The sequence below is a fragment of the Microcebus murinus genome, chromosome X (assembly GCF_040939455.1).
Source record: "Microcebus murinus isolate Inina chromosome X, M.murinus_Inina_mat1.0, whole genome shotgun sequence".
In the NCBI taxonomy this organism is placed as follows: Eukaryota; Metazoa; Chordata; class Mammalia; order Primates; family Cheirogaleidae; genus Microcebus; species Microcebus murinus.
In genome coordinates, this window is record NC_134136.1 from 6,063,796 (window position 1) to 6,297,543 (window position 233,748).

The 233,748-nt window shown below is 40.3% G+C and overlaps 1 protein-coding gene, 1 non-coding gene and 3 pseudogenes across 3 annotated transcripts; all 5 read right to left on the reverse strand.

Moving 5' to 3' along the window:
- Positions 1-1,021: 1,021 nt before the first annotated feature.
- On the reverse strand, positions 1,022-231,437 carry HDAC8 (histone deacetylase 8). Of its 2 annotated transcripts, XM_012784353.2 has the most exons (11): positions 230,927-231,436; positions 230,364-230,416; positions 227,156-227,286; positions 226,082-226,223; positions 159,745-159,857; positions 155,160-155,237; positions 154,442-154,550; positions 130,840-131,012; positions 128,131-128,225; positions 23,377-23,482; positions 1,022-1,594 (listed from the first exon to the last, which is right to left on the reverse strand). In XM_012784353.2, exons 1-11 carry the CDS (start codon positions 231,149-231,151, stop codon positions 1,572-1,574), a joined length of 1,248 nt encoding a protein of 415 aa, XP_012639807.1. In that variant the 5' UTR covers positions 231,152-231,436; the 3' UTR covers positions 1,022-1,571. The 2 variants fall into 2 exon arrangements, with proteins under 2 accessions (XP_012639807.1, XP_012639809.1); XM_012784355.3 differs by lacking the exon at positions 23,377-23,482 and having other exon boundaries at positions 230,927-231,437.
- LOC142865909 (myosin regulatory light polypeptide 9 pseudogene) lies at positions 72,783-91,022 on the reverse strand (annotated as a pseudogene).
- On the reverse strand, positions 82,666-82,804 carry LOC142866005 (U4 spliceosomal RNA). The gene has a single exon (XR_012916078.1). It is a non-coding gene; the product is annotated as a U4 spliceosomal RNA (small nuclear RNA).
- Positions 204,293-214,688, reverse strand: LOC142865910 (keratin, type I cytoskeletal 18 pseudogene; annotated as a pseudogene).
- LOC142865908 (Y-box-binding protein 3 pseudogene) lies at positions 204,293-217,221 on the reverse strand (annotated as a pseudogene).
- Positions 231,438-233,748: the final 2,311 nt, after the last annotated feature.

Genomic DNA, 233,748 nt, shown 5'->3' on the forward strand with positions numbered 1-233,748 from the left:
AGCATGTTGCTCCCACTTGAGTGCTCCCATCACTCTGGTCTCATGTGGTAACAGAGCTTGAAACATGTTGGGATCTGCCTCTTTTCCTCCTTCCTAGCTTTCTCTGGGCATTCCTAGACAGCCAGGACAGGGCTGTGTGTCCTTGTCCCCATCCCAGTCCCTGGAGTTGAAGGAGCTTCATCAATATTTGGTAAATAAAGTTACAGAATCATGATATTTGGTTGCCCCTTCCTTGTCCTCATCTCTCTAGTCACCCCCCACCCCCATCTTTCCATTTTGCCATCTCCCCCAGAGGTTAGGGTAACACCAGCGGATTACAGTCACATCCCCTTTTCAGTATGTGTGCTGTCTACACTTGCTGTGGGGAATATCCTGTTGATGCATGGAAATGCCCCTTGTATTTTGTCTTATTTTTTGAGACAGAGTCTCACTCTGTTGCCCAGGCTAGAGTGCCGTGGCGTCAGCCTAGCTCACAGCAACCTCCAACTCCTGGGATCAGGTGATTCTCCTGCCTCAGTCTTACAAATAGCTGAGATTACAGGCATGTGCTAACACGCCTGGCTACTTTTTTTCATATTTTTTGTGTAAATGAGGCCTCTTGCTATGTTGCTCATGCTGGTCCCAAACTCCTGGCCTTAAGCAATCCTCCCGCCTCGGCCTCCCAGAGTACGAGGATTACAGATGTGAGCCATTGAATGCCACTTTTAGATCTGCCATGCCATTCTGCCTTTCCCATTCCTAAATCCCCCCCTGGGCAGGAGCAGCTTCTCCCCACTCTTCTGCCCCTCTCCAAGGTTGCAGTGCAGATATTCCCATGTGCCTTCTGCCTCCCGCCATAGGCGGGGGCTGGGTGGGACACACTAGTTCTGCAGCAGGGTCCAGCACTCAGGGTCAGCTTCCCTACTGGGGCCAGAGCAGAGACTGGAAGCAGCAGGGTTATTGATACTTCAGCAAGAGGGAAAGTTTAGAACCACATGTACTGTCAGTGGCAGTTTACAGTGAGGACAATGGGACAGAGAAGTAGTTTTTGAAAGATTTTATTAGAAAACAAAATAGGTACATAATCCTAAAACAACACCAGTGGAGTTTTCCCCATATCCCAGTCTGCTGAACAGTCAGTCCCCTCTCCCCCAGGGCTCTACTTGGAAGGTCCTGAGGCCCAAACCCTGCCTCTCAGCTGCCCTTTGCCCCACAAACTGCTGGGGCAAAAGCTCCCTGCTCCCTCCTGCTTCTCATCTGTCCCCTTTAAGAAAATAAAAATAGCCCCCCTTCCCAATTCATTTAAAAATAATTTTCAAAGATTATAAACTGCATTTGTGTGTTTTTAAAAAATAAACACTTTAAATGTTGGATATCTCCCTCTAAACCAAGGCCTAGTTGAGGACTCTGGGGTGCCTGCCTCCTCACCCCAGGAGGCCAGCTGCCACTTGGTGCCCCTTGGAAATTTTCAGGAAGTAATTTCTTCCAAATTTCCCCTGCAGTCACAAATTCCACAAACTGCTCCCATAAACACGCTGTCTTCATTACAGGCACTGCTCCTCAGCTCTGGAAACCTGATCTCTTCTTGTCAACTAGACCACATGCTTCAGATTCCCTGCAAATAGGAGAGAAAACAAAATTCAAATTCAGGTAACATATGTGAATTATATCCCAATAAAGCTGTTAGGAAAAAAAGCACTTGCATTTTGAGGCTTGTTCTCTGCTGCTTTTTGGGAACCCTGTGACCTTACCATATGAACAAGCCCAGGCTAGCCAGATGAGCCAGATGATGAGAGACAAATGGCCCAGATACCCTTGTAACCCCAGGATCCACCAGCCAACTACTGGACATGTGAGTGAAGCCTTTGACAGCAGCTGACTCTACGTAGATGCTGGGTGAATCTAGCCAAAACCAGAAGAACCATCCAGCTGAGCCCAGCTCAACTGCCAATCCAGGGTAATGAGCTAAAAAAAAAAAAATGGTTGTTTTAAGTCATACACACACACATACACACATTCAGGTGCCACTTTTCAGAGTTCACACTTCACTAACTGCATCAAATCTCCCCTCCCCTTTCATCCTCCCTTAGCAAGGCACAACCCTCCTAGCATTTTCTCTTGTACCTATGAAGTATGGATTGAGGGCTTCCCCCTGCCCTCTGGCCTAAGAGTCTTTAAGAGAAAAGTGATCATTTGAAATCCTACAGGACTGGACTCTAGGGATGAAAAGTTTGCTTACTTGGTCCCTCCACAGACTTCTTCTTGCCCCATGTCTCCATTAAAAACACTGGGCACAGGCCGGGTGCCGTGGCTCACGCCTGTAATCCTAGCACTCTGGGAAGCTGAGACGGGAGGATCGCTCAAGGTCAGGAGTTCGAAACCAGCCTGAGCAAGAGTGAGACCTCATCTCTACTAAAAATAGGAAGAAATTAATTGGCCAACTTAAAATATATAGAAAAAATTAGCCGGGCATGGTGGTGCATGCCTGTAGTCCCAGGTACTTGGGAGGCTGAGGCAGGAGGATTGCTTGAGCCCAGGAGTTTGAGGTTGCAGTGAGCTACGCTGTAGCCCAGGCAACATAGTGAGACTCTGTCTCAAAAAAAAAACAACCACCACCACCACCACACTGGCACACTGGGCACCAAACCCTACTGACCATTTCTCCTCTGAAACAGGAAGAATGTTCCATGAGGGCAGGGACCTGGGCTGTCTGATTTTCAGTTGATCTCCAAAAGTCTAACACACTGTGTCACACATAGTAGGTGCTCAGCAAATGTATGGATGAATGGAAGGAAGGAAGGAAGGAAGGACTTGCCTATTTACTTTTATTTTTACTTTTAAATTAATCTACAATAAAATTGACTTTTTTGTATGTGCAGATCAATGATTTTGAAACACATGTAGAGAATCATGAGAAAGAAGAGTTATATAACCCCCCAAATCCCCTTGTGCTATCCTTTTGCAGTCACATTCTCCTCCCTCCCCCACCAAACAGTGATCTGTTCTCCATAGCTGTAGTGTTCTTTTTGAGAATGTCATATAAATGGAATCAAACAGTATGTAACCTTTTAAGATTGGCTTTTTTTCACTCAGCATAATGCCTTTGAGGTTCATGCAAATTTTGCATGTATCAATAGTTCATTCCTTTTTTTGTACTTAACTTTTAATTTTTAAGTAATTATAGATTCACAGGAAGTTGTAAAAAATAGTACAGAGAGGTCCCATGTACCCTTCACCATGTTTCCCTAAATGTTAACATCTTACATAATTATTGTTCAATTATCAACACCAGGAAATTGACATTGGTACAATTTATAGATTTTATTCAGATGTTATTAGTTTTACATGCACTCATTTCTGTGTATATAAATGTATAGTTATATGCCATTTTATCATAAGTGTAGATTCATAGACCTGTACCACACTCAAGACATAGACTTTTCTACCGCCACAGAGATCTCCCTCCTGCTATCCCTTCATAGTCACTCCCACTCCTCCTCCCTCACCATTCCCAAGCCCTAACAACCATTCATCTATTCTCCATTCATCTCTAAAATTTGGTCATTTTCAGAATGTTATATAAATGGAACCGTGAAGTATATAAACTTTGGGGATTGGCTTTTTTTACTCAGCACACTGCCCTTAAGATCTGTCCAGGTTATGGTGTGTATCCAGTTCGTTGATTTTTAGTGCCGACTACCATTCCATGGTATGGATGCAGCACAGTCTGTTTAACCAGTGGAAGGACATCTGAGTTGATTCCAGTTTGGGGCTATTATAAACAAAGCTGCTATGAACATTCATATACAGGTTTTTGTGTGAACATAGTTTTCATTTTCCTAGGACTAATGTCCAAGAGTGCAATTGTTTGGTTGTATGGCAGTCACATGTTTAGTTTTATAAGAAATTGCCAAACTATTTTCTAGAGTGGTGGTGCCATTTTACATTTTCACCAGCAATGCTTGAGTGATCTACTTTCTCTGCATTTTTGCTAGTGTTTGATGTTGGTTTTTATATTGGCCATTCTGATATGTGTATAGCGATATCTAATTGTGATCTCAATTTGCATTTTTCCAATGGCTAATGATGTTGAACATCTTTTCATGTGCTCATCGGCTGTCTGTATATCCTCATGTCTTGTCTTTTGCCCATTTTCTAACTGATTTTTTTTTTACTGTTGAGTTTGGAGAGTTCTTTATATACATACATATATGTATGTGTGTGTATCTATCTATCTATCTATCTATTTTTTTGGGGGGGGGGGCAGAGTCTCACTCTGTTGCCCGGGCTAGAGTGTCGTGGCATCAGCCTAGCTCACAGCAACCTCAAACTCCTGGGCTCAAGCGATCCTCCTGCTTCAGCCTCCTGAGTAGCTGGGACTGTAGGCATGTGCCACCATGTCCGGCTAATTTTTTCTATTTTTAATAGAGACCAGGGTCTCACTCTTGCTCAGACTGGTCTTGAACTCCTGATCTCAGGTGATCCTCTGGCCTCGGTCTCCCAGAGTGCTAGGATTATATGCATGAGCCACCGCACCTGGCCTCTTTATATATTTTAGATATAAATCTGTTGTTAGATATATGATTTGCAAATATCTCAATATGTAACTTTTCATTGTTTCAACAGGGTCTTTTATAAAATGAAAGAATTTTGACGAGGTTCAATTATTTAGCATTTTTTTTCTTTCTTGTATCATGCTTTTGGTGTTTTAAACCTCTAAGTTCAGAATCTCTGGATCATCTTTGATTCTTTATCTTTTAGTTCACGCCTCCTCCACATCTTATGAGTTGCCAAGCATAACCTCAAGATGTCTCTCAAATCTGTCCCCTCCTTTCTGTTCCACTGTCTGCACTTTAGTCACATCTCTTATTACTCAGGTCATTACAACAGCCTTTTAACTGGTGCTCTTGCTCTTGGAGCTGTCCCCTACACAATTGCTAGCTGTGGTCACATAGCCTCCCCGGCTCCAAAAACCTTTAGCAGCTCCTGACTGTCTACGAGTGAAGTCCAACTCCTTAGCTTAAACAGGCCCCATGCATGCTTTTCTGTTTCCACACCTTGGCTTGAGCCATTGCCTCTGATGAGGACAAGCTAAAAAGGATGCTGGTGCTGGAAGCGAGGCTCCTTCCATCTGCAAGTAGATAGCCAGAGCTCGGGGAAGGAGCGAATGTATAGTAAACAAAATTCCACCGCAAAGCGGCCCAACAACACATGTTCACAGAGAGGAAAGGTGGGTGCTGCATTCTCTGCTGCTCTGTCTCACTCTCCAGTTACATTTGGAGGCAATTAAGAAAAACAACAGACATAATTTCCACCAAAAGTTGAAGATGAGCAATGTTGAATTTGGGTAACAATAAAAACGCAAGCTTAAATAATGCCCATTGTTTTCCCTTCGCATCCAGCTTTTCCAGCGGTGGGTGGCAGCCTGAGAAAACCCTAAAGGCCAGCGTGGGCTGAGGCCTGGGGAAACAAGGAGTTCAGACCTGAGGGGGCAAAGTCAAACGCCCAGAGAGGTCAAGAATATACTGCAGGTGAAGCATGCTGTGGGCAAGACGTATGGAGCCCCCTTGATGCTTTTTTCATTTTCCTACTTTGAATCATGACATGAGTACAAGAAATAGTTTCCTTTTTTTCCCTCAACTCTACTACAAAAGAAAACAAAACCAAAACAATGTAAGTGGAATGGTAAACGGAAACTCACACCTGGCCTAGAATAAGAGCTACAAAGGGGAGTGGTGGGGCCGGTGGCAGACAGGAAGATACATGTTTGCAAAGTGGCCATCCTTTTCAGACTGGCTTCTTTCACTTGGCAAGATGCATTCAAGTTTCCTCTGTGTCTTTTTGTGGCTTGATAGCTCCAGGCATTCACCACATGCAGGCATGTGGACCCAGTGTGACCAGATCTTTCCATTTTCCAAGAGAAGTCCGAAATGCACATTTTAATGCAAAGTTTCCACAGTGTTAAATGTGGGAGACTGATTGAAAATTTTAAAGAATATTGTATGGGGCATCAATATGAGAGGCCAAACAAAACAATTTTTGAGGCAAGATGTGGCTGGCTCGTGGGCTCCCAGTTTGTGATTTCTGGTTATCTCTAAGAGAGTCCTGATTTATACCTAAGGCACTCCACATCACTCTCAAATATCCTGCTTTGGACAATAAGTTCTGTTGTCACCTATATACAAGGAGTATTGAACTGGGACTCAGATGGCCTGGGCTCTATTGATCCATCAATTGACTCATTTGTTCATCTATTTATTCAATAAGCATTTATAGAGTGTCTACTCTGTGCCAGGTACTTTGTTAGGTGCTGGTGAGGCCTCTCTTTAGTCTTTCTCTCTTTTTTAAATTAATACACTTTATTTTTAGAGCAGTTTTAGGTTTACAAAAAAACTGAAGAGAAAGTACAGAGTGCTCTCCTATATTCCCTTCTCTCTTCCAGTTTCCCCTATTATTAACATCTTGCCCTAGTATGGTACATTTGTTTCAGTTGATGAATGTTGATACATTTTTATTAACTAAAGTCCACAGATGACATTAGGGTTCCCTCTTTGTGTTGTACAGTTCTATGAGTCTTGAAAAATGTATATGTTATGTATATACCATTACAGTATCATTTAAGAATAGTTTCACTGTCCTAAAAATTCCCTGGGCTCCACTGATTCATCCCTCCCTTCCTTCCCCTGAAGCCTGGCAACCACTCATCTTTTAATGTCTCTGTAGTTTTTGCCTTTTCCAGAATGTCATATGATTGGAATCATACAGTGAGTAGCCTTTTCAGACTGGCTTCTTCCACTTAACAAGATGCATTTAAGTTTCCTCCATGTCTTTTTGTGGCTCGATAGCTTATTTCTTTTTGGCATCAAATAATATTCCATTGTCTGGATGTACCACAGTTTATTCATTCACCTACTGCAGGACATCTCGGTTACTTCCACATTTTTGCAATTCTGAACAAAGCTGCTATAAGCATTCATGTGCAGGGTTTTATGTGGACATGAGCTTTTAACTTATTCAGGTAAATACTAAGAAAAGTAATTGCTGGATCATATGGGAAGACTATGGTTAGCTTTGGAAATAACTCTTTTTTTTTTTTTTTTGTGAGACAGAGTCTCGCTTTGTTGCCCAGGTTAGAGTGAGTGTCATGGCGTCAGCCTAGCTCACAGCAACCTCAAACTCCTGGGCTCAAGCGATCCTCCTGCCTCAGCCTCCCGAGTAGCTGGGACTACAGGCATGGGCCCCCATGCCCGGCTAATTTTTTCTATATATATTAGTTGGCCAATTAATTTCTTTCTATTTATAGTAGAGACGGGGTCTCGCTCTTGCTCAGGCTAGTTTCGAACTCCTAATCTCGAGCAATCCGCCCGCCTCGGCCTCCCAGAGTATTAGGATTACAGGCGTGAGCCACCGTGCCCGGCCCGGAAGTAACTCTTGAGCTATCTTCTCCAGTGGGCTGTATCATTTTGCATCCTTGTCAGCAGTGAATGAGAGTTCCTGTAGCTCTACATCCTTGTCAATATTTGGTGTTGTCAGTGTCTTGGATTTTAGCCATTCTAATAGGTATGTAGCGGTATCCCATTGTTTTAATTTGCAATTTCTTAGTGACACATGATATTGAGCATCTTTTCACATACAGTTTCAACTTTATGATGGTGCGAAGCCCACTCCTCAACAATGTCTGGCTAAACCCACTGTAAGTTGAAGATACCATTGGTTAAAAACATACTTTCTACTTACAGTTTCAGCTTACGATGGGTTAATTGGGATGTAACCCCATCATAAGTAAAGGAACATCTCTACTTTCTTGCCATCTGTATCTTTTCTTTGGTGAGCTGCCTATTCATATCTTTTGCCCATTTTTAAATTAGGTTGTTTGTTTTCTTATTGTTGAGTTTTAAGGGTTCTTTGTATATTTTGGATACACTTCCTTTACTGGATATGAGTTCTGCAAATATTTCTCCTAGTCTGTGGCTTGTCTTTTTATTTTCTTAATCTTTAGTCTTTTTAATATAGAGTAGCGTTGTCCAATAGAACTTCTCGGATGATGGAAATGTTCTATCTCCATACTGCCCAATATAGTAGCCACTAGTCAGTCACATGTGGCTATTGAGTACCTGAAATATGCCCAGTGCAATGAAGAACTGAACTTTAAATTTTATTTAATTTTAAGTAACTTAAATTTAAATAGCCACATGTTGCTAGTGGTGACTGTATTGGATAGCGCAGACATAGAAGAGTTCTCTTGTGCCTTTTTTTCCCTTCATGACATTGATTTGAAGAGGTCATCTTTATTTCCTCCTCTGTTTACAGCCTTCCTTTTCAGTCCATTAGCAAGTCCTATGCAGTCTACCTCTAAAATATATTCCAAATCCACCCACCTCTCTCCATCGTTCACTATAACTTCAGACCACATCATTCCTATGCTCAAATCCTCTAATAGCCTCCAATTGCACCTAGAATAAAATCCAACTACTCACCTGCAGGACCTGCTCCCTTGTTTCCTATCTCCTACCACTATCCTCCTTGCTTACATGGGTCTTCTTTGTGTGGCTTGAATACGTGATTCATTTTCTCCTCTTAGGGCTTCTCCCTTCTTTGCACTTGCTGTTCCTTTTGCCTGGAATGCTTTGTTCCTGGTAATCTCATTTCTCACTCATTACCTCTGTCCGCTTGAGTTGGGGTCTCAACTCAAAAGTCATCTCTGGCCGGGTGCAGTGGCTCATGCCTGTAATCCTAACACTCTGGGAGGCTGAGGCGGGAGGATCGCTCAAGGTCAGGAGTTCGAAACCAGCCTGAGCAAGAGCAAGACCCTGTCTCTACTAAAAATAGAAAGAAATTAGTTGGCCAACTAAAAATATATAGAAAAAAAATTAGCCTGGCATGGTGGCGCATGCCTGTAGTCCCAGCTACTTGGGAGGCTGAGGCAGAAGGATCACTTGAGCCAAGGAGTTTAAGGTTGCTGTGAGCTAGGCTGATGCCACGGCACTCTAGCCTGGACAACACAGTGAGACTCTGTCTCAAAAAAAAAAAAAAAAAAAGTCACCTCTGAGAGGCCTTAGGGCCACCCAAGCTAAGTAGCCACCTCCCTCCCTTTTCTGTCACATGATTCTGTTTTATTTTCTTCAATCCACTTAGTGCACTGAAAATATCCTGTGTGCTTATTTATTTGCTTGCTGTCTGTCTCCCCTCACAAACTTTATGTGGGCAGGGACTGTGTCTGTCTTGCTCATGACTCTACTATTAGCACCCTCAACAAAGCCTGGCACATAGTAGGTGCTCAATATCTATTCATTGAAGGAACAAACATCTGGAAAGCTATAGGGTGGCTGATTAAGCACAATCCCATTCAATCCCCAGAGGCTTAAAGCTTGGTCATTGCTTTTAAAGATCTTATAAATGTGGCTGATGTGAGCAAACACATGCCAACAAAAGGAGAATCCGTGCTAGCAGGCTAGGTGGAAAATGAGTTCTGAAGACAGTTAGTGTCACAGCTGTTTGGAGGAATGCTGGAGTGATCCCAGAACCATTGGTGGCTGAGTGGCACCACAGAGGAACAGAGAAGTAAATTTAGGACCACTGAAAAATGTTTCCAAAACTACTGTCATATAAGTACCTCTTTCAAGAATGTTGTCGTATCTTCTTAACATTTGTATTAATAGTCACCTAATATTTTCCTTTGTATCAACTCACTTTTATTTATTTATTTATTATTGATTTATTTATTTTAGACAGAGCCTCACTGTGTTGTCTGGGGTAGAGTGCCATGGCGTCAGCCTAGCTCACAGCAACCTCAATCTCCTGGGCTCAAGCGATCCTCCTGCCTCAGCCTCCCGAGTAGCTGGGACTACAGGCATGCGCCACCATGCCTGGCTAATTTTTTTCTATATATTTTTAGTTGGCCAATTAATTCCTTTCTAGTTATAGTAGAGACAGGGTCTCGCTCTTGCTCAGGCTGGTTTCGAACTCCTGACCTTGAGTGATCCACCTGCCTCGGCCTTCCAGAGTGCTAGGATTACAGGTGTGAGCCATCGTGCCTGGCCTCTGTCCATTTATTGCCCAAGGCTTCACTCATGTCTACAGTGGCCTAGGCCCTGTGTGGGCGCTGAGGTTGCAGTGAAGGACAAGCCACAGTTTTTACCCTCAAGGAGCTGTGAGTCTAGTGAGGCAGACAGATATGGAGACAAGCACATCACAGTCCATAGCGACAGGGCAATAAAATGCCAGTATGAACAGAGTGCTGCGGCAGAAAAAGAGAGAGCATGAGAAGCTTCACAGAGCAGGGGGCATCTTGAAAGACAAAGGAGAGAGTGTTCTGGGCAGTTGGAACAGAGCAGGATGTATAAAGGAAACTGTAAAGTTTTTGTGGCCCGGACACAGGATGAAGGTCAAGGAGGGGGCAAGGAGGCTGGACAGTTGGCCAGAGGCCATATCGAGGCCATGGCCTTAGCCTTAAGGCCATTGGGAGCCTCTGAAAGATTTTAAAGCGGGGAGGGGATCTGGTATGAGCCAGGGCTAGAGCAAGCTTTCCAGCTGGTGGCCCATCATGGCCTGATTTGAAGGTGTCACTTTCTACCTGGGAACAATGGCAGTACACAGGATTTCTAGGAAACCTTGGGCATGTGTTGATATGGATGGCTGATATAATTTTTAGCTCTTAATTGTCAACTGCATTGCTTGCCTTGGAATGTCGATCCCTCCTGTCATCAGAGAGCCTTTCAATGACAATTAAGTAAAACCGCCAATTACCACTTGTCTGCCTCTGACCTGAGTTACAACCTGAGGTTGTGGATTAATCCCACCAGGCTTCTGGCATTTACAGGATATCAGCACTTAGAGGATATTATCCCAATGGTTAGGATGCTCTGTGGTCTGAGCTTGCAAGGCACTACTGCAGTCTCAAACGGAATCGAAGCAATTTCTAAAATAGCCTATGATTCATTTTTTCTCCCCTCCTGTGCCTAAATCTGCTGGCTCCATGTGGAGGGATGGGCACAAGTAACTGTAGAGGTGACATCACAGGAGTGGGCTGCTTGCCTGCCAGCCAGCTTGTGGAGTTGGGCCTCGGCAGCTGCGTAGCTGCTGGGCTGGGCAATGCCTCCCAGCCGTTTTGGAGTCGCAGCTCCCAGGTTCTTCGGTTGATGTGCCCTCTCCACATTTCTTTTTCAGACAAAATTTCTGGGCTGAGAAATCCAGGATAATGGAAATAGCAGCGGTAGGAAGAATAATACAGCCTTACATCTGTATAATACTTTAGAGTTTTGAAAGCCATTTGCTCCATTTTGCTCCACCCAAACACCAGTGGGAGATGGAAGCTGGGATTTTCGGCTTGAACTGGAGACAAACTCTGGCTGTCTTACACAGAAGAGCTAAATGCTAACATTCCCCCATGCACCTCAAGGCACATCATGATTAGCCCTTGGACGCCCCCAAAAGGTGAGAGAGACTCCCTTCGCCTTCTGGGTGCTTCCTGGAAGATAGACTCTCCAGGACAAATTGCCTGGCAGGCATAATCTATTAACTATGCCATCCTGATTGAGCCAGCAAGTAGTGCCAGTCTCAGCCAAGTCCTTCTGCACACCCTGGTTTACAGTCCCAGTGGTCCCAAAGACCTTTACCAGAGCCAAAGGCATGGCCACTAACTGTAGAGCCCTGAAGGTAGGGTGTGTCATGAACATCTGGAAGTGCCAACCACTGCCAGAGTAGCTTAAAGGCCTGTGAAAGGAAAACCCACAATTCAAGTCACACAGCCATCACTGTGGATCTTGAAATGAAGGGTCAGTGAGCCCAGCCAAGAACAGCTGAGGAGTGAGGTGGAAGGATTCTTTCTTGGAGGAGCTATAAAAATAGTTCTGTGGCAGTCTCATGTTTGCTCTGTGATCTTTCAACACCTGGGCCCAGCATGGCTTGGTGTCCGCAGCTCTCTGTTGCCACAGTTGACATGAGAAGTCTCCCCTGGCCTAGCTCCCCTCTCCTGGCTGCCAGGCTGAGAGCCAAAGGGGTGGCATACTCTTGCTTGGCCCTCCTGGTTTTAGATTTTGTCATATGTGTAGGGGCAGTGGGGGTGGGGGAAGGAAGCAGTGAGCCACAGATGTGCTGCAGTATTATGAGACAGTGGCAGGTACTCTTGCTGTGGCTGCTGCCATTGCAGCCACCATCACCACTGCCACCAAATGAATCCAGAATGACCTTGTGGAAGCCCATAGGTGCTGGTCAGTGCCATGAAAACATCACTCGTGTAAACCAAGATGCTTGCACTTGGGCAATTCTATCTGTTGGAAATCTTGGCGGGGTATAAAAGTGATCCTTTGAAAGTTGAATGTGTAAACCTGCATGTGCAGAGTGACTGTCAGAACAGAACATCACCGCCTTCAAAGCAGAGAGGCCTCCCAGAACTTGTTTGCTAGCTCACAGAGGAAACGTGTGCCTGTGAAAGTAGATTAAGGATCAGCATCTCAGCCTATTTTAGATGTGAATAAAAATCTTGGCTTGGGACTTTCTCCTCTCTGGTTGACTGATTTTTCAATTGATTTGTATTTATTAGCTAATGAAATTAAAGTTGTAAAAATGATAACAGAAACACAATAAATCTCTCCCACAACTGGCTGTTTCTATGTCACTATAGTGCATTCCTCACTTTGATTACTTCAAAGTCTATTATTTTGTTTTCAATTATTCTGTTTTTCTGGCACTGGAGAAAATCAATTTGTTTTATTTTCTCTTATTCATGCACTCAATTATGCTCTTCGGGTACATTTAATCACTTTGATGTTTTCATTTTATGGCCCGTCTCTAGGCACTTCAACTGCATTGCTGCCAACGGGCAAGCAGGACTAATTTGCATGTCACAATAGACTTGAAATTCTAACTCAATTTAGAAATCTTTATGAAATCTCCCTCCAAAATGTGCTTGGAGCTGCAAAGACGTAGAGGGATGTAGGCAAACCAGGACTCCCCCCCCCCCAAAAAAAAAATGCCTTCTTTCCTCAAAAGACTGTGAGCTCCTTCCTGGCCTGATCATGGCTTGGACATGTCCCTGTCCGGCTATAGCAGAGGACTCTGTGGGACGGGCTACCTGCAGAGCTTCCTCTGGAAATCTGTGGTGACAATCCTGCAGCAACTGGCCTCAGTGGCAAGGCCAGGGAGGCTGGGCCCGCTTACTCTGGCAGAAAACTGCACTCAGCACTGCCGGATTTGGCAGCTGTACTCAAGACAGCACCTGAATCTCAGTTGGTTAAAGGGCCTCAGGGTAGACTGAGAAAGTTGTCAACAGTTAGGCATTCCAGAACCCTGAGTGGTTTACCTTATTTTCTCTAAAAATTTCCAACCTTCCCTTTGCCCCTTGATCATTTTAGAGCTAGAAGCTAGAGGGGAATGAGCAATACAATTGCTTTGGGCATGTACCTTGGGCACACGGACAAAAAAAAAATTAATTAAACACATTAGAAGCCTCCAACAGCTCTTCAAAAATTTTGGGTTTGTTGTATGCAACAATCAATCAGCAATGCCACCACGCAGAAGGAAATTTCCATATTTCCTCTTCTAAGCTTTGGGTATGACCCTGAGCTTCTCAGCGAGATTCCAGCTTCCCCACTTATCTGCTGTATGACTTTGTACCAGCTAATTAATTTCCCTCTGCCTCAGTTCTCTCATCTATTAAATGGAGCTAAGAAGATTATCTACCTCAGAGACAGATTTGCTTCCTAAACTTTAATACTGCCACGAGTTTGGCCATTTTCACATACCACTTATGTGGAAAGTTTTCGTATATAGACTCATTTTTTTTCAAAACTTAGTCTCATCCTAAGCAATAATATCTATGAAATCAAAGAATTTGATGTGATGGATGTATTTCTTTCTAATGCACATTAAAATATATACATTAGACACACTAAATCCACTATTACTGAGGTCTTTGAGTCTGCTCTTCTCTTCATCTAGAATGGTCTAGACCCCAATTTTTGTTAAGCGTCTTCCCCTACTTCATTAAGCTCTATTCTTAAATGTCACCTCTTCAGAGAGGCCTTTACTGGCCACTTTATTTATTTATTTTTTGAGACAGGTCTCACTCTGTTGCCCAGGCTAGAATGCTGTGGCGTCAGCCTAGCTCACAGCAACCTCAAACTCCTGGGCTCAAGGGATCCTCCTGCCTCAGCCTCCCCAGTAGCTGGGACTACAGGCATGCGCCACCATGCCCGAATAATTTTTTCTATATATTTTTAGTTGGTCAATTAATTTCTTTCTATTTATAGTAGAGATGGGGTCTCGCTCTTGCTCAGGCTGGCCTCGAACTCCCTACCATAAGTGATCCTTCCGCCTAGGCCTTCCAGAGAGCTAGGATTACAGGTGTGAGCCACTGTGCCTAGCCCTGACCACTCTATTTAAAATAGCACCTGCCCTGAATTTATCAGTAACCAACATTAAATATTGATTTATCTGTTTATTGTCAATCTTCCCTACTAGAACATAAGCTCCATGATGGCCAAAGACTTTATCTGTCCTATTTACTTCTTGATTTCCAGTGCCTAGAATAGTGCCTGGCGCATATTAACATCAAATACATATTTACTGAACAAATGGAACATTGAAATAGAAAATTAGCCTAGCAGTAACCAGGCACTTTTCCACCCTACCAGGGTGGTGTCAGGGAAGGTGGAATAGAAAGCCAGGACTTCATCCCTGCCCATTGGCAAGGAGACCCACCCACTGCTGTGTCAGTACAGGCCACATGAGAGCAGTCAAAAGGTGCCAGTAGCATGCCTGACCAGAGTGGTATCAGTGAAGTTTTAGTGGGGAGCCTGAATTTTCACTCTTGCCCAGCATTAATGAAGTACTCTTCTTCCCGCCAGGGTGTCAATGGTGGCTGAGTAGGGAACCTAGACTTTAACGCCCCCATCTGGAGGTAATGGGGGTAGTGTCCCTCTCCCCTGTCAGCAAGGTATCAGCGGAAGCCTGCTAAAATTGGAAGATTTAAATAAAATCCAGAGTTTCATGACCTCATACCTAAAATGTTCAGAATACAATAGAAAATAACTCATCATACCAAGAACAGGAAACTCTCAACTTGAATGAGAAAAAGACAATCAACATATGTTAGAAATATTTGAGAAGGAATTTAAAGCAGCCTTCATAAAAATACTTCAATGAAGAATTATGAACATTCAACAAGTTGGAAAAGGGAAGTCTTAGTAAACAAATAAGGAAAAACTAAATGGAAATTTTAGAACTGGAAAATACAATAAGTGAAATAAAGAACTCAACAGATGGGCTCAACAGCAGAATGGGGGAGTAGAGGAAGAATCAGGAAACTGAAGACAGAATAATAGAAATTACCCAATTTAAGTGAAAGACAGAAAATAGACTAAAAAACTGAGCAGAAACTCAGGGACTACATGGGACTATGATAAAAGATCTAGTATTCACATCATCAAAGTCTCAAAAGGGGCTAGGTGTGGTGGCTCATGCCTGTAATCCTAGCACTTTGGGAGGCTAAGGCAGGAGGATCACTTGAGGCCAGGAGTTTAAGACCCTGTCTCTACAAAACATAGAAAAATTAGCCTGGTATGGTGGCCTGTAGTCCTAGCTACTTGGGAGGCTGAGGATGGAGGATGGCTTGAGCCCAGGAATTTGAGGTTGCTTGTGAGCTATGATGATACGTCCCATAAGGAAAGGAGAAAGAGGGTAGGACTGAAAAATATTTGAGGAAGTAATGGCTAAAGATTTCCCAAATTTGGCAAAAGAGATAAGCCTACAAATTCAAGAAGTTGACTGAACCCTAAACAGGACAAACCCAAAGAAATCCATGCCAAGACACATCATAATCAAATTCCTGAAAACTAAAGAAAATGAAAAAATCTGGAAAGCAGCTCAAGAGAAAAGAGATCTTACCTAAAGGTAATTGATAATTCAAATAACAGTGGATTTCTCAAAAACCATGGAGGCCAGAAGGAAGTGGTATGATATTTTTCAAGTACTGAAAGAAAATAACTGTCACCCAGAATTCTATATCCAGTAAAAATATCATTCAGGAATGAAGGAATAATAAAGATTCTTAGAGGAAGGAAAACTAACAATTTATTGTCAGTTTCACCTACCCTAAAAAAGAATAGCTAAGGGAAGTTCTTGAAATGGAAAGGAAATTATTAGAAAAAAAGGAATCTTGGAACATCAGGGAGGAAAAAAAAGAACAATGGAAAGAGTAAAAATATGGGTAGATACAGTGGATTTTCCTTTTCCTCTTGAGTTTTCTAAATTACGTTTGATAAGTTGAAGCACAAATTATAACACTGTCTGGTGTGGTTCTAAATATACATAGAGAAAATATTTAAGACAGATATTTGATAAATGGAGGAAGGAAAGTGACTTAAAAGCTAATAGAGTTTCTACACTTCACTCACACTGGTAAAATGTTGACACCAGTCATATACCATGACCAAGTAGGATTTATTTTAGTCATACAAAACTGATTTAATATTTGAAAATCAATTTAATTCACCATATCAAAAGGCTAAAAGGACAAAAATATCACATATATATAAGCATTAGTATCAACTGATATAGAAATAGCATTTAACAAAATTCAATACTCATTCATGATTAAAAAACTCTCAGAAAACTGGGACATAGAGGGGGTACTTCCTCTACCTGATAAGAAAAATCTACAAAAACCTACAGCTAACATCGCATTTAATAGGGAAAAACTGGATGTTCTCACTCTAAGTTCTGGAACGAGGCAAGGATGTCTGCAATTGCTACTCTTGAGATAAGAAAAGGAGGGGGTAGGTAGGAGGAGGATTTAAAAAAGACAAGAAAAGGAAATAAAAGGCATAAAGATTAGAAAGGAAGAAACAGAACTGTCTCTATTTGGATATGAATGATAATCTACGTAGAAAATCCCAAGGAATCTGCAAAAACCACTTAGAACTAATAAATGAGTCTAGCAAGGTCCTAGGATACAAGATCAATATACAAAAATCAATTGTATTTCCATATATTAACAATGAACACATGGAAACCCAAATCAGAAATATAATTCAATTCACAATAACTCAAGAAAATATTATGTATGAAACATGTTCAGGATCTGTGTGCTAAAAGTTATAAAATGCTGATGAAGGAAATCAAAGAAGATCTAAAAAACGGAGAGCTATACCATGCTCATAGATTGAAAGACTCAACATAGTAAAGATGTCAATTCTCCCCAAACTGATAAATAGGTTTAATGTAACTCCTATCTAAATCACATCAAGATTTTTTGCAGATATAGACAAGATTATTCAAGCTCATATGGAAAGGCAGAGGAACTAGTACAGCTAAAACACTTTTGAAAAAGAAGTAAGAGGATCACTCTACCTGATTTTAGGATTTGTTATACATCTACAGTAATCAACATGTGGAGGAAGAGACGCATAGATCAATGGAGCGGGAGGGAAAACGCAGAGAGACTGAGACAACTGCCTTAGAGTGAATGGGAATTTTGGAAAGGAAGGCAGTTCTAGGGAGGCACCTGGATTTTCTGCTCTTCTACTAGACACAAGAGGCTTTACATTGTACATCAAGGGGTGGTCTGCTTTTCAAGACACATGGAAGCACCCTAGAATTCCTGGAGGTATCTAAGAAAAGAAACAGATCCTGGAACACAAAAAATACTCACCTTCTAATCCCTCATTTTTCAGGTGTCTGCAGGTATGGTGACCAGATTTTGTAAACCAAGAATTGGGACATAAGGTCTGATGAAAGATTATTGTCTTTTTCTTTAAAAGATCCGAATCCCCAAAATCTAACATGTTTTGGTTTTTTTTGAGAGAGAGAGTCTTACTCTGTTGCCTGGGCTAGAGTGCTGTGGCGTCAGCCTAGCTCACAGCAACCTCAATCTCCTGGGCTCAAGCCATCCTCCTGCCTCAGCCTCCCAAGTAGCTGGGACTACAGGCATGCGCCACCATGCCCAGCTAATTTTTTCTATATATATTTTTAGTTGGCCAATTAATTTCTTTCTATTTATAGTAGAGACGGGTCTCTTTCTTGCTCAGGTTGGTTTTAAACTCCTGACCTTGAGCAATCCACCCACCTCAGTGGCTAATTTTTTCTATATATTTTTAGTTGGCCAATTAATTTCTTTCTATTTTTAGTAGACACGGGGTCTCGCTCTTGCTCAGGCTGGTCTCGAACTCCTGAGCTCAAACAATCTGCCTACCTTGGCCTTCCAGAGCATACCTCAAATTTAATATACCAAAACAGAACACATCAAATATATGTTTCTGTAAAACTGTGCCCTCTGCTCTCCCAACAGCTTCCCATCCCAGCTGGTATCCGGGCTGGAAACCTCAGTCATTCTTAGTGCTTCCTTTCCACACAGGAGTGCTGCTTCAAGCTCGGGGCTCTAGTGGGCCTTGAACATGCCCAGACCTCAAGCCCCACTTGCTAACCCCTAGAGAAATGTCAGTCCCAGACTTCAGGCCGCCAGAGGAGGTGCTGCTTACACCCAGCACGATGGTTCTTCCAAGAATATCAACAGCAGATGTGCAAAGGCTCTCAGCTTGGGGCTGTGGGACTGTGAATGGCAGACTGGGGCTGGTGGCTGTAGCACCCTTTGGGCAGGAGGAGCTGGGTAAGCTGGCTACTTCTACCTTCTGTCCTCCTCTTTTCCTTTTCTACTCAGCTCTAAATGGAGCTGGAGGCTTCAGATTACAGCACGGTGGGGGGTTAGGAAGGGCCAAGAGGCCTATGTCAGGGGGCAGAATTTCGAGGGTTGCCCATAGCTGTCTTCCTCCCATTTTCGGGGAGACATGAAATTTCAGGGGCTTTGGATGAGCCACATGAAAGGAGCTGGGTGTGTAGTGTGGGGTGGGAAGGTTTACCAGGGTTTATTAGAAGACAGGGGGTGATTAGCAGATTTGACAGGGCAATGTTGCCAAAGAGAGGCAGGGCACCAGAAAGGTCCCACAGCCTGACTCTAAAGCCCCACTTTGGACAGACCTGGCTTCATATGGCTGCTCCACTACTTATTGGCATAGTGTGTGGCACATAGCAGGTGCTTCATAATTACTTGCTGGATGAATAAAGATGGCCTTGGCCAAGTCAGTTATCCTCTCTGAGCCTCAGTTTACCTATCTGTAAGATCAATTAGTAGCTATCATTCTTGTTATTTCACCTGTGCTTTCTCCCCCGATTCCTGCATCAGTCTGTTGGCCCATCTCCCCTACCCGTGCCTTGCAGAGGTTGCCATACTAAGTCTCCTTCATGAAGAGTCAGAAAGGGCAGATGTGCCCAAGGTCTTTCTTTTCCCTCTTGCATCCTCTCCCTCCCCGTCCCCTCCTCCTCCTTACCACATTTGCTTCTTTTTGTCTCCCAGGCAAACTAGGGGAATAGTTCTGGGAACTCAGAGCAAGTACTGAAACCTCCAGTTGTAACTCCAACACATACTCGCAAATGCACAACTCACCCTCCTCCCTGCCCCGCTCCACAGAGGGTTGGGCTTGGGCTGCAACGTGGAGCTAGGAGCCCCCTAGGGGACCCCCTACTTGATTCAGATGTCATTATTACCAGAGACTAGGAAACCTCCTACCTCTTCCCCCATTACCCTGCGCAGAGCTAGCCAGGCTTGGGGAGTTAGCCCTCTCTGGGGATTCATAGCATCAGCACTGTTCCAACTCTGAAAGGTTCACTGTGAGCCAATTCTTCCGTAGTCCATTAACCCAAGGAAAGACAACCAAGTCTGAGCGTACGAAGGCGGTGGGAGGACGATTTTACAGTAGTAGTCATGAGCTGAGCTGAGCCCAGCTCTCTAGCCTGCACTTCCTTGTGAACAATGACACACACCTTCAAGATAGCTCACTGGCATGAGAAGAGCTTTTCTCTGTATGAAGCTAACAGCTTGAATGGACTCTCCATGGTTTTATTTTTGTCTTCTTTTCCTCTCAGAAAGACTAATGGGCGGTAAAGATGGGATAAGATGAGGTCTAAATTTGCCTGTCCTTTCAGTCATCTTGTGGCGTGTGGAATGCATCTCTATAACATCTCTAAACCTTCTCGGGTTTGATTTCCAATAGGCTAAAATCTCATCTTTTGTGCTTCTAAGGGATACGGCGAGAAAGAAAAAAGCCCAAGCTGAAAGCCTGAACGAATCCAACTAGACATGCTGGCTAAACTCCCTCGCATAGAGACGAGCCGGATCCATCCTCTCCCTCATTGTCATCTCATCTCCCCAAATCAATCCCTGTCCCCCCACCTTTGTTTTTAATAAGGTGAGGACAGGAAGAGGGGAGGCCCACGTATGGCCTGCTTCAACCGAGGTTTTTATATGCAAGAACAAATGACAGTCTTGTAGACAGGTTCAGGAAAATCTTTTAGAATTCAGAAAATTCAGCAGCCTTTCCACACTGACCATTGTCATGGCAACGCACTATCTGATGGCAGCACGCGTCACCAGGCTGGAGGGGCACAGCATCAGCAGAGCAGGTCAGCCTGGCCATTTTTAGCAACATTTGGACTTCTTTCTAGCCTCATTTCTTCTAGGCCTTAGCTGAATTTCTTTTCAGCTCTGAGCTCATGCGCTCTGCTAATTTGCATGGCTAGAACACAAGACTTTGTCAATGTGAAAGAGATAGCTAAATGGAAAATTTGAAGATTCCTAGTATTCTATAGCCGCTCTACTTGCTGTCTGCCCTCCCTGGATCCTCCTCACCCACTCTTAGCCACTTAGTTTTTTTTCTTCTCCCCATCAATTCTTTCCTACACAGAGCGTTCCCTCCCCCAGCCCAACAAGTGTGACTCATCTACCAACCCTTGTACTCTCACCATATTCTTTTTATTCTTTTCTATTTTCTCATTGTAACATACAGCATCCTAGGATCTTAGGGTTGGAAGGATCCTTAACAATAATTTAGTCTAATCATCCTCCCCCAAGGCAGAAGCCCCTCTGTAATATGACAGCCCAGAGATTGTCTAGCCTCTACTTTATTTTTATTTTTTTATTTTTTTTATTTTTTTTATTTTTTTTTATTTTTTTTTTTTTTTTGAGACAGAGTCTCACTTTGTTGCCTAGGCTAGAGTGAGTGCCGTGGCGTCAGCCTAGCTCACAGCAACCTCAGACTCCTGGGCTCAAGCGATCCTTCTGTCTCAGCCTCCCAAGTAGCTGGGACTACAGGCATGCGCCACCATGCCCGGCTAATTTTTTCTATATATATTAGTTGGCCAATTAGTTTCTTTCTATTTATAGTAGAGACGGGGTCTCGCTCTTGCTCAGGCTGGTTTTGAACTCCCGACCTCGAGCAATCCGCCCGCCTCGGCCTCCCAGAGAGCTAGGATTACAGGCGTGAGCCACCGCGCCCGGCCTTATTTTTATTTTATTTAATTATTTTTTTGAGACAGAGTCTCGCTCAGTTGCCCAGGTTAGAGTGTCATGGTGTCAGCCTAGCTCACAGCAACCTCAAACTCCTGGGCTCAAGCAATCCTCCTGCCTCAGCCTCCCCAGTAGCTGGGACTACAGGCATGCGCCACCATGCCCGGCTAATTTTTTCTATATATTTTTAGTTGGCCAATTAATTTCTTTCTATTTGTAGTAGAGACGAGTCTCATTCTTGCTCAGGCTGGTTTCGAACTCCTGACCTTGAGTGATTCTCCTGTCTCTGCCTCCCTGAGTGCTAGGATTACAGGTGTGAGCCACTGCGCCCGGCCAAGGACCGTTGATGTTCATCAGGGCTGTGGCACAGCGAAAAGGACCAGAGAAGGGCCAGGAACTTCCATTTTGGATTTTTAAGGATTTTGAAGGCCTCAAGGGTTGGACAAGGGAGGAGGATTTGGTTAGGAAGTGAGGACTTGTGGGGTGGCCGGTAGTCATTGAGAGGCTGGAGGGAGGTGGCTTGAAACTGCAGGCTTGGGAGAAGGCTGAGGGGTGTGGGACGCCTCAGAAAGGGCAACAAGTAACGCTGTGAGTATGATCTTAAAAGTCTACAACTTATTAGCTTAGAAAAATTTCTCTGGTGAAAGGAACCCAGGACACGGAAACTTTGCTATTGTTACAGACTGGGCCATGCTAGTTAGATAGGGGTCTTAACTCTCAGCAAAGACCCTCAGGACACAGTGTGTCCCCTTGGACTACATCCAGTACAGAACAGGCCTCCCTTTCATGTTGGATTATATTCTAATGAGGGAGTCAAAGGTAGGAGAACCGGTGTTATCTTGGTCATTTTATGAATAAACATGGGGATTTCACTCTTCAGGATGGGTAATGGGATACCTTTGGCTTCTTTTTTTTTTTGAGACAGAGCCTTACTGTGTTGCCCAGGCTAGAGTGCTGTGGTGTCAGCCTAGCTCACAGCAACCTCAAACTCCTGGGCTCAAGCAATCCTCCTGCCTCAGCCTCCCGAGTAGCTGGGACTACAGGCATGCACCACCAAGCAAGGCTAATTTTTTAATATATATTTTAGTTGGCCAATTAATTTCTTTCTATTTTTAGTAGAGATGAGGTCTCACTCTTGCTCAGGCTGGTTTCAAACTCCTGACCTCGAGCAATCCGCAGGTCTTGGCCTCCCAGAGTGCTAGGATTACAGGCGTGTACCACTGCACCCGGCCTATCCTTGGCTTCTTAACTCTGGCAAATAATTACTATAGTAGCCAAAAAAATACACACATGTACATACAAATTCAAACAGAAAACTGGGTACCCAGAAGACTTAGCATGAATGGTAGATGAAGTGATGGTTGTGAAGCAGCAGATAGGGTTGGGAGTGGGGCCCTACTGGCAAGCTGAGGGCAGTGACTCCAAACAGCCAGTGGACAATCAGATCCGGAGGGCAATATCCTGGTGATTGTCACTTCCCCTCTACCCTGAGGCCACACTGACTCCAGGGCAGCGCTGGGGAAGGGAAGGAGGATGGGGCAGCCCGGGCTCCAGTGCTCTAGATGACACAGCGGAGCCCACTCCCAGGGCATCAGAGTCCCTGACTACTCGCTGTAGTTCCACAGTCTCTCGAGACCCTGCCGGATCAATGAACCGCACGTACTGGAACAAGATGTGTGTGAGCCCCCCGCAACCCCCTCCAAATATGAATCGACTTGAACTTCCCTCATCTTAAAGAGTGTTTCACTATTGGCCTTTTGAAGGAAAGAGGGTCCTAGGGCATACTTTAGACCTGGTTTTCCTTTGGAGGTGCCTGAAGTTGAACCTTTTGTCTTTCTGAAGGTGACACTAGCCAGCCAAATGACAATCCCAACCAGAGTGGCCAGTGTAGAAGTGTAGAATTCCAACTACAAGCTGTCACGCCAAGAAGAGATTTCCTTTCCAAGTCAGTGAAAACAATACGTCGCCAAAAGACAAATGGTATTTGAGGACGCCCCCACTGACGGGCCACCACAAACTGGGGGGAACGAGAAGGGCAGGCCTCGAGGAGTGGTGCTCACCTTTGATGTAGTTGAGGATTTGCTGGATTCGGTGGGGCTCATTGCGGTCTGGCCGGCAGCTTGGCGTGATTTCCAGCACATAATCAGGACCATATGCTGTGAAAAACTGTAAGGAAAAGGGAAAGGCCAAAAAACAAACTAAACCACATAAAACCTCCAATCCAACCACAGACAAACAGGACAATCAAAAGAAACTCACCACTACTGAGCAGGCGCGGGAGGCGGGCTTGGGCAGAGGAGGGTGCTATAGCAGGAAGGCCTGCCCTGGCGGTATCACCCGCCTTGTTCAGACCTTCAGTTACAGTCCACTGGGGCATTATTTAGCTTGCTGTTCAAAGGTCTCTCTGCTCAGGTCTCAACTTTTCTCTCCAACCATTTTTTTTTTTGAGACAGAGTCTCACTGTGTTGCCCGGGCTAGAGTGCCGTGGCGTCAGCCTAGCTCACAGCAACCTCAAACTCCTGGGCTCAAGCGATCCTCCTGCCTCAGCCTCCCGAGTAGCTGGGACTACAGGCATGCGCCACCATGCCCGGATAATTTTTTTTCTATATTTAATTTTAGTTGTCTAGCTAATTTCTTTCTGATTTTTTTTTTTTTTTTTTTTTTTTTAGACAGAGTCTCACTCTGTTGCCCGGGCTAGAATGCGGTGGCATCAGCCTAGCTCACAGCAACCTCAAACTCCTGGGCTCAAGTGATCCTCCTGCCTCAGCCTCCCGAGTAGCTGGGACTATAGGCATGCGCCACCATGCCCGGCTCATTTTTTCTATATATATTAGTTGGCCAATTAATTTCTTTGTATTTATAGTAGAGACGGGGTCTCACTCTTGCTCAGGCTGATTTCGAACTCCTGACCTTGAGCGATCCTCCCGCCTTGACCTCCCAGAGTGCTAGGATTATAGGTGTGAACCACTGAGCCCGGCCTCTTTGTACTTTTATTTAGTATAGACAGGGTCTTGCTCTTGCTCAGGCTGGTCTCGAACTACTGAGCTCAAATGATCCACCCGCCTCGGCCTCCCTGAGTATCTCTCCCACCTTAACTCTCATTGCTTCCCTGTTCTCTGGCCACATTAGACTGCTTGGTACTCTCCCCAATCCCACCATGGTCTGTCTTCTCTTAGGATCTTGGCCATTGCTCTTTCCTGGGACCTGCAAAGACCCTCCCCCGGTCCCTGCTGCCTGTGACAAACCTCCCCATCTTTCCAGGCATAGCTCAAGTGTCCCCTCCTTCACAAAACTGTCCCTCATTCTCCACCAACCCCCAGAGCATTCAGTTGGGACTTCTCTTGGGGCCCTTGTTCAAATTGATAGTGCTTGCCTGCATGTCACATGCAGGTCATTGTGCTGGCTGCAGTGGGGGCTATAAAGATGGATGAGACCTCCTCTGGGGTCCTTTAGGTGTTCACAAGCGCATTCTGCATTGGATGGAGATTTTTCAGCAGTGATCTGATTTCCCCCTATTGGATTCTCAGCTCCCTGAAGGCAGGCAGCACCGGTATCTTACTCATCTCCTTGGTCCTCGGAGACCATGGCAGGTTTGGTTGCCTTGAATTCCCTGGCCCGGGAATGGCAAACAAGTCTAGTCTCTCTGCTTTAGTTTCCCTTTCTTTGGAGTAGAGTTTGTTTGTTTTTAAATTTAGGGAATCAAAATAAAAGTTTGTGGTTCTATTTCTAGCTCTCTAGATGACTCCTTGTGACCTTTGGTAAGTCACAATATCTGATTCAGCTCCTCTGGTAGGGCCCACTTAGGGAAAAACACTCCATGACAAAGGGAATCATTCAATTGCGATAAGTCTTTGAATGGGAAATATGCAAAGCTACTATTTCTGTTTAGTTTTTAACAGAAATAGTATTTGTGCACACTCTCCGGAGAGGGAGCATATGGTCCTTAGCATTATGTGCTTTCAATAGTGATATTGTTAGGTGGGAAGTAAATCAGGGAAATTCAACTTCCATGAAAAAAAAAAAAAGTGGTCCAGAGGGCATGAAAAAAGGGATCTGGAGATGTCATGACTTTGATGCTATTCAAAGAGCTTCTTGAAAAGAATCCAGGGTTATTGCCATTGTCACCAAATTATCCTTGTTAAGAGTCTAGATGTACATCTGGCACCATGGGAGATGTTGTGGAACAATTTCTAGGGATTCTAACAGTGTCTTTGTGGAATCCATGGGAGTAATTTTATGGAGAGATGGCTTTTGCATATCCACGACAGAAAACTCTACATTTAATTGAAAGGAAAATGCCCAAGACTGTCCCAATGTTTATACTGCCCTTTGCGCATGCGTGTGCGTGTGTGCGTGCGTGTGCGTACTGACCTAGACGGAGAGAGGGTCTTAGGTGCTTCCTGCTGGAGGCACCTAATGATGGAGGCACCTTTCTGATGCCTGAAGCCCTGAGTTCTAGAGAGAGAAAAAGGCCTTGCGCGTGGAACAGACAAGAGGCGTTACCTGGGGAAAACACATCCATAACCAAGCCCCGCCCCAATCAGGCTTAAGGAAACTTGAGAGGCTTGTATTTTTAGCCAAGGAAGGCCCCTCAGTTCAAGCCTGAGGACCTTGTGGGCTTTGGCTCTGGAAGAGAAGGCTTCCAACAGGTGTGGCGCGACATGTCTCCTTAGGCGGCCTCTTCTGCAGAGCGTGTCACGTGGGGCACTCGTTTCGTGGGAGTGGAAAGACAGGCTTAGAGAGCACGGCAGAAGAAAGGCAGCTGCAATGAAGCAGCCCCTCTGGGAGACCCGAACCCTTGGCATCGAAGTGCTATGAAAATCAGGGGCACGGTGCCCAGCTGAGGTATAGGAAGAGGGAATGTTCTGCCTCCATTTGCGAAGATGACACTGCTGATCCTCTGTCAGCAGGACGTGTCATGTGCTGCTTGCTTAGGACTGAGTGTTTATAACAACATGCCCTCACTTGTGTGAGTGCCTACTATGTGGCTACCCACACTGTCCTGCTTTAGTCCCCTTACTGGTCAAGAGCACATGGTTGCAAGATGGTCAGCTGGAGCCAGGACTGACTGCCATGTGACAAAACGCAGGTCTATTGGGATTAAGCCTCTTGTCCTTGCCTCATTAGTGCCTGGCTTTAACTAACTGAACCATACAGTGGACAAAGTCATAAATAACCCATTCTTTGCTGAAGCAGGTTGGCTGCAGATAATAGTCAAGTCTAGGTGCCTAAACTTCTCCCCACCTTTGCCAATCAAATATCATTCCCAGGTCGTGCTTATTTGCACTATTAGGCTAGGAGTCTCGGATGGTTTAAGAAAGTCCCTGTTGTGAGCCATTTCCACATGGCAGCTGGCTGGCCCCAGCCTTGGGAGGCTCTGCTTGGGGCTGTATCTAAGGCAAAGGTGGTAGGCTGTGTCCCCTCTCTGGCTCTGTCATGGCATTACTCTGTTTCTGTGTTATATTTTTTATGTTTACAGTTGTTAAATCCTTTCTACTGGAGTATGAACTCTGCAAGAGCAGAAACTTGTGTTCTGTTCTCTTTGCATGCCCTGTATAGTCAGACTCAAGTCATCACGTTTCCCGTAAATGTATGTTGAATTAAATCAATTCACCAAGGGTTTAGCTAGCCATTCAGTTAACCGTGTGGAGTAACTCAAAGAGTCAACCCATAGCATCCATAGCTTTCCTAGACTCTCAAGGCAGCATGATGAAGTGGAAACAGCACTAGCTTTAAAGTTAGGGAGAGCTGGATTTTGGTGCCTCAATTTAGCTGGGTGCCTTGGGTAAGCTTCTTAACCTTTGTCCATCATTTCTATCCAAGGGATGCTAAATGCTGACCCGGTTGGGTTGTTAGAAACTAGTGAGAACATCTGCAGAAAGGGTCTAGCACGTAGTAGGGCTTCAATAAATGTGAATTCCCTTCTCCTGGGGCAAGAGGCCCTTACCTAACCAGGTGACTCATTCATACCCTGAGGGATGTCAGATGAAGCGCTTGGGGCTGAGATTTAGAAAGAAGAGCCTGTTCCTTCTGCCAGACCACGCCCAGCAGCCCCAGTGTCCCTCCCCACTTGCTTAAGCCATTATTAGCTCAGCCTAAGGCCTGTGGAGAAACTGACTTCTCTCACAGTTTCCTGTCCTACGGCCCTGCCACTTGTTACTGACTGGTGAGGTGGAAAGGAAATATGATCACGTAAGGCAGAAGAGATGTTGGGGTGGAGGGATTTGGCCAGCACTAGAAATAGCTCGAGGCCCCACCCTGAAACTGCCCTCCAGCCCCGAAGAGGAAAGGAACCGGGCAAGCAGCAGTCCCATTCCCAGACAGGTGGAGCAGGGCATGAAAGAGGCCAGCCGACCTCCGAGGGGAAACGTTGGCTTTGATCTTAGAAAAGGAAGGAGGGAGGTGCTAACCCCTCTCCACCCCTTCCCTTTTCCCCCTCGGCTCTCCTTTTGCTTTCTGGGTTCCAGTTTATACACTTTTGAGGGGATACATGGTCCTGGGAAGGGGGCAAATGGAAAGCAGGAGATGGGGCAGAGGATGGGTATGGAAGGTCATGGCCACTTTAGGGTAATCGGCCCCCTCTCAACACAATAGCTCCGCTCTCGCTCCGTTCAGCCTAACTCGACACTCCTTTCTCGCTCACTCCTCTCCAGCTCTTGATCACAAATGACAGTGGTACACAATTAGATATTTGGTCAAAAAGATATTCAGAAGAAGCCTCAAGGTTGCTGTTATTCCTCCATGATTATGTTTAGTCACAGGAAACCAAGCCACAAACCCGAACCAGCCAAGCCAATCCTTTCATTCTTGACTTAACACTTAGTGAGTACCTACTATGTGCCTGACTAGGTTAGTCATTGGGGTACGAAGACAATAAGACATGCTTAATAGGAAGGATTGTTGTAGAGCAGTGTGATGAGTGGTATAATAATACTAATATTAGACATCAAAGTAATAAGAGTTAACATTTATTACTGGTCTACTATGTGTTAGGTACCTAAAGTATGTAAGCACTTTTATTTTTTATTTTTAATTTATTTATTTATTTTGAGACAGAGTGTCACTCTGTTGCTCGGACTAGAGTGCTGTGGCGTCAGCCTAGCTCACAGCAACCTCCAACTCCTGGGCTCAAGCGATCCTCCTGCCTCAGCCTCCCGAGTAGCTGGGACTACAGGCACGTGCCATCATGCCCAGCTAATCTTTTGTATATATTTTTTAGTTGGCCAATTAATTTCTTTCTATTTTTAGTAGAGACGGGGTCTCGCTCTTGCTCAGGCTGGTTTTGAACTCCTGACCTTGAGCGATCCACCCGCCTCGGACTCCCAGTCCAAGAGTTCTAGGATTACAGGCGTGAGCCACCACGCCGCGCCCAGCGTTACATTTTTTTTTTTTAATAGACATGGGGGTCTCGCTCTGTCACCCAAGCTGGAGTGCAGTGGCATCATCATAGCTCACTGTAACCTTGAACTCCTGGGCTCAAAGGATCCTCCTGCCTCAGCCTTCCGAGTAGCTGGGACTACAGGTGTGAGTTACTGTACCTGGCTCGGAAAATTCGTTCTTACAGTAGATTTTAGCAATCTCAGCATACGATTTTTTTCTTTCCCTATTAAGTCAAGAACTTTTAACTTGTCACTTAAAGGAAGCACTTTATGGTTTCTCTTTGGCATATCTGAATTGCCACATCACTACTCTTGTGCTTTGGGGCCATTATTAAGTAAAATAAGGGTAATTTGAACACAAGTACTGGGATACCATGACAGTCAGTCTGATAACCGAGACAGCTACCAAGTGACTAACGGTGGGGAGGCGTTGGACAAAGGGATGATTTATGTCCCAGGCAGGACAGAGCAGGACAGTGTGAGATTTCATTATGCTACTCAGAATGGTGTACCATTTAAAACTTACAAATTGTTTTTATTTCTGGAATTTTCCATTTAATATTTTTGGACCATGATTGACCATGGGTAACTGAGACCAAAGAAAGTGAAACTGCAGATAAGGGGGTGGGGACTACCATACACTGTTTTCCTTTTTTTAAGGAGTTTGATATAGGGGTGGGGCTAGGGTAGAGTGGGTGTTTTAAGGTGGGAGAATATTAAGTATATTTATAGGCTGAGGAAAAGAGTCCATAGGATAAGAATCAGAGACAGCCTAATAGGGATTTAGAGTTAGTTATGTCTGTCCTTCTGGCCCATTAGACAGACATGCAGAAGGGAAGAATACTGTCTTTTTAATATTTATATTACCCACAGCTCCTAGCATAAGGCCTGGGAAATAACAGGTGCTCAGTTCATGTTTGTTGAATGAATGAAATAAAATGTGATTGAGATTTTGAGGAGATCCACACCCAGTAGGGAGAATTAGGGCCCTGAAGGATGGGGGTGATTGCAGACAGGCAGGGATGGGGTGTGTGTGTGGGGTAGTCAGAGGAGGAAAGAGACTGAAGGACACGTTTGGGAACCAGCAAGTGCTGTAAGTGGGCTAAAGTTGGAGAAGGAGGCCGGGCGCGGTGGCTCACGCCTGTAATCCTAGCTCTCTGGGAGGCCGAGGCGGGCGGATTGCTCAAGGTCAGGAGTTTGAAATCAGCCTGAGCAAGAGCGAGACCCCATCTCTACTAGAAATAGAAAGCAATTAATTGGTCAACTAATATATATAGAAAAAATTAGCCGGGCATGGTGGTGCATGCCTGTAGTCCCAGCTACTCGGGAGGCTGAGGCAGGAGGATTGCTTGAGCCCAGGAGTTTGAGGTTGCTGTGAGCGAGGCTGATGCCATGGCACTCTAGCCTGGGCAACAGAGTGAGACTCTGTCTCAAAAAAAAAAAAAAAAAAAAAAACTTGGAGAAGGAGAGCTCGGGAAGCCTTGACTCCCACATTGAGGAGATAGGACTTGATGTGACAGGCAGTGGGGCAAGGTCGGGACTGGAGCTGTGCCTTATGAGAACTGAGAACAGCACAGAGAGGCCGAGCAACCAGTGTGGAGGCACCTGCCATCGTCCAAGGGGGCAATCAGGGCTTGAACCAGGGTGACTGCGGTGGGGATGGAGTGGACAGGAAAGAGACAGTGTGAAGGTAGACTCGGCAGGACTGGGCAACTGGCTGGCTGTGGAGGAAAAGAGAGAGCAGAGAGAAGGTGAAGTTCACTCCTAGATTTTGAGTCTGGGTGAATGGGAGAATCTCAGGGCCACTGACAACAGCTGAAGTAAGTTAGCAGGAAGAGCGAGTCTAACTAAGGGAAGATGATGGGTTTGGGTTTAGCTGGGGGTGAGATGACAGGAAGGCACCTGGGTCACAATGTCTAACAGGTAGCTGGGTGTGTGATGATGGTTTGCGGCAGTGAGGTCACGGCTGAGGACTAAGGTAAAAAATTGAGGCCGGGCGTGGTGGCTCATGCCTGTAATCCTAGCACTCTGGGAGGCCCAGGCGGGCAGATTGCTCAAGGTCAGGAGTTCGAAACCAGCCTGAGCAAGAGGAGACCCTGTCTCTACTATAAATAGAAAGAAATTAATTGGCCAACTAATATATATATAGAAAAAATTATTCGGGCATGGTGGCGTATGCCTGTAGTCCCAGCTACTCGGGAGGCTGAGGCAGGAGGATCACTTGAGCCCAGGAGATTGAGGTTGCTGTGAGCTAGGCTGACGCCACGGCACTCTAGCCTGGGCGACAGAGTGAGACTCTATTTCAAAAAAAATAGTTGAGGGGAAGATCTACATTTAGAAAGTAGTCAGGGGATAAAAAGATCAGTGAATAGAAGGAAAAAGAGCAAGTGGAGTGGAAGAAAGAGAATAGTAAAGTGAATTCTCCCGGGACCTTCGAGATGAGAAGCAGCATAAGGACGATGCTTAAAGTCATACATCTGCCATGCTGGCAAGGTGGCCCTGTGGCGAAAGCAGCCTCCCTCTCTCCCAGTCAGTTGGGGATACAATGATTCTGCTTCTGTCCAGCCCCCTTTCTATAATATTCCCAGCAGCGCTCAAATTTTTTATTGTTAATGCAACGTCGACCCTTTCCTAAAAATTATATTTGATTCTATCAGGACAAGCCTCAGGTCAGTGCCGATGTCTCTTACAGACCCCTGAAGCTTTACCCTATCTTTAGTTGGGGGAGTTGTGCCTGTGATTGTAATGTGAGCCCTGGCCAGGAAGAGCATTTCTTGTCCCGAATAGCGCTTTGAACAGAACTCATCACGGCCAGAATAACACGGCACTAGCACTTTGAACCATAATGATGGTTTTCCACTTCTCCTATATCATCAATTACTTCATCAAAGCACATGGGCCCAGCCATGATGGAAACTAAAAAGCCCTCTTTTTTCCCAGAAAAACATTTTTGTTTACAGGAAATTCAGTTATTACATATGTCATTTATGGTACATTTTTAAGGACATAAAATTGCAGTGGTATTATTGGGAGTAAATTTTATTGCTGTGGCTTTACAACACAAACAAAAATAATAACTCCATTAGTTGTTGCATTGAACCGGCAGGAAGTGGCACATCAAAGGTATTGCTAGCAGGCAGGGGGATGGAGGATTAAGAGCATCCAGAGCATGACCAAGAGGTCAGGGAGATGATCCAGGCTATTGGAGATAAGATGTTACATGTGGAGGTACACATAAGGATGGCAGAAAAAGTTAGTTCTTAGTTGCTGGAATGGAAAGCTGGTGTCCTGTCTACACTACATCCATATCCCACCTGTGGATCTCATTGTACCCCTTGGACACAGAGTTGGTATTTAGGAACTGCTTGATGGTGAGGCTTATACGCCAGAGCACAGTTGTGCCAAGAACTGTTTGAGTGGATGAATGAATGAATGAATGAATGAATGAAGAGGGCCTGGGAATAGCTTTATTATTCAGATGTTTTTATGGTATTTTAACTATTGACATAAAAAAAGATTATTAAGCAAAATAATCAGGGAAACCAGGGAAATGTTATCTTACTTGAGCATCAATTATATTTAAGAATATGCTCAATATTAACAAGTCTTATTTCATTAGCTAAAGTCCTTAAAGGCTTTGTGAACACATAGGTATAGCCCTTTTGCATGCCATCTAATTAGTAGTTTTCCTGTCAGCTAATCCACAGTAGTGTGTGTGCAGGTGTATGTGTGTAACTGCTCTCAAGGAGATAACTAAATATAAAGAGAAAGATGTTTAATATAATTATAGGAAAAGGCAGAGGAATAAATTCAAGCTAAACTGTGTGGTATTGGTTAGAGTACAATAAAATGCATTATGATCTTGGGCAAGTTAGGTGACTTGCTGAAGATCATAATGCTAATACTATGTAACATAGTAACGGATGTGAACTTGAATCAATGGCTTTGGACTTTCAGGCCAGTGGGCTTTCCACTACGTAATGAAGCAGTAACATAGTGGTTAAAGACTGAGATTTCTGGAGTCATATGAGATAAGCCCTAAATCTTTGCTCTACCATTTACTAGCTTTGTAACTTTAGGCAAGTTGATTAACTGTTCTGTGCTTTGGTTTTCTTGTGTATAAAATGAGGCTAATAACAGAACCCACCTTATAGGGCTGTTGTGACAATAAATGAGTTAATTCATATAAAGAACTTGGAACAGTGTCTGGCTCACTGTAAGTGCTCGGTAAATGTTATTATTAAATGCCAGATATTATTGTTCTTGTGCTTTACCAACTGTTTACAGAGAAATGGAGTTTGGAAAGTAATGGGTAGTAGTAAAACTGGATTTCTTTACAAATGCCCATGCGGACCAAATGAGGGTGAATTCTGAAGAGCTTACCCTATATCCAAAAACCCTGAAGCCAGAAAGAGGGGCAGAGAGATCAAGAGGAGAAGGATCCCAAGTGAAAGTAACTAAAAAAAACGGAAGAGAGAAGGAAGGAATGACGAATTGGAAGTGGAGGGAAAGATAGGCAGGAGGAAGGAGGTGGTAGAAAGGAGGAAAGGAGAGGAAAATGGAGGGTGGGTTAGACTGGGGAGGGGAGGAAGGAAGTACAAAGGAGGCAGGAGAGACAAAGGCAGGGTGGCTGCCACTCCACTAGGGTCTCCCTGCAGGCCAATATTTGCCTTCAGGGTGTGGTTTCAGGGGGTTTGGGGCAGGGCCCTGGGCAAGACTAATACCTTCTCCACATCACTGTTGATCCTCAAATTTCCACTATTAGAGAGAATTCCTCTGTCATAAATATGTGCAGGGCCAATTGCGGTTATATCATATGTCTCTGTTAATCAAATGAATATTTTGGCAATGAGCCTACATATGAAGCTTTTTCACATCAAATTTTCCTTAAGCCAAGGGTGGGAATGGAAGAAGGGAGAGTATAGAGATATTGCTTTACCTGGTTGTTGCTGGACAAGCACTAAGATGACTGTGAAAACTGATTCTACTGGAGGATTAGTAAACATTGCCTTGGCATGATCCTTGTGCTACTCCAAGAAACTGCCCTCTCTCAATCCCTTCATTGCTAGACTTCTTGAAATCTCTCTGTCCTTCACCACCTTGACCCCCTCATTTCTCAGAAATGTCCACCCACGACAGTCTGGCTTCTTCTCCACACCTCCACTGAACCATTTTTTAGAATGGAGATGGCAAAGAGATTTCAGTTTGTTGGTAACTCTGGTTGATGGGTAGCAGCTGCTTGGACTATATTGTGTTGAGAAGGATTCCGAGGCTGTGTCTAGGTTCAGTGGGCAAGTGTGTCATGATCAATTTGTAATGTATCCACAGGAGTACACAGTGGGCAGTGTGGGGGCTGGAGGGATGTAGTCATATGTGTCCTATAATTGCTATTCCTGCTTTAGGAGACCAAGGGTGACCTCCTAATTGCCCAACCTACAGTCTTCTTTTCAGTCATCACTTATCCTATTTGATATCTCTCCAGTGCATATTATCAACTGCCTCCTTCTTTTTGATACTATCTTCTCCTCATCACCACTGCTCTCCCTGTTCCTTCTCAGTCTCCTTCCCTGGATTCTCTTCCTTCTTCTGTCTCTGAAATGTAGGTGCCATCAGGTTGGACCCTCAGCCTCTTTTCTTCTTCTTTCAAGAGTTCATGCTCTCTGTTGTTGTTTTCATGTTTTTTTTTTTTTTTTTTTTTTTTTTTGAGACAGAGTCTCAACTCTGTTACCCAGGCTAGAGTGCCATGGCATCAGCCTATCTCATAGCAACCTCCAACTCCTGGGCTCAAGAGATCCTACTGCCTCAGCCTCCCGAGTAGCTGGGACTACAGGCCCGGCTAATTTTTTTTCTATATATTTTTAGTTGTCCAAATAATTTCTTTCTATTTTTAGTAGAGATGGAGTCTCGCTCTTGCTTAGGCTGGTCTTGAACTCCTGAGCTCAAACGATCTACCTGTCTCGGCCTCTCAGAGCACTAGTCTGTTGCTGTTGTAATCATGTCTGTGTAGAGATCCTGTATTTCTGGGTCCAGTCAGTTTGACTTGCATTTATAATTGTCTGTCGGACATTTCTACCCGGAAAACTTGAATTTTCAGTAGTTGGTGCTTACTGTGTTCCAAGTAGAGCTAATTCTGCATAAGTCTTTCCAAAGAGAATGCTCATCTTCTTTTTTGTTCACACAGCACAAACAGGTGAGTCCCACCATGTAATAAGCTCCTCAGAAAAGATTTGTACTTATGACCCTGAACAGGTTAACATGCTTGTTTGTTTTTGTTTTTGTTTTTGAGATAGAGTCTCACTCTGTTGCCCAGGCTAGAGTGCTGTGGTGTCAGCCTAGCTCACAGCAACCTCAAACCCCTGGGCTCAAACAATCCTCCTGCCTCAGCCTCCCGAGTAGCTGGGACTACAGGCATGCACCACCATGCCCAGCTAATTTTTTCTATATATTTTTAGTTGTCCAGCTAATTTCTTTCTATTTTTAGTAGAGACGGGGTCTTGCTCTTGCTCAGGCTGGTCTCGAACTCCTGAGCTCAAACGATCCTCCTGCCTCAGACGTGCTAGAGCTTTGTTTAGTGGCAATGGATTGTGTGCTTTTGAAATACCTAAAATGACATGGTTTAGAGGATCTCCATCTCTGTGATGTTCTCACTGTTTGATGAACAATAATTTTTTTCTCAATGTTTGTCAAACAAAAAAACATACCTAACTCTGTACAAGAAGGTAGAAGAAGGCACAGGGTACTCCCAATAATGGCATTATCTCTCAGGGGACAGCCTGATAGCAAACACTATGCTTTAGGTATTATAGGTTAAGTATCCCTTATCTAAAATGCTTGGGATCAGAAGTATTTTGGATTTTTCCAGATTTTGGAATATTTGCTTTATATGTACTGGTTGAGCATCCCTAATCCAAAAATCTGAAATCTGAAATGCTCCAGTGAGCATTTCCTTTGAGCGTCATGTTGGTGTTGAAAAAGTTTTGGATTTTGTGGCCGGGCGCAGTGGCTCACGCCTGTAATCCTAGCACTCTGGGAGGCCGAGGTGGGCAGATTGCTCGAGGTCAGGAGTTCGAAACCAGCCTTAGTGGACCCCATCTCTACTATAAATAGAAAGAAATTAAAAAAAAATAAAAAAAAAGAAAGAAAGAAATTGGCTAACTTATATATACAGAAAAAGAATTAGCCGGGCATGGTGGCGCATGCCTGTAGTCCCAGCTCCTCGGGAGGCTGAGGCAGGAGGATGGCTTGAGCCCAGGAGTTTGAGGTTGCTGTGAGCTAGGCTGACGCCACAGCACTCACTCTAGCCTGGGCAACAGAGTGAGACTCTGTCTCAAAAAATAATAAAAAAAAAGTTTTAGATTGTGGAGCTTTTTGGATTTTGGATTGGGATGCTCAACCTATATTTGAAAATACTCACTGGTTATATGCTGGGGTGGGACGTGGCATGGTAGGTGCAGGGGAGACAATGATGAAGCAGATACGCTCTTTTACAGTCTAGCGGGGAATGCAGACAGGGACAGGAGTAACTGTGATGGGAGGAATGTCACAGGTGAATCATTTCTCTAGGGCCGAGAGAATTGTGAATTCTGAACGTGGGGCTGGGTAATGGGTAAGGCTTCATGGAGGAGATGGGAGGCAGTTGAACTGGCCTTGAGGGATGGGTGAGATTTAAATAGGAAAGAAGAGAAGGTACGAAATGCAGAAGAAGCAGAATGAGGACAATGAAGATACATTGTAAACAAGTCATCAAAAATTAATTCACAGAGACAGAACAGAGTACTGGGTCAAAACCAGCACCGGCACAGCTGTGTAAGCAACTTTCTTGTCTTCTCTGAATAATGTATCTTTCTTTCATGATGGACAATGACAGATTGATGGGCTTGGCAGAGAGAGGGGGAAAAGCTGCGGAAGGACTCGATACTCCATCAGAGGAGGATTTATCTCTGATATATCCATCAGAGAGGTTACCTGGGGCCAAACTGCAGTTGTGTTTGCTTACAGCCTATTGATTCATTTGTTCGCTCATTCATGTGATCCCAACGTTTTCCTGAGCACTCCTGTGTACCGGGCTCTGGCCGCAGATGAATGAGACTCAGCCCCTGCCCTCAAGGAGCGGATGGAGGAAGAGCTGTGCAAACGAGCCATTATAACGCTGTGCAGTAACGCAGTGCAGGAAGTGCCGCAAGAGACGTGCAGGCACGGAGCTCCTGTAGTCCAGAGGGACGACAGAGCAAAATCACGTCCTGCATTCTGAGTCAGCTTCTAGCTGATTTCCCTGTCGCCCCTCCCTTCCCAAGTTTTCCATCAGAAATTCAGATCTGATCATGTCATTCCCCCTGCTTAAAAACCGTGGTCGGCTCCCCACTGACTGCAGGACCTAGTCCAAACCCCGAAGCAGGACGGACAAAGGCCTTCAATCTGGCCCAACCGATTTCTCCAGCCTTATCACACACAACGTCCCCGCTATAGCCCCTAATCTGTAGCCACAATGACCTGTGGTGTCTCTTCCCACTCCTCTTTATCTGGTCAATGCTTTTGCTTCCCTTGAGCCCCTGCTAAATGTTGCCTTTCTGCTCTGCTGTTCCCAGCTCCCCCAGACGCTGTGAGTTCCTCCTCTGTGTTCCCACCGCTCACGGCCCACCTCTCTATTCTAGCCCCCACACGTCCTAGTGTAACTTTGTTTATGCGCCCGTTTTCTCCGCTGGGCAGTGTTCTCCTCAAGGGTGAGGACTGGGCCTTATTCTTTTCTTTTTTTCTTGAGGCAGAGCCTCACTCTGTTGCCCAGGCTAGAATGCTGTGGCGTCAGCCTAGCTCACAGGAACCTCAAACTCCTGGGCTCAAGGGATCCTCCTGCCTCAGCCTCCCGAGTAGCTGGGACTACAGGCATGCGCCACCATGCCTGGCTAATTTTTTCTATATATATTAGTTGGCCAATTAGTTTCTTTCCATTTTTAGTAGAGATGGGGTCTTGCTGTTACTCAGGCTGGTCTCAAACTCCTGACCTTGAGTGATGCCCCCGCCTCGGCCTCCCAGTGTGCTAGGATTACAGGCATGAGCCACCGAGCCTGGCCTTATTCTTTTCTTTATCCCCAAGATTTGGTACAGGCCTGGCACATAGTAGGCGCTTGATACATCTTTGCTGGGTGAATGAATGACTCTGACAATGTGGCCAGTTGGGCCCAGTCGTCGCCAGCAGCTGGCATTACTTAACGTGAGAGATGCATAAAAAATGAAGGGCAGCCAGAGTAGCTGCAAAACAGCCGGCTCTAGTGACATCATGAAAAAAACAAAACAAAACTGGAGAAGGCTAAGACAACGCTCCCACTCACCCACTCACTGTTTAACAAATGACTCTTCTAAGCAACCCCCTTTTGTCTGTTCTCCCATTTGTTTTTGAAAACCCAATCACCGAAATGATTCTAATTATTCATGGTCAGTGACATATCCAGGAAACACTTAGTTTACAAGCAATTAAAATACACTAAAATAGATTTATGCAGGTTGAACCTGATCTTGCTGCTAAAAAGGGAGTAAATGAGATACCTTGGAGGGGTATTTGCTCTCCAACATAGCTCTTTATTACTCTTTATCTACTATTCTAGTTTGGCGCAAACGTGGCAGACATCCGGAGGTACTTCTGAGGGCAAGGGGACTACGAACATGGCAGGGAGCCCGTCCCCCAGTCGTTGTACACTCACAGATTGGCGTTTCCCTGCAGCCACCTGTCCTGCAAGTGTGTGAGCGCCGCGCAGGGCAAGGCTGGCTCAGCAGCAGGCAGCGCGGGACAGCAGGAAAGCTGGAACCACTTGGACTCATTTAACCCTTCAAGTCTCAGTCTCCGCATTGATCAAATGGGGACACGAATCTCCACCCCACCAACCTTAAAGGGTCGTATGTGAGGATCACAGAAAGAAATGTTGTGGAAAGCTCTAGAGGCTAGACAAATGAAGGGGGTTTCACTTTCATTACAAAAACCCTAACTTGTGGCTGTTGGGCCCCTTTGAGGCTCTGTGGCCAACACTCATCAACAGATTAGCAAAGGCACACTTAGGCTTGTCCCCTAATAGTTTATTTAAGAGTCCACACAAGGATGATTCATTGCCTTGCCACACTCAAACCAACAGTGTTTTAATGTCCCTCTAATGAAGACAGCAGTCCACAGCTAAACAAACACGCCATTCGGTTGAGAACAGACATGGGGCGGCAAAAGCCTAGCACATGGAGTCCAGGTGTCCTCAAAGATTTTGTGCCATCCTTCCTCACAGCAGGCTCTGCTCCCTTGGGTTTGACTCTAGGGAAAAAAAGTCTTCCTTTTGCCGCTCCAAGAAACCTGGAACAATATACAGCTAAGCCATTCAGTGGGCCAGTGTGATTGGTGCAAAATGTAGAATGACAAAAGTGAAATAGCATATTTCAGCATCAGCTTTTCAGCTAAGTTCAGAAGAAGTGCAAAAAGGCCAAAAGGCTGGCATGAAAGCAGGGTAGGGAATCAAAGGTCATGGAAAACCAGTCAGCTGGAGTGATGGTCCACCTTGAGGTCTGCCCTTAAGTTATTAAGGCCATGAGATACATTAATAGAAACTTGTTTTCCCTACATCTGCAAAAGGATCCTGGGTTCCTTCACGCTCTGTCACACCTCCCTGCCTTTCCGTTCACCATTCCCTTTGCAGAGAATGCCCAGCCCTCCCTTCTCAGCCTAGACCTACTCGGCTTTCAAGACCCAGCTCAAATATAACTTCTTTGAAGTTGTCACTGACGCCCCCAAAGGCAGAGCTCCTCGTTCCCCCGTCTGTGCCTCCAGCCCTCCGGCCCACTCTGGCATCTCTGTTTACATGCCCTTCTTCTCCACTGGGCCGTGAGTGCAGCTCTCAGGAGCAAGAACCACGTGGCACAAAGATGCTTTCTTAGCGCAAAGCAGGGCACGAAATGGCATTCAATCAAGACTGGTGGAATGAAGGAGCAGCCACGCACTGAACTCATTTATCGGATCTGCATGGGGTGCAAAGGGAAGGGTCATCAGGCAATGGTGTGATATGTTATACACGCTTCTTCAACGCTGGTCTACCTGATTAGTGACTACCTTGATGTTGGCCAGCTACAAGAGATCTGCTGCCAGAGCCTGACGAAGCAGTGATGAGGCAAGGCCTGCAGTGGCTTCCCAGCCCAGGCTCTCAGGTCACCTCTCACAGCTCGAAAACACGAGCTGGAAAAGTGCTGCTCCCCCCCCCACACCCACCTTTCAACCTTCCTGTGCTTGCTTCCCAGGAAGTTGCCCGGCAGCACAGACAGAGTCGTTTAGTACATTTGCAAACTGAAAATGCGTCCATTACCAGAGAGGAATGCCTAACGGACGGAGCCTGACCTGGCCAGGGCTCCCACGGAAGCTCCGGCTCGGCATCCACAGCCTCTGGTTCCCCTTCTGGTTCTGCTAATGATGAACTCGATGACTTTGGACATATCGGCTCATTTCACATTCCCCATCCCCAAATGGGGGAAAATAATGAAGATGTTGCGTGGATTGAGTCAATAAGAAGCTTGACCGGGATCCCTGTGGACAGGGGGAGCAGCGGTTGATGCCAGCAGAGCCTGCAGGGTTTCATTGTTTTGGTGGTTTCTGTTTGTGAGTGTGAATCGCCCCCGCCCCCAAGCCCAGATGTGCAGCCCGCGGAGAGTAAGGGCAGGGAGGCAGGCGGGCTCCTCTGGCCTGGGCTGCAGCACAGCCAGCGCACCGGCAGCCGATGGGACAGGATGACGGGATGGGATGAGATGGGGCAGGGCTGGCTGGAAAGGGATGGGGGGTGGGACGCTCAGCCGTGGCTTTGCCAACAGCTGGCTTCCTCCTCCCCAGCAGGGACCAGGAGCAACAAGCTCTGAAGGCTGTGCCTACTGGAGCTGTTTAGTACTGAAATCAAATAAAATTCGTGACAAAGTCAATCTGACACATCTTTAATGATACGCATAATGATTATTGTGCTGTACTGTAATTAGACATAATGGTAAGCAGCTCCCAGGAATGGCTGTAATTACGATTACATTTACACAGCTGAACTAAATATTTCTGAGGCCAGCCAGGATGGGGGCGGGGATTGGGGGGGGGTTGGACAGGAGGTAGAACAGAAACCTGGTTGCAAGGCATGTCTCTGTTTCTCCTTCTCCCCACCCTACCCCAAGGCGACAGTCCCTCCACCCCTTATTGGGGAACAGAGAAAAAAAAGATCTGATGAGAGGGCTGGGGCTTGAATGGCTAGCTCCCTTCTCCAGCCAGAGACAGGCCATGCTAGAGCTTCTAGGGTTAGGGAACATGAGATGTCCAGAGGGTCATCTTCAAGCTGATTAGTCCCTACTTTTCCATGAGGACTGAAATCCTACCAGGTAGCCTTAAACCTAAAAAGCATATGCCTAATGCCCATGCCTTGTTTGGAGCCTGACCTGAACAAATAAATGTAAAAGATATTTTTGAGACAATTGGGTAAAATTGAACAGAGATGGGTATTAGATGGTATGAAGGGATTATTAATTTTGTTGAGTTTGATAATGGTATTATGGTTAAGAAAAGGTTTTTATCTGTTAGAGATACGTACTGAAATATTTACAGGCCATCAGCTGTGAAATGGTATGATACTTGGGATAGGCTTTAACCTTCTGGAGAAAAAAAAAGGGGGATAGAAGAAATAAGAATGGTAGAATGTTGATAATTGTCAAAGATGGGTGATGTGTACATGGGAGTTCATTATACCCTTTGCTTTATTTATGTTTGAAAGTTTCTGTTACAAAAAGTTTTAAAAATCATATACCATAGACTGGTCAGGAAGTGAGTCATACATCAGTGAAAATGAGTTTAATCATGTTCACAACACCCAGTAGGTGCAGGCAGCTAGTAGGACTGGGATTTTGGAGGAGCACAGCCAGGAGGGTAGGCAGGTGTGTGTTAGAACATGAGCCACCTTTGGGGAGTGGGAAGTCCTGGATGAAGGGGAGAAATGTGTGTGAGGAATGGGGAATTTTGAACTGTCAGAGGATAGTCTGAAATTCTGGGAGAGAAGGAAGGAAGTGAAAGAAGAGACGAGACAGAATGCAATAGGTGCTTATGTCCTTGTATTAGGTCCCCTGCTAGCCCATAAGCTCCTGGAGGTTGCAGCCTGTATCTTAATTGTCTCTATCTAGAGCTCCCAGGACATTAGTTTATTCATTTTATTTGACTCATTCATTTAAGAATATTTAGCTGGGCGAGGTGGCTTATGCCTGTAATCCTAGCATTCTGGGAGGCCGAGGCGGGCATATGGCTTGAGCTTAGGAGTTCGAGACCAGCCTGAGGAAGAGCGAGACACCGTCTCTACTAAAAATAGAAAAAAATTAGGCGCACAACTAAAAATAGAAACAAAAAATTAGCTGGGCTTTGTAGCTTGCGCCTGTAGTCCCAGCTACTCGGGAGGCTGAGGCAGGAGGATCGCTTGAGCCCAGGAGTTGGAGGTTGCTGTGAGCTAGGCTGACGCCACGGCACTCACTCTAGCCTGGGCAACAGAGTGAGACTCTGTCTCAAAAAAAAAAAAAAAAAAATATTGACAGTCTACTATAGCCAAGCAATCCAAACACAAGCATGTGCTAGGCAAGGGCAATACAGCAGTGAAGAAAACAAAGTTCCTGCCCTCAGGGAGCTCACATTCTAGTGGGAGGAGACAGACAGAAAATCGACGGGTATATAACATGTCAGCTGGTGATAAGCGCTGCAGAGAATAGTGAAGTAGGGTAAGGGGGATAGGGAATGCTGCGTAGTCAGTTGCTCAAGACCAAACTTGCCCGGCACTTGGGCCCTTAGGAGATTTTCCAGGTCTGCTGTGCAACCTGGCTTTCGGTCATGTTGGGTTCTGTGCTATTTGTTCCTAGGGTTTTACCAGGGGCTCCTGGTCCTCTCGGCATGTATATATACTTTAACCTCATTCTTGACTTAATTCTCCCCTCCTACACCTGACTAATCCACATTCCTCTTTTTTTTTTTTGAGACAGAGTCTCACTCTGTTGCCCGGACTAGAGTGCCGTGGCGTCAGCCTAGCTCACAGCAACCTCCAACTCCTGGGCTCAAGCGATCCTCCTGCCTCAGCCTCCCAAGTAGCTGGGACTACAGGCATGCACCACCATGCCTGGCTAATTTTTTCTATATATTTTTAGTTGGCCAATTAATTTCTTTCTATTTTTAGTAAAGACGGGGTCTCGCTCTTGCTCAGGCTGGTCTCGAACTCCAGACCTTGAGCCATTCTCCTGCCTTGGCCTCCGAGGGTGCTAGTATTACAGGCGTGAGCCACCGCGCCTGGCCCCCACATTCCTCTTTTGAAACCCTCTCCACGTACCACTTCCCCCAGGAAGCATTCACAGGTGCCTCCCTCTTCCCACCTCCACACTATACCCTGGGTCTTCTCCGCTTCCACAGCACTCATGCATAATCTCTATGACAGCACTCACCAATGTGGATTATAATTCTTTTCCTGACTGGACGTTCAGCTCTTTGAGGATAGTGAGTATGTCTTTTTATCTGTATAGAGCACAGGACCTAGAACACAGTATATGCTATGTATGCTTGATGAATACGTGAATAAAGGGATCAATGAAAGAATGAATATGTCTCTAGCAGAATGTCACAGTCTTGGGAAGCATCCTCACTCTAAATCAAATACTGGGAAAGTGGACTTGCTAGTGTGTGCTTTGATACCAAAGGGAGAGAAGAGATCAGTATCCTTGGATATGTTTTAAACGCTGTGATGATGATGATGATTTTAATTCACATTCAACATTTGTTGCATACACTTGGGATCCTGACTGCCTGGGTTTTAATTTTGGCTCTACCATTTGCTAGCTGTGTGATTTTGGGCAAGTTACTTACACTGAAACTGCCTCTGTTTCCTCATCTGGAAAATGAGGAGGATGATACTATGTATTTCTTTTTTTGAAACAGAGTCTCACTCTGTTCTCTGGGCTAGAGTGCCGTGGCATCAGCCTAGCTCACAGCAACCTCAAACTCCTGGGCTCAAGCGATCCTCCTGCCTCAGCCTCCCGAGTAGCTGGGACTACAGGCATGCACTACCATGTCTGGCTACTTTTTTCTATATATTTTTAGTTGGCCAATTAATTTCTTTCTATTTTTAGTAGAGATGGCGTTTCACTCTTGCTCAGGCTGTTTTTGAACTCCTCATGGTGAGCAATCCGCCCGCCTCGGCCTCCCAGAGTGCAGGGATTACAGGCGTGAGCCACTGCGCCCGGCCAATACTATGTATTAAATGAGATAGAGTTCTTTCTACCCCCATCAAAAAGAAAGCATACAAAAAAAAGAGTAGAAAGTTTTAAAATTATTTAATAATTTCAAAAACAAAAAAGATAAAAATTGTAAAAAATAAAAAAAATAGATGAGATAAAGTTCTGCAAAGCTCTTAGAATAGTATCTAGTATATATACAAAAGAAAACTGAGCCTTAAAACTACTAAATAACTTGTCCAAGGTCACAGAGCTCATATGTTGAAAATTAGGATTCTATCTCCGGTCTATGCAACTCCAAAAATCATTTCTCCAGACCAGGGGTCAGCAAACTACCCACCCGTGGCCCAAATCTATCCCTCCACCTTTTTCCCCCCTTGAGATATCATTTGCCCTTTTAGAGTACATGATTTAGTATATTCACAAGTAGTATATTTATAAGGTGTGCAACCACTATCTAATTCCAGAATATTTTCATCACTTTAGAAGGAAACCCTATACTTATTTATTATTACTTATTCCCTCAGCCACTGGCAACCACTAATCTACTGTCTCTTTGGATTTGCATATTCTAGACATTTCACATAAATGGAATCATATACTATGTTTCCTTGTGTGTCTTTCTTTCATTTAGTATAACGTCAAGGTTCACCCATATAGTAGCATGTATCAGTACTTTATTCTTTTTATGGCTGAATAATATTCCATTGTATAGATACATATTTTGTTTATACATTTATCAGTTGATGGACATTTGGGTTGTTTCTGCATTTTGGCTATTATGAATACTATTGCTATGAAAATCTGTGTACAAGTTCTTTTTTTTTATTTCGGCATATTATGGGGGTATAAATTTTAAGGTTTCAATAAATGCCCTTTCCCCCCTCCCCCCACAAGTCTGAGTTTCCAGCATGACCATCCCCCAGATGGTGCACATCTCATTTATTGTGTATGTATATACCCGCCCCTCCCCCCTCCTACCTGCCCAGTACCCTATTACTGTAGTATCTATGTGTCCACTTAGGTGTGTACAAGTTCTTATGTGAATATATGTGGTTATATACCTAGGAATGGAATTTCTGGGTCATTTGGTAACTATTTAAATTTTTAAGGTACTACCAGACTGTTTTCCAATGTGGCTGCACCATTTTATATTCCCACAAGCGATGCATGAGGGTTCCAATTTCTCTACATCCTTGCTAACACTTGCTATTGTCTTTTTTATTATGGTCATACTATTAGGAGTGAAGAGATATCTCACAGTCATGTGGGATTTGCATTTCTCTAATGCGTAGTGATGTTGGGCATTTCCTCATGTATTTATTGGCCATTTGTATATCTTCTTTGGAGAAATGTCTATTCACATCCTTTGCCTATTTTTAAACTGGGTTATTTTGCTTTTATTATTGAGTTCTACGTGTTTTAAAAATGTGTTCTTGATACAAGTCTGTTATATATTATTTGCAAATATTTTCTCCTATTCTGTGGGTTGTTGTTTTCACTTCCTTGATAATGTTCTTTGCAGTACAAATTTATTTAATTTTGATGAAGTCCAATTTATCTACTTTTTCTTTGAGTTAATTTTTGTCTATAGTATGGGGCAGAGGTCCAATTTCATTCTTTTGCATGAGGAAATCTAGTTTTCCTAGCAGCATTTTTGAAAAGACCACTCTTTCTCCATTGAATGTTCTTGGCACTCTTGAGAAAAATCAATTGGCTATTGATATATAAGTTAAGTTTTGGACTCTCATTTCTATTCCATTGATCTATAAGTCTCTCTGTATGCCAGTACCACACTGTCTTGACTATTATAACTCTATAGTAAATTCTGAAGTGTGAGTCCTTCAATTTTGCTCTTCTTTTTCAAGATTATTTTGTGTATTCTGGATCCCTTGCATTTCCACATGAAGTTTAGGACCACTTTGTCAATTTATGCAACAACAAGAAAAAACAAATAAAAAAGAAAAAAAGATAAACTAGCTGGGATTTTGATAGGGATTATGTTGAATTGGCAGATCACTTTTGGGAGTATTATCATCTCAATAATATTAAGTTATTAAATCTTCTAATACATGAACATGGGATGTCTTTCCATACATGTAGGTTTTTAACTTCTTTTAACAATGTCTTGTAGTTTTCAGTGTGTAAGATTGCACTTTTTGTTTAAAAGTATTTCATATTCTAATTAATATAGTACATGCATTAATTGATTTTCATATCTTGAACCAATCTTACAGTCCTGGGATAAATCCCACATGGTCTTGGTGTATAATCCATTTTATATGTTGCTGGATTTAGTTTGCTAGCATTTTGTTGAGGATTTTTTTTCATAAGGAATATTGGTCTGTAGTTTTCTTTTTTTTTTTTTTTTGAGACAGAGTCTCGCTTTGTTGTCCAGGCTAGAGTGAGTGCCGTGGCGTCAGCCTAGCTCACAGCAACCTCAAACTCCTGGGCTTGAGTGATCCTTCTGCCTCAGCCTCCCGAGTAGCTGGGACTACAGGCATGCGCCACCATGCCCGGCTAATTTTTTATATATATATCAGTTGGCCAATTAATTTCTTTCTATTTATAGTAGAGACGGGGTCTCGCTCTTGCTCAGGCTGGTTTTGAACTCCTGACCTTGAGCAATCCGCCCGCCTCGGCCTCCCAAGAGCTAGGATTACAGGCGTGAGCCACTGCGCCCGGCCTGTAGTTTTCTTTTGTTGTGATTTCTTTATCTGGTTTTGGTATCAGGGTAATACTGGCCTCATTGAACGGGTTGGGAAGGTGTATTAGTCAAGGTTCTTCAGAGAAAGAGAACCAATTACATATATATCTCTATCTAAATAAATAGATCTATTTCTTTTTTTTTTTTGAGACAGAGTCTCACTCTGTTGCCCGGGCTAGAGTGCCATGGCATCAGCCTAGTTCACAGCAACCTCCAACTCCTGGGCTCAAGCAATCATTCTGCCTCAGCCTCCCGAGTAGCTGGGACTACAGGCACGCGCCACCATGCCCAGCTAATTTTATATATATATACTTTTAGTTGGCCAATTAATTTCTTTCTATTTTTAGTAGAGACGGGGTCTTGCTCTTGCTCAGGCTGGTTTCGAACTCCTAACCTTGAGCGATCCACCCGCCTTGGCCTCCCAGAGTGCTAGAATTATAGGCGTGAGCCACTGTGCCCAGCTGTGATTTTCTCTATCATTTTTCTATTCTTTATTTCTTTTTGCTCTGATTTTTATTATTTCCTTTCTTCTGCTTGCTGTTGGTTTAGTTTGCTCTTCTTTTTCTACTTTATTAAGAAAGTTAGGTTATTGATTTGTGACCTTTCCTCTTTTTAAACAGGCATTTGCAGCTACAAATTTCCCTCTAAGTACTGTTGCATTACATAATTTTTGGCATGTTTTGTTTTTGTTTTCATTCATCTCAAAGTATTTTCTAACTTCCCTTGTGATTTCTTCTTTAGCCCATTTGTTATTTTAGGAGTGTGTTATTTAATTTCCACATATTTGTGAATTTCTGAAACTTCCTTCTTTTATTGATTTCTGATTTCATTCCTTTCCATCTAATATAATTCCAAAGCACTCTGTATGATTTCAGTCTTTTCAAATTTATTGAGATTTGTTTTGTGATCTTACATATGTTCTATGCTGGCACATGTTCCATGTGCATTTGAGAAGAATGTATGCTTTGTTTTAGTTGATTTATTATGTTGTTCAAATCTTCTATTTCCTTTTTTTTTTTTTTTTTTTTTTGAGACAGAGTCTTACTTTGTTGCCCAGGCTAGAGTGAGTGCCGTGGCGTCAGCCTAGCTCACAGCAACCTCAAACTCCTGGCTCAAGCAATCCTCCTGCCTCAGCCTCCCAAGTAGCTGGGACTACAGGCATGTGCCACCATGCCCGGCTTTTTTTTTTTTTTTCTATATGTATTAGTTGGCCAATTAATTTCTTTCTATTTATAGTAGAGACGGGGTCTCGCTCTTGCTCAGGCTGGTTTCGAACTCCTGACCTCGAGCAATCCACCTGCCTCGGCCTCCCAGAGAGCTAGGATTACAGGCGTGAGCCACCGCGCCCGGCCTCTATTTCCTTTTTAATCTTCTGTCTACTTGTTCTATTATGGAAAGTAGGATATTGATATCTCTAACTACTATTGTTAAATTGTTTATTTCAATCTTAAATTCCTCAGTTTTTGTTTCATTTATTTTGGTGCTCTGTTGTTAGATGCACATGTATTTATAATTCTATCAGTATAGCTACCACAGCTCTCTCTTTTGGTTACTGTATACATGATATATCTCTCACCATCCTTTTACTTTCAACCTATGTGTTTTTGAATTTAAAGTATTTTTCTTATGAACAACATATAGTTGGATCATGTTTTTTAATCCATTTGGCCAGTCTCTAACTTTTAATTGGAGTGTTTAATAATTTATAATTAATGTAATTACTGATAAGGCATGGTCTATGTATGCCACATTGCTATTTGTTTTCTATATGTCTTATGCTTCTTTTGTTCCTCTATTCCTCCATTACTGCCTTTGTTTTTATTAAAACTAGATAAAAACTTTGTTTTTATTAAATTATAAATACTTTATTAAATTATAATAAAAACTTTGTTTTTATTAAAACTAGATATCTTCTAGTGTACCCGTTTTATTTTCTTGTTGTTAGTTTAAATATATAAATGTATTATATACATATATGTATGTGTGTGTGTGTGTATGTATACATTTATTCCCTCAGTGGTTCCCTGGGGATTATAATTAACACTTTTAACAATACAGTTTGGATTAATATCAACTTAACTTTAGTACTATGTGCCATGGTTTGCATATGGTTTGTTTGTCTCCACCAAAACTCATATTAAAGTTTGATCCCCCATGTGGCAATGTTAGGAGGTGGGGCCTAGTGGGAGATGTTTGGATCATAGGAGTGGATCCCTCGTGAATGGCTTGGTGCCATTCTTGTAGTGTAAACTCTTGTTCTAGCAATACTGAATTAGTTTTCATGGGAATGGATTAGTTCCCACAAAAGTGGGTTGTTATAAAGCCAGAATGCCCTTTGCACATATCTGCTTCCCATTTGACCTTTCACCATGTTCAGCATAAAAACCCAGAGGCCAGCAGATATTGGAGCCATGCTTCTTGAACTTCCCAGCCTGAAGAACCATGGGCTAAAGAAACTTATTTATAAATTACCCAGCCTCAGGTATTCTGTTACAGCAGCACAAACTGGACTAAGACTGTATGAAAATACTTTGTTCCTACACAGCTCCATTCTCACACCTCTCCTTTGTGTTGTTATTGTCACACAAATTACATTTTTAAACATTGTGCACTTATCAAAGTAGATTTATAATTATTGATTTATGTAGCTGTCTTTTAGATCATATAGGAGAAAAAAAGAGTTATAAGGAAAATACATTTGTACTTTTATACTTATGTTGTTACTCTTACTAGTGGTCTTTATTTCTTCATGTGGATTCAAGTTACTGTCCAGTGTTTCTTTCATTTCAGCCTTAAGGATTCCCTTTAGTATTTCTTATGGGGAAGGTTTAGTATTTCTTATACCAATGAATTTTCTCAGTGTTTGCTTATCTGTGAATGTCTTAATTTCCCTTTCAATTTTGATGAATGGTTCTGACAGATGACATTTTCCTTTAAGCACTTTGAATGTCATCCCATTGCCTCTGGCATCCATGATTTCTGATCAGAAGTTAGCTGTTAATCTTATTGAAGATTCCTTGTATGTGATGACTTGTTTTTCTCTTGCTACTTTCAAGTTCTCTCTTTGTCTTTTGCAGTTTACTGTGTATCTCAGTGTAGATCTCTTTGAGTTTATTCTACTTGGAGTTTGTTGATCTTCTTGGGTGTATAGATTAATGTCTTTCATCAAATTTGGGAAGTTGAACCATTATGTATTTAAATATTCTTTCTGCCCTTTCTCCCCTCTTTCTGGGATTCCCATTATGTGTGTGTTGGCATGCTTAATATTGTCACAGAGGTCTCTGAAGCTCTGTTCATTTTTCTTCATTCTTTTTTCTTTCTGCTCCTTAGACTAGGTAATAGCGATTAATATGTCTTCAAGTTTGTTGATTCTTTCTTCTGCCTGCTCAAATCTGCTGCTGGGCTCCTCTGGTGATTTTTTATTTCAGTTATTATACTTATTCTTAATTTTTTTTTTTTTTTTTTTTTGTAGAGATGAGGTCTTGCTATAGTTCCCAGGCTGGTCCCAAACTCCTGGGCTCTAGCAATCCTTCTGCCTTGGCCTTCCAAAGTGCTGGGATTACAGGTTTGAGCCACCGTCCCCAGCTCAGTTATACTTTTTGATTATAGAATTTATATTTAGTTCTTTTACAAAGAATTTCTGTTTCTATCAATAATCTTTATTTGGTGAGACATCTTTCTCATACTTTAATCTTTTGTGCATATTTAAAATAGCTAAAGTCTTTGTCTAATAATTCTGATGTTTCAATGTCCTCAGGGACAGTTTATGTTGATTGTTTTTTTTTCCTGTGTACTGGTAATATTTTCTTGTTTCTTTGCATATCATGTAATTTTGGTTGAAAACTGAACATTTAAAATTATGTAATGTGGTAACTCTCGGAATCAGATTCTCTCCCTTCCCAGAGTTTATTGTTACTGCTGTGCTGTTTATTTGTTTTCTGAATTAATTGTGCAAAATCTGGATTCTTTGTCATGTGTAGTCACTAAAGTGTCTGCTTGGTTAGCTTAGTGGTCAGCTAATAATTGGACAGAGATTTCCTTAAATTCCTGGAGTCAGTAAGTCTCTCAGTCTTTACCAAGATGCTGTGTGTGTGTTTGTGTGTGTGTGTGTGTGTGTGTGTGTGTGTGTGTGTTGGGGGCATACCTTCAACATTTACCCTCTGCCTTAGACTTCACTTGTGCAGAGCTTGAAGGTCAGCCAGAGGTGAGAACTTAGGCCTTTTTCAGGTCTTTTCTGAGCATGTGCACAGCCTTCTAGATTTCCAGCAATGTGTTAGAGCTTTTGAAAGCTCCTATGGACATCTCATTCCCTAGCATTACTTTTAAGCTTTTTGATTAGCTTAATGTTTGCCCCATTTGTTATCTACTACTACAGGCAGCTGTGAAGTTAATCATTTGTCTCTAATTATTTGTGACAAATACCCAAAGGAAAAAGTTTTTAACACTGAATGTACTCTTGAATCACATCTAATAAAGAGAGCCTTGCAAGTGAGGTCTTCCAAGGAATCACCAGACAGGCAAAATAATAATTCTCTGGAAATGAGGCTTGGAAGGAGCTCCAACACTATTCAGCCCCCTCTGGTGGCTGCCAGGATGCCAGTTTTCACCATTATTGTAGGCTGTTTTTAAGGCTACCACTTCTACACGTTTTTGTAAATAAACTTTTATTGAAACACAACCACACTCATTCATTTACATATTGTCTATGGGTGCTTTTGGATATGACAGTAAAGTTGAATAGTTGGGACACATATCATATGATCTGAAAATCCTAAAATATTTATGATCTGGCCCTTTATTGAAAAAGTTTGCTAGTACTGCCCTAGACCAGTGCTGTTTGGTAGAAATATAATGTGAGGCACATATATAATTGAAAATTTTTGAGCAGCTACATTAAAAAAATAAAAAGACACAAGTGAAATTAATTTAAGAACATATTTAACTTACTGTATTTAAAATATTAACAATTCAACATATAATCAATCTAAAATTGTTAATATTTTACATTTTTTCTTACTAAGTCTTTGAAATATCGTGTTTATTTTACACTTGCAGGACATCTCAATTTGGACTAGCCACATTTCAAGTGCTTAATAATCATAAATGACTAGTGGTTACCATACCAAATAGCACTGCTCTAGATCCTTGCTACTCAAAATGTGGTACCTCGACTGGCAGCATTATATCATTCAGGAACTTGCAAGAAAGGGATAATCTCAGGCTTCATCCTGGACTTACTGAATCAGAATATGCACTTAACAAGCCCTAGGTAATTCGTATGCATATTAAAGTTTGAGAAGTATAGCTCTATACCATTTTGCTATACTGCCTCTCTTTGGGATAAAGGCCCAGGTGTACCCAAGGTATTATTCTAATATAAAATATGTCCCTTTGCTTAAGTTGCCATTCTCTTCATAGACCGTGGTTGAATTGTCTGAAAATGAATCAACTAAGATGACAGTGTGCCAGATTCTGTACTAGGCACTGTGGGGTTTGCTAAGCTGACGAGGACATGGTCCTTGCTTTCAGGGAACTTATAACTGCCCAATGATGCCTAGAGAATAATACTCTGCACAAGGGACCCAGTCTTATTCCCCATTAAAATCCTCTAACCAACTTCTCCATATCAAATGTAAATGTGGCAACCAGGCACTGGATTGCTCAAGCAGGCATTCAACTCAAGAGGTTCATGGGACAGAAACAAAACAGTTTCACTCCATTTGAAATTGGCTCACGGCAACGGTCTGAAGCAAACACTCAAGCTTTAGGACATGAACTCAATGGGTTCTTCTGAAAGGGTAGCAACCCTGTGTTTGTATAACAGGAAAGTTATAACATTCATCATGCTCAGATTCAGGAACTGTGCACTCAAGTCAAGAGAAACCTGACAGTCTGATTTCCAGGTTCCAGTGACTTAGAATAGGAATTCCTATTTAAAGCAAAGAAAATAAGAAATGAGGAAGTGCCAGTCCTTGTTTCTATGTGTAGGTGTTGACAAGCTATTAAATCATTAGGCTGTCCCTTGCCAGAAGCAGCAGAATAAATCTTGGAAGTTGACAAATGGTCAGCAGCTCTGTGTGTGCCTGCACACTCAGAGGCACACACAAAGGGCACACTGTTTCCCTTGGTTTATCTCCTGGCTGTGTAAATATTTCATCTGACACTTGGATTGGATTCTGAGCTAGTTTCCCACCAAGCTGATGGTTTTTTAATCTGCTTTCATCAGCCTACAATAAACTGTCTAACCTGTCTGCACAGTGCAGTGTATTCTGCCCACTGGCAAACAGAACAAATGGAACCAGGAGATCTCCGACATACTTTTCTCAGATGTCTGAAGACGAGGAATTGCACCCAAACTCTGCCTAAGCCAGAAACACGAGCTATGAGGGACTTGCCTCTTCCCGTTATCCCAGCACCCATGAGCCCTTCCCAGACTAGCCCAGTGCCAGCAGGTCACAACACATAACTTGGGCCTGCCATCCTATTAAGACAGATCTTTGGCTCAGCACAATTGTGCCACTGCCAAAGATGAGGATGGCTGTAATCTCATTCATTCTGGGTTCTATTAACGCTGGCTTCTCTTAAGATGAGTTCCTTCAGTTGTCCAAAATGTAGGAAATGCTATGATAACCTAAACCACAAATTACTGGCTCAGAAAGTTCCTATGCAGTAATAAAAATAAAGGAAGTACTGTACATGCTACAACGTGGATGACCCTTGAAACAACTGTTAAGTGAAAGAAGCCAGTGATAAAAGACCACATGTTGTAGAATTACATTTATATGAAATGTCCAGAATAGGCAAATCTATAAGAGACAGAAAGTTAGATTAGTTGTTGCTAGGGGTAAGGGGAGAGGAGATTGACTGCTAGTGGGTATGGGATTTCTTTTACAGGGATGATAACATACTGGAATTAGGTAGTGGTAATGGTTGCACAACTTTATGAATATACTAAAAAACACTGAATTGCACACTTTAAATGGGTGAGTTGTATGGTATGAGAATTATATTGTAATAAAGCTGTTTAAAAACAATTAAGAGTCATTAAACGATTTTTTCCTTCTACCTCTAAAAAAGCTCCTATAGATCTAGCTCAGCTTTGCTATTCTGTATTCTACTTATAGGAGAAAGTAGCAAAGGAAAGGCAAGTAAGCCAGTACTAGGAAAGCTATGGAATCAGAAATGTCTACCCAGTCTACTGCTACAGCTCTCTATCATTCATTTATCGATCCATTGAAAGTCTGCTATATACTAGGCACTTGGGATACAGCATGAATAAACTTTTCCCTTTCAATTAGGAGCTTATGATAATGATATTCTTTTTTTTTCCCTTTGAGACACAGTCTCCCTCTGTTGTCCCGAGTAGAGTGTAGTGGCATGATCATAGCTCATAGCAACCTCAAACTCCTGGGCTCAAGCAATCCTCTTGCCTCAGCCTCCTGAGTAGCTGGGACTACAGCAGCACACCACCACACCAGCTAATTTCTTTCCATTTTTAGTAGAGATGGGGTCTCGCTCTTGCTCAGGCTGGTCTTGAACTCCTGAGCTCAAGCAATCCTCCTGCCTCAGCCTCCCAGAGTGCTAGGATTACAGGCATGAGCCACCTTGCCCAGCCAATATTGATATTCTTAACACTGACCCTGAGACTCTCTGGATTCATGAATTGTCTTCTGAATCATCAATGATCAAATGTATTAATTACAGTATTAGTGTTATTTGTATTCCAATTTTATTGTTTTGGAAATTGGAAATTCATGGATGATACACTTCTCTAAAAGTTTCTATACCTGAAGTATAAACTATTTTGGGTAATTTATACTAATACTAAAGCAAAATATTTAAAGAACAAGGAAGGATACAAACTTCCCGTTTCCCTAAGGTGTTGTAAGCAAAAATTCTTTCTTTTCTTTTTTTTTTCTTTTGAGATAGAGTCTTACTCTGTTGGACGGGCCAGAGTGCCATGGCATCAGCCTAGCTCACAGCAACCTCAAACTCCTGGGCTCAAGGGATCCTCCTGCCTCAGCCTCCCGAGCAGGCATGCGCCACCATTCCCAGCTAATTTTATATATATATAAAATTAGCTGGGAATATATATATATATATATATAAAATTAGCTGGGAATATATATATATATATATATATATATATATATATATATATATATATTTTAGTTGTCCAGCTAATTTCTTTCTATTTTGTTTTAGAGACAGGGTCTCGCTCTTGCTCAGGCTGGTCTCGAATTCCTGAGCTCAAACGATCGGCCCACCTCGGCCTCCCAGAGTGCTAGGATTACAGGTGTGCCCAGCTAATGTTTTCTATATATTTTTAGTTGTCCAGCTAATTTCTTTCTCAGGCTGGTTTCGAACTCCTGACCTTGAGCGAACCCCCCGCCCCCACCTCCCACCTCGGCCTCCCAGAATGTTAGGATTATAGGCGTGAGCCACTGCACCCGGCCCTAGCTCGCATTTTAAATTCAGGCCTTCATCATCTCTTAACAGCTTCTGAGCTGCTCTTCCTATGTCTAGTCGCATCCCTTTCAAATTCATCCTTTATACAGCAGCCTAAGGAAACCCAAAAATACAAACTGGATCTTGTCACTCACTTCCTTACTAGAAATGCTTTAGGGACACCTAAAGCTTTGATATGAGGGTCTAAGCTCCTTAGCATGATTCAAAAGAGGTTGGCTCCATAGCCTGGCCTCAAAACACCTCCCTAGCTGCGTCTCTTAGCATTTCCCACCTTACAATTTTCACACGATTGTCTGTAGTCGCACACAGACAGACACCCACGTGCACCTACTCTACTCAGGCTATCACAGTCTCCTAGAATCACTTTCTACCCTTCTGTGCCTGGTTAACAGAATGATTCTTACATTCCTTGCAGGTGGGCAGCATAGCTACTAAGAGCACAGGATCTAGAGCCAGATGCTAGCCTGCTTCCCCTGACTTTGGAAGCTAGATTAAAGGCAGCCGAGGAGCTATTGATAGTAATTGCAGAAAGTCCATTAAGTTCTAACATAAGCTACTTCAAAATTATTTTGTTAAAAAATTTAAGTAACATAGGCATACCGTTCAAGACTCCAAAGGTAGAAAAGGACATTCAGCAAAAGAATAAGTCCCTGCTGTGTCCTACATACACAGTTCCCTTACCAGTGTTTTTATGACTCTTTTGAGAGACAGACTGAATGTATAAGCATAAAAATATCATTTTAACATAATATAGTAACAAACTCTACATAGTGTCCTGTACATGCCCTTTTCATTTAGCCATATTATCTTGGAGATCCTTTCACATGTATTATATTTAACCAGTCCTCTACTGGTAAGCATTTAGATTGTTTCTAAACTTTTATAAAGCTACTTCTTCAGACCTCTTTCATTATTCGTGCATGCTCCTGCTTACCAGATGGAAAATTCTCCCCCTGCCCAAATCTCAGTTCCTTTACTTTTTTATTAAAGATTACACTTATTGTGATTGTTTTCTAATTACAAAGGTAATATATTTCATTTGTAGAAAACTTGGAAAATATAAAAAAAAAGCACAAAGAAAAACGATCATTCATATTCCAATGCTGGCTAACATTCTGATGAATGTTTTTCTAGTATTTTTTCTATTCACATATCAATACTTTATCAAAGGTCTACTTTCAAATTTGATGGGGAAATATGTGATACAACACAGTAAGAAAGAATAATAGCTTACCATATTTCAGTCACTAAAGTACCTTCTCCCTTTTTTTTTTTTTTTTTTTTGAGACAGAGTCTCACTTTGTTGCCCTGGCTATGGTGCTGTGGCGTCAGCCTAGCTCACAACCACCTCAGACTCCTGGTCTCAAGCAATCCTTCTGCCTCAGCCTGCCAAGTAGCTGGGACTACAGACATGCACCACCATGCCCAGCTAATTTTTTTCTATATATGTATTTTAGTTGGCCAATTAATTTCTTTCTATTTTTAGTAGAGACGGGGTCTTGCTCTTGCTCAGGCTGGTTTCGAACTCCTGACCTTGAGCGATCCTCCCACCTCGGCGTCCCGCAGTGCTGGGATTACAGGTGTGAGCCACCGTGCCTGGCCCCTTCTCCCATTAATCTGCCCAATAACCCTGAGGTATGTACTATTCTCTTCATCTTACAGATAGGGAAACTGAGGCACAAAGAATTGCTCAAAGTCACGCAGCTTGGGGGTTGAACCCAGATTTATCAGACTCTAGTTTTGTTCTTACCCACTGTACTCCATTATCTCTGCCAGGTCCACAGTGTCTCGTAAAATTGAAAAAGTATAGACTCTATGACCCAGAAATTCCATTTGCAAGTCTGTGCTCTACAGAAACTTGCACATGTGCCCCAGAGACAAGTACACAAATATTCAGTGTGGTGGACTGTGGTGGCAAACAGGACTAAAAACCAGGACCAATCCAAATGTCCATAAAGATGTGAATGGATAAATAAAATACGGAATATCCATATGACGAGATACTATTAAGCAGTTAAATGGACTGAACTGGATCTACGTGGATAGATCTTAAAAATAACATTGAATGAAAAAGTGGATTGCAAAATGGCATGCACAGTATGGTACTATTTGTGTCAATTACAAAAACTACTAACTGCACCCCCCCTCCCCCCAGTTCCAAATCTTATTTCTGATCACTGTGAGAATGGACTGGAAAGATGCACATCAAATTCATGACAATGGATGCCTTGGGGACTTTGGGAGAGGACTAGGACTGCAGATGAGGGTCACAGGATAGTCAACTTATCAATGATATTTTAAAAAAAGACTTAACATAAAATCTTAATATTTAAATTCTGAATGGTGAGAATAAGTATATTTGTTATATTCTTCTCTGCTACATTTAAAAAATAGTATCGGCTAATGTTTACTGAGCATTTACTATGTAGCAAGTACAGTTGTGTTTTATGTGGATCAACTCATTATAGCCTTACAGACACCTTATGAGGCAGGTACTATATTAGCCCCATTAAAGATGAGGAAACTGAGACACAGGGAGGTTTAAATAACTTCCCTGGGTCACATAGCTAGTAAGTGATAGAGCTGGAGTTCCAACCTGGGTGTATCTGGCTCCAGGAACCCTGCTTTTACCCTATATTGCCTATACTCTTCTAAAAATTCTCAAAATCAACAGGTCTGAAGGTAGTGAGTTATCTCACTTGATTGTTCAGTCAGTTCCAGATTGAACTCCTTGTTCTACGCTTTGCCCTCTTCTCACTGCTGCACTTGACTAATCTTTAAAAAAAAATTCTCAAAATCTAAGTAAAATAGCACAAAAACAAGTCCCTAAGTGCTTAGGGAATGCAAAGTGGAGGAATGAACACAACTGTGCATTGTTGCCTGAATGCCATTTTCTCTTTCTACCTGCTATACAAGCCCAGGGATGGTGGTGGGGGCTCCACTCAGGAGCAGAGCTAGTTTCAGTTCAGAGTAGAACAGCAGAGACCCCTCTTTCTTAAAGGAATGAAAACCAAAAAACTCCACTCCTCCTCAAAAACAAAAGAAAAACAAAATACCAGGCAGAGAGCACAATGAGATAGGCCCGGTTGGGGACACTGTAGGCCACACCCTCAATTTGAGCCTGTGTATGAACTGGAGTTTGCTGGATTTAGCTGAGCGTAGTTCCCTGGTTACGAAAGGTCAGGCGAGGAGGAGCTGGCAGCCAAGTAGGGTAGAAAAGTGAGCCTGGGAGGGAAGAGGGAAGTTCTTTGGCTTCTGCCTGAGGCTGTTCCTCTCTCGCTACAGAAGAAAGCCGGTGCTTGAGGAGTGGAGTACCGTGTTTTCCCGAAAATAAGACCTACCCATAAAATCAGCCCTAGCAGGATTTCTAAGCATTTGGCATTTGTGCAATAGAAGCCCCACCCCGAAAATAAGCCCTAGTGATGGGTGTGGCTATGCACTGCATCTGCACAACCCATACATGTCGTCGCGGAGCGGTAAAGAACACGAGCAGCCCTTCTCATCTGCCCCATGAGAGCTCTAGTGCTCGGCATGAGAGATCGGGGCCCATGGTTCTAAAGGAAATAGAGTCGCAAGAAATTCAGGATGGAATTCGGGGTTTGGAGAGTTATGACGATGTTCCAGAAGAAGACGACTTAACTCTATTTGAATAAATGTAGATTGTTGTACTGTACTTAAAAAAAACAACACATCCCCTGAAAATAAGCCCTAGGGTGTCTTCTTGAGAAAAAATAAATATAAGACCCTGTCTTATTTTCAGGGGAAACACAGTAGTAGGAGAAAAGGGAAGAATGGAGGCAGGCAGGGAGGTTTCTGTAGCTCTCTTCCTGCTGAAGCCTCTGGCTTTTTAGTGCAGTAATTCCCCCACTTCCTGGTATCATCATCAAAGCAACTCCCAAGCTTCAAGTAAATAAGAGACAGGAAAACAGTGCCCTGTGGGAAAGAGAGTCTCAAAGGCAGCAGTCATGTGAGCAACAACCACTGAGCTCCTGTGAAGGGTAGAGGTGAAGAGCTCAGACTCCAGAGCCAGCCTGCTGGGGTCTGAATCCTGGCTCTACCACTTGTTCATTCTGTCAACTTGAGCAAACCATCTGTGAAATGGGCATAATAACAGAGCTGTAATGATACAGATGAGTAAATGCATCTAAAGCCCTTGTAACAGTGACAGGCACATAGTAATCACTCTTTGGGGATTGCTATTATTATTATCATTCTTTCTGAGGACCTACTTGTTTCCAGGCACTGTGGTGGGAATTGGGGATGAAGGGAATGATCAGACACAGTTTTGGCCCTTAAATTTAGTTTAGTTGGAAAGACAGATAAGTACACGAATTACAATACAATAAGGTCTCAAATAACTATATGTCAGGTACTATAGATTTCAGAGAAAGGACTGATAAACTATGGAGGGGAGTGGTGGCAAAAGAGGACTTTACAGACAGATGGTATGGGAGTTGAAGCTTGAAGGAAGAGTAGGATTTCATCTGGCAGTCAAGTGGGAAAAAGGACATTCTTGGTTGAAGGAGTATCTTGGTCAAAGGCATGGCTGGAACCATGGTTTAGGGGATGGGCAGGGGCAGGGTTAGCATAGTGGGAAAAATTGATTAAGGCCCCATCTAGAAGGTTCCTGTGTTCTCTGCTAAGAATTGGACCTATAAGCTCTAGGAAGGTCTTTCTCTCTCTGTTTCTATATGTATTTGAAGCAGGTGGATAGCATGATTAAAGTTGCATTGTTCAAAAATAACTGACTTATGAAGGATAGATTAGGGATGGAAAACTGGAGGGAAACCAGTCGAGTTGTGCTGATCTTCCTATCCCTACCCCACAACTCCTGCTCCAGTGTTTCCTTTATCGTCAATCACCCATCCACCCAGTTGCCCAAGAAAGAACCCTGGAGTCCTTGGTGACACTTTCCTTTCCTTCATCCCTATATCTATTCCATCAACAAACCTTGTTGGTTCTACCTCCAAAATGCATCTAGAATCTAGATGATCACAACAGCCTCCTAACTGGTCTTTCTAGTTCTGCCAGTGCCCCTTTCTAATCCTTTGTCTACACAAATGCCAGAGTGTTTAAACACATACACACACACGTACAAAACACACACATTGCTATGGACTGAATTGTTCTCTCCTCCTTCCCCCCATATGTTGAAGCCTCAACTCCTAGTGTGGCTATATTAGGAGGAAGGAATTAATTAAGGTTAAATGAGGTCATGGGGGGCCCTGATATGATAAAATTAGTGTCCTCCTTATAAGAACAGACACCAGAGAGATCACTCATGTTCTCTCTCCATGCACGCACTGAGGGACAGGCCATGTGAGAATGTGGCAGGAAGGTGGCTGTCTACCAGCCAGGAAGAGAGCCCTCACCAGAAACTGACCATACTGGTGCCTTGATCTTGGACTTCCCAGACTCCAGAAGTGTGAAAAAACAAAATTTCTATTGTTTAAGCCATTGGGCCTATGGTATTTTGTTATGGTAGCCTGAGCTGGTGAACACACTTAGTTTTAGCTACATTATTAATAGTGGTTTATACAGTGTTCTTGTGTAAATTTTCTCCAATTGGTTGTTGGGTGCAGCGCCTGCCTTTCCACTAGTCTATAAGTTCCTAGAAGTCATAGATCATGCTATTTAAATTGCTAGAAGCACCTACAACCAAGTTGGGCACACAGTAGTTGGTGATAAATGCCTATAGAAGGAACACATACAACTGCCCAGAGTGACATGCTGAGAGTTCATAGCTAGAAAAGGATATTCAGACTCTGGGTTTGGTATTAGCTTTGTCACAGATGCCCTAAGTGTCTCTAAACAAATTAGCACATTTCTCCCTGTCTATCCATTTATTTCTTCAGGTGTGTTGTTTCTTTCCACCCTTATGGAGTTCTGGTGAGGCTTAAATATGCTTTAGTATTTTCAGAGCCTTTGTGAGGAAGCAGAGAGCCTAGGTTTTTGTGTTAGAAAGACCTGGATTCAAAATCTAGCCTTTTCACTTGCGAACTCTGATTGGAGCGCTGACCTCACGCGAGGTGCTTTCTGCACGCTCATGCATTGGATCTTCACAGGCACCCTATAGTGTGGATATGAGGATCACCATTTTAGGGACAAAGAAACTGAGATTCTGAGAGATTGGGGAAATTACTCAAGGTCGCACTGCTAGTTAAAGAATCAGAACCCCAAACTATTTAGCTTAAAAGCCCATGTTTTTTTCTACCATGCTACAGGCTCCAAAAGAGGACAAAGCTTAATGTCTAGAAAGAATAACCCTATACTGGATTTAACAAGACCCCATTCTCTGAGGACAAAAGTTCTTGCCTTTCTTTGGGGAAACAGGAAGTTGCCACCCTAATATTTAAATAATGTAAGAGCAGTTAGAATCAGATTTTCAGAAGAGACCATGACTCCAAAGAGATTATGAGCTATTTCACTAAACTGAGAGTGTGAGAGTGCCATGGACGCAGGGATGTAGCTGTCTTATTTTTTCTTTTATTATTATTTTTAATCGACACATAATAATTGTCATATTTATGGGGTATGCTGTGATATTTCAATACATGTGTACAATGTGTAATCATCAAATCAGGATAATTAGCATATCCGTCACCTGAAATGTTTATTATTTCTCTGTGTTGGGAACATCCAAAATCCACTTTTCTAGTCATTTGAAAATATACAATAAATTGTTAATTATAGTCACCCTATAGTGTTTACTTGTCTTATTTACTTCTGTATTCTTAGAACCTAGCACTGTGTGTGGCTCAAGGAGGCACTCAGTGAGTATTTGTGGAATGAATTTACCCAGTCTAGCTCAGGGACTGAAAGATACTACGTTCTATGGTCTGGTATTGTGGCCATTAGAAAGGTGTAGCTACAGAGATTAGCTGAATGAGCCACCAACGTTTGGAACTGAAGAAATATATTTTTGTACATTTCAGAGTCATAATGAAACAAGATTCCCTGATGGGAATTTTCCCAAAGACTGGATCCAGACACCCAATAAAAGGGTTACAAGTGTACTTCCATATAATTCGTGAATGGTTTATGTCTAACTACATTCTCTGTCATTTATTCCCTGGTGATTTTCAAGGAAAAAATTTATTACTACCCTAAAGGTTATTGCATAATTTACAAAAATAATAAAAATTTATCTTCTCTTCCTTGAAAAAAAAATAGGCAGTACCACATTTCGCTGTCAAGGCTGTTCAGAGCAGACAACTCATATCTTTATTATTGCCATATAAAGTGTTTGATCAATCATAGTTAGGTCCTACCATAAAATTTAAAATGTGAGGTATACCTATTCATATTAGCCAGTACCACTAATATTCCTAAGACACTAACCCCTATGTCATCAACACGAAAACTGTCCTGTTCAAATAGCACTTTTTTGGATTTCAATTATATAGAGGCCCTCAAACTAGAAGTCTGGCTTAGTGAGAACTCTAAAGGCAATTTTCCCTGCTTCTCATAAACATAGCGAAGGTCCAGTGGCAGAGTCACTCTTCTTTAGAGCAGAGGAGGCTGGGGTGACAGAGAGCAGAACGGGGAATACTCATTCCTAACTCACAGGCAGACGCTTTGCTTTGTAAGCTGATCCTTGACAGAGCAGTAATTTATAAATGGAAAGAGATAGGGGACGCATCATTCAGCAAGCATTTATTGAGAGCCTGCTATGTGCAACACACTAGATAAGCATCAGAGCTTAATAAGGAGAGCTTTCATATCTATCAGGGCTTTTCTTGTCATTGCCTTAAAATATCATGTCCTGTATTTAAAAATGGCAATGTAATCATAAGGAAAACATTCAAACTCAACATTAATACAACTTATATTTGCCCTCTCAAGTGATGGTAAAAAGAACTCTCTAAATGCTTTAATGAGCTTTTGCACACACTGTTCCCTCTGCTTGGAATTCTTTTCCCCCTTTCCTGTCTGCCTGGTGAAATCCTACCCACCATTTAAGATATAGCTCAAATGTCATCTCCTTTCTGAACCCTTCTGACACCTCCTGAGCAAATTAATCATTCCTTTCTACACACTCACAAAACTCTTTGCAAGGAACCTGTACTCTCGTACTCTATCGTAATTTTTTTCTTTCTCATACTCTACTCTGAGCTCTACAAATCAGGGCACACCTCTGATTCATCTTGGTATCACCAGCACACTGCCTGTATATAGTAGTAGTCTGTAAATGCTGAAAATCCCTGGTCACTTTGAAAAAGAAATCTATTAACACATTACAGAGAACTTTACAGAAACCTAACAAGGCTTTGCACATAGTATGTGCTTAATAAAGGTTTTCTGACTTTGAGTGTAGTAAAAATGGTGCTACTCTTGGGTCAAGTCTATAGATAGCAATTCTTGCTGGCCCCTTCATGGTACCATAACAGCAGGCACCAGTTCTATACAGACAGAGATCCTTGTGATGTTCCAGGTACTGAATGTTATACTCATCCCAGACCATCCACCCTGCTGGCTTACCAGATGGCACAAAATGTCCCATTATTAGTTACTTCTTGCGGTTAAGGCATTTGCTACAGAAGTGCCCTGTTGGATTGCTTTCAGACTGAGGAAAAATATACCAGAAACCACCTGAAAGATTTCACCACTTTTAGAGGACCTGGATATCATTCATGCCCCTCTCCTTCCAACTACAATCTGTGCTCCAGAGAGAACTCAGAACACAGAAGGTTCTAAAATGAGTCAAGATCAAGCACAATCTAAACTGTATCTTGTAATCAGAGTAGACAATCCCTACCAGCTTTGAATGATAACTTTACTACTTATAAAAGTGCTGTGAAGCACAACTCCAAAGAAGGTAAAAAAATCAGTATATATTATTTATATCAAAGCACTAGAAACTCCAAACTTTGGCTTCTAATCATAGCCATTTGCAAAATCCTACTCTTTTTTCTCTGGGAGTGGGAGAGTAAAACCCTTTTTTCGTTCTGAAATGCAACGTGTAGAAGGGAACTCATCTTGTAAAAGGTCTATGGGAAATACATCTATCTTGTAGCCCTTCAGTATATAGTCATCAAAGTTTTTTTTTTTTTTTTTTTTTTTTTTTTTTGTGACCAACACAGGCAGAAAATGGTTAATTAATCCTATGTTAGCTCGAAACCAGCTAGGCAGATACCAGATTCCCTGAGCATTCTATTAATAGTTAAGAGTAATTGAGGTGATCTTTCCCTAATTTTCAAAAACCAGGATGTTTTGTGACTCATCGATTACTTCGGGAGTTCTTATTCCATGTTGGTAGTTTAATAAATTAGATAGAAGATCAAAGCTAAAATCTGTTGAATTTAGCTGAAACAAAGATTAGTCTTGCTTCCAAATCATCACTAGTGCTGTTTGAACAGTAAAATACTCAAGAGCCCAGAGGTAAGCAAAATTTCCCAGCATAATCCGCTTCTACCTCTGTTAGCTTGGGAGGTATGGGGGTGAGAGACAGACAATGCCAACACAAATGGAACTGTACAGTGAAGAAAGCAGAGGAGGGCCAGAACAGTGGGTGAAAAGTTAACTTACTTCACTTAGACCACCATATTAAAACCAGATGTGTCTCAAATGTTGGATGAGAAAAACTGGTGTTACTGATAGCGTGAACAAACCTTTTGTGCTTTCCTCCCAATACAGTATCATTACAGGGTGCCAGAGGTGTCATTTTCTTTCATTCCACATGTAGCACATTCTCAACAAGTTAAACCGTTTCTAATCTTGTGTAATTAGATAGGTCTCGCTACATCCCTCAGTTGAAGGATTTTATGAGCTGCCTTGTTCTGTCTGCCTTTTGTGACAGCTTCTTTGGGGCTGGAAACTAACATTTGCTAACATTTCTTCTCTTCTGGCACCTGTCAGCTGGATGGGCTCTGGGAAAAGGAGGATGGGGAGGGAAAGAATGTAGCATCTCCCCCCCCCACCCCTTGCCCTTGTATTAGAGCCGTCTTTGTCTCTTACATAGGGATTACTCTGTTCTGGAAAGTTCTGTTAAGTACACACTCAAAATAAACAATGGGCAGATGGGTGAATGGAATGATGAAGTTCGTGTTTTTAAATTTAATTTTATCACAAATTTCAAGTTCCTTTGTTTACTAAACATAGAGGCTGGGTGAGGTACTAGCCAGAGGTGGAAGTGCTTTAATACAGCCCAAGGTTGACCCACCCCGCAAAGTGGATGCCGCTTGGCTTTTGGATCTCACCATCCAGCCACTCTGGGCACAGCCCCTGCACTGAATACAGTGACTCCAGCATGATTGCCTTCTCCTTACTTCACAGGAGAGTTGTGAGGAGTCATCAGATATTTGACATCAGAATCAAAGGCTATCCAAACACAAGGGCTTTTACTTCAATGCAGAAATAATAACCACATTTTGGAATTGAGAGCTTTTCCTTCAAAAGGCTTTAAAGCTATCTCTCCTCCAAGAACTTTCTTAGTTAGGGTCATTTCTTGACCATGCTATGATGCTTTTGCGAGGTCGCTGGCTGGCAAATGCTCTCTGCGTGTAGACTGGGAAATCCAGAATTAAGGCCGATTTCTGCTTCTATGCCTTGGGACTTGTACATGATTGATTATATGCAGGGCCTGACCTCTCGCCACAAAATTCTGTGGTTTTTGTCCAATAATGAGGAAAGACAACTGAAGGAGTGCAGTATACAAAAGAAATGAGTGAGTGACAGGGCCACCTGACGTCCCCTAGTACTTTACAGTTTATAAATCGCTCTCAGAGTTGCCCTTTCATGGATAGGCAGCATACACTCCTATTTCACCAAAGCAACTGGACGGTGGAAATAAGAGCCAGGGTGCTGGCACAGTCATGGAGGCCCTGAATTTCTCACGCTGGGGGCGGGGCAGCGTGTGGGTAAGCACTTCGCCTTCCAGGAATAGTACTGCTCTGAGACTCCTCTGTAGACTGCCTGGAACGGAGATTAAGCCCAGGGTTCTCTTTGCATTCCATTTAGCAGTTTGCTCATGCTTTCACTACAGATCAGGCTCAAGAATTCCTCTGCCAGCTGAGAATCTGAATGTTGCTTTGGCTGTAAGACAGTATCTTATTTATTCTCATAAATCCCCTCCTCCTCTTGTCCCTGATTATTTTCACCCTAAAATGGAAAGGGGGGAAATAATGTGAGCATCTGGGTGCTGGACTATAGCCACTCTTGGCAATCTTTCTTAATCTTTGAGATTCCCACTAGCATTGACTAAAGAACAATGACTCACCCAGAGTAACACATAGTCCCTCTTGCTTTTAGAAAAGGAGTTCCTCAAAAGTGCTGCTAAGAAAAACAAAACAAAACAAGACAAAACACAACTCTACTTCAAGGGGAAACAGTGCTAAGAGCAAAAGATTGTTTTCAAGAAGGCTAGAAGATTTGGAAGGAGAAGGTAATTATCTGCAAGTGAATAAAAAGTGATTTGCACATTTTAGATTTCCTTTCCAGTTCCAAATTTGAGGCTTAAACATTTTTTGTCCAGGGGAAGTCAGGAGGTGAGGAAGTTAGGTTGCCTCAGCCCTAGCTGGTGACTCGAAATTTCCCAGGAGCTGTGAGCAGTTTGCAGTTCAGCACCCCTGGCCAGAGGGGTGGAAGGGAGACAAAAATTGGGAAGAAATAAAAGTGAGAAGCAGCTGGCACAAATGCAGCCTAGCCCTCCCCTTATTCTAGCCAGCTGTATAGACAGCTGTCCCTTTAATTTAACCCTTAGTCCATCCCAGAAATGACAAAGCTCATTTTGCACACAGAAGTCTCTTCTGGTAAGTATTGTTGTTGTTATAAAGCACAGGAAAAATGTACAGGTAAGGGAGGTTATGCAAGAGAAACTTGAAAAAGAATTTTTTCCCCCTTAAAATGTGTGCACAAGGAAGAACACATAGCAGTGCTGCATACAAAGAGATAGGATCCACTGCAATCCAAGGCAATCTGGAGGAGGAGCACAAGCTGCACAGGCTTGAAGGACACTTTTGCTTATATTAATACTTCTATTTATATTCTCAAGGCTAATTGTGCCAATGGAAGTTTCTTATCCAAGAATGGCTATTTGTAGATGCACGTGGGTTTGTTTTTCTACACTTCCAGAGAGCCAATTTGGCGATACTTTCAACAGCTCTGATCAATAGGCAGGAGCTTAATTACTCACCAATCTGGAGATTAGGAGTGTAAATATGCAAACTGTTTTCCCCTCAAGTGGACTTAGAATAAGAATCCTTGGGTGTTCAGGCTGGAAGCGACTTTAAAGTGTGTTCTAGCTAAACCCTGAAGACGACTGAGGAGGAATTTGAGCCTGGAGGAGCTCATGCCCAGGGTCACAAGAGCTAGTGGAAGCTACTATTAGAAAGAAACTGGGTCTTTCTCCACTGGCCCAGTGGTTTCTGTCCCCCACCCCCTCACTCCCCACCTTCGGCTACTCCCAAATGTAGCCACCATGGCAAAGTCTGTTAATTTTACTCCTGGCTATTTCGACTGCTATCCGATGACAATGCTGGCAGGCTCAGTGACTGAGCACACTCTTGATCATAAGAGAGGGCGTGCTTGTTCCTGTACTCCTGACCTCGCTGGGGAAGAGCCACACTGCAGTCCGCGGCCTCCCCTTGGCTCCAAGGGGCAGGGTGGGGAAACCAGGGAGAACTGTACCTCCGGAGGCAACACTGCTGCTGCGAAGGAATGTAGCTGCCTAAAGGGTTCTTTTAAAAATTTAATTCATTATTTAAAGCAACAAAAAATTGTATATATTTATGGTGCACAATATGATATTTTAATACATGTATACATTGTAGAATGAGTAAATCAAGATATAATTATATCTCTTGGGGCTGGGAGGAGAGTGGGGAGATGTTGGTCAAAGTGTACAAAGTTTCATATAAGTACCGCGCGCTAACCGATTGCGCCACTGGAACTTATTGTACAAAGTTTCAGTTAGACGACAGGAATAAGTTTTGGAGAACTACTGTACGGCATGGTGATTACAGTTAACAATAATGTACTGTATACTTGAAAATTGCTGAGAGATCAGATTTAAAATGTTCTCATTGTAAAAGTATCTTTATCTCTTCTGCAGGTCCTAGTCTGAAAGTCTTAGAGAATTCCTCTCCATTCTTCATTTAAAAGCATGATGTCATTGATACATACAAAATGCTTAAAATTAATATATGTAAATCATATTTGTATGTCATTTCTGCACATGAAATAATATATATATATATGTAAGTTATGAAGCCTAATAATAGCATAAGCACCTGTGACCCTACTGTCAACCTCCAGCAATAGAACACGACCGGTACCACTGACGCTCCTTGCACGCTTCCCCCCTCGCCAGCGGGGACCCTGCATATCTCCCAGAGCTACCCACTATCACAAACTTTAAAAAAATCACTTCCCTAAATTTCTTTATCGTCTTCCCTCATATGAGTAACCCCAAACAATATACTTTTTAGTTTTGCTTGGTTTTGAAAACTGCAAATATTGGTATCATACTAAATTTGTCTACAATTTGTTTTTACACAAAATTATGTGTCTGAGAATCTCTGATGTTGTGATGGGCAGCAGTGGTTCATTCATTTTCATTGCTGCATAGTATTTCACTGCATCCTTATACTACAACTATCCACATGATTGTTGATGAACATCTATTGTTTCTAGTTTTTTTTTTTTTTTGAGACAGAGTCTTGCTTTGTTGCCCAGGCTAGAGTGAGTGCCGTGGCATCAGCCTAGCTCACAGCAACCTCAAACTCCTGGGCTCAAGCAATCCTGCTGCCTCAGCCTCCCAAATAGCCGGGACTATAGGCATGCCATGCCTGGCTAATTTTTTCTATATATATTAGTTGGCCAGTTAATTTCTTTCTATTTATAGTAGAGATGGGGTCTTGCTCTTGCTCAGGCTGGTTTCGAACTCCTGACCTCGAGCAATCTGCCCGCCTCTGCCTCTCAGAGTGCTGGGATTACAGGCGTGAGCCACCGCACCTGGCCTGTTTCTAGTTTTTTGCTATTCTGAACCATGTTGCTATAAACTTTCTTTATAGTACACTTGTGCAAGTTTCTCTAAGGTCTATTTTTAGGAGGGGAATCAATGAGTTGTAAAGTATATGCATGTTCAAATTTATTAGATAAAGCCAAATTGTTTCCAAAGTTGGTTATTCAATATACACTCTGATTACAAGTCCTCACTACCCACTCCACATCATCACTAACACTTAGTATTGTTTAAATTACATTATTTTTTCCAATCATGGATTAAAATGGAATCTCATATTGTTGGTTTTTCTCTTTGTCATTTATTTTGGTTTTAATTTACCTTTCCCTGATTACCAAGGAGATTGAACATTCTTTCATATTTTTTGGTCATTCAGATTTCCTGTTCTGTGAAAGTCTTGTTCATATCTTTTGCCCATTTTCCTTCTGGGTTGCTTTTTTATGTATTAGTATATAGAACTTAGTAGATGCCGAATGTCAGTTATATGAGTGCTAACGATGTTCTCCCACTTTGTGGATTACTTTTCATTTTATGGTGTTTTTGGTGAACAGAGGCACTTCATTTTTTTTTTTTTTTTTTTTTTTTTGAGACAGAGTCTCGCTTTGTTGCCCAGGCTAGAGTGAGTGCCGTGGCGTCAGCCTAGCTCACAGCAACCTCAAACTCCTGGGCTCGAGTGATCCTTCTGCCTCAGCCTCCCGGGTAGCTGGGACTACAGGCATGAGCCACCATGCCCGGCTAATTTTTTATATATATATCAGTTGGCCAATTAATTTCTTTCTATTGATAGTAGAGACGGGGTCTCGCTCTTGCTCAGGCTGGTTTTGAACTCCTGACCTCGAGCAATCCGCCCGCCTCGGCCTCCCAAGAGCTAGGATTACAGGCGTGAGCCACAGCGCCCGGAGGCACTTCATTTTAACATAATTGAATTTATTACCTTTTCTTTTATGGTCAATGCTTTTTCTGTTCCTTTAAAGAAATTCTCCCCTATCCCAAGATAAGAGAAATTTTCTTGTATCAGTGTTTCTTTGTGTGTGTATGTGTGTGTGTGTGTGTGTGAAGTTACTAGCATTTGGGGCAGGGCAAGTAATGTGAGGCTGGCTCTTACATCTAGGGACACCTAACATCAGTGGACCCTGGGTACAAAATGCCTTTAGCACTATTACTGTCACTATAGCAACCCAACACACCCCTATACATTTTCAAATGTTGTCTAGGTGGTGGTACTACCAGTTGAGAACCACTGAATTATATTTTCTTCTAAAAGTATATAATATATCCAGAATTAAATCTTGTATTTGGTGTGAGGTAGGAATCAACTTTTTTCTTTGTGATAACCAACTTTCCCAACTTGATTTATTAAAGAGTTCATTCTTTTCCCCACTGATCTGCAATGCTACCTATCATACATCAAATTTCCAAATAGGTATAGGTCTATTTTTGGGTTTTCTATTCTGTTCCACTAGCCCACCAACCCCTGTACCAATATTATACTGTTCAAGTATTATAGCTGTATGATAAAACTTAATATCTGATAAGAATAAGTTATTTCTATCTTCTTGCTCTTAAAGAGTGCTTTTTTTTGTATTTCCATATAAATTTTAGAACCAGTTTGTCAAATTCCATGAAAAACTCTGTGGAATTTTGATCAGAATTACAATGACTATATTGATTGATTCAGACTATATATTGATTGTAATGGATATCCTTATGGTATTGAGTCTCCCTACCTGTGAACAGGACATAGTTCTCCATTTCAATAAAGTTTTATAATTTTCTCCATAAAGCATCTCTGGCACATCTTTTGTTAGATTTATTCCTAGACACCTTATATTTTTATTCTTTTTTTTTTTTTTTTTTGAGACAGAGTCTCGCTTTGTCATCCAGGCTAGAGTGAGTGCCGTGGCGTCAGCCTAGCTCACAGCAACTTCAAACTCCTGGGCTCAAGCAATCCTCCTGCCTCAGCCTCCCGAGTAGCTGGGACTACAGGCATGCACCACCATACCTGGCTAATTTTTTCTATATATATTAGTTGGCCAATTGATTTCTTTCTATTTATAGTAGAGACGGGGTCTCACTCTTGCTCAGGCTGGTTTTTGAACTCCTGACCTTGAGTAAGCTGCCCACCTCGACCTCCCAGAGAGCTAGGATTACAGGTGTGAGCCACCGCACCCGGCCTATATTTTTATTCTTATAGTATCTTTTTTAAGATTGCTTTTTGGATTCTTGTTGTTGTTATACAGAAATGAGACTTATCTCTTTATATTCTCTCTCTTTTTTTTTTTCTTTGAGACAGAGTCTCGCTTTGTTGCCCAGGCTAGAGTGAGTGCCGTGGCGTCAGCCTAGCTCATAGCAACCTCAATCTCCTGGACTCAAGCAATCCTCCTGCCTCAGCCTCCCGAGTAGCTGGGACTACAGGCATGCGCCACCATGCCCGGCTAATTTTCTCTCTATATATTAGTTGGCCAATTAATTTCTTTCTATTTATAGTTGAGATGGGGGTCTCGCTCTTGCTCAGGCTAGTTTTGAACTCCAGACCTCGAGCAATCTGCCCACCTCGGCCTCCCAGAGTGCTAAGATTACAGGCGTGAGCCACCACGCCTGGCCTCTCCAACATCTTGATGTTGGTCTCAGGGATCAGTCCCTAGACATCTCTAACTATACACGTTCCCTTGGTAATCTCATCCATTCTCATAGTTTTAAAGTCTACCCATATATAAACTCCCAGTTTTGTAATGACAGTCCAATCCACTGTCAGGATCCATCCATGCTTGCTTGCTTCTTTCCTTTTCCCTTCCTCTCTTCCTTTCTTTCCTTTTCTTTTCCTTCCTTCCTTTCCTTTTTTTCTTTTCTTTTCCCTCCCTCTCTTCCTTTTTTCTTGTCTTTCTTTCCTTTTCTTTCTTTTTCTCTTTTCTTTCCTCCCTTTCTTTCCTTTCTCTCTCTCTCTTCCTTTCCTTTTTTCCCCTTCTACCTACTTGACATCTCCAACTCAACATGTCCAAGCTGAACTCTTTATCATCTGAAACTGTGCTTCCCACAATCTTCTCTATCTCCATCATTCCAGCTGCTCAGAACAAAATCTCTGAGTTCTTGTCTTACCTCACTACACATATAATATACAGAAAATCCTACTCGCTCTACCTTCAAAATATATACAGATTCCTATCACTTCTCACAATCTACACAGATAGCATCCTAGTTCAAGCCACTATCATCTTTTAAAAAATAGCTTTATTGAGATATAATCTATGTAGCATACAATTCACCCATTCACAGTGTACAATTCAATGTCTTTTAGTATATTCACAGGGTTGTGCAACCATCACAATGATCTAATTTTAGAATATTTTGGTTTCCCCTAAAAGAAACAAGTACTCATTAGCAGTCACTATCCACTGCCCCCCTCCCTTTGCATGTTGCCCTAGGCAACCACTAATCTAATTTCGATCTCTATAGATTTGCCCATTCTGGACATTTCACATGAATGGAATGGAATCATAAAATATGTGGTCATTACTTCCTGTCTTTCCTCTTTATTGTCAAGTAATTTTCTATTGTATGGATATACCACATTTTATTTATGCATTGATAAGCTGATGGACATTTGGGTTATTTTCACTTTTAGTTAATATAAATAATGCTACTATGGACATTTGTGACATGTTTTTGTATGAACATATGTTTTCAATAGGTATATACTTAGAAATGGAATTTTTGGATCATAAAGTAACTCTATTTTTAACCTTTTGAGGAACTGCCAGACTGTTTTCCAAAGTAGCTGTACTTTTATGTTCCCATTGGCAGTGTATGAGCATTCTGTTCCTTCACATCTTCACTACCACTATCTGTCATTTTGACTGTAGCCATCCTAGTGAGTGTGCAGTGGTATTTTATTGTGTTTTTTTTTTTTTTTTTTTTTGAGACAGAGTCTCACTTTGTTGCCCAGGCTAGAGTGAGTGCCGTGGCGTCAGCCTAGCTCACAGCAACCTCAAACTCCTGGGCTCGAGTGATCCTTCTGCCTCAGCCTCCCGGGTAGCTGGGACTACAGGCATGCGCCACCATGCCCGGCTAATTTTTTATATATATATCAGTTGGCCAATTAATTTTTTTGTATTTATAGTAGAGACGGGGTCTCACTCTTGCTCAGGCTGGTTTTGAACTCCTGACCTTGAGCAATCCGCCCGCCTCGGCCTCCCAAGAGCTAGGATTACAGGCGTGAGCCACAGCGCCCGGCCTATTGTGTTTTTTTTTTTTTGTTTTTGTTTTTTTTTTTTGAGACAGAGTCTCACTGTGTTGCTCAGGCTAGAGTGCCGTGGCATCAGCCTAGCTCACAGCAACCTCAAACTCCTGGGCTCAAGCAATCCTACTGCCTCAGCCTTCCGAGTAGCTGAGACTACAGGCATGTTCCACCATGCCCGGCTAATTTTTTTCTATATATATATATTAGTTGGCCAATTAATTTGTTTCTATTTATAGTAGAGATGGGGTCTTGCTCTTGCTCAGTCTGGTTTTGAACTCCTGACCTCAAGCATTTATCGTGGTTTTGATTTGCAGTTCTCTAATGACTAAGGATGTTGAACATCTTTTCATGTCCTTTTTGGCCATTTGTATATCATCTTTTGAGAAATGACTATTCAGATTCTTTGTCCATTTTAAAACTGGGTTATTTCTCTTTTATTATAGAGTTGTAGGAGTTCTCTACGTATTCTGGATACAAGTCCCATATCAGATATATGATATGCAAACACTTCTTCTCATTCTATGGGTTGTCTTTTTACTTAAGATATCACTTATAGTAGAAAAGTTTTTAATTTTGACAAAATCGAATTTATCTACTTTTTCTTTTGTTGCTTGTGTTTTTGGCGTTGTTTCTAAAACCATTGTCTAATACAAGGTCATGAAGATTTACACCTATGTTTTCTTCTAAGACTTCTATAGTTTCAGCATTTACACTTAGGTCTTCAACGCATTTTGAGTTAATTTTCATATATGATGTAAGGTATAGGTCCAACTTCATTCTTTTGCATGTCGATAGCCAGTTACTTAAGCACCATTTATAAAAAGACTATTCTTTCTCCACTGAATTGTCTTGGTACCCTGATTCAAAATCAATTGACCATAAATATGAGGATTTATTTCTAGACTCTCTATTCTATTGTTCTATATGTCTATCTTTATGGTACAATAACACTGAATTGGTTACTGTGGCTTGTAGTAAGTTTTAAAATCTGTTAAGTAATAATGGCCTCATAGAATTATTAGAAAGTATTCTCTCCTCTTCTATTTTTTGGAAGAATTTGAAAGGATTTCTTTTGATTTTTCTTTAAATATTTGGTAGAATTCACCAGTGAAGCCATCTGGTCTTGAGCCTTTCTTTGGTGTAGGTTTTTTGATAACTAATCCAATCTGTTTATATTATAGACCTATTGAGATTTTCTATTTCTCCTTGAGACTTGAGTATTGGCATTTGTTTGACTTTCTAGGGATTTGTCCATTTCATCTAGGTGGTGTAAGTTGTTTGCATACAATTATTCATAGCATTCTCTCATAATCCTTTTTATTTCTGTAAAATCAGTAGTAATGTTTTCATTTCCATTTCTGATTTTATTAATTTGAGTCAACTCTTTTTTCTTAGTCAATCTACCTAAAGGTTTGTTAATTTTGTTGATCTTGCCAAAGAACCAACTTTTGGTTTCATTTTTTTCTAATCTCTATTTATTTCTGCTCAAATCTTTTTTTTTTTTTTTTGAGACAGAGTCTCGCTTTGTTGCCCAGGCTAGAGTGAGTGCCATGGCATCAGCCTAGCTCACAGCAACCTCAAACTCCTGGGCTCAAGCAATCCTGCCTCAGCCTCCCGAGTAGCTGGGACTACGGGCATGTGCCACCATGCCCAGCTCATTTTTTTTCTATATATATTAGTTGGCCAATTAATTTCTTTCTATTTATAGTAGAGACGGGGTCTTGCTCTTGCTCAGGCTGGTTTCGAACTCCTGACTGACCTCAAGCAATCCACCCGCCTCGGTCTCCCAGAGTGCTAGGATTACAGGCGTGAGCCACCTCGAATCTTTGTTATTTCTTTTGCTTGCTTTGGGTTTAGTTTGTTCTTCATTTTTGAGTGCCTTAAGGTAGAAGGTTAGGTTACTGATTTGATATCTTCTTTTTTTTTTGTTTTTTGAGACAGAGTCTCACTCTGTTGCCTGGGCTAGAGTGCCGTGGCGTCAGCCTCGCTCACAGCAACCTCAAACTCCTGGGCTCAAGCGATCCTCCTGCCTCAGCCTCCCGAGTAGCTGGGACTACAGGCATGCATCACCATGCCCGGCTAATTTTTTCTATATATTTTTAGTTGTCCAGCTAATTTCTTTCATTTTCAGTAGAGCTCAAATGATCCTCCCACCTTGGCCTCCCAGAGTGCTAGGATTATAGGTATGAGCCACCATGCCCGGCCTTGGTGCCATTTTTTAAAAAACGTTCAGTACTTTATATTATCCTACTGCCCTCTTGTCTCCATTGAATCTGATAGTCGGTCTTATTCCTTTATACGTGATGAGTCTTTTCTTGCTTTCAAGTCTCTAGATTTGACTTATATGTTTACCTAACTTGGAATTAATTGAACTTATTGGCTATGTAGATGAATGTTTTTCTTCAAATTTGAGAGGTCTTCAGCAATTATCTCTTTGAATATTTTTTCTGTCATTTTCATGCCCTCTTTCTAGTATTCCCATTATGCATAGGTTGATATGCTTAATTGTGGCCTACCTTTCTCTAAGGCGTTGTTCATTTTTCTTCATTCTTTTATCCCCACTGTTCTTCAGACTGCATAAGCTCTCCTGATATATCTTTAAGTTGACTGATTCTTTCTTCTGCCAACTCAAATCTACTGATGAGCTTCCTCTAGCAAATTTTTCATTTTGGTTATTGTAATTTTCAAATCAAAGAATACCTATTTGGTTCTTCTTCTTTTTACAATTTTCATTTCTTTATTGACATTCTATATGTGTTGAGATGTTGCCATCACACCTTCCTTTACTTATTTAAGCATTGTTACTTTTAGTTCTTTGAGCATCTTATAATAACTGCTATGAATCTTTGTGTGTCAAGTCTACTATCTTGGCTCCTTTGAAGACAATTTCTATTGCATATTTTTTTATTCCCTCTCTGGATATGAGTCACACTTTCCTGGGGTTTTCTTTTTTTGTATGTGTCGGAATTTTTTTGAAACTTCAACATTTTGGATAATATATTATAGGAACTCTGGTTAGTGATTCCCCCACCCCACCCCAGGGGCAGTGGTGGTTGTTAATTGCTAGATCATTTATTTAAAGATTTGACTGAACTTACTCTGTGAAGTCTATCCTTCCTGCAGTGTAAAGCCACTGATGTCCCTGCTCAGATTTTCCCCCTTGTTTTTTTCTTTTAGCCCAACTACTTAGGGGTCACTCCTGGGTTAGCACAAGCCCTTTATTGTCAAGGTTGTATGTAAGCCTCCTAAACCAGTTAGAATTTTACCCTTTATCATTAAGTGTTTATAGCTTAGAGGCTACTGTCACAGTTCAGGATTTTATATTTTTTTGCTCCTTGTTCAACCAGGGACTAATAGTTTGGAGGTTTCCTCTCTGATGGCTCCTGAGAGGGTACAGCCTGGGCCATGAGCACAGTCTTCTCGACTACCAGGGAGGAGTGCGATTTTAATTTTAAGCCTGGCTTCCTAGGAGTCACTCCTGGGTGAGAGTAGCTTATTGTTCAGCCAGTGTTTAGTTAGAAGTTATGTTTTTAAGCCCCTCACACTAGTTAAGCTTTTGGCTTGTGTTGATGGGTCAGTGTGCAGTTCAGGGAATGCTTTCCAGTCTGCCCCATGACCTACTCTGAGAGGGCACACTCCTAGCACATGTGCACAACTTCTCAACGCCCACAGCCAACTATGATTCAAGGAGGCCTATTCTTACTTCTGGCTGCTCTTCTATTTTACTTGTGTCATGGAGCTACCAGTCAGTCTCCTCTTAATTGTTCTTCACTGTAATTCCCATTTCTTTAAGAATACCAGTAGGCATGGAATTCTTCACTCTCTGTTCCAAATAAAGTCAGTCCCCTCAGGCAGAGCTAGGTGTTTGTCATCCTTATGGCCTACCTTTCTTCCCTGGGCAGAACTCCTGTGTCACTGCTCCAGAACTGTGGATAGCAATTCACTTTTTCACGAGTGATACTCTGCATCTATAAGTGGGCACTGGAGGGTGGTGGCAGTCTCTGGTCCTCTTGGATTGCCCCTCCTGGTGTGGAACCTCTGCCTTATGAGTAAGCTGGGGTGGGGGGTGATCAGGGCCTCAGTATTCTCAGTTTGTTGTGCCTAGGGTAGAGCTTCGGCCCTATGAGAGGGAGCTGGATGGAGGAGGAGAAACCTGGTTCTTTTGGCCATGCCTGCTTAGAATACTGCTTCTGTAACACAGGGCTGTGAGAAATGAGAAACACTAAAAGCCTGTCCCTCTCTGGGTGAAACCATAACCCCAGATTGGGAAGTGGGGGGAGAAGAAGCACCTGTCATCTTGGCTGTACCTGCCCAGAGTAGTGTGTTTGGGGTAGAGTTTTTGTAAAACAGAGTTGGGGTAGTTGTGGTAAAACAGTAGGTCATGACTCAAATGCCACAGACTCTCATTGTTCTTTCTGAAATTTAGTCATTTTTCCTGAATGGATGTTTCTCCATTTGCTATATGCCCTTAGGACAATTTCCAGAGACTTTAATGATTGTTTTTTTAAAAATAATTATCACCAGTTATATTGTTGTTTTGGAGTGGGTCTTCAGAGATCCTCTCTCTGCCATTCTGGATGTCTAACCCATCTTCATCTTTTACATGAATTATCAAAACACTCCCCTGACTTGTCTCCCTGTTTTCACTCTTGCCCTTCTGAAATCTATTCTAATGTGACAGCCAGAGTGATCACATTAAATTTAAGTCACTTTATGTCTCTAGTCTGGTCAAAACTCTCTAATGGCTTCCATTTTTTTTTTTTTTTTGGTCAGAGTAAAAACCAAAGTTCTTAGAATGGTCTATAAGGCCCTATGCCGCTGTTAAATCTCTGATCTCATCATCTACTTCTCTTCCTCTTATTCATTCTGCTCCAGACCCATTGTCCTTTCCTCTTGCTGTCCATCCAACAATTCAGGGATTCTCCCAATACTGCCCTTGTGTGGTTTTGGTATTAAGGTTATACTAGTTCCATTGAATGAGCTGGGAAATGTTCCATTTTTCCCCCTACTGTTTAGAAGAACTTTTATAATACTGGAATTAATTCTTCTTAACTATTTGGGAAAACTATCTAGACTTAGTATTCTCCTTGTGGAAATATTTTTAATTACTGACTGAATTTCTTTAATGGTTATATAACTAATCTTTTTCTTCTTCTTACATCAGTTTTGGTAGTTAACTTTTTCTAGGAATTTTTCCATTTGGTCTTAATTTTAAAATTTATTGACATGAAGTGATTCAAAATACAGTAGTCCTCCTTATCCTTGGTTTTGCTTTCCATGGTTTCAGTTACCTGTGGTCAACCATGGCCTGAAAATATTAAATGGAAAATTCCAAAAATAAACAATTCATAAGATTTAAATTGTGTGCCATTCTGAGTACTGTGATGAAATCCAGAGCCATCCTGCAACCTTCCACTTCACCTTGCCCAGGCTGTGAATTATCCTTTTGTCCAGTGTATCCATGCTAATTAGGTACCCTCCTGTTAGTCAGTTATTAGCTATCTCGGTTATCAGATTGGTATTATCCACAGTTTCAGGCATCCACTGGGGGTTTTGGAACATATCCTCCAGGATAAAGGGGGACTACTGTATTTACTTACTAAAATTTTGTCTTTTTTTCTGTTTTTTTCTCTCTTTTTTTTTGAGACAGAGTCTCGCTTTGTCGTCTAGGCTAGAGTGAGTGCCGTGGCGTCAGCCTTGCTCACAGCAACCTCAATCTCCTGGGCTCAAGTAATCCTCCTGCCTCAGCCTCCCGAGTAGCTGGGACTACAAGCATGCGCCACCATGCCCGGCTAATTTTTTCTATATATATTAGTTGGCCAATTAATTTCTTTCTATTTATCGTAGAGACGGGGTCTTGCTCTTGCTCAGGTTGGTTTTGAACTCCTGACCTGGAGCGATCCACCCGCCTCGGCCTCCCAGAGTGCTAGGATTACAGGCGTGAGCCACAGCGCCTAGCCTTTTTTTCTCTTTTTTACTTACTAAAATTTTAATCTACTAAATTTGTAGGACTGTCCCCCCTTTTCCAACAATGTGTTTTGGGTCTTACTTCTTTTTTTCTTAATCAATATTTTCTGAGGTTTGTCAATTTGTTTATCTTTTTAAATACAGTAACTAATTCTTAGTTTTTTTTGTTGTTTTTTTTTTGAGACAGAGTCTCGCTTTGTCGCCCAGGCTAGAGTGAGTGCCGTGGTGTCAGCCTGGCTCACAGCAACCTCAAACTCCTGGGCTCAAGCAATCCTTCTGCCTCAGCCTCCCAAGTAGCTGGGACTACAGGCATGTGCCACCATGCCCGGCTAACTTTTTTATACATATATATATCAGTTGGCCAATTAATTTCTTTCTATTTATAGTAGAGACGGGGTCTCGCTCTTGCTCAGGCTGGTTTCGAACTCCTGACCTCAGCAATCCGCCCGCCTCGGCCTCCCAGAGAGCTAGGATTACAGGCGTGAGCCACCACGCCCGGCCTAATTCTTAGTTTTTATGATTTTCTCTACTTTACCTTTGTTTTATATTTTATTAATTTTTGCTCTTGTCTCTGCTAGTTCCTTCCTTTTGCTTTCTTTGAATTTATTCTATTGTATATTATCTAACAAGTTGAATGCTTAATTTTCAGCCTTTTGAACATATTAATTTAAGGCTATAAACAATCTTCTAAACACCACGTTAGGTACAATGTCCAAGCTCATTTCTAAGCATTTTCTAATTTCCACTGGAATTTCCTTTTTACCCAAAGGGTTATTTAGAAGTGTTTAAAAATTTCCAAAACATGTATTTTAAAGAAAAAGCTATGTATTTGGATTTACTTATATTGTGTTATTTTGTGCTATATATTCCATTTTTGCCATATTTTGCTGTGCTGTGTTTCTGGCTACTTTATTGACTTCTTTTTTTTTTTTTTTTTGAGACAGAGTCTCACTTTGTTGTCCAGGCTAGAGTGAGTGCCATGGCGTCAGCCTAGCTCACAGCAACCTCAAACTCCTGGGCTCGAGTGATCCTTCTGCCTCAGCCTCCCGAGTAGCTGGGACTACAGGCATGTGCCACCATGCCCGGCTAATTTTTTTTATATATATATCAGTTGGCCAATTAATTTCTTTCTGTTTATAGTAGAGACGGGGTCTCGCTCTTGCTCAGGCTGGTTTTGAACTCCTGACCTTGAGCAATCCGCCCGCCTCGGCCTCCCAAGAGCTAGGATTACAGGCGTGAGCCACAGCGCCCGGCCTATTGACTTCTTTTGAATTAATTAAAGTTTATGTTTCCCATTCCATTTCCTCTCTGTAGAAGATACTCATTCTTTTTTCTATTCTTTTAGTGACATTTTAGTTAAAATGTCTCAACATTTTAACATGCTTACTTAATTTAATAAAGCCTAGAGTTAATTAATATATTTAATCTCTTTTCAAACAATATGGGGACCTTAGAATGCCTTGACTCTAATCATAGACAACATGAGTTGCTATTGTGAAGCCTTTAAATTCTGTGCTTTTCGTTTGTCTTCTTTTAACCCCATAAGTTATGAATTATTGTTTATTTATTTTTATTATCGGTACATAATAGTTGTATATCTTTATAGGGTACATGTGATTTTTTTTTTTTTTTGAGACAGAGTCTCACTTTGTTGCCCAGGCTAGAGTGAGTGCCATGGCGTCAGCCTAGCTCACAGCAACCTCAAACTCCTGGGCTCAAGCAATCCTCCTGCCTCAGCCTCCCAAGTAGCTGGGACTACAGGCATGCACCACCATGCCCCGCTAATTTTTTCTATATATATTAGTTGGCCAATTAATTTCTTTCTATTTATAGTAGAGACGGGGTCTCGCTCTTGCTCAGGCTGGTTTCGAACCCCTGACCTTGAGTAATCCGCCCACCTCAGCCTCCCAGAGTGCTAGGATTACAGGCGTGAGCCACCGCGCCTGGCGCCCATGTGATGTTTTGATACAGGCATACAATGTGAATTAATCAAATCAGGGTAATTGGGGCATCCATCTCAGGCACTTATATTTTTGTGTTAGGAACATTCCAATTCCACTCTTTTAGTTATTTTAAAGTATACACTAACTTACTGTTGATCACAGTCACTTTGTTGTGCTATCAAATATTGTTCATTCTATTGAACTAACTATATTTTTGCACCCATTAACCATCCACACTTTATCCCCCCTTCTCCACTACCCTTCTCAGCCTCTGGTAATCATCATTCTATTAATACTCTCTGTCTCTATGAGATCAATTGTTTTTAATATTTAGCTCCCACATATGAGTGAGAACATGCAAGATTTGTCTTTTTGCGCTTGGCTTATTTCTCTTTACATGATGTCCTCCAGTTCCATTCATGTTGTTGCAAATTTCATTCTTTTTGTGGCTATATAAAATTCCCTTATGTATATATACCACAATTTCTTCTTCCATTCAAGCATTGAAAGACATTTAGCTTGATTCCAAAACTTAACTATTGTAAATACTGCTGCAATAAACATGGCAGTGCAGGTATCTTTTTGATATACTGAATTCCCCTCCTTTGTATATATACCCAACAGTGGGGTTGTTGGGTCATACAGTAGTTCTATTTTTAGTTTTTTGAGGAACCTCCATACTGTTCTCCACAGTGGTTGTGCTGATTTACATTCCTACCAACAGGGTATGAGGTTTCCCCGTTCTCCACATCCTCACCAGCATTTGTTATTGCCTGTCGTTTTGATAAAAGACATTTTAACTGGGGTGAGATGATATCTCATCGTAGTTTTAATGTGCATTTCTCTGGTGACTAATGATGTTGAGCATTTTTTCATATACTTGTTGGCCTTTGTATGTTTTCTTTTGAGAAACATCTATTCATATCCTTTGTCCATTTTTTTTTTTTTTGAGACAGAGTCTTGCTTTGCTGCCTAGGCTAGAGTGCTGTGGCACAATCATAGCTCACTCTAACCTCAAACTCTTGGGCTCAAGTGATCCTCCTGCCTCAGCCTCCTGAATAGCTGAGACTACAGGTGTGTGCCATCACACCTGGCTAAACTTTGCCCATTTTTAAATCAGATTATTTGATTTTTTCCTATTGAGTTGTTGAAACTCCTTATATATTCCAGTTATTAATTCCTTGTCAGATGGGTAGTTTGCAAATATTTTCTCCCACTCTGTGGGTTGTCTCTTTACTTTGGTAATTGTTTCCTTTGCTGTGCAGAAGCTTTTTAGCTTGATGTGATTCCATTTGTCCAATTTCACTTTGGTTGTTTGTGCTTTGGGGGTTTTACTCAAGAAGTCCTTGCCCAGACCAATGTTCAGAAGAAGCATTTACCCAATGTTTTCTTTTAGTAGTTTCAGGTCTTAGATTTAAGTCTTTAATCCATTTTTTTAATTGAGTCTCTGCTGAGACTCAAAAATTGCCAATGCCGACTATATTTCAAGTCATCATGGTTCGGTATTGGGACAAGTTTTCAATTAGCAATAATTGTGCCTCAGATAAACCTCACTGGCTATGATGCTGCCACTGCACAAAGCTAATCCATTTGATTTGATTTTTGTATATGGCAAGAGATAAGGCTCTAGTTTCATTCTTCTGCATGTGGATATCCAGATTCCCCAGCACCATTTATTGAAGAGACTGTCCTTTCACCAATGTGTGGTGTTTTTTTTCCCAAGGCTCAGTCTTCTATTGGAGATTCTGCCGCCCCTGGGACAAACATCATCCACTCTGTGTGTGTTGTCTTGAGCACAGTTCCATGGTGGGTGGGTGTGCTCTGGTGGCTGGACAGGGTACAGGGGAGAGGTCTGGTGTCCTGTCCTCTGAGAGGGGACTTTGGTGAACTTGTGTTTGTATGTGGATACACATGAAGTGGTGTCTGATAGATACCAGGACACAGGGCCTCTTCCTCTTAGGGGCCACACAGGGTCCCTTCCTGCTGGGGGCAGTGCAGGGATGGGCAGGCTGCTGCTGAGGCCTCAGCTCTGTTCAATGGCCTTCCCTTGGTGCCTCCAGGTCCTGCCCTCTGCCCCATCTTCGCAGATGGTCTTTCCTTGCAGGAGTCAGAGACTCCCTCTCAGGTCTCCAGTGTCTCAGTGGGAACATTTGCCTCAAGTTGGCCATGTGCCCCTTCCCATACCTGTTGCCTCCACTGGGATCCACCCCTGCGAGGGGCTTGTGCGGTTGTGGGCATGGAGCTGGTACAGACAAGTGTGTGTGGGGAGCGGGTGACCGGATGGGGCTCTGGGCGTTGGGGGAGGGCTGGGGTGGCCCAGTCATCTTTGTCCTTGGTACCATGTTTGAGGATGCAGGTGAACTCCACATAGTTGAAGTTGTCTTTCTTATCAATGGGTGCCTCGTGGTACATCTCCTCGACTTCCTCGTCTGTGAAGTGGTCATTCATGGTGGTGAGCAGCTCCCATAGGTGGTCCTCATGGATAAAACCTGAGGCCTCCTCGTCAAAGCAGGTGAAGGCGTTGTGGATCACATCCTTGAGGTCTGTGCCTTTCAGCTTCTCCCCGAACATGGTTAGGAACATGGTGAAGTTGATGGACCCCCGAGGCCTCACTCATCATGCCCTCCAGATATTCGTCCGTGGGGTTCTTCCCCAGTGAGGCCAGCATGTCATGCAGGTCCTTCTTGTTAACGAAGACGTCATGGTTCTGGTCAATCATGTTGAAGGCCTCTTTAAACTCCTGGATCTGGGACTGGTCAAATATGGCGAAGACATTGGATGTGGCCTGCTGTGGCCTCTTTTTGGTGGTTTTAGCCTTGGCCTGTTTGCTGAACATCTTGGCTTCACCATTTCTTCACCACTTCTTGGTGGTGGAGCTTCCCTGGTCAAGAGAAGGTGCTCGCTTGCTCTTTTTTTTTTTTTTTATTTTTGTATTTCAGATTATTACAGGGTACAAATGCTTTGTTTATATATATTGTCTCTGCACTGCCTGAGTCATTCAATATATGTTCTTGGCACCTTTGTCAAAGATAAGTTCACTATAGATGTGTGGATTTATTTCTGGGTTCTCTATGCTGTTCCACTGATCTACATGTCTGTTTTTATGCCATAACCATGCTGTTTTGATTACTACAGCTCTGTAGTATAATGTGAAGTCAGGTAATGTGATTATTCAGTTTTGTTTTGCTTAGGATGGCTTTCACTATTCTGGGTCTTTAGTGGTTCTGTATAAATTGTAGGATTATTTTTTCTATTTCTGTGAAGAATGTCATTGGCATTTTGATGGAGATTGCACTGAATCTGCAGATTGCTTTGGGTTGTATGGATATTTATGCAATATTGATTCTTCCAATCCATGGGCATGGAGTATCTTTCCATTTTTTTGTGTTCTCTTCAACTTCATTATAGAGATCTTTCATTTCTTTGGTTAAGTTTATTGCTAGGTATTTTATTTGTAGCTACTGTAAATGGGATTACTTTCTTGGTTTCTGTTCAGATTGTTTACTGTTGGCATATAGAAATGATAGTGATTTTTTAATGCTGATTTTGTATCTAGAAACTTTACTGAATTTGTTTATCAGTTCTAATAAATTTTTTGTGGAGTCTTTAGGTTTCTCTAAATAGAAGATTGTATCATCTGCAAACAAGGATAATTTGACTTCTTCCTTTCCAATTTGGATGCCCTTTATTTCTTTCTCTTGTCTGACTGCTCTAGCTAGAACTTCCAGTACTATGTTGGATAACAGTGGTGAAAGTGGACATTCTTGTCTTATTCCAGATCTTAGAGGAAAGGCTTTCGTTTTTTCCCCATTCAGTATGATACTAGCTGTGGGTATGTCACATATGGCTTTTATCATGTTGAGTTAAGTTCCTTTTGTAACCAGTTTTTTTGAGAGTTTTTATCATCAAATGATGTTAACTTTTATCAAATGCTTTTTCAGCTTCAGTTGAAATGATTATATAGTTTTTATCCTTTGTTGATATGATGTATCACATTGATTGACTTGAGTATGTTGAGCCATCTTTGAATCCCTGGGATGAATCCCACCTGATCATGATGAATAATCTTTTTAAAGTGTTGTTGAATTTGTCCTCATTAGTATAGTGGTGAGTATCCCTTTTTAATAAAAAATAATAATAAAAATAAAGTGTTGTTGAATTTGGTTTGCTAGCATTTTGTTAAGGATTTTGCATCTATGTTCATCAGAGATATTGGCCTATAGTTTTCTTAGTTTTATCTTATAAATTATTAATATTACTCACATATTTTACTTTTTGTCCTACTAAGAGTCCTTTCTTGTATCTCAGAATTTGCTTTTAGGATAATTTATTTAGTGGGGAAGTATTAGTCGTAAACTCCTTAAATTTTTTAATATTAAAATGCTTTTATTTTGCCTTTATTCTCTGAAGATAGTTTCACAGAATATATAATTCTAGGTTGAAAATTATTTTCTCTCAGCACTTTCAACATCATATTGTAATCTGGCTTCTGTTGTTGCTTATTGAGAAGTTAGCTATCAGTCTGAATTGTTCTTTTGTTGATGATCTCCTTTTCTTGCTAGCTTGTTCTAAGATTTTGTCTTTGGTGTCCTCTACTATGACGTATGTAGACACTAATTTCTTTTTTATTTATCTTGTCTGAAATTTCTTAAGCTTCCTGAATCTGCAGATTATTTGTTTTGAAAATTCTGGATAAATTTCAGCCATAATTTATTTGAGTGTTTCTCCTTCCTTTTTATTATTTCTTTCTAGAACTCTAAAGAGATAAATGTTGGACCTCTTTGCTCTATCATCCATGTCTCTTAACCACTCCTATCTTTTTCCATCTCTTTGTACCACTGTGCTTTATTCCATGTGATTTTTTTCAGACCTATCTTTTAGTTTACTAATTTCTTTTCAACTGACATATAAACTCTTCATTGAGGCTTTTTCTTTTATTATTATATTTTATTTTTTTCTTTAACCCATCCTAGCTCCTGTGTAGTTTTTTTTTTTACTTTTTTTTCATTGAGGCTTTTAATGTCAATTATTTTTCATTTGTAGGTATTCTATTTAGTTCTTTTTCAAATCTACCAGGTCATTTTTGATAGTCTCTTGCTCTTTGATCTATATTTCTTTCCTTCCTTCCTTCCTTCCTTCCTTCCTTCCTTCCTTCCTTCCTTCCTTCCTTCCTTCCTTCCTTCCTTCCTTCCTTCCTTCCTTCCCTCTTTCCTTTTTCTTCCTTCCTTTCTCTCTCTCTCTCTCTTTCTTTCTTTCTTTCTTTTTTTTTTTTTTTGACAGAGTCTCACTCTGTGCCCTGTGTAGAGTGCCATGGCATCAGCCTAGCTCACAGCAACCTCAAACTCCTGGGCTCAGTGATCTTCCTGCCTCAGCTTTCCAAGTAGCTGGGACTATAGGCACATGCGACCATGCCTGGCTATTTTTTTCTAATTTTAGTAGAAACAGGGTCTTGTTCTTTCTCAAGCTGGTCTTGGACTCCTGAGCTCAAGAAATCCTCCCACCTCGGCCTCCCATTACAGGTGTGGGCCACCATGTCCGGCCTGTACTCTTTCATTTGTTTAAACATATTTAACATACCTATTTTTTATTCTGTATATGATAATTTCAATACTTAAAATCTCTGTGGGCTTGGTTATATTTTGTCTTTTTTTCCCTGTTGACTTCTTTCTTGTAGTTAGTTTTCTTGTGTAAATTGTGATTTTTGATTGTGAAGTAATGCTTATCAGAACTCTCTGTGGGATTTTGATGAGGTCTAGGAATATGGGTATATTTTTCAATGAAGATTTCTATCTGATTTTCTCTGGCATTACAGATCTAGGTCCCCTCTAAATTAAAATTCTTGGCTTCTGGATTTTTAGACCATTTCTATAATATATATTCAGGCTCCTACCCAGTTGCAGGCTAGTGCCACAAAATTTCAGGGAGATTTTTCAGTTTTTGTTTTTGATTTTATCCAAAGCTAAAGCTAACAAAAGAAATTTTCCTTGCTGTCTTTCCCTTCCTCCGAGTTTTGGGCCTGTGCTATCTAACACAGTAACCTCTAGCCACATGTAGCTAGGAGTTACTTTAATTTTAAGTTTAAATATAAATTAATTAAAATTAAAAAATCCAGTTCTTCAGTTTCACTAGCCACATTTAAGTGCTTGAAAGCCGTATGTGGCTAGTGGCTACTGTATAGGACAGTGTAGATATGGAACATTTTTATAATCATAGAAAGTTTTATTGGATAGTGTTGCTCTAGAGCACGGGTCCTCAAACTTTTTAAACAGGGGGCCAGTTCACTGTCCCTCAGACTATTGGAGGGCCGGACTATAGTTTAAAAAAAATGATGAACAAATTCCTATGCACACTGCACATATCTTATTTTGAAGTAAAAAAACAAACTGGCAAAAACACCCGCATGTGGCCTGCGGGCCGTAGTTTGAGGATGCCTCGAATGGAGCATCTGAAACTACATAGGCCCCACAGGTGTGTGGTGGCTTCAGAGCTAGGTTACACCCTTGAATAAACTTTTGTCAATCTGTGTCTTAAGTCTGTATTCTACAAGGACCATGTGGTAGACAGAATAATGACTCTCCAAAGATGTCTAAATCCTAATTCCCAAAACTTATGAATATGCTACTTTACGTGGTAAAAAAAAATATTTTGCAGATGTTATTAAGATTCTTGAGGTAGGGAGATCATCCTGGATTACATGGGTTAGCTCGGTGTAATCACAAGGAGCCTCATAGGGAAGCAGGAAAGACACATCAAAAAGGCAGTGTGGGCCGGGCGTGGTGGCTCACGCCTATAATCCTAGCACTTTGGGAGGCCGAGGGGTGAGGATCATTTGAAGTCAGGAGTTCGAGACCAGCCTGAGCAAGAGGGAGACCTCGTCTCTACTAAAAATAGAAGAAAATTAGCCGGTGTCATGGCATTCACTTGTAGCTACTTGGGACGTTGAGACAGGAGGATCTCTTGAGCCCAGGAGTGTGAGGTTGCAGTGAGCTATGATGATGCCACTGCACTCTACCCTGGGCAACTGGGTGAGATTCTATCTTAAAAAATAAAAAAGGCAATGTGGTGATGGATGCAGAGCTGGAGTGATGCATTTTGAAAATGGAAAAGGATTCATGAGCCAAGGAATATAAGAGGCCTCTAGAATCTGTAAAAGGCAAGGATATTGATTATTTCCTAGAGCCTCCAGAAGAAATGTAGTCTTGTGGACCCATTTTAGACATCTGACATCCAGAACTGTAAAAGGATAAATCTGTGTTGTTTTAAACTACCAAGTACGTGATGCTTTGTTACAGTAGCAATAAGAAACTAATACAAACCATGAAAGTGGGCAATTAAGAAAGTCTCTGTTTTAATATACCAGAAACCTATAGCTCACCAATGTCATTGAGCTATCATTCTTATATCTCATTTCCCCTTCTTACATTTCTATTTGGCTCTGAGGGTCCAGGGCCTAGGCAAGCAGAAACTTTAGAAGAGCAAATGATAGGGGAATCTACACTTTCATTCATTTGCTGATAAATATAATATAAATATATACTGAGTGCTTATCATGCCCCAAGGACTCTTCCATGGGCTTAACATACATCAGTGAATAAGAGAGAAAATCTCCTGCCCTGAAGAATCTTACATTCTAGAGGAGGGATCAAATTGATAAATAATAAGCCTAATAAGTAAATTACACAGTATATTAGAAGGTAATTAGTGCTATGGGTGAAAAAAATAGCAAAAGGGTGGTTGGGAGTGGCCAGGGAAGGGGGAATGGGCAGTGTTAGGATTAAATATGGGGTCAGGGTAAATCTCACTGAGAAAGTATCAACTGAGCAAAGACTTGAAGGAAATGAGGAAGTTATTTATGTCAACATCTGGGAAAAGTATTCTAAGCAGAGGAAACATCCAATGTAAAATATCAAGGTGGGGGTATGCCTGGTACATTCCAGAAACAGCAAGTAGGGCAGTGTGGTGGAGGACAGAGTAGTAGGAGATGAAGTTAGAAAAGTGATAGGAGGCAGATCACGTAGGGCCTTGTAGACCACTGCAAGGACTTAAGCTTGGTATTAAGGAGGACCCCTGATTTTTAGAGTACACAAGAATACAATTAGCATAACACTCAGAATACAGAGGAAGAGATATAGCTATTAGAGAAAGGATGACTTTCTAGATGCTAAGTGGTAAGCTGACTTTCTTCTGAGTACCACATTTTTACATCCATTTGCTTCCTGGACTTTTCTACTTGTATATTGGTAACTCAAACTCAAATTGCCCTAAAAGAAACTAAAAATCTTTTCTCCTTCCTCCTTTACTGTTCCCTGTCCCAGTTCATGGTATCCCATGTCAGAAATCTTAGAGTCATCTCCTGGTTCTGTTTTCTCCTGCTCCACCATGTCTAACCAGACTCCGAGTCCTGTCAGTTTCACTTTAGAGATGTCCTCTTCTCTGCTCCCTCTGCCTTCATCTTGGTTCAAGCATTCATCTCTCATTGGACCATTGTAATCACCTCCATGAGCCTATAACCTACCAACTTCACTGCAGCTGCCACAGTGCCAAAACTGATCAAGTTACTCCCTCTTTTAAAGATCTCTACTGGCTCCCTACTGCTTATAGAATCTTTTCCCAATCTCTCCCTCCAGCCTCATTTTCCAATATGCTTCTCTACCTTCTCCATGTGCCAGCCATCCTGAACTTCATACTGTAATCCAAGCACATTCTGCCCTATCACATGTACCTGAAAAACCCACACGTGATAGCTATTATTTTCACATAACAACAGATTCCTTTTTCCAAGAATGCCTTTACTCCTTTCTTCAATTGGAAAAACACTTACAAACCCTTCTACTCAATTCAAATGCCACTTCCTGTGTGGAGACTTTCTCAATTCCCTCAATAGGGTTTTTACTACTTTCTATGTATGCCTCTAGCATTCTGTATATATAGTCTCTGTCATACTTAATGCATTGTGATTATTTGATTACAGGCCTGTCTCTCCCATCAGACCGTAAGCTCCTTAAGGGCAGGGACCATGTCCTACTGATTTTTTTCATTCCTTGTGGCTAGCACAATGCCAAGTCCAAAGGAGATACTCGATCCTTATTTGTTGAAATAATGAATGAATGACTGAAATGATTCAGGACACCTATCTAACTGTGCTAGTCAAGAAAAAAGAATAGAAAGTACAGAATTTCAAGCACAAGACAGCTGCCCTAAAGACTCAGAGGAGGTAGGGGTAGCTGTGACTTTACTGAGCTACAAAAAGGCAAAAGATTGAAGGTGTGGGTTAGGTTACAATGGGAGACAAGAGTAAACAGGAAGGGCTGGGTGGAGCTAGTTGAGGAAGTGCTGTGAAATCACTGCCCAAAGTTTAGATTTCCATTTCAATGAGTAGGGAGTTGCTGAAGCTGTTATCAGAGACACAGTTGCAAAGAAGCCAGAAAAAATGGCCTTCACTGCAAAGCTGGAAGGAGGCAGGGAGGCCAGCCAGAAAGCAGTCACAATAGCCCACTGAGCATGGCGAGCCAAGGCAGGATATTTGGGGAGGTGCACCACTGGATTTGCTGAATGACTGCATATTGGAGAAGACACAAAAGCAGTGAGAACTGCTGAAGATTATGAAAGATAGTGTAGGTGCAGAGAAAGAAGATCAGACCAGTGGTTAGGAAATCAGGATTCAATTACAGTACAAAAATTACCTTTTTTTTTTTTTTTAAGATATAGTCTCACTCTGTTGCCGGGCTAGAGTGCCGTGGCGTCAGCCTCGCTCACAGCAACCTCAAACTCCTGGGCTCAAGCGATCCTTCTGCCTCAGCCTCCCAAGTAGCTGGGACTACAGGCATGTGCCACCATGCTCAGCTAATTTTTTCTATGTATTTTTAGTTGGCCTATTAATTTCTTTCTATTTTTAGTAGAGATGGGGTCTTGCTCTTGCTCAGGCTGGTCTCGAACTCCTGACCTTGAGCGATCCTCCCACCTTGGCCTCCCAGAGTGCTAGGATTATAGGCACGAGCCACCACGCCCAGCCATCAAAAATGACCTCTTATTAACCTGGCCTCTCTGTGCCTTACTTTCCTAGGCAGTAAAACAAAGAGGTTCCACATTCAAATGATTCACAAATCTGTCAATTCTACCTCAAAAATATTTCTTGAATCACTCTCTCCATCTTCCCTGCCACCACCCTCGTCCAGGTCCTCATCAGTTCCCAGCTGGACCACTAGACCAGCCTAGACAGTGGTCTCTGTGCATCCGCTCGTCCCAGTCCAATACAGTCTCCACACAGTAGTCAGCATCATCTTTTAAAAATGTCAATTATATTATATTACTCCTCTGCTTAAACATTCTTTGGCTCCCACTGCACTTAGGGTCAGATCCACGCTCCTTAACCTGGCCTACAAGGGTCCCACATGATGAGGCTGCTGCCTGCCTCTCTGATCCCATCCCATCCTACTCTCTTCTCACTCAGTACACTCTAGTCACACTGGCATTTTTGCTTTTGCTTGACCATGGCCAGCTCCTTCCCACCTTTTTATATGCTGTTCCCTCTGCCTGGAATGGAGATCTCTGTCTGTTAGGGTTCTTCACATCTTTCATACTTCAAACCTAGAGTTGACACTCTCAGACGGGTCAGTCCTGACCTCTGTGTGATCTGTTTATTTTCTTTATAGTACTTATCACAATCTATACTTATTCTAATGTGTGTTTAATGTTAACCTCCCATTAGATTACAGTTCTAAAAGGTGGGGACCATCAGTCTCAATGTTGTATCTCTACTATCCAGCACCTAGTGAGAGGTCAACAAACATTTGTGAATGGGCTGGGCGCGGTGGCTCACGCCTATAATCCTACACTCTGGGAAGCCGAGGCAGGAGGATAGCTCAAGGTCAGGAGTTCGAAACCAGCTTGAGCGAGACCCTGTCTCAACTAACAATAGAAATAAATTAATTGGCCAACTAAAAATATATAGAAAAAATCAGCCAGGCATGGTGGCGCATGCCTGTAGTCCCAGCTACTTGGGAGGCTGAGGCAGGAGGATCGCTTGAGCCCAGGAGTTTGAGGTTGCTGTGAGCTAGGCTGATGCCACAGCACTCTAGCCCAGGCAACAGAGCAAGATTCTGTCTCAAAAAAAAATTGTGAATGAATGAAAGGGGCAATGGAAGCAGAGTCCATCAAAAATGGAGTAGTGAAGAGAGAGGAAGGAAAAGAGACTCTAAAAAGAGTTCCACTGAATTCTGAGAATAGCATATCTAGTTTCACTCAACTTGCAGTATAAAATATTAACAGGAGTTGCAAACAGTAGACATAGGACTCAGGCTCCAAATCAGGGAAAATCTCAGAAACTGGGGCCAATGGAATTCAGTTCAATTCACCAGGAATGTGTTGAGCGTTTCCTATGTAACAGGCTCTATGCTGGGCGCTTGCTATGGGGAATATAAAGATGAACAAGTTTATACTTCAAGAAACCAGAAATAGGAGATAAGAATGTATGAATGATAATAAAAGGCAGAATTTAATCAAACAAAGGGCTCTGGGGATTCAGAGGAAGGGGTTTAGGGAAGGCTTCAAGGAAAGTTACTCTGACCCTAAAATTAATAAGTTTCAGTCCACAATGAAATAAGAGCACAGACAGTCCCTTCTGCTCTTCCCCCCAAAATACTTCTTAAGAATAGGATGGAAAGCAAAATATTTTTGAAGATGACTTTTGAGATGCTGAAGTAGAGGGGAAATAACTAGGCTTGGGAGTTTTGGCTCTGCCACTCACTAGTTGGATACTTTGCTCATTTCTTTTTACAAATGGTTATTGAAGGCCTACTACGTGCCAGGCCCTGTGTGTGTGTGTGTGTGTGTGTGTGTGTGAGTGTGTGTGTGTGTACACGCACACAATTTTATTGAATCATTTATCTTTTCTAAGTTTCAGTTTTCTCATCTCTCTTGAAATTCAGCAGTCTAGATTTCTGGTTTCCAGTTGGTGCTGAGTACAGGCTTACAGGTATTCCTTTCTTATGTTGCCCAGGCTGAAGTGCAGTGGCTGCACTGCGGCTTTGAAACCCTGGCCTCAAACGATCCTCCCGCCTCAGCCTCCTGAGTAGCTGGGACCACTGGAACACACCACCACATCCAGTAGGCTTGCAGGGTTTTTTTCCTGCCTGAAGTTAGCCCCCTCATTTCTGCAGTAGAGCAACAGACTGCCTTTTGGTAATATTACTTTTGGTAATATCCTACAGGCACTTTGGATAGTGCACTTAGAATGCATTTTGGCTATTTATGAGATGGGGAAAATGGATGAGTAAGTTTGAGAAATGAAGCATAAGGGTTTTCTTTTTTGGCACCATTGGATGAGCGAATTTTGAAGTGGTGAATAATGGGCCCTGCCTGCCATGGTAACTCATTGTATATTGGGAAATGGAGATATTAAGGTGTCAAGAAATGACCACAGTAAATTGCTACTAATGTTAAGATAAACTGTAATGTGGGAAATTGTAACATGACTGTCTCGAGGTAATCCTGTAAAGACAGATGCTTTAGATGACTGGCAAAGCGAGATGAGTGGAGAACGGAAAATCTGTCAGTGTGTCCCCAGGAATGCTCATGGGGAGGGTTGTCTATTACTAGATGATGGCTTCTTTGCTTCTTTAGACAGAACTGTTCCTAGTACGGAGGAGGGCAATTTATCAGCTACCTAGGTTTGATTAAAAAAACAATCTCTGGAGAATACCCAAGTCCTTTTGTTCTAATTGTGTGCTTGCCAAGCAGCCTTCTGGTTTGTAAATGGTCCTTGACTGGAATGACCTGCCAACCAGGAGGGTCTTATGCAGATGACGAAAGGCCTGTCTTGCCAAATACATTGCTCACTATAATGACCTCCTTGAGGTCTGCTTTATAATCAGTCTCTGTGATTTTGGCAGCATGGATTCACTCCTCAGAGACTCCTCAACCCATGATGGGTCTGAGAATGGGTGAGAAGTGTGTAGTGGCAAAATTACAGAGCGGACTGGCCTGCGGTATCTTCAAGCATGGCTCTCCTATGATGTGTGCCCTGAAGCAGCCACTGGCTTTACCCATTAAATTACAGCAATAATAATCCCTTACATTTGTTCAGTGCTTTTAACTTCCAAAGTACTTTCATATATATTATGTAATTTTATCATTTTATCTATTATGCCTTCTTTAGTTCTTAAAAATACATTTGTAGAGCAGTGGCAAAGACACCAAAAGAAGCAGTAACTTCTTTACAAAGCAGTAACATTGTCAATGTGTTGAAAAAAAATCTGTCTATGATGGGGCCTTGGCAAAATAAATCAAACTAAGGAAATAAATGTAGTTGGGGTCTAGACTGCAATAAGGTGATCCCAGCATTTGAAGATATGCTTACAATAATTGTGAGACTGAAATAACACAAAGGCATGGTTGTACATGCATTGCTGATGGAGACTTGGGAAATACCCCAGTGTTATAATCAAGGTGATCAGGGCATATCTGCAGGACTGGAATGTACTCAAACAAAGTTGCAATAGAATCAACTTACTGTAAGCTGTGTGAAGAATAACGTGTTAAGGAAAGGTAGTGTACAAGTTATTTGAAAAACAATTAGATAGTAAACATATGTTACTGTTTATCTAACACCTCCCACCCCCAATTATGTAGAGTGGTGGGGAGGGATGGGAGAGGGAGGTGTGTCCATTTGCACAGTGGCTGGAAAGCAGATAGAGTTGGGTAGACCATGCATATGATGGACACAACCATTGTGGTTCCTAAGGATATAGGCTCGATTACGAAGCAGACTTTTGTATGCTTGGGCTTCACCACTGCACTTCCTTCACTCTGACTCCATGCTCATCAAGTAACTTTCTGACTTGCTATTTCAGTTTCCTAGGTTCCTTGATCCTGGCAAAGAAATGTACTTAGAGGAGATAAGACTATTGTGCCGTTACCCGACAGGTAAATCTGTAAATTAATGCAATTGCAATATGTTTTATATGTGTCTTCTCCTCCATTTTTTTTATTTCGAAAACTTTCAAATCTACAGAAAAGCTGCAAAAACAGTACAATAGCACAAAATTTCCACTTACTGTTAAACTAAATTTACCAATTTGCTGATGGATATCCAACCGCTTCAACACCATTTATTGAAAAGGCTGTCTTTCCTCCATTGAATTGCTTTTGGACCTTAGTCAAAAATCAGTTGGCCGTATTTGTGTGGGTCTATTTCTAGGATCTCTCTTCTGTTTCTTTGATGTGTCTATTCCTTTGCCAATACCACATAGTCTTGATTACTGTGGCTATATATTAAGTCTTAAAATTGGTAGTGATTCCTCCCACTTTATTGTTACTTTATAAAATTGTTTTAGCTATTCTAGTTCCTTTGTTTTTCCATATGAATTTTACTGTAATCTTGTCTATATCTTCAAAAAATCATGCTGGGATTTTGATAGCGATTATGTTAAATCTGTATATAAATTTTGAGAGAATTGACATTTTTACTATGTTGAGTTTCAATCCATGAACACAGTATGTCTCTCTATGTGGTTAGATCTTTAGTTTTTCATCAGTGCTTTGTAGTTTTCAACATACAAATCTAGTACATGTTTTGTGAGATTTATATCTAAGTATTTCATTTTCTTAAACCAATTGTAAATAGCACTGTATTTAAAATTTTGATTTCCATGTGTTAATTGGTAGCGCATAGAAATATGTTCATTTATAGGATACAGAATTGAGTTTTGTATGTTGATATTGTATCCTGCAACCTTGCTGAACTAATTTATTAGTTGTAGGAGGTTTTTGTATTAAATAGATTCCTTGAGATTTTCTATGTACACAATCATGTCATTTGTAAATAAGGACACTTTTATTTCTTCCTTTCTGTTTTGTATGCTCCCGAGATGCTGCCTGCTATATCTTTCAGATATGAAAAGCTGACAGCAGAGACACTGGTCTTTTTTTGTAGTATATTTGTCTGGTTTTGGTATCAGGATAAGACTGACTCAGTAAACTCAGTTGGGAGGTGTTTCCTCCTCATCTATTTTCTGGAAGATTGTGTAGAATTAGTGTGAATTCTTCTTTAAACATTTGGTAGAATTCTCCAATGAAACCATCTAGGCTTGGAGAATTCATTTATTGGGGAATTTTTAAAATACAAATTCAATCACCTTAATAGCTATAGAGCTATTCAAGTTATTTCATATTTTGTGAGCTGTAGTAGTTTGTGGTTTTGAGGAATTAGTCCATTTCATCTAAGGTTTCAAGTTTATGTATTTAGAGTTGTTATATTTTGTTAGTATTCCTTTGATATCTGCAGAGGCTGTGGTGATATCCTATTTCATTCCTGATATTGGTAATTTGTATCCTCTGTTGTTTTTGTCAGACTTGCAAGAGATTTGTCAATTCTGTTGATTTTTTTTTGAGACAGAGTCTCACTCTGTTGCCCTGACTAGAGTGCTATGGTGTCAGCCTAGCTCACCACAACCTCAAACTCCTGGGCTCAAGCCATCCTCCTTCCTCAGCCTCCCGAGTAGCTGGGACTACAGGCATGCGCCACCATGCCCGGCTCAATTTTTTCTAGATATTTTTAGTTGGCCAATTAATTTCTTTCTATTTTTAGTAGAGACAGGGTCTTGCTCTTGCTCAGGCTGGTTTCGGACCCCTAAGCTCAAATGATCCTCCTGCCTTGGCCTCTCAGAGTGCTAGGATTACAGTCATGAGCCACTGCACCTAGCTTTTATTGATGTTTTCAAAGAACAAATTTTTTGTTTCATTGAGCTTCTCTATTATTCTGTTTTCAGTTTCATTCAATTCTGTTCTCTATTATTTCCTTCCTTCTACCTGCTTTGAATTTATTTACTTCTTTTTCTTGCTTGTTAAGCTGGCAGCTTAATTACTGATTTGAGACTTTCTCTTTTTAAAATGAAGGCTCTAGTGTTATAAATTCCCTTCTTAGCACTCTTTTAGCTGTGTTCTACAAATTTTGATATGCTGTATTTTCATTTTAATTAAGTTTAATGTATTTTAAAATTTTCCTTGATATTTCCTCTTTGATCCATGGATTATTTAGAAGTGTGTTCCTTAGTTTCCCAGTGTTTAGAGATTATCCTATTATCTTTCTTTTATTGATTTCCTGTTTGGTTCAATTTTGATCAGAAAATATACCCTATATGATTTCCTTCTTTTAAATTTGATGAGGTTTGTTTGATGACTCATGATATGATCCACCTTTATTTTTAAATTATTGGTATAACATTATGCTAAAATATATAAAACATAAAATTTGCCACTGTGACCATCTTAAGTGTATAATTCAGTGATATTTAATTACAACATGGTGCAACCATCATCACTATCTATTTACAAAAATTTTCCATCACGTCAAACAGAAATTCTGTACTCATTAAGCAATAACTCCCTAATTGCCCCTTCTCCCAGACCCTGGTAGCCTCCAATCCACTTTCTGTCTCTATGAATATGTCTATTGTAGATATTTCATATAAGTGGAATCATACAATATTTGCCTTTTGGGGTCTGGCTTGTTTCACTTTGCATGTTTTCAAGTTTCACCCATGTTGTAGCATATATCAGAACTTTATCCCTTTTTATGTCTAATAGTATTTCATTGTATGGCTATACCACATTTTGTTTATCCATTCATCTGTTGATGGACATTTAGGTTGTTTCCACCTTTTGGCTACTGTGAATCAAATGCTGTTTTGAACATTGGTGTACAAGTATCTTTTTGAGTCCTTGTTTTCAATTCTTTTGGGTATATAACTAGGAGTGGAATTTCTGGGTCATATGGTATTTAAATATTTAACTTCGTGAAGAACTGCCAAACTGTTTTCCACAGTAGCTGTGGAATTTTACATTGCCAGAAACAATTCCAATTTCTGATAATTCCAATTTCTCTATTCTTTTTTTTGTTTTGTTTTGTTTTGTTTTGTTTTGTTTTTTGAGACAGAGTCTCGCTTTGTTGCCCAGGCTAGAGTGAGTGCCGTGGCGTCAGCCTAGCTCACAGCAACCTCAAACTCCTGGGCTCAAGCGATCCTTCTGTCTCAGCCTCCCGAGTAGCTGGGACTACAGGCATGCGCCACCATGCCCGGCTAATTTTTTATATATATATCAGTTGGCCAATTAGTTTCTTTCTATTTATAGTAGAGACGGGGTCTCGCTCTTGCTCAGGCTGGTTTTGAACTCCTGACCTTGAGGAATCCGCCCGCCTCGGCCTCCCAGAGAGCTAGGATTACAGGCGTGAGCCACCGCGCCCGGCCAATTTCTCTATTCTTGATAACACTTGTTATCTCTCACTTTTTAAATTATAGCCATCTTAGTAGGTGTGAAGTGGTAATTCATTGTGGTTTGATTTACATTTCCCTAATGACTAATGATGTTGAACATCTTTACATGTCTATTTAATTCCTTTGCTAACTTTTAAAATGGGTTGTTTATTTTTTTGTTGCTGAGTTGTAGGAGTTCTTTATATATTATGGATATTAAACCATTATCAGATATAATTTGAGAATATCTTCTTGTATCCTGTAGGTTTTCACTTTCTTGAAAATGTCTTTTGCAGCATAAAAATTTAAAATTTTGATGAAGTCCAATTTGTCTACTGTCTTCTTTTGTTGCTTGTATTTTTCATGTCATATCCAAGAATCCATTATCAAATATCATATCAAAGGTCATAAAAGTTTATGTTTGTTTTCTTCTAAGATTTTAATGGTCTTAGCTCTTATAGATTGCTGATTCATTTTCAATTTATTTTTACATATGGTGTGAGGTGGGGAGTCCAACTTCATTCTCTCATATATAGATATCCCATTGTCCAAGAATCATTTGTTGAAGAGGTAATTTCTTTTCCCATTGAATGGACTTGACACTCTTGTCAAAAAACAATTGGCTATAGATGTATGGATTTATTTCTGAACTTACAATTTTATTTCATTGATCTATATGCCTGCCTGTCCTCATGCCCAGACCACACTGTTTTGTTTACTACAGCTTTGTAGAATACTTGCCAGGCAGGGGAGATATCATGATTACTATAGCTTTGTAGTGAGTTTTGAAATTGGGAAGTGTGAGACCCTAACTTTGTCCTTTCTCAAGACTATCTTGGTTATTGGATTTCTTGCAATTCCATATGAATTTGAGAATTGATTTTTCCATTTGCGCATAAAAGGGTGTTGGGATTTTGATAGGGATTACATTGACTATGGAGGCTGCTTTGTTGGGAGTATCAACACCTTAACAATATTGTCTTCCAATCCATGAACATGAGATGCCTTTCCATTTATTTGGATCTTCTTTAATTTCATGATATTTTAAGGCTGAATCATATTTCATTGTATAGCTATACCACATTTTGTTTATCTATGCATCTGTTGATAGATAATTGGGTTGTTTCTACCTTTTGACTATTTTGCATGATGCTGTAATTAACATTGATATACAAGTATCCATTTTTGATTCTTTGGGCTATATACCTTGAAGTGGAATTGCTGGATCACATGGTAATTCTATGTTTAACTTTTTGAGAAATTGCAAACCTGTTTTCCACAGAAGCTTCACCATTTTATATCCCCACCGGCAATGTACAGGGTACCAATTTCTCCACATCCTCACCAACACTTGTTATTTTCCATTTTTTTTTTTTACAACGTACATCCTAATGGGTGTGACGTGGTATCTCATTGTGGTTTCTAACCATTTTTAAGTTGACTTTTTCTTGATTTGGCATTCATTCAGTTGCTGTAAACCTTTGATTGTTTTCCAGAGTTCTAAAGTTGTTTCTGATGGTTTCTGCTTGCTTTTTATGTTTCTATGGGGTAATAGGAACTTGTAGTTGCCTACTCCACCATTTTCTGTTATGGTTTAACTTGGTATGTTCCATTGAAAAGAATGTGGATTCGGTTGTTATTGGGTGGAGTGTTCTATAAATGTCAATTAGATCCCCCTGGTTGATGATGTTGTTGAATTCTTCTTTATCTTTCCTGATTTACTATCTAGTTGTTCTATCACACCCACAATAAGAACAGATAAACCAACTTCTTCCCAATGAGTGTCAGAAAATTTAAGGTATCTTAGGGAAGGATGTAAGCAGGGGTTTCTATGGATTTTCAAGATGTTTGATGTCTTTCAATTGAAGGTCCACCTTTGTCACCTCATCTCCTACCATCCCCTTAGATGCCCTATAGACACAGTAAACTATTTATAGTTCCATAAGACCCCGTGTTCCTTTACTCCTCTGTGGCTTTGCACATGCAATGCTCTTTCCTTGAAATGTTCTTTCCCTTGAGTACTTTTAAAGATTCTGCTAAAATATTACCTCCTTTGTGAAGCTTTCTCTGATTGCCTAAGGCAAACTCAACGTGTCTTTCTTTGGAGGCTAATTTACCATGAAGCTAATTATAAATCCTCAAAGCCTCTCACTGGACAGACACTTCCAAAGGTCCTGTCAGAGGTTGTATCATTGTTTTTTTACAAGGTTACATATTTTTTTTCTAATATGTAAAGTATTTAACCACATTTGGTTAAATCGCTTTCCAGTCTGACTTTTCTTCCATCAGACTTACAAGCCCTTGTGTTGAGTGTCACTGGAATGGCAAAGAGGAAGTTGAGTGGAGGATATATTTATTCTGGGTCTAGTGAAACACATTTAGGTGGTTTGCAGTCACTTATCGTGTATAGTTAACTTATTGCTAATGGTGTAGGAATGGTCCCATGACCCAATGTCCTCACTCATCCAGCATCCTTACACAAAAAGGGCAGAGCCAGAGGTAGTATCATGATATGAATGTGTCCTATGGCATCTGATCTTAGATATATTGGGTAGTAGAGGAGAAACAAAGTATAAAATGTACAAAGTTCAAAGTTAGACCATGTAAAATTCTTCCAATCATCACATTAAAATTGTAAGTGAGGGTTTTGGGTTTTAACAATGCCTAGTCAAAATGAAAGTTTTCTCCATTTAAAAATATAGTTAATAGGGGGGTGGATAATGACAAATTACTTAATAGGTACAGCAGACATTATTTGGGTGATGGATATCCTAAAAGCCCTGACTTGACCATTACACAATTTATGCATGTAAAAAAATTGCACTTGTACCCCATAATTTTATATAAATAAAAATATAGGCCGGGTGTGGTGGCTCACGCCTGTAATCCTAGCACTCTGGGAGGCCGAGGCAGGTGGATTGCTCGAGGTCGGAAGTTCGAAACCAGCCTGAGTGAGACCCTGCCTATACTAAAAATAGAAAGTAATTAATTGACCAACTAAAAATATATATACAAAAAATTAGCCAGGCATGGTGGCGCATGCCTGTAGTCCCAGCTACTTGGGAGACTGAGGCAGGAGGATCACTTGAGCCCAGGAGTTTGAGGTTGCTGTGAGCTAGGCTGATACCATGGCACTCACTCTAGCCTGGGCAACAAAGTGAGACTCTGTCTCAAAAAAAAAAAAAATATATATATATATATATAGCTAATAATGTAGCATATATAACTATATACAAGCTATACTATTTTTATTTTTTCATAGGGATTGTGCAGAATAGGATTTATCATATTAATAATTCCTATTTTTGAAGGGCCCAAATCTCCTAGCAGCATTATAAACAGTGAGTATGGCTGTGTGTGCAGTCACATGTTTTATGCATCCCATCTGCTATAGACTGAACTGTGTTGCCCTAAAATTCATATGTTGAAGCCTTCACCTCTAATGTGACTGTATTTGGTGACAGAGCCTTTAAGATGTAATTAAGATTAAATGAGGTGGTGAGGGTGGAGTCCTAATCCCATAGGATCATGGCCTAAGAAGAGGAAGAGAGAGGGAGGGAAAGGGAGGGAGAGAGAGGGAGGGAGGGAGGGAGGGAGAGAGAGGGAGAGAGCGAGAGATTTCTCTCTTTGTGTACATTCACAGGATAGGAAAGGCCATGTGAGGACATAGAAGGAAGAGAGTCCTCACCAGAAAGTGAACCCTGCCCGACCTTGATCTGGGACTTTCAGCCTCCAGAAATGTGAGAAATAAATGTTTGTTGTTTAAGCCACCCAGCCTGTGGTATTTTGTTATGGTAGCCTGAGCAGATTAATGTACCATCTATCAATAATAAAAAACACATTTTGATCAAACATGCTAGGGGATCCAGTGAATTATTTTTCTATTCTTTTTTTTTTTTAATTTTTTTTTTTATTTTGGGATATTATGGGGGTACAGATTTTAAGGTTTCAATAAATGCCCATTTCCCCCCTATTTTTCTATTCTTTATATAGAAAATGACATTACAAAATCATGGTCAAATGAAGAGGTGATTAGAGCATATGCAGCCAAAAAATGTAGGAAAAGAATACTATAGATGCATCATGTATTTAATTAATAAAACACACATTAGAATTATTTTGGGTTTTGTGATGTTTGTAGTATCTTTCAGCTTTTGAAAATCTGTAAATTGTTGCAGTTTCTTTTCTCATTATAAAGATTCACCTGTACCTAATTTTATATTCATAATTTTATGTTCTTTTTCTTAGGTAGTCCCTTGTCCCTGCCTGCACAACTGTGTAAGTTTGGGCCTACGAAACCTGGATCTGTCACTGCCTTCTATAACAGCATTTAAACCAATACTCCATGGCTGTGGCCCTGCTTTCCAGAGCAGGAATAGGGTCTTCTTTACCTTTGTTTTTCTAGTGCCTGGCAGAATGCTGACACATGGTAGTCATTTAAAAAATGATCGTTGGTTGAACTAATGAACCAAAAATGAGGACAAAGAACAGAGGATATATGCTAATTAGTGGAGGAAGTGAGTGGTCTGGAAGATTAGCTTGGAGGATTTGAGAGAAGGAACATAGAGGCAAGAGGGGAGTAGTCAAAGTGACCAAAGAAGGCTAATTCATTTTTAAAAAGGATGATTAACCTTATAGTCTAAGGTCATGCCAGGAATAGAAAATGGCTGCCCACTGATACAATGAGTCTTAAAGGAAACCAATCCTTTAGTTTCAAAATGGGAGTAATAGGGATTTCCTCTCTTGCCCAAGTATCTTCACTGATCTTCCCTTACCTCCCCTCTCTCCTATTCATTCAGTAGCTGTGGGGCCTTTGGCCAACCAGTTAACCTCTTTGAGATATAGTTCCCTCTCTTATAGATGTAGATAAATACCTCAAACCATTGTTATGAGGATTAAATGAAATAAGGGCCATAGAAGCATCTAGCAAAGTATCTGGCATGTAGTAGATGCTCAACAAATGTTTGTTTCCTTTCTTTTTTGCTTCTTTTCCATGAGGTTTAATTCCCTCTAAAGAGGCAGAGTCCCCTCGCCTTCCTGTGCCCTTGTCCTTCTGTTGTATTCCTCTAAGGAGATATTATTTTCCTCCTTACCTTGGAAAAAACCCTATTTCTTTACAGCGATACTCTTTCTCCCTTGGAATTTCTTTCCTGGTTATAAAAAAAATCCTAAAGTTTACAAAGCCAATGTGTGATCTAGCAGGAAATATAGACATTTTTTTACATCAATAGGAAAGGACAAGGAGACCAGTTTCGATTTGTGCAGACATTTTGCTACCTTGGCATGTGCTTAGAGCAGAAACAGGAAAGCAGTTAAGTGATGGTCTCTAAAATGGTTTTTAATTAATTCCTTTGATTTTACCAAATGGTACAATATGAAGGGTATTAGGCATAATGCATCTGGTAGATTCCCAGTGCCTGAGTGTATCCCCTGCTATGTTTCTAGTTGGGCTAGGCAGAGATGCTACCTCCACAGCAATGCCAGAAACCCTTATTTCAGAAGGTGTACATCCTGGAGGTATATGCCTGTGACAAGTGACTGTGGGATGGTATCCCGGAAAGGAGGAGGTGCTGGCTGCAAAGGTCAGGACAGAGCATGATGCAGCCAAATGTTTCTGAGTCCTTTAAAACATCATAGAGGCTGCAATGGACTGCCAATTCTCCCATTCAGAAGTGGGTAAAATTCAGGCTGAGTTTTGACCCCTGCTTCATGGGGTTTGCGTGTGGATTGGAGCAAAAGAAGATTGGAATGGGCAATAGGGCCTTATCTAACAACCAGTTAAGAACTAAAGATGAGAGCAAGTGAGAGGAGGTTGCTGCTCCCTGTCAGTGTCACCTGCTGCCTGTACAGTAATCAATACTCCCTTTCTCCAGGTATGGAAACAAGGGCTTGCAATCTCTTTATTTCTGTTGCATCCATTTCACCAACAGTTGGCAGCGCCACCAGTTGTAGGAATCAGCTCCCCAAATAGGCTGTGCTCATATGTTGTGAACATATTAAGGAAATATTCTTGGTTTGTAAAAATCAAGAAAAATTGCATATACATTGAATGCAGTTCCCAGACATTGGCTTCTTTCCTCCTTTTGGATGTAAACTATGTTTACTTTTCATCTTTTCTTTTCCCCCTCATTTTAGAGAAAGGGTTAGTTTGCTTCCTGTTCAGGAATAAGCCCCTGACCTGGGCTCTGAATTTTACCCTCCTGCCTCCTTCTCTGAAACCTTGAACTCTTGATTACTTCCTTTCCTCTCAACAACCTTAGACATCTCTCCCTTCATCACACACTACTTCTCAGTTAACAAACCTGCACAACTTGTTTTCCTTAAAACAAATAAACACTTTCTCTTGAACCTATTGCCCCTTGCAACACTGTCTAGGAAAATAAAAGCAAAAGGTTCTTTGTTGTTCCTCTTAAAATGTCATCTCCTCATTTCCTGCTACTTTCTTTCAGTGTTAGAAACTAAAAATTGGGTTGTGAAAAGCTTTACAGGAAAGCCTTCTCTCACTCTCTCAGGCACTATTAGTCACGCCTCCACTGTGTTCTCATAGCTCGTACTGCTATTATCATACTTAGCAACTTGAACGGTAGTTTATCTGTTTACCTGTATTGCCATTTATTTCTTTGTATTTGTATCACTTCTGCTAAACCATGAGTCCCTAAAAGGAAGTGAATTGTCCTCAGAAAAGAAAGCTTCATATTAGGCGCCCAATATGTGCTGAGTGGGAGAGAAGGGGACTAACAGCTATTGAAGCATGACCATGTGCCAATGTTTCTGTGAGCCAGATGCCGTTATACTTGTTACAGATGAGGAAACTGAAGTTTACGAGTTCCAAGAACTTGCCTGAAGTCACATAACTGTTTGATATCAGATCTGTAATTCAAATTGAAATGTGTCTGATTTCATAATTTTGCATCCTTTCTACCATGCTGCCTCCACTGTCTTACACTCTAGCTCGGGTTCTAGTCCTACCAATTCTCTTGTGCCTTTACCCCACTGTTTCTGCTCTCTGACTTCATGGAGACACCCCAGTCTTCTGATCCTGTCTTTTCCCTGTTTGTCTGTCTTCTCTTGGCCTCACATCCGGCCTAGACCACATGATGATATACTTTGAACCATCTTTCACCATCACCTTCATCACCTTCTGCCCTATGTGCCTGGAAAAATCACCACTCCAGGTCACCCCCTTCCACAATTTGCCTTCTCCATTCTGTCATGATTGAAGAAAACTGTGCCATTGGACAGACTGATATCATGGACTGAAATCAATGGTGTCCAACTTCAGATGCACTTTGCAAGCTTCTTCATTACCTTTTCACTTGTCTCTGGTAAGCTTCCTTTCCCATCCTCCTGAATTACTGTTCCAACATTTACCACTTTCCCCAACCCCCCTTTTGACCTCTCATCCCCTCACTCATGGACATTTTGGATAGTTTTTTTTTTTCTGTCATAAATAAAGCTAAGATGAACATTCTTGTACATACTTTTTTTCTACTTGATCAAGATTTTTTTTTTTTTTTTGAGACAGAGTCTCGCTTTCTTGCCCAGGCTAGAGTGAGTGCCGTGGTGTCAGCCTAGCTCACAGCAACCTCAAACTCCTGGGCTCAAGCGATCCTCCTGCCTCAGCCTCCCAAGTAGCTGGGACTACAGGCACGAGCCACCATGCCCGGCTGATTTTTATATTATATATATTAGTTGGCCAATTAATTTCTTTCTATTTTTATGGTAGAGACGGGGTCTCGCTCAGGCTGGTTTTGAACTCCTGACCTTGAGCAATCCGCCCGCCTCGGCCTCCCAGAGTGCTAGGATTACAGGCGTGAGCCACCGTGCCGGGCCAAGATTTTTTTCTTAAATAGCAAGCTTCTTGATAGAGTTAGCTCTAACTATTGCTGCCATTTTCTTTACCTTTTTTTTTTTTTTTTTTTTTTGAGACAGAGTTTCACTCCGTTGCCCTGAGTAGAGTGCTGTGACATCAGCCTAGGTCACAGAACCTCAAACTCCTGGGCTTAAGTGATCCTCCTGTCACAGCCTCCTGAATAGCTGGGACTACGGGAGCACACCATGATGCCCGGCTAATTTTTCTATCTTTAGTAGAGATGGGGTCTTGCTCTTGCTCAGGCTGGTCTTGAACTCCTGAGCTCAAGCGATTTTCCTGCCTCAGTCTCCCAGAGTGCTAGGATTACAGGCATGAGCCACCAAACCCGGCATTCTTTACTTTCTATTCACTACTCAACCTACTATTATCTGGCTTCTGCCCCCTCCGCTTTGTTGAAATTCCTCTCATCAAGGTGACCAATAGCCTCCATTTGGCCAAGTCTAATCTATACTTGAGAGTAAGTCCTTAGTTTACTGAATCTCTCAGGTGCATTTGACACATCTCAAAATTCTCTCCATCTTTTAAACTTTTGACTTCTGGTTTTCATGATCCTATTCTGGTTTTTTTCCTATAAATATTAGCTAAAACTTATTAAGTATTTATCAGGCACTATACTAAGGGCTTTACATGTATCACAAGTAGATTTAATCCTCAAACAAGTGGGGCTTAGAGAGGTGAAGGAATTTGCCGAATGTTACACAGCCAGTAAGTGTCAGATCCTGGAGGACATAAACCCACATAGATTGGGTCCTGAGTCCATGATTTTAATCACTATGCTATAATGCTTATCCTTATGAACATCCTTTTCTAGTCTTCTTAGTGAGCTTGTTTTTGCTGGTTCCTTAGACATCAAAATTCTCTAAGATTCCCTCATTGGCCCTATGGTATCCTTCTTACACACTGTCCATGGGTAATCTCATGCTCCCTCATGATTTTAACCATATCCTATGTATTTTTAATACTCGGATATATACCCAGTCATTACTTATCCCCTGAACTTCAGACTCTCATTTCACATCTTGGGTGATGTGATTCACTTGGGTGTTCCATTGGCACTCTGTACTCAACATAAGAAATGGTTCACTTTTAGTGTTCTTCCTTCTGTATTTGTTATATAGTAACATCATCCAGTTGCCTAAACCAGAAAACATGGTGACAGCCCAGATTTCTCCCTCTCTTTTGCTTCCAGAATCCATTAAATCACCACGTTTGTTTTAATGCTACCTCCTAAATGTTTCTTAAATCTTTCTCTCGTCTCCATCCCTATTTCAAACTCTCTTCATCATTCACCTGATGTATTGCAACAGTCTCCAAGCCTGGTCTCTCTTAAATCATCTTGAGTCATCTCATTAAAGCACAGATCTGACCATGTCAATGACCTTCTATGACTCAGTACTGCTAACAGGTACATTTTCAGTTCTTTAGCATGCCACTTAAAACTTTCCGTGGTTAATTAAGTGCATGGGCTCTGGAGTTAGGCTGCCTTGTTTGAATCTCACTTCTGACAGTGTATAACTTTGGGCAAGGTACCTAATCTCCCTCTGTTTCTGTGTCCATATTTGTATTATAATGGTGAGGATTAAATGGAAGGCATTTAGTACAGTGCCTGGCATATAAGTGCTCAGTAATTGTTAGCTACTGTCAATATTATGTATCTAGTTTCATCTCTTATCCTTCCCTGTCTTCAAGTTTACGTTCTAGTAATATTTCACCATTTATAGTTTCCTGAATGCATCATGCTGTTTCATAGCTCTGTGTCTTTCTATTCCTGTTTCCTTAATCTCTTACGCTTTCACACACACGCCAGGCTAATTGTCGCCTCAGTCCTTAGCTTAGACATCATCTTCAGGACACCTTCTCTGACCTCCCACTCTCCTGGCTCAGTCAGACTAATTGGCTCTCTTCTGTGACTTTATAGACTCTGTGTCTTAGCACTTAACATAGCCAACTGAAGTTGTCTGTTTTTATGTCTTGTTTTCCCACTAGGCTGTAAGCTCTTTGAGCAAAGGGATCTTTTACTTCGTTGTACCTTCAGCAGTTAGCACAGTGCCCAGCATACAGTAGGTGCTTAATAAATTTATGTGGAACTAAGTGGCTTTCCTATTCACTGCATAACTAGTTTGGTATCCACATCTGCGGCTCACTTCACCACGACTCTCTCTCTTTCTCTTTTACCAAGTTGGTCTTTCCCATTTCAATAAATCACTCCATTATCCATCTAATACTTCAAGTCAGAAACCTTGATTTTTCCCTTCCCCTCCCCACCATCTACACCTGATTCATAAGCATGTATGTCAATTCCATCTCCAAAATATATCATTCTTCCCATCTCTACTGCCACCACTGTCACCTATCAATTAAAATCAGTCTCCATACTTCCATTCTTGCTGTCATCCCCTCAACAGCCAGAGTAGTTTCAAAACGTATATCACAGTCTGGAATCTCTCCTATTAAAAGCCTTCAGTGCCTGGGTACGGTGGCTCACGCCTGTAATCCTGGCTCTCTGGGAGGCCGAGGCGGGGGGATCGCTCAAGGTCAGGAGTTCGAAACCAGCCTGAGCAAGAGTGAGACCCCGTCTCTACTATAAATAGAAAGAAATTAATTGGTCAACTAATACATATAGAAAAAATTAGCCGGGCATGGTGGCGCATGCCTGTAGTCCCAGCTACTTGGGAGGCTGAGGCAGCAGGATTGCTTGAGCCCAGGAGATTGAGGTTGCTGTGAGCTAGGCTGACGCCACGGCACTCACTGTAGCCTGGGCGACAAAGTGAGACTCTGTCTCAAAAAAAAAAAAAAAAAAAAAAAAAAAAAAAAAAAAATAAAAGCCTTCAGTGGCTTCCTACTCTATTAAGAATGAGATCTCACTCCTCGCCATGGCCTACAGGGCCCCCAGGGGCTGGTCCCTGCCCATTCCATCTCATACCTCTTGTCCCTTACTCACTAGCCCTAGTCACAGTAGACTTCTTTCAATACCTAAAATACAGCAAGTTCTTTCTTACCTCGGCATTTTTGCACATGGTTGACCACTCTGCCTGGAACACTTGCCTTCTACTTGTTGTTGTTGTTTTTTAACCTGGCTAACTCTTTGTCACCCCTCAAGTTCTAGGCTTACATGTGACATTTTCAGAGAGGCCTTCCCTAGAGACCTGATCTAAATCCCTTTGACAGTCTCTATCTCCGCACTCCATGTGCCTCTTTCGTGGCACTTATCTCAGGTTAGAAGTCTTTTGATTTATTTTTTACTTGTGCTTTAGTCTTTCTTCCTCACAAGTTCCATGATGTGGGGACCACATCCACACTGTTCAGCAGTGTCTGGCACATTGTTAGCATTCAATAAATAGTCATTGAACCACTGAATGACTTGATAAGTCATCATTCAATCAGGGGGGCTATATAAACTTTCTTTTTGGTCTGTTAGGCAACAAAATTGTATATATTCAGCTAGTAATTTAATTGTTGAGATGAACCCATCTTGCTTAACCTAGTTAAGCAGTTTTGTAGGAGACGTTAACCAAGTAAGAAAAGGATATATTTTAAGAAATGTTGGTTCTTACCCAAGTGCCTATCAATTCATGAGTGGATTAATAAAATGTGGTATATGTATACCATGGAGTACTACTCGGCTTTAAGAAACAATGGTGATATAGCACCTCTTATATATTCCTGGATAGAGCTGGAACCCATTATACTAAGTGAAGTATCTCAAGAATGGAAAAACCAGCACCACATGTACTCACCAGCAAATTGGTATTAACGGATCAACACCTAAGTGGACATATAGGAGTAACATATATCAGGTGTCGGGAGGGTGGGAGGGGGAGGAGGGGATGGGTGTATACAACCACAACGAGTAAGATGTGCAACGTTTGGGGGATGGACACGCTTGAAGCTCTTACTGGAGGGGCGAGGGGGGCATGGGCAACATATGTAACCTTAACACTTGTACCCCCATAATACACTAAAATAAAAAAAATACAAGAAAAAAAAGAAAAAAGAAATGTTGGTTCTTAGGCTCTTTAGGCTTGTGAGTGACTCAGGAGTGATGATTGTAATTATATAACCTAGTGGTATTCAACAGGGGCAATTCTCCCCTGCCCCACCCCCCCAGGATATCTGGCAATGTCTGGAGATATTCTTGGTTGTCAAAACTGGAGGGGGGAAGTAGGGAGTGTACTACTTGCATTCAGTGTATAGAGGCCAAGGATGCTGCTCAGCATTCTGTGATATACAGGACAGCCCCCCCACAACAAAGAATTATGCCACCAGAAAAGCCAATAGTGCTGGGCCTGAAAAGCCAAAAGAAAAACAGGACTATCATCTACTTTGTTAAACATAACAGAATGGTCAAATATAGGTGTTAATGTTCTACAAGATTTGTAAAACTCAATAATGAAGTGTTAATAAGCTCTCTTATTTCCTAAGATTTACTTCTGTTCTTTAGAGCAGATCTCTGTTTGTTTTTAACAAAGAGTCCATTGATATGCTTTAGGAAATTGCTGAATGTTCTGAAATTGTACCCCAAATTGTGTGTATATATGCACTTATCTGGGAGGAGGAGCCATGAGATTCTCAAAGGGGTCCATGACTACGTAAAAGATTCAAAACTAACAGTATGGGGAGACCTTTATGTTTTTGGACTATACTTTTTTTTTTAAAAAAAATCATGTTTTGTGGAATGCATATTCTGTAAAATGTTTAGAAATGTGTCCTGGAGGGGTGTCCTTTAGAGCTGCCTTGGGAGGCAGGCAAGTGTGGTGACAGCTCAGCTCAGCTTCTTCCTAGTTGTCAGGATAATACCAGTTTCTCTGGGCTGTTAGGAGACCATGTGAGGTAATTTACATAAGCCCTACTGAAGTGTTAGGCACATAGTAGGTACTTAATACATGTTAATTCTCTTCCTTCTCATATAGCTGCTGTGAAGATTGAATAAAATAATGCATTGAGAACTAAATGAAATAATGGGTGGCACAATGTCTGGTCAGTAGTAGATGTTTAATAAATGTTTATTTTTTCTCCATGTATTCTTTACACCAAAATCCTGGGTCCTATCACTGAAAGTAGGGAAAAGAGGATAAGTCCCCAGATTGGCCAGATTTGGGTTTGAATTCCAACTCTGTTATTTTACTAGTTGATCCTGGTCTAGTTACCTTCTGAGTCCTACTTTTCTCATTGGTAAATGTGGGATATAATGCCTACTTCCCATGGTTGCTGAGAAACATATATGAGATAATATACATAATGGACTTAGCAGATAGCTATAGCAGGGATACAACTAGTGCTTAATAAATGTTAAGTTCTTTTTGCATTCAAACAGTTCCTAAATCCTACCTATATGAAGCCTTTCTAAACACAATAGAAGGATAGTTTTACTGAATGCTTGGTACTATGACCTTATCTAAATATAGAACTCAAATATATAATTTATAGTATTTGTCTTCACTCATACTCACCTCCACTCATATAAGATGATAATATTTCATTTTGATATGTTTTCAGAGTTTCATTCCAATAGCAAGGGCTGCTATGCAAAGCCACACAGCACCCAATATAGCACAGTGTTCAGCTTTTTTATTTATTAGGCATTCATTGGGCACCAAATTCTCAGTGCTGAGGGACTAAGAGGAAACAGGTCCCTAGCTATGAGGAGGTTTACCAATATTTAGTAATAATAATAAGATCTAAAATTTATTGAGTGTTTACTACATGCCAGCCACTGTTCTAAACAGTTTACTTCAACCAACACATTTAATCCTCACATTAATCTCCATTTTATAGGTGAGGAAACTAAGGCATATAATGAACAGTGGGTCTCGACTTCTGGCTTCTGACAATGATGGAATAACTTCTATCAGACTAGCACTAATGATAAATTGTTTCAAGGTATTAGACAATAATCGAAACTAGGCAGAAATAGGGGGAATTCAACCCTTGAAAGAAGGCAACCACACTGGATGAGAGTCACATTTACATGTATTTTGTGTGGTGGGTGGTAGAGTTCAACCAGAAAGCTGCAGGCCTATTAGCCTGAGGAGTCAGAACACAGAGTTCAAGGTCACCAGAATCTAATAGGATTCAAAATCTAAAGTCCCCAGTAAAAACTCACTCATTATACCAAGAATGAGAAAAATATCAATTTGAATGGGAAAAGATGATCAATAAATGTCAACATCAAGATGACACATATGCTAGAATTATCTGACAAGCACTTTAAGGTAGCCATTGTAAAAAATGTTTCAACGAGCAATTACAAGCACACTAGATTCAAAATTAAAAACATAGAAAGTATCAAGAAAGAGAAAACATAATAAAGACCCAAATGGAAATTATAGCTACTTCTCTCCCCCCCCCTCTTTTTAGAGATGAACTCTCACCATGTTGGCCAGGTTGGCCTTGAACTCCTGGGCTCAAGCAATCCTCCCACCTCATCATCCCAAGTAGCTGCTATTACAATACTAGGATTATACACCACTGGGATTAAACATGTGTCCCCTACATAGAAATTTAGAACTGAAAAATACAATTATCAAAATAAAAAACTTACAGGATGGGCTAAATAGAAGAATGGAGATGACAGAGAAAAGAATCAGTAAACTTGAAAACAGAACAATAGCAATTACTCAATCTGAACAATGGAGAAAAAATAGACTGAAAAAAAGTGAAGAGTCTCAGGGTCTTGTGTGACAAGAAAAAAAGCTTAAATATTTGTGTCATCAGAATTCCAAAAGGAGAAAGAAGGTGGCATTGAAAAAATATTCAAGGAGATGGCTGAAACTTCCCCAAATTTGGTGAAAGACATAATCCTACAGATTCAAGAAGTTGAATGAACCCTAAACATGATAAACCCAAAGAAATCTACTCCAAGACAAATTATAATCAAATATTTGAAAAATAAAGACAAAGAAAAAAACCTTCAAAGAAGTTAGAGAAAAATGATGCATTACTCGCATGGGAATAATAATTTGAATGACAGTGGATTTCTCATCAGAAACTAGGGAGGCCAGAGAGATACATATTTGTAATTAGAGTCTCAAAAAGACAGGATAAAGAAAGTGGGGCAAAAAAATGAAGAAATACTGGCTGATAATTTTCCACATTACAGATTGAGTATCCCTAATCAGAAAATTCAAAATATAGGTCAGGGACGGTGGCTCATGCCTGTAATCCTAGCACTCTGGGAGGCCGAGGTGGGAGGATCGCTTGAGGTCAGGAGTTTGAGACCAGCCTGAGCAAGAATGAGACCCTGTCTCTACTAAAAATATAAAAAATTAGCCGGGCATGGTGGCGCATGCCTGTAGACCCAGCTACTCAGGAGGCTGAGGCAGGAGGATCGCTTGAGCTCAGAAGTTTGAGGTTGCTGTGAGCTGGGCTCATGCCACAGTACTCTAGCCTGGGTAACAGAGCAAGGCTCTGTCTCAAAAAAAAAAAAAAAATCCAAAATATGAAATGTTCCAAAATCTGATATTTTTTGAGTGTTGATATGACATGCAAAAGAAATGCTCATTGGAGCATTTTGGATTTCAGATTTCTGGATTAGGGATGCTGAACCAGTAAATATAATGCAAATATTCTAAAATCCAAAATCCAAAACACTTCTGGTCTCAAGCATTTTGGATAAGGGATACTCAACCTGTATATCAAAAACAGCAACCCACAAATCCAAGAACTCAGGGAAACCCAAGAAGGATAAACACAAACAAAAGTACATGGAGGCATATCATGGATATCATGGTCGAAGTTCTGAAAACGAAATATAAATTTATAAAGCCAGAAGGAAAAAGATACACTATATACAGGGAAACAATGATAAGAACAAGACTGACTTCTATCAGAAACAGTGGAAGCCCAAAGAAAATAAAAACTATGAGTCTAGAATTTTATATCCACTAAAACTATTCTTCAAAAATGAAAGCAGAAAAAAATGAAGGCAGATAAGTAAAGGACTTCAGCTTGTGACCATTAGGGAAAAATTACTTTCCCTCTAGAAACAACTGGAAAGTTGACAAAATATAGGAAACATTTATTTTCAGAAATTGGACAATAAGCAATACAAGATAGTGATCCCTCAAGAGAAAAGGGATATAAATGAGGTGAGCCCTACCATTCCCCAGGCTTTCTGCCTAGAGGTAATCCCTGGACTGTGGAGCAGGAAGAGGGAACCCAAACAGAGCCTGGCAATCTCACTAAGTAGAGGAAATAGAGACTAGAGTTCAGAAAGGCCAAGGTGGTTTGACATTGTGGAGATAGAGCTAAGCCAAAAAAGAGTACTAGAAATATGCACAGAGGTCCTCCTTAATCTTTTGATGAATCCCAATCTGAACATGTATAGGGTAAAATTTTACAAGAACAGTCCAGAAAAATGTACAGGGAAATAATTACTGAGGATTTGTAAGATGAACAATTCTAGAGTTCATACAGGGCCAAAGTGGGGGACCTCGCTGAATATATGGGGTATCAATAGAGACTTCAGGTAATGATTTCAAAGTGGGCTAAATTAGCCCTAGAATAAAAAGACTATGCAAGAACTACTCTAAATGAGCTTAAAAAACAAACCTTGATGGGGATCAGACTGATTCACAATAGCTATCAGAAAAAAGTACAATAATCTTGAAATCAATTTACAAAAACTCCAGCACTCAACAATGTAAAATTCATGATGTTTGACATTCTATTAAAATGTACTAATAAGCAGGAATAAGTGACTTATAATCTGCAGAAAAATCAGTTAACAGAAATAGACCCAGAAATGACAGAAATGATGGAATTCGTAGACAAGGACTACAAAACAGCTACTATAAATATTTACCATATTCTTAAGGATATAAAGAAAATATACATTCAATGAGGAGAGAAATGAAAGATTTTTTTTTTTTTTTGCCCAGGCTAGAGTACAGTGGTGTCATCATAGCTCACAGCAACCTCAAACTCCTGGAACCGAGCAATTCTCCTGCCTTAGCCTACTGAGTAGCTGGGACTGCAGGTATGAGCCACTGCACCTAGCCAGAAGATATTTTTAACAATGGAAATTCTACAGATGAAAAAACACAATATTTGAAAGGAAAATTTCATTGTATGGGACTAATAGTAGGTATGCTGCAGAAGAAAAGATCAATGAACTTGAAGACAAAGCAATAGAAACTCTCCAAAATAAATCGCAGAGAGAAAGACTGAAAAGATGTAAAAGGTCACAGTGACCTATGGAACAACATAATTGGTCTAATTAGGTTTAGGTGGAGTCCCAGAAATTGAACAGAAAAGAAGTAACAGAAAAAAAGAATGGCTGAAATATTTCCAACTTCGATAAAAACTATAAACTGACAGATCCTAGAAGCTCAATGAATCTCAGACAGGATAAACACAAACAAAATCACATGAAGGCATGTTATAATCAAGCTGAAAACTAGTGATAAAGAGAAAGCTTAAAAGCAGTCAGAGAAAAATGGCACATATTATACAAAGGAACAAAGATAAAAATTTATCACAGACTTTTCATGAGGAAATATGCAATCAGGAAGACAATGAAATGACATCCTTATAGTGCTAAAATAAAAAATTATCACCCTAGAATTCTATAATAGTGAAAATATCTTTCAAAATTAAGATAAAATAAAGACTTTTTTCAGACAAAATCTGAAAGAATTTGTTGTTAGCAGATCTGTACTATAAGAAAAATGAACTGAAGTCGTTAGTCAGAATGCAACTTGTACCAGATGGAAACCTGGATCTACACAAAAGATTGAAGAATTCTGGAATGGGTAAATATATGGGTAAATATAACAGATATCTTCTTACTCAACTTATAATTTCTTTAAAAGACAATTTAGGGCCATATTGGAAGCGCCAGGTCCAGAGTGGCTGCCTACATAATGAGTTCAAAGGAGTGCCATTGAAGGCCAGGGAGGAGCAAAGCGGGCTGTCAGCCTGGTGGCAGCAAGTAAATGAAGCAACACAGAGCAGCCAAAAGGTGGTACAACCCAGTTGGGGATACAAGAGGTATAGTCTAGGGCTGCTCACAGCTGGTACATTCTAGCCCAGGCATTGCATACCTTGGCTGATATGAGTACCTGCCTGGCTTCCCTAAAACCCCTGCTGGGATCCATATAACAGGTGCTCCTATTAAGAGACCCTTTGCCTGGCTGGGCTCTGGGTGTTTTCTTCCATCCCTTCCTTCAAGCTTCTCATTTTTACCTTCTGAAGTCCCGGCACCATGACCAATGGTCAGGCTCCCTGACTGCACTGGACAAGAGGGACATGGAAAATTGTTTTTAGTTATACCTGCTACAATCTCTGTAATTTTGTTATTGTTTAATAAACCATTATTTTGAAATCCCAGAGTTTTACTTCCACCTAGATAAAAATACAAGCATATGGATAGGTGGATCAACAGAGGGAGGTTAAAAGATTTGCTCTCTCAAACCAGAGCTGTAACACCTATGTTTACAAAAGCTGAAAAAGATCAAACTGACACATCAGTAAGGGTTCTGACTCATGGAAGGAAGGGATTTACTTCAAAGAAACTGAGTGAAATTGTAAATAATGAAATATGATCAAAGTTATCTTTATATATGTCATTAATTTATCATATAGTGTCATGTGACAGAACATTTTCAAATAGCTTCAAAATAATTCATCGTTTAAATTGTAGCATCAGGCTGGGCACGGTGGCTCACGCCTGTAATCCTAGCACTCTGGGAGGCCGAGGCGGGCGGATTGCTTGAGGTCAGGAGTTCGAAACCAGCCTGAGCAACAGTGAGACCCCGTCTGTACTAAAAATAGAAAGAAATTAATTGGCCAACTAAAATATATATACAAAAAATTAGCCGGGCATGGTGGCACATGCCTGTAGTCCCAGTTACTTGGGAGGCTGAGGAAGGAGGATTGCTTGAGCCCAGGAGATTGAGGTTGCTGTGAGCTAGGCTGATGCCACAGCACTCTAGCCCGGGCAACAGAGTGAGACTCTGTCTCAAAAAAAAAAAAAAAAACCCATAAAAATTATTTAAAAAAATTGTAGCATCATTTTCAGACCATTCACTAATAGTTAAAGGAAAAGGAATTGAATATATTAAGTGATGATGAGCTCATTAAAAGCTAAAAATTGTTTGCTGTAGTTTTACAAACTATAAATGAAAATGCCATTGGAGCATCTTCTTGGTAAGTTATTGTACTGCATTGGCTGAAGAATTAGACACAATAGCTTAGAGATCAATAAAGCCTTAGACAGTTGACACTGTTCACTGCCTACTGGGTGAAAAGCTAGTAAAATAACTTACAACACTGCCTTTTCTCAATGATACAGTAACTTGTTTATTTAAACATTTAGCTGTAAACGTAAAGACTTAGTTAACATCTCATTTGCAGAATTTTATTCTCATCTTACAAAGAGACAAATCTACAAATATGGCTGGACTTGCTGTTTTGCTTGCAGTCAGTCATGTGGTATCAGCATTAACTAATCTTTGAAGACCTTCTTTTATGTGATGGTTGGCAACAAACATGAGTGGTGCTAAAATATTCAAAGTGCTTGAATAACTTGTTTGAATCTCATGGTTTATGCTGGAGCAACTTTGTTTATATTTGCATGGAGGTGCAAAAGTAATGGTGGGTAAAACTGCTGGCACCATGGTACAAGTTAAGGCAATAGCACTGAAGTGTATTAGCAGTTATTGTATTCTTTACTGCCATGCACTTACAGTGAAAAAAATCCAATTTCACTTAAGAATGTCCTTGATACAGCACTAAAAATTATTAATTTTATTAAATCTTGATGCTGGATTTAATATTGTATGTGACAAAATGGAAGGTATACATAAGATGCTTCTGGTATAAACTGTACTGTGATAGTTGTTTCGAGGAAAACACGTCTACTAAGTTGTGAGCTTAACTAGCTGTGTTTTTCATGGAACATTGTTTTTGCTTGAAAGAATGACTGATAGTCAAATCATGATTAAATACTTGGATATTTGACAAATATTTTCTCAAAAATGAAGCGAGCCTATCACTTCAGGGTAAACAACTGACAGTATTTGTTGTCAATGATAATATTCACATTTTATGTGTGAAGATTAGAATTTTGGAAAACTTCATTCTGCCATTGGGAGCTTAACAGCTTCCCAAAACTTAAACTCTTTCCAATGAGATCAGTGGTGGCATCAATGAATGTGATTTTTTGATACTGCATAAAATGTATCAGCATTTGTAATATTTATATAACTTAGTGAACCAATATTTTCCAAATAACCAAAATGTATAATAGTGTCAAAGTTCTACTTCTATTCAAAGTAGAAGATGACCAATGAATTTTAATGTAACAGTACATAAAAAGTTCACTGATATGGTTTCAGAAACCACACTACATTAACTTTTAAGAAACTACCATTTATAAAGTTTTAGTGTAGTATCAAAGAATACTCATAATTATCTGAAAAGGTATTACAATGTTCCTCCCTTTTCTAACTACCTATCTAGGTGAAGCTGGATTTTCTTCATATATTAATACTTCAACAAAAACAACATATCAAAGCACACTGAATGTAGAGAAGCAGGCATGAGAAGTCAGCTGTCATCTACTAAGACAGATCTACTAAGACAGATGTTAAAGACATGGGCAAAGTGTATAACTGTGGCATTTTTCTCATGAAATTTCTGTTTGTTTTGGAGAATACAGTTATTTTTCATCAAAACATGGTATTTGTGCTAATATGTACTAGATTTATTATTCTGATTTTAAATGCATTAGTAAATATTTTAAAAATTAAAAAACATAATTGTTGAAAGCAAAACCAATAATAATGTATCAAGAGGGTTATAACATGCAAAAATATAGTACATGACTACAATAGTAGAAAGAAACAGGAAGGGAAAAATGGAAGAACACCACACTGTAAAGGTTCTATATTATATGTTTAGTAATGTAATACTATTTGAAAGTAGATTTTGGTAAGTTAGAAATGCATACCGTAAACCACAGAGCAACCACAAAAAAATCAAAAGAATTATAGCTAATAAGCAAGTAAGGAGATAAAATGGAATCATAAAAAAATTCATTTAATTCGAAAGAAGGCAGGAAAAGAGAAAGAAAGGAACACAAAACAGATGGGACAAATAGAAAACAAATGGGAAGACAGACTTAAACCTAAATATATAAATAATTTTTTTAAAGTGCAAATGGTCCAAGAACTCCAACTAAGAGGCAGAAATTGTCATACTGGATAAAAAAGCATGACCTAACTATATGCTGTCTACAAGAAATCCACTTTAAATATGAAGACACAGATAGGTTAACAGTAAAAGGAGAGAAAAAGATATATTACACAAACCATAATCATAAGGAAGCAGGTGTGACAATATTAAAATCGGGTAAAGCAGACTTCAGGACAAGGAATGATATCCGATATAAAGATATTTCATAATAAAGGAAGCAGTTCATCAAGAAGATATAACAACCCTAAGTATGTGTACATTTAATAACAAAGCTTCAAAAATATATGAAGCCCAAACTGACATAACTGAAAGCAAAAGTAGACAAATCCAAAATTGGAGATTTCAACTCTCTCAGTATTGACAGAACAAGCAGGCAGAAAATCAGTAGGGATATAGAAGATGTAAACAACACTCTCAACCGACCTGACCTAATTGATAATGACAGAAAATGTTGCCCAATAATAGCAGAATACACGTTTTTTGCAAGTTGCACAAGAAAATTTACCAGGATAGTTCAGATACTAGTCTATGAAAAGTTTTAATAAATATAAAAGGGCTGAAATAACGCAGAGCATGTTCTCTGAGCACACCAAAATTAAATTAAAATTAAAAATAAATAATAGAAACATATCTGGAAAGTTCTCACATATTTAGAAATTGATTTAAGAAAATCTATACTTCCAAATAAGCCATCAAAGAAGAAAATATTTTAAACCAATGAAAATGAAAGCAACATATAAAAATTTGTGGGATGCACCTAAAACAGTGCTTAGATAGAAATTTATAGCTTAAAATGCTGATATTAGAAAAGAAGAAAGGTTTAAAAATCAGTGAACTAATTTTCTATCTATGAAACTAGAAAAAGAACTAAAAACAATACAAAGGAATCAGAAGGAAGGAATAATAAAGTTATAAACAAAAATAATGAAATAGGCTGGGCACGGTGGCTAATACCTGTAATCCTAGCACTCTGGGAGGCTGAGGTAGGAGGATCGCTCAAGGTCAGGAGTTCAAAACCAGCCTGAGCAAGAGCGAGACCCCGTCTCTACTATAAATAGAAGTAAATTAATTGGCCAACTAAAAATATATAGAAAAAATTAGCCGGGGACAGTGGCGCATGCCTGTAGTCCCAGCTACTCGGGAGGCTGAGGCAGGAGAATCGCTTGAGCCCAGGAGTTTGAGGTTGCTGTGAGCTAGGCTGACTAGCTCAACACTCTAGCCAGGACAACACAGTGAGACTCTGTCTCAAAAAAAAAATAAATAATGAAATAGAAAAGAGAAAAATAAAGTCAATGAAACTAAAAGCCAGTACTTTGAAAAAATTACATCTCAGTAAAATTGATAAACCACTAGTTAAAAGGATCAAGTAAAAAGGAAGAAATCACTGATATCAGGAATGAAAGAGGAGATATCGCTATAGATTCTATAGACAATTAAGGCAATAATGATAGAATATTATCAGTAAATGCATAAATTGCTTGAAAGACAAATTACCAACATGAAAATAAGAAGTAAAAATCTGAATAGCCATATAACTATTAAACAAATTAAATTCATAATTAAAAACCTTCCCATGAAGAAAACTCCAGGCTCATTGGTGAATTCTATCAAACATTTTAGGAAGACACAGTATCAATTCTACATAAATTCTTTCAGAAAATAGGAGAAGAGGTGATACTTCCCAAGTAATTTTGTAAGATCAGCATTGCCATGATATCAAAACTAGACAAAGACATTACCAAAAAAAAAAAAAAAAAGGGAGAGAAAACAATAGGCAAATATCCCTCATCCACATAGATACAAAAGACACAAAAAGCCTTCACCAGATTTCAGCAAGTCGAATCCAGCAATATATAAAAAGTATAATACACCATGACCAAGTAGGGTTTATGCAAAGTAGGTTTAACACACAAAAAAATCAGTATAATTTACAATACCAACAGAATAAAGGAGGATACCATATGATACTTTCAATAGGTGAAGAAAAAGCATTTGATAAAATTAAATTTGTGAGAAAAAACTCTCAGTAAATTAGGAATAGAAAGGAGCTTCCTCAATCTAATAATGGACATTTTTGAAAAAAGCTACAGCTAACATCCTACTTCATAGTGAAAGATTAAGTACTTTCCCTCTATGACTGGGAACAAGACAAATATATTTACCCACCACTTCTACTTGGCATTGCACTGGAGGCCCCAAGCAGTGCAATAAGGTAAGAAAAAGAAACAAAAGGCATGAAGATAGTACAGGAAGAAGCAAAACTCTCTTTATTCACAGATGACATGTTTGTATACATGGATCACGCTAAGAAAACTACAAAAAAATCTACTAGAGCTAATAAGTGAGTTTAGCAAGTTTACATTACTCAAAATCAATATAAAAAGTCAATTGCATTTCAATATTCTGGCAACAAACAATTAGAAATTGAAATTTTAAAATATCATTTACAATAACATCAAAATCATGATGTATTGTACATACATACAGTATTAAGGGATAAATTTAACAAAATTTGTGCAAGAAATGTTCACTGAAGAGTATAAATTAAAATTTGGAATTAAAGAAGACCCAAGTCAATGGAAAGATATAGTAAATTCATGGCTTGAATGATTAAATATTGTTAAGATGTTATTTCTCTTGAAATCAGCCTATAGATTGAGTGCAATCTATAGGTTACACTGAAAAACTGTTTTGTATCAGTAACATATGCTTTATATAAATTTACTTAATTCTTTTTAATGGCTATCAATATTCCCTAATATGATTGAAATATAGTTTATCTAATCAGTCTATGAAAAGCAGTCTGATTAAGTAGTGTATTACAAATATTTTTTGTTAGTAAACGTACCTGATGATATATATGTGTGTGTGTGTGCCTTATTCTATCTTAGATCATGGGATCTAAATAGTATCACCGGACTACAAAACATTCTTGTATATAATAGCCCAGGTGATTGTGCTAAATTAGCCATGTCCTGTGCTTTTTATGGAACCATGTCACCTTTAGGCTTTCTATATGGTAAAGATACCTGGGCCAATCATACATGCAGGCTCAATTTCTCTCAGCTTTTCAAGCTGGGCTCAAAACTCTTCTTCCAGCCGGGACTGCCTCCTTATTACACGCTTGACTGGCCAGCCTGGCTCCCCAATGCCTGGGCTGAGACTAACTCCCTGATCACTGGCCATATGGCATCACTGGTTTTATATCTCATGAGAGCTATGCTTGAAGTCTCACCCATAATCACTTCTAATATTTGTGCTGGACTTTTGCCTTCCCAATTCCCTTCCCTGCATTGGGAATCTACTGTTTTCTCTTGGATACACCTATTTCCTATAGGTGGGATACCTCGGTACTTCTTGCAAAATAATAGGAAATTGCTTCTGGGGTTAAATTACATTCCCAGAGAAAAGCTATATTATGCTTCAAATTCTTCCACCTTAAAAATAGGAATTTCCCAATGTGAATGTTGAGGCACTTATTTAAATTCTCATTTATTCTATAAACTGGCTCAAGTCTGAAAAAAACAAGTAAAGAATAATAGATAGTAAAAATTAAAAAAAAAAAAACAACAACACTCATTTATTCAGTTGTTCACTTACGAATGAACACCAAGTAGACCGGTGCTTAACACTCTGCTAAACACTGAAGAGGAATGCAGACAACCAAAACACAGATGACCAAATGAATAATACAGACTATAAGTGTTTTAGGAGTATACTTTAACCTCTTAACAAGTCTGCCTATCTCAAGTCTCTCCCCTTTGCAATCTATCTTTCATGCTCTATCAAGTGAGCTTTCTAAAAACCAAAGCTCCCCAAAGATTCTGCCATGAGACTACTGGAATTGATAAACAAATTCAGGAAAGTCTCAGGTTACAAATTCAATGTACAGAAATCAATAGCATTCCTAAACTTCAACAACAGTCAAACAGAGAACCAAATCAAAGAGTCAATACCCTTCACAATAGCAACAAAGAAAGCAAAATACCTAGGAATATATTTAACTGAGGAGGTAAAAGACCTCTACAGGGAGAACAATGAAACACTGAGGAAGGAAATAGCAGAGGACGTAAACAGGTAGAAAACCATACCATGCTTGTGGGTCGGCAGAATCAACATTGTTAAAATGTCTATACTACCCAAAGAGATCTACAGATTCAATTCAATCCCTATTAAAATATCAGCATCATTTCTTGCAGATGTAGAAAAAATAATTCTGCACTTTGTACGGAACCAGAGAAGACCCTGAATAGCAAAAGCAAACTTAAGCAAAAATTAAAAATTGGGAGGCATCAATTTACCAGACTTCAAGCTATACAAGCCTATAGCAACTAAAACAGCATGTTACTGGCACAGGAACAGAGACATAGACAATGGAACAGAACTGAGAACCCAGATATAAAACCATCCTCAAATATAGCCATCTAATCTTTGACAAAGCAGACCGAAATATACACTGGGGAAAAGAATCTTTATTCAAAAAATGGTAAAATGGTGCTGGGAAAATTGGATAGCTGCATGTAGAAGACTGAAACAGGATCCACACCTTTCACCTCTCACAAAAATTAACTCATGGTGGATAACAGACTAAACCTAAAGCATGAAACTATAATAATTCCGGAAGAAAATATTGGGAAAAACTCTTCTTGACATTGGCCTAGGCAAAGAATTTATGAAAAAGACCTCAAAGGCAATCACAGCAACAAGAAAAATAAATAAATGGGACCTGATCAAATTCAAAAGCTTCTTTCTGCACAGCCAAGGAAACTATCACAAGAGCAAATAGACAACCTACAAAATGAGAGAAAAAATTCACGTTACACATCTGATAAAGGGCTGATAACTAGAATCTATATAGAACTCAGGAAAATCAGCAAGAAAAAAATCAAACAACCCTATCAAAAAGTGGGCAAAGGACATTAACAGAAACTTTTCAAAAGAAGACAGACTAATGGCCAACAAACACGTGAAAAAATGCTCAACATCTCTAATCATCAGGAAAATGCAAATCAAAACTACAATGAGATATCACTTATCTCCAGTGAGAATGGCCTTTATCAGAAAGTCCCAAAACGATAAATGTTGGCGTGGATGTGGAGAGATAGGGACACTCTCCTACACTGCTGGTGGGACTGCAAACTAGTACAACTTCTGTGGAAAGCAATATGGAGATACCTCAAAGAGATACCAGTAGAACCACCATTTGATCCAGCAATCCCATTACTGGGCATCTATCCAAAAGAACAAAAGATATTCTATAAAAAAGACACCTGCAATTGAATGTTTATAGCAGCACAATTCACAATTGCAAAGATGTGGAAACAACCCAAGTGCCCATCAATACATGAGTGTATTAATAAAATGTGGTATATGTATACCATGGAGTTCTACTCAGCTACAAAAAACAATGGTGATCTAGTGCCTCTTGTAGTACCCTGGATACAGCTGGAGCCCATTTTACTAAGTGAAGTATCACAAGAATGGAAAAACAAGTACCACATGTACTCACCATAAGGTTGGTTTTAACTGACCAACACTTAAGTGCTCATATAGTAATAATATTCATCAGGTGTTGGGCAGGTTGGCGGGGAGGGGATGGTTACGTACACACCTAATGGGTGCAGTGCGCACCGTCGGGGGATAGACACAGTTGAAGCTCTGACTCCGAGGGGGCGGAGGCAATATATGTAACCTAAACATTTGTACCCACATAATACGCTGAAATAAAAATATGAAAATAAATAAAAACCAACGCTCACCTGTTTTTATAGAAACAATGTGTAAGCTCTTTAGTATAGCATTTAGGGCTCTTCATAATCTGGCCCCAATTTCCATTCAAGCCTTCCTACTCTCTCTCAAAGTCTTGTTGAAATATTTCCCCTATGTTCCTCATCTGTCCTGGATTTGAATACATTGTGCTGTCATTTTTATTAGATGGTGAGATTTTTTTTTAAGATGGAGTTTTACTATGTTGTCCAAGCTGAACTTGAACTCCTGGGGTCAAGTGATCCTCCCACCTCACTCTCCCAAGTAGCTAGGACTACAGATGCGTGCCACTGCACCTGGCTAGATGGTGAGATTTTTGAGGGCACTGGGTTCATCTTGTTAATCTTTGTATCTCTGAATCCGGAGATAGGGCCTAGCAAGTAGTAGGAGACCAATGAATATCTGTTCATTCACTTAACAGTGAACAGAAGGAAGAGCTCAGAGGGGCTTGGTATATTTAGGTAAGGGTTTTTGAAAGGCACAGGCCTTGAAGCTGGACCTAGAAAAACAGTAGAGAACCGGGGAAAGGGCATTTGGAGAAGGAAGAGGATTATTATCCTAGGAGATGGAAGAACAAAAGCCCAAGACAGAGAGCAGAGAGTGAAGAAGTCAGCCAGGCTGCAGCTGGCTGCTGCAATATACCTTTTCATCTATTAGATTTCTTAATTATATTTTCAGCTCCTGGAGGGCAGGGTATTTTGTGTACTCCTTTGTATCCCCCTTTCTATTTGATGCACACCTCCATAATCACTGTTCCTACTACCTCATGGTTCTTCCTCTTCCTACTACCTCTTTTTCTTCTCTGTGTTATAACTCTCCGTGCATTTGCATATCTCCCTAGCACTTGCACCATCCCTCTCCTCCCAGCTGCTTGAGGCAGAGGATGAGGTTTTACTTTGCATCTTCCAAGATACCTCGCATAGTGCCTGGCACACAATGGGTGCTCAGCAAATATTTTTGATCTACCATTTGTTGATCTGATTTCAGAGTACCACAGGGATATTTGTGTGCAACTGTGTATTGTGACACAAAACTTATATATGCCTTCATACTGTGTAGTCTATTTTTGGCAATTTTCATTAAAATGTTATCTTATTGTACCTGGAAGACTGTCATTTCAATTTTCTTCTTTGTTCCTTCTTGGATGACTCACATCTCTTAAACCAGAAGGATATGACAGAAGGGATTCACAAAGGGTTTGGACAAATTTATGAATGACATAGTCATAAATGTCTGGGTATAAGACGTCAGGAGCCTGCAAAGTGGAAGGAGAGAACTTGCATTTCAAAAGTGCCTATTAGGTGCCAGGAACTATGTGTTAGGTACTTGACAGACATTGTATCTCATTTAATCTTGCAGAGTATTTCAATATAAAGACAGAACACCTCTCCATGTATGAGGACAAGCTCACATCCATTCAGGCACATAGCTTCTCCAGGTACCAGAGGAATATTTACCTTTATTAAAATTTTATCAATCTTTTACACAGATGAATCTTTGGATTTGCTTTTGCTTCTTAGGAACAGAACATTCATTCTCAATTCATGCTTCTACAGCTTAAAACTCCTTTCTGACATAACTTGATCAGTTTTTAAAAGTCCCAGAGCTTTAAATTACAATGCAATCTGAGATATTCCCACAGCAATAACAGTGATTACATTTGTTCATAGCACTTACCTTTATATTTCATTAAGCTTCCAAAATACTGAATAAAGGTAAGCCAAGTCAAGAAAAGAGACTTCTATTAACCCTGACACCAGCAAATTGTCTCAAATTATAGCGTGCCTTCCATTTGTATTCTAGACATATTGAATGGTTTTTCTAAGATACACATTATACCTTACCCAATGTTAGAAGAAAATTGGTAGAAAATTAGTTTTAGTTGTTCTAATTTTTTAAAAATAATAGCAACTTTAAAAAGCATAATGCTCCCAAGTATATAGCTTCTGCATCTGGTACAAATCATAACATTATAACCAAAGCAGCATCCCTAATCTTTGGGAAATAGCTTGAGAAGGTGGAGTTGCATGTACTGGTCTGTTATTTTAAGTTACCCAGTCTAAGGTCTGCAGCTATACATCCTGATCTGTGATAACATGCTTCCTATTGGGGTGGGTGGGAATAAAAGGGGTATGCCTTTGGATTAAGGATTATCAGCACACTTAACAGTCCCAGACAGCTTTCTATTTACTTGTTTTGGGAAAACCAGAACAGACATCTTTGCTTTGGAAAATGTAAAGCCCATCACTTATGACTAAAGAAAATGGCAAGGGCTCGAATGGCACGTTTCACATTTTGGATGGTCCCGTCACAACCTCTGTGTGCCACGAATTGCTGGAAAAACACCAGACCTGTATCTGTAGTGATTATGTGTTTCTGAAATTTTATATTAGTCAAAAGAAAACTGAAAGACCAGGACTAACACCAAAGAACATGTGCTACATATCACCTATGGGACTTCTAAAAAATAGATGAGAACCCAGCTTACACATTTTAAAAATAGCCCCTTCCTTTTTGAGGGGATGAAAATATGCACATATTCCAAAGAGTTCTTTGTGTGAACAGGTGACTCCTTCCCACAGTCTCTGTAATTAATTGAGAAATTAAAGTTGGTTGGCCTTTGAGATCTCTTGTGAAAAAAAAAAGGCAGAAGGTCTTGGATATTTTGGAACAAGAGTCCACTATTCTGCCAAGACAGTGTGTTATTGTTATTGAAGTGTCTCTCAACAAAACAGTATTGAGTGGTGAGGACGTGATTTTGATTAGGTAGAATGACTCAGCTCTTCCCCTTAAAGAAGAGAGGACTTGTCAGAGCCTTACTTACCTCATGATCTGGGATCTCAGAGGATAGTGTTTTCCCTAGGATGACCCCGGTCAAATATGTCCAGCATCGAGCTGTGTTGGCAAGGTTATAGCCTCCTGTCTCCATCAAGAATTGTGAAGTTAGGAAAGAATAGTCACAAAACAGCAGGAGAGGGAAAGGGGGTAAGGAAGGAGAGAAAAATGTTTTAATAAAAAGGCTAAAAAGACAACTCCAACTTGCAGAATTTCACCTAAATATCAATTTATGATTTTCTTGTTTATAAAGACAGGATCTCACTATATTGCCCAAGCTGGACTCGAACTCCTGGCCTCAAGCAATCCTCCTGCCTTGGCCTCCCAAAGTGCTGGGATTACAGGTGTAAGCTACCGTACCCAGCCCCTTTATGATATTTTTAAACTACCTAATAGGTAAATTTTGTTGGACAATCAGATCATACACAGTGTAGAACTGGGAAGTACAAGTTCTACAAAGATTAAAGAGACTCTCATCTTCCACCAAATATGCACCCGAGGAATCCAAGGTCCTCAAATTCCAACAAGAGACATTGGCAAGACTGGGATTCCCGGAAGCCAGATCTCTTGATGTGACCTAACCAATGGAAAGAGTTCTGTGATGAATTTTGCAAAAATTCTATAAAATGACTGCTGGATGTGATTTGTATTTTAAAGCAATTGGCAGATCTAGCCCTAAAAGCATCCAGGAAAGACAAAAGGAAAATTCTGACAGAAACAGACTTCCTTCTTTTAATATCAGCATTCCTTTTCGCCACAAAACATAGGCCTGGTGGCAGAGATCAAAGAAAGTGAGATGAGGAAAAGGACCGTTGATTGACACTCTGACCCATCTCGTCAGTCCTGTCACAGTCACCCAGCAGTCATATTATATTGGCTAATAATCAGCATATTTTTGTGCTGAATAGATGTGCTCTGCCATGCAAGCACTACAACAGTGGCCTTTAGCTAAATTCCAACAGTGTAAGGGTAAAATGGAATGATTTCCTAACCTCAGTGCAGCCTAAGGGAAATAGAATCTGGTCTATTTTAGGTAGGGTGACCATACAAATTATCATCCAAAATGGTATACTTTCAAAAGTAAAAGAGGACACTATTAATCATTGCACTGGGATAACATGTATAAACTGGGACATATGATCACCCTTTTCTTAAGTGTTTCTACTACTTGGAAGGCCAGGGAGGTTGGGGCTTTTAAAGTATGTCTTTCAGCCTTCAGTGGGGTCCATTGTGTGGCCATCTCTACTAATTGTCTATGTGTTAATAGTAGTTGAGAATTTCAGTTAAATTGTATAGGTATTAAATATTCCTGACATGGAAAAACTTGAATTTACAAGATAGACTTATTTGGCATGATTATTTAATTTCAAAAAGAATCATTATAGGTTTTGCTTAAGTATGAGCTGTCTCTAGTGTACATATAATATGACTTGATTTGCAGAAGTTTGATTAATGCACGAGGATTTTCAGGGATACATATAATATATAAGAAGAATTACATATTCAAAAGCCAAAACTTTGGGCTGAGAAAGCAAAAAAAGCTTTAGAAAATGCTAACAGGCTCTTTAAGTAAAGGTTGTAGCCTCAAACAAAAGATATATGTTGTAAAAAGGTATTTTCTTTCCCCCTAGCTGTACCTGTATCATAATCACCATTCTTAGTGCCATCAAGGAAAGTAATATGTCATGCAGTGCTTTTCAATTTTATCTTTTTCTTGACTTAAAGTTAATATATTTCTTGCCAGTTTTTCTTAAGAGGTTGTCTCTTATAAGCACCTTTAATTTTGATCCCTCTAGGGTTTGAGGCTGCCAAAAGACCAGGCTTGTGCATTTGTGTTGAAGGCTCACTTATTTACATAAGGCTTCCCTATGATTTCCCCTAATTTGATTTTTCCAACAGGTTGACAAAACAACCAACTATTAGCTCTTCTATAACGTATGCATTTTAAGCTCAATCTGCGTGACCATGTTATTTTAATACACAAATCCGTTCATCCAATGAAATAAAGATTGTTCCTGGTAGCTAGACAGAAGAGTCTAAGCAGGGCATCTTCAAAGGTCATTGTGAAAAGTTCCTTTCTCAAATGTACAAATGCTTCTATTGAACAAAACCAGCTTTCTGTTGGTTAAGTAATACAATTATCAGTACACACTAAAGGCGAGAATATCCAAGAGATTCTTTGGATCTCTCAATTTTGCTTCAAATCCATAACAAATCCATGCTTTTTGAGGGGAGAGTCATTCTTGAATTCAGCCTAGGTATTTAATTAATTCATGTGTTTGTTATTTATATGTCAGTTGAGTTAGAATTTTAGTAGTATGTTTCCCAAAGATGATTATTAGAACTGAGAATCAAAGACTACACTGAGAGAAGATAGATCAAAGTCTATTGGGATTAACATCCTCTATTCTTAAGATCTGATGTAACCTTTAACCAAAGGACCTTTGCTCCAGGAATTGAAACTTAAACTTCAGAAGGCCAAGGAGTCAATGCACATGCCAAGCTAAGGAGAAGTGTGTCAGAGTACTTCCTTATGTTGAACTGTGGAGGTGGCAGATTTCATTGACTCAGGCTTCTGGATGACAGGCAGGTTGGTATTATCCAATCTGAGAAAGCCAAGTGTTCTAAGTTCAGTGCCAATGGACAAAATGTGGAGGAAGGTCAACAAATGCTCTTGGTAACCTTCCTTTGTACTCACCTCCTCCCAAAATGAGTGTTGCCAATTGCCACTGAAGGATGTATTTAAGACACTTGCCAATTCCCACAGGAGTCATGTTAAAGGAGCACATAGGATCTCCAGCTATTGTATCAGCTCCCAGCTGTAAGACCACTGCTTTGGGATTAAAGGCTTGGTATACCTCCTTTAGTACACTGTAAAAAGGAGAGAAGATACAAAATATCAGAAAAAGATAGGTCAATTTTGTCTAGGAGTAGTGGGGGTGGTGGAGTGAGTTGGAGGTATAGTTGAATCAGGACATAGTTAAAGAAAAAAATCATAACCTGTCAAACTCATCAAATTTTCTATCTAAAATGGGTGAATCAGACTATATATAAATGATACTTTAATAAACCTGACTTACAAAAAAATTCCCCCTACCTCCACCCTCACCAATGAACAAATTTGCCCTTCTGCTTTAAAACTCAGAATTCCTTGAAATATTCATGTTAATTTAACTTCAACAGCCATAGGACATAGCACACACATTCACTCCATTTTAAAATCTGTGAAAATAAGACATATGCATTGAATAGTTATTAAAGATTCTTTTTGATAACTTAAGATTGTGACCATACTTGGAGTTTAACACCTGGTTATCAGTGGGGGCTGGGGTGAGGAGTACATGCTTTGAAAGCATAGATTTTATCAGCTTACATTTTATTATGCAAAAGGACTAGAGGGTTATGAAATACAGTCCTCCCTGGTGCATATACACCCAGGGTATTATAAGGAAGGGAACTGTAACAACTGATCTATAGTTATAAATCTGAAAACACCCTAAAGAACAAATTATACTGGGTAACAATAAGCATAATTTTCGGTAGAATCATTCAACGCTATTCAATCAACCTAACTGCTTTTTTTGATAGTTAGAAACCTTATAGATGAAAAGGAAGATGTCAATGTGACAGATGACCTTAGTCAGGATTCCAATATTATCATTAATTGAACATTGACAATGTCCAGAGTGCATTCCTAGGAGTTATAAGGTCCCTACTCTCAAGGGGCTTACAATCTACTTTCCAGACAAAACATATACCAGTCCTCAAGGGCCTGAGTACCTCTTACAGAGACATATAAACAAGTGCAAATTAACATACTTCAGAGTTGAGAAAATACAGAGTCAAAAAGTGATCAAAAATGTTGAGGTTAATGACCCCCTCATAATCAACATGTCAAATTACACCAGTGCAGCAAAACCAGAAATATCCCAGATCCTTCTGAAACTGCAAAAGGAATTCAGGAACATAAAATGCTGTCCTCCCAAATTCATATGTAACCAGGGTATTGAAACTATTCCATAGTGCTCAGCCACAGAGGCATTCTTTGACTCAAAGGACTGTTTTGTTTTGATTCCTCATCTACACAAATATTGAGTGATCATAGAGATTATAAGAATATTATAAAAATTATGACATATGGTCCTTAATACAAGGATACTTGGGTCTATTCTATTTTTCATGTGCTTATCTCCTGGGTGCAGAGGGAAGATAAGCCACCTGAATAGTTTAGACAACATTTATTGAACATCTACATGTACAGAGCACCCCATAAGCTGCTGCTGGGAGATACAGAAGAAGGTGTGACGTGTGTTCTAAAAAGGTTTCTAGTAAGGGAGAGGAGAGGGAGGCAAGCAAGACTAATATTCTCTTCATTCATTCTTTCCCTCACTTACCACGCATTTACTGAATGCCCACTGTGAACTCAGCATGTAACTGTACCAAATGCTGCGGGAATAAAGATGACTATGGCACAGCTCCTATCTTCATGTAGCCCAGAATAGAGGGAAAGACACAGACTGTGTCGATAAATAATTAAAGTACAATGATAAATGAAGAATCAGAGATGGCACAGAGGAGGGAGTAATCAACTTTTCCAGAAGATGTTAGAAAAGGCTCTACAGAGGTAACTCTTGACTTAGGTCCTAAAAGATGAGAAGAACTATAATGAGCCAACTCTCACGATGGCTAAAATGAAAACAATGGTAACAACAATCCCTGGTGAGGATATGGAGAAACTAGATCACTCACATATCTTGCTGGTGGGAATGTAAAATGGTATGGCCACTCTGGAGAATAGTTTGGCAGTTCCTGTCAAAACTATTAATAAAAAGGGACTTACCATATGACCTAGCAATTGCATTCATGGGCAATTTATTCCACAGAAATTAAGACTTATTTTCATGTAGGAACTTGTACATGAATGTTTATGGCAGCTTTATTTGTAATAAACCCAAAACTGGAAACAACTGAGATGTAGTTCACAGGTACATCCATGCCATGGGAATATTGCCCATCAATAAAAAGGAACAAACTATTGATACATGCAAAAAATTTGGGTGGCTCTCAAGGAATTATGCTAATGAATAAGGCCAATCTGAAAAGAATATATGTTGCATGATTCCATTTATATTACATTTGTGAAATAGTAACTATAGAGATAGAGAATGGATTAGTGGTTCCCAAGGGTTAGGGATGGGTGTAGCTATAAAGGGGTAGCACAAGGGAGCCTTTTGATGGTGGTACAATTCTGTATCTTGATTGTGGTTTTTATGAAAGACTACAGGTGTGATAAAACTGCATAGAGCTGTTCTCTCTCACTCTTCTCTCCCCCCCACATATATAACTGGTGAAATCTGAATAAGCCCTATGGATTGCACCAGTATCTATTTTTTGATTTTGATGCTGTACTGTAATTGTACAAGATGTCAACATTGGAGCAGGCTGGAAGGAGGAGGCATGGGACTTCCCTGTACATTTCTCTGGAACTTCGTACAAATCTGCGATTATTTTGCATTAAAAAGTTTTTTAAAAAAGTATAGCAGTTCATAGGCATGTGGGGTGAAGGTAGGGGAGTTGAAGGCAGGGATGGCTGTAGGCATCACTGGTGGGGGACAAGGTTCAGAGAGGGAAGTGCATATGTAGGAGCAAGAGGGCTTCAAACAGGGAGCGGTGGGATGAGGCTAGAGAGGCAAATGTGGGCTACAAATGCCAGGCAGGCGAATGAGTTTGGACTTTTGCTTAAAGGGTATGAAATGTTTCAGACGTGTGTGTGTGTGTGTGTGTGTGTGTGTGTGTGTGTGTGTGTGTGAGAGAGAGAGAGAGAGAGAGAGAGAGAGAGAGAGAGAGAGAGAGAGAGAGTGTGTGTGTGTGCTGGGGTGTGATTAGATTTCCATTTTAAAGATATTAGAGTCCTAGTGAAATATACCTACTCTAAAGGTTGATCAGGGCTTTTGCAACAATATAGGCCAATGACAGCAAGGATGGGGAGGAACAGATGGATTTTGGAGATATTTCCAAGGCAGCATTGCTAGCGTTAATGTAGAGTGACCCACAAGAAAAGCATATACATATAACATTTATGAGCGTTTGGTAATTAGGAGAAAGGAAAGGATAAAGGCAGGCAGGTGTTTCTGGAATAGTTGTTTTAATTATAGTCAGTTAGGGAAAATGAGTTTTCAAGGAGTTCTGATAAAGAGGGCTCTGGATGTGTAGAGAAAAGAGTAATTACAATAGAAGCTTTGAAAAAGGTAGGGTATTTTGTACATGGTGCAAATTTGAAAGCAACTGAAGTAAGGACAGACAGCTTACAGAAGGCTGAATGGTAGACATTCTTGAACTCAAGACTGGAAGTTTTCATTTGATTTGATAGTCAAATGGGAGCCACTGGATAGGTGTGAGGTAAGTAACTGATGTTGCTAAAAAATTATGCTTAGGAACTTTGCTTTTTTGCTTGCATGTAAGGCCAAAGTGAGAAAGTCTGGAGGCAGAGGGGGTTGGCAAAAAGGGTATTGAAGCATTGTAGGCATGCGGGCAACAGGAAGCAAGGTAAGGTAAGTTTGGAACAAATTTACAGAGCTAGGTGACTGAGTAGGGGTGGAGGGTCAAAGGAGAAAACACACTGTGCCCATTCCTCCAGAATTCCCAGGAGAAGAAAAGTTAACCTTTTCAGGAACTGCTAGACTATTTTTAACAGCTGCTACACCATTTTACATTCCCACCAGCAATGCAAGAGGGTTCCAATTTCTCCATATCCTTGCCAACACTTGTATTTTTTGTTTTGTTCTATTTTGAATTAATTATAGCCATCCTAGTGTGTGTGAAGTGGTACCTCACTGTGGTTTTGATTTGCATTTTCCTGATTACTGAAGTTGAATATCTTTTCATGTGCTTATTAGACATTTGTATATCTTCTTTAGAGCAGCAATATCTATTTCAGTCTTTGGCCCATTTTTAAACTGGGCTGTCTTTCTAATATTGAATTGTAGGAGTTCTTAATATATTGTAAGTGAAGTCCCTTATCAGATATAAGATTTGCAAATATTTACTCCCATTCTGTGGCCTATCTTTACACTTTCTCAATAGTGTCCTTTGGAGCACAAAAGTTTTTAATTTTGACAAAATCCAATTTAATTATTTTTTCTTTTGTTGCTTATGTTTCTGAGGTCATATCTGAGAGACCATTGCTTATTTGAAGGTCATGAAAAGTTACATCTGTGTTTTCTTCTAAGAGTTTTATAGTTTTAGCTTTTACATTTAGGTCTCTGATCTATTTTGAGGTAATTTTTGTACATGGTGTGAGGTAAGAGTCCAACTTTTTTCTTTTGCATGTTTACATCCAGTTGTTCCAACATTATCCGTTGAAAAGACTGTCTTTTGTCCCACTGAATGGGCTTAGCTCCTTTATGTAAAATCAATTGACTGTAAATGTATTTTTTTCTATACTCTGAACTCTGTTCCATTGATTTATATGTCTGTCCTCATGCCAGCAACATACTGTCTTGATTACTGTAGCTTTGTAATAAGTTTTAAAGTTGGGATGTGTGAGTTTTCCAATTTTGTCCTTCCTTTTCAAGATTGATTTGGCTAATCTGCATTGAATTTCCATATAACTTTTAGGATCTGCCTGTCAACGTGTGCAAAAGTGAGCTGTGATTTACAGCTCCATTTTGACTATGCCAAATCTGTCATCTTACCTCTTCTATTCCCTATCTCTGTTAATGCTATCCATTTTTTCAGTCACCCATCTTCAAAACTATGAAGCCCTTTCTGATGCCTACTTTTTCCTGTTCCTCTTCAATTACCAGTCTTTCACCAATCTCTTTCCCATTCCTTCCTTCCCACTCCCACTCTCGTACTCTAATCTAGCCCTTATGACCTCCTTTGTGGATCACACCAATAGCTCCCTAAATAGTTTCCCTGCCTCAAGTCTCTTTTCTTCTCAGTCCTTTATACAACTACCACCAGATTAATTTTCCAGGGATAGTTTTGACCAAGTTACTTCCTTACTCAAAAATCTTCAATGTCCCTTGGTTGTCTTTAGATAATGCTTACAATTCTTAGGCTATGATCCAAAGACCTTCATGATCTGACTCTGGCATACTTTTTAAATCTTATTTTTCCATAGCTCCTTAACCTATATTATTCTTTAGGCAAACTGAACTCTCTCCATTGTTTACCTCACTCACCTTGCATTTTTCTCAAGTAAGCTTTTTGCCCTGTACCTCCTTGTGCCTGAAAGTCACCTTTGTACATCTCTACCTCACAGCCATTCTTCAAATTTTATCTCCTTCATGAATGAAAATGATAATAATGACAATAGCTAAAATTTACTGAGCACTTTATTTAAAACAGAGCACTATTCTATGTTCTTTATATGAAGTATCTCGTTTAACCCTCATAACAACTCATAAATGGTATGGTTTGGATATGATTTGTTTGGCCCTGCCAAGTCTCATGTTAAAATTTGATCCCCCAAAGTTGGAGATGGGGCCCGTGGAAGGTGTTTGAGTCATGGGAGTGGATTCCTCATGAATGGCTTGGTGGCATTCTCATAGGAGTGAGTGAGTTTTTGCTTTTAGTTCTGGTGAGACCTGGTTGGATTTTTTTTTTTTTTAATGAGACAGAGTCTCTCTCTCTTGCCTGGGCTAGAGTGCTGTGGCGTCAGCCTAGCTCACAGCAACCTCAAGCTCCTGAGCTCAAGCCATCCTCCTGCCTCAGCCTCCAGAGTAGCTGGGACCACAGGCATGTGCCACCATGCCCGGCTAATTTTTTCTATTTTTAGTAGAGACAGGGTCTCGCTCTTGCTCAGGCTCATCTCAAACTCCTTAGCTAAAGTGATCCTCCTGCCTCAGCCTCCCAGAGTGCTAGGATTACAGGTGTGAGCCACTATGCCGGCCCTGGTTTTTTTTTTTTTTTTTTTTTTTTTTTTTTTTTTTTTTTTTTTTTTTTTTTTTGAGACAGAGTCTCGCTTTGTTGTCCAGGCTAGAGTGAGTGCCGTGGCGTCAGCCTAGCTCACAGCAACCTCAAACTCCTGGGCTCGAGTGATCCTTCTGCCTCAGCCTCCCGAGTAGCTGGGACTACAGGCATGCGCCACCATGCCCGGCTAATTTTTTTATATATATATCAGTTGGCCAATTAATTTCTTTCTATTTATAGTAGAGACGGGGTCTCGCTCTTGCTCAGGCTGGTTTTGAACTCCTGACCTTGAGCAATCCGCCCGCCTCGGCCTCCCAAGAGCTAGGATTACAGGCGTGAGCCACAGCGCCCGGTCTTTTTTTTTTAATTACGTAAAAGCGTGTTTAATCATTTAAAATGGGATGTCTATAGTAGCAAAGATGTGAAATCAACCCAAGTACCCAACAATTCATGAGTGGATTAATAAAATGTGGTATATGTATACCATGGAGTACTGCTCAGCCATAAAAAAAGACAAATTAATACCTTTTGCAACAATCTGGTTGGAACTGAAGACCATTCTCCTAACTGAAGTGCCTCAAGAGTGGAAAAACAAATACCACATGTACTCCCTATTAAGTTGGAACTAACTGATGAACACATGTGTGCACAGAAAGAAAGAAACTCAGTGGAAATCAACTAGGGGAGAGGAGGGTGGAGGGGAGGGGCAAAAACCTACCCAATGGGTACAATGAACACTATTTGGGTGACAGGCAAATCCTTAGCCGGGACTCAAGCATTATAAAAGTGATCCATGTAACCTAAAACATTTGTACTGCCTTAATATTTTGAAATAAAAAAAGAGACCAAGTTGTTAAAAGGAGTCTGGCACCTCCCTCCCCTCTCTTGCCTTCTCTGTCACCACACGATCTGCACGCGCTGCTCCCCTTTGCCTTCTACCACGAGTGGAAGTAACCCGAGTCCCTTGCCAGCAACAGATACTGGCGTGAGATGCAGACTTCTTGTACAGCCTGTAGAACTATCAGTCAAATAAACCTCTTTTCTTTATAAATTAGCCAGCCTCAGGTACTCCTTTATAGGAACACAAATTAACTAAGACAATAAGATAGGTATAACACAGAGAGGTTAAGAAATCTGTACAAGATCATGCAACTATTAAGTGGCAGAGCTGGTTTTCAAACCCAGGCAGCCTGGCATCAGGGGCCTGGCTCTAACCCACTGCTATATACCTGCTTCCCCGACTTACTGAGCTACTGGGTGTCAGGTACTGCGCCAGCCACTTCACCCACATTAGTTCATCTAACAGCAGCAGCAGCCACAGCTTTACTGGGAAGAGTGTTAATCTTGCCAAGCAAGCTTTGATTTTATTATTCCCTCATTTAAAAACCTTCAGTGGCTCCCCAAATGCTTACAGAATATGGTACAAATTTTCGTGGCTAAGAATTCCAGCTCCTCCACGATGTGGTTCCCACCCACTTTTCCAATCTTCTTTGCAACTTCTCCTGCTCGTGCATTTTATAGTACAGTCAAACTAAACCACTGCTACCCTTTGTACATAGCTTAGCCTCTCCTGACTTTGATCTTGCTGTACCCTCTGTGTAGAACATCCTTTCCTACAATCTCTGTATATTCACTTGACCCAGATTTTATAAACACACATACACATTCACACACTTTGTAAAGATATAGTAATTAGCTACCCTTTAGAACACAGATCCAATGTTACTTCTTCAATGAAGCCTTTTCCTGAAGTATTTTCTCCCTTTGAATGCCCACAGCATTCTATCTCTTACGGTTCTTACAAGTTTCTATGTTTTATTTTATTCAAATGTGTGTGAATATGAAAATCAACCTCTCTCTATCTCTCTAACATTTTAAAATTTCCGCTAACTTCCTTGAGGGTGGAATCAATACTTTATACACAGTAGGCATTCAATAAATAGTCATTAAATGAATAAATGAATGAAATATCACTCCAGATTGCTTTTGGGAAAGTTCCCCTAACCACTGTAACAGTACTGTTTTCTACACTGCACATCATTAATTTTAGGTTTTGTGAAAGTATAAAATCTCTTACCCAGAAAGGAGGGGGAGGACAGGCATCTCATTACACTACATTAGTAACTTCCCTATAAACACACAAGATACTTATTTGAAATGCAGTTTTCTTGACGAGAAACCTGATCCTTCAGTATTCAGTAGTCTGGTTTTCAGAGAAGGCTATGCAAATGAGGAAGAGAAGCTGTGGCAGCTTTTTCTACAGGCCTGGATTTGGGGGTGGGGGTGGGTGCTGAGGAGGATAAAAGCCAGGGGTGATGACATTAATGATGCTTTTAGATAGCAGAAAAGCCCAAGAACAAAATTGTCGAGTTAATCTCTTTTCTTTTATTCCGTCAGGGTAGACCACAGCTTCTACTGTGTGCCCTTGAGGTCACTTACTGGTGCCACTTTACCTCTAATAACAGGGGCTGGAAGTGTTTTGTTTGTTATTTAGATAATTAAAATCCTAAAAGATTCATCTCAGGGCAATGGGATGCCACAGTGATGGTGTGACAGTCACCCTGAATCAATACTGCTGGTAGGTCTGGTAACCCCAACTTGTCCCTCCAGCGAGGCCTCTGATGGGTACGTGCTCCCAGCAGGTTCCATCTCCTGACTTCCTAGCTTGTGGATCAGCCTAGACCAGCCTTGTCATCCTCACGTTTTCCAACAAGCACTCTCAGCACCCTCTAGAGACTCCTTCAATAGAGTTTGAAGAAATGAGAAATTCGAAGTTGAAAAACCAAGAAAGGTAGGATGCAGAGGGAGAGAAGAAAGAAATATTTGCTACTAATACTTTGAGCTCCCAAAGTCAGCCTGAGAAAAGTTATTGCCAGCAGCAAAACCTCTTTCTAAGATATAAATTTTAAACCTATTGCATTTGATAGGATTCAGAGGGGGATTGTGTTAAGGACTCAAAGCATCACTAATCAGTCCCAAATGGGAGCTGTTTAACTTTTCATAGGTATGCTTTCTCTAAATTCACTCAATCTTATCCCAACTCAGGTACTGCTGACTCATTCTGCTAGGGGACGCAGCATATGGTAAATGCCTCAGTGACTCCTGAATATCTATTACAAATGGTTCAGGGATGCAGGGAATTGTGGAGGAGATGGTGTGTGTGGGGGTCCCTGCAGTGGAGGATGATGTGTCATTTTGCTGGGGGCCATAGGTGCTTCTTGGAAATATGCAAGAGACATTCAATTTCCTATAAGTTTCTTTTTCTGCTTTTAGCATCAGACAAGCTTTACTGGTTCCATAAACAACTAAAATACGTAAAACAAAAAAACCCAAACCCATAAAATAAAAAAGCTTAAACCCCTAAATCAACCAACCAACCAACCAACCAACAAACAACCTCACATCCCTTTTGCTGTTTTAATTTTCACAAGGTAGTTTCTTAACATTTTAAAGGGGCATCTTTTCTCTCACTGCTGAGTCCATTATATAGAAACATAGATTCTAATTGGCATCTCTTTCTAACATGCCTTGTAGTAAGTAATTCTACTCATCAATTATATGTCACCTTGGCAACAGAAAGGGCTGTGCACTATTTTTAGCGTAGTATTACTTATCTCTTGCTATACCTCTTGGAAGTAAACTATTCTCATTCACACAAGGGAAAGTGAGTCATCCAGAATTAAAGGACCTTACCAGTGGCCTGGAGTGAATCGTCAGAGCTAGAATTAGAACACTAATTCTAATTCGAATTCAATGCTCTCGTCACTAACTCCCAATGCTCTCTGGCTCTCTTCATTCTGAAAGGCCAGAAGCTCCAGGAAGCAGAGTATATATTATCTGGGCAGGGGGTAGGGTAGGCGGAGAGGCAGGCTGGTTTGGAGAGTTAAGCTAAAAAACAAAACAAAATGGAAGAAGACTTAAAGAATATGCATCCTAAGGCTAGCTGTGCTAATGGCCCTTTATTTGATCTGGGGTAGGTCATCGCACTATGCTCTATAATCACCAGGACTGCTCATAGTGTAGATTGCATTCTGCTTTGTGTCACATCCTTTGAGCATATATGTCTCATCTGTCCTCCTCTGCAACTCCCATAGTACTTAGCTCAGGGAGAATGCTAGACTTGGAGTCAGATGAACTTGGATCCAGCGTTTGTGTGGCAACTTGGACAAATCACTTCTCTGAACCTCAGTTTCCTTCTCTGTCAAACAACAATAATATTCTCTCCCTCACAGGGTTATTGTGAAGATTAAATGATATAACATTTGTGAAAGTCTTCTCCCAGCACCAGGCATATAGTAAGCACTCCATAATGTTGAATGGATAAATGAATGGCCTTAAGTCAGGCCCTTTGAGTGCTATGTTAATTCTTTCAGCCCACTAGGATACTGGTGAGTTCAGCACAGCACACCAGAGCAGTGACTTCCTGAATAGTACTCTAATGGTCTCCAAAGGCAGGGAGAAATTTCATAGTGTCACTGCCCGGTTATACCTGTTCTGGGAATACAGTAATTCATTTTCCAGTGCTGCCAATCTATTACCTTTCACCAAACACAAAATTCACTTTAAGAAGGGGCAGAAATACAAGTGCCTTTCTGTTATATAGAGGTTGGGAGAATATATTATTAAAATTGAAACCTACTTCTCTGATTTCTTAGGCAAAAAATCAGATTGGAAGCCAAACAGCTATTTGGCCTTTGCAGACCCTGGATAGCGATGCCCTTGGGGGAAAGGGGAGGGCTGGAGTCATTCCAAACTGTAGTTACAACATTTGTGTGTATATTTACTGCTTTTGCTGATGCTCTCTGCACTTAGGTTTTACTCTCTAAGCCTTGAAGAATTCACAATTTACCCAGAGTACAGTTTAATATGTACGGGTAGAAAATATAGGCCTATATCTCTGTTTCTCATTTCCTAATCATATTTTCTATTCTCCCTATATAAGTGATTACTTCTTCTTTTTCAATTCAATTGCTTGGCTTTTCGAACTTAGGTGGACAATAATGATTTGTTAACAATAAACATGCCCCTAGCCCTTCCCTCACCCTTCTTTACCCTTGAGGGCCTCCCTAAGATTCAAAGCTGAAATCCTGCCATATAGTTAGCACCTGGCCCAGCTCATCAAAATATAATATCCTTTCCCAGATGATTGGAAATCTCTGCAATGCCGTCACACAATGAGGTGTGCAAGAAAGAGTTTGGGGATTGATTTTCATCATTAACTTGATATTGCATGGTTTTTGTAGGACTTAAAAAGAAATGCATTTTTATTACTTTTAAGTACTGCACACAGAGAAACTCCAGCTCATCATATTTTAACAGTTATTTTGCTGGGGCAGGATGTATTTTAAACATGCCTATGTTAGAGTGTCTGGTGGATCATTTAGGATCAGTGTCCTGTTGCTTGATGAAATCCAGATCACTTCAATGAAATCCAGATGGGGAAACTGGATCTCTGGCAATGGCTGCCAGATCTTCTCCATATGAAATCTCTCTAGTCTGTATGCAAATTCAAAACTCCATATCCTGGAAATCCCAAACCAATCAAGTGGCGCTCCGCTTCTTAGTTACTGGACTAAACACAGGGAAGCGATTCATTCTTCCCTGAGGAAATAAGCATTTCTTACATACATCTATCTTGGCACAAAAAGGGCTGGCTAAGCGAATTAATAGTGTAAACAGGACTGCACTGGGGAATGTTTGTCCTACTTAGGAGAATAAACTTTTTATGCACTTTGTGCACATCCACTTACATACAAATAATTGATATGCTAATTACAAATGATTCTTAAAGCCCCTTCCCTGAGGTGCCCGTACGGTGCTGTTAGTCTACTTTGAATTACTAGTGTGTCCAATGCTTGAAAGTAATAAAAATGCATTTAAAAATATCCCATGATTCAGACTGGCTTTCCTCTAATTAGGCTGAGTTAGTGAGGCTTGCCTATATTTAGATAGGATAGATATTGTTCCACTTCACCACTAACATATTTAAGACAGTCCTCCCCCTCCATGCCCTCATCCCTCTCCATCCTCCCCAGGACGCTTGTGCATGGAGTTGCCATGCACAAACCCCCTCGCCTCTGGCTCACTATGCGATGGCACTTGCCTCATCTGTAGGCAAACAAGCTGCCATTTGCTTCTTAACTTGTTAGCTGGTTATTTGATGTAGCTTTTTTTGAGGAGTTTTCTTTTTTCTTTAGTCCTTCTTTAAGTACCAATGGGCATGGCCCTTTCCTGATAGCACAATGGATAACAGTGCACACAAAGCAAAGTCCAGCCAAATGGAACATCAGACTTTTTCATCAGGTGCTGGATACTGGATTTAACTAAATCACTGTACAGTCCATGTCAACAGAACACAATGGGGCAGCTCATCAGTCCTGGCAGCTGCTAGGTATATGCAACGTCAGGCACAGTTGTTCATAGGCGCAACATGTTTTTTTTTTTTTTTTTATTTCACCATATTATGGGGGCACAAATGTTAAGGTTACATATATTGCCCATGCCCCCCGCCTTGAGTCAGAGCTTCAAGCGTGACCATTCCCTAGACGGTGCACATCTCACTCATTATGTATGTATATACTCATCCTCTCTTACCCCCTCCCACCTGCCCAACACCCGATAAATGTTATTATTATATGTCTACTTAGGTGTTGATCAGTTAATACTAATTTGCTGGTGAGTACATGTGGTGCTTGTTTTTCCATTTTTGGGATACTTCATTTAGTAAAATGGGTTCCAGCTCTATCCAGGAATATACAAGAGGTGCTATATCACCGTTGTTTCTTAAAGCTGAATAGTACCCCATGGTATACATATACCACATTTTATTAATCCGCTCATGAATTGATGGGCACTTGGGTTGTTTCCACAGCTTTGCAATTGTGAATTGTGCTGCTATAAACACTCGAGTGCTAGTATCTTTTTTGTAGAGTGAGGCGCAACATGTTGAAGCAGATTCTAAACAGTAGTTCCTCTAGGCTAGACTGAAGGGACAGAGCAGTGACTAAAGAATATAGGAGGGGGATTAGGGCAGGGGTAGAGGGTGTTTGGTGGAGAACGGATGAAAGGAATAATAAGAATTTTGATGTTAGAACATCCCATGAAACACAGAGTCAAGTTTGTCATTCTTTTCAGGGCAGCCCTATGTTAAAGGGTGTAATTCTTAAGATTTCCATTTAGGAGCAAGGTCTTCCTGTCTCTAGAGAGTCTCAGAACATGGTCTAGCACCAGAACCTACTCAACTGCTGCCAAAGAATCAGGTCACTTTCTCCAGGGGGCAGGGATCAGTCAGCACTAAGACAGCAGGGAAAATGCACATCAGAGTAACATAACCAACCCACAGAATTCCAGAAGATTGTCCTCCTTGATCCCAATGAAAAAATATCACCTATGAAGACCTATTTGCTTGGGGTAGGGAAGGGGGTATGACATGGTGGTAGTGTACCAGTGGGAACTGGCCTGATAAAGGGTAAAATGTTTTATAAGTTATCTCTTTAAATCTACCCCTCAATCTTTTTAGGAATTAAACCAGCATCCCTGTCCCACGCCAGTAATCAGAGGGGTAGGGGAGTGTCCTTTGTACCACAGGAGATGGCTCAACAGAATTTTCTGGGCAGAAGTCACAAAACTGTCTATACTGGAGATGCTATTGTTAAATAGCAATAGCCCAAAGCTGAAAACTCCCTTTATAAGCTCTGTATTTCTGCTTATAGATAAGACAATGGTACTTTAAGATGAGAGTCCACCATTCTCCTCATTTGCTGGCAAATTGATAAACTTCTCTTTCCTTCTCCTGAAACCACTTGTCTTCATTATTCCCATGCAGCCTTGGGGACTAGTGCTGAACTTTCAGTAACAGCAGGGCTACTTGGTGTAGTTCAGGAATTGGTTATGAAAGACACTGGTTGAGAGGTTAAGAGAAGAATACTATAAGAATGGTCCCTCTAACCATCTGTATTTAAAGTCTTAAGGATTAGGTGAGGGAAAACCCCAGTTCTCCACTGTAATCTTAAACAAGTCTTGAGGGCTGGCAAGGTGAGCTCACTGACTGAAGGTTCAGGACAACTCAGATAATGAAACACAGTAACCTCCCCCTCCAAATTAGCCTACATTTAAGGGGCACTTAATGCCTTTTGGATTTAATATGTTAAAAGACACATCAAACTAGGCATAATAAATGAATGGCCCACTTTGGCCTCATTTCCACCTATGGCTAACATTAACAGTGAATTTAATTAGTGTCTGAGTCATCCATTTTCCAGAAACAATAGGTAATTTTACATCTGCCATACCACAGAGAGGCAGGATAGAAGTTTATCAAATAGAACAAAAGCATTTAATACAAATACCTTACAGAAGGCTGAGTTCAAAGTGCAAGGCTTATAAAATGAATTAGCAGCTTCTTTTACCTTTATCATTGGGCCAAAGTAAGCTACCGATTATCAAGGTAGTGTAGCTGTGACCAACTGAAGTGAGGTAGAATAAGTTTGTAAAGAATTTTGACCAGCTCTCAGATTGTAATGAAAATGAGGATGAAGATGGAAAGCTATATAACTATTTGTTCTCAAATGCAAATTTCTAAAGAATTCACCCAAAGAATTTTTTAAATTTGTATTGCTTAAGATGTTTATGAATGAATATGTGTGTATGTGTTGCTTTTGGCATATCATCAAGCCCAAAGGAGTAAATTATAATTATTGGGTTCTCCTTCACTAGGGGTCTGTCTACCTGCTTCTAAAACTGAATGATAAGGAGTCTGAGAGTCCCAAGTGGATGACAAATTCGAAATGACTTATTATAATGAAAGCAAAACCTATCATCATTAAAACATCTCTTCTTTAAATATTAACATTAAAAGTCAATAGTGGTATATGTATACCATGGAGTTCTACTTAGCCACAAAAATCAATGGTGAACTAGCACCTCTTGTATTATCCTGGATAGAGCTGGAGCCCATTCTACTAAGTGAAGTATCACAAGAATAGAAAAACAAGCACCACATGTACTCACCATCAAATTGATACTAATTGATCAGTACTTATGAGCACATATGCTAGTAACATTCATTGGGTGTTGGGCAGGTGGGAGGGGGAGGAGAGGATGGGTGTGTGTGGTGCACACTGTCTAGGGGATGGGGGCACTTGAAGCTTTGACTCAGATGGGGCAAAGGCAATATATGTAACGTAAACATTTGTACCCACATAATATGCTGAAATAAAAATAAGCAAAAATAAAAACACCCAAACAATATAAAAAAGTCAATAGTGAAAGGAAACATTTCCCTTAAATGTCCTTCAGTGATGTCCCTTGGTTCTCATTTTATTCAATTAGTATTGGTTGAACAGCTTATGGTGTGGATAGAGAATCACTACCCTTTATGCAGATATTGCCTTCTGCAAGGACCAAGAGTATAAATTTTGCCTATAGTTGGAAAAATGCATAGTGTTAAAAATATTTAGCCATATTAGTACAAAAAAAAAAAAACACATGAAAAGGATGTAATTCCATGAGAATACCAGTATAAAATGACATGTGACACTATTCCCTTTCTAAAGCAGGAAGTCAGGATCTTCTCCATTGAAAATGAAAATGAAAGGAAAAGAGGATTTATAGAATCTCTATGTTTCCAAACTTGAATTAGGAATTTAAAACCTAAGAAGTAAGTTCTGGTGATATTTATTCTTGTTTTATATCCATAAAATTACAAATTAAAGCCTCAGGATTAAGAGATTCCTTTTTTTTTTTGGAAAAAATCTAAGGTGCACTTTCACAAACATGATTGTGTAGACTACAGATCATGTGGTTCATCTGCAAAGTTAAGTGGTTTCTTTTCTTCAGGGCTTTTCTGCAATCTCCTGAGATAAAAATATTCAAAAAGTCTTGTGGATGGTATTTTTTCTTTGTTTGCAACAATTAAATTTCATACTTCTGTGTGACACTTTGGGGATGATATAGTCAATGGCTAAGAGGCAGACAGAGGTGGGTTCAAACTCTGGCTTCACCACTTATTCATGGTGTGACCTTAAGCAAGTCAATCTTTTCTCTTGTTTTCTCATTTTTAAAATGGGAATGATAATACCTTTTTTTTTAGGTATTGTAGATTAAAGATTGTTACAAGGATCAAATGAAGCAATGTAAATGTTTAGTGCAATTCCTGGCATAGGTAAGTGCTGCCTAGAAGCTAAGCTGCAGGGTGTAGGAGCCTCATCTGTCTTGTTTGCCACCACCAGTGCCCAGTACAGTACCTGTCAAAGGGTGGAGTGCCTAACCGGTAGATACTCAATAGATTTTTGCTGATTGCATGAATAAAATAGTTTCATTACATTTAAAGATACGCACATAGTAATGCATATCAAATGCTAAGCACAGCACCAGGCATAACAATAAACTATATAACTTGTAGCTCTCCTCCCTTCCTTCTTTTTATTGTTAATTAAAACTCTATAAAGTGATCTGAGGTGCTCCATTCTTTTGTCGGAGGCTTCAGAGAGGTGAATTTTCACCTGACCCACAGGAACTGATCCTATCCTTAAAATATCACTGATTTATATTTCAGAGGCAGTGCCAGAGTCTAAGGAAAATTCTTGTGCAATAAACATATACTACGAAGATACTAAAGTAAGTAGTGATGTGTTTTTTTCTCTTCCTTGTTGGGTATTAGTGGGGCTCAGTATAGCTGGACAAAAAGATTCCACTTAGGAATTAAAAACTTAGGCTTAAATGAGCTATAGTCCTTTAATGACCCTACTGTTGTCCTAGAGAACAAGTTCTTTCTGGGTAGGCTATTCTGGTTAGCCCATTAACAGAATTAATGTTCCAGAAAAGCAGTTGAAGAACTATAAAAGAATTATAAAAATAGAAAAGTAAAAGTCTTTATTTCCCTCTCATATATAAAACTCAGTTTTGCAGGATACAAAATTCTAGGCTGGCCATTATTTTGTTTGAGAAGACTGAGAATGGGTCCCCAATCCCTTCTGGCTTGTAAGGTCTCAGTTGAGAAGTCTGCAGTTAGTCTGATGGGTTTTCCTTTGTAAGTTACCTGATGATGCTTTTGCCTTATGGCTCATAGGAGCACTTCTTTCGTGTTTGTTTTGGCTAGTTTGATGACCATGTGTCATGGAGTTTGCCTCCTTGTGAAGAATCTCCCAAGAGTCCTTTGATCTTCTTGTACCTGGTTATTTAGATTTCTGGCAAGGTCAAGGAAATTTTCCTCAATTATTCCCTCAAATAGGTTTTCCAACCCTTGTGTATTTTCTTCTTTGCCCTCAGGGATACCTAGTTTTCTAATGTTAAGCCTATTTACATAATTCTCTCTCTCTCTCTCTATATATATTTTTCATGTGTAGCAAAATGCTGTTTATTTTGGGCATCTGGGTGCAGATGGGTGGAGGTTAAAAAGCGTCCAGAAGAGAAAAGGGGAGAGCCTTGGGTTTTTTGGGGGGAGTAAGTGGGCCAGAACAGCTGCTTATAATAAATTCTTTTGTAAATAACCAACTCCTGAGGCCCCTGCCCCAGTCACATCCATCCTTCAGCTCTGGCTTCGTCCTTATCCCATAATCCCATATTTCTCGTAGGCTTTGCTCATTCCTTTTGTTTCTCTGCTCTATCTCTGTGATTGACTTGTTTAATTCAAAGGTGTTGTCTTTAAGCTCTCAGAGTCTTTCTTCTGCCTGATCTAACCTATTCCTAAGGCTTTCCACTGTGTTTTGTATTTCTTTGAATTAATTTTTCATTTCTAGAAGTTTTGTTTGATATTTCTTTAATAATTCAATTTCTTTAGTGAATTTTTCATTCATTTCCTGCATTGTTTTTGTGGTTTCTTTGTGTTGGGTTTCTATTTTATCTTGTATTTCATTGAGCTTCCTTACAATCCATGTTCAAAATTCTTCATCTGTCATTTAAATATTCTGATTTTGGTTGTTATCCATTGCTAGAGAGCTGGTGTTTCCTTTTTGGGGTGTCCTGTCACTCTGGTTCTTTGTACTTTCAGAGTTATTTTGCTGATTCCTCCTCATCTGGAGTAGCCATTGCTTCTTACTTTTGGATTTTCTTTTGTTTAGATAATGACACACCCAGTTTCATCTCTGAGCCAGTCGCTGGTGCTTGTGGGTGAGAATCCACCACACCCTGTATGACTGAGTCAGTAAATGCTATAAAGGGCATGCAAATTGACCTCCCTGTCAGTAGGTGGTGCTTGCCAGAAGGAACAACTGCTGGTGGGACTGTAAACGAGTACATATTCCATAAAAATCAGTATGGATATACCTCAAAGAACTAAAAGTAAAACTACAGTTTGACCCAGCAATCCCACTAACTGGTATTTAGCCAAAGGAAAAAAAGACATTCTATAAAAAAGACATCTGCACTCAAATGTTTATAGCAGCACAATTCAGAATTGCAAAGATGTGGAAACAATCCAAGTGCCCATCAATACATGAGCGGATTAATAAAATGTGGCATATGTATACCACATTTTATGGCTGTATACTCAGCCATAAAAAATTGGTGAACTAATACCTCTTATATTACCCTGGATGGAGCTAGAGACCATATCACAAGAATGGAAAAACAAACACCACATATACTTACCATTAAATTGGTACTAATCGATCAACACTTATGTGCACATATGGAAATAACATTCATCAGAAATCAAGCATGTGGGGAGAGGGGGGATGGGTAAATTCATACCTAATGTGTACAATGCACACTATCTGGGGGATGGGCACACTTATAACTTTGACTCAAACAATACAAAAGCAATTTATATAACCAAAACATTTATATCACTGTAATATTCTGAAAAATAAATAAAATAGAAAAGTATAATATTTCTTTCATAAAAGGAAGGACATAAAATATTAAGTTGTTTTTTTAAATTTCTGGGGTCTCTGATTGAATTCTCCCTTTGGTCAGTGATCTTTGAAGGGGGAAAAGTTTCTTTCAATTTTGAGCTATACAATACAAGCAGAACTCAAGGTAAACAGAACTCAATGTAAATAGGCCAAGGACCAAATACAGGTAGATTCTTATTTTAATGAATTCATTAAAATAAAGGTATTCCTTTGGTCGAGTCAATAGCTCTAATTAGCAAAGTTTTGCATATAAAGACTGCTACTGAATGAGAACTCCAGTTTAATAGAGTCTTTCGTGAGTATTATTCATTGAGAATTCTGTTTAACAATGTGTCTTCCTTTGGTGAAATATTTATACAATGTCTATACTTAATTATCTTACAAAGTTGAATAGCTGACTATTCTTAATGTGATTTTTTCCAAAACTTTTCAGGATGCATATGCTGCGTTGAATTCATACATATTATGAGCACCATATATATATATAATTTTCCTGTGAGATATATACTAATCAGATATTTAGGAAGAATACTGTCTTGCTGTTAGGGCTATAAAATGATAGGCAGTATACAAACTAAGAAGTATTAGTACAACTCTGAAATTCTTCACTCAAACTCTTTATATGTCATGGTAATTCAGAGTGGGCAAGCAGGTGGGTCATCTTGCAAGACTTGAGGTCTCAGAGTGGTGCCCTACTATTTATCAAACCCTCCCTTGAGCCAAGAGCAAAGCAATACTTGTTATTGTCCTTCCCTCTCACAGTCCTTAACTATAAATTCTCCCAAATTCATCAACATAGCATTTTAGGTAATAAACATTAATATTATCTCAGAGTGCATCCAAATATACTTAGAGAGCAAACAGGTTACACATAGGCAGAGAAGTGTTTCTTATTCCAGATGACAAAGCATGAGAACTAGCAAACCTTCCCTTTTGCAGAATATCCTCCCTCCCGCCAAACTTTGTGGGTATACGTGTGTGTGGCATGGGGGTGGGGTTGGGGGGCCTTCATGTAAATCAAAAATATAATATACCTCTGTCATCTCTATTGTGGTGTCATAAGCTTCCAGTTGAAGGAGTCGGCGTGCTTATGAGAGCAATGTCCATGGTCCTTTATGCTTGTTAAAACAGGGCTCTAATTTGTAATACCAATTCTAGTGGCTCCCATGGAAATTATGGGAAGCCATTGGGAATTAGTGGTCCTTGCCCTTAGTATTCAATGACTTAAAGAGATCTAATTGTGAAATTGTTATTTACATAAAATGGGACCAAAGATCTTTTGGTTTTAGGAAATGTTCATGTAAAGATTCCATATCCAGTCTATTACAAGAGAAAATCTAAGCCAATTGTTTAATAAAGGAGGAGTATTGAACCTTAAGTTGAAACCACTAAGTTCCTCCTTCCCTAGCTGGCAAAATACAAAAGGTTATGGCAGGAGAAAAGGGTATTTTATTTAAAAAGAAAAGAAGGAAGGAAAAAAGGAAGGAAGAAGGGAGGGAAGAAGGAAGGAAGAAAAGGAAAATAGCTTAAGTAAACCCCATAGGGAGAAGCCATTTAGGAGCAAACTAGCAATTGGGTGGCAAACAAAAATGAGAGCATCTTGAAAGTGAACCAGCAATAAGAGTTCCTTTATGTATCACAAGTAAGGAATGAGCCACAGAACTAGTGGGATCATGGAACAAAAAGGATGAAAAGGAGACAGTAGATATACTGAATGACTTTTTTAAAAAGAGTAAGCCATTCCTATGTCTAATATATCTTTTGAGGTAGGCAGATAGGTCAGGGGTAATAATGGCAAGTGTGTAAGAGACTTTGGTTCTAAGCCATGCACTACAGTAGTCAAAAGCATAGTGACTGGGACTGAGTGATAAAGTTACCAGAGCTAGCCCTCCCCAAAACTGCTTGGTTGGCAAAGATTATTTCGGGTTTTTGTACCCTTTTCCCTACACTGCTCCACTACCCATCTCTTGCCCCTCTGAATATTTAGGGAGCTCACGCTCTAATGCTTTCAAAACCTGCTGTCAGGAAAGGTTCTGTAAAACTAAACACCTATGGCAGAGTAGGGGTGAGGAGGAAAGGCTGTGCCCAAATTTCATTTTAAGGCCTATTTCTAACTGCAGAATAAAAGTGTGTTTCCTGTTAAAGGAATTTCAGGTATTAGTCCAACAGATGGGAGAGATGTTTGGGCCAGGAAGCCTGCTGGCACCCTCAAAATCAGAGGTGCCTTCACGTGATGCTCTGACCAGACTTGACTTCTGAAGGAAATCAAAGGAAAAAAAGCACTGTACCTCTAATGAAAACCTGGAACCTGTTACTCTGGATGATCACTGTGTGGATTGCTGGTGGGGCTCCACAGGCAAAAGGGGCCCCAGGAACTATAAACTGATGAGTGTCTGGTTCTTTAGTAGGCAAGCTAGAAGAATCTTTAATAAATCCTAGCCTCCTGCACACAAAAGCCATCAATCTACTGGGGTGCGGGTGGCCAACATGGTTTCTATAAAGTGAAATCATATATAATCTTCTATGGATCTTTTCCTTATGGCTAAACTTATCTTTTTTTTTTTTTTTTTTTTTTTTTTTTTTTTGAGAAAGGATCTCACTGTGTCACCCGGGCTGGAGCGCGGTGGTACAACCATAGCTTACTGCAATGTCAAACTCCTGAGCTCCAATGATCCTCCTGCTTCAGCCTCCCCAGTAGCAGGAACTACAGGCACGCACCATGCCCAGCTAATTTTCTTTAAATTTTTTGTAGAGATGGGGGTCTCACTATGCTGCCCAGGTTGGTCTCAAACTCCTGGTCTCAAGTGATCCTCCCACCTCAGCCTCCCAAAGTGCTGGGATTATAGGCATGTGCCACCGTGCCAGGCCTTAAATTTACATTTAAAATGCTTCTAATTAAGTTTGATACCAAGGCTAACATGAATTACCATGGGATTTAAACTATTTTAAAATCATGTAGTAGGAACTGGTTTATATGGGAAAAAAGAAAATACAAGGGAGAAACAGATATTTTTCTGACTGAAGAAGGATAAATAGATTTCCTTGGGGATGGGCACTGGGAAATCCTCAAATCTCCATATAATGCTCAGCTTTCCCAGACAGTGAAATGCCAAGTTGATGGGGGATAAAAGACAATCTCAGGAGGTTTCCTGATTGGCAGATGAGTTTCAATAGGGACACATGTAAGGCAATCAATCCATTTAGGAAGGGCTAGTATTACAAATTATACTTGCAGGATGACGAGTGCTGACCTTTCAATTAAGACCCAGGAAAGAGCTCTAGGAAACCCTGTGGACAGTGTGACAAACAGAACAACCTTGTTTCCTGCTATGACAAAAAAAAAAAAAAAAGGGCAACAAAACGTTGGGCACTGTCAAGAAGGAGATTAAAAGAAAAACAAAACAATTCTCCTTTTACACAGAACCACAGGACATCTTCATTAGTAGAGTTACATAAGCAGCTCTGATCTGCACATCTCAAGGATAGAACAGAGCCTAAGGGGAATAAAGAAGGGCAATTAAACCATCAATGGCAGGCACCAAAAAAAAGAAAGTCTTTTTCAGTCGGACAATACAGAGGTAGCTAGGGGATATGACCAAAATCATGAAGAGGCTAGTGCGGCTGAATGACTGAATGATGGCTGCCAAATCTCTTGAGCTAAGAGGCACTTCTGAAGCATAAAGTTTTAATTTTTTAATAGTTCTACTTTGTTTATACAACTGCCAGTGATGATAGCCAGTGCAGGTAGGCTCCTTTGTGAAGTCACTGTTTTCTACCAGAGGTTGGGAGAAAACTGAGTTGAATAGGAGAGGGGTCAAGAGTACCTCAGCTCCCACTACTTACGTGCAGCAATGTTGACTGGCTGACTTGTAGTCAGACTCGCTTTCTCTGCTGTCATTGTCAGCAGTGAATTTGTGCCTGACTGATCTCGATTTTTATGAATATGTGTTTAGCGCTCCCCCCCATTCTGTAGGGCTTTTCAGCTCCAATGGTTTACACATTGGCACCAAACTGTCTGCCTGCAAGTGTCTGTAATCTTAATCCTTAGTGTAGTTAAAACAGATTTTTGACTCCAATTTTAATACAGTGGACAGAATTCAAGAACCCATGATAAATAAAAATAGTCAACGCTCTAATATTCACACCAGTGGAGAGGAGCACAAGTCTCCATAATGAACCCTGCCAGGCTAATGAAATTGCACACATGCAGGTTTCTTTAGCTAAGAAAGTAGCAGACAAAGGAGTCCCCGGAACAGCCTATAAGCTCTGTTCTTGGGATGGCCTTAATCATACTAGATGGCAGGTAAGATCAAACCTGGAACACAGCTCTGGTCTAACCACTCGGCTCTCCCAAACAGGGATGGCTACCTGATCAAATAAGCATAATGAACAGTATACAAAAGCTGTGTGGGTATGTAGTGGTTTTCTTTTTCATATTGCTTCTTGAAAATAGGAATTCTGTGACATGGGGGAAATTTCATCCTGTAGAAGTGCAATCTACTCATTATTGGCTAAGTGTTGCTGCTTTACCTTTCACAGATGTGGTAATATTTCTCATCCTGTATACCATCCTGAATGGGCACATTTACACTGTAGTACCGTCCCTTCCCTAGGCCAACATCAGACACATCACCCGTTCCTGCAAAAGAGAAGAACAACATGATTAGTTATTAAGGATATGAGAAACTAGAAAATTTAAAGGATTCTCTGATAGGAATTATTAAGACCAAAAAGGTCAATTAGGAGAACAATCCTGAATTAGTGATGGTTTCTAAGGGAATTAAATTAAGAAAAACAACATGGAGAAGTAACCATTGTAAACAAGATGTTGGAGAAGCATGCAAACCATAAGAAAACTGAAAAACATTAGTTTCCATCTTATTGCATCAAATAAAAAATAAGAGATTAACTCCTTTGCTTGACTTTTCATGCTTCTTAGGTTGATGTAATATCAATATATCTTTGCAATTATCAGGATGTTAGGAGTTACATGGGTTATCTGATAGTATTAGTAAGCATAAATGATTTGTCTGTTGACAGTCCATAAAAATCATCTGGCAGAGAAGAACAGTGTTATTGTCATTCCTCTTGTTATTGTCACCTGAAGTGACCTGTGTTAAAATTGCATAGAATAGCACCAGTAAGGTATTAACAGCATGGAACTCTCCTAATATAAGATATAAGAAATGTATAGAAGAACTTCAGTGTTTATTCAGCAAATGTAATACTGAGCACATAGATCACTTGCCTGGGAAAAATCCTGGGGAGAATTTGTGCAAGGACACAGTCATGACTTTGGAGGTGAAACTGAAGGCATCTTCTACACCTACCAGAGAAACAAACATCAGAAGAATCACTTCATCATATACCTGAAAATCTGGAAGGCAGTAGTGGGAAGGAGGGAAGATGAGAAGGCAGCAATAATAAAGCCAACAAGGTGAGGAATAAAAGTAATAGAAACCTCTGGTCTCTGTAATTACAAGATGAGATAAAACTTTGGCCTCAAGTGAAGTTTGGGGGTTATTTTCCAGATTCATGGCAAACTATAACCCTTTCTAAGCAGTGGGATATGTGGGTTCTCCTTGATAACTTGTTCTAAAAGTTGAGGAAGGCTGAGAGCTCAAAATGAAGCATTATCAACAGAACTGAATAAAGGAAACTGGCACCATCTTGGAAGTTTTCTGTTTTGTTTATGTGGTTCTAGTTAAATCCTTAGGATTTTTTCAAAGAAGTACAATGTGATAATCCTTTGAAAAATATGACCAATATAAACGTTAGGCATCATATAATGAAAATCTAATTATAAAGTGCCTCTCTATAATGTAGATTTATTTATAAATGCAGGTCATCCAAAGTTCTATGTAACTTATAGTATTTCTTTCTTTTTATTTTTTTTTGAGACAGAGTCTCACTTTGTTGCCCAGGCCCAGGCTAGAGTGAGTGCCATGACATCAGCCTAGCTCACAGCAACCTCAATCTCCTGGGCTCAAGCAGTCCTCCTGCCTCAGCCTCCCAAGTAGCTGGGACTACAGGCATGTGCCACCATGCCTGGCTAATTTGTATTTGTGTGTGTGTGTGTGTGTGTGTGTGTGTGTATTTTAGTTGGCCAATTAATTTCTTTCTATTTTTAGTAGAGACGAGGTCTCACTCGGGCTGGTTTCGAACTCCTGACCTTGAGCAATCCGCCTGCCTCGGCCTCCCAGAGTGCTAGGATTACAGGTGTGAGCCACCATGCCCCTCTATAGTACTTCTTTCTGGTTTCAACAAAGAAGGCTGAAAACAGGCAGTGACCTTGTCTCTTAATAGCACATTACTAACAGAGTTCTAAAGCCTGGAGAAAGATGGGGGGAAATCTTTTCTAGAAAGTGGTCTCCCTTCCATTTAAACAGTATCAGAAAATAATTAGAGGCCTGGGAGATATTATAAAGGCTGGGATTTGAAGTAACCTGCACAAATCACTACTTATATAGAAAAAACACACTGCCCCCCTCTACTTCTTTCCTCTCAGAAACACATGTAGTCATACTAAGTTCAGATAATCAGTCTATATAATAGAAGGACAATTAGCAATCTCAGGTACTATCCTCTTTTCTACGTCAAACAAAGAAATTCTCTCTGTGTTTACTTAATGTTTTCAGTCTTCATTAGAGGACAACAGAGACCTTAAAAAAATATTAACTCTATTTGTATATAACAGGTATGTTTGAATTTCCCAAGCCTTATGTTTTGCCCTAGGGAGGCAGTTAAAACCAGTTAAAGACTCCAGGCACAAAGCATGAAGTAAACAAAACAAAACAAAATAAATGAAAATAGCATTTCAACTTAGAAACTGAAGTCTAAACAAGGATAATTCATGAAAATCCTGATTATTTATCCATCCAGAAATGTTGTACCAATTTACATTTCAACCAGTCATGCATGAGAGTTTCCATTTTCTCACACCTTGACTTGTACTGGCTATTATTATTCTTTTTAATCTTAAGAAGAAAGAATAGTCTTGTTCTAATTTGCCCTTTTCTGAGTATTAGGGTATTGAGCACCTTTTCATAAGTTTAGTAGCCATTTGTACTTTTTCTCATGGGAAATACCATTAGGCATGGTTATAAAATCATACTTAAAAGAGGACGTAGACAAATAGGTGGAGGATATAGACTTGGTGGGAAATAGGAGAGTGGTTAGGTAGACGAAAGAAGGTGAGAACAGGGTAGGAGTGGCCAGTGAAGCCACCACAGGATTCCAGTTATAGAATCATGGAAGATTTAAAATAAACCAAATGTGTAAGAGTTTGGGGGTGGGGCAGGGGTCACTGGAAGGGAGGTGCTGAAGAGGGGAAATAAACTGAAATGAAACACACCATAAAAGTTGGCTAAAACAGGAAACTCTAACGGGTGTAGAAATAACATTGCAAATGGAAAGAACGGTTTCAGGTGACAGTCTTATTTCATTCTTATGTGGCTCTATGGAACTGATTCTATTCTTGAACTCTGATACTAATAGTTTGAATTTCATAATCATCCATTCATTCAACAAATACTTTACTGAACTACTACTATGTGCATAGTACTGTTGGTTTGAGGCATTGTATAGGATAGAAAGAAGTAAACAACTTGGTCTCTATTCTGAAGGAACTTAAAGTTTCTATGGGAAGAGAAGACATAGAAACATTAAAAATTAATTAACAATATAAGATAATATATAACTAAATATCAAATCAGCACTATAAACAATACAGGACTTGAAAGGAGGGAGAGAACACTTGGGTTAGAGTGGTCAGGGTAAATTTGCTACTCTTGGAACTTGAACGAATGGGTAGAATTTGGGGGAGGAGAAAGCAAAATTAAATCAGAAAAAAAAAGAGACAAAGTCAGGGAGATGGGAACAGTGAGATATGCCATGAACAGTGAGACATGCTCATTGAGTAGAGCAGCCTGGATAGTTAGCAATGACAGATATGGCTGGAAAGATGAGGTGAGGCCTATTTGAGGTAGGCCTGGAATGACAGGGTAAAGAATGTGGATCTCACTATTTTTCAAAGTGTGGCCTTCAGAACAGCTGGAGTATTGTTAGAATGTAGATTCTTTGGTTCCATGCCAGACTTACTAAATGTAAATATCTGGTGGCCGTGGCCAAGCAATCTGCACTTTAAAGCAAACTTCTCCAGGTCATCCTGATTCAAGTTTGAGAACCATTGCTCTAGGCCAGGGGTCAACAAATTAAGTGGCTAGATAGTCAATATTTTAGGCTTTTGCAAACTATTAAGGTCACTATTGCATATATATGCAATTTTTCCCCCTTTATAACCCTTTTAAAATGGAAAACAAATTCTTAACCATTTTTAGCTCATTGGCTATACAAAAATAAGCCATGAGTCAAATGTTGCCCCTTGTTATATGCAATAGGAGTCTTTGAAGGTTTTTGAACAAGGCTGTGTTTTGTCCTCACTAAATATGCAGATATTCAACAAGCATGGTTCTCAAAGTAGTATGTTGGTTGTTTTAACCCGCCTCTCTTCTGTTACCTTTAATTTTCTCTCATTGTTCCATGGTAGCAGCCATGCAAGTAAAGCTCCCTGGGGAGGTTCTCCCCACAATTTCTTCCTTCCTTTTCTGTTTTGGAAGCAGAGCTGACTTGAATCTCAGACACATATTATTCTTTTCCTCCTTATGCCTTGATTATGTTATTAATAGTTTGTCTCAAAGAAAAAATCCCTGGAGAAGCAGCAATCACTGATGTGGGGGAGGGGAAGGGATCACCTTAACTAATAATGTACTGGATAAGTTCCTAGATGAATGGAAATACTATGCATCACAGACAGGATTTCTTAAAGAAACAGAATGTGGCAACTGTCACCAGAGCTCTACATTCTAGATGGAAAGTACATAGGAGGGTTGGATAAGTCCTTTTAGTGGAGTCTTCTAAGAAGGGATTAATGGGTTAAGGCAAACTGTTAAGAGATTCTTCTATTAAAAATTAGGGAAGGCCGGGCGCTGTGGATCATGCCTGTAATCCTAGCACTCTGGGAGGCCGAGGCAGGAGGATCACTCAAGGTCAGGAGTTTGAAACCAGCCTGAGCAAGAGGGAGACCCTGTCTCTACTAAAAATAGAAAGAAATTCATTGGCCAACTAAAAATATATAGAAAAAATTAGTCGGGCATGGTGGTACATGCCTATAGTCCCAGCTACTCGGAAGGTTGAGGCAGAGGATCGCTTGAGCCCAGGAGGAGTTGGAGGTTGCTGTGAGCTAGGCTGACACCACAGCACTGTAGCCAGGGCAACAGAGTGAGACTCTGCCTCAAAAAAAAAAAAAAAAAAATTAGGGAAGATGTTCTGGGTTTGTGCAGGACCAAATATTTTAGTAATACAAAGAAAATGGCACAGATTCTGATCACTACATGTGTTGGTAGCTTATTGATGAAAAATTCAGAATGTTAGCCCATCATATATCCATTTTGTCTTGACAGAAGCATCAGTGAGAAGAGATAAGGCTATCATTCCTAACCACAGATTTTGTTTGGAATCAATAGAAACAGCCTGATGGAGGTTACTGAGCATGGGAGTAAACACTAGGTAAAAGTTCCACTTCTTAACATTCTCTACTATAGAGCTTTGCTATAGGAGGAGAGAAGAGAGGAAATTACAGGAGCCTGTCTTGGGCAGCAAAGCAGAAATTGCATCAGTTAGAGGAATCTCTATACTACCTACTTTAGAATTCGCAATTAGGAAAATTTCAATTGCAACAGATATTCCTCCTCTTACTAGTTGCCTAGAAGCAGCTTAACTGATAAGAACCTGCTGTCCTAGCAGCAAAGCATCTTTGAAACTGAAGGGCTTACCATCTCCATGGTGCAGATCCAAATCCACATAGAGAATACGGTCAAATTTCCGTCGCAATCGTAATATTCCCAGGACAGCATCATTGAGATAACAAAAACCAGATGCTTCATCTCTGCAAGAAAACAAGTTGCTACAGCCAACAGCCAAAAAGCAATCCAAGGGTGTCTTTACAGCCAATGATCTAACCCTTGAGATCTAGTCTTTTAAAATTTCCCCTTCTTTTAAGAAAAATAAAAACTCACCTACAAAGATTATGCAGTAAATGGCTCAGAATGATCAGGGAATGAAGTGTTTTGGTAAAGAAAATATTCAGGTAAACTGGTAACATTTTCCATGCAGGGTCCCAGGTTTTCAAAGCATTGGAATATTATAACTATATTGAACAAGATAGAACCTTTCTCTGAGGATTTCGGAATCATGTCAAAAAAAACTGTAGTACCCTGGGTTGTCAAGATGAACACTGATTAACACTTACAGGATACTTAAGGAAGCTAGATTCTAGAAGGGGCCTTTTCAGACAATCTTGCTCAGCCAGATGTAGAAGATGTTGGAGACTGGATTCTCTGTACTGACTCTAAGACATAACCTAGAAGTTTTTTTTCGTTTGTTTTTTGAGTAAGTCTTGGCACTTGTTGTTCATGAAAGCTGAGTGTCAAATGAACAAATGCACAACCTCCTGGGCAGTAGTGTGCCTTTCTGTAAATGTAATTATTACAACAAAGAGTAAAGTAGTCTTTTCTAAAGTTATTTTGTTTCCTTCAGTAGAATTGTCTTCATGGACTTCACTAGTGTTCTCTAACTTTGTTGCTGTTGGTGATACCACATTACTGGAACCTCTTGTCAATGTTAACCTGCTCTTTTATTACACTTCCATTAAACCTTGCTGATTAGATGTAAAAGAACATTCTTTATCATCAAGAATGTATTATAATTTATTTTTAAGGCCTCATCCTAAATGCTTCATTTTTTTTGCTTCCATAGATCTTTCAAATATCCAACTGATTTTTTTTTTTAAATTCTCCCTGAGGTTTTGTTAATATTTGAAACAGAATTCTAGGCATAAGCAACAGTTAAAACGGCATCTTTGCTACCATCACACTGTAAGGTTGTTCAAGTGCCTACACAATACATAAGCTTCTTCATGAAATCTCTTCCATAATAACATCTCATATTCTAAACAATGCCCTTGTTCACAGGCTGAACCAATGAGACAGGTATGTTGGCAATCAGGAAGTTGGGAAAAAATACCTCTAGACATTGATTTTGCTGCATGAAGGTGAACTCAGCAATCATCTAGCCAAAGAATAGCTTGGCTTTAGGTATACAACCAGGAAGAAAACAATGAAAGAAAATGGTTAGCCTGTTTATGAATTCTCTGTAAATAACTAAATATGTGACTTTGAAAGTTCTTGGATGTGAATGTTATATTCCAATTATGAAAAGCTTACATTTTATAAGCCTACTTCCTTAGCACATCAAAAAAAAAAAAGAGATAAAAAAGAGATAATCTGTTCTCCTAAAGAGATAATCTGTCCTAAAGTTACATCAACAACTTTTGGGTAGATGGGACAGAACACTAAGTGCTAGGCAAAAAGAGGAGGGTGATGGGGAGGAGGAATACAAATCAATACAAGGCATACTTCCTTCCCTCAGAGAACCTACAATTAAGTTAGGGAGACAACTCATAAGCACAGAAAAACCAAAACCAAAATCCAATCATCTAAACAAAAAGGGCAACTGGAAATAATATGGCATATAAAGGAGAATACAGAGAAATTCTATAGACAAAATTGATAAAGTAGACTCATCTCATTGACAGTACTAAACTTATCTGAGCCCTGTGCTTCTGGAAAGCACTGATGGTTAAGATACCCTCCCTCTCTTTTGTGTTCCAAGAAACAGTGAACTACAAAGTCCCACGTTGTCCTGACATATTCCAAGGAAAGACCCATGCCATCCTTCCTCATGACTCCCATAACTCCTGGCTCCCTTCTTTTTCTTTAAAATGTTCCTCATTAATGAACATTCTCCCCATGGCAATAGCCTGAATAACAAAACTGATGATGATGATGATGTCTGTCATTCAGAGAAGCCTTTATGTCTCATTGTGTGAATGTGTAACATTTTCCTACTTCTGGATGGTATCACCAATTAGATTATAATATTTCTTAAAGTAAAGGAGCTCTATTCTCATTGGCTTATAGAAATAATAAGTATTTAGATAAACAGAATATTCTTAAAATTCTCAGAAAGGAAATGAATTTTCAAGCCTTTCAAAGTGCTAAAAAATGTATCCCTATAAAAACAAAGTCAAATGTTTTAAGAATTCAAGTTCACATAATTTAGTTAAATCCTTGGCAAATAAGACTAATGTAACAATTTTGGTTTACTAAAACTAGCTATGTCTTTTCTGATTTATCAGTGTTAGGTATAATACACAGGTAGATTTTTATTCTACTTGGGCATGTTCTTCCTAAACATATCTAGATTTACTGGTTGAGTGAGCTAATATTACTTCTACTAAATACTTAAGATTGTGAAAAATGAAAATTTGTTTAACCAAGTTGAGTCATTATTCTGACAAAATTTATTTCAACAGTAATTATGTTTTATAGTATATCAGCTTGAAGATAATTCATAAGATCTTTTGGTAACTAAAAACTTTGGGCTGATACTAAATTGGATTAATTAATGAATATTCATTAGACACCTAGACAATTCCTAAGAGAATGCTGAAACATTAATTACTATGTATAATTTTGGGTTGATGTGCTTGTGCTTATTTTTTATATGTTACAAACAGGATATATATATATATATGTGTGTGTGTGTGTATGTATATATATATATATATATATATATATATTTGGGTCTATTAATGAACACGTTCTTTTTTGCCACTTAGAGAAGTTGTACTATAAAGGATGTGCATGGATATAGAAAATTGTAGAGAATTCATAGAAAGGGAAATTTATTTGTTAAGGTTAAAGCTGGCTAAGGTTTGATGAGTTTATTTATAAGATTTACAAAAAGAACTTTAGTATCAAATATACTGATGCAAAACTAGAATTTGGTTTTCTCACTGTTAAAATGACAAAAGTTTTTTGATTATTGGTCTGTCCTTAATAGCAAGTTGTAAATGTTTTGCTTTACCTTCTGAATAATCTTCCCTAATAACAAAGATTCTGTAATCTTTGTAATCTTCTATGGTTTATATTGACTTTATTATGTCCTTGATTATTTAAGAAAGCAAAGTCTTCCTGCTTAGGAAAGAGCTAAGGATTTTTACAATCATGTTACTTCCTATGTTTACTTTTAAAATCTTTTTATTGTCATTTTGGTAAAATAGAGAGCCAAGTACTATTTTTCAATGATTCATGATCTTGTCTTAATCATGTCCCAGAAGGCCCATGGATAATCACGAAGGATTTGATCTTTCACCTTGTAAAAAGAGAAGTGCTAGAAATAATTAAGTTTATTTGATATGTTATTATTGATGAGTTACATGGGAAGAATTGTTGAATGAGAAGAGATGGCTTTTATAGGTTAAATTGGTATAGGTAAAATGTTACTTATTATTTTTTTAAAGATGGCGTCCATGTTGCCCAGGCTGGTCTTTTTCTTTTTTTGCCCAGGCTGGTCTTGAACTTGTAGCCTCAAGCAATCCTCCTGCCTTATTCTCCCAAGAGGCTGTGATTACAGGTATGAGCCACCATGCCTGGCTGTATAGGTAAAATGTTATTAACATAAACATTTCAGAAATTGTATGCTGTATGGGAAGTTTCTACAAATTCATCAGTGCCCTCACTGGCCAAGGATATCTTTCTATTTGTTGGAGTTTTGGTGTTACTTAGCCAGATATTAGACAACGACAGTATAGTGTTTTCAGTCATAACTTCAGTTTTGCTTCTTTTTGAGACAAGGTCTTGCTCTGCTGTGAAGACTGGAATGCAGTGGCATCATCATAGCTATACCCTCAAATTCCTGGGCCTAAGGGATCCTCCTACCTCAGCCTCTAAGTAGCTGGGACTACAGCACACACCACCATACCTGGCTAATTTTTTCTATTTTCAATAGATACGAGGTCTCACTATGTTGCTTAGGCTGGTCTTAAACTCCTGGGCTCAAGTGATCCTCCTGCCACGGCCTCTCAAAGTGCTGGGATTATAGGCGTGAGCTACCATGCCTGGCCAATTTCAGGTTTTTTTTAATGTTAACTTGGTCTCAACTTTGTATTTTATTTTGATTCTACTAATAACATCTTCCTAGTCATTAGTTTTCAATTGGGGACTCACATCTTTTACCTATGAAATTTTATTTTATTTTATTTATTTTTTATTTTTTAATTGAGTAGTATTCCATTGTATATTTTATTTTATTTTTATTTTTTTGAGACAGAGTCTCACTCTGTTGCCCAGGCTAGAGTGCCATGGTGTCAGCCTAGCTCACAGCAACCTCAAACTCCTGGGCTCAAGCCATCCTCCTGCCTCAGCCTCAAGCCATCCTCCTGTCTCAGCCTCCCGAGTAGCTGGGACTACAGGGATGCGCCACCATGTCTGACTAATTTTTTGTATATATTTTTAGTTAGCCAATTAATTTCTTTCTACTTATAGTAGAGATGGGGTCTCGCTGTTGCTCAGGCTGGTTTCAAACTCCTGACCTTGAGCGATCAGCCCACCTCGGCCTCCCAGAGTGCTAGGATTACAGGCGTGAGCCACTGCGCCCGGCCTGAAATTTTATGAATGTACAAATATTTAAGACCTATTCCAGATTACTAAATCTCTTTCCTTGATATTCTTGATATATTCTGGGTATAGTCTAACAATATGCTTGGCATATTCATGGTATATTATGTCAGGATTATTATATATCTGAGTTGTTTTTTCTGTATAGAAGATTATGTTCAGGCATTTTAATAAATTAGATACAATACCTCCTCTTCTTTCAAAATAGGGTTAATTATTCTGTTCATAGCTATTTTGTCTAAAATTATTTGGATTGACTTTTATCTTGTTTTGCATGCCACAGAAACAACTACATTTCCTTGTCAGTTGCAGTATTATTCTTGTAATGAACTCTCATCAAGTTTTTCCCTTTTGAAAATGATCAGTAATAAGTTAACCACAGCTATTGTAAGTCTTTTATCATCTACAGCTAGAAGGCTTTTTATGTTTTATTCTGATGCTTCCCTGAAAGCATTTGCAATCAGCTACAAGCTAAAGGGCTTCATCTTCAACAAAGAAAAACTCTCTCAGAGCCATGTGGAAAATAACTATGCCTGGTACGTCTGTGTACAGGCTTCTGATGAGATGGTTTAAACAACTTTGAGACCACACTAGTGAACTGAGTCAGGATTTTGAGAATCCCAGTTGAGGAGTAGGTGGGTTAATAAGACTGCTAACCCAAGGTTGAGTGGAACAAGAACTAATTACATAGACCTGAATGAACTGATGAGGGATGATTGTGGGTTTTGTTTGGAATACTATTTTAATATTCTATTTTCTGAATACATAAGAAACCTGTTATATTTCCCATTTCTCTTCTCTCTTATACTATATATAACTCTTAACTGTTTAGTAGACCATGATTTTATAAACAGAAACGAATCATTTATAAATTATATCTTATTCCCCCTGCCTGGGTTCTTCAGAATTTGGAAACTCTCACTGGCTATTCTTACTTTCATAGCAGTATAATTATCTGCATAGGTTCAATAAAAATCTGTCTGTCTTCCTTGTGACCAGCACATGATTGGAAACATTAGTCTGTAATCAAGGCCTTGCTTGGAATGTCATACTTGTGAATGATGCTCATTGAATCAGATATGATCAGACACTTTTAAGGAACTGAGACTGACTTTATGGAGCCAATGCATACAAAGCTCTCTTGGGGAAACTACCCTAGTACCTAGCTTATAGGGTTCCCAGCCTTACAAGTGAGTAAGGAAGGTTATTTCCTGGCAGGCCCTGGAAGCTTGGGATATTTCGGAGACCTCAAAAAGAGAACAAATCTCCCAAATGTATAGGTACTATAGGTAAAATCATCTTAGCATGGCTTCCCAGCCTTCATAGAATTTTAAAATTCCAAACTGAGATTCCTTATGAAAACTTCCAGCAGAGCAAACTTAAGGTCTATTTGGTAAATTACCATTCTATGTAGATCATCAGGTTAAATCTATTGAGACCTAATTTTTATTTTAAAATATTTGTATTGATAAAAATTCATATAACATTAATCATTTTAAAGTGTACAATTCAGTGCCATCTAGTATATTCACAATATTGTGGAACCTTTACTTCAATCTAGTTCCAAAACATTTTCATCACCTCAAAAGAAAACCTCATGCACATTAAGTAGTCACTCTCTATTCCCCTACCCTCAGCCTCTGACAACCCCCAATCTGTGTTCTGTCTCTATGGATTTATTTATTTTGGATATTTCATATAAGTGGAATCATATATCATCTTTTATGTCTGGCTTCTTACACTTAGTATAATGTTTTCAAAGTTTATTGCTGTTGTAGCACATATCAGTACTTCATTCTTTTTATGGCTGAATAATATTCCATCACACATACACATAAATACTCCTCCCCCTACATTTTGATGAATGGATAATATTTGTGTTGTTTTAACCTTATGGCTATTGTGAATAGTGGTGTTATGAACGTTTGTGTATATGTATTTGTTTGAGTATTTGTTTGCAATTATTTTGGAGACATACACTTATAAGAGGAATTATTAGGTAATATAGAATTCTATGTTTAACCATTGAGGAACAATCAAATTGTTTTCCACGGTGGCTGCATCATTTTACATTCCCGCCAACAATGTATAAGGGTTCCAATTTCTCCATATCATCACCAACACTTGTTACTTTCCAGTTATTTTTCTTGTTGTTAAATTCTAGCCATCCTAGTATGTATGAAGTAGTATCTCATTATGGATTTGATTTGCATTTTCCTGATGACTAATGATGTGAAGCATTATTTCACATGCTTGCTGGCCATTTGTATATCTCCTTTGGAGAAATATCTATTCAAGTCCTTCGTCCATTTTTTTTTTTCAAGAGACAGAGTCTCACTCTGTCACCCAGGCTAGAGTACAGTGGTACGGTGATCATAGCTCACTATAGCCTCAAACTCCTGGGCTCAAGGGATCCTTTTTTCTCAGCCTCCTGAGTAGCTGGAACTACAGGTGCATGCCACCATGACCAGCTAGTTTTTTCTTATTTTTTGTGGAGACAAGGTCTCACTATGTTACCCAGGCTGGTCTCAAATTCCTGGCCTCCAGGGAGCCTCCTACCTTGGCCTCTCAAAGCGCTGAGATTAAGGCATGAGCCACTGCACCTGGCCTCTGCTAATATTTTAATTGGGCTATTTGTCTTTTTGTTGTTGAGTTGTGAGAGTTCTTCATATATTCTGCATACCAGATCCTTATTAGATATATGATTTTCACATATTTTTCTCCCATTCTATAGGCTGTCTTTTCACTTTGTTGACAATGTCCTTTGAAGAGCAAAACCTTTTAATTTTGATGAACTCCAATTTATCTACTTTTTTCTTTTGTTGTTTGTGAAACTAGCTTTATTTTGAGTTCAGGAGTAATTTTTCTTTGACATTATTTTTGGTCAAAAAGGAGTGACTGTAGAGAGAAAATCTGTGTTTCAATGGAAAAGTTGCCTTATCTATAGCACACTGTTCCAGGATATCAGACTCTAGCCCTGTTCCTTGTCTTTCAGCTATTTTGTACCTTTTTCTTTTTTTTCAAAATAAACTTCAGGTTACTGATGGGTATGCAGACTTTGTCTTGTCTGGTGGAGATAAAATTGGCTTCCTTTTTTTTTTCTATGGCAAATCAGTTTTGGTACCTACTTGTAAATCAAGCTGGATTTTTTACCTTGCCTAAATTATCAATATTTACAAAGTTTCAATTCTTCCAGGTTTCTTCAATATCTAGCTACTAATTTTCCCAATTGTTTTTCCTCCCACTTGACTCCAAGTCACTGAGAACTAAAGCTTGACTGCCCAAATTCCTATTCAGACTTTAGGTTGTCTTGCAGTTTGCCCTGCTATCTAGGATCTGAAATAGCCCTGGAAACTAAAGCCCAATGACTTGATATAAACCTAGAAGAACACAGCACTGCAGCAGACCATGCATGACTAGAATTCTCTCTGAACAAGCTGCTGCCTAGACTACTATGGAAGTCTGGAGAAATGCTTAGATCACGCACATCTTTATATGAGAGGTAATTGTCTTACACCATTTAGTGTTACTATAGCAGAATGCTAGCGGCTGGGTAATTTATAAAGAAAGGTTTATTTGGCTTATGATTCTGCTGACTGGAAAGTACAAGATTGGGTAGTTGCATCTGGTGAGGGCCTCCCTCATACTGCTTTTCCTCAAGGAGGGAAGCAGAAGGGAGTGAACGAGCATGCACAAAGAGATCATGTGGCAAGAGAGGAAGCGAGAAAAACTGAGGATTCCAGACTCTTTTAAAAAACTAATCCATTCCTATGCAAACAAGAACTCATTCACCCCCATGGGAGGGCATTAATCCATTCATGGGAAATCCACCCTCATGACCCAAACATCTCCCACTAGGCCCTACCTTCTAGCACTGCCACATTGGCGATCAAATTTCAACATGAGTTTTGGCAGGGACAAACCACATCCAAACTATAGCAGTAACCAAGACAGTGAACAAAAAAGACCCCTAAGGGCACTCAGAGCCTAGCTCCATGAGTGGTGTTACAAAATGTAATGATTTTCTTGGCTGGGTGCAGTGGCTCATGCCTGTAATCCCAGCACTTTGGGAGGCTGAGGTGGGAGAATCACCTGAGGCCAGGATTTCAAGACCAGCCTGGGTAACATTGCAAGACCCCATCTCTCTAAAAAAAAAAAAAAAAAAAAAAATGTTAGCCAGGCATGGTGGTATGTGCTTGTAGTCCCAACTACTTGGGAAGTTGAGATCAAAAGATCCCTTGAGCTCAGGAGTTCAAGGCTGCTGTGAGAACTATGATCTGGGTGACAGAGTGAGACCCTGTCTTTACAAAAAAAAAAAAAAAAAAGGTTTCTTCCACTGGTATCTGCTGACTTAGAATCCATTATTCATTATACTGGTTACATTCAGGATTCAATTCTTGGCTCTTTACTATAACATAACCTGTTATATTAATATTTCTTTTTTCACTTTAACCATCCTTCTTTTAAGATGCCCGATCTCTAGGACCCTAAAGCAAATGGCCTTTGCCACCACCTCTCAACAGATCGTTCAACTTGTTTTACAGGACCACCACCACCAAGAGTCCTCAAGAGACTATTTGTTAGACCTCTGTTTCACACCACTCAGGAGGTTACTGTTAGTCTCTGAGTTTCTCAGTGATGAATGATATTTGTCTAGCAAAAGAGAAAAATGATAGTATTGAAGTTTATCTGCGCCCTGTGTACCCCAGAAAGCAGTGATGGTTAAGAAATTCCTCCCGCCATTTTGTTTTCCAGTAAAAGTCTAACCACAAGTTACCATGGCACATTGTTCCAAGATAAGACTCATCTCCATCCTTACTTGTGACTCCCATAAGACTTGCAGATGATTCCTTTGTTTACCTGCCTCTATAAAACCCTAGGCCTCTTTCCTTTTCTTTGTACTGGTCTTCATTAATGAATGTTCCCCCTATTGCAACAGCTGAATAAAATAATTTCCTTACTTGTCTGGTGCATTTTGTTTTTTACATCATCAACGCAAATGTGTTCACAGAAGAGACTGGGTTCAGCAAGCATTTCTGAAAACATATTTCTGAAATGTGTCTGCAGCTTTGTGATTTGGCAATTGTTTTGTTTTTGTTATGTTTTGTTTTGTTTCTTTTACCAGATATATCTAGCTTCTTAAATGCCCTAGTGAAGTATAAAGCACAGAGTCAATCTTTAAAAAAAAGCACAGGGCTCAGTCAACTACACCTGCTTATGTGCATTGCTGTTTTTAGGTCCATTAAAGGTCAGGGACTCTTGGATTGCAACATTAAGACATTTATGTAAAATATCAGGTAGCTATCTCCCCCAGGCAAAGCCAGATAGTCACACTGTTCAACAGAATAATTGTTACTGACAAAGATTTTGTGGCAATCTTCTTTTTATTCCACTCCTGGTATCAAAAGTTAGCATTAGGGCTTTCCAATGTTTTCTTATTTGAATGTTTCCAAGACTTGCTCAGCTATCTATTTTCTCTTTCACATACCTCTTTATAATTCTTTATTTTCATTATAGCTATTTGGTATGGTAGTATGGTTTGGCTTTCCTCTATTGTTGGTATATAATAAAAATCACATTTATTTAGTGATTACCCTGTACCAGGAAATGTACTAGGTGGTTTCAATATTGTTAACTCAATACATTTTCACAAGAACCCTATGAGGTAGGTAGGTACTATTATTATTCACATTTTACAAATGAGAAAACTAAAGCATAAAGAAATTAAGTAATTTATCCAAGGTTACACAGTGTCTGAGCTTGAATTAAAAATTTTTTTAAACAATTTTATTCAGGTCTGCTATGGTTGGAATGCTTGCCCCCTCCAAAACTCATTGAATTGTAAACTCCAATGTATTAAGAGGTGGGGCCTTTGGGAGGTGATTTAGTCATGAGGGCTCTGTACTTATGCATGGATTAATCCATTCATGGACTACTAGATTAATGGGCTATCAACAAGTGGGTTAGTTATCACGAGAGTGGGTCTGTTATAAAAACCAGTTTGACTATCTCTTGTGAGCCCCCTTGCCATGTGAGGCCCTGAACTCCCTTGGAACTCTGCAGAGAGTCCCTACAAGCAAGAAATCCTTCACCAGATATGGCCTCCTTGACCTTGGACTTCCTAGCCTCCAGAACAGTAACAAACAAATTTCTTTTTCTTTATAAGTTGCCCAGTTTCAGGTGTTTGGTTATAGCAACAGAATACAGACTAAGAGAACCTATGACTGACATACAAAAATCTGTACATAGTTTATGTATACAACTGAATGAGTTTGGATATAAGTATTAATATATACCCATGAAACTACTGGCACAATCTATGTCATAAACCTACCTATCACTTCCAAAAGTTTTCTCTTGCCACACTTATTTATTATTTGTGATAAGAACACTTACCACTTGCTCTACCCTCTTAGCAAAATTTTAAGTATACAATATTGTGAACTATAGGCACTATTGTGTAGAGTAGATCTCTAAATGTCCATTGATGGATGAATAAAGAAAATGTGGTATACAAACAATGGAATATTATTCAGCTATTAAAAAGAAGGAAATCCTGCCATCTGTGACACCATGGATAAATCTGGATGACATTATTTAATGCTAACTGAAATAAACCAGACACAAGGACAAATACTACATGATACTACTAATATGAGGAATCTAAAATAGTCAAACTCATAGAAGCAGAGAGTAGAATGGTGGTTTCCAGGGGCAGAGGGGAAGAGAAAAGGGGAAGGTATTTGAATTTGGATTTAGACAGTCTGATTCCTTAGTCCACAAGGTTAATCACTATGCTAAAATGTTTCAGTATACTATCTACATCTGTTGCTTCCTCCGCTCCCTTATTATTGTAACAGTGGGAACGGCCTGATAAAGGGTAAAATGTTTTATAAGTTATCTCTTTAAATCCACCCCTCAATCTTTTTGAGAATTAAAACCAGCATCCCTGCCCCATGCCAGTAATCAGAGGGGCAAGGGAGTATCTTTTGTACCACAGGAGATGGCTCAACAGAATTGTCTGGGCAGAGGTCACAAAACTATCTACACTGGAGATGCTATAGTTAAACAGCAATAGCCCAAAGCTGAAAACTCCCTTTAAAAGCTCTGTATTTTTGCTTATACCTTTATTTATTTATTTATTTTTTTTCCATTTTCAGTTGGCCAATTAATGTTTTTTTTTGTTTTGTTTTTTGTTTTTTTTTTTATTTTTAGTAGAGACAGGGTCTCGGCTCTTGCTCAGGCTGGTCTTGAACTTCTGAGCTCCAACGATCCACCCGCCTCGGCCTCCCAGAGAGCTAGGATTACAGGCGTGAGCCACAGCGCCCGGCCTATTTTTGCTTATAGATAGGACAATGGTACTTTAAGACAAGAGACTACCATTCTCCTCATTTGTTGGCAAATTAATAAACTTCTCTTTCCTTCTTCTCAAACCACTTGTCTTCATTCTTCATTTGGCTACAGGGACAAGTGCTTAACTTTCAGTAACAGAATTTGGTGTCTGTGGGTGGGCCCATTGGTGTCCTGGTGGAACGGCACCCCGTGACTGCTGGGAGAGGCAAGGAGCAGCCCTGGGTCAAGCTGTGGATAGGAGGATCGCCTTTTCGGTTAAGACAGTGAGGGACTGCCCCAGCAGTTGCTGGAACTTGATTAGCTCTGGGGAACTTCCATTTTCCTTCTCTGAATTAGACACAGCTCTGACCAACTTTAACTTCATTGAGGAAAAGGAAATGGATTTGGGAAATGTCATGATGCCTTGGCCATTTATTTGTTTGAGTTCCCTGGTGTGCATGCTGAAACCCTTGACTCCACCCATTTGGGGAAGGTTTCAGACCTTCCTGCTCCATGGCAGGTTAGTTTAGATTTGTTTGGAGGCATTGTATCGGGGTGGAAGTCATGGTTGAATGAAACTAGGGAAACTGGGGGATTCATCCCCTTTTGGAATTGGAGTTCATTTGTACGGTTCCCAGGGAACCTGGGGGAATTCATTCCCTTTTGGATTAGGAGCTGTTGGTTCCCATTTGAGAATTTTGTTTTTGTTGGGATGGTTCCCATTTGTTGGAAGGCCTTGGCATTATTGTTTTATTGTCTGTGTTTGTTGTTTGTGAGTTTTGTTTCAACTAGGGAAACTGGGAATTCATTCCCCTTTGGATTGGGAGATGTTGGTTCTTATTTGAGAATTTGGTTCTTGTTCATCCAGTTCCCATTCATTTGGTAAGGCCTTGGCATTAAGATGATTTATATTGGGAATTCCCTGTATTGTCTGCTTGTCATGTTGCGTTCATCCTTGTTGTTTGTCAACATGGGAGGCTCTGTTTCTATTCCATTTGAAAGCCCTTTGGGGAAGAATCTTGACTGAATGGCTAACTTACAGCTATAAGTCTATGTCTAAAAGAAAATGGTGGCCAGGCGCGGTGGCTCACGCCTGTAATCCTAGCACTCTGGGAGGCCAAGGCGGGTGGATTGCTCAAGGTCAGGAGTTCAAAAGCAGCCCAAGCAAGAGTGAGACCCTGTCTCTACTATAAATAGAAAGAAATTAATTGGCCAATTAATATATATATATAGAAAAAATTAGCCGGGCATGGTGGCACATGCCTGTAGTCCCAGCTACTCGGGAGGCTGAGGCAAGAGGATTGCTTGAGCCCAGGAGTTTGAGGTTGCTGTGAGCTAGGCTGACGCCACGGCACTCACTCTAGCCTGGGCAACAAAGTGAGACTCTGTCTCAAAATAAATAAATAAATAAGTAAAAGAAAATGGTATTGCTGCAATCCAATGTATGTGCTGGAATGTGAGGAAAATTGGCTGTTGAATGAAACCTTAAATTATTACACTATCTTAAAACAGGCATTATTTTGTCCAAGGTCAGGTAAATGGGACAAGATCCCATATGTAACCAGGTTGGATTGTATGAGCCTTTTATCCACTGCTCTGACCACAGCAGGCCTTTGGGATGCTTTGTTTTAGTTGGACAGTCAGATTCCCCTGATGTGCACCAGTTCTAAGTTGGCTGCTGGGCGCCTGCCAAAGTGAGGTGCCACATGGAACTATGGCTCTTGAGGCAGACCCAGCAGGAGGGGCCCAGCAGCATGCAGCCCACCACCCAGCAGCATGCAGCAAAGGAGAAACAGGGAGTGAACAGGGGAAGGCTCACTGTACGACTGCCACCCTGGGCGTGTGCATGACATGGCTGGGAGGCACTGGAACCTACTGGGCTCCCTAGGGGTGGCCACAAGGCCTGGCACAGCTGGGGCGATCCATGGGAGAGGCCCAGACTGCGTTCAGTGTCACCATCTTGGCACCATGCCATGAGGAGGCTGGGAAAGGTGCAACTAGTACTAGTTCTTCAGTCCCATGCCCACTAGGTTATGACTTGGGGGTGGAAATGGTCTCTCCTTCTAAGACCCTGCAGGGAACTCAATTTGGCCAGAGGGCACCCACAGCCAGGACAGGGAAATTTCCATTACGATAATATCAGATAGGGGGCTTGAATGTACAAAGGACAGCTGGCAGGGTCCTTTGAGATGATCAAAAGGAAGGGGTGGAAAAATTTGCCCCAGATTGATATACAATCAGTGTGCTTTTTGTAAAAAGAAAGGACATTGGAAAGAACATTGCCCAAAGTTGCAAAGGGTTCCAGATAACAATAAACTCCTAGGAGAGCAAATGTTTCTTTATTCAAGTCCAGGATTCAGATGACGAAGGAGGGGGCTTGGGGCCCCCTGGCTCACTAGTGGCTCCAATCCAAATGTTCCCCACAGGAGCCCTAGGTGAAATTGACAGTGGGGACTAGATTGGTGCCAAGCCACATGGGCATAAGTGGTCCAGGCTGGGCAGCAGTGAGGCAGCCATCAGCAAGTGACAGCTGAGGAACTCACTGAAGTGGGCCCAGGAGGTAGATCCTAGAGAGCCACAGCCAGAGCTGGAGCCACTGCCACCACTGCACCTCCACCACGAATCCAGTAGACCTGGGCAAGCAGCGGGAGCACTGGGAGCTATTCCAGAAGAGGCAGATGCTCACCTCTGAGGGCTCCACCACGCTCCTGCTGGGTGAACAATGGCCTGGTGAACATGTAGGAGACTGCCACTGTGGAGCAGTTCACTTTAAAGTTTCAGCCTCAACAGACTGGCACATCGTTACAGCATTTGCAAGAAAAAAGCTACCAAAAGTGAGTGAGGCTATATAGGCTGATGGGATCCTGGGATATGCAAAAGAAATTTAAAGTCCCCATACCAACGAGTATAGATTTGTACAAGATATACGTGCCATTAATGATATTGTACAAATGACTGTGAATAGTACTCAGTCATATTTGAACGACAAGATCCTGGGACTAGGGTGGCCTCGCAGTGCTGCTGGACTGTGTTGCCTCAGGGGTTTAAAAAAGGCTCTCCTGCTCTGTTTAATGAAGGCTCAGCAGGGGACTCGCTGAACCTGCAATTGGACAGATTTGCAAACAGCAGGTTACTTATCTGGGATTCCAAATTAACAAGGGAACCCATGACAACTGCATGGGTTCCTAGGAATGGCAGGGTTCTGTCACATCTGAATCCCCAACTTTGGACTAATAGCAAAGCCCTTATATGGGGCCCTTAAAGGGACAGATGTGGGACCCCTGATCTGGATCACGGACTGTCAAATTGCTTTTAAAAAACTAAAACAGAGTCTTATGACCGCCCTCACTTTGGAGTTGCCTGACTCACAAAAAGAATTTAAATTATACGTTCACGAGAAACAAGGAATGAGCCTTGGAGTAACACATACCTTTTCAGGCTGGGGAGAGACTTATCCTACTCAAATGGAGAGAGTGTCTGAGGTTACCAGAATGCTTCTGAAGGGACTCACTCTGAGGCAGCACCCTACCAGGAGCTGCTGGCCCTGGACAGGGCGTTCGCCAAGTTCCTGTGTGCGTATGCCAGCACAGAGCAAGAACAGGCCTCAGAGGACGGTGGGATGATGGGCGACAGAAGCCCAGGGAAAGAGGCCAAGCACATGGAGAATGGCACGCTGGTGATGGACGCCATAGGCAGGCAGCTGCAGAGACAGCTCAGCAGCTCCTCCTCCTACAGCGGAGATGTCAGCAGACACCACAACATGGCCAAACTACAGAAAGCCAGGGCCAAGAAGGAAGAGGCCTAGAAGCTGATAGCAGACAGGGAATGTCAAACTGCCTGTGTCCTGGGACTACATAAGGCCATTGAACTGTTCATTTCCTTCCTGAGCATCTTGTTCTTCCTGCATAACCACATTGCCACCGTGGCTTCTCTAACTATTGGCTCAGTCTCTGGACAAATGACCCCATTGTCAATAGGACCAGGAGCATACTAAAGTCTATCTGAGCATCTAGAGAGCCCTGAGTATTTCACAAAGTTATCACCGTGTTTGGCCACTCCATGGCAGTATGCATCAGGGGTGGGAGGCCTTTGCTTCCTGCCATCTCTACCTGAATCTGCTGCAAAATGTCCTGTGGTTGTCCATGAGCTTCTTTGAGTGGACCCCCCAGTGGGATCCTGGTGAACTGCTTCTCTAAGAAACTGGACATGGCGGACTCAATAATCTCACAGGTCGTCAAGATGCTCATAGGCTCCCTTCCTCCATAGAGTGATAATAAACCCCCTTTATATTAGAGGTAACCCAACAAATTAAACAAAGCCCTACATCTAAAATAGAAATTGCATACATCCTGAAATTGATATAGGAAACCCATCTGAAGTGGGATAAGGTATTGCTGCTCGCCCTCCTCTGGATAAAGGTAGCCCCTAGAAACAGGCTTAAGTTAAGCCCCCAAAACAGTTTATGAGAGACCCTTCATAGCCCAATGAGGTAAGTATGGTAATATAACCATGACTAAAACACAAAAACCAGAGTAGAACAATATGTCAAACATGTGGGTCAGATACTAACCACTATACATGAGTTTGCCTCTTTCAGGTCCCTGCCCCAGCTAGAAGCAGAGAAGTGGAAGGGACCCTATGAAGTGCCTCTAACAATTAAAATTGTCAGGGGTAAAAATCTTGGGTCCATCATACCAGAGTAAAGAGATATTCCATAAAAAAGAGGACCCAAGCCCCCAGTGGATCAGCCAGCCTTTAGGCAATCTAAAATATCTGTTTAAAAAACATGAAAATGTTGATATTTTCTTTAAACTTTCTTTGGTTATTTGTTCTGTCTATAGGATGGAGAGACAACTCCTTAGTGAGAATTTCCCTGGGTTATCAGCTCTTCTGCTGATCTGTCTCACTACTGGGGTTGTCACCCTAAACCTTGTTTGGCACAAGTATTCCTGTACGTGATTTCTGAATTTGCAAGATCAGATCTGTCAGATCATATACAGGGTACAAATAATAAATAGCTCCCCACTTAAGGGTCCCATGTTTCTTTCTTGCCGAGCCTTGTATCAGACATTATGTATTAATACAAGGCAACAGCAAGGACCCACAGTGTGTCTTAGACACCAACTGAGATAAAAATCTGTCTTGCCAGGTATCCTCCATTTCACCTGTTAATCCTCAGAGTTGTAGTTACTGCTTAGGCCCCTTTTCACCTGGTAATCTGCTACATTCTCTACTTTTGTACATCTTCTGCCAAAGCTTTACAATGACAATAAATAAGTATAAATCTTCAATCTAAAACATTGCCCCAATTCAGCAGGAAATAGTTCAATGACTACTTTGCCCCTCCTCCCATAGATATGGAAGGGTAAAATTGACCCTGGGAAATATGTAACAAAGGGAATGGCCTGAAAAAGGTAAAGTTGCCTGTCTGTCTGTCTGTCTGTCCGTCTGTCCGTCTGTGTCTCTCTCTCTCTCTCTCTCTCTCTCTCTCTCTCCCTCTCTCTCTCTCTCTCTCTCTCTCTCTCTCTCTTCATGGAGACAGAGTCTCACTGTGTTGCCTGGGCTAGAGTGCCGTGGCGTCAGCCTAGCTCATGGCAACCTCAAACTCTTGGGCTCAAGTGATCCTCCTGCCTCAGCCTCCTGAGTAGCTGGGACTACAGGCATGCGCCACCATGACCATCTAATTTTTTCTATATATTTTTAGTTGTCCAGCTAATTTCTTTCTATTTTTTTTTTTAGTAGAGATGGGGTCTCGCTCTTGCTCAGGCTGGTCTTGAACTCCTGACCTCTAGCTATCCTCCCACCTCAACCTCCCAGAGTGCTAGGATTACAGGTGTGAGCCACCATGCCTGGCCACAAGTTGTCTCTTTAAATCTACCCCATCTTCCTGGGAATTAAAACCTGCATCCCTGCCCCACACCAGTAATCAGAGCGGCAGAGGAATGTCCTTTGTACCACAGGAGATGGTTCAACACAATTATCTAGGCAGAGGTCATGAGATTGTCTATACCAGAGATGCTATAGTTAAACAGCAACAGCCCAAAGCTAAAAACTCCCTTCAAAAGCTCTATATTTCTGCTTATAGATAGGACAATGGTACTTTAAGACAAGAGTCTGCTATTCTCCTCATTTGCTGGCAAATTAATAAACTTCTCTTTCCTTCTCCTCAAACTACTTGTCCTCATTCTTCATTCAGCCTCCAGGGACAAGCACCGAACTTTCGGTAACATTATTTCTTCACCTTCTCCTTCATGTCTACTCACCTTTTATCATTTCAATATTGTAATAATTGTTGAAATCAGTCTATTTTGTTGATTTTTCTCACCGTTTTACTTGTCATTTCCCATTTACCACTTTTTTTCTGTTTGCCTATATCCCCTTTGTCATTTCTGAATGTTTGGATATAAGAGTTTTTTGGCTACTAAAAGGACCAACCACAGGTCCTTTTAGTAATAACTTTTATCTCCATATTTCTCCTATAATAACCTGCTAAACTTTAATCAATTCAGCTTTCAGGTTATTTGGATTTGGGATAAATGGGTTGTTTAAATTCCCCCAAAAGGCAAGTAAATGATCCAGGACCAAATTCACACAAATTGACTTTGCAGTGGTCCTTTCTTCCATAAACTCAAATTAGTTACTGACCTAGCAACTTTAGATTTAGAATTTATATAAGAACATGTGTGAAAAATGACTAGGTCAATAAGGCTCTACATGTTAACAGAAACAAATTAATTAACTGTGTGACAAAGCTACCAAAAATGCTACCAAGGAAATAAAATAAATGCAATAGCAGCATAACTCTACACAGTTCTCACTCTCTCTACATCATTTGGCATGATAAAAAGTCACTACTGATGACAAATGAAGGCTTGGAAAATTAAGAAGCACGGTAATATTTGCCTGAAAATGAATCAAGAAAACTATGAGTTAATTATGGTGAAAAGTGCCAGAAAGCCACTTTTAGGATCCACAGACTGTGTTTTCCTTTGGATAATTATATCATCCAAGGCACATAAATGGAAAATGTGTAAAGTAGTTCTATTTACCATCAAGAATCTTAAATAGTTTATAAGCAGAACCTAACATTGCACTACAGAAGAGTCTAAATGGTGAGTGGGTTCCTGAAAATTGCTGTAAGATTAATTCAGCTAGGGAATTAATTGAATAAACAGGTCATGATGAACTAAATTCACTGGTAGTTTCCTTTGGATGTGCAAGGTCTAATTTTTCTGGTTCTAAGCTTCTTTAGCACATTTTTCTCAAATGACATAGGTAGAATTTTCCTGCTCTAAAATATGTTTTCATTCAGTAGAATGTAGGTTAGCAAATCAAAGCCTTCACTTGGCTAGTGAATTTTTCTTTTATGTATTCTGCTTTTAGGGAAATAAGCAAATAATAAGAAACCAAACAGGATTCCAAAAGCAATTTCCCACAGTACACCCAGGTTCAGAATAGATTTAGTCAATATCCTCTACCCCTAATGACCTTATCCAGTAGAAACTAGGATACCAAAAACATGGGGTAACTCTTAGTGATAGCAGCAAGACTCAATCAGGTCCAGTCTATACTGTGCTTACTTAGGCAGAAATGTATAGGTATATTTTTAAAAGAGGTTAAAGAACGTGGATAAAACAAAGAAACAAAAAACTCTGTTTGGTGCAACTGTCCACTAAACCAGAAAATTCAATTAACCAGAATACCCCATTTCCCAAAGCATTCTGGTTAATTGAAAAATATCACTTTTTATTTTAAATTCTCATTTGATAAACTTAAAAACCTCAATGTTCCTCCTCTCTGAATATCTCTAATCATCAGGGAAATGCAAATCAAAACCATAATGAGATATCACTTATGCTCAGTGAGAATGGCCTTTATCAAAAAGTCCCAAAACAATAAATATTGGTGTGGATGCAGAGAGACAGGAACACTCCTATACTGCTGGTGGGACTGCAAACTAGTTCAACCTCTGTGGAAAGCAATATGGAGGTACCTTAAAGAGATACAAGTAGAACTACCATTTGATCCAGCAATCCCATTATTGGGCATCTACCCCAAAGAACAAAAGACATTCTATAAAACAAGGTATCTATCTGTACTAGAATGTTTATAGCAGCACAATTCACAATTGCAAAGATGTGGAAACAAAAGTGCCCTTGAATACATGAGTGGATTAATAAAATGTGGAATATATATATCATGGAGTACTATTCAGCTTTAAGAAACAACAATCATATATCACCTCTTGTATTTTCCTGGATAGGGCTGGAACCCATTCTACTAAGGGAAGTATCCCAAGAATGGAAAAATAAGCACCACATGTACTCACAAGCAAATTGGTATTAACGGATCAACAGCTAAGTGGACATACAGCAATTACATTTATTGGGCATCGGGCAGATGGGAGGGGGAGGAAGGGATGGGTATATACAAACATAATGGGTGAGATGTGCACCGCCTGGGGGATGGACATGCTTGAAGCTCTGACTCGGGTGGGGCAAAGGCAATATATGTAACCTAAACATTTATACCCCTGTAATATGCTGAAACAAACAAACAAACAATAAACCTCAATGGTTTAGACATCAATACTAGGTAGAGGAATTAAATGTACTGTCTTTCTCCACAAGAAAAATAACACTTTAGGTATAATTGATAGAAATGATGCCTGCTCAACCTTTCTAGTTAAATAGAGAAAACACAAAAGCACTGGCAAAAGCAGCTATCCCAGGCCTAATACATATGTATTTGTATTTCTGCACCTGGTCCTGGCACACTAGACAAATGTCTCAAGAGCCAAAGGCTTTATGTGCTTGCATCCCTAAACTACGTAAGAGATCCTATTAAATTGGCTGGAGTTTATATTAGGTGTGGATAGGAGGAAATGCCATTGTGTTCAGTGGACTGATCACAACGTTTGCCAAGTCAGGAGAGAGAGAAGAGTGCTTGCTTTAAAAATGTAGGGAATGCTTTCAGACTTTCTGGTTTTGGTTGATGCAAATCTAGGGTAATCTGTGACAAGAAAACATATATAAGAAAAACATATGGATGCTCCTCTAATATCCTTTTGGCCATAGGATTAAGCCTTTCTACAAAGTTTGACCACATATTACTGAAATTGCTCAAACCTTGGATTAAAAACACCTAGGGTCTTGTCGTGTTATATCTACATTAATTATAACACTCGGTAGACAACATAAAATTATGGGCATTCTTTCTAGACTTTTTCTGCAAACAAACAACTAGCTAAGTTCTGAAAGATTATTCATAATAAGAATATGCATATATTCTACCAGTGGACTGTGACTTTCTAGCAAAATGGTAATGATTTCTACTTTATAGAAAGGCAAATTTTAGGCTGGGCGTGGTGGCTCACGTCTGTAATCCTAGCACTCTGGGAGGCCGAGGCGGGAGTATTGCTCAAGGTCAGGAGTTCGAAACCAGCCTGAGCAAGAGCAAGACCCCGTCTCTACTATAAATAAAAAGAAATTAATTGGCCAACTAATATATATAGAAAAAAATTAGCCAGGCATGGTGGCGGATGCCTGTAGTCCCAGCTACTTGGGAGGCTGAGGCAGTAGGATCGATCGAGCCCAGGAGTTTGAGGTTGCTGTGAGCTAGGCTGATGCCACAGCACTCACTCTAGCCTGGGTAACAAAGTGAGAGTCTGTCTCAAAAAAACAAAAAAACAAAAAAGAAAGGAAAATTTTATGAGTTACCTGTTATATATACAGGGAGGTATGCCAAAGGCAGGAAGTAAAATGGCCTTGCCTGGTACTCCTAGGCCTGGTTGAACAAAGCTTAGAATCTTTTTGGCCACTGGTAAAGTATTAACCTTGAAATATTACGTTCCCACAAGTCCTCAATAGTACTGTGGCCTTCTCGTGATGCCTCAGTCTCAGGCAGTCTGCCTAAGAGGGGACACTGTATGCAATCAACCTGCAGCTGGGGCTGTGACTCATTCAGTGCTCTGCCTTTGTGCCAGGGGCGTGGACAATGCAACATGTCCTAGGATCCTGCCCTTGAGGAGTTTACAATTGAGTTGAACCAACCAAGCTATAAGACAAGATTAATACGCATTTTTAAAAATCCATAAGATGTACATGATTAAGTATTCAATTATATGGGGTAGCCTATGCTTGTCTTTGCCTTCAACCACCAAGCCCTAACCTGGAAGCTGTTTTCTAAAAGGCTCAGAGGATTTATGATTTCATCAATTCTTATTAGCTCCATGTGAAGTAGGGGAAGAAAAGGCTATTCTTTTTTTTACAGCTGGGAAACAAATAGGATTTCCGCCTCAGGTTACTTAAGGAATTGGCCAAATGCTGCAGAGCCTCTAGCAGTCCTGTACTCCTCTCACTGTCCCCTCCTGGGTCGCACATTTTACACTGCTCATTAGAACTTCCTAAAGCACAACTCTGACAATATCACTGCCCTGCTCAAAAGCCCCTCAGTGTATCCCTATGCCTACAGGAAGAAAGATCCTTCCTTTAGCATAGTATACATGGCCCCTCATAATTTTTTCCCTGCCTACTTCTCAGGCCTCTTTTTATTTCCTTCAAGTACCCAAAGCTTAAACACACCAAACTTTTCTCTCAGTCCTAAATATAATATGTTCTTCAAGCCACTGGGCCTTTGTACATGCATAGTCTTGTACCTTCAGAGTGACTTCCATTTCTTCTGATAATCTCCTACTCATCCTTTCAGACCCAGCTGTGAAGGCATCCCTGAAGTTCTACCTTCCTTTCCCAGGCAGAGAACACGGATCCCCTTTTTTGTGCTCCAGCAGTTTATTCAAACTTCTACCATAGTACTTCTTAAACTGGTTTGCAATGATTACTTCCTATACCTGCCTCCTCACTAGACTATAAATTCTTTGAGAGTAGGACTATGTCTTATTCATGTTTATATTTTCAGTACTTAGCACAGTTCTTGACACATGGCAGGCTCTGAATTTTTTTTTAATTTTAAAGACTTTAAAGAAAAGGATTTGTATTGTTTACTTTGAATAAAAGAAAAATAACCTTTAGATTATACATTGGCAAATTCAAATGTGATAAACTAGAAAACCATTGGAACAGATCATTTTAAAAATAGACTGGTCAGTACCCAAATCAGGAAAATTTAAGAGGCCATGGCCTATTTCCTAGTTGTCTCCCCCACCCCAAACAAACAGAGAAACTTAGTATGGATTTAGGTAGAGGTTAGTTCTGGGTCTGGAGCTTTGCCATTAATCTTTTTAAATAAAATGTGATAGAATAGGGAGCTTTTATTAAATATGTCCAAAAATAAATTTAGATGTGACAGTGTTGTTTGGTAGATACACTTAAAATCAAAATGACTTGAATCAATTGCCAAAGTGGGTGGATATCACTAGGGTGAAATTTAATATTAAAACTTACAAGGCAATTCACTGATGTGAGACCAATCAGAAGGGTGGAAGATATGATGAAACATCATATTTGAAGTGGTCCTGAGTACTACACTATAGCAATAAACTGCTTAGAGACCACACAGACTATCTTGATGTGGTACATCAAGATGAATCTATGAAATAAATAGCTTCTTCAACTTATAGATACTGCCTGAAACCAATAGACAAGCTTTAAATGTAGAAAGAACCACTTGGTGGTACATTTGTCTTTGTAGTGATAGGCACATGCATAAATGGTGATTGTTCAGTCTGGGCAACTTAGTGAGATCCCATCTCTACAAAAAAATAAACAAAATAACCAGGCATGCACCTGTAGTCCCAGCTACTCAGGAAGCTGAGGTAGGAAGATCGCTTGAGCACAGGAGATTGAGGTTACAGTGAGCTATGCCTAGGAGACAGAGAGAAATTCTGTCTCTAAAAAAAGATGGTGATTGCTGTCAGTAGGGTTATCTTTAAATATTGAAGACAGGGATAAAAACACCATGAAGGAATATCAAGAGAGTGACTTTCTGATTACTGAGCATGTTCAGGCACAGGTTAGGTCAGTTGTTTTCAAACTTTTCTTAGGCAGCAGAACATTTTTTTAATTAATTTTTTTATCTTTGATATGTTCTTTTATTTTTAAATTAATAGACTTTTTTTTTTGAGGAGTTTTAGGTTTACAGAAAACTTGAGTGGAAAGTACAGAGAGTTCCCATACATCCCTCCTCCCCCAGTTTTTCCTATTATTAACATTTTGCTTTAGTAGATATATTTGCTATAACTGATGAGCCAATATGGATACATTATTATTAACTTAAAGTGCACAGTTTACATTATTGCTACTGTACAGTCTATGGGTTTTGACAAATGTATAATGACATGTATCCACCATTGCAATATCATACAGAATAGCTTCAATGCAACAAATATCCTCTGTGCTTCATCTGTTTGTCCATCCTCCCCTCCTAAGAATTCTTTGCAAACACTGAACTTTTTACTGTCTCCATAGTCTTGCTTTTTCAAGAATGTCATATATTTGGAATTATACAGTTTGTAGCCTTTTCAGATTGGCAGCTTTTTTCACTTAGCAGTATGATTTAAGGATCCTGTATATCTTTTCCTGGCTTAATAGCTGATTTCCTTTTATCACTGAGTAATATTCCATTGTATGGATATACCACAGTTTGTTTATCCATTCACCTATTGAATGGGTATGTGGATCACTTATATATGGCTCTACAATTCCACATTATTGTTTCAGCAATTATGAATAAAGCTTTTATTAATGTTTTTGTACAGGTTTTAATGTGGACATAAGTTTTCAACTCATTTGGGTAAATACAAAAATGAAATTTTATGTGGACCCCAATATATATAAAACAAACAAAACCTGCACTGCTCTAGTAAAAGTGGGAGGGGGTTACGTGAGTAGGGAGTGGACATTTGGGGCTCCAGACCGTATATATTTAGCTACCCCTTTAACCTTCTGTAGTTGCTATTGAGTCACCTCCAAGAAATTCCTAGGATGGGCCGGGCACGGTGGCTCACACCTGTAATCCTAGCATTCTGAGAGGCCGAGGAGGGAGGATTGCTCATGGTCAGGAGTTCGAGACTAGCCTGAGGAAGAGCGAGATCCCGTCTCTACTAAAAATAGAAAAAATTAGCCAGATAACTAAAAATATATTGAAAAAATTAGCCAGGCATGGTGGCGCATGCCTGTAGTCCCAGCTACTTGGGAAGCTGAAGGAAAAGGATTGCTTGAGCCCCGGAGTTTGAGGTTGCTGTGAGGTAGGTTGATGCCATGGCACTCTAGCCTGGGCAACAGAGTGAGACTCTGCAAAAAAAAAAAAAAAAAAAAAAAAAAAAAATTCTAGGATAGGTCTTGTGGGAAAGGTTTCCACATGGAAGACTTCTAGTTCATTCTGACTCTGAAAATCTATAAATATGATAAGCCTTCCTTTGATAGTCAGGACCAGTTCAAAAATTAGAATTTTATTCCACTTATTTTTTTTTTTTTTATTTTTTTTTTTAGATCAGGATGTTGACAGTGATTATTCCACTTATAGAAGAGCCCAGAAGAGGGCAATCCAAATAACTTGAGGGCTTGGAAAATAATCTTTTAAAAAATTGAGGTATCTTTGACAATTAAAAATTATATATTAACATATTTAAGGTATATAATGATTTGAAAAAAAAATATATGTATATATACACGCGCACATTGTGAAATAATCACCACAATCAAGCTAACTAATATATCAAGCACCTCAGATAGTTACCACTTTTTGTGATGAGAACACTTAAGATCTACTCTCTTGGCAGATTTCAAGTATACAATAATGTACTATGAATTACAGTCACATTTTTGTACATTAGATGTCCAGAACTTATTCATGTTGTATAACTAAAACATTGTATTCCCTGACCAATATCTTCCCCCTTCCCCAGCCCCTGGTAGCCACCATTCTACTCTCTGTTTCTGAGTTTGACATTTTTAGGTTCCATATATGAGTGAGATAATGTGGTATTTGTCTTTCTGTTATTGGCTTATTTCACTTAGCATAATGATGTCCTCCAGCTGTAAGACAAACTGTTTATCCATGTTGTCAAAAATGGCAGAATTTCCTTTTTTTTTTTTAAAGTTGAATAATATTCCATTGTATTGATAAATGTATATTACATTTGAGAAATAATCTTGAGGGAAAACTGGGCCTACTTAACAGTGGATCATAGATAATAAGAAGTCCCTCCCCTCCTTTCTTCCTTTAACATATAAATTTGAATTGAGTGCTTACTCTGTGTACACTCTGGGAATAATGATGAAAAGACAGATAATACTCGATTCTCAAGGATCTCTCAGTGTAAGGGGAGGGGTATGTGGAGCAGATGATAAATAGGTAAACAAACAAACAAGAAAACAAACAGCACATTATGACACACAATATTGCAAAAATAACACACAGGAACGTAATGGAGAGCAATGGGGCATGTGGGGCTTACATAGGTCGGCCAGGGCAAGCTTTTCTGAGTAGATGATGTTTAAACAGAGACCTGAAAGGTGAAAAGAAACTACCCCATACTGAGATGGAGAAGTCTTCCAGCCAGAGGGACTAGCACTGCAAAAGCTCTGAGGCAGGAAAGAACTTCCCTGGCCTGACAAACTAAAAGGTGGCCAATATGGCTGGAACACAGTTAACGAGGGAGAGTGGTACAAGAAGAAATCTGATGGGACCACAGGGGCTTGTAGGCCATGGCAAAGAGTTTGGATTTTATTTTCAGTAAGATGGGAAGCCATTAGAGGGTTCTGAGCAGGGAAAGGATAGGATCTGATGTCCCCTATCTTTTATTCTACAAAGGATATTATATGAGCGATCATTAGCACCAAGCAGAATGGGCTAAACCGCATCAGGAGAAATTTGGTAAGATAGAAGGAAATTTGGGAAACAGAAGAATTGTTGCCAAGAAAGGATAAAGAGTTTTATTTAATGGTATAAAGCTAATTTCTTGGTGTGATTTAACAAGTAGCCATAAAGAGGATTTCTTTAGCTTACTTACAGCTGTCAGCTTTTACAATTTACCCTTAGTGTCACAGTCACTGGGAGAGCTGAGGCCCATATTTAAGTCTTCCAACTCTAAATGCTCTTTTCACTAAATTAATGGCTTCTAATTGCTTAGAACAAAGCAGTAAAAGATGACAAAAGGCATAAATACAGCATTTCCTTTTTTTTTTTTTTTTTTTTTTGAGACAGAGTCTCGCTTTGTTGCCCAGGCTAGAGTGAGTGCCGTGGCGTCAGCCTAGCTCACAGCAACCTCAAACTCCTGGGCTCAAGTGATCCTTCTGCCTCAGCCTCCCGAGGAGTAGCTGGGACTACAGGCATGCGCCACCATGCCCGGCTAATTTTTTTTATATATATATCAGTTGGCCAATTAATTTCTTTCTATTTATAGTAGAGACGGGGTCTCGCTCTTGCTCAGGCTGGTTTTGAACTCCTGACCTTGAGCAATCCGCCCGCCTCGGCCTCCCAAGAGCTAGGATTACAGGCGTGAGCCACAGCGCCCGGCCAGCATTTCCTTTCTTAAGGGCTCCTGAAAATTCCATTTTTCTCTGTAAGGACCTACCTGAGTACTTATGAGTTAGTTTAACATGGTTTCCTCTTAGCATTTTCACCTCAAATCCCAACTTTAAATGTGACTCCCCATTTTCTCTGCTTTCCAAACTAGGATGACCAGTGCTGTTGGAAAAAGAAAACTGTATAACTGCAGAAACACACTATTAAACATTGATGGTTCCCATCACAGGTGGGCCTTCAGAGATGCTCAGCAATTTTAATTGTCTCTTTCTCATTCCTTACAGGGGATATTACAAACTCACTAAGAACCAAGACTCTTGCTCAAAATTCCATCATGTTTACAATAAAATCCAAAGTTTGACCATAGTCTACAAGGCCTTGCATGATGTGGCCCCTTGTCAACTTCTCTGTCCTATGTCACTGTCCCCATTACTCTGTTCCAGCCACCTTGGCCCTCTTGCTGTTCCTCAGAAATGGCAAATGGATAATGCCAAGCATCTGCAGTTATATAGTTTGCTTTTGAAGAACTGCCAAACTGTTTGCAAAGTGGCTGCACCATTTTACAGTATCACCAGCAATGCAAGAGGGTTCTAATTTCTCCACGGCATCACCTACATTTTTTATTATCTGTCTTTTTGATTTTAGTCATCCAAGTGGGTAAGAAGTAGGATCTCATTTTAGTTTTAATTTGCATTTCTCTGATGACTAATGACATTGAGCATCTTTTCAAGTGCTCATTGGCTATTTATATATTTTTGGATAAACATCTATTCAAATCCTTTGCCCATATTTTAATTGGGTTGTCTTTTTATCATTGAGTTATAAGAATTCTTTATATATTCTAGACACGTCTCTTGTCAGATATATGATTTGAAAATGTTTTCCCATTCTATTGATTGTCTTTTGACTTTCTTGATGGTTTCTTCACTTTCTTTGAAGCCTCAAAGCTTTTAATTTTGATGAAGTCCAATTTATTTATTTTTCTTTTGTTGCTTGTGTTTGTTTGTTTGTTTGTTATTTTTGAGACAGTCTCACTTTGTTGCCTGGGCTAGAGTGGCATGGCACCAGCCTAGCTCACAGCAACCTCAAACCCCTGGGCTAAAGTGATCCTCCTGCCTCAGCCTTCCGAGTAGCTGAGACTACAGGCATGCGCCAACATGCCCGGCTAAATTTTTATATATATGTTTTTAGTTGGCCAATTAATTTCTTTCTATTTATAGTAGAGATAGGGTCTCACTCTTGCTCAGGCTGGTTTCGAACTCCTGACCTTGAGCGATCCTCCCGCCTCGGCCTCTCAGAGAGCTAGGATTACAGGCCTGAGCCACCACACCCAGCCTGTTGCTTGTGCTTTTGGTGATGTATCTAAGAAGGGTTTTGCCTAACCCAAGGTCATAAAGATTTACTCCTTTGTTTTCTTTTAAGAGTTTTGTAGTTTTAGCTCTTAAAGTCTATGATCCATTTGAAGTTAATTTTTATTTATGGTATGAGGTAGGGATTGAACTTCATTCTTTTTCATGTAGATCCCTGCACTATTTGTTGAAAAGACTATTTTTCTCCTAGTGAATTTTCTTAGTACCTTTGTCAAAAACCAATTGACCGGCCGGGCGCTGTGGCTCACGCCTGTAATCCTAGCTCTTGGGAGGCCGAGGCGGGCGGATTGCTCAAGGTCAGGAGTTCGAAACTAGCCTGAGCAAGAGTGAGACCCCGTCTCTACTATAAATAGAAAGAAATTAATTGGCCAACTGATATATATATAAAAAATTAGCCGGGCATGGTGGCGCATGCCTGTAGTCCCAGCTACCCGGGAGGCTGAGGCAGAAGGATCACTCGAGCCCAGGAGTTTGAGGTTGCTGTGAGCTAGGCTGACGCCATGGCACTCACTCTAGCCTGGGCAACAAAGCGAGACTCTGTCTCAAAAAAAAAAAAAAAAAAAAAACCAATTGACCATTGATGTGAGGACTTATTTCTGGATTCCCAATTGTATGCCTTTAGTCTGCATGTCTATCCTTATGCCAGTACCACACTGTCTCGATTACAGTGTGAGTCCTTAAAATTTGTTCATTTTCAAGATTGTTTTAGTTGTCCTGGTTCTCTTGAATTTCCACATGAATTTTAGGATCATCCTGTCAATTTCTACAAAAAGCCAGCTGGGATTTTGATAGAGATTATGTTGAATCTATAATTTGGGAGTATTTCTGTCTTAACAATGTTAAGTTTTCTTATCCATGAACATGGGATCTCATCATGTATTATTTATATGATTCATGGCTATAAGGAACTAATGTATAATAAATTTTTCATGTGAGATCAAATCAATTTTTAACAGCTTTATTGAGGAATAATTTGGATACCATCAAATTCATTCACATTGAGAGTATACGATTCAATAATATTTAATAAATTTACTGAGTTGTGCAACTATCACCATAATCTAGTTTTAGAACATTTTCATCACTCCAATAAGATCTCTCATGCCCATTTACAGCTAATCCCTGTTCCTACTCCCAGACCCATTCAACTCCTAATCTACTTTCTGTCTCTACAGATTTATCCTTCTGGACATGTCATAAAATTGAATTATATAATACGTGGTTTTTTCTATCTGACTTCTTTCACTTAGCATAATGTTTTTTAGAAATTAATAGAGTTTTTGGAACCATTTTAGATGTATAGAAACATTGAGCAGATAAAACAGAGTCCCCATATATCTTCTCCCCCCCAACAGTTTTCCTTATTATTAACATTTTGCATTAATGTGGTACATTTGTTACAATATTGATACATTAATATTAACTAAAGTCCATAGTTTATATTAGAGTTCACTCAGTGTTATATAGTTCTAGGACTTTTGACAAATGTATGATGTCATGTATATACCAGTACAGAATCATACAGGGTAGTTTCACTGCCCGAGAAATCCCCTGTGCTTTACCTATTCAACCTTGCGCCACCATGCCCAGCTAATTTTTTCTATATATATTAGTTGGCCAATTAATTTCCTTCTATTTTTAGGAGAGACAGGGTCTCGCTTTTGCTCAGGCTGGATCTCATGGTGGCTTTAATTTACATTTCTCTAATGATTAATGATACTGTGCATCTTCTCATGTGCTTATTAACTATTTGTATATTTTCTTTGAAGAAATGTCTATTCAAATCTTTTGCCCATTTTTAAATTGGGTTGTCTATCTTATTAATATTATTGAGTTGTAAAAGTTCTTTGTACATTCTGGATACAAGATCTTTATCAGATATGCAATTTGAAATAATTTCTCCTAGTCTGTGGTTTGTCCTTTCATTTTCATAATGGTGTCTGTTGAAGCATAAGTTTTTAATTTTGATGAAGTCTAATTTATCAAATTTTTGTTTTATGGATCATGCTTTTGTTGTTACATCTAAGAAAACTTTGCCTACCCAAGGTCTCAAAGGTTTTCTCCTTTTTTTTTTCCTAAAAGTTTTATAGGGATAGCTCATATATTTAGGTCTCTTAACCATTTTGAGTTAATTTTTGTGTATAATATGAGGTAAGGGTCTTATTTCAACTTTTTTCTTTTCTTTTCCTTTTTGAAACAGAGTCTCACTCTGTCACCCTGGGTAGAGTGCAGTGACATCATTGTAGCTCACTGTAACCTTAAACTCCTGGGCTCAAGTGATCCTCCTGCCTCAGCCTCCCTAGTAGCAGGGACTACAGGCACGAGCCATGATGCCCAGCTAATTTTTCTATTTTTAGTAGAGATGGGGTCTCGCTCTTGCTCAGGCTGGTCTCGAACTCCTGAGCTCAAGCAATCCTCCCGCCTCAGCCTTCCAGAGTGCTAGGATTATAGGTGTGAGCCACCACGCCTGGCCCTTATTTCATCTTTTTGTATGTGCATATCCAATTTTCCTACCACCATTTGTTGAAACTAATCTTATACTTTCATAGGCTTCAAAAAGAACTGTTTTTTTCCAACTTTTTATTTTGAAAATTTTCAAACCTATAGAAGAGTTGAAAGAATAGTACAATAAGCACCATAGACTTTTGCCTAGATTAATCAATTGTTACTAATTTACCATGTTTGTTTTTCTCTCTTCCCTCCCATACTTTATGCTGAGCCATTTGAAAATAAGCTACAAATATGGTTACAAATATGATGACAGTTTACTCCTAATACTTCATCATGCATCTCCCAAGGAAAAGAAGACTTCTACAGTATCATGCCTAAGAAAATCCACATTAATTTAATAATATTATCTAATATATAGTCCATAGTCAAATTTCCCAAATTATTCTAAAAATGTCTTTAATAATTGTTCATGATTTCCCCCCCAATTCAGAATCCATAAGGTTGATACATTGCATTTGGTTGTTAGAGCTCACTGCTTTCTAAAATCTACAATAATTCCTCTACCTTCTTTTCTTTATCATAATGGCTTTCTGAAGAGTCCAGGTCAGTGGACTTGTTAGATGTCCCATACTCTAGTTTGTCTAATTGTTTCTTCATATTTAGACTGAGAGTAAACATTTTTGGCAAGAATATTTCATAAATGCTGCTCTGTACTTCTTATTACATCACATCAGGAGGCACGATGTCAGGTTGTCCTGCTATTGACAATGCTAAGTTTAATCACTTATTTAACCTGGTGACTGCTAGATTTTCCCATCGTACATGTGCATTTCCCCCTTCGTAATTAGTAAGGAATCTCTGGGGTGATAATTTGAGACTGTGTGAATATCCTGTTCCCCAAGAACTTTTTGTTCAATAGTTTTAGCATCCATTTAATGATCTTTGCCAGAATCAATTATTATACTGGGGGGCTGTAAAATAGTGATTTTCTATTTTATATTCCTTCTAAATTTATTAGCTAATATTCTGCTCTAAAGTTCTTTTTCCCTTTCCCCCCTCTCTTCTCTCTCTCTCTCTTCAGAATATCACTATGGACTCAGTTTTCTTTTTTTAAAAAACTGCCATAACCCATTTCCATCAGTATTTGAAAATTTCTCTCTCTCTTTCTATACACACACACACACACACACACACACACACACACACACACACACACACATAATTTCCTAGCTTGGTCTACAGAAAAGGCCTAAAATTAATGCATGCCAGTACCAATGAATATACCTAATACCTAGATTGTGGTATTGAAATATCATTCCCTACTAAAAGTAACCAGGGCTCCTAAGAGAAACAGCTGATTCTAAGGCTGGAAAAGGGAAAGTTCAGAGAATGGGGGAAACCTTGTTCACCACAAAGCAAAGAAGCTAAAAAAAAAAAACCCAAAACAAAAAAAAACCCAATGGGGTCATATCAAAACACATAGGAGCTGGCTTGAAGACCAAATTTGGGATAATTTGAGCATTAAAAACAAGTGCTTTTAAAATTACCCATGTTTACTATCATTCTTCTTCTCTCGTTCTCAATCTGTCTGTCGTTTGTCTTTCTCTCCCTCCTTTATTTCCTCATTGTTCATTTGCTCCTCAGTTGTTTTTACACCACTGAAAATATACCAGTGACATTTTGATTTCCAAATCCAACAGACCCGTTCTTGGTCCTCAACATGACTCAACTTCATTGTCATTAATAACCCTGTACCCTCCCATGCGAGGCTTTTTTCTCTTTTCATCCAATCAAGGACAAAACAGTCCATATCCACATTTTATCCATCTTGGTATTGTCAAGGCTTAACCAGTAGGTGGAGCCCAAGAGGCAAACACAAATGTAGTTCACTCTCTAGGACATCCGAGGCAAGCCACTTCACCTCTCTGAGCCTCAGGTTCCCCGTATATACAGTGGGAATACCAATATTAAAGATTGTTTCAAAAACATTTATGTATATGCATACTGTGAACTCTAAAGATCATTCAAAAGTAAGAACTGAAAAAGTCTGTAACATCATCTGTTTGGCATTTCTTTTCCTCTCCCTCAAAGTTAAACTTCCCTTGACTCTGTATCTCCCTCAAGGAATTGCCCATTTCTTTCCTTCTGTTTACTATAAAATGTTTTGCTTTCTCTACTTCCTTATTTCTCATTTATTCTGCAACTGTCTGTTCCACTGAAACTCTTTTCACCAGGCTCACCAATGACAGGCAATTTTAATTTTCATCTTACTTGATCAGCATTTGACCCTGGTAAACATATACCTGGTCTTTCTTTTCTTTTTTGAGATGGGGTCTCACTCTGTTGCTCAGGCTGGAGTGCAGTGGTGCAATTATAGCTCACTGTATGGGCCCAAGTGATCCTCCTGCCTCAGCCTCCCCACTAGCAGGGACTATAAGGTGTGTGCCATCATGCTCAGCTAATTTAACTTTTTTTTTTCTTTTTTTCTTTTTTTGGTAGAGATAAGGTCTCCCAATGTTGCCTAGGCTGGTCTTGAACTCCTGGCCTCAGGGGATCTTCCCATCTTGGCTTCAAAAAGTGCTAGGATTACAGGCATGAGCCACTGCTCCTGGCCTATACTGGGCCTTTCTATTGTTTTAAATAGAGTTATTGTCAGTGGTGTGCCAGAGCCAGCTAGTGAGAGCTGATTACTAAATATGTAAGAATTTTGTGAGCCCTGGAGAGTATTTATATCACCAAAATTGGCAAGTGCTATAAATTGGGGCTTTATTTTTTTTTCAGAGAACTGTTTTCCAGCACAGTACTTGTTATTGTTTCTATAAAGCAATATATACTCAGTAAAAAACATCCAACTATTGAAACTGTAACAAAAAATGCAATGACCTGGAATCTCACTACCCCAAAACAAACAAAAACCTCCACTCTTTGCTAGGAAATAATGTTTTATTTAATGCAGATATTGTTACCCTACTACTTTATAACCTTTACATAAGATGGACATCTTTATAATATGGACATCTTTACATAATCATGGACATCTTTCCATATCAATAAGTGTAGAGCTGTGTCATTATTTTGAATGGCCATGTAGTATTCCATCGTGTCTATATGCCTTAATAATTCTCCTATTGTTGAATATTTGTTTTCACTATCATGATGCTGGGACCAACGTCATTATTGTGTATTTTAAAAATACATTTGTATCATTTTCTATCTCCTTTGGGGTAAATTCCCAGAAGATTGCTGTCTCATAGAATATGCTTAGTTTTCATTTTGATACATATTGCTAAACTATCTTCTGGAAAGTTAAAAAAAACTTGCATTCCCACCAATAAGCACACAAAAACTTGCATTCCCACCAATAAGCACACAAGAGTGCCTGTTTCTCCACAGCCTTGGTAATATTGTGTCAATCTTTTTTTTTTTTTTTTTTTTTTTGAGACAGAGTCTCGCTTTGTTGCCCAGGCTAGAGTGAGTGCCATGGCGTCAGCCTAGCTCACAGCAACCTCAAACTCCTGGCTCAAGCGATCCTCCTGCCTCAGCCTCCCAATTAGCTGGGACTACAGGCATGTGCCACCATGCCCGGCTAATTTTTTGTATATATATTAGTTGGCCAATTAATTTCCTTCTATTTTATAGTAGAGACGGGGTCTCGCTCTTGCTCAGGCTGGTTTCGAACTCCTGACCTCGAGCAATCCGCCCGCCTCGGCCTCCCAGAGAGCTAGGATTACAGGCGTGAGCCACCGCGCCCGGCCATGTGTCAATCTTTTAAATCTTTGCCAACCTCATAGACAAACACCAAGAACACATGATTTTATTTTCATGTGTTTGTCAGTGATACTGAATACCTTTTTATAGGTTTATTGTTCATTTGTATGTCTTCTGATAACTGCCTTTTCATGTCCTTTGACCATTTTTCTAATGTGGAAGACCTTTGCTTCTGACCCTTTACTTCAAACAGTTTCTTTCCTTCCATTCCTTTCCTTTCTCCTTGTCCTCCTACAATGTTGCCAGTTCCCTCTGTTTCCTTCTCTGGTTTCTTCTCTGCAGTTTGCCCCATAGATGTTGATGTTCTTTTCTCTTCTGCTATACCCATTTTTCCTCAGTAATCCCATCCACTCTTCTGATCTGAATTAAATTTTATAACGACATGAACAATCCCCATAGTAACAGTGACATCAATAATTAGCAAACGTTTATTGAGCACTTTTTATGTTTCAGGTACTGTAATTAATGCTTACATGGAAAAATCAGTTATTCCACACAGTAATCCTATAAGGCAGGTAATAGAATGAATCTTCATTTTACAGATAGGGAAATAGAGTCAGGAAAGTTGAATTGACTTATCTAAGTTCATAAAATTAGTATGTAAGAGTTGGGACTCAAGCTCAACTTTTGTCTGATGTCAAGTAACTGTACCATTCATATCAGGGGTCAGCAAACTACAGCTTGCAGGCCAAATCCAGCTGGTCATGTATTGCTGTAAATAAAGTTTTACTAGAACATAGCTATACTCATTCATTTAAATATTGTCTATGGCTGCTTTGAGGCTACCATGGCAAAGTTGAATAGATATGACAGAGACCTTATGGCTTGCAAAGTCTAAAATACTATCTGGACCATTACAGAAAAAAATTTGTCCACTTACAATCTGTACACAGATAACTCCAAAAATCTATATCTTCATCACTGACCTATCTTCTAAACTCTCTATCTACTTATTGACTGTAAATCCCCAGCCCATAAGTACTTCAATCTCAATATGCTCACAACTGAACTCTAAGGCGCCAGCTCCTGGCATTTTCCACCTGACCACCTATGCTGTATTCTAGGGATGTGGCATGCATGCTGCCATTCCTCATTCTTATACCCATGCAAGACACTGCCAATTGATCATAGTACTCTTCCCTACTAAGCCCAGACAAGGCCTCAGAATCTTTCTTAATACAACCCTTATGAAGGCCTGATCTGAGATTGGCAGTGGGAGGGTCACAGAAGGGGCTGAAGTCAAGAACTGTTTAGTTGGTAGAATCAGCAGGCCGTGGAGATAATGGAGGCCTGTGTATCTAGCTTTTGCCTGGGTAGATGATGATACCTGTGATTGGTAGCTCCTACCAATCAAATGGAGTTAGCACATGAGATGGAACCTATTTGCCATCCCTGTACCTGAGCTTCTCCCTGGTCCTGGAACCAGATCAAGCCCCTTCACAAATCCACATCCCTGTGTACGCGATTCTTCACCTTAGAATGCTACACTCTCCCTGCTCTGCCTGGTAACTCCCTTTTCTGTGTCTGATAACCAGTTCAAATGTTACTACCATGAAGCCTTTCCCCACTACTCCATGTGGATTAGCTAGTTCCTACATGGTACCCTTATGAATTCTGAACTCTCTCCTAGCACGAATACACGATACATTACACCATCTCTATCTTTTCATAGGTTGGTCTACCCCACGAGACTGAGAACTTTTTAAGAGAAGTCCACATATCTTAATTCTCTTTGCTTGCCTGGTGTATAACAGTATCCAGGACACAACAGATTGTCAGTATGCTAAGCGGAAAGGAGGATAAAAACATTGCAGATATCACTATCTACTCAGATAAAAACTTGGTACACAGTTTTGATTTCAGTGCCTTTTCTATACCTCCCACTGCCAATCATAGGTTGGGCCTTCATCATTTGCATCTTGGATTCGTGTCACAACCTTCTTGCTTCTAGTCTTGGCCCCTCACATTGATCTCCTACATTAATTCCTTCCTTCAACAAATATCTACTGAGTGTCTACTAAATGCTCTGTGTTCTAGGCACTGAGACAAAATCCCTATCCTCATGGAGCTTATATTCTAGGAGGGGGAAACATAACCAGAGTGACCCATTTGGATGCAGCTCTGACCATGTCACTCTCCGAGATCAGACGAGATCGGGCGCGTTCGGGTGGTGTGGCCGTAGACTATGTCACACTCTTTAAAACCTTTACTAACTCCCCATTGTTTACAGTCCAAACTACTTGAACATGGTGTATAAGGCCTTCCATCACTCTGCCCTTAGGTATTCTGGTTTTATCTCCTGTATTGTGCTCTAGCAATACTGAAATGCCTACACCATTTTTTCTTGCCTCCCTGTCTTTGCTTTTGCTGTCCCATTTGTCTGGAATGTTCTCTGTCTCTCTCTCTCTCTTTTTTAAACATGGTTAACTCCTATTTCTTCTTCAAGATTTCACTGAGACAGCACTTAACCTGGAAAGCCTGCCTTCTTTTCCCTCAGGTTAAGTGGGCCTTGTCAATGCTCCTATAAGAACATACTGTGCAAACCTCTCTTGCTGCATTTCTGCACCACTGTATCATGGTTTGTTTCTGATTCTGTTTTTCCTTCTAGTCTGTGCTCTTGGAGAGCAGAAACCGTCTTATTCATCTTTGTGACTCCAGGAACCTCAGGAAGTTCCTCCAGTGTATAGCACATGCTAGGCACTCAATAAATATTTGTTGAATTAAGAACTGTTACATCCACATGTCATTTTCATTCATGCCCAGATCACTGCTGCATTCCACTCTTATGATCAACTGCTTACCAGGCATTTTTCTCCTTTTCAGGTACCTCAAAGATACCATGACTAGCAATGACCTCATCGTCATCCCCTGAAACTCTCTTTTCCTCCTGTATTCCTATCATCATTTCTCAAACTGGCAACCTCAGAATCAATTTTGATTACTCTGTCTTCCTCTCCCTGATTATTTTACTTCGTAAATCTTCCAGCCCCTCCTTCCTATTTCCTCTGCCACTGCCCTCATTATCGCCCCCCTGGCTGACTGTACCAGTCTTCCTGCCTCTAGTCTTACCCCCTGGGTTTCATCCTCCACACTGCTGCCAGAGTTATTTTTGTCAAAGAAAAATCTGATTGTGTCACTTCTCTGCTTAATGATTTTTTCTGGCTTCCCACTGCCTTCAGGATAAAGTCCAAACACTTTCGTACAGTACACAAGGTCCTTAAGGATCCTTGTCTAAGTTTCCAGCCTCATCTCCTGCCATTGACCCATACAAACTTTCTGCCTCAGCCATACTGAACTCTTGACAGCATTTAACATAAATCTCGTTTGCTCCCGCCTTCCCACCTCTACATGTTCAGTTCCCTTTGCCTCTGCGTCTCAGGCTAATACTTCCTTGCCACTTAAGACTCAGCTCAAGAACCACTAAAGCCTCAATATTTCAAAAAGGCCTGCTCTGAACACAGCATCTCCCCACAGCCCAGCCAAGTTTATTTATGTTCTTCCTTAATACCCTGGCTCGATTACTACCATGAATCACATTATGCTATAACACTAGTTTACTTGTCAGTCTCCCATTGACCATGAGCTTCCTGAAGTCAGGGATAGTGTCAGTGTGCTCTACCTCTATCTCCAGTGCCTAGCTTCAGTGCCTGGAACATAGTAAAAACTCAACAACTGAAACAAATGCTTAAATATGTGAATGCTGTCTTAACTTTGCAGATGCTGATCTCTCTGCCTGGCACACTCTGCCTGGCAGAATCCTAGGTTACTATTGTATCTGTAGCATCTAGCACAGTGCCTGACATAAATATTGAAAGAATGAATGAGCCCAGGCTGAAGTGCCAACTTCCTGATCTCTTAGCCCTAGGGTTAGCTGGTTGGTCCCCACCCCCATCTCCCCCCAGCACTTTATATCTCTTTCTCTTTCTCCTGGAACACTTGCTACATTGCAGCATTCGCATGGCTGTCTCTTTGCTATATTGGGAACTCCTTGAGGACAGAATTTTGTCTCCTTGTCTTTATCTCAAGTTCCCAGCACAGCACCAGCCCTCCAAGAGACGCTCAGAAAGTATTTGTTGAATGAACACATGGATGAGAATTTAAGAATCAGGGGAATCTCTAGGAATATGTGGATGGCTGTCACGGGACTGAGAAAGTAGACTATTCTATGTGGTTGCAGCAGGCAGAAGAGCTAGGAAGAGCAGTGGCGTTATTTTAGCTCAATGGAAGAAAGAATTTTGTTAACTTTTAAAATTGCCTGAGCATCAAATGGGCTGCCCTAGAGGGAAGTGAGCTTGTGGTGTGAAGGGAGGAGCAGTCAGAAGCTGGAGAGTGCTTGGCAGTGATGTAGGAGAGGGAATTTCAGAAGCAGATAGGGTGGTGAAGGTGGGATCATGGTTGGGGATGATGGTCAGATGATGGGGGTGATGTCAGATGACCCTTGGGGTTCCTTCTGGAAGGGCCACCCATTAACCTGCTCCCCTCAGAGGTACCTGTGGACCAGGATGCTGCTTCTCTACCAACCAGACCATCCTTAGCTAGCCTGAGCATACTTAGCTATCCACTATTTCTCCTCAGGGGCAGAACTACCTTACTCATGTCCTTATCTTTAATAACTAATGAGATATCTGGCACATAGTAGGGGCTCAACAACTGTTTGCTGAATTGTATCTGACTGTCTACATATCAAAACTCTTTCCCTTCTCTGCCTCAATAAATATTTGTATAATGAAGTTAATCTACATTGTTTTATGTGACAAGGTATGGCTCATAGCATTCATTAATTATTTACCTGGTATCTATTATATACCACAAGCAAGGCCACATGCTAGGCATTGGAAGGAAGAAAGCAACATGGACCCTGTCTTCCAGGAGTTTACAATGTAGCAGAAGAGAAAAGCTATGAACACAGCAAATGTATCACAGGTATAAAGTGCCTACCTAGCATAGTGCCTGCTATGTAGTAAGTACTTGCAGAAGGTTGAATAGTCACCCCAAAGTTGTCCATGTCTTAATCCCTAGAACCTATGAATGTTACATTATATGACAAAAGGGACTTTGCAGATGTGATTATATTAAAGATCTTGAGATGGGGTCATTATCCTGTGCAGGCCCAAAATGTAATCACAAGTATCCTTTGAAGGAGGCAGAGGGATATTTGCCATGAAAGAGAAGGAGGCCACATGATAGAAGCAGAGTGAGAGAGAAGGAAGCTACACTGCTAGCTTTGAAGATGAAGGGACCATGAGCAAGGAATATAGCTCCAGACACTAGAAAAGGCAAGGAAACACATTTTCCCTTAGAGCCTCCAGAAGAGATGCAGCCCTACCCAAACTTTGATTTTGGCCCTGTAACACTCATTTCAGACTACTGGTCTCCAAAACTGTAACAGAATAAATTCCTTTTGTTTTATGCTACTAAATTTATGGTAATTTGTTATAGCAGCAAACGGACACCAGTACAGCATTCAATAAATATTTGTGAATAAGTGGACTTTTTAAAAGTTTCATGAAAGAGGTAAAGATACAGGGATTCCCTACCAAATGGAAGAGAGCCTAAAAGCCTTGAAAATGTTCCAAAGAGCCATGGGTCACTTTTCCCTTAACTAGGCTGCCTTGAGATTGGTAGTGAAGTTTACTGCTTGCCCACCATAGTGCTAAAAGCTGTTAGCCTTTTATTGCCACTTTGGAAATCTATTCAGGGGACACTTCTAGGACTCTTGGTTGCTTGAAATGCTGTGCCATGCAGCCCCAACTCCTGAGATGTAGGAATAAGATACAGCTTCCTTTCCACTGAATTCTGATAGCAATTATAATCTACTTTAAATTGTTGGATATGAAATGCTATTTTATGTTGTTTTTTAGTTACAGCATACATCTGAGTTTTATCCCTTTAATCTAATAAGATTCTTAAGGGCAGGGCCCATTATGTATATATTGGGATCTTCCATGATACTACACATTCCCAGAGGGGCTCATGAAATACTCATTGCTGATAATCATGCCTCTAGTAGGGGGAGCAGGAAAGTATTATCTTGTGCTTCCTTTCCCAGAACACAACCAGCTAGCTCACTTTATCTATCTATGTATCTACCTATCAATGAATCAATTGGACTTTAATTGTATTTTACCACGGGTCAGGCTTGGTGCATTCAGTGGTTATACAAGTATAAAAATACTTGGTTTCTGCTTTCAATAGCAAAAGACTGCTAAACTAACACGTTATGATATAACATGATAGGCTAGAGGCAAAAACAAATACTATTAAAACAGAGGTAAGAGGAATTAATTCTGTCTATAGGAATCAGAAAGAATACCACGAAGGTGACAATTAAGACATGCCTTAGAAGAAGAAGCAATTTTCCAGGAGGAGAAGAGGTGTGTAGGACATCGTAGACAGAGGAAAAATGTGGGAAGGCACAGAGGAGTTGTGAAATGAAGAATCAGCTAGAGCTGATTCTTTTGCATATCTTCTTTTGAAAAACATCTATTCAAATCCTTTGCACATTTTCCAGTTGGGTTACTGTTCTTGTTACTGTTAAGTTGTAAGAGTCTTATACATATTCTGGATACAAGATCCTTATCAGATACATAATTTGAAAATATTTCCTCCCATTCTATGGATTGTCTTTCTACTTACCTGAAAATATCATTTGCAGCACAAAAGTTTTTAACTTTGATAAAATTTAGTTTTTTTCTTTTGTTACTTGTGCTTTTGGTGTTATATCTAAGAAACCACTGCCTAACCCAAGGTCACTAAGATTTACTCCTAAGTTATCTTCAGAGCATTTTATAGTTTTAGCTCTTATATTTAAGTCTTTGATATATTTTAAGCTAATTTTCATATATGTTATGACGTAAGAGTCCAACTTCATTCTTTTGCATGTGGCTATTCAGTTATTCCAGCACCATTTGCTGAAGAGACTCTTCTTTTCCCATTGAGTGGTCTTGATTTCCTTGTCAAAAACTGACTATGGATGTATGGGTTTAATTCTCAACTGTCCATTTCATCCCACTGATCTATATGTCTGTTTTTGTGCCAGTAACAGATTATTTTGATTACTGTAGTTTTGAAGTAAGTTTTGAAATTGGGAAGTTTGTAGTCCTCCAACTTTGTTCTTTTTCAGAATGTTTTGGCTAATTCTGGGTCTCTTGCATTTCCATATGAATTTTAGAATTATGTTAATTTCTGCAAGAAAGCCCAGGCCTGGATGGTTTCACTGTGAATTCTACCGAACATTTAAGGAAGAAATAATACCAACTATCTACAATGTCTTCCAGAAAACAGAAACAGAGGGAACACTTTTTAGTTCATTTTATGAGGTCAGCATTATTACCCTGATACCAAAATCAGACAAAGACATCATAGAAAAGAAAATTATAGACCAATGTCTTTTCCTTATGAATACAGACACAAAAGTCCTCAGTAAAATACTAGCAAGCCAAATATAGCAAGTATTTTAAAGTATTATATACCATTACCAAGTAGGATTTACCCCAGGAATGCAAGTTTGATTTAACATCCAAAAATCAATGTAATATATTATATTAATAGGATAAAAGATTAGAAACACATCAGGATTTCAACAGATTCAGAAAAAATATTTGACAAAATCTAACATTTTTTTCATGATACAAACACTTACTAGGAATAGGGTACCTCCTCAACCAGATAAAGGGTATCTATAAAAATTCACTGCCAATATTATGCCAAATGATAAAAGATTGGATGCTTTCCTCATAAGATCAGGTATAGACAAGGATGTCAACTCTCACAACTTCTATTCAACATTATTCTGGACGGTCTATCCAGGGCAATGAAGCAATAAAAAAGAAATAAAAGGCACCCAGAGTAGAAAGGAAGGACTAAAACTCTACTTATAGATGACATGATCTTATATACCAAAAATCCTAAGTATTGTACTAAAAAAACTATTAGAAATGATTAAACAAGATTACAATTAAGTAATTAAACAATCTTTGCAAGATTACATGATATGGGATCAAAATACAAAGATCAATTGTATTTCTACACAGTGGCAATTAATGATCCAAAAATGAAATTTAAAAAATCCTACTTGTAATAGCATCAAAAAGAATAAAATACTTAGGAATAAATTTACCAAAAGAAGTATAAGACTTGTATACTGGAAATCACACAACATTGTTGAGAGAAATTAAAGATGATATAAATAAATGGAAAGAAGTTATGGTTCTTGAAATGCACCTTTTCAAGGGGCCTGTCCTCGTAGAGTTAGAGATGGCAATTCCAGTACTTGATGTATGCTGATTATTACATGAAAAGATGAAGAAAACAGCTGATGCATTTTCTGATGTGGGAAGATGCCCTTTAAAAATTTACTCATTTCATACATTTTGGGTGTTTAGCTGCAATTAGCTAGAAGCTCTGAAATGTCTTTTTATAATTCTGTCCACCATTTTCTACAGAGCTACGGTCGTTGAAACTTCTGTAAATTTCCATGGTTGTTGGCAGGTCAGGACAAGGGCTGTTTTCTAGCTGTAACTTTGGCATTTAAGAGTACTCCCACCCAAGCCTGTAGCCTTTATGATCCAGGGTTGTGTTTAACAAATTGCATTCTTACTTTCAAGCAAGGTACATTTTTTTCCTTATTTTCAGTACTAGCTGATCAAACCTCTTAGGCTGTTCCGGGAACATGGTATTGGTGCTTCTATTGTTGCTTCATTAAATGATGCTATTTGTATCCTTATGGGTAATTTCTATGTTTAAGAGCTGGAATGGTTACAGGAGATCAGCAGGGGAGAAAAATTCAACTGACTGGTCTGAGGTGAGAGGCACACTAGAGATGAGAAGCAAGATGGCTTTCCCAGAAATTGGAAATGACCAAAATTTTCAGTGTTCTTTCTCTTTTTATATCTTTTGCCTATCTAATTCTCTTCTTCTTTTAGTAACCTGATGTCTCTCCTTCTCTCTAAACAGTACTCATAATCCTGTTTTTATGTGTTGTCCTACATGTAAATCTATACAGCTCATATGGTGCTACAAAAAAACCAGGAAAACAAAATTCTCTGAGATCTGCTTTTTACTTTATGTTGGTACATAGACTATGTATTGTAAAATATTTATATTTTAAAAATAGTAAGAGTAAACCTTGTAATAGACACATTCCTGAAAAGCTATGTGATAAGTGACTATTTGTAATTCAGATCTTGAATTCACAAGAAGTTAATTTAAGGAACTCAGTAGATAAATTCTGCCATAGTGAAGACTCCTATAAAATGAATACTCTATCCAATATCCTTATATCTATCAATTTGGCAACCTGTACTCTTTTTTTATTTCCTGAGTTTTCTTAAATTGGAGCCCACCCATACTTGATCTTTAAGATAGTGCTGAAATCCATATTAGAACATATTAGCTTTCTTTTTGAGACAGAGTCTCACTTTGTTGCCCAGACTAGAGTGAGTGCCGTGACATCAGCCTAGCTCACAGCAACCTCAAACTCCTGGGCTCAAGCAATCCTCCTGCCTCAGCCTCCCAAGTAGCTGGGACTTAAGGCATGTGCCACCATGCCCGGCTAATTTTTTCTATATATGTATCAGTTGGCCAATTAATTTCTTTCTATTTATAGTAGAGACGGGGTCTTGCTCTTGCTCAGGCTGGTTTCGAACTCCTGACCTCGAGCAATCCGCCCGCCTCGGCCTCCCAGAGTGCTAGGATTACAGGCGTGAGCCACAGCGCCCGGTCCATATTAGCTTTCTTTTCTTCTCTGCTGGGTATAGTGATCTAGGGAAGGAAAAATAAGCTAACAAGTCCTAACTTGTGTCATTATATCTTATGACTGGTTAACATATTGTATAATCAGATGTTCCCATGCCTAATGTACAAACCTTGTTATACCTTCTGTGGGCTCCCTTTCCTAACACCCCATTCACCACTCCTGTGGCTCAGTTCACGTTACTATCAAATACATAGTTCTCTTGTGAGAACGGACTCAATGACTTTTACAGATCAACTTTGTGTATTTGTAACTGCATTATTTTCTCTATCAAAGAGGAAGACTGAAAAACCAGAAATTCTTCTGCTGTTTGATTTCATACTTATGTCCTACAAGTCCTCTTTGAGACATATATTTCTGATGATAGAAACTGGGGTAGGAACCAGGAGACCCAGGTCTTAGCTTCAGTTTTTTGTCTTATCCTAAAGTCCCTAATCTTACCTACCTCCTTCACTGGAACATTATCATGCTAAGTTTAAAGGCACCTATAAAAAAATCCAAAGTATTAACTACTCTAATTATTCCAAATCCAACAAACAGTTTTTCTTTCATTAAGACCCCAATTCAGATTTAATACATACAGCTAAATAAATCAACTTTGTGCACACCTGCTTCTCTTCACATAAAATATGCATGCACACAAAATATATGCACCTGATTGTGGGAAATCAGAAATTAGTTCCACATAATGGATTTTCTTTTAACCACCCACTCTACACTTATAGTCCACTTTAAGGGCTCTGTGCCTAGAGTTGGCAGCTCTAGGAACAGTGAGATCAGTTTGTCTACAGTTGTTCCCAACCTTTTTTGGCTCTGGTACACCTACACTTGCTTCCAAAAATATACCCCACAGTCTGGTGCTCAATGGAATGAAAATCTTTCCTGAGCTAATAGAATGTAAAACAGAGGAGGCAATGGACATAGTTCTGCATTTTAGGGTACTCATAACAACACAGTGAGGCAAACCAATGTAAATGATGCAATTGACCCAGAGCTGAAAGAAAGGGAGCTTTGGGCTGTTTTTTCAAAGATGGGATAGATTTTATACTTATCAATCTACATCTCCCAGCTTGACCTCCCTTGTGACTGAGGATATGTTTTTAAGGAGATGGCTGGCCAAGGGAAATGATGCAGCTAGTGGTAGCATAAGGGTAAGTTAAAACTAACTGGTTTGTACAAGGACTAAAATCATGGCTTTGGCCTGATTATTCTAACTACCTGTGCTAAGTAGCTACAGATATTGCCTGAAAGAAAACCAACCTTTAATCAGAAACAAAAGTACACTCAAGTACATGACATAGATAAATGGTTTGGTCTCAGTGACCAGTATTCATGTTGAGCCTATACCAAAGTTGCCATCTAATGAAGTAAAAAGACCCTTTATTTACCTGAATAGTTCTAAAAGTTCTATGATTGTACCATTACTCCCAATAATTAATTTTATTTCATACGAATGACTTGAATTCCAACGACTTATACCATGTTTCTTATAATTCGCATGCATTTCTGAGAAATTTTTAGTAAGTATTGCTATTGTTCATTATGAAATAAACCTCAAAAGGCAAACAGAAGTCTCTAAAGTTAATTGGGCTATCTTCTCTATGGATGTATACCTCTCCTATATTTTTTATGGATGTATATACCTCCTCAATTTTTCTCCCATAGTAGGGATTCCTGCCCAAGGCATTAATAAGCGTCAAGATACTTTCTAGAAGAAGCTGTAATAATCTCTTAGAGAGATTTTGCTAAGTTTTCTGGAATAAAGTCCATAATTGCCAGTTGATTCAGTCTGCCTTGTATGTTTTATTACTACTGTTATAGTAAAGTACATCAGTCAAAACTAGTGATTTAAACTCCTCTCAATTTATGCCTTACCTCAATTTGCCCCCTGTCTCCAGAAGAGTTTAAAGATCCATTTTTACTAAATTCCAAAGACAGTACATAAAAGTCATGGAAAATAATGATTCTCAGAAGAAAATTTCACTGAATTCTAATGAAGACCAGTTAGGAAGTGAATGCAGCTTACTAGCATTTCAACTAAATTTAGTAGTATCAGTTGTATAAGAATCTGCGTGGGTAGTTGGATTAAATATTTGAAAATATGTTGAAAAAAAAGAAAGCTGAGTTTTATCTTGGTGATAATACAGTTATATTAAAGACAAGTTGGGGGTACAAAATTACATTAAGGTAAAGCTGTGGAACAACATGTGGCTCTGTTCAAATTATTACCTCTTCTTTTTTCCCCACAGAGCCCTTGGTTCTTATATTTAAACATTGAAATTAAAAATTAAGACTTTTACTACAGTTCAAACATTAGAAAGAAATAGAAAACAAAAGCCCAATTAGTTCTAGATACATATTTTGAGATTGCACCTTCAATTTCCATTTAAGTTTCCTGAGAAAAGAGGGTATCAGTATAGGTTTGGTGACTCTGGACAACAAATAGAAAGGCTTACTCTGCAGTGTACACTGTACTAGACAAATTCACCAATGCTATAGATACTTGCTCTCCTCTAGCAAGGACCAGCTTCAGGAACTGTTCAGATTTATCATAAAAAGAGGTACTGAGAAGAGCAATAAAAATGGGTTGTATTTCTTAGGCTATTTGAAAAAATATTAAATAGATGGGAAAATACATTAAATACATATGATAGATGGGAAAATATATTAAATACATATGATAGATGGGAAAATACAGAATACTGAGTATCACGACCAGTATTTCTCAAAACTGTGAGGGTCAACAAAAACAAGGGAAGTTTGAGAAACTGTCACAGCCAAGAGGAGCCTAAGGAGATGTGACAACTAAATGTAATATGTTGTTCTAGTGGGATCCTGGGACAGAAAAAGGACACTTTGTAAAAATTAATGAAAAAATAAACTATGAGTAACTATGGACTGTAGTTAGTAATAATGTATCAGTCCATTAATTGTAACAAATCTATCATATTCATGCAAGATGTTAACAACAGAGGAAATTATGTTCGGTGTATATGGGAACTCTATACTAGCTGATCAATTTTTCTATAAATCCAAAACTATCCTAAAAAATAAGGTTTATTAAATTTTTAAAAAGGCTCACATTTATCAGGCCATTTGAAATGATTCCATTAATGAAAAATTCCTAGTACTGAGGGTCCAGTTTATAGGCCTAGATCAAGGGCAAAGACTGCAGCCATCAGATGACAACAGGACAAGGACGACTCCATACCCGCATGGTAACCCAACTCAGCCACAAATCCCGATATCCAAAATCCCTTCAGAGAATTTCAATGGGAATGATGGATTATTAAGACAATAAGCAAAGCCTCTTTAACTTTCTTCATCCCAAACAGCCCTACAGCTCTAAAGCACATTGTGGACAGCAGGGTTCACAAGCAGTCAAATCTCCATGTGCAAAAGCAGAGCTAACAATTCTACAGGGTCAAGCAAACCCCCAGAGGAACTACATCCTTTATCAGCTGCCAGCCCTACCTCAGGGAGGGAGGAGCTGGGTGGGAGCAGAGGCTTACCTGGGGGTTTAGTGACTCCTGGCTCCAGCCCTACAACATACACTATTGTCTGACACTATTAAAGCACACAAACTCCAAGTCTGACTCTTTTCCTCAAGGATCATGAATGTTATATTTATCAGTCAGGTTATGAGCTTTGAAGGATGGTTTCTTAAAGGAAATACTGACCACAATTAAATAGTAAAACAAATTCAAGGTGAAAATCCGTTGATTCTAAATATTCATTCTTTCATTTAAATTATAAATATTTATTGAAGACCTATTGTGAGCCAGATACTGGGCTGATGAAAGAAATTAGCACAGGAGAACATTCTGAACTGATGAAACACTTTAGATGAACATCAGATCAATAAATAGAAATGTGAATGACGTGAATAGAATTTCATTAAGCAGAGAACATTCTTGATTTAACCTTGCACTCCCTCTAGTGGTCTCTTGGTTAAAATGTGAAGCTTATATTAAATATAACAGTCCATAGCATGGTAATGTTCAATATGCTGGAACTCTGACATTCTGACTGCTTATCTGACTTTGTGAGCACTTTAATTTCCGAATGCTATGTGGAATCTCTTTCTCCCTCTCCTGGTTCTGATAATTTTATAATAGCTATCAATATATGACCATTGATTCATTTAACAAATATTTATTGAGAACCTATCTTAAGAAGGCATTAACTAGTCCTTCCAATTTAATAACTTTTTTTCCCAAACATTTTGACACTTAATAAGGCAACTGGTAACACCATAAGGGACACTCCCCAAAAGGGTCAGGAATTAACATTTCCCACTCATCTTTCTCCTGCCCATCCATTCTAACTTTCATACTTGTTCATTCCCCAACAAATTGTTATTGAGGGTTTACTATGTACCAGGTAGAGTTCTAGGCAGTTAAGCTGTAGTAATGAACAAAACAGACAAAGATCCCTACCTCCATGAAGCTTATGTTTTAGTTGAGAGAGCAGGAGGGTGAGACAGAAAATAGATATAATTAATAAGTACATTAAGTAATTTTTCAGATGATCAATAGTATGGAGAACAAAACAGGGAGAGGGCAATGGGAGTATTTTTAGGGTACAAATTTAAAAATGCAAAGATTTCAAGGAGGTAAAGGGGCATGGTCTGGGGGAAGAGCATTCTATGTAGTGGGAACAGCAAGGGCAAAGGCCTAGAGGTGGGAACATGCCTGGGATATTCAAGGAATGCAGAGTCCAGTGGCTAGAGAACAGTAAGGAAAGGAAGAGAAAACAGCAGTTTTACAAGGAGAGATGAAAAAAGGGTATATTGTTCAGGGCCTTGTAGGCCACAGTAGAGACTTTGGCTTTTACTTTGAGTAAAACAATGTAGTGTTTTGAACAGAGAAGTGATGGGATCCCATTTATGTCTTAAAAGGATTACTTACTCTGACTGCTGCGTGGAGAACAGACCAAAGGAGGACAAGACTAGAAGCAGGAACGTAATACCTGGGAGGCTGCTGCAATAATCCAAGAGAGAGATGATAGTAGCTCAGACTAGAGTTGTAGTGCTGGAGGTAGTGAGTAGTAGTAGATTTTGGATATATTTTGAAGGCGGAGTTGACAGTTTTTTATGGATTGAATGTGAGGTGTGAAAGAAAGGAGTAAGGGTGATTCCAATATGTTTGGCTTGAACAACTAGAAGAATAGGGCTGATATATAGGAGGGAAAGATTAGGAGCTCAGCTTTGGACATATTAAGTTTGGGATGCCAATCAGACACCCCACCAACCAATCTACCCTCCCCAAACTTTTCCCACCTATGTATTCATTTACCCACTCAAATTTCTGTCACAAATCCTTTAATACCTCTATATGTTTTTTGGAGTGCCATTTTCAGGCTTAGAAACAATATTTTCCCCTGCTTAGGCAAGAAACTGGGTATCTTTGACATTTCCTTTCTCTTTAAGCTCCAACACCCAGTTGATCACCATAATCTATCAATTATGCTTCCAAAATCACTCTCAAGTGCTACCCTTCCTTTTCACATCTGCTGTCATTACCTTTGTTCATATTTCCCAATCTCTTCCTTGATCATTGAGCATAACAGTCTGATCTTTTTCCTTTATCAATGAGAATGGATAGAGTGGTCCAGCTGATCCAGGAAGTGGTGGTGGAGGACAGAGCCTAAGGAAGAGTATAATTTACTCCCAGTCCTGGTACCTGGACTTTGAAAGTGAACACATACCATTTCCACACTTTGGAACTTGGCCTGGAGATGGTGCTACTATAATCACTCCATTACCACCCAGCCGAGAATCACATTAAAGAGAGAATGATGAGGTTGAGCTGAGAAAGCATACCTATAATAGGATCATGACAACAAGGTCCCCACCCAACTATTTTCTTGATCAACAACCTTCCAAGAGAATCAGGCAGTGGGCTAACCATGAGGTTGCTGGAAATCTGGCACTTCTTTCATGACATAACTGGTCTCTCAGCCTTAGGTCGCAGGGGCTAATTGCAGGGTACATGGTAGCTGAAATACACCAGGGAAAAAGACTGGATGAATGATCATGGAGGAGGAAGGGCACGAAGTTCAAGGAGCTGCTGATGTAGGAAGTCACTGGGCGGATGACTGAATTTCACTTCAAAGGTTTCTGAAGAGTCCTTCAATACTTGGCATAGGCAGATGGGTCTGTGCCAAAATGAAATCTAACGGGTATCTCACACATGAATGATACAGTTAGTTCAATTCACATACAATTTAACAGCAAACACTTTTTGGTGTGTAGTATGTACCAGACGCTATTCTGTTAGTTCATATAATAATCACAACTGCTTTGTGAGGTAGGTACTATTATTATCCCCATTTTATAGGTGAGGAAATTGAGGAAAAGATGGTTTAAGGAAGTTGTTCATGGTTACATAGTCAGAAAGTGACAGTGCTGGAATTCAAACCCAGGCAATGTGACTTCAGAGTCCCTACTCTTAACCACTGTGCTATGTCTTATGGTGAAGACTAATTGAATGTGTCCTTGGGTAGTCCATATTTGGGTGGCCCAGGTATTGACTAGACTCCAGGGTGCCATGGTTCGAACAACTAGCCAGGGCAATAGTGGGCTGGAAATGATTTATGCCATGAAGGGAAGAGGCCTAGATGGAGGGGTGTAATGAGTTGTTATAAATGCATTTTGAGGAGGAGGACCAATCATATTATGTGTTGGCATAGCAGTAGAGCTGCCCCCCAGTACCTGGTTAATCCATATGGCTGCAGCTGGAGAGCAGATGGCTGTGGAATGTATAAAAAGGGGAAGATGAACAAGGCAGCAGTAGCTGGTGTGGATTGGGCTAACAGGGTAAGAGGGATCCACCACTGATTTGAAGGTGTTATAGATGTGGGAGGAGGGAAAATCTGCAGTGAAGTTCATTGGAACAATGTCCCAAGGGCCTGAAGGTTACCTTTGTCTGTCTTTGCCTCAACTGTCATATCATAGAGGCATACTGGAGGCTAGGTTAGACATGGGGCAGGTAAAAGACCCCTTAGACCAGGAGTTCTCAAGATGTAGTGTGCAGCAGAATCACCTAGGGAGGCACTCGTTAAAAAGAAATATTCTTGGGCTCCACCCCTAGAGGATTTGATTCAGGAATCTTTATTTTAGTATTAAGATGTGGTGGTCTGTAGATTGTATTATGAAACATGCTCCATCAGATTACATACAAAGTTTGAATAGCTGTGTTGTCCTGTTGCAGTGGTGCCCATGGGCACAGGCAACTCCCTATCCTATTAGAATGGGGAAGCTTAGAACACAAATGACTGGGATGCCCCATGATGAACCTGGATTTTGATGTTCTACATATGCATCTGCCTATTACCTATGCTGTGCTTGGGGTAAAAGGTTGTGACATTGTTGAGCAAGAAGAGGATGGGTGCAAGTCTACCTTGGCTGTTGCAAGTTATAATGGTTTAAGCTCATGACCACAAGCTGCCTGTCTCAAAGAAGTGTCTCCCTATCTTCAAAGTGGCCTTGATCACTAAGAGCTCTCATTCTCACTTGGGGTAATTGACCTTGGTTAGGACCAACTTCCTGGAGAAGTGGGTACAGAGACAGAGATCAAAGTACCCAGGTCCTTCTGTGACAGGACAACACCCTCCACCCTCATACCTGGATGTTGAAGGCACTAGTCATCAATACAGGCCAGGACTGGGGTAGAAGTAAACAAGGTCTTAAGCTATTAAAAGGTCATTTTTGTGTATGGGAACCAAATTCCTTTCTCTTAAGGAGAATGAATGATGGGGTAGTGAAGATGTAGAGGTGGTAGATGAATTGCTGGTGGTAATAAGGGATTGCTGAAATCTTCAATCGTCCCAGGGAACTTCATTTCAGAAAGCCTTACATCTTATCCAGCACTATGTAAACTCTGGCAGAACAGAATGTAGTCCAGAAACACCATTTTCACACTTTGGGATTTGGCCTGGAGTTGGTGCTACTGTAATCACTCAATCACCACCCAGCTCAGAAATTCTGTCAAGTCACATTAAGTAAATTTAACATTGCCTAGGTAGACAACTTTGGATTTAGAAGGTTCCAGATCAACAGAAGGGATTTTGGATAGTGATCACACTGAGGATGGCACAATCTTGACAAGGAAGAACTCTCTCTTTTTTATTTTCAGAGTCTCAAGGCCAATGTGGAGGAGATGGAGGATCTGATGAAACCTGCTCCAAGATGCTGTTTAAAGTTTTTGTTTTATAGAAGGCCTTGAATTTAGTCTCAGAGAGTATCTGCTCCTTTGGTAGTAAAGCAAATCCTGGGTATCAGGGCTACCACACAGTCACCCTTGTCAATTGGGGCGGTCCCTGTCTCTTGGTAGAGAGTATCTTTATTTGCCTTATAAGTGTGAATTAGATTCTTACAGTCAGAGGGGTGGGTTGAACAAGGAATTCTCTGTGACATTTAGAGGTGGGGTAGGAGAGCATAGGAAATGCTGGCGGAGAAACTTTAACAAAGTAAAGGATGTAAGTCTTGAGGGCAATAGTGAGTAGTCTACTCTCAGGCAGGAGTGGCGTATGGACAAAGGAGAATTTTAAGTGTAGTGGGCAACAAGCAATACTAGGGCTGACTTCAGCTGGACAGGCTGAAGTTGGACCTGCTGGACCAGAGACTTGTCTGAGAGGTTGCCTAAGACACTTTGGGTACAACTCAGTATGGATACGATAAATGATTTTTAGCAAACACTATGTGTCAGGCTCTTTGATAAGTTCTTTTTTTTTTTTTTTTTTTTTTTTTTGAGACAGTCTCACTCTGTTGTTCTGGCTAGAATGCCATAGCATCAGCCTAACTCACAGAAACCCCAAACTCCTGGGTTCAAGCAATCCTCCTGCCTCTGCCTACCGAGTAACTGAGACTATAGGCATACACCACCGTGTCTGGCTATTTTTTTTCTATTTTCAGTTGTTTGGCTAATTTCTTTCTATTTTTAGTAGAGACAGGGTCTCACTCTTGCTCAGGCTGGTCTTGAACTCCTGAGCTCAAACAATCCTCCCGCCTCAGCCTCCCAGAGTGCTAGGATTATTGGTGTGAGCCACTGTCTCAGGCCTAATAAATTCTTTAATGCAATTGTCACATTTAATCTTTATAACACCATAATGTAGGTACTATTATCACCTCCAATTTACAAATGAGGACACTGAGGCACAGAGAGGTAGTAATTGATGGAGCTAGTAGGTGATAAAACTGGGATTCCCTATGTGACACTGAACCTGTGATATATCACCTTCTCCAGTTCTCAAGGAATACACCTCATAAGCTAGAGACCAGGATTGGTGGTGCTATAGGGACAAAGCCTGCTTTAGCTTGTTCCTGAGCAGTTTTCTTTTCTTTTTTTCTTCTATTTACCTCTGAACTTTTTATTGGCCTCCTGCTCCTAATGGTACCCTGCTCTTACTGCCTCAATCCCTCAGAAGTTTGGTGTCATGGGTCTCAGACACCACTTTGCTGTCCACTATCCTACGGGTGGTAGTCTTTTGCATAGTGTGCATGGAGTGGCTGCAGTTCAGGGAATCACCGAGACTGAAGACCTTCCTGTCTTCTAGCAGGTGACTGTAGATGGAAATCTCAGCCTCTGGCTTGACCTTGATGTTCAGCAGAGCCTTGTACTCCTGGCTGCCCCTCTGCCCAAGTGTATGCCAACTCTGACTCCGGGTGCAGCAGGACTCCATTGAGCTGCTCCACCTGCATGGTATAGCAAGCCTTCACCTCCCTCAGACTGTTCTACAAGTTGGCCTTCAGATTTCTCATGGAGTTCAGGTCAATCTCCTAGGACTGGACAGTACATCTCAGCTCCATGAGTGTCTCAGCAGTTCCAATCTTGGTGGGCCACAAGGTGACTACTGTGGTACACTCTTCAATCTGGTGGGCCTAGTGTTTGTCCAGCTTCTTGGTTTTTCTGAGCCAGCTTGACATATTGGGCCCAGGTAGAAGTCCTGGAAACCAACAGCATTCTAGGATAATAATCTCTACTTCTCCCAGCAGGGAGACAAGTCAAAGGGGGCCCAGCTGGCATAGATCCCATGTTGGTGGCTGGAAGGCTGAACTATCACAGAACAAGAGGACAAAGAACAGAATTATGGGAGAAAGAAGGATGTGGTTGAGCTAGAGATATGTGTCTTAAGTGGCCCATCAGAATAGATAAAGGAAGATATTGAGAGCTGATATGCAAAACCAAACAGGGTAAGAGACACCCGAATAGGCTGGTGGAAGGATGAGGACTAGCCAGTCCAAATAAACAAGATGTGATCTAGACACATTCTGGAGGTCAGGAGTCACTATCCTATATAGGGTTTTAATAATCTGGTTTACATGGATAGAATGAGTTCCATTCAAGAGTATCTGGATGGGACAAGATGACTTCCTAAGAGACTGACGACAAAAGGCAAAATCAAAGTATTCAAAGAGGTCTGTGAGCAACTGATGTAAAACTGCAGGAGTTATTTCACAGAGAAACAGAAGCCATTGGGAAGGCATTCTGTCAGTGTGCTAGAAGGCAATCTCCACCAGTCCTCTGCCATACCCAACACTGACTTCTTTTGCTCTGACTTCATGAGAGGTGGTTCTCATCGGAAAGCTACTTTCTCCTGCTTCCTCTGAGACTTTGCCCCATGTCTTACCCTTCTTATATTTCATTATTTCCATTTCAGCCTATAAATCTCTTAAAATCAATACACCACCCATCAACCCTTACTTTCCCTTGACCACTCCCCTCCTCTTTCCTTGCTTCCTCATTCAAACCTCTGGACAGACAGAGTAGCTTTCCTTTCCTATTTCCTTAGTTCCTAGTTACCCTTCAATGTTTTGAGGTGCAGTCCCATCACTCTCCAGAAAGTTCTCTGACCAAGGTCATTTTTTTTTTAAACATAAAAATTTTATTTTTGAGGAAATTCTTAATGCACATTTTTAAAAAGTCAGATAAGAAAGGAAAAATGTTACCCTCCCCTCATCCTAGAAATAAATAAGGGCATAAAATTTCTTTTTAAATCATGACACTTGGATGTTTAGGAGCAGCATCCAAAATGAACAAAAAAGAAAATAAGCATTTATTATATATCTCAGATTTCTGTGGTTGGGATTGCCCCCACATGGCATTAATATTTCTTCTTTCAATTCATATTAGCAAAACAATAAAAATCAGGAAAAAAAATATAAACCTAGTTGTTGCTGAAACTGGGGAGGTTGCTCTGGTCTTTTGTGTAGGCATTCCTGGGATCTCAGCTCGCTGGAAAAATCTGCTGACATTTTCCTTTTGCAGTTGTTAGCTTCTTAAAGAATAATATTAAACATTCTAATGTCCAAATCTTGGTTAGCCTTCCACTTTATTGCTTGGATGTTTCTTTGGTGTTGGTAAGGTTGTGTGTTGTATGGTTTTTGCTTTGTTATACTTTTCAATGGTCATTAATTCTTTAGGTCACTCTGCAGATGGTGAAGGTGCCCGGGGAGCCTGGTGTTACTCAGCACTGCTCTGCTCGGTGGCAGGAGCGGGCTTCTCAGTTGGGGCGTCACCTGCCTTGGTCTCTCTGCCATCTTGCGAGGGAACGTTAGGAGGACCGGGGCGACGCCTATAGTTGTAGGGACGCCGGTATCCATGGCGAGCAGATGGCTGGTTTGGACCATTGGCTGCTTGCTGATTCTCTTTATCTTCGGCCTCCTCAACAGCAGGGGCAGGTCGTGGGCGAAGAAGTCCCCGATGGTACCTTGGGCGATAGGTTGCATTTCGATGAACCGGTCTCTGAAGTTGTGCTCTCTCTGGGATCCGGTCCTTACTCTCTCCAATCTGACCAGCTTGCATTCTGTCGGGACGGGGAAAGACCCGTGAGCGACGGTCAAAGGTTTGTCCCACGCGGTAAGGCGGGAACCGCCGCTGCCAGTACTGAGGGCGGCGCAGCTGATTCCGGGCCCCAAAGAACTGCCGGTCAGTGGCAGGGGGCTCAAATCTTTCACTGCTGCCATTCCCTTTCTCTTCTTCCTCCTCCGCAACATAATTCCGGGGAGGTCCACAGCGTCTGCCATAGTACCCACGTCTGTAACGGCGCCGATCAGCAGCATAGCGACTCCCTTCTACAGGAACTCCATCTGGGCCAGTCACATTGGCTGCCTCTGTACCCTTCTCTCCTTCAACCACATCGAACTCTACAGTTTCTCCATCTCCTACACTGCGCAGATATTTCCGTGGGTTATTCTTCTTGATGGCAGTCTGATGTACAAATACATCTTCTTTGGTGTCATTTCGATTTATAAATCCATATCCTTTTCTGACATTGAACCATTTGACAATGCCAAGGACTTTGGTGGCGAGAACTTTTTTCTCTGCGTCTTCGCTGCCAGCGGGGACTGCAGAGGTGGGGGCCGTGGTGCCCGTGTCGCCACCTGGGTTTCCTGCGGCAAGGGTGGCAGGCATGGGGACCGTGGCCTGGGGCGCGGGATCCTGGGAGACCGCGGCAGACGCCTCTGCCGGAGCCTGCGGGAGGGTGGTGGCCTCGCCAGCCTCGCTCATGCCGCCTCGTCTGCTCTCCCTCGGCACCCTGGTAACGGTCGGTTGGCGGTTGGTTGGGGGTCGGTTGGCGGTCGGTTGGCGGTTGGTTGGCAGTTGGTTGGCGGTTGGTTGGCGGTTGGTTGGCGGTTGGCGGTTGGTTGGCGGTTGGTCGTCAGTTGGTCGGCGGTTGGTCAGTGGTTGGTCGGCGGTTAGCGCGGCTGGTGGTCGCGCGGCCGGGCTCGCTCTCTGAGGCCGGTACGGATCTCATAATAGAGGTGGCTCGAGCTGTCACGCGCTGAGCTCGCTCGTGGGCTGCTTGCTCGATGGGACTCTGACCAAGGTCACTAACGGCTGCCTTAATTGCCAAATGTGACTGCCACTTTAGTATCTATCTGGATTGGCCCTTCTATAGCACATGATGCTGTCGGGAGCTCTTTTCTTCCTTAAATTCTTCTGCTCCCCTGGGATTCCACAACCCCTTTTTATTCTGATTATGTGGCTAGCCCCAATTGTTGCTTTTCAGCTGAATTGCCTGGAGCCTCTTCTGCTTGCCCATTACCAGTTGGTGTTTCCTGGGATTCTGGGCTCTTCTTTCTTTTTCTCCTTACTCTCTACCTTTCCCCTAAGTAATCCCATCCATTTTCATAGTGTGCACCATCACTTGATATACTGGCAACAGACCTCAGTCTCCAGTTCCAGCTTTTACTTTTCATCTCTAAATCTGCATATCCAGTCTCCCTGTGTATTACCTCTGCTGCACACTGCCACTTATTCCTATTTATTAAAGAAATACTATACCAGTTACGTACCCAGGTTGAAGAATCAGATCACCTGGGTTTGAATCTCAACTTGGCCACTTCTCACCTTCAGCAAGTCATTTAAACTCTCTGTACTTCCACGTGTAAAATAGAGATAATAATTGGTACTCACTGTTTAATGCTCTTATGAGGACACATGAGAAAAATGCACATAAGGTAGTACCTAGCAGATAGCTCAACATATGTTACCTATTGTTATTAATTCTTATCTTGTTTGGGACTCCACTTAAGAAAGCCAGAAACCTGACTCATCTTCCTCATCTTTCATCTTCTCCCACAACCACTTAATCATGAATACTTTTTGTTATCTCTTAAAGTTGTCTCAAATTAGCCTTTGCCATTCTTCATCCCCTAATCTCATTGCTCTGCCTCAGTCAGGTCTTTATCACTTTTCAATAGGACTGCTGAAACCCTAAGCGGTCTCCCTACCTCTAGCCTCTGCCTCCTTCAATCTGCCTGCTATAACTGCAAAGTTATTTTCTAACAACACAAATGTACCCATGTTATTTCTTAACATAATTTTTCAGTGGCTCCCCATTTCCTGCAGCAGAATTTCTCAAAATGCATACATCAGAATCACCCCTACACTTTGAAAGTATAGGCTCCTGTGTACCACCCCAAACCTACCAAATCAAGATCTCCCAGAGAGACCTAGAAATCTATATTTTTCAATTCAGTGATTCTGATATACATGAAGCACTTTGTGACCCCTTTCCTATGTTTCTACCTCATCTTCTGCCATTATCCATTTTATACCTAATCTTCCAGTGATAGAGAGCTACGCTTAGTCCCCAAATCTACCAAGCTATTTTATGTTGCTCTGCTTTTTGTTTTACATTGCTTTTGTTATTTTTTGAGACAGAGTCTGTCTGTCACGCTGGCTAGAGTGCTGTGGCGTCAGCCTAGCTCACTGCAACCTCAAACTCCTGGGCTCAAGCAGTCCTCCTGCCTCAGCCTCCCGAGTAGCTGGGACTTACAAGTCTGCACTACCATGCCTGGCTGATTTTTCTATTATTTGTAGAGATGGGGGGTCTCACTCTTGCTCAGACTGGTTTTGAACTCCTGACCTCAAGCAATTCTCCTGCATTGGCCTCCCAAACTGCTAGGATTATAGGTGTGAGCCACCGCAACTGGCCTGCTTTTTAAATTTTATATCTTATTTTACATTGTTTATTTTATATCTGCTTTTTAAACTTTATATCACTCTGTTTTTGCGCATGCTGTTGTGGCCTTCTGAAATACCCTTCCCCCACCACCTCCTCATCTCCCTGACACATCCCTTTTCATCCATTGAAGTCTTGTTCACCATCACCTCAATGATAAATTTTACTTCACTTCTCTACAGCACTATTTCTCAACCATTGTCTCATTATCATGCCCCACCTCTACTGAAGGAGCATTTTTATACAATAAGGAACCTTTTCCTCATTGTCCCCCATCATGAAATTTTAATATTGCAGATTGTGGTACATATGTTTATGTGCTGTGCTCCTTTGGAGGACTATAAACCACTGTAACATCGAAGTTTTTTCACCCTACCCTAAGAATCAATTTTTGCTCCTTTCGGGCAAAATCACTCCTGTTGCCAATGCATGCTCTATGGTGTCAGTCACTGCTATTCAAAGTGGTTTTCTTGAGGTTCATCCTCAATCTGTTATGTCTTTTCTGATTCTCTTTGTCTTTTTGACCATTCCTTCTTAAGACTTCTTTGTATGCTTTTCTTCTTCCATCTGCCCTTCAAACACTGGCATTCCATAGGCTCGGTATTTTTTCCCCTTATTATTCCACACATGTTTTCTAGGTGATTTTATCTATTTCCATAGTTTTAATTATAACCTATAATGCTATTGACTCTCAAATCTGTATCTTCAGTGAAGATGATTCTCCTGAGCTCACCCTTTTGCTGTTCTAAGCATGGTCCACAGACTGGCAGCATGTGGTACAACCTGGGAGTTTGCTAGAAATACAGATTCCCAGGTTCCATCCCAGCCCTCCTGAATCAGAATCTGCATTTAAACAAGATCCCCAGATACTTCATATGCACATTAAAGGTAGAGAAGCCCTAGGCTGGACCCTATTATCTGCCTGTAATAGACATCTTCAATTAGATGTTCCATAAGCACATCAATCCTTACCCTGCATGGTTCTTAGGTAATGGTAACACAATTTACTCAGTCTTGTACACAAGAAATCTAGACCACCCCTTCTTTATCATTTATATCTAATCGGTCACCATTCCTATTGATTCTATCTACCAAATGGGTCTTGAATTTATTTCTTCTTCTATGTTCATCACCACTGCTTTCATCTTCTCTTGGGTAGATTATCACAGTAAGGCCCTAACAGATTTCTCTATCGACAGTCTCTCTCCTTGATTCAGCTGCCAACTATTGCTACATTCATAGTCTTAAAAGGTAAATCTGACAATATTATTTCCACCTGGCTAAAAATTCCTTCGGTGATTCTTCACTAAGTCCAAGGTTCTTAACCTGGGATCAATACACCTGGGCTTCAGGAGATCCTTATACTTTCCGAAATTATAAGGAAAAATTTGTGTATGTACATTTCTCAGGACAGTGTAAATAGTTTTCACCAGATTTTCAGAGAGGTCCATGACCAAAAAAGGTTAAGAACCAGTGACCTCAAGGATCAAGTTCAAGCCATTTGGCATGGCATATAAGGACCCTTCATTCACACTTCTCCAACTTCACTTCTGGCCACTTGCCTATACAAGCTTGTGGTTCCAGCTTTAATGATGGATGTGCAAGTCCCCCCTTCCCCTGCATCTTTCACACCTCGGTGCCTCTGCACATGCTGTTCCTGGAATAAGCATGATGTTATACACACAACTAGTAAGTTGTGGAGCCTGGATTTACATGTAGGTTTTACTTCAAAGTTCACAGTTATTCCACTCTACAATGGCTGGACACTTTACATTGTGACCTAGTCCACACAAAAAGACATACACACACACAAATATCCCATAACAAGTTTCATGAAATCTACCTTGATATGAAAAAATGTTGGTTGTGCCCACTAAATTGATATAATGTTCCATTAATGAGTTGCAGCCCTCTGTTTGAAAAACACTAAACACTAAAAAAAGCACTAAACCTTTGCTGATATGAGGAGTTTTCACTACTGAGAATTTATTACACCTTAGCCCCAGTACTAAAGTTTTGCGGTTTCCTAGGGATACAAAAGCTGTTGCAATATGAATGTGGATGCTAATGAACTGACCATTTATATCAGTCCCTGGTCAAACAACTCTCTCTTTCAAACAATAGCATTTAACCCCATCCATCTGTTTAATCATTTTGCTTCTCATGGATTGTCAGATATATCAGTTTCAATTCAATGCAAATTTGTCACAAAGTAAAATTACAAACTTTATAAAAAGATGCAGGATATCATAAAGTCAGCACATGAAACTGATGAGGACCTGGCAAACCAGTTCATAACCGAAGAGGAGAAACATACAGATAATGATTTTACAAGTGGTTCAAAAGAGAATAATTTGAATACCAAGTGATTAAGAAGAAGCCCCTGTGAAAACTGATGAAGCCCTTGAATATTTTGGCAAAATCAATCCCCTTAATGATCATGCTGCAAAAGTCTTGCAGGAAGTGAAATGTACTGTCTTGAAATATCATGGAATTTTGTTTGAAAAACTAGGCCCCAAGCCAAAATCATCAATTCGTGGTACATTCTTTGTTTGTTCTAAGAATTAGTGAATAGTTATAACTAGCACTCAATTTTATTCAATGAGATAAAATAAACCTATTTAAATGTTTTTCTGTTATTCAAGCTAGCATCCTAATCAAACCCAGCTCCTTCCACTAATTACTCTAAAATCTTGGTCCTCCTTTTAAATGAATTCACTAAGTAGCCTTCTGTCTGGTACCAACTGCCCTCAGATAGTAAGAACATTCTGTATACCACTTTGTTTCCTCGGTGCCCTCATTATATATGGGTTTCCCATAGAGGGAATACTGTATTTTCTGCCTGCATTTGGTTATGGACCCTGCTTGGGACGGACTGTATTTATTGAAAAAAAAATCCACTTATACTGGATTCATGCAGTTCAAACACATGTTGTTAAGGGTCAATTGTATAACATTTCAATTTCTCTAGTTAGTGATGCTAAATATTTTTTCAAGCTTGTTTACTATTTGCTTCTTCTGTTGTGAATTATCGATTTGTATCTTTTGTTCATTTATCTGAGTATGAGTGTTTTAAAAAATCAATTAGAGGGCTGGGCGCACTGCCTCACGCCTATAATCCTAGAGGCGGGCGGATTGTTTGAGCTCAGGAGTTCGAGACCAGCCTGAGCAAGAGCAAGACACCATCTCTACTAAAAGTAGAAAGAAATTAGCCAAACAACTAAAAATAGAAAAAATTAGCTGGGCATGGTGGCGCATGCCTGTAGTCCCAGGTACCTGGGAGGCTGAGGCAGAAGGATCACTTGAGCCCAGGAGTTTGAGGTTGCTGTGAACTGGGCTGACACCACAGCACTCTAGCCTGGGCAACAGAGTTAGACTCTGTCTCAAAAAAAAAATCAATTAGAATAATTTAAGATTTTAGCCCTTTGTTGTATTTTCTGTAACTATTTTTAACCTCTTCATTACAGAAAATTTGAGAAGAAAAATATTTTTAAAAAATTATCAATAATTCAGCCACTCTAAGATAACCACTATTATCATTCTCACTGGTCTTTTGGTCTTTTTTTCCCTTATGTGTGTGTTTTATTCACAAAGTCATGATTGCAATGTACATACAGTTTTAAGACTTGCTTTCTTTTTTTTTTTTTTTTTTTTTTTTTGAGACAGAGTCTCACTTTGTTGCCCAGGCTAGAGTGAGTGCCGTGGCGTCAGCCTAGCTCACAGCAACCTCAATCTCTGGGGCTCAGAGATCCTACTGCCTCAGACTCCCGAGTAGCTGGGACTACAGGCATGCGCCACCATGCTCGGCTAATTTTTTGTATATATATTTTTAGTTGGTCAATTAATTTATTTCTATTTTTGGTAGAGACGGGGTCTCGCTCAGGCTGGTTTTGAACTCCTGACCTTGAGCAATCCACCCGCCTCGGCCTCCCAAAGTGCTAGGATTACAGGCGTGAGCCACCACGCCCGGCCAAGACTTGCTTTCCTATTAACATACATCAAGTATTTTTCTGAAATGTCCTGTAATCTTCATAATCATTTAAAATAATAGCATCATATGCCATACTGTAGATTCACCATTGTTATTGCTAGACATTCATGTTATTTCAATTTTTTATTTTATAAATAATACTGATAAACACCTGCATGAAAATAGTTTTTTTTCTTCCATATTTTCAATTATTTTCTTAGGAAACATTCCCAGAAGTAAGATTACTAGATCAAAGGGCATTAATACACGTTGGCTACCAAAATGATTTCTTAAGGGGTTGGATCAAACCATACTCGCTAGTAAATTGAGTACTATCTTTTTCAATTCTGTTAAACACAGGCTTAAAAAGAGGCTTACCTAGTTGTTTTAATTTGCATTTCTTTGATTAGTAGAGATGAACATTTTCCCGTTTTCCAGTTGTACTTAAAGTCCTTTGTAAATTGGCTATTCATGTTTTTTGCCCATATTTCTTCTTGAACATTATACCGTAGGAATGCCTTAGATGATACAAGCCTATCACACTTTGTCATATTTATGTCACATAGGCTTTTTCAGTCTGTGTTTAGATTTTGTTTTTAAAATGGCTAAAAAAATACCAAATGTTATTTTGGTATTAAAATTTTATACAGTCAGATTTGATCTTTTCCTTTGTGATTGTTTTTCTATTACTTCCTAAGCTTAGAAAATTATTCCCTTTTAGAAGCTTGATAAATATTCATTCATTCCAGTTTTTAAATTTGCTTTTTTATATTTAATTCTTGAATCCAGCTGCCACTTATTTTATTATAGATGAGGGTGTAAATGCTACAAGCTGTCATAATACCATTTACTGAACATTCCTTTCCACTCCCATTCACCTGCAATACATAATAGATTAAATTCTTACATATAACTGGTCTCTTTGGGGAGGCATACTGTAATATTATCTGTCTCATCTTATACCAGTGGTACCAGTATTTTCATTATTCTAGTTTTGTATGCTTAATATTTAATAGCATCAATTCTCTTCTTTTGCAGAATTTTCTTTGAAAAATCACTTTTAGCTTTCAAATACAATTATTTGCTGTCTTACTCCTAAGAGATAAATTTCCCCAGGGCAGGATTGATTTATTTTCCTGGAATAGATTGTCAAGAATATCGTTATTGGGTCAACAGGTGTGAACATTTCCTTCTGCTCTTAACACTTCCAAAAGTTTCAAAACGGGTTGTACCAATTTCCTTGTAACCCTACTGGCACATGAGTATTTTAAAATAAAGATTTTTTTTTCCAAACTTGGAAGGGAAAAATATACTTTGTTTCAATTTCTATATCTCTGCTTATTAGTGATGATAAACATATTTGACATATGGTAGGTGCTTTATCAATGCTTGCTCAATGAAAAAAATGACATGTATGAATTGATACATATATTTGGAGATAGGGAGGTCTAAATAAATATGTAACTATAATAGGTAAATGTGGCTGGATATAAGTTTGTGGGCTAAATGCGTGTAGTACATCTGCAAAGAGGTTCTAGAAATGCCAAGAACACCCTGGAATTCACACCTGAATTGGGCAATTTCTAGAGATTCTTTGTAATTTACATTCACTGCAGATGTGTCTGTTTCCAGGCAAACAGTTAAGATAATGATATGTCGATATGCCTGCACCTGCATGCAGCCTTGAAGTGGCCATGAATTGGCTCAAGACAGAGTGTGCTTCCTTTGGCAGCAAGACAGTAATAAGAAGTGGCAGGTAACTGAGTGCTCCATTGGAAATTGACCCAGGCCCTAGCAGGCCTTCTGCAGTGAATTTAAATACATGAGAAACTAGTTCTGACTCACAAGAGCACGCATTTTCTATGAAGCTCCATTACTTTTTTTCTCAATTTGCTAAGCCCAAGGGGACACAGAAATTCTTGATTCAGAAAGCTTGGTTTTCTCCTTCCATTCTGTGGCTTGAACGAGAGAGGGTCATTTTTTTCTCCAAGTGATCACTGTCTTTATTTATTTATTTATTTTTGAGACAGAGTCTCGCTTTGTTGCCCAGGCTTGAGTGAGTGCCATGGCGTCAGCCTAGCTCACAGCAACCTCAAACTCCTGGGCTCAAGCAATCCTGCTGTCTCAGCCTCCCGAGCAGCTGGGACTACAGGCATGCACCACCATGCCCCGCTAATTTTTTCTATATATATTAGTTGGCCAATTAATTTCTTTTTATTTATAGTAGAGACGGCGTTTCACTCTTGCTCAGGCTGTTTTCGAACTCCTGACCTCGAGCAATCCACCCGCCTCGGCCTCCCAGAGTGCTAGGATTACAGGCGTGAGCCACGGCGGCGCCCGGCCGGTTGCCACTTTTTTTAGCGATGGCAGTATAAGCCCCCTTCTTGATTCTTCAGCCTTTTGTTTTAAATCTATTCTCATCAATTCTTTACCTATTCAAAAATCTGCTTGCCACTTCTTTCAAAAACTAGCTCTAAAATTCACCTCTCCCAAGACTTCCATGATTCATTTCTCCTTACTACTACTAAGTCTCCTCAGCTCATATATATATATATTCCATTGGTACCATAATTGGTTTTGTTTTCTAATTATTATAATTTTGTTAATATTTCTAGAGTATATAATTCCCTTGAAGACAGGGAGATTTCCAGAAAGCTGAAAAGGAATTTAGAAACTGTCTAGTTATATCCTTTGCCCTGCCCATTTTATTGATGAAAAAACTGAGGCCTAGGGAAGTTTAATCTGTCCAAGGCAGCTAGCCAAATTAGCAGAAAAACTAGTTGTAGAGCCCAGGTAGTGTGCTTTCCACTATACTAAGTCATCTTCTTCTGTTTCACTTGCATCTCTTCAGAAGGCAAGAGTGCTACTATAAAGTGCCATATACATACATATCTCTCGGTAAATGTCAAGACAATAAGCCTAACAGTTTACATAATTGAGAAACTGACTCAAAGAAAGATTCATAAAGCAGAAAGGTCATTTTCTTACTTCTTTGCGTGATGCCATCCTCCAGACCAGTTAATTGCTACTTTGCACATTCCATCGATCAGGCATTGGGCAGCTGTGATTGTAGCCCCTCCTACAGCTGCTGCATAGTCAAATATCCCTTCAGTGGCTGGGCAGTCATAACCTTAGGGCAAAAACAGGAAGAGTTTGTTAAAAGACTAACTGGAGAAAGAGGAGGAATAGGTTGAGGTGTGACAACAACATACTCTACTAAAAAGTCACCCTGCTGTTATCAGCTCCAACTAAAACAGAAACATCTCCAATATTGGAAAAATAATTTTTTAAAAGATTAGAGCTAGCAAGGATAAACCTTCATAATGAACTAGGCACACTCTCCAGATGGAGAAACCATGCATGAGAGGTGATATGTCTTGTCATGATCACATAGAGCCAGCCCTGGGACCCAGGTCTCTAGACCCCCAGTCCAATGTTCTTCTACTAAACCATGCTGTTTCTCTAGACCAGGGGTCCTCAAACTTTTTAAACAGGGGAGCAGTTCACTGTCACTCAGACCGATGGAGGGCCAGACTATAGTTTTAAAAAAAACTATGAACAAATTCCTATGCACATTGCACATATCTTATTTTGAAGTAAAAAAACAAATGGGCAAAAACACCTGCATGTGACCTGCGGGCCGTAGTTTGAGGATGCCTGCTCTAGACTATCCTATTGGCAATTTATGATTTTAAAAATGCAGCTGTTTAATCAAGGATAAGGTAGAAAACTTAGCCAGGACACAAATCTGTACTCAAGTTAAAAGGTCACAGGACAGTTAAATCAGCATATATACAAACAGACCAGATTTGAGCACTGCTGTTAGGGCCTAAGCAACTGAAAGGTTTTCCTTCTACCTGACCCATCATTCAGATTCACTCAACTTATATGGTTTGCTTGTTTAGTGAGTTATATGTGGCTAAACCAAAAGATTAAGATTGACATTTAACATTATTTCTTAATTAAAAAGTATTAAAAATCACTATTTAAATTATTAAAAATTAAGTACTATAATCTACAGATGGATGTCTAGCTCCCATCACTGCCTGGTAACGACTTTACCTAGCCCGTATTCTATGGAGTCCGGATGATCATCATCGCCTTCTTGGCTGACCTTCTGGAGATGCTGCAGATAAGCATCAGTGTGGAAGGTGGCCATGTCCTCCATGGAGGCCACTTTGGGCTTCACTATCCTAATAATAACAAAGAGAACCAAGAGAGGTGAGGGAGTCAGACGCAACCATATGCCAGAAGCTAGAAGCAGCTGTCTGAGCGGAAAATACAACTCCCAGCTTCAGGTTCCAGTGGGCTGAATAAAGACATTCAGTTCCTCCACTACACTATATAGTCTTTACTTCCTCACATCTATGGTAATGACTCCATTAATGAGGGTCAAGAGGATAGATTATCCCTTGAGTTTATAGGTAGTAAAAATGAGTAATTACATTTAAGTTAAAAAAATAGAGAAATACTCTGTGAGTTACAACTTTCCTGACAAGTTAGTACCATGTTTCCCCGAAAATAAGACCTACCCATAAAATCAGCCCTAGCAGGATTTCTAAGCATTTGCGCAATAGAAGCCCTACCCCGAAAATAAGACCTAGTGATGGGCGAGGCTATGCAGCGTCTCTGCACAACCCATGCATTTTGTTGTGGAGTGGGAAAGAAGATGAGCAGCCCTTCTCATCTGCCCCATGAGAGCTCTAGTGCTCGACATGAGAGATCAGGGCCAATGCTTCTAAAGGAAATAGAGTCGCAAGAAATTCAGGATGGCATTTGGGGTTTGGAGAGTTATGATGATGTTCCAGAAGACGACGACTTAACTATATTTGAATAAATGTAGATTGTTGTACAGTACTTAAAATAACACATCCCCTGAAAATAAGCCCTAGGGTATCTTCTTGAGGAAAAATAAAATATAAGACCCTGTCTTATTTTGGGGGAAACACAGTAGGCAGGGATATTTTCATCTGAATCAGTTACTGGTTGGGCTGTATAATCCTTTCAGCTATATCTTTATTTTAATGACCATCAGAATTACCATGCATTCTGAATTTGGAGTCAGATTGGAGTTGGAGAACTGGGTTCCTGTTCTTAACCCTGTATTTACTACCTCTATAACCTCAGGTAAGTCAACTGTTCTGTAGCTCTGTAAAATGGAGCTTTATGGGACTTACATGAAGATTAAAGGATAACATATACAAAAATGCTTTGTGGATAACTATCATTATTATTACTATTAGAGTCTAAAAAACAGGCAACCCAAAATGTAAAAAGTTTCTATCCTTGGTCCCTCCCACATGCCCCTGACAGGAAAGGAGAGAAGGTGCAAAGTGGTTGGAATTGGGCTTCACTAGGAACCTTTCAACCGATTTCCTCACAAGGAGTGAATGAGAGAATAAAAGGAGCTAAGCTAACGACAGGACTCGCCACCTGTAACCTTTAAGCTGCCTATTCCCCATTTCCTCTTCTCAACCTCACAGCTGCCACTGTGCTCTAGCCCTTGCTACTTAAAGGGTGGTCTGTGGACCAGCAGCATCAGCATCTCATAGGAGCTTGTTGGCAATGCAGAATCCCAGCCTCACCTCAGACTTACTGAAGCAGAATTTGTATTTTAACAGGATCATTTTTAAACAAGATAATGTATCCTAAGGTGATTCATATGCACGTTCAAGTTGAAGGAACACTCACCTAGGTCACAGGGAGGCAGTAGTGGGGTTTCTTTGTTTTTTGTTTTTCTTTGAGACAGGGTTTCCTTCTGTCATCTGGGCCACAGTGCAGTGATATTATCATAGCTCACTACAACCTCAAACTCCTGGGCTAAAGTGATTCTCCTGCTTCAGCCTCCCGAGTAGCTGAAACTACAGGCATGTACCACCACACCTGGCTAATTTTTCTATTTTTAGTAGAGATGGGGTCTTGCTCTTGCTCAGGCTGGTCTCAAACTCCTGGCCTCAAGCGATCCTCCCACCTCAGTTTCCCAGAGTGCTAGGATTACAGGTGTGGGCTGTTGCACTCAGCCAAGTAGTGCTTTTTTTTTTTTTAATGTTTGCTGAATGGGAACACAGGCAGGAGTTTATCATGGATTAATATGACTATATAAGCTACTACTATCACCAAGGTGGCCACAAGAAAGCCTGTGGTCCAGTTACAAAATTAAATATATAGCCAAGCCAGCCTCAACAATTAAATATATAGACAAGATCCAAGGATTCTAGCTGCTTCTTCAAGAAAACACATCTATACCATCAGAGTGAAAAATCTGCCATTAAAATAAAAATGTTTACAATTTCTTGAGCCATATTTCATAGCCCTAAAAGCTCTCTCTTCTATCACCCTTCCATTTATTTTGTTAAAGTTAAAAAACACATCCTGAAAGCCTCTCTACTTAACAACGAGGAAACTGGACAGTTTTGCTTTGTTTTGATATTTTGTCATAAAATATTTTTTTCAAATGTTAAATAACTTTAATGGGAGGCATGTGTTACTATGTTTACCATGTGGGTTAAAAAATGGTTGAAAAACATTCCTTAAAAAAGGTACTCAAAGAAGTGATTTTGTTAATAATAAGGATAAAATCCAAAAGCCTATTATACTACCTTCTGGGAGATAAATGAGGCATACCAGTCTAGCTGGAGTAGACACTCACCTATTTGGCCAGAAAATGTTACAAGCAATCCTACACATTGCAGGGTTCTAATATTTGCTCTTATAATGAGATCAAATACAGAAATGGCAATAAACAACAAGCTCATGTTTTTGAAAGAAGCAGTTAGCTCTCTTTTGAGTTCTGGCTCAGTCTCAGCAGTTTGCTTTGGTCTTAATTCCAGGGTCATCTGTTTAAGTTTGGCAGTAGTGGTGGGTTGCCTAAAAGTCTTAAGTTGAACCCACACCCTCAGATCTGGCTTAGAACAAAACAAAAACAGAATACCTCCCAACTGAACACAGTTTTCTATCAGACAGGTTTTTAGTACTCAAATGTACTCACCCCAGAATCTCCACAATGTACCTATCTCTGAGATACTTCTCCTATTTCTAATGGACCTTAACTGTTCCATGTGCTTTTTTCCCAAGTTTTCTTAATTCTTCAAGAGCTTTCACAGGGTTACAGGCAGATTACAAAACACTGTGAATACTCTCACAAAAAGCTTTTTCTTTTTCTTTTGTTTTTTAAAAGGACCAATTCCTCCCTAATTAGCCTCATTGTGAAGCAAGCGAGTAAGGCTAAAAACACCTAGCTTCAGGGCTATTGTCATGAAAGGCAACTTACCTCATTTGCTTAAGCAGTGCATAAGCTTCAATCAAAGAATGTACCATACTGGCCTAAAACATTAGCATAAAAAAAGCAGAAAACAGTGTCTTAGAAGTTTAATTTAGCAAAATACAGTCAACTGCATCATCCTGAACAAAGGGACTAACTTTGCTTTAATTCCCCTCCCTTCTGTTACTAAACAGTTACAAAATTTAAACAATACAGATGCAAAGTATCAAAATCCCTTAGGCGAAAGCTATTGGGCCTTGGGCAGGTGATGGAATACTTCACCCGCACGCTTATTTTCCCAGGACTTCAGCAAACCGTTAGTAGTAGAAACTCCATTCTCACCCCTCCCGGGCCCCCGGCCCCCGGCCCCCACCCCCACCTGTCTACCGAGACACGCCGCGTTCTCAGAAACGGCAAGGGAACACTTCCTTTTAGCACAGCTTTAGGTATCTGATACAGCTATCCACATTTCTGAAGATTTCCCCCAGCCCGGTATCCGTTTCGTTTCCTAATGCCTTCCCGTCCACTGCCCTCACCCCCAAAGCCCATGGTCTTTCACTGCGCTCTCTTACCCGTTTGGGGACCTTGGCCAGGGAGTCGCACATGCTGACATACTCCGGACTGTAGATATAAACCGGGGGCAGCGACTGCCTACTGTCCGCCGGTTCCTCCGGCTCCTCCATCGTCCACTTCCAACCTTTCTGGAGCCACCGTCCAGATCCGGGTTTTTTCGGACTCAGCCCGGCCTCCAGTTCCTGCTCCTCTGAGCGGCCGCAGCGGTGCTCCCTGGTCAACATTCCCTCCTATTCATGAGATCGTCGGGGACACTGTCCCTGCTCCCCATCCAATTGAGGGAATGGATGGGTCTTCCCAGGTCAGAACCCTTTCATTTAGTGACAGTTCAGAAAAAGGGGTCCGGCAGATATAAAAGTCCAAGTAGCTGCCAATTAGGGTTGATTTTTCATGGCACAAATAAATACGGTCAAAACTAACTATCCTTGTTGCCCTACGGGGCCATTTGAGATGAGGTCAGACCAGCTTCAGAGCATGCTGGGAGGTGTAGTTTCCAGAGGTTTCAGCAGCGGAAGAGACGGGGCTAATCACTAAAATAACCGCGATTTTGAGTTTTAGCGCTAAAAAAAAAAAAAAAAGAAAAAGAAGCCTCAACTCTCTATGAATTGCTTCAATCTGTAAATGCATCTGTTTAAATATTTCAATACAGATACAATGTGGCCACCTAGAGCCCACCACCCAGCTACATCAGCTGCCTATCTTAAAGATGATTTTTTTGGGTGGGGGGACTAATTAATGGTACAAATGGTTTGAAAAGTTTACAGTAAATTCTGCGATGCAACTTTAGTTCGTTGCTTGTCGTCACTATCCACGTCCATGTGAGAGTTAACAATCTCAATAATTTACTCTGGCAAATCTGATAGCACTTTCCCAAGAGACTGGCTGATAATGTGGAAATTGCTAGATTCCAATCAAGCAATGATATCAAATGTATTCCCTGAACATTCATGTGATAGAAAGGATGCAAGCAGGTACTTTCGGTGGTGTCTGGAAATTGCAGCTTCTTTCCTCCCTCCTTTTGTTTCTGCAGCTAAACAGAGGTTAGAGGAACATTTTAGGTTTGGTATGAGGGTTCACATTAAAGACTATCCTGAGGAAGTTTTAGAATTACCATCAGCGTTTCCAGTTCCTGGAGGCCTCTATGATGATCTGATACAAACTGCCTGATGCCCAGGTCCCTGATTCTCATACCAACCTGAACTGACCTACTAATACCCGAGACAATCCAACATCCTTACTGCCTTTAAAATCTAACTTGCTTTTTACTCTTTAAACATTTATTGAACATTGTGACATGCACTTTGGATATATTATTTCATTTCCTCCTTGTAACACTCCTGTGAAGGAGGTTGGAATATGCCCATTTTATAGATGTAGTTTAGAGACAGAAAATAACTGTACTGAAAAGTCACATACTGAAAAAGCAGAAAAGCAGAAATCCAAAATCAAGTCAGCCTGACACTGATGCCTTTGAACATTCCCTTTACTGTATAAGCTTGATTCATCCAGGATGACTTTGTGTTACTTTTTTCACCATCTATTTTGTATCCTGTCAATACTTTAATATTCTGGAAATGCTGTTATTTTGGTTTTGTGTTCTCTAACTAGAATGTAAGCTCATGCTTCTTTTATATCTTCTCATAGCAACTAGTTAGGAGTTCTGCAGTCATACAGTCATTTATCAAGCATTTATCTGACATCAACTAAGTGTACATTACAGCTGAGGATTCAAAGATGAATTACAATCTGATCTCTGCTTGCAAGGTATTTGCATTCTTGTAGAGAAATTGGAAATGCAGAATCAAATGATGAAATGTAAGATGCTTAGCCTACTTAATAAATGGGAATTAAGTACTTAATCATTACTATTTAATAAATGGTAACTAGAATTCTTATTTGGTGCCATTTGAGATGGTGTTAGAGGATGGACAGGGTTTTGCTTGGTGAAGATGGGAGCCAGGGAAGGGCATGCCAACTAGAATGAAGAGCATAAACAAAAACACAAAGGAGGAAATTTCTAGTCTAGTTTAGCTGAAGGGGTCAGATAATGAAGGACTTTGAATACCAGGCTAAAGAGAATAGACTTCACTGTGTGAGGAATGTGGAGACACTTAGACAGAAATCTTAAGGATTTCTACAGCAGCAGATGTAGGATAGAATAGTTATTGAAAGACTAGAGGTGGTTAGAGTGCCGCAATGGTGCAGATAAGAAGTGATGATTTTAAACTAGGGTGGGGGCAATGGGAACAGAGAGGGAGAACTCTAATCAGATGACATAAAAACAGATTCTTTTATGTGTTCTTTCAGATCTAGCAACAGATAGCTGAACCCTTCTAAACTGGAAACAGTATCCTAGCACAACATGCAACGTGGTAGGAGGATTCAATTACAAAGAAAGATAAATTGTTGCATAGTGCTCTGGAATTGACAGTGTATTCCTGCAGCAAATCAATCTAACAGAGAGGCTGGATGCTTGCTCTATGATTAAGACAGAGCACAAATCATGCCATATTTCCCTAACCTTAATTTTCCACATGCTTAATTCCCATGAGGTTCTTAAACTGTGAGGACAACCCTTCCAAAAGCATTGGATTTGCAGTTGGAGGACTTGAGGTCAGTAGGTTGATTCCTGGCTCCAAAACTTGGGTGACCTGAGCAAGTTACTTGACTCACTTTACTCAACCATTATTGCTAAAGGTAATGTTTGAATCAGCAAGGTCAGGTTGGGCTGGGCCACCTCTTTTGGCACTCTCCCCTGTTTTTCCCCCAAAGGGAAAGCAAACAGTACAAGGGCACTACCCCTTTCACTACTTTCTTTGCT

Bases quoted from the DNA above. Each gene is read 5' to 3' on its own strand.
- HDAC8 (XM_012784353.2), bottom strand. From the start codon at position 231,151: ATGTTGACCAGGGAGCACCGCTGCGGCCGCTCAGAGGAGCAGGAACTG. The intron at 155,238-159,744 runs GTAAGCCCTTCA...TTTCTCTGGTAG, and splicing joins GGATCTGCACCATGGAGATG to GTGTAGAAGATGCCTTCAGT. The intron at 154,551-155,159 runs GCAAGTGATCTA...TCTCTTTTGCAG, and splicing joins CTCCCCAGGATTTTTCCCAG to GAACGGGTGATGTGTCTGAT.